The following is a 288,358-nucleotide window of genomic DNA, read 5'->3' as shown; positions in this document are numbered from 1 at the left end:
ACTTGGCTTATACCTTACATTCTCCAGATGGTGACCAATAATGCCAAACTTTATTTCCTGTCATATTTAGGTCTAGAGAAGAAAATGTCTGCCCCATCCCAGTGGTCTCAGCAAGTCTCTGATTCTAAGTGGGCCACATTCAGGCCACAGAAATGGCCATTTCCTTAGGCCCAGGTCCCATGATGCATCTCTGAGTGGTAGAGTGAGTCCCACCCAGAGCACCTGGACTGGAAGCAGAGGAGTGGGGATGGTTCCTAGTGGGAAATTCCAGAAGAAAGAAAAGTTGATTGTGAGAAAATATCTCATACAGAATGTTAAAGATTGGACAGAAGGGCTGAACCTATTTTGGGTGAGGAAAAGTACCATGATCTAAAGAGTAGAGTGAGATAACCATGGTTCTATGTAAGAACATAGAGTTTATTACATCAGCAGAATACAGTTATCTCTCAGTATCTGTGGGGAACTGGTTCCAGGATGGAGAAAATCTATGGGTGCTTAAGTCTCTTACATGAAATGGTATAGTATTTACATATAACCTACACTTACATTTCTGTATACTTTAAATCATCTCTAGATTACTTATAATACTTGATACAGTGTAAATCTATGTAAATAGTTGTTATACTCTATTTGGGAGGGGAGAATAATGACAAGGAAAAGAGTCTGTACATGTTTAGTAAACACACAAGTTTTTCCCAAATGTTTTTGATCCACTGTTGGTTGACTCTGCAGAGACAGAACTGGTGGATGCTAAGGGGCAACTGTTTTGTGATTGATCCAGACAACATCACTGGATAGTAAATATACATCGATGTTGAGAGCCACAGCCGAGTCGGAATGGCCCCTGGCATTTTGCCAGAAGTAATGGTTGCGAGGCGAGCCATTAAGATGATGATAATTAAGTTAAGCTGTGTATAATTGCTGTGACTTGATGATCCTGGATTGAAATAGGCTGTGTATTCAATTGTATATAGACCCCTGCGCCCGCTACTTTGGAGTTTTCACAGGGATTCCTAGGGAGTTGGCGTTGGTTGGTGAAGTTCCGGTGGAGGGAGTTCCAGTTGGTGTGTGGTGTGTCCCCGAGAAGGCTGCGTGGGTGGCATTCGGGGGAGTTTGGAAATAAAGTTTGTTCCTGCTTGAGTGGCTCGTGATTTGTGCCCAGCCAGACTGCAGCACATCCCAAGCAAGAAAGGCCCTAAATCAGACCTTTAGTTTGGACTATAATAGTAGGCAGTAGAGGCATTGTATAGATTTGGAGAAATAGTTGAAAAATAATGAGAGAACATGGGCTTTCTGGAACAATAGAAAATTGGATGCAGACTCATGATTCATTTATGCCTTTAATGTCCCACCCAGATTGATGTTGAGTCTTATAGATACTGAGTTTGGCTTAAGACTTAGAAGCTTAAAGACCATTATTGAGAATTTTTCTGAAATATTAATATAATCTATGAGATTAAAAGGGCAGGATCTTAGTAAGAATTGCACCTTCATTATCTGGTCAGAGCTACACAGTATTGCTGGCAAAGCCATGCCATCTTAGGGATTTCAGGACCAATAGAAGTTTCACTGGGATAAGCTTAAGGTGTCCCCCACAGCATGGTGTCACTGATTCTCTATCATAGGCTGTTTAAGGGAGGAACTTTATAGGATTTTAAAGCTGAGGGTAGTGCAGCAATCTGTGGCCGGGGACTGTATAGGCTGTATATACAGGTAAGGAAAGGTTTTCTGCCAATTTACACCCCAACTGCAACATCACAGTTGCATCAAAGCAGGGTTGTCACAAAGACCCTCCTATTACTGAGATTGGACTTTGGACAAAGCATTAAGAGGTCAAAAAAAGGAAATATGAGTTAAAAAAAAATACCTAGCTACAGATTAGAATAGTCCATTATGTGAGACTATGAGATTTTTAAGGAATAAATTAAGGGAGAGACATGGTAATAGAAATCATTAACTATTTGTTTACCTCCAACAGGTGAGCTCCAGCAGATTATTTTAAAAGTCATTCTCATGATAAGATGTCTCTGGCTTTTCCTAAGTATGCCAGTCACAGCATTAGGAACCATGGAAGATCTCCAAAGAAAAGGAAAGATTAGGAGCCAGGGAGGCTTTGTTTTTTCCATCATCTGGGACAATGAAAGGAGGATCCAGGTGAGTTCCCAACCAGGAGAAACTGGAATACTGCTGAGGTTTTGGAAGGAGGAAAGTATAAGCACACACCTGAGAGGTACTTAGCTATTTACTTAACTGCCACTGTAGAATATAATACTGTAGAACACTGTAGAATGGCAATTTGCAAGGGGAGATTAAGTTGATCCAAAAGACTACCCAGATAGTCTGTATCTAAGCATTTTTTTTAACTTCTATTTTCTTCCTTTGTAGTCAAAGGCCTTTATAAAGTCCAATCCAGGTAATAGAAGGTCTTTGTGCCATGCCCATTTTGACACAATTGCGATGTTGTAGTTGGGAAATAGATTGGCAGAAAGGCTCCTCTTATCTGTATATACAGTCCCTGCCACCAATTGCCCGCCCATCTTTACTGATTTTTCAGGGGTAAAAATAGCCAAGAAGAACATTGATTCCAATTTGAAATTTTTAACTGTGAGTAATTATGTCTGTAAAAGTGTGTGTGTATAAAATAGTTCCCCTGACAGGCAAATCAGACCTTGAGACATATTTGGAAAGATGTCCTGAGAACTAATTGAGTTAAATTTTGTGTTTCGAAGTTTCATGTTTCTCTTAAATAAGAGCATAGCAATTCCATTAGGAAAAGGGTAGATAACTGCTTCCTGAAACTTCTACTTGAAACGGTTGTGCATGCACATGTGGCCTGACACAGCAAGGTATTTGAATGTCTGGGCTGAACGTAGAAGGAGAAGAGTATGAGGCACCAAGAGGATGCTCATGGTTTCCAGGAATACTGAATTAAAATGGTCTTGAGACAATTTAGCTAAAGCACTAAGTATCTAACTGCTGTGTTTTAGACATGATTTTGTTTGGGGCATAAATGAGCCTGCTGGAGCAGAGCCAAGGGAGAGATAAGGGGAACCCTGGCAATGTGCCTGACATCTCCAAAGCTGGAAATCTTAGAAAAACAAGTGTTTTTTCTTTCTTTTGGGTCACCTTAGGATCTTGGCTTGAGGCCACAATTCCTTTTGTATCTGAGCTTCTGTGATAAGAAGAGTGATTAGACAGCTGTACCTCCCTTCTTTCTTCACTAAAAAAAAAAAAGTGCTGTAGAAGATGGATATTGTAGAAGTGGAGGAGAATATGAAATGGATGGTCTTGGAAAGAGGGCATAGTACTGAATGTTGAAAGAGGAAAAAGCATCAGGGACTCTATTGGAAAATGTTTCCTATTGCTATAGTTTGAATGTGTCCCACTACGTATATGTGTTAGAAACTTCATCTCTAGTGCAGGGTATTGAGAAGGAGGACTTTTAAGAGGCAAGTGGTCATGAGGGCTCTGTCTTCATGAATAGATTAGTGCCATTACTGAGGGAGTGGGTTCCAGATAAAGGATGGAACCCCTGCCCCTCTCTCATATATATGTGTTATTTTACCATTCTGCTTCCTCCGTGGGATAATGTAGCAAGAAGCCCCTCACCAGGTACAGTTCTCAACCTTGGATTTCCCAGCCTCCAAAATTATAAGAAATAAATATCCTTTCTTTATCAATTTCCCAGTCTCAGGTAGTCTGTTATAGTAGCATACAACAGACTAAGACAGTTATTGAGAGAATAAACAAAAGAAACTGAGAAAGAACTAGACAGAGACCACTAGGAAAACTGTATACCTTTCCTTAGAGCACAAATTCAAAAGAAAGAACCAGACAGGGTAAGAAGCTAGGAACATCCTAGGGTAAGCAGGACAGGAGCAAGTTGGGGAAACCTCAGCCCTTGTCTCCTAATAGGACCAAGCCCTGACATCCACTCAACTTCCCTGTGCCAGAGGAATTGAGATGGCAGCCCATGCCCAGCCCAGATCTACCCATGTAAAAGGAGCTGAGCAGTGAGATAGGGAGGAAGTCTGTTGGGACTTATTAGAAGTAGGACAAGGGAAAAACTCTGGCCAGCCTCTAAAGAAAAAGAGAGTGAGGAGGAGAAGGCTACATTCTTCAGCACTGCTTCCCCAGACCTGGAAAGATGAGACCTAATGGGGCCCTATGCTTTATAGGTCCCTAAATAGTCCTTCTCTCATCTGTTAATATCAATTGGAAAAAAAGAAAAGAAAAAGAAAACAAGAAAGAAAATTTATGACTAGACATAGATTAGAGAATGGCACATCCCAGGACCCTGGTAAGACTGGAGACAGAGGCTGTTCAGGGACCCCAGGGCCTGAGTGTTCTTGCAGTCAGTGGACTTCGAGAACATGTGTGAATCTTACATGGAAAGGCATCAAGTGGGACCTTCTGAAGTGGTGATGTGAGCTCAAGGCTGAGGTCTGGGTAGCACCAAGAGCTGGTGGGGATCGTGGTATGTGGCAGGGTTGCCAGCCGCCTGTACCCCATAAGGAAACCTAGAGGCCACAGGAAGCCACCCAAAGTAAGGTCGTCTCTTCCTACCTTGAGTTTTCACCTCAGATCTTCAAGATTTTGCCTTCTTGGCTAATGATCAGGAACTTAATGTCACCTCATTGTGAATGTGAGTTGTTGGGGGTGGAGGGGGGTGTGAGAGGATCTCTTTTTGCCAATCTATAACCTACTTGACACATTGCACACCTCATCTTGAAAAAGTGTTTACCTTAGCTAAATAAGCAGGAATGTAACTTCTGGAGCAAGTAAGAACTCTCTAAGATTTATTATCCACAATCTATTTGACATCGTGCTCTTCACTGCTGCCTGAAGAGCTTCAGATTCTTTGACTATAAGGTTTAGCTTACAAATATTTTTCCCTTACATTTTATCAGAGGCTGTGAAATTTAACCAGAAGGCATTTATGATCTCTGATGAAAGGTTCTCATTAAATATAATTGTTATCATTATCTGAATTCTATTTTTACTTTCCTCATTTTTTAATATATAGATGGTATGCTGTGGTCCACAATAGGTCAGGAATCAGCATTTTTTTCTCACTTTCCCACATATCTCAGGGTGGAAAGTGGATATTTCAAAGCCCCAGGTCGCCCGCCACTGGCTCTGTGGCACCCAAGGTCTCCTGCTCCTGTAGGTGGCACTTCCTGGCAAGCATGACATTTCTTTCCAAAACAAATGCATTTTTAGTTGGCTTGCTGTGGTACAATTAGTCACTTTCTCAGAATGAGGAGCAAGGGGCTAATTGTTCTGCAAGTGGACAATTGTGGCTGTAATTATTAGCCCCTGTAATTTTTCATCCATACATAATTGCACATGCGGACCGCAAGGAACGCTCAGGCCCGTCCTCCTGCAATTCCGCCCAGGAGGCTCCTCATTGTTATGCTCAGGTTTTTTCCACTTGTCTCGTCACAGTTCGTTGTGCTTTTCCATGATTGTCCTTTTTCACTCTATAAAATATAAATGCAAAAGCAGTTTTTAAAAAGTTCCCCCAGAACAATTTAAATACTGAATCAGCCCTCTAGTTATTTGGTTTGTACTAAATGTAATTTGTATTTACAAAGGCAAGTTTCTGGCTGACGTTTATGGAATCAGAGAAAAGAAAGAAGCTATGAACATCCCATCCCCTCAGCTCTGCTTTCCCCAGTAGTCTGTGCTTTTCTCAAAGTCTCCAAAAAAAGGAATTGCAGTGTCTCTTGGCAATCCCATCTCAACGATACACCCCTGACTTTAAAATGTCCAAGCAGTGAGTATTCCCAAATCCACTCAGGACTTCTAGGATCAGCATGGTGGCATGGAAAACATTTCTCTAGGTGTGGTGGAACCAAATTTGTTAGAGCTAGGTTTGTAGCCAGAAACCACCTTTGAGGTTTTAATTTGTTTTGATTTTACATGGGAAGTTTAATACAAAATGGTTTTTGAAGCAGCTGATATTGATCATGAAGCATTTGACCAAATTCCACTCACCTTCCCCTTACATGCATCCCCAAACCTTCAAGCTCAGGGCAAAACTGCATCTGGGTGGCCAAGGAAGCCCAAAGGAGACTTGCCTCCTCCTCATTGGCAAAGCTGCTTGAGAACTCCTTGTAGCAAAGGGCAACCCACTGTTCCCTTCTTCCAGGGCATGGCTGGGTGTCCTAAACAAACAAGTTTACCCAGCACCTGCGGTGCCACAGGCTTCTTTTCAGAGGAAAACTCTGAATACTCAAGAAGATTCTTTTTAGCTTTGTGAACTCCCATAATACAAGAAGTCAGAAAGCCTGGTAATGCTGGAAAGGCAAAATTGATTTAAAAGATTAAGGGGAGAATTGTGCCATTAGGCAACACTTTGATTTTTTTTTTCCTTGTTCTTTCACTGGTTTCAAAAAAAAAAAAAGAAACTCGCTGAAAGATATAATATGTACCTGCTGAAACGGAGAAGCGGGCTCCTGCGAAATAATTAAAGGTAAAGCTGCCTGCTATTAAAGGTAAAGCTGCCTGCACATGGGATAGCAAATGGGCACCCTCATGCCTGAAGATCTTAATGACAGCCTCAAAATAACCATCAGCTGCTCCCTACCATATGACCCCTAATAGTTATGACCTGGACCCCCATTTTAAAATGTTAATAGCCACTGCCAAGATTGTGCATTGCACTTCCACTGCCAAAATCCCCCTTTTTTCCTGCCCAGAGTGAATAGGATCCTAAATGCACCACACTTGCTTTTGTGAGGATGTATTTGCCAGTCACCCTCAATGCAGGCCCGAGTGCTTCAACAGCATTAATAAGAGGGGTGGTGATCTCAAGAGCCTTATTTTTGTCCCTAACATTCACCCCAAAAGGAAATGTGCTTCTTACTAATAATAGAGGATGTGGCCAAAAGCACTGAGTCTATTTATCTGTTCCTAGTCCATTTGCCAAGGCTGATATTTCCCATCAGAGTTCTTTTAGAAAGGCTAAAACAATTAACCTCTTTCCCACTTGCCCTGCCAAACACCACGATGTGGCAGATTTTGTATAGGAGTTTGGACTGAAGACCAGCCCCACTTCCCTGAACATGCAAACCAAGCTGACATGTAAAAGTCATGATAAGAGCTAACATTTATTGGTCCAGTTGCTGGGTGCTATTGCAGGATTTTACATGTGACTCATTTAATTCTCACAAGGACCCTGTGAGGTATGTCCCATTAGCTTCCCTATGTGATAGTTGTGGAAACTGAGATACAGAGGTGCTGATTAACTTGCCAGAGATCACAGAAGCTGATAAATGATACTCTCGACAGACTGCCTATGGATGATGCCACTTTATGATGTCACCTCTGTGTGCAGATCTTTCTGGTTTTAAGTTGTCATGGACTGACCCACTAGCCTGCAATTAGTGTCAAGTACCACAGGGATGGACCAAAGACTCTCCCTCATTCCTTAAAACCTGGGCTCCCCTGAAGTCTCCTGCTAACATTCAGTGTACTTTTGATTTGGCTGGAATTCTGACTTGAAAGTCAGATGAGCTAAAAAAAAAAATAATAATCTTGAGCCTTGGTCTACTACAGGTTCTTCCAGATTCACTCAGAAGTTTCTGAATAAATTTTCAATGTGACACATCTATTAGACAGACAAGCTTGAACTCAGATTATGTATCTAAAGAAATAAGAAGCCGCACACAAAAGCCAGTCACATGCGATTTAGAACCAATGAGCACTTATCATCCAAATTTATTGCTCATTGAGAATTTTTCCAATAACTATACAATCAAGCAAGAGGGCAGTTATAGATTAGCCTTTTTACCATTCATCTCTTTGTTCTCCTTTGATTTGGTTCATCTCCATATGCCATAGAATAATGATTTTTGTTGTTAATTTGTACATAAATGTTATTATTTTAAAATAAGCATTCAGAAACTATTAGTCTTTGCAATAATTTGATGGTCACTGATTTGCTGAGAGTTTTTGTTTGTTTCTTAAACAAAAGCTAAACCCTTAAATTTTTTTCTAGCCTGATAAAACTGTATGCCTTCATTTTTAATACTTCCTGCAAAATCTATGTAGAAAATAAGCTAAAAATCGGAACTTGACACTAAATTCTAATACCAAGATGCTTTTCTTGATCATCTGAAGTCCAGGAACATGCAAAAGGGACACCAGACCCTGTGGTTCACATGTCCTCCTGGGTGTATGTCCAGGTTCTGAGCCTTTTCCTCCTCCTGAAGTCAGCAAAGCCCACTGCCCTATTTGATATCCAGTGGCCCACCCAAACCCTTCTCAAAAGCAGCTGGTGAGGCAGGAAGGGCTTGCTTGGGAAGAACTCCCTGTTTGGTGGTTCTTACTTTTTAATAGTGGGTAGATTTATTGTACCTTTTAGGCCATAGAATGCTTTCCTCCACATGATAAGTCTGTGAGCAATATGGTTTCCAACTCTAGTTGGCCAAGTTTTCTTCTCATAACTAATATTGTTTCTCTTCAGAGTAATTAACTCAAGGAGAAACCAGCAACCTGCCTTGAGCTTAACCTTCACTGGTTTCCAACTAAAAATGAAAGGAAAAGGATCCAACATCTGGCCCAGGCCCAGCCTCCACTTCCCTTGCCAGCACCAACAGGTGCTTCTGCCAGCCAAGGACCCAGCTGAGCAGCAAACCTTGTTTCCCTTCTGCCTTTGTCCTCCTTCTGCATCCCAAGACAATTGTGTTTAACAAGAGACCTACAGATCATGGAAGAGTATTTTTTTTTCCTCCACTTCAAGCAAAGGAAAGCACAAAGCCCAGGTTTATCAAAAAGGCAATTTCCAGCAGTACTTTAATTAAGTGTTAACCTTTCTGTGAAGAATTATAAATTGCATTAGAACATAAACGTCAACTGACGACATTTAAGACCTGAGCTGAACTTATGTAATGTTTCCAATAATAAGTGTGTCTATTTAAGATGTCAGTTAAAAGTTCAAAACCTTGATTTGTGGGCGCCACCAAAGAGAATGGAGACAGCCCACACACTGGGGTCTTCCGAAAAAATAATTTCCAGAAAGGTAACAGATTTTGACCAGAATTGAAACTCACTTTTGGCCTGAAGGTCAGGTTTTTTGTTTTTTTGGGTTTTTTTTCCATTATCCTGAGCCTCCCAGATGCTTGAAGAAAAAAAAAAATCTCAGTAATACTACACGTATTTACAAGTCAGACTCAGTCAATTTTATGGTCAAAATCTATCATGCCCTTTTCCTTCGTAACCAGCTGATAGCCTCCGACTGACATCCCTCACCCCGAGTGATGATACTGCTGGTTCTAATCTCCCAAATTCCTTTCAATCTGCTTACTGGTAGGAAATGGCTTTCCCTTCTGTCTGGCTGACAGATGCCATAAACTGCACATTATTTTGTCAGCCCTGAAGTGAGGGCATCGATAACTTCCACGGGGACAAAGTTGATAATAATCTCTTGGTATAAAATTGTCTTTTAGGAAACTAGATAAATGTGAGCCTCTCCACACTGTCAGGCACGTCATTCAAGGCAGCTTGGTGGGTTTTGACAGCCCGTGACACCAGGACACCGTGAGCGCTGAGAGGCATAGGCATTTGTTTCCAGGCCTGTGGTTCTCCACAACCCGCCTCCCTCTTCATTCCAAACAACAAAAGTGGCCCCACTAAGCACCCTGGCTGCACCTGAGGCCTGAGCAGGCTTGACAACCCAGGGAACAGGGCCTGCCTCTCCCGGGCGGCTTTCCAGGCTAGCCCTGCAATCGGCTGACTCTGAGGAATAAATAATTCATCTCGCTCTTGTGATATCTCTTTCTACAGAGATGTCGGTGGCAGAGACCTCAGACTTCAAAAAATGTCACTGTTTGTTAATTCATAGATCGTGAGGCGCAGAACTAGGGAGGGAAAGGAAGCCCCAGCACGACTCTGGAATATGAAGGCTCACTGTCATCACAGTCCACATTGGAAATTAAGGAAAAGACCTAAGTGGATTGGTAGTGTCTCTGCACTGACCATTGCTGGAAAAGTCCCTCTGGTCCCATCTGAGGCTCTGGCCTTTTGGACAGCTGTTCTGTGGCCTCTTTGGGTTTTCAATAATGGACCAGGAAAGAATGGCTTCCCTCTGGGTCCACTCTCACTGCAATTGGTACCTCTTCCTCCAGTGGTTTCTCCCTTCTGCCCTCCCGGGGTCGTAGAGAGGCCATAGGTTAGTGCTCCCAGGTGTCCCATCCCCACAGATACTTAGGGGTCTGGCTCTATGTGTTCCCATGACATACTGGTAGCTCAGGTGTTGGCCCTGTCCTTTAGGAGATCATAAACAGAAATTTAAGATTTTGTGAGTTTATGGAGATCCAGGAATAGATACAGCAAAGCCTGCAGCCCTTCTCCACATCAGTGTCTGTGAAAGTCCGTAGAGTCATCTTCAAGGCCGGCATGTCTCCCCTGCTGCGGCTGCTGGGGCCACCACACACACCCCGAGAAGTCTCCAGCCCTCTCTCCAGCTCCTCCCCACCTGCCTGGCTCTTGCCTGAGCCCTTTATTCCATCCTACCACAGGGCCTTTGCTCTGGTTGCTCCTTCTGCCCAGAACTCTTGTACTCTAGTCATCCACTTGGCTCATTCTGCCTCCCCTTGCAGATCTTTGGCCAAATGTCCCCTTTTCAGTGAGGCCCAGCATGATAAGGTCTACCACGCGGCCTGCGCAATGGTTTCATTAATGAGGTTCTAGGCATAAAGTTAGTTAGAAGAGATCGAAATAAAACACACAGACTCAGTTACCTTATTTCTATTGCCAGGTCCGAGACGGCTCCCCTCTCTGGCTCCAACCTCTAACCGCCCAGCAGGGCAGCAAGGATTACTCAGGGCTAGCAGGAGAGAGAGAGAGTGAACACGCCAGGGAGTAGCCTTTTATTGGGGAACAAGAAATTCAGGGGATAATTCCATCCAATGAAGGTTGAGGGGGGACTGCACTCCAAGGTCAGTGTCAGTGATTGGGCCCCCGGGGTCAGTGGTCAGTCACACCCCCACACGGACGGGCTCTCTCATCAGGAAAGGGCCGGGAAAATTCCGACACAGCCAGAAGCCTCAGACCCTTAACGGGAGTCGCCCAGTCACGTGTCAGGATGGCTTCCCACAATAAGGTCTGTGTCATACTTCAACCTCACCCTACCCCACACCCATTCTCCTGACCCCTTTACCCTACTCTTTGATCTTTTTCCCCGTATTAACCACTTTTCAACAATTTTGTGTTAGATGGATTGGTGCATGGTGCCCAGCTACATGGTGAAACATTATTCTGTGTGTCTACGAGAGTGTTTCTGAATGAGATTAACATTTGAGTGAATAGACTAAGTAAAGCAGATTGTTCTCCTCAATGTGGATGAGCCCCACCTAATCTTTTGGAGTCCTGAATAGATCAAAAGTCGGGTATGGAAGAATTTGTTCTTTCTGCTGACTGATTCCAAGCTGGTGTATAGTTTTCTCACCACTTTTAGGACTGTGAGAAATAAATTTCCGTTATTTATAGGCTACCCAGCCTCTGGTATTTTGTTATAGCAGTCCAAACAGACTAAGACACCAAGGCACCTGGGAAATTATCACTCCATCATCTCTGGCTTTCAAATTGTTCTGCTTTCCATATTCTTTGTTCAGGTGCCCTCTGAAGCAAGGATCATTTCCCAATTTTGAATCTGGGATACTGAGGCTCAGAGATAAGTTGCCCAAGTAACACAACTAGAAAGGAGCTGAGATGCAACCCAGGTCTGACTTCACAACCCAAGGCCTTTCTGCTGTCTCCCCAAGTTTGAGTCAAAACAGGAAGGGATATATGTAGATGAGGGAAAGCAGGAGACTGAACTTCTGACCCTCCTTCCCTTGTTCCTAATAGACAAAATCTTTTTTTTTTTTTTTTTTTTTTTTGAGAAGCCAATGGAGAATCAAGAAAAGTACCAAAAATTGAGCCTAAAAGATCTACTGGGCATCACTGGGGGAAGACATTGGTCGTTGAGTAGAAAACAAAAATGAAATAACAACAAACCCTTACCAAGGTTGAAAACAAGACTTTCATTCAGAGAATGAAGTGATCCGATAGTTTCACTTTGAAAATATTAGGCCTGCCTATTGCTATAACCAAAAAGGTCAGGAAGATGCTGAGCCTCATCCATGACCATGGCCTATACCTCCCTATGGCATCTCAGAACAGCAGGGTAGATATGGCTGTGATGAGTGTGTGGGGCAGGAGGTATGGCCACAGAAGCCCCGGTTGAATCACAAGAAAGAGCTCAAGAACATGGTATTTTCACAACCCAACACCCACCTACAGGGTATGGCCCTGAGGTTGAATAAGACCTCACCGTCCCTGAGTTGAACCTAGGATCTTCTCCTCTGGCCTGGGGATATATCTTGTGCTGCTTGTCTTTGTCATTGAGGGGACAAGAACAGGAGAGGGTTGGAACAGACACTTCCACACTCTGATACTCAATCTTAAAAAATCTTATGGAGTTTCTCTCAGAGACAGACCTGGGCCAGGACATGGCCTGAGACCCAGGGCATTTTAAAACTCCTTAAGCTGTTCCAACTAGATCTGGTACTAGCTCAGGGGTCAGCAGCTGTGGAGAGCTGTGGATCCAGCCTGAGCTAGGCAGGTACATTCTTGGGATCTTGCCTTTGAGGCTTTTTAAATATATTTTTTTAATGGGGTCTTGCTATTTTGCCCAGGCTGGCCTTGAACTCCTGGACCCAAGTGATCCTCCTGCCTCATTCCCAAGTAGCTGGGCCTACAATCTTGCTGTCATAGGCATGTCCAGCTGCCTTCAAGACATTTTATTGAAACTTCTAAATCCAAAGCAATGCCTGTATCACCTGGAACAAGAATCTCAGGTGAGGACAGTGATGGAGATTGTGTTCCTCTCACCCAAGTGTACGTGTCAATACCACCACCGTCCCTCACTCAAACACTTAGAGGCAGAACTTTTACTGGTCCCCAGGATCAACACAGAAACCCCCACCACCCCATAGCCCTGATCCCCAGGGGCCATACCTTGGCTCAGTCATAAATGATCTCACTCAGAACCCCCAAGGACCACCCTGTTCTTACTCAGTCCCTAGGAAAGGGACACTTGTGCAGGTGGGGCTCCACATTGAAGAAATAGAGGGAATGGGTGCAGGAGAGAGGAGGGCACACGGGCACAATGGGAAGTGAGGAAAGCACATTGCAGAGAACAAAGGTTAGGCAGCCAGGCTGGCTCCCTGTCCCAGTAGTGACTGAAGCAGGACCTGATGCCATCGTGCAGCTCCCAAACTGCACAAGGGTGTCCCTGAGAATCCAGGATGCTTGCCTGGCCCTTGACCCTGGTACATGGCTGTGTCCACCCCAGGGATGGACAAAGATGCAGCATGCACAAGTAGATAGCTCTGAGCTTCCTACAAAGGACACTCAGCACGTCACTGGCGTGACTGTGAGACAATTGATGAGAGTGAGTTTCCCCTTTTCTTGCAAACATCGGGATTATATACAATGAGACACACCAGGGCTTGGGCTTGGGACAGCTCTGGCCCAGAAAAACCACATCCATGGCTGGCAAGTAGGGGAGAATGCTCTACAGGTGATGGGCTCCTTAATCTATAGGGCAAGTACCTGCCTGAAGTTAGCCCAGCACTGGGCATCAGGTCTTTGCCTTCATCCAGAGCCTAAAGCGGTGGCAGGCAGGAACCTGCACACAGAACAGAGCAATGTCCCCATTGGGGCAGCCACCCCCTCCCATTCCCACCCATAGGCATAAGAATCCCTCATTCCCATTAACCAGCCATCTCCCAGGGTCCAGGGGATAATACCCTCCCGGTGGCCGCTCCGCAGGGATGACATATAAGAACCATCCAAAGTGCAAGGGGATTGACCCTGCTCCGCAGAGCGCTTTCTGCTTAATAGGAACAGCTGGTCAGTGAAGTGTTTGCTAGCAATTTAACAAGGCTCAAGCAGCAAGAGGCATCTGCCGATAAATCAAAAGGGAGCACCCAGCTAAATGAGGTTTAATTTAAATTCCGATCTCGAGCTGAGAGAAGAGCTTCATTGTGCCTTCCAGTTGTATCAGTACCAGCAACGCCTTGGCTGATGCAGCATCACCCCTCTGGCCTCCTGTTGGGGGGCCATAGCCCCCCTGGGAACAAGCCAGAAGATTCTGCCTAACTGCTGAAGGGAAGACAGAGAAAGAGAGGAAGGAGCAAAGATGCAATTCCTTCTTTCACAAAAACAAAATGACAACAACAACAAAAAAAAACTCTTCACTCCATTGGAAGCCATAAAACTCATCACAGCCCTAAACACATCCAGTGCGCTTGCCCCCGTGACTGCAGAGGGCAGGAGCCCATGCAGGAGAGCACAAATGAGCCCAGCAGGGAGGAGGACTTGTTCTATGGAAATGTCACCAGTCAGAGCTGGAATGACACCCACAGAAAACAAGAGCTGCTTCGTTCCCATTGTTTTCTCACACAAAGAACTGGACACAGATGTCACCCACACACTAGCCAGGGGTTCAAAGTCGGCCCTCCTCTCAAATGTGAGCTGCTTCAGCCTTGCATTTCCATATGCAAATGGACAGCCTAAGATGGACTTATCCCAAGCCTCCCCTTCTGCTTTCAAAGCAGAGCTCCTGGACTGACCCCTCAAACCCATCCTCACTGCATGTGCCTGTCCAGTAAAAGACATTCAGAAAGAGCCATGGGCCACTTCAGATGTGTCTTTTGACTTCCTGTCTCAGCGATGGCTCCCACGCGCGGCAGGGTATTAAGGTGGAGCAGGCAGCTTGATTCCCAGAGCCTTTCAGTCAAGGGAAGAGACTTAGAGCAGCCCTGGAGGAAGGGTTCCCTCTGCCCGCTGATACCAAATATGACTTAACATTCATGTACATAGTAAACATCCCACCACCATCTTCCCAAGCAAAATCCTTTCTCTTCCTCATTTACACACTCCTCTCCAATTTTGTCTTCCAAATTTCCCTTGAAACCAGCACAGTTTCATCAAGAACGAGAACAAAGCAACCTCATATCCTTTTGGAACAATACCTAACACAGGAGCACATCTTTTAGGAATTGTATTCACCTACTAGTGAAAACCAAGAAACACGTTTATTTTTCTCTTAAATAAAACTTGACAGGTGGTAATCCTGATGCATTCATGGGCATCAAGGACCAAGGTGGCTTTGACCTTTGGGCTATATATCTTTAACTCCTGGCTTCTTCCCTAAAGGTCATTTCATGCATGAAAATTGATGCTAGAATGCTAGCTACCACATCCAAGTTCCAGCAACCACAACAAGAGGCACTTAACAATTGTCTGTCCTTTAAGAAACTTGTGTCTATATTTTAAGGAATCCCACCCAATAATTTCTTTGCATGTCTGATTGGTTAGAACCTGGTCATATGGCCACACATAGCTACATAGGAAGATAGGTGATATAGTCAATTAGCCAGGCATATTGCCACTTCCTACAAGAAACAGGGATTCTTCTACAAAGGAAGAGGAGGAGAAAGGGTTTCAGTGGTAGCATTTGCATTTAATTACACTATTCAACAAGTCCTCCTAGGAGGTTCTGAACTCAAGATGGGGACACCCAGACTGGGTGACCAGACAGTCGGAGGGATTCTGTCTACACAGCACCTCAAAGGGTGTTATGACTGATAGCTGGGACAAGAGTATATAAGTGACCATCACAGTTCCCAGTCCTAATTGCAAATGAATGACATCAGAGAAGTGGGTAAAGATTTCCTAGTGGACTAGAAGACAGGATCTTTCCCTATGGGGAAGGGGGCATACATATAAAAAAAGCAAGCAAATACACCACAATGTGACAGCATCTGGGGAACCCCAGAGGAGAGGTTTAAGGGCAGAGAAGAGAAACAGAATGATTTGTCCTGGATTTGAACCCTAGAAGTTGGTCCTGGACCCTGGGCCCTCCCAAGGACAGCCTTAACATCTGTGGGGTGTACCAACATAGGAAATAGATTACATTTCTTTTGCACACACTATGTCTATGCATCCACATGTGTCAGCTTGGTGAAGTGTTATTCAGCAATGTGTGCAAGTGGGTCAAAATTAGCCACAAAGTTCCATTGGTTCCATTAGTTTTCAGCAAAGACAAAGAAAGGAGGAAGCAACTCTAGCAGGGTTGGATTCTTCCCCTCCTGGAAAACAACCTTGGCTTCTCATGCAGATATTTTGGGTTTGATGATGTTTGAATGGCTCTTGAGATGCTCTTCAAGGAATTAGGTAAATTTGTTGCCCCAAAGGAAAAGAGGCAAGGGAGGGCCTCAGATTCAGTCCAGAGCCCAGAACGGAACCTGAAGACTGCAAGTTTCTACACCGAGTGATAGAAATTCTTCCTGTTCAGTCTTTCTGTTTCGCTTCATCTTTTACTTTCTGTTTTGAATTGCAAGACTTATATAAAAAAAAAGAAGAGGAAATTCTCATATAATAGTCACTGAGTCACTGAAGTTCTCCAAATTATTACAGCTTGCAAAAGCATAGGACATTCTCAAAACCGCAGCGTTGACATTGGTTCTATGTCATCACCTAACTGCAGACATCACTCATAGTTTACTGTTGTAGCTCATGTAAATACCATAATCACCAGGACGCAGAAGTGTCCTGTCACCACGGAGAAGATCCCTTTTATAGCCTTTCCACTATCTCTGGTCCCCAGCTTTCACTGATTGTTCTCCTTTACTTCAATTTTTTTGTCATATAAAAATGTTACGTAAACTAAGTCATGCAGTATGTAACCCTTTTAGATTTCTTTCTTCACTGAGCATAATGCCTTTAAGACCCATCCAAGTGGCAATGTGTAGCAGTAGGTTATTCCCTTTTATTTCAGTAGTGTTCCAAGGCATGGATGTTCAAGAGTTTATTTAATCTTTTACTACTGAAACACATCTGGGTTGTTTTCAGTTTTTTGTCTATTATGAATAAAGCCACTATAAATCTGTACATCCTACCATAAACATTTGTATACAGGTATTTGTGTGAACATAAACTTTCACTTATCTAGAATAAATATCCAGGAGTATCATTGCAAGGTCATGTGGTAAGTACATGTATAACTCTATAAGAAACTGCCAAACGGTTTTCCAGAGTGGTCACACTGTTTTATGTCTCACCAGCAACGTAAGAGAGTTCCAGCTGCTTCGCACCTTCACCAGCAGTGGGTTTGGTAAATATTTTAATGTAGTCATTATGATGGGTGTAGTGGCATGTCCTCCTGGCTAAGGTGGTTGAACATCTTTCCATGAACTTAATTTGCATCCACATGTTCAGCTTGGTGAAGTGTTATTCAAATCTTTTGCCTATTTTCTGATTGCATTGTTTTCCTACTGTCAAGGTCATATTTTTAGGATGTGAATTCTTTGTGAAATATATGATTTGCAAATATTTTCTCCTAGGCTGTGGCTTGTCTTTTTATTCTATTAATAGGATCTTTCACATAACCCAACTTTCATTTTGATGAAGTCCTACCTAAAGAAATAGTCACCTTACTCTAGGCCACAAAGATTTTCTCCTATGTTTTATTCTGAAATCTTATTTTTATATTTTACATTTACATATATGACCCATCTGGAGTTATTTCTGTATGAGATGTGATGCTTAGGTTGAGTTTTTATTCTGTTTTTTGCGTATGGATGCCCAGTTTTTCCAATAACAATTGTTGAAAAAATGATTCTTTCTCTTTGAATCACTGTTGTGCCTTTGTAAAAGACCAGTTGGTTATACTATTTTGGGGATTTATTTCTCAATGCTATTCTGTCCCATTGATCTATATGACTATCTCACACTGTTACTGGGGCCATTTAGTAAGTCTGAAGATCAGATAACGTGATAACTCCAACTTCATTTTTCTTCTTAAAGATTGTTTCAGCTTTCTATCTCTACTGACTTCACATATAAATTTTCGAATCAATTTGTCTATATCTACAAAAAATCCTGCTGAGACTTCCATAGGAATAGCATTAAATCTATACATAATTTTTGAGGGAACTGACATCTTTATTGGGTTGAGCCTGCCAATCCCCAAACACAGCATTTTCTCACTTATTCAGGACTTCTTTAATTCTTTTTGTCAGCATTTTATAGTTTTTTGGCATAAAAGATGCTATGTCCTACATGCCCCCCCAACTCTTTCTCTCTCTCATCTTTCAAGCACATATTACAAAGGACATTTTGTGTTTAATTTTGGTTTCCAGTTGTTCATTGCTAGCATATATAAATAAATGTGATTAATTTGGGGGTGTTGACCTTGTATTCTGCACCTTAGTATATTCACATTTTAGTTCTAGGAGCTCTCAGATACATTATGGGGTTTTCTGCATGTACAATTATGTCAACCACCAATAGGAAACATACTGTTTTTGTTGGTTGTGGTATATCATTATTTTTATATGTTGCTGGATTCAATCTGGTTGCATTTTATTAGGGATTTTGTGTCTGTGGTTATGTTTGCTGACCTAAGTCAGTCTCTCTCTCTATCACTGTCTCTCAGGTTTGGTATCATGGTAATGCTTTCCTCATAAAATGAATTGTGAATATTACCTTTTCTTCTACTTTCCATAAGAGAGTATATAAAACACTCTCTCTCTTCCATAAATGGTTGGTAGAAAGAGCCAGTAAACCTGAAATTTTCTTATTCATAAAAATTTTAACTATGAATTGTATTTCCTTAATAGTTATAGGACTATTCAGATTATCTGTTTTATCTTGAGTGAGTTTTACTACTTCATGATTTTTGAGAAATGGTCCATTTCATCAAAGTTATCTATTTTATTTGTGTAGGATTATTTGTAGTTTTTCCTTATTATCCTTTAAATGTCTATGAAATCTGTATTAGTACCTCTTCTTTCATTCTTGGTATTGGATATTGTGTTTGCTATCATTTTGCTTTGTCAGTCTTGCTAGAAGTTATTCAATTTTATTGATCTTTTCAAAGAATCAGCTCTTAGTTTTACTAGTGTTCTCTTTTACATTCTGTTTTATCAATTTCTGCTCTAATTATTTCTGGCTTTTGTTTTTTTTCTTTTTTTTCTCTAGTACCTTGAAATGGACGCAGGGGTTATTGGTTTGAGTCCTTTCTTCTTTTCCAATATAAGCGTTCAGTGTGCACAGTTCTTTCCACGCACTGCCTTAGCTGCTGTAGCACTGCCATCAAAATTTTGATGTGTTGTATTTTCATTTCATTTGGTTCAATATATTTTACACATCTCTTGAGACTTCCTAAGGAAGATTCTGATGTGTTGGATGGACTGTTCTATAAATATTCATTAGAACATGTTGGTTGTTGGTGGTGTTGAATCCTTTCATATCCTTGTTGATATCCTGTCTGCAGTTCTCTCAGTTACTGAAAGAGCACTGTTGCAGCCTCTGACTATATGTGTATTTTCTTCTTTCAGTTGTGTTAGTTTTTGCTTCAGATATTTGAAACTGTCATTTGATGTGTACACACTTATGTGTCTTCTTGGTGAACCAACCCTCTTATTATATAATGTCCTTCTTTTCCCTGGCAATTTCTTATGCACAAAAGTCTACATTGCCTAGTATGAACATATTCTGTCTCCTTTTGATAAATTTTGCACAAAATGCATATTTTTTCATGCTTTTACATTCAAGCAACCTATATCCCTGCATTTGAAGTGAGTTTTTTTACAGACTACTTAGAGTTGTGTCATGTTTTATGATACATTACAGTAATTTCTATTTTTTTAAAACTGATGTGTCCAGACTATACTTAATGTAATTATCAGTATTTTATAACTTAGATCTGCTGTTTTACTATTTGTTTCCCCTTTCTCTGGGCTATTAGTGTTTCATTTTAATTTATCCACAATGTTTTTGAGTATATATCTTATCATATTTTTAAGTGATTGTTCCAGTGATTCCTGTGTATTTATATAAATAACTCATTATAATCTGCCATTATCAACAACTTACCACATCAAGTGAAATAGTAAAACCTTTCTTCCATGTAGGACTCTTCATACTCCTGATGAAAGAATTGCCTCAAATATTGCCACTAAATACATTGCAAACCACATCAGACTGATGTAATTCTTTTGCTTCTTATCATCAAAATTATTTAAAACTCAAAAGTGGTCTATTATTCATCTAGAGAGTTTATTATTTATCTATTGGATATCTAGTCTTTCTATTTCTTTTTCTCCATGACGGATGTTCTCAGGTTTTCACTGTTATTGTTTTCTTTCTGTTTGAAGAATTTTCTGTGACAATTTTTTTTTCTGAGCAGATTCGCAGACAAAAAAATTACTTAGCTCCACTTCATTTGAAAATGTTTTTATTCATCATCATTCCTGAAGGAAGTTTGTTAAACAGAGAATTTGGGGTCGACAGCTCTTTTTCAGCACACGAAAAATGGTCTACCCCTTTGTTCTGACTGCCATGGTTTCTGAACAGGTCTTTGTGCCATTAGGCCATTCTTCTCCTTAGGTATGGCATCATTTCTCTACAGCTACTCTCAAGGGACTCAAGCTTTAACTTTCAGGAATTTAATTATGTCTTTGAATGGATTTCTTTAAATTTGTCCTGTTTGAGAATTTCCCAGCTTCTAGAATCTGCAAGTTCATGCCTTTCACCAAATTTAAAGGATTTCCTACCCTGATCTAAAATATTTGTTCAGCCTCTTACTTTTCTCCTCTCCTTCTAGGACTCTGATGACATGAATGTTTGATCTTTTGTCATTGCTCCACAGGTTCTGGAGACTCATTTTTGAAAATTGTTTTTTCTCCCCTGTCTTTCAGAAATTGACTAATTTCTATTCACTTATCTTCAAGGGCACTCATTGTCCTCCCCGTTCTCCTATTAAACCCATCTACAAGTTTTTAAGTTCTGATTATTTTATTTTTAAATTCTGCAATTTCCATTTTGTTCTCCATTTTTACTGAGAATTTGTCATTTTCTACTTGTTTCAAGAGTGTTCATAATTGGTTTTTGAAGAACTTTTATGATTGTTACATTAAAAGCCTTGTAATATCACTCTAACACTTGTTTTCTTGGTATTAGCATCTGTTGATTTATTTTCTCACTTGAACTAGGATTGTCCTGGTTCTTGGCTTAAAAACCTAATTTGAATTGTTTGGGGGCATTTTGAGAATCAGGTCATGAGGCTCTGGTACCTATTTAAATATTCTACTTTAGTAAGCAGTCAATCTTTTTAAGTTCAGAGCACAAATCCTGACCCTCTTCTGTGGACTTGTGGTTTAAATTTTGATTTAGTTTTCTAGACCTTTATATAGGTGCCATTTTCCTCTATTCCATTTGTATGCTACTGAGAGGTCAATCTGAAACCTGCATAGTATTATTTTGGTTTTCAGACCTTTTGCTCTGTGGATTCTGACCATTTTCACTCTGGGTCATTGTGAATCTGCTCATGATTTTATTAACAGATTTTGATGAATCCTTTTATTTGGAGAAAATTACAGAGAGGTGACAGTAATGGGTAGGGAGGACTGGGATGCCTCCTCCTTCATGAAGGGAAGAAATGGCCCACCAGACTCAGAACACCGTGTCCACAGCCACAGCATCAGTGGAAAAGGAGATGGCGGCAACTTCTTTTCTTGTCTTTGCCTGATATAAGGTAGGAGTGGACAAAAGAGCTCTGGCCTCCAGCATCATCCTTTTCCAGCTAGAGAATGCAGGACTTTCCTGTGGCATTTTTGTCTTAGCCAGTTGGCATTTCCAGGTTTAGGGCCTTTCTAGTGCCTAGACTAGAATATATAGGAGGCACACACACACACACACACACACACACACACACACTCACATCTCTGATCATTCATCTTCTTTCCTCTCTACCTTTCTCAGTTTTCTGGTGGTTAGTGCTTTATGTGGGGGTTTTAGCTTTGCACTTACTTCATATTGTCTGGAACCAATTTTTAATGTTTCTAATAGAAATGCTATGCTCAGGCATGAAGGTAAACTTAATCTTATAAACAGGAGCTCTCTAAGGCAACCCTTGGCCCATAGGCTCTAGGCTCAGCAGCCTACCTTCCATGCAGGATACCTCTGGTGACTGTGGGTTACGCTTTGGTGCCAAGATTGCATCTCTTCATACTTCTCTACCAATCACAGGAGATCACTAGGCATGTATGTATGTATGTGTCTTTATGTCACATGAGAAGAAAATTAATTCTCATTATCAGAGAGCATCAGGGTACCATCCAGCAGACATGTGGGAGTTGATGCGGTTTTCTAGAAAAAGCAATCTGCAACCCATGGAGTCTTCACCATGCTCAGAGGAGGGTGCATAAGAGAGGTGACAAGATATGAGGCATTTGCAAATGCTTGCTTTTAAATGGTGATACTGGGCAAGGGCTGAGAAGCAACCTGAGGCATTTTCCTTTGTCGAGGGAGCTGTAGCTCTAGTTCATGTGTGCCACACCCAGATCTCTAGAGAGAGGACGTGCGTGACAACATCACAAATTGAAAACACGCTTTCCTTCTTTATTGAGCAAGGCCAGCTTGGCTTTGAATTTGAATACAGATTGACTCTAGCAACTCACTTCAGGCAGTAAGCAAAACCAAACAAGCAAAAGCAGAAAACATTTTGGAGGAAGCGAGTCCCCTCATCACGCAGATTTGTAAGGAAGGGTGAGAACAGTGTGAATGATTGCAGTCTGTCACCAGGGTCTGATAATCACCCCAAAGCCTGTCCTCTGGGGCAGCCTGGCAAAGATGCCAACTTCGTGAGCATCAGGCACATCGTCTGCAAGACAGAGCTGAGGATGCCACCTCCTCTGAAAAGCACAAGTCCCCTTTACTAAGCAACCGTGACAGACTCTGCAGGGGAAAACGTGAGACAGAAGCAAAGAGTCCTTGGCTTCCCATCTTGACAGAACGTGGTTTCTCTTCTCTCCCGGCATTAGCAAGTGAATTCTCATTTCTGCTGTTTATGTGTTTTAAAAGCCAACACTCTCAGTGTGTTTTTGGTGTAGAAAATGATCGTCCCACAATTGGCATGATGATATGATTCCTCAGGCTACGCATTTCCTTCAAGACTGAGTTGCCGTTGGTACAGTTTTGTTGAGATGACACGTTGCCTGGCTGCTCAAGGAACAGAACAGGAATAAACTGACTAACTTTTTTGGGAACTTAACAGCCAGCCTCAGCTCCTAGTGAGGGAAAGAGCTGGATTTGGGAGAGCACCAGGCAGAAACACCTGCCTTACTTTGTAATTTGGGCTTCAGGTTTGCCTGGCCGGCAGTGGGGGGGGGGGTAGGGGGGAGACTGTGTCACTTGTGTGCTCAGCCGCCCTCCCTGCCCCAAAGCCCCAAAGAGGTTTCCTTCTCTGGTCTCTGACAGTGAAAATTGCTCAAGGTAGAAAAACAGAAAATGGCCTCTTCTTGAACCACATTCCAGTGGAATACGAGATCTGTGGGCCCCACTTTCTCATTTAGTCACTCCAGGGGGTGTTCATGCTCCTCACACAGGTGTGTGGTACCTGGTGATGCCGCTTCCTTTCCCTTCCTCATTCTTCAGGGTCTCAGAAGGCTTCCCCGAGAAAGACGGGTGATTTAGGCATTGGGCTTAAAAGTACAGCACACTCACAAATTGGAATGCATAAACTACAAAATGAACTTCTTGTGTGGTGCTTGGTGATCATATTCCTAAAGGTAAACCAGTAACTCAGATATTGGAGGATATTTACTCAAAATAGACACCTAAGTCAGGAGGTATCCCCGGTGGCTCTCGTTGTTAGTGTTCTCAGCGGCTTCCCTATGAAATCCAATCCAACCCCTCCAGCACTAAAAACACAGATGAGTTTTTTTTTCCATAGTCATAATCAGACCACCTCAAAGAGAAGCCCTTCACGGTGGCCTGAACCATGTTATCTCCCTATAAATTCCACCTCCTGATGCTACTCCACAGGGCTGGGTTTTCCTCCAGTTACAAACATACCACACAGCAGTGTAATCACTTATATGGAAGCCCGTCTTCCCTCTGAACTGTACACCTGCACAGGTTCCTAGAAAGAGTTATTGAATGGGGAGGGGATAGGTGGGGAAATGGGCAGATGGGTGGGGGCTGATGGGTGAGTAGATGGCTGGGTGGGTGAAAGGTAGATAAGTGGATGGATGAATGAATGAATAATGGATGGAAAAGGTAAAAAGGAAGCAAATGTAGACAACTCTATGCCCTTTGAAACCCCTGTCTGTGAGGCAATTTCCAGGCCTGTTGCCATCAGTGTCCTATAGGAAAGCCCTGCTTCTCCCTGGCTCTGGCCCTAACTGGCGGATGCAGAAGTAATGAGCAGGACTTGGAGCGCTCTCGCCCACACTGACATCTGTGTCTCTGCCTTGGCTGATGTAAGAACATGGTCTCTCCCAAGAAAAGGAAGATAGTAATAGGAAAAGGAGCTCAGCCAAGCACCAAGACACGGAGCTATTCCGTTTCAAGGCCAAGATCAACTAGCTACCACTGCCCTGTTCTTTATTTAAAAACTGATTCATCCGAATAAAAAAAGAGAAATAAAATTTGCATGCCAGCCCCGTAGTATCTGTTCTAATCAATCCCAGCAGAAACAGGAACACCAGCATTCCAACAGTGTACCAGGCAGAGGTCCCTCCCTTCCCAGCTGCCAGGCAGCATGGCCAAGAGCACCAGTCGTATAGTGGGTGGCAGCTGGGCTGGGTTCCAGGACCTGCTTCCAGGGCTGAGCCTGGGGTCAGTGGCCCTGGGCAGCTGACCCCTGAGAGAGCAGTGCAGAGAAGGGACTGGCACTCAGGGCTCTGGGCAGTGCTTGCTCTGCCCTCCCTGGCTCACTGGGGAGCTCTTCCCCCAGACTTCTTCCAATCAATGTTTCACCATTGTCATGTCTTGAGGAACATGCTGCTGTCTCTGAGCTGGCTGGTAAGGGCAGAGTGCCTGGCCCTGGGGAATGGAGCGTGAGTCCAGCAGAGGCCTTCTTAGAAGGGGACACAAGTCTATCTCCTCTCTTTCCTTCTCTTTCTACAACTTTGTGCTCTCATCTTAAACTCTTCCCTCTTGTCACTGTGTCGTGCCTGCTGGATTGTGGGAGATGAGGAAAACCTTCCTCATTAATCTACTCCCACCCCCTCTTCTCCCTAGCCCACCACGAGCACGAGAGCCTACTGGGACCCAGCTTCCTCCTCTGTCAAGTTAGCACCAGGCCATATGCTGGCTAAGCTTCCTAACATCCTGTCATTTTCTTTTAAGGGATGATGCATTATCTTCCTCCTCAGACCTGGATCCAGGGCAAGAGAGGTGTAAACTCAGTAATTACAATTACATAGAGTTTATAATTCAGTATTTCAGTTGCACTAGCCACTTTTCAACTGCTCAATGGCCACCTGTGGCCAGTGGCTACTACATGAGACACTGCAAAAAAAAACATTTCTACCAGGTAGAAAATTCTCCCAGGCAGTTCTGTCCTCACAGGGTTTCACACTGTCCTAATGATACTGCTTTAAATTCTCCCACCCAGAACATCCTCCTACATCTCTTCCTGAGAATACTTTAGCATTAATTGTGAATTGGCAAGACCCCCCCAAGGCTCCAAACATGAGCCCCACATTGAGCTTTTCGGCAGCTGTCTTTGCTGTGGTTGGTCCCCACTGTCCATGACACAGACTTCACCCAGTAACCAGTTCCTCAGTGGGCCCCATGTACCAAGCATATGAGGACTGAGGGAGGCAGGGGAAAGAGGTCACAGGGCTGCCCCTCAGGGAAGCTGGCTTGTCTTGCCCTCCAGGACACAAGTTTGAAGCAAGATACATCCTCTGAAAATTTTTCCAGTCAAGGTCAGAATCAAGGGCTGCCTCAGCTTCCCAATCCACCCACCTAATTGAGAAAAATGGCCAAGAGGCTAGTTCCACTAGAGAGTCTTCTGACCTCCATTTCACTGTCTAGCAGTTCTCAGCTATAACCCAATCCCCCGTGTACACAAAGACACGGAAAGCATGTCCTTGTCCCTGACCTCAGCCAAAGGTGGGGCAAGATCAGCTTGCAAGGCAGTCCCCATGACACAGATCTGCCTGCCATGGCCATCTTTCTACCCAGTCCCCTCCCCAGGCTCTGTCCTCACAGACCCCAGGAGGGGTCTAGCTGCCTGGTCCCCACTTGCTTCTTGGAATTCATCCCTTGCTTGGTTGTGGGCTGCTGGTCTTTTCTACCTAGTTCTCCTCCTGCCTCTCACATAGAGCCATCTCTGCCCCTCTTTGTCCTCAAATACTGCATTTCCCACCTCTCCCTTTAGACCCTTTTGTGGCACTCTATCTGCTTATGATGACTATTTTCCACTCCCTGTTGCCAAATCCACTCTCCATACCACTATGGAAGACTGGCCTCCACAGACTGCCTAACCACTTCCCTTGTCCTCTGGCCTCCAGCTGGGGTCAGTCAATGAGAGACCTTGGCAGATCAGAGGCCAAGGGGACAGCATGTGGGGTACTGATGACCCCCTCCTCCTTGCCCCATTCATGGTCTTGCTGAGATTCTGGGGGCTCTCATATTCTCCTGGTCCCTATTCTTGTCCTCAGCATCTGCAGGCTCTGGGTCACACCATCCCCTCTCCTTGGTCTCTTTAGTCCTGGGGTGGAATGGCTAACCCTAACCCTCCTGTTGTTTTCACCTGGGTGAGCACTTCTTCCAATGCTCTCCTTTTCACTGTTCTGCATGTGCCCCATGTTTCTTGCCAGGCCCCAGGACATGCAGCCCCTCCCTGTGCCTCCCTGCCCATTCTTATCTGTAACTGCATTCAAAACCCCCTGAACTCTCTCGGTTCTGCTGTTGACTCAGCCCAACAAGATGGCTCTCATTCAAAGGCTTTCTCATCTGCTGTCCTGACAGTGCTCCAGGATCTCACCTGGGGCATTCACCTTGGGCCTTCCCACATGGTCAAGGATTTCTCACAGTTCCATGGGCAGGAGTCCCGGAGCCACATGGGAGCTCCATTGTCTTTTAGAAACTGGTGTTTGGAAAGTCACACAGCAGTTATTTCTGTTGCATTGTGTTCATTAGAAGCCAGTCACTAAGACAAGTCTATTCATATTCAAGGACAGAATTAAACTCTACCTCCTGAGGGGAATGGTAAACTCCTGGTACCTTCTCCTGCAATCTCAGTCCTGATCCAAGTCTTGAAGCTGAAAACAGTAACTCTACAAACCCCTGTAGATTCCACACCCACAGGGTGTCAGGTCCTATGGACTTACTTCCCAAATATCTCAGCTCCTCTCTGCTCCTCCTGTCACCGCTAGAGTGGGCCTCCACTGTCTCCTTAGGATAGCTGCCAACCTCCTTCCTCATTCCAGGGGTTACTCCAGCCACCACTGAGATGCACCTTACAGTCCTGCACTCTGCTGCTTAGGAGTCTGAGGACCAGAGAGGTAAAAGGACTTGCTCAAAACCAAACAGCAAACTGGAAACAGAGGCCCTCCCTTCTCGCCGGTAGATGTCTGGTGGTTCTTGGAAGGCATTCTTCTTCTGGAGGCCAGGCACAGTCTCTAAGCCTCTTCATTTCAGTTATGAAACATGGTCTTCATCACTAGATCTTGCAAAGAAACTGATGTTAGAAAAATAAAAGGCTACTTTTATTATTTTCTTTATTCTAAATTACCATTTAAATAAGCATTTCCAGATTTCTGTGCATCATCAGCTCATGAAGGAACTATTCTTGCTCTTAAGGAACTTCCATTCTAAAATTATACAAGACACAGAGGAGATAGACACAGGGAGAGACACTATGCTTTTCTTTTTTTGGTAAGGGCTGGGGGAAGTGCAGAGAAGGGAGAGAAAATAGAAAAGGATAGAGAACCATGGGCACTGTTTGGTGGATGGAAATAGCCTGAGAGTCAGCAAAGAACTTGATGGGATCTGTCCCCAGGAAGAAGGAATTTCGAAGCTGCGCAACTATTTATTTATTTTTGCATATGGAATCTGCCATTTTATGCAACTGATAAAATCAAGGACAATTAGACCAAATTGAGCTTTAATTTTGGATTGAAAATGTAATTCTTCCACTGAGAACTCCCTCCCACAACATCTGAAATTACTAACTAGCTGCAGAAGGCACCCAGAGCCATCAGCCTAGATAAGACTGAGCTTATTGCTTGTCAAAAATGAAGACACTGATAAGATCCAGTGAGCTCCTGCAGGGCATTAGAAAGTCTAGACAAGATGCAGATTAAGGATGCACTCCAGGGAGCATTATTTAAAGCAGTTGCTTATTTACAGTCGGCTCAACTTAAGGACTAAGAAAGAAAAAGTAACCTCAGCACCCCTGAGACTGCTGTGCTGTTGGTTGTGGGTTATCCAGTCAAGAGCTAGATTTTTCCTTACAACTTCATTCTCCAAAATGTGCTAAACTTCCCCTTAGCTTAAAAAAAAAGCCAAATTCTACCACTTCTTTTCTCCAAATCTCTGTCCTTTACCAGTCTGGTCCGTAACAGCACCAAAGTTTAAAGCTCTGACTTTCTGAGGCCAGAAAGATCTGCCATGTGACCCTTTCTTACCTGCTCAACTCCCAGTGACCTGGACAAGCAAGTTCTCCTTGGGATTCAAGGCTGAGTGCCAACAGCTGCCACAACATCTGTATCCCAGGACTGCTGATGGAATTGGAGGTTGCCTCAGATTTGAAGTTCAAAAAATGTTGAACTTTATCATTATCATTATTATTATCCTCACTTATTACTGAAATGCCTGGACATAAATTCTTTAAAGAACAAAGTGCTTAAGTTGTTTTTCAGGAAGACTCCAGTATTCAATCAAGGATGGTTTGAAGCCAGCTTTTCAAGAATGGAAGAAGCCAGCTTTCTAGCCAATGACTTTTATTTATTTATTTATTCATTCATTCATTCTAATATGGATAGGTAAAGAAGAACTCAAATTAGCATTATTTGCCGACTTTATGATTCTAAACCTAGAAGACCCAAAAAATCCTCCAGAAAACTAATAGAACTAGTAAATGAATTCAACAAAGTAGCAGGATAATTTGTTATACATGACATCAGAATGCATTTAAATTCATAGTACACATATGGAGCACAATTTTTCATTTCTCTGGTTGTTCAGAGTCACACCATTCATCTCTTCATACATGTACTTAGGGCAATGATGTCCATCTCATTCCACCATCTTTCCTTCCCTCATGCCCCCTCCCTTCCCCTTCTTCCCCTTTGCCCTATCCAAAATTCCTCCATTCCTCCCATGCTCCTTCCCCACACCTGTTATATATAGGTCAACATCCACTTATCAGAGAAAACATTCAGCCTTCGATTTGGGGGGATTGGCTTACTTCACTTAGCACGATATTCTCCAACTCCATCCATTTACATGTAAATGCCATGATTTTCTTTTCCTTTAATGCTGAGTAATATTGCATTGTGTATATATACCACAGTGATGTCACAAGCTCAGCCCCCCCCCACCCCCACCCCGTGTAGAACATAAGTCCCCCTGGAGAGACCCTGGGACCTGTGAAGAGGCATGGTGGCCAGCTACCCCTGTACAAGGGAACTCAAACTCCTCCTTCTTGCCGTCAGATCATCTCACAGCTTCTCCCCCTCTCTTTCTACAAATTCCCCCCAAAACAACTGATCAGGGAGACAGATGTGAAGGTTTTTTGTTTTTGTTTTATGCTCCTGTCTTCCTTGCTGTTTAACCTTGCAATAAAACTTTTCATTTTGCAAAAAACGAGCACCATAGTATTGACTTCTATGCATGTTGGCAGTTTCCCTTGCTTGGTAGCATTGCTATAACTATATGGCCTATCACACCTCTAGGCCCCTTTCTCCCAGCACCAGCTGCTGACAATTTTCCTCCCCTTTCTTGGCCAGACTTCTGTTGGGAAGCTTAGATGCCTGGGCCAATTTTGATTTTCTTACTGCAAGGACTGTGGGACTCTGCATCACTTTCTTGTTTGTCCCCTTGACCAGACAGAGAAGAAAAGGAAACTTTTCTGAAGAGCAGGGTGGTGAACTCCAGCTAAGATCAGAGAGAGGCAAGGACAGAGTTCATCTCAGGTCTTTATCCTTCAGAAAGCAAAATCCAAGTTGGCGGGTCAGGGGCTGCCTGATGAAAGAGACTGCTTTCCCTTGAAGGAATTTGGCTCAGACAGAATATGGGGACTTTCAACAAGAGACCATACAGAGGATGGTTGCTGGCATGGTGGGAGAGGGACCCTCCCAGTCCTCACCTCTGTGCTTGTGGAGTCCTGTCTGGGCTCCAACTAACATGGCAGAACCTGGTATCATGGGCCTTTCCCCTTGGTCCTTCTAAAATTTGTTTGATTCCCCTTTCCGTGTGAAATTTGGATTTGTCTCTTTTTTGTGGAGTAGGAGAGGCAGAAGTTGAGTGAGACATTGGTATGGAGGGGCCTTGCTGGAGAAGGTGAACTCAAAGGAGAGAAGCAAAGGAAAACAAAATGAAGGCTTTGCTCTTGTCTTTTTGCCACTTCCTGCAGGAGTCATTGCCACCTGTGCAACATGTGGGCACAGCTCCTGCCCCCAAGGGAAAGAAGTGACCGGGGAAGAACAGGAGAGTTACCAGAAGGTCAGGACAGACTTCCTAGACAAGGAAGGGTCCAGACTAAGAGTTAACAGGTAAGTCTGCAGGAGGTAGGGGTTAGCTAGATCGTGGGGTGACCTAGATTGTTTTGTTTGTTTTTGTTGTTATTTTTAATCAAAGTTAGCCCATGTGCCAAGGTTAAAATAGACAAACATGGCCACCAGGTATATAATAGAAAATATTGTCCCTGCCCGTCTCTCTCCCTCCTGATTTTTATTCCTCATAGATCTTCTGGTATTTACCTCTGTATACTTAGAAAGCTCTTTCTTTCTTTTTATTATTTCTCATCTATTATTTTGAAAGACTATATATATTTCGTGTAAAAAGGTATTATATAAAAATATATGTAAATATATATTATAGAAGATATACATATAGTTGCCCCCTCTCCACTTTCTCAGTAATCACTGTTTCCAATTAAATCAGTGGTTAGTTTAGTGTTTGCAGCAGAATTGAGCCCCCTCATATATTAGAGAAACACCTTAATTTTGTTCCCTTTGTTTTCTTGGCATTAGTACTGCAATTGTCAGTTGGCTTGTTTTTCCATGTAGCTGTTACTGATTGACTCACAACTCCTCCAGCTGAGCCCCATCTCCTTCCACAGGGTCCAGCAGAGCCAGCCTTGAGCCTCTTTGCCTCAGAGGCCCTCTTAGGGAACATTTGAAGACCCTGCTTCCTCATGTACAAGGGGCCATGCAAAACTTTTTTATTTAACTAGAATGATCTGGGTGCTTTCCTTTAGTTGCATCGGAAGCTACTCTTAACACACGCCTCAGCTTTCTGAGGGAGCAAAATCAAATCCCCTCTCTGGCTTCAAAGCCACTGCCACCTCTATTTGCCAGTCTGATTTATACAATGGCATACAAGAAAATGCAGCTGGTATTCCTTCCAGGTGCACAGTAATTTAACTCAGTGCTATCAAAGCCATTCCAAGTAAAAAGGCCTCCTGGGCTTGTTTTAATGAATAGATAAAGATAATTTGTAATTAGTACATTTAGTTGTTAATATGCAAATTAGGCCTGCTGTTATCTGTAATTAGCACCAAATTCTTGATTGCTAAGGATACTGCTAAAATACTCAGGAAAGCCTGTAATCCTCACCCAAGACCAGAACTCTCCCAGAACTCTCCTCCAGCCTAGACTCCCTCTGCATGTCCTTCCCAGGTGTCCCTGCCTGCTGGATCTCCCCTCTCCATGTTCTAGAAGCACCTAGAACTAGTGTAAAACTGAACTCTGTTCCCTTCCTAGACTTGTAGCACCTTGTAGGAAATTAGGAAATCCTCTCTTCAGCTGCTACCTGTCTCCCCTTCTTCCTCTCCTCCTCCAGCAATGTCCCTATGGCAGGGCTATGTCACCCTGGTGCAGTCACCCCACTCAAAAACCTGGGCCTCCAGAACTCTCTGCTTCCCTCTCCCTCTTCACCTACCTCCCACCTGTTCCCCAGGTTGCGGCTGCTCCTTCCCCCACCCCACCTCTAAGGCCACACTACCTCTTCCTGGGAGCCCTGCAGTGGCCACCTCCTCATCTCAGAGGGTCCTTCTATTTCTCATGTTGCAGCCAGTGTGGTTTTACCCAACCACCTCTTCAGTTTACATCTTGCAGGTCTCAGTTTCGACATGGTGTCCACTGGGAAGATATCCAAGATCCCAAATTCCCCACGTCTGTCATAGTGCCCTGTGCCACTTGCTCAGCTCGTCACACTCATGCCCTCCTGCAGTACAGGCCTGATGATTTGTCTGCTTCACTCCTTAAGAACAGGGCTGGCTATCCTCATCAACTGACGAACACAGTAGGCCATTGTTTTGGTCAACATTTTCATTGCTGTAACTGAAAGAGGAGAAAAAAAAATTATTTGAGGGCTCAAGGTTTCAGAGATCTCAGTCAATAGACAACAGGTTCCATTCCTCAGGGCTTGAGGTGAGGCAGAACATCAAGGCAGAAGAGTGGTAGAAGGAATCAATCACATAATAATCAGAAAGCAGAGAGAGACTAAGCTCACCTCCCCAAATATATACCCCAAAGGCACGCCCCCAATGAACTACTTCTTTCAGCCACACTCTACCCACCTTCAGGTACCACTCGGTTAATCCCATCAGGGGATTAATGCACTGATTGGGTTAAGGCTCTCCTAACTCAATCATTTCACCTCTGAATGTTCTTGCATCCTCTCACACATGAGCTTTTGGGGGACATGTCACTTCGAAACCATAAAAGCCATCAACAAATGCTTGTCAAAAAAAAAAATGGCTGAGTCTCAGATTTTTAAAAGTTCTCCACCAATTCTTGGTACTTGATGAATATTAATGGCAAACTGCATGCAAGGGTAACCTTTGTCTTAACTGAGCAATTGAAGGTGATTTTAGAATGAGGAAGGCCTAAATGAGTTATTCTCTCTAGTTTTATTGCTATTCAATGCACACCCGTGCACACTGTTCACCCAAGGAGGGCTAGGTAGCCCTGCCCTGGGCCTCAGGGGTCCAGAACCTCCCCATCCCTAGCTGTGGCTCCTCAAAGAGTAGGCTCTCCTGTCTGGCCTGGGTGGCTTCTATGATCTGGGCAGGGTCCGGCTCCAGGAAGCCGGGGCAGGCCCCTCCTGCTCTGGCCACATTGTGTATGAGTCTCTCGACTCTGTCTCCCACATCTGCAGCCACTGGCCCCAAATGCAGATTAAGTCTTTTGATGGCAGGCTCTAAAAACACAAGGAAGATTTTCTCTTTGGTAGGAACATTTGAAATAACATCTTTTCAAGTGTGTCGAAGATCAGAATATGAATAGGATGGGGGAGTGGTAGTAGGAAGGGGCTGAGGAGGAGGGGCCCACAGCAGCTTGGACCACACTGAAAGGGGCGGCAGTGATGCTCGCTTTCTTTTCTCTACAAAATGACAAAATCGCTGTGGGGACATTTACAGCCAGAATTTCTTTGACATTTTTAAATCTCCGAAATCATCAAAAATAAAACAGTGTACCATGTGCGTTGGCAAAGGAAATGCTTTATGTCATGGGGTTATTTAAAAGACACCAGAGGGGCCTGATAGCTTAGTCAAGTCCGTTGGCCGAGTTTGGGGTAATGAAGCATTAGTTGTAGTTTTCTAGGCAGCGCTTACTTGGTGTGGAACCAGGTAGAGAGAACAAGTCACTCTGCAGGCCCACATCACCCTTTTGTAAGAGAGGAAAGAATAGAAGTGGAAACATCCGAGGTACTCAAGAGAAAGATGCATTCACTGAATTAAACCAGCCTTCACAGTTGAGGCTTATTAGATGTGGGTGCTACACAGGGCTTACCCCTATGGATCTAGCAAATTCTAGAAGCCTTAGCTTCTTGTTCAGAGGGCGAGGAATGGAGCCCAACAATTCTTGGAGGGTCCTGGATTCTCAATTCCTCCTCTTGCTCCTCGGCCCCAGGATCTGGCTTGTTAGCCAAAACTCATGAAAAAGTACTTTGCCCAGAAGGCAAAGAAATGGTGGCCCTGAAGGTCCAGTGAAGAGTTGAGTTAGCTCTCCTGAAAAGTCACTTGGCCACCTCTATATAAATCGTATCCTTTCCCCATTCATGCTTCACCTGAGTTTTCATAATGACACCACCTTCCACAGCTTTTGCCCAGTTAATTGTCTTTGGGGATCCAATGCAATGCCCCAACCCAGCAGCCCCCCAGCACTGAGACACAATTCCCAGCAAAGATGCCTGACAACAGGGGGAAGCTTCAGTGTTGCAAATTATGCTATTTTCTGAGCAGAAAGAGCAAAAATGAGGGAGAAAAGGGGTCTGGGTCTTGTGATCCCATCTCAGAAAATGGACTGATGTGCACAGCACAGCTGGAGCCTGAAACAGACTCCCTGGCATAGCTTGACTCTGGACTGGGCCTTCCAGGAAACCCAGGATATAACTGGGCTGGTTCCAAGGATGCAAACCAGTGATACTGGACTCTCTACAACTTTCTCTTAACAGAAGCATGGGATCCATCCCAGCAGTGTAACCCTGTCCCACATGTAGGTTGATCATTGCACTTGGAAAAAGGGAGTCAGCTTTGGGGCTGACATTTCTTCTCCATCATCTTTGCAAATACACCCAGAAATGTTTGGCAACTTGTTAGGTGCCAAGAATGAGGGGGTCTCCAAAACTTACTCTGTGGCAGCAGCCCACCACAGCTCCACACTGATACTCCAACTCCAAAATTGTACAAAAAGTTGCTTTTAGATTTTGAAACTTTTTAGATTATAGCAACTTTGAGTATTAACTGGGCAGAAGCTATGGACTCTCATTTAAGAAAAATTCTGCCTATAATTTCCTTTGAAATCAGGAACCTTTGGAGCTCATGTATAGCTTCCAGATAAGAGCCTGGCTTAGGAGTTGACCAACAAAAGTCCCTTCAAGAGGAAGATTCTTTACCATGGTGTGTAAATTATTTCTCCCTGAATATATTGTAAATGACCGGTTTTACCAACATTCAAATTAGTTTCACCTTTTCTAGGAAGTCTATGCTGATGAAGAGACTGAGTTGGAGGGCATCACTGGGAAGTGTATCTCTTGACCCTGATGCTCTTTCTGAACAGTGTTTGTCTAGCCCATGCTTAATGACAATGTCAGTGATGACACTGCCCATGTCCCGCCTTGCTGTGAGTTATTGCCAACTAGCCGGGTGGTGATTTTTGGTGGCCAAGGCATACCTGCCTGCCCTTGAACAATTCTCTGGCAGTCAGGGCTCTTTCTGTCTATGTGGTTGCCACCCCTTTCTCTCTAACCCCCCAAAGATTCTAGCTGGGATGGCAGAAGTGCTGGGGCCACATTTTTCCAGGGGCCACTGAAACAGAGGAAGCTGCTGGCCAGTGTCAGCTCTCTCCTGGAAGAGCTGAGGCAGGTGACCAGGCCTGTCTTATGGTGCAGTCTGTGCCCTGCTGAAGATGCAGGAAGGGTGGGAGCAAGGTCTGTGCCATTCATGTCCCATTCACCATACAGAGGCCTTGCACGGGTTTGCCAGGCCCTAGAAACCACCCTTCCCCATGTGCTGGCAGCCAGGTGCGGAGACAGGGTGGGGGCAGAGAGAAGGGTCTGGGAGTGAGTGAGGTCCTGTCTGACAGCTAAGCAAGTCTGAGGCTCCACAGTGAAGACACAGCACAGGCCCGCCCACCTGCTTGGCACTGGTATTCAGAGGAGGGGTTAGTTAGCTCAACCTCCAAAGAACTCAGACCTCTCAGAGGAAGGAACATTAGAGCTGGCAATGAAGAGGTTCTGCCATGCTTTCTGCTTACAAGCTGATGCAGATGTCTCTCAGGGTTTTCACACTGGGCACTTTATTTTCTCAACTTTGGCCTGAGTTCTACAAGAACTGTGTCTGCTGTTTTTTAAGGACTGCCACGTACCACACCCACGCTGATCTTGCAGCCCTTGGGGCCCTGGGCTCAGGCCTTTGTCACTCAGTTTTGACTCCCCCTAAAGTGTGTCTCTGTCCACTGCCAAGTCTGAAGTGACCTGAATATTCCCCATCCTCAAGACCCACTTTGAATGTCACCACCGGTTCATGTGGAGAAAGCAAACAAGGGCCAAGTCCCAGCTCCCTCTTTTCCTAGCCCTGTGATCCTGGGCAGGGTGCTTGAGGCTCTGCACAGTGGGAGCAGCGTCCGCTTCCCAGAGCTGCATGAGGGCTCCATCACTGTGGGACATGATTTGTTCACCTCAAAGCTCTCAACAATGGCTGCCAATGATTTTGGTCCTTCTTCCTGGAACTGGTTTCCTACAGCCTCTCTTGAACCTCCACAGTGACTGGTTTCCTTCATTTCTCACACTTCCACTACTCATGTGTGCAATTTACAATGGGTCATCCCTCCCACCACCCTTGGCCCTGTCACACATTCACAGTTGTAAGCTTCCGAGGGCCAAATTGACAGAAAATTTACCTACACACACACACACACACACACACAGCCTCTAGCATGGTTAAGGGTTAAACCAGCCCTGCCTAGATTGAATGTTGCAGGATAAATATTCAAGTTCTAAGAAGAAAAGCTACACAGACACACCAGTGGGAGTGTTTCAAACTTGAAGATTTCCTCTGCAACAGCACTGTGTTTTTCTCTCAGCAGCAGGCTTAGCTAGCCATGTGAATAATTTTAAACAGCCTGAAAAATTACCATTGATTTCAAAGCATTGATTTTGTGCACCACAGTAACACATTAAATCTCTCTTCTGAATAAGACAAAGAGAACTAAAAGAATAAACTTTCACTCCAAAGAACAGAGTACGGGGTTACTTATGCAACATAATTAATTTAATAAGTTGCTCTTTTCTATACTGGGTGACCTGCAAAGGACATTTTGCTTCTAGCCAGAAACCCTGATATACAATAAGTGAAACCTCAGCTGTGCCCCCAAAGAAGAGAGGAGCTGATGCCTGCCATCTCCAGACACCAGGGCAGATGACCTCATGGTGGGGACCACAGGGACACTTCCTGCCCCAAGGCACTGAAATGGGCAGGAGCAGGGGCCAAGCCAGCTGTGTCCTCATATATTGTTCTGCCTCTGAATCAGAGTTCTGTCACTTGGGTCGTCCCAGGGTCTCATGTTTTGTTGTTGAAATTACACATAAAAAGGAGCATGGAGACGTTCATCATGACTCTGTCTCGTGAGGAAGGAGTCTCCTCGGTCATGTGGGAAGGCATGTACATGTTTTCCAAGTCAAGCCTGTTCCTGTGACCTTCCATTACCTTTTTTTTTTTCCCAAAGTAGAAAACACTCATCACTGAAGCAGTAATGCTGTCATAACCTGGTTTCTACACTGAAAACAACTTTCCCCACCATCCTTTACTTTTCCATCCCTCCATTTCTCCCCCTCCAAAATAACCCTCCAGAAACTTCCATACTTGGTTTTCCAGCTCAAAGCAAATTTTATTTATTTATTTATTTATTTTTAGAATGCATCAGTTAAATCTGTTCATCTTTTTTGAGTTGAAGGACTGGAAGAAATCACACATCGTTTCTGATGTGATATACCCATGGGCGGTTTTGCATCCTACCCAAAGATAGCTCAACTTCATTTTGAGATGTTTTGCCTTCTTTGGAAATCAAAATCAAACTTTTCAAAGTAGACGTGTGGTTGTGGGTTACGCAACCCCAGGCACCTACCAGTGTGTGCTATGGTCTTCTCTTCACCTGGTATAAACTTCTGAGCGAGCCCTGGAGGCATGCATGTGCATCAGGGCTCCAGGAGGGCCCAGGAGCTCACACTCCAGTGTGCAAAGTCAGGTTTACAGAGACTGTGGGAAGAAAGGAAGTCTATAGGAGGAGGGCTCAGTTTTGGGTGCATTCAGCTTGAGGTGACTATTAGACATCCAAGGGAAGATGTCAAGCTGTCACTTGGATGTTCAAGTTTAGCATTTGAGAGTGAGATGGGGCTGGAAATGAACTTGGAAATGGCTCGTGTCTGGGTGGTGCTCATGTTCAGAGTGGAGGAGAGTTCACATGGAGTGTGCACGGAGGTTGGTGGACAGAGCCTGGGCACTGAGTGGAGGTGGGAAGGTGGAGAGTGCTCAGTAAGAGAGACTGAGACAGAGCAGTTGGAGGGAGGAGCAAAGAACCAGGAGAGTACAGTGGCCTGAGGCCAAATGCAAGCAAGGTCCAACAAGGTGTGTGTGTAGAGGGTCTTCCAGGTTTTAAAACAATCTTATGCAGATGTGCATGAGCCAGTCGGTGTACAGATAAACGGGAACTGTCATAGATGGAGCACTGCAGACTCTGAGGAAATGGAAGGGTTTGGGGTTTTGTTTTTTGTTTTGTTTTGTGTGTGTATGTGTGCTTAGGGATTTGAACCCAGGGCCTCATGCATGCCAGACAAACACTTTACCACTGAGCCACATCCCTGCCTGGAAATTTATTTTATTATTTGCTTTTGTCTGTGAAATTTCCCGTTAAGAGAAAACAAAAACTAAAAAACAAAAACCACACACGACAAAAGAATAAAAGCTGTGTAAAGTACTACTGACAAGTTGGTTATGAGGGTGGATCTGGTCTTGGAGAGGGCACTTGTGGTGGTGACAGGAACAGCCCTGTGGAGATGAGAGCATGTGGCAGTGGGTTCAAGAGACTCAGAGGGAAAAATGTGGGGTGAACACATGTAATCAATTCCTTCAAGAGACTTGAAGAGCGCTCCTCTATGGACTAGAGATTGGCTTTCTCAAAGGTCAAATTGTCTACCTAATTGAAGGCATTTTTTTTATCTTCATTTCATTTCTGCAGGGAGTACTGCCAAATGAGCTGGGAATTAGAAGGGCACAGAATCAGCTGTGAGCCCTTGTTAAAGTCCCTTACTGCTCCTGAGTCTCACCCAGCTCATCTATAAAATGGGAACCAATGGTCTTAAGGGTCCAGCTTAAAAGCAGTCTTCCAATTTTCTTGTCTCTGGGAAGATCCCAGGAGGTGATGAGGGTCTAAAAAGTAGCACCCTTCTCCCCAAACCTCTTCCATTCAGGCAACCTTCTGCTTGTTACTTCTTTTACACTCTAAGAATAGCACAGGAAGACTGAGAAGAAAGCCAATAACACTAGCAGTTGAGATATGGGGGGCTCCTTGATCAAGCCATTCTTGAAGCCATACCTACATTCTGGAATATTCAGTTACCTAGAGTAGATGAATTGGGTTTTTTGTTTGTTTTTGATTTGGAACCAAAAAAGTCCCTAGAGTGGGGCAAAAAAGGCAAGTCTTGCATAAGATGAATAAAAAATGCACATCACTATTCCTCACTCTCTGTTCTCTCAGGGTGTGTGTGTGTGTATGTGTGTGTGTGCGCGTGCGCACGCGTGTTGGAGCCAGCTATATACTCTGATCTCGGAATTTGGTCCTTTTACTCTTTCCTATTTGTCCAGACTGCAACTGCCTTCTGACCTGACTTGATTTCTAGCCCATTCTGGGGTAAAGTTTGTTTTCTTTCAAGCTGTTTCACCTATTCTCTGATCCTGAATCATCAGGACAATGTCCCCTATTCCTTTCCACATGATGACAAAAAAAAAAAAAAAAACATAGAAATAATATTTGAATGGTGCCCTCAGGCAAACTAAAGAATTAGGGCATCTATATGGGTCTTAGGGAAGGAGCCCATTATATTTTCTTTATGTCATATAGCTGTAATAAGAAAAAGTAAATCACGAAAGTTCCAGGGAAGATACAGCTTTGTATGAAACTTTGAAATAAGACCTTTCCAGAGTATTAAGTGAGAAACTTGAGCTTGCTTCCATGAATATTCCTTTTTAATATCTGGTCTAATGTTTCAAACAGCTGTCCTCAAATTTGGATCAAAACTTTTTTTTTTTTTTTTGGTACCAGAGATGGAAGCCATGGGTGCTTAACCACTGAGCAATATTCCCAATCATTTTTCATATTTTATTTAGAGACAAGGTCTCACTGAGTTGGCTCAGGGCCTGGTTAAGTTGCTGAGGCTGGCTCTGAACTTGTGATCCTCCTGCCTCAGCCTCCCAAGCCACTGGGATTACAAGTGTGTGCTACCGTGCCCAGCTGGATCAAAACTGTTTAATAATACACTCTTCAAATCCTTAGTAGTCACTATCAGTGAGAAAATTTGCTCAGGTTGGAATAAAAATATTAAAATCATGTTTTGCAACCATTCAAAAATGTTAATGTTTGCAATTATATTTAAAGAATCAATTTTTTTCACTTCTACAAATTTCTTGCCATTTCTCATTGACATTTCTTGTGATTTTTAATCCAATGGAATTATTTTTTACAGCAATTATTTATAAATAAAATGAGGCCCCAATGTGTTGCATGCACAAGGATTATTAAATCAGTTACCCAGACCAGTAGGGTAGAGGAAGGGGGGGTTAGGGAAAGGGTGGAAGGGAGGGAAAAAGAAGGTAATGGAGAATAAAAATGATCAATTTATGTTATATGCATATATGAATACACCATAATTAATCCCACTATTATGCAGTTACAATGCACCAATGAAAACATTAAGAAAATCAGTCTCCCAGTACCTACAAAATGGGCCATCACACGAGAGGACAGACACTTAGCACCATCCCCGAGAACCCATGCCAGACCCCCAGACGCCTCCTTTTGGTCAGCCATGCTCTGGGCTGTGTGCTCAGCTGCACTATGGGCCTTGTAAAAGAGATGCTGCACCATGCTCTGTGGCTGGTCTTGCCCTGTGGCTGGCCTCACCAGTCTCTGGTGGAGCACCAGTAAGACAACCAGGTGCACTTGAGGTGGTCATGGTGCTTTTGCTGCAGGGACCCCAGAGTACTCTCAGTCAGGAGCTAGAGGTATCCATGGATGATAGCTACAGTTCAGTCCTCATCTGGCCACCTTAGTGGGCTTAGAGTGTCAACAGCTACAATCAAACAAAGCATTGGTGTCTTGAAACTGAGGCTGAGAAGTTCTGGACAGTCCCTGTCATCATAAAGTGCATGCTCCCTGCTCCCCCACCATGATCACTACCTGTGGGGACATCTGTTAATCATCTGTTGATACTGGCTAAACCCCAAGCCCCACCACCTCCATTTCTTCCTATTTTCTCTTGACCTCGCCTATCCCTACCATATTTCTTGTCACCTACAAACCAAATTCAAGGCCCCATTCTCAGTCCTTGGCTGTCCCGTACTTTAATGGAGTGGTCACAACTCTTTCCTGCCTCCTCTTGCAGAAAACATTTCTTGAGCCTGTGGTGTGGTATGTGCATGACATTCTAGTGACTCAGAAGGCAGAGGCAGGAGGATCATAAGAGCCCAGGAGTTAGAGGTTGGCCTGGATCCCACAGCAAGGCCTCCATCCATGGATGTGGGAGTCCCTGACCCATTTTTTTACTTCATCTCCTCTATTCACTGCTTTTAGCAAAACTGTCCTGTAGGCAAATATCAAGTCTTTGCTGGCAGTGTGCCTGCCTTACCTCACATAGCCAGGACAGCACGTCCACTTATCAGAAGCCCTTAGGCATCCAGCCCCCAGTCAGCTCTTCTTCTCCCTTGGGATTCTACCAGCACACCCTTGCCCCACCTCGGCTCAAACCCTCCACAGTCATCTCAGCTTCTCAACTTACTGTTGGATCTTGATGATTCACCCTCCTGAATGCTTGTCACTCTTTGTCTTCTATTTCTGTTGATGCCACCTGATATCCAGTTTTGACTCTCCCCTGGATGATGCCATCACTTCCACACAGGCCTTCACCTGTTTTTCTTCCTTCTGCTCCTTAGATTATTACCGGACTACTCTCACAAAGTGAATTTGTTTGAAAGCTTTCAATAACTCCTTATTATTGATCATATTTAGCCTAATCTCTTAATCTGTCCCCTGCCTATCCATGTAGCCCTACTTCATGTGTAGATTCAAGAAATATTTACTTTGTACCAGACTGGCTCAGGTAATGGAAATATAGCAATGGATGAAATAAAATTCTTAATTCACATAGAACTTATTCTAGAAAGGAGTAATAAAGGCAAACAAGTAAACACACTTGCCAGATCAGACATGGTTGTAGAAAAATGAAGCAGAATAAAAGAGTCGAAGGAATGGAATTGGTAGTTTAGACAGGAGGGTCTGAAAATGCCTTGTGATGAAGGAGAACAAGATAACAAGAGGGTTTGAATAAAGGGAGAAGAGACCTGTATGGAATTCTGGTAAGAGCATTCCAGGGACCGGAGAGCTTGCTTATCAAGTTGGAGAAAGCAAAGGAGCCAGTGTGGATGAGAAGATTGAACGAGGGGGAGGATGGCATATGAGATCAGAGTAGAGGCTGAAGCCAGGTGATGAAGGACCTCGTGGACTGTAGTATGTATGCAGTTAGGACTTTATTCTAAATAGGGTGGGATGCATTGGAAGGTTTTGAGGAATGGAGTGACATGTTCTAAAAAATATTACACTGACAGCATGGTGGACAATGGATGAGGAGGGGGGATACAAGAATGGAAACCGGGATAGCAGTTAAGGGGATATTGTGCTAGTCTAGGCAACAGATGAGATGAGAGTTGCTGGAGAGAGTGAGGAGTTGTCAAGTTCATTTTGAAGGTAGTGCTGACAACATTTGATGATGGATTGGACGTAAAATGTGAGAGAAAGAAAAGAGTCAAGGATGATTCAGAAGCAACTGAAAAATGCACTTGCCAATAACTGAGCTTTAAGGAGACTGTGGGAAGAAAGGAAGTCTATAAGAGGAGGACTCAGTTTGGGGTGCATTCAGCTTGAGGTGACTATTAGACATCCAAGAGAAGATGTCAAGCTGTCACTTGGATGTTCAAGTTTAGCATTTCAGAGTGAGATGGGGCTGGAAATGAACTTGGAAATGGCTCATGTCTGGGTGGTGCTCATGTTCAGAGTTGAGCAGAGTTCACATGGAGTGTGCACGGAGGTTGGTGGACAGAGCCTGGGCACTGAGTGGAGGTGAGAAGGTGGAGAGTGCTCAGTAAGGGAGACTGAGACAGAGCAGTTGGAGGGAGGAGCAAAGAACCAGGAGAGCACAGTGGCCCGAGGCCAAGTGCAAGCAGGGTCCAACAAGGTGTGTGTGTAGAGGGTCTTCCAGGTTTTAAAACAATCTTGTGCAGATGTGCATGAGCCAGTCAGTGTATAGATAAACAGGAACTGTCATAGATGGAGCACTGCAGACTCTGTGGAAATGGAAGTTTATTTTATTGTTTGTTCTTGCCTGTGAAATTTCCCATTCAGACAGACACACACACACACACACACACACAGCTGTGTGAAGTACTGCTGACAGGTTGGTTATAGGATGGATCTGGCCCTGGAGAGGGCTCTGATGGAGATAAGAGCCTGTGGCAATGGGTTCAAGAGACTCAGAGGAAAGAAACATGGGGTGAACACATGCAATTAACTCCTTCAAGTGACATTGAAACGGGTCATTGTCAGAGAGATCAAGAGGCCCAGGGAGGGTGGCTAATGTGCTGGTTAAAATGGAATGATGACAACTGTATTTCCAACCACTCCCCTCACACAGCTCTGGACAAAGCCTTCCGTTGTCCCTTCCCTGCACTCCCTTGTTCGCCCTTCCCTGCCCCATTTATCCCATCCACCTATCAAGGCCCAGATTCTCTCTCACCATGTGCATCACCCCAGTTGCACCAGTTGTTTCCAGTGTTCCATTTCACCCTACAAACATTTTCAAGAAGCTTTTAGACATGAGTTTTGGTTGTGGTGTTATCCAATGGGGGTCTTTACAGCCCTCATCTTTAATGTATAACAGAACATACTTGTTTATACTGAAGATCAGAACTACACAATGTTCCCCTGACTGACTTCAGAAGGGAAGAACTTCTACAGAAACTGTAAAGTTTCTTATTCCTTTAGATCCTGGAAGATAGCATTCACTAGTAGCCAACAAGAACAGGATCTTTCACTTGTCCTTCCCACTTGAAAAAACAAGGCTAGAAAGCACTGATTCATACTAAGAGGGATCATGGGCTAGAATTTATTTTTCAAACTATCTGAAAAGCCTCAGCAGTTACCAAAGGATTTCTCTTTGAAAACATCAGAAAATGGGTGGGAGCGGGTAGGTTGGGAGAACAAGCCTTCTAGTTTAAGGTATGGAAAGTTCAATGAAACTGCACTGAAAAATAAGACATGGTTAAAAACACTCCTTCCCTTACACCTCCCTCAGAGTGTGTCACAGCGAGGAGACCAGGACACTTTCTTAAGATCCTTCCTGCTGAGAAGCTTTCCTTAGAAGCACTCATTTTCAATGCAAAAGGCAAGAACAGACAAGACACTTCTGATCAGGATTAAATACGAGATGTGTTAGAGGAGGCCTCTGAAGAAATTCTTAAGAAACAAGAGATGTTATCAGTGCTTCTATTATGGTAAAAAGACTAGAGTGACCAAAAAAAAAAAAAAAAAATTAAGTTTATGAATGGCTAACATGAGGGGGACCACAGCACAAAAGAGCATTTAAATGTCCTGCCCCTTTTCCTACCAAGTGACAACTATTGCCAAACTCTGCTGTGGGTCACAGAGATGAGTCCCTGTGCTATGTTCAGGGCCCCTTATCTTGAGGGGAGAAGAGTATAAAGGGGCCATTCAGCAGACTCTCTGTAGGGGGAAGGCTCCCTTGATCCTGAGATGAAAGGCAATTGGGGGATTGCCCATAGAAGCAGCATCACGGCCATGTGTGAAGGCTCCTGGGCTCATCAGAGGATGGGGAAATGAGCAGCTGTGCCACTGCATTGCAGGACAGGCCTGAAAGCAAACCTAGGTGTGCAGGTTGGGCACAGCACTAAGGAAAATAGATTGTGGACAAAGTTCTGAGTTTTGTTTTGTTGTTTGTAGTAGTGGGGACTGAATCCACTGAGCTAACTGCTCAGCCCTTTTGTTTCACATTTTTAGAATTTTGAGACAGGGTCTCAGTAAGTTGCCCAGGCAGGTCTTAAATGTGCGATCCTCCTGCATCAGAAAATGGAGTCACTGAGATTGTAGTTATGTGCCACTGTTTGGCTTTGAGGTTGTGAAAACTGTGGCACTCTGTTGGTCTGATTTGTTATTAAGGCCAAATTCTGTTTTTCTGTGTTGTTTGGCTATGCTCTGACTGAGCCTCAAACAGTTGAGAGTTTCATTCTTTTGGGATATTTTTAAATATCCAGGTAATTCCAGTTGTCACCTATGAACCTTGGGTCACAAGAGAATCAACCCCTAAGATTAGCTACTGTGAGGCAATCTATTCTGGCAATTCTGTTACTGAAATGACCTTTGGTTATGGAACCAATATCTGCTGCTGCTTTGAGTTTTCATGTCCACTTCCATGATGATGAGAAGCTCCTGCCTGGAATTCCACCTGTGCAACCGTGGTGTTGTGCTGTGTGATTCACAGCCTCAGTCCTTGAAAAAGATTTCACCAGCCTGGAGTGAAATATAGAAGCAAAAGACAATGCCCTGAATCTATCATAAACTTTGTTCTATGTAAAAGCCTCTGCTTTCTTCTAAAATATGTCCTACTTTCTTTTTTGGGTGTTAAGTTTTCTCTTATTTTATTAAATGATGGCAACGTAATTATTTTTGAAATGCCTTTCATGGAAAAATAGTTGGCAACCCCAGATCCATTCCCTAATGTTTTGGAATATGAAATCTGGAAGACTAGGTGGCCCCAGCTTGGAGTCCCCTCTACCACTGTCTTGTATCATGCACAGTAGTCACCTAGTGATAGTCAGATGAGGGACAGGTACATCCAGGTAAACCAAGGCTCCTGATGACCTGCCAAAGTGTCAGAGCTAACAGCCAACTATGCCACCAATCAAGAAAATTTTGGCCCAGGATGTAATTTAATCACTTATTGCTTCCTAATTACAGCTTTGGAATTTAGCATCTTAATGAGAATATTAAACTTCCCTTCATGGTAGCTTAGTCACTCACATTTAAATATTATTAAATAGTTAAATAAGGTCCTACTGCTCTCAACTTCATTTCCTTTTAGAGAGAGGTGTGTAAAGCCTATCACTCTGTCAGCACCAAAGAAACCATTTAAATAATTTGGGATGCCTGGAGGATGGGGTCATCCACCCAGGGACTATAAGAAAGGAAGCATTTAGGAGACTATTGTACAAAAATTTAGCCATTGGAGTAGAAAGACCTTATTGGGTTTCAGCTCACAACTTAAGACTCAGGTTCTTCATCTGAAAAGTCAGTAAGAGTACCTATCTGCACAGAGTAGCTGTACTTAGACAGTTTAGCTCTTAGTGGAAACAGTCCTGATAAAAAGCTATAATTGTTAAGACAGGAGATTTACAAAATACTGGCTTTTATACAAGAATCATGGTTGGACATAGAAAGGTTCTCTTTGATCATCTGGCTCAACCTTGCTATTTCACAAATTGAAAAAAAAGGGGGAAAGGGCTCCAAAGAACTTAGATCAGTAAGAGGCAGAACCTGGATTTGTTTCTGGGTCTGACCCAAGGGCTTCTAGGTTTCCCTCCGCCCCTGGGTCAGGACTTTCTTCACAACATAAGTTTTTTTCATGTGGGAGTATGAGGTTGTTGATTTTCAAGGTTTCTTGAGCCAGGAAGAACTCTATGCATAGTTCAGAATGGTGGTATCATTTAAACATTTAAAGATGGCAAATTCCATATAAAAATGCATAGTCAACACAAAAATTTGGTAGTTTGCTACTTCATCACTTTGGGCTATTTATTGCTGAGTATTTTAAAAGAATTAAATGCATTAAAATAATGTAATAGAATACTCATAGTGTAACCTGCTAAGATAAGGTAGATAAACAAAAATGTAAACATCATATAAAGATGTGCCTCCCCCCACTCTCCTAGCTTTCAAAAATACAATCCCCATGTCAATCAAATTAGTTTCATATGGAAAACAAAAACCAGTTTCTCAGGAAGAAAAATAGAAGATATTTTAAAGACTTGATTTTAATCTCTAGAGTACAGCAAAACTAGATACATTACATTGGGTGTGGCTGACAGGAACAGGATTGGATACCAACAACAGAAGAAACACAAAAGCAACACCAGTGAAAACAAAGTAAACACTTTCTTATTTTAAATCAGTAGTTTTATTACAATACGCACTGACACACAATTAGAGAAGGAATGTTCTGACATTTCTGAGCATTTCACGGAAAGCAAATGTAACCATCCAGGCAGTAGAGTCATCCACACCTTTTCCAAACAAAAAGCTAAAGCTTTTTACATGTGATGACTCAGGAAAAGCAAAGTTTTCTTATCCTTATCTAAAATACTTCAGTCTTAGAAAATAGCTATTGGGAAGTGACCTAAGAAGGGAAGGGTTTCCTTCATAATGTCCCAAGTCCTGCTTCTAGGTTCCCCTCTGCCCTTGACTGTCTAAATGACTTGTTATGATACTCTAAATGGTAGCATGTTTGGGGGCTAAATGGAATCTACTTATAAGGCCAACTATTGTACTTCAATAGAAAGGAAAGGATAAGTTTAGAAAATTAAGTCCTGCTAAATGCACAATGGCAAAAAGAAAATATCTGGGTGTATTAAAAATGAGATGCTCTTTTCACATGACTCATTTCAAAGGTTACGATTACCATAAACATTTTAACTCTAAAAGATCATTGGCAAAAGCTTGCTTTTATATCTGCAAAAGGGCTTTGCTTTTGCAAGGGCTCAAAAGCAAGCAACATACCATGTGAAGAGTTGCTAATCCTGGGGAAGCAGGCATCAGGCTACTTGGAGTTGCATAGTCATTTTATTTATTTATTTTTTGATTCACTTTGTAAAAGACACATGGACCCTTGAGAATTTCCCCTTTTTCAATAGTCACTGTGGCATTCAGATGTTTAAATCCCTTTAGCGCCCAAACATACAAAAGCACTCTAGGAAAAAAACATTAAAATGGCATTTTGGATAAGTTCACACTACACATTACATAACTTGGGAACAATAAAGGAAAAAGCCCAAGCATGACTCTAGTATTTCACATAGAAAAGCACTGCATGAGAAAACTGTTTAAAAACATTAAAACTCAGGTGCATATAAATACATTTTTGGTTAATCTGTGCTATGTCATATAGAAATCCTGTCACATATTCAGCCTGCTAGGTAACTCATTTGGGTTTTCATGTCTGGCTGTATCAGTAGAAGAATATACACTGTTGCATATACTTACATATATATGCATATACATATATAAAATTTAGATCATGAAAATTTGTTTTAAATACATATATTTAAAACATGTACCTCTAAAAATAAATACATTAGCCTCTAATCAGCTAATTCTCAGAGTTCCTTCACAAGTCAATCAGAATACAGTTTCTCAACAATGGCAGATGACCAATTAGCTGCCCTTTAAACCCATTATCTCTCAGTAAACATTTTGGAATTCAGATGTATCACTGAAATAACATCCCTAGAATAGAATATAGATACAGTTTTGGCTTTGACAGTAAATGTCTTGATTTCCTTGATGTTTAGTTCCTACAAGTGTAGGATTTTCTAGTGACAGCATTCCATTCTGTTGACATTACCTTCTAATAAGAGGAGTCAGCTGGCATTTCCTTGGCCATTTTATTTTAGGGAACTAACACAACATCATCTGTATTTGATATCGCTTTCATAGATCACAGTGAGTTGTGTGTTTTAATGTAATTTATAATGTGCTGATACCACTGAGGTAAAGCAGAAGTAGCCCTGGCATTTAAAAATGAAAAGTCTCCCAGGAGAGCCATACATAAAGGACCTGGTGGTAAGTAGTTCAAAACTATTGCCAGAATGGACACACCGGATATCTGATACGGTACTCCAAACAATAGAAACAGATTAAAATACTCAAAAGACTTGTTAAAGAAGCAATGCAAGTCACAAAAATGGAGCTTTACTTTTTTACTTTTACATCTCCAAAACAACTTCTTAAAATAATATAAGCCAGACCAAGTTGTTTAATACACAATACCTAACAACTTTGTCATCTGTTTCTGAATATAGGAATTTCAGAAATGTAGGGGATCATGATAAATGATAGCAAGAACTTTTAATGCCATTGCCTATATTTTTAATAGGAAAATTTGCCATAGTTGAAACACAGCTTCTAAAATATACAGAGTTTTATGCACTCACAGTTCCAGATTGCTAACTTTATAAATTAAAGGTAAAGTTATCCATATACAAACAAGGCCTCTTTTTCAGTGATTTCAATCTCATTTAAACCTTTGGATATTTCAATCTTCAGATTACCCAAGGTAAGGCTGAGTTTATCCGATATAAATTAAATATTTAAGTCCATTAGGTACTGTAGCACTGAGGAAACAAATGCATCAAATAATATACAAGTTGGCTACAATACCTTCCTTTTCCTTTTTTTTTAATTCAAATGTGCATCAACATCAAGTCACACTTGTTTTTTCATTTTTCTGGCTGCAAAAATGGGGCAATAGCATTTTTTTCTCACTCATCTTTCCTCTTGAGCCTGAAGTCAGAGGCAGGTAGGTCTTAAGTTGAAGGACGTGGCCTTTTGGGAGGTGGTGGTGGCATGAGCTCAGTGTCAGGGTCCAGGTGATGCTTTCTCTTCTGCCCTTGAGAAGCTAACGCACATCTGTCAATGAACTCAAACAGCATCTCCTTGGTGACAGGGTTTGATATGCTATTGCACACAGCTGTGGACAAAGGGAGACAAGCATCTCACGTGAGGGTTAATTAGGGAAGCTGACTCACCACACACAGGCTTGTGAGAAAGGTTTAAACACTGCCATTTTACCAAAGGATGACATGCTTCTGATTAAACTAATCTCCTCCCTCTGCCCACCTTCCAAATAACTGCTTTCCTAGGGGCGATTCTTTACTGGAATATTAATTTTAAACTAAAACTTTAGGTATTTGGGTTATAAGCATGTCTTCACTATGGTTTTCTATTCCTTCAAATAGTTTTTTATGGGATTCTAATCTAGCACCGTACACTGAACTATAGTCCATACTTCGACTAAAACATCTACAGAAAAAGTGCACTACAATCTTCCAACTTTCCCTCAGGAAGATGTCCATTCTGAAACACTTAGCATAGCATTACTCATCATGCCTATGGCAGACCATATTATTTTAATAACTTCTTTGAAGTAAGATAGGTTAAAAAATTGTCTAATAAATAAAGCATCTTTTCTTGAATGACCAAAATTTAGTACCAATCATTTTCACTTTATTTACCTACTTGATTTTGGGAAAAAAGACACTGGCTTAATCATTGCTACTTTTGAACTCATCCTAAACGTGGATACTAATTCCAACAGGAGCCCTTAAATGTACAATAATCACTTTTAAACTGCAAAACCTAAACTGGCAATTTCTGTATTTTCTTCTAAGCTTATCATATCATCATTGATTAAGCATGCTAAAGTCCACAACTCTATTAACCTTTAATCTTGTTTTTTACCTTTTTCAACTCCAGTAAAAAATGTAATCTAGGGCAACTGCTACTAGTAATAAGTGTACCCTATAAATTTCAATTAATTTGTGTTGTTCCTCATTAAAAAAAAAACCTTAATTATTCTGAATCCCCAAAGAATTCAGATTGTACCCAAAGAACACTCTGAAGGATGGCATAGCAGATTTTGTGTTTTTTAAAATGGTTTTCATTTACTTTGTTCTCCATTGTTTGTAAAATTATTTTAGGAGCTGGAAATTACTTTCCCCTGCTAATTTTGTCTTTTACCATCTGGCAAACAATGATTTGTATAGTTTTGAATAGATCTGAAATTATCATGGCTTTTGTTGTTGTTGTTGGATAAATTCAACTTGTATATAGCCCAGTATCCTGCCCTTTACACTCTCTTCTGGGCACTTGGCACAAGCCCACTAGTTTAGAGACGAAAACCTAAAAGCTAACTGGAACCAAATAGGGTGCCAGACATGACAATGTTCTGGTCAACAAGGGTGAAGTACAAATGACTCTATGTACCATCAAGTAGAATGGCACATATAGCAGAATGTGGGTTCTAACAACTTAGTTTTTTTTTTAAATGTAATAACTACTGGTAGGTCGTCATACTCACCCATGGCAGTGTTGTAGGCATTAGGAAAACTTTTGTCTGTTCTCTGTCTCATGAAGACCCAGCTGTTGTTCTCAAATTTGCATTCTATAATTTTGTTGTCATACTGTTTTAGCTCTTTTGTCACCTGTTTTAAAAGAGAATTGACGAAAATATTTAAATCATCTGAAAGGCTTTTTGTTTCCATTATGTGACAGACACATTAGGAAATGCCAAAAACACCTCAGTAACTCTTCATGCAGAGCTCTTTGTCATCTGAAGTGTCTAATCAAGCCTAAAGATATGGTGTGCACTCCCTTGTACACATGCTCATTTATCCGACATTTTATAAATAGTCATGAAAACGGCTGTCAATATATAGCAATTAAAAGAAGCTAAGCAGAAAGCAGCCACTTCTGGGCCAAATGCAAATATGTTACCATGGGGACCAAGCCTTCAATACTGTCTGTGTCTGTGGCTTTCAGAAATTGAGTATACTGATTAGGTTTCCTCAACCTTCAGGAAGGTCTCACCATCTAAATTCCTATGTCAAAATCCAAGAATTTCCCCTTATTCATAAAAAGTTGCACATAAAAAGTAAACGGTAGAACCAAACCCAAGCAATGTGCATCCTAAATATTTTGCTTTCAAGCAGAAATAATTAACCAAAAACCTAATCTTTAGGCTACTTTCTTCTCATCTGCCAAACTTGTATGAATATAGAGATGAAGCTACTTTGACTTTAGTTGGTGGGTTTCTTGGCTTCTTCACTTCAGATGATTGAAAGTGGATTAAAACTTACTTTATCAAACCTAAAAAGTATCCATGGTAACTACAGAACCTTTCAAAAGATATTCCACTGGGCTGTGAGGACAGTTTTCATAAATAGGAACCAAAGCTTATCTTTGCAGTTTTCAAATCAAATGCCAGTCATGGTAATATTTTAATTCTGTCCTCATCTTTCACAGCTAACAACTTTTCCTCACAATATGGTAGATTGCAATCATTTAACTTCATTAGCATTATTTGAAATGCTCTCATTTTTTCTACCCACATATTCACTATTACCTAGGAATATGAAGGGAAGGAAATTTTTAAAAGATGCTTTCAATTCACAGATTAGATAGTGCATATCTTCATAAAAACTTTCGAATTGTATTTCTTGTCCCTTAATGGGCATTATATTTGATTGAACTATTTGCATTTTCAACAAATCTAACGGGTACAACATTTTCAATGGTTCTGGAACTAGACCTGCCTCCAAAAACTGATGGTCCATAGTCCACTTAGCAAACCTGTGTCTTTATTCTCAACTATCCATCATCATAGACTAGACTCTCCTGCACTTTTTACTAGGGACCCACCTTTTTACTTTTGATTTACTATTTATAGCCAAGTACTAGGCAATTCATTCAATTAGATAACCACATGTATGTTATACTATTTGAAAGATCTAACAGAAATTTGTTTCCAACCCCTTCAAAGTCTTCATTTTCTTATTTCTAAAATGGGTAAACAAGTTCCTAATTTACTGAGTCATTGCAAGAATAATGAATAAAAATGCCTGGGACATCATAGATAATCAGTAAAATTGGTAACTGAATATAAAATTGGCAATGAAACACTTCTTTCTAAAAACTGGTTAAAAAAATGTACCATCTTAACAGTTTTCAAGTATACAGTTCAGTCATGCTAAGTATATTCACATTGTTGCACAAGAGATCTCTCAGGCTTTTTCATCTTACAACACTGCAACTCTGGACACACTAAGCATTAATTCTCCCTTCCACCCAGACCTTTCTATTTTTTGCTTCTGTGATTTTGACTTCAGATACTTCAAATGAGTAGAATCACACAGTATTTGTCCTTTTGTGACTGACTTAGCAAAATGTCCTTGAGGTTCATTCATGTTATAGCATGTGATAGGAGTTCCTTCTTCTTTAAAGCTACATAATATTCCATCATATGTATATATCACGTTGCCTTTAACTATGTCAATGAACTTTTGGGTTCCTTCTACTTCTTGGCAATGTTGCTGTTAATGTGGGAGCACAAATATCTCTTCAAGATCCTGCTTTGAGTTCTTTGGAAAGTCAGAAGTGGGGTTGCTGGATCATATAGTAATTCTGTTTTTAATTTTTTGAAGAACCTTCATACTGTTTCCCAAAATGGTCGCACCTTTTACATTCCTACCAATTGCGGGGTTCCAACTTCTCTGTATGCTCACCAACATTTGTCGTCTACTTTTGATAGTGGTCATCCTGATGGATGTCAGATATCTCATTGTGGTTCTGATGTACACTTCCCTAATGATTGATGATGCTGAGCATCTTTTCATATGCTTCTGGTTAAATACCTTCTTAGAAATGTCTATTCAAGTCCTTTGCCCATTTCTTAACCAAGGTTTTCTGTTGTTGAGTTGTACAGAAGTTTCTTACACATTCTAGATCTTAACACCTTATCAGACATGATTTACAATTATTCCACTGTTTTACTCTGTTGATGAGCAAAGGATGTTAAATTTGATACTGTCTCTTTTGTCTATTTGTAATGTTACTGCTTCTAGTTTTGGTGCCATATCCAAGAAATCACTGTTAAATCTATGTCCTGAAGTTTCCCCGTGTATCTTTTTTTCTAGAAGTTAATAAATTTAGGATTTAAATTTTAGTTTAAATCAATTTTTCAGTTGATTTCCTATGTGATATAAAGTTAGAGTCAACTTCATTCTTTTGCATGTAAATATTCAGTTTTCCCAGCACCATTTATTGAAGAGACTGTCCTTCCCCACAGTGTTGTCTTGTTACCTTTGTGGAAAATCATTTGGCTCACCTATGCACAGGTTTATTTTTGGGCTCTCTGTTATACTGTTTTGTTTTATTTGGTGGTGGTGGTGGCGGTGAACCAGGAGTGCTTTACCACTATATATCCCCAGTCTTTTCAATTTTTATTTTGAGATAGGATCTCTCTTAAGTTGCTGAGGCTGGCCACAAACTTGTGATCTTCCAGCCTTGGCTTCCTAAATAGTTAGTATTATAGGAGTCGGCCAGCATAACTGGTGGCCTGTCTTTATGCTGGTAATTAAATACACTATCTAAGTTACTATTGTAGTATGTTTTAAAATAAGGAAGTATGAGGCTCGCATCTATTTGGGATTCCTTTAGATTCCATATGAATTCTACTTCTGTTAAAAAAAAAATACCATTGGGATTTTAATAGAGATTGCTTTAGGTAGTATGGATAGTTTAACCATGAACACTGAAAATCTTCTCATTATTTGTATCTTCTTTGATTTCTTTTAGAAGTATTGCTTATAAAAAAAACTTTAGAAGGAAATTCAATAAAGGAACCATGCTGACATAAAAAGGTACATTTTGAATATAGCTGTCAAGAAAATTATATAATATTTACTTTAGAAGAATGGATTGCTAGTCAACAATGTGCAGTCTGTACTTCTACTAAGCGGCAATTATGGTAAGTCTTTATCATACAGCTTATCATTCTTGTGTTCTTAGTTTCAGAATTGCTATCAATCTGACTATAGTAACTTAGCAGTATTTATTAACTACATGTGTACCTGTTTGGCCAAGCATTAACAATCTGGGAAAGAGAACTTCCTGAAAAATACATGCATCTGCCACTACTAACTTGACTGCATTTCCATGTTCAAGAACAATACTTTGTTTTTCATTGATCATGCCAGTTATGTTCCCAAGACAGATATACTGCAAAGGCCCTCATTTGGTTAGATGGTAAAATATATCTGATAAAAATAATATCTCCCATACTTGCACAAACTAAAGATAGACTTCACTAATACTTAGATCAAAAGAAAGACTGGCATTTAATTTTAGTATCCATATTATAATTTGTTACTATGATGACAATTATCCTCAATTACATATTATTATTTATTAAACCAGGTCCATTAGGCCTTCTAAAATCAACTGTTATTTTAGTTTGAGTTAATGAGAGCTTAAAAGTAAAAATAATAAAATATTTACAAATCACAATTTCCTATCTGTACCCATAATTACATTGAATTAATAAGCTTTCATTTTTGGGGGGGAATGTTAAGAAGCAATATATATTTTATATAGAAAATTTTTTTTCATGCATCCTTCTTATTGAATAACATACTTCTATAGTATGTGAATGTACCAATAATCTAGGGTTAAGAGACTGTCATATGAAACTGGACCTAGTACCTCTGAAGATTTTTAATTAGCAGTTCTAATTTTTAATTAGACCCAAAATGGAAAGAAAAAAAATCACAGTTGCTCTGTTCTGCCACATTTTTACAGACTGTTTTGTTGTTGCTCACAAAACCACACAATCGGTGTTGGCTGAAATGATTTGCACAGAGTAGAGAGGTGTTTCTATTTCTAGGGTAGGATAGGAGCCTTTAGAATTACTGTCCCTGATCTATGGAAGTTCAGTTTCGTTATCTGTTCAACATAGTTCTCGAAACACTGGCCAGAGCAATTAGACAGACGAAAGAAATTAAAGGCAAAAAAATAGGAAAAGAAGAACTTAAATTATCACTATTTGCAGATGACATGATTCTATACCTAGCAGACCCAAAAGGCTCTACAAAGAAACTATTAGAGCTAATAAATGAATTCAGCAAAGTGGCAGGATATAAAATCAACACGCATAAATCAAAGGCATTCCTGTATATCAGCGACAAATCCTCTGAAATGGAAATGAGGACAACCACTCCATTCACAATATCTTCAAAAAAAATAAAATACTTGGGAATCAACCTAACAAAAGAGGTGAAAGACTTATACAATGAAAACTACAGAACCCTAAAGAGAGAAATAGAAGAAGATCTTAGAAGATGGAAAAATATACCCTGTTCATGGATAGGCAGAACTAACATCATCAAAATGGCGATATTACCAAAAGTTCTCTATAGGTTTAATGCAATGCCAATCAAAATCCCAACGGCATTTCTTGTAGAAATAGAGAAAGCAATCATGAAATTCATATGGAAAAATAAAAGACCCAGAATAGCAAAAACAATGCTAAGCAGGAAGTGTGAATCAGGCGGTATAGCGATACCAGACTTCAAACTATACTACAGAGCAATAGTAACAAAAACAGCATGGTACTGGTACCAAAACAGGCGGGTGGACCAATGGTACAGAATAGAGGACACAGAAACCAATCCACAAAACTACAACTATCTTATATTTGATAAAAGGGCTAAAAGCATGCAATGGAGGAAGGATAGCATCTTCAACAAATGGTGCTGGGAAAACTGGAAATCCATATGCAACAAAATGAAACTGAATCCCTTTCTCTCGCCATGCACAAAAGTTAATTCAAAATGGATCAAGGAGCTTGATATCAAATCAGAGACACGCCGTCTGATAGAAGAAAAAGTTGGCTGCGATCTACATTCGGTGGGGTCGGGCTCCAAATTCCTCAATAGGACACCCATAGCACAAAAGTTAATAACTAGAATCAACAAATGGGACTTACTCAAACTAAAAAGTTTTTTCTCAGCAAAAGAAACAATAAGAGAGGTAAATAGGGAGCCTACACCCTGGGAACAAATCTTTACTCCTCACACTTCAGATAGAGCCCTAATATCCAGAGTATACAAAGAACTCAAAAAGTTAGACAATAAGAGAACAAACAACCCAATCAACAAATGGGCCAAGGACCTGAACAGACACTTCTCAGAGGAGGACATACAGTCAATCAACAAGTACATGAAAAAATGCTCACCATCTCTAGCTGTCAGAGAAATGCAAATCAAAACCACCCTAAGATACCATCTCACTCCAGTAAGACTGGCAGCCATTATGAAGTCAAACAACAACAAGTGCTGGCGAGGATGTGGGGAAAAGGGTACACTTGTACATTGCTGGTGGGACTGCAAATTGGTGCAGCCAATTTGGAAAGCAGTATGGAGATTTCTTGGAAAGCTGGGAATGGAGCCACCATTTGACCCAGCTATTCCCCTTCTTAGTCTATTCCCTAAAGACCTAAAAAGAGCATGCTACAGGGACACTGCTACATCGATGTTCATAGCAGCACAATTCACAATAGCAAGACTGTGGAACCAACCTAGATGCCCTTCAATAGACGAATGGATAAAAAAAATGTGGCATTTATACACAATGGAGTATTACTCTGCATTAAAAAATGACAAAATCATAGAATTTGCAGGGAAATGGATGGCATTAGAGCAGATTATGCTAAGTGAAGCTAGCCAATCCCTAAAAAACAAATGCCAAATGTCTTCTTTGATATAAGGAGAGTAACTAAGAACAGAGTAGGGACGAAGAGCATGAGAAGAAGATTAACATTTAACAGGGATGAGAGGTGGGAGGGAAGGGGAGAGAGAAGGGAAATTGCATGGAAATGGAAGGAGACCCTCAGGGTTATACAGTGGAGGGGGTAGAGAGAGAGGAGGGGAGGGGATGGGAGAGGAGGGGAGGGGGGATGGTGGAGGATGGGAAAGGCAGCGGAGCACAACAGACACTAGTATGGCAATATGTAAATCAATGGATGTGTAACTGATGTGATTCTGCAATCTGTGTATGGGGTGAAGGTGGGAGTTCATGACCCACTTGAATCAAAGTGTGGAATATGATATGTCAAGAAATTTGTAATGTTTTGAACAACCAACAATAAAAAATTTAAAAAAAACCCTCATCTTTTTATTATTTATTATTATTGTTGTTTTAAATTTTTGCAAATCTAATAAATTTTTAAATTTTAATTTGTTATATATGACAACAGAATGCATTAAAATTCATATTACACATATAGAACACAATTTTTTCGTATCTCTGGTTGTACACAAAGTATAGTCACATCCTTCATGTCTTCATACATGTACTTAGGGTAATGATGACCATCACATTCTATTGTCTTTCCTACCCCTATGCCCCCTCCCTTCTCTTTTCTCCCCTTCTCCCCTTTGCCCTATCTAGAGTTCATTTAATCGTTCCCCACCCACCGCAGCATACTATGAATCAGCATCCTTAAAACAGAGAAATCATTCGGCATTTGGTTTTTTGGGATTGGCTAATTTCACTTAGCATTATATTCTCCAGCTCCATCCATTTACCTGCAAATGCCATGATTTTATTCTCCTTTAATGCTGAATAATATTCCACACTAAATGGGCCATGGAACTGAACAGACACTTCTCAGAAGAAGATACACAATTAATTAACAAACATATGAAAAATGCTCAATATCTCTAGCAATTACAGAAATGCAAACCAAAACTACTCTTAATATTTCATCTCCAGTCAGAAGGGCAGCTATTAAGAACACAAACAACAGTAAGTGTTGGTGAGGATGTGGGGGGAAAGGCACACTCTTACATTGCTGGTGGGACTGCAAATTGGTGCAACCAATCTGGAAAGCAGTATGGAGATTCCCTAAAAAACCTGGAATGGAACCACCATTTGACCCAGCTATCCCACTCCTGGGTCTATACCCAAAGCACTAAAAACAGCATACTACAGGGACACAGCCACATCAATGTTTATAGCAGCACAATTCACAAAAGCTAAACTGTGGAACCAACCTAGATGCCCTTTAGTAGGTGAATAGATAAAGAAAATGTGGTATATATACATAATGGAATATTATTATTATTTTTAACTGCACAAAGGCTAAAGGAAGGGAGGTTTCTCTGAAGGTAATATGTTTTGAAGACACTTTGAAATACCAAATACCTGCATACTGAAAAGCCACCAGGGAGTTGGTTTTCTTTCTTTTTAACTTTTAATTTCGAGATAATTATACACAGAAAAGTTGTAAAGATAGTACAGAGAGTTTCTGTATTTCCTTCACCCAACTTCCTCTAATGTTTATATTTTACATATCATGTTATATTATCAACTCTAAAAAAGTTAGCATTAGTACAACATAATAAACTATACTACACATTTTATTAGTTTTTCCATTAATGTCTTCATCTGTTCTAGGATCCAAAAGAGGAAATTACATTGCATTTAATTGCTACATCTCCTTAGACTCTTCCCAATCCATGAGAGTTTCTCAAAACAGTTCTTGATTCTTTTGAAGAGCACTGGATATTCTGTAGAACACTCTTCAATTGGGAATTTTCTGATGTTTGCTCATGATGAGACTAAGGTTATGGGTTGGGAGGGATGCACCCTTCTCATTCTATCATATCTGAAAGTATTATTGGTGATGTTAACCCTGATTACTTGGTTTAAGTGTGCTTGCCAGGTTTCTGTACTGTAAAATTACTGGTTTTTTTTTTCCCTTTCCATAGTCTATGATTAGTTGTAAGTCAGAACATCTAGCTCCGCTCAAGGAGAGGGGAATTAAGCTCCACTTCCTAATAGGAAGGGTATTAAAGAATTTGTGGTCACTTAAATTTCTTAGAGAAGATACTCTAAAGCTATATACATAACCTGTTTCTCAAAGTTTCCATCATTAATTTTAGTATTTATACATCAATCCAGCATGCAGCAAATATCACTATTCTATCCCAACAGAATTTTCTATTTCCTCAATGCCTTGTACATTTATTATTTGGACTTCTATAATGAAGATTTTTTTTCCCTTCTTCCCTATTTAATTGCTTATTTATAAAAATATGAACTCCTGAATGTTTATTTTATTCTTTGGCTTATAATAAAACACTGTCTTCATTTATTTTGATGCTCAAATTGTTTCAGTTTTGGCCACTGGGAAATCTTAGATTAGCTCTTGGGTCTTTTAAACTTGCTTCTTCTTTTTTCAGTGGGGCCCTCCAAGGGATTTTTTTAAGAACAAAATTTTCTTTAACAGTCTAGGCTATGCTAAGGAAATATTATGACCATCGGTTTTGGCCAAATTTAAAATTATTATTGAAAGGAAGGGAGGGAAGCAAAAGGAAAAGAGAGGAAAGAAAGAGGAAAAGTGTGTGATGGTGGTGAATAAATGAGATGTAAATATAGGTTTATACTTAGACGTTTTTGCCCACCTTTTATGACTTGCTGTTAGGAGTCAAATTAAGTTGGTAATTTTTTCCTTTCCTGAAGTTATAATTTTACTTTTTGATCATTCAAAAAGTAGACAGTGTGATGAAAGGTAGATTTTTAAAAATATATCTCAAGAAATCAACTCAAAAATCTTGTTTTCACATAAATAACTTCATTACTAAGTGCTCATGAAGGCAGAGAAAATAAAACAACAAATCAGAAAAAAAAGAATGATAAAGGTTTTCTTTGTGATGTAAGAGTGATATAAACAGCAGAAGACTGAATTATTAGATATATAATACATTAATACAAAAAACAATACATAATAGTAGGGTAATTATGCTATGTTACTTTTAGAAAATGAATCCACTGATTAGAGGAAGTAAAATACTTGACAAAACTTACCTTTTTATTTTTAATATATTAATAATATTAATATATTATTAATATTAGTATAATAATTAATTAATTAATTTTATAGTAGAATGCACTTTGACATATTGTACGTAAATGGAGTACAACTTTTCATTCCTCTGGCTGTACATGGTGCAGAATCACTCCAGTACTGTAATCATACATGTATAGAGGGTAATAATGTCTGTCTCATTCTACCATCCTTCCCATCCCTATAGCCCCATCTCTTCACTCCCTTCTACACAAACCGAAGTTCCTTCATTCTTCCCTAACACCCACCCTTACTACCAGGCCCCACTATGGATCAGCACCCATTTATAAGAGAAAGTATTTGGCTTCTGGTTGTGGGGAATTGGCTTATTTCACTTAGCATGATATTCCTCTAGTTCCATCCATTTACCTGCAAATGTCATGATTTCATTCTTCTTTAAGGCTCAGTAATATTCCACTGTGTGTATATATACACCAAATTTTCTTTATCCATTCATCTGTTGAAGGACATTAGGTTGGTTCCATAGTTTAGCTATTATGAATTGAGCTGCTCTTTTTATTGCATTAAATCTGAATAATGGTTTTGGTAGTATGGTCATTTTGACAATATTAAATGATGTGGCTGCCATCACTGTAGTGTGCTGTTTTTAAGTGCTTTGGGTATAGACTGAGAAGTGGGATAGTTGGGTCAAATGGTGGTTCCATTCCAGGTTTTCTAGGGAATCTCCATACTGCTTTCCAGATTGGTTGCACCAATTTGCAGTCCCACCAGCAATGTAAGAGTGTGCCTTTCCCCCCACATCCTCACCAACACTTACTGTTGTTTGTGTTCTTAATAGCTGCCCTTCTGACTGGAGTGAGGAGTGAGATGAAATATTAAGAGTAGTTTTGATTTGTATTTCTGTAATTGCTAGAGATGTTGAACATGTATTCATATGTTTGTTGATTGACTGAATTTCTTCTCCTGTGAAGTGTCTGTTGAGTTCCTTAGTCCATTTATTGACTGGGTTGTTTGGGTTTTTTTGGTGTGAAGTTTCTTGAGTTCTTTATATATCCCGATGATTAGTGCTCTCTCTGACGTATGTGTGGTAAAGATTTTTTTTTTCCCAGTCTGTAGGTTCTCTCATCACGTTACTGACTGTTTCCTTTGCTGAGAAGAAGCTTTTTAGTTTGAATCCATCCCATTTATTGATTTTTGATTTTACTTCTTGCACTTTAGGAGTCTTGTTAAGGAAGTCATGTCCTAAGCCAACATGATGAAGATTTGGGCCTACTTTCTCTTTATTAGGGACAGGGTCTCTGTTCTAGTGTCTCAAGACTTTGATCCACTTTGAGTTCATTTTTATGCAGAGTGGGGGATAATTTAATTTCATTTTGCTACATTTGTTGAATAGGCTATCTTTTTTCTCCAATATATGTTTTCAGCACCTTTACCTAATAGGAGATAACCAGATTTATGTGGGTTTGTCTTATGTCTTCTATTTTGTACCATGGTCTACATGCCTGTTTTGGTACCAATACCATGCCGTTTTTGTTACTTTAGCTCTGTAGTACAGTTTAAGGTCTAGTTTTGTGATGCTTCCTGCTTCACTCTTCTTGCTAATGATTGCTTTGGCTATTCTGGTTCTCTTATTTTTCCAAATGAATTTCATGGTTGCTTTTTCTGGTTCTATGAAGAAAGTCACTGGAATTTTAATAGGAATTGCATTAAATCTGTATAAGGTTTTGGTAGTATGGCCATTTTGACAATATTAATTCTGCCTATCCAAGAGCATGGGAGATCTTTCCATTTTCTAAGATCTTCTTTAATTTCTTTCTTCAGTATTCTTTCTTTAGTGTTCTATCCTGCTACTTTGCTGAATTCATTTATTAGTTCTAGAAGTTTTCTGGTGGAATTTTTCAGATCTTCTAAATATAGAATTATGTCATCAGCAAATAGTAATAAGTTTGAGTTCTTCTTTTCCTATGAATATTCCTTTAATTTCTTTTTGTTTGTCTGATTGCTCTAGCTAGTTTCAAGGACTCTGTTAAATAGAAGTGCTGAAAGAGGGCATCCCTGTCTTGTTCCAGTTTTTAGAGGGAATGCTTCCAATTTTTCTCCATTTAGAATGATGTTGGCTTGGGCTGAACATAGACAGTTTTACAATGTTGAGGTATGTTCTTATTATCCCCAGTTTTTCTAGTGTTTTGAACATGAAGAGGGGCTGTATTTTATCAAATGATTTCTCTTTAACTTTTTGATTTTTGTTAAAAAAAAAAAAAATGGTACCAGGGATCAAATACAGTGTGATTTACCACTGAATCACATCTCCAGGCCTTTTTACTTTAAGACAGGAATTTACCATGTTGCTGAGTGTGTCACTAAATTTCCCAGGCTGACCCAGAACATGCCATCCTCCTACCTCAGCTACCGAGTAGCTGAGATTACAGGTTTGCACCATCACACCCAGCAAAATTTTAAAAACATGCTAGATATACCACTTTTTTAAAGTTCCTGCACTAACATCTATAGTTGGTTCCCTTATAATGAAGAACTATGTGTAAATGTTATAATTTGCATTTGCTAAGGTAGAAACTCAATAGCAGAAAGTCTCTTATGACCAGTAAGATTTTGTTTAAGCCTTTTAACCAGACATTAAACTAATAAAATAGCCAATTAAAAAGGAAACAGCTGTAATTTCACCTTATTTATACTAAAGTACAGACAAGTCACAACACAGGGTATGAAATTCACGGTAAACTATAGTTTACCACCTTCCAATAAAATCATTAGTCACAGTTATTATTCAAAGTATGATAAATCTTCATATAAGATAACTGGACAGATCAACAACATGATGGTAGTACTTAGTGTGTGTATAGCTCAAAATTAGGAATGACTTATTTTCTTCTCTGTATTTTGCTTTATTTTTTAAACTTTCTTCATCACGTTTGACTTTCATAATTTTTAATAAAAATCATAAAAATAAACTGCTTCATTTCATTAAAGTTATAAACATGAGGCTGACTTTCAATGTAAAGGCACAATAAATTAGAAGAAATAAGCATTGAGATGAAAGACAAAAAGGTTGTAATGAGGCCCTAAGCCCAGTTTCAAAACTATGCAGTGAGATATGTGAGTAAATTAAGCGATTCACCTCATTTAAGATGAATCACAAAGTTATGAGAAAGTGTTACAGTTTAGAACGAGGCATCTTCCAAAAGCTGATGTGTAGCAATGCAAGAAATCTTAGAGGTGGAACAACTGTGTTATGAGAGCCTTAACCTAATCGGCGCATTAATCCCCTGATAAGATTAATTGGGTGGTAACTATATCAGATGGGGTGTGGCTGGAAGAGGCCATCACTGGGGGTGGGGGTGCCTTTGGGGTTTATATTTTGCAGTGGTGAGAAGAGCTCTTGGTTTCCTGATGCCATGTCCCCAGCTACCACACACTTCTACCTGAGGAATGGAGTTGGCTGTCTATGTACTGAGACCTCTGAAACCATGGGCACACAAATAAATATTTCCTCCTTAAAATTGTTCTTGTCAGGTCTTTTGGTCACAGCAGCAAAAAAGCTGACTAAAACAGGCAGGAATTATATCATTGCCCTTTCACAGGCATGGAGACTAAAGCTTAGGATACTTAAAATATCTCACCTCAAGTTCCAAGCCTAAAAATTGGAATAGCAAAATCTCAAATATAGGTCTCCCTTTCTAATACTGCAATATTATATTAAATCCCACCAGCTATTACAGGACCTGGCACTCTGGAAATTACTATGTGTAGAATGAAATAAAGTTTTCTTCCTGATCAGATTTTAGCTGAAATGGGGTACAGAAACTTCAGCATACATCAGCATAAAAAGCCAGTTACAGCAAATACAAAGCCACTAGACCTCGCTCAGCTTCGGCACTGGGTGTCCTGGCAGCAGGAGATGTGCCCATGCTTTGGGTAACCTAACTCAACGACTGTCTTAAGATGGCTACAAGAATGGTACAGATACCAAAGCAGGATTCCACAGTACAAAATTATAAAAGACCCCTTCTGAAACAAGTTTTTCTTTTCTACTCTAATTTTAAACAGCCTATCCTAGTACTATAATCAAAACAGAAGTAAATGTTTCAGTTAAACATGGATTTATAAAATATTCTCAATTACTAAAAACCTATGTGGGCATATGAATGCTAGCTGATACACTGAATTCAACCAAAAGACAACTGTGCTGTCTTTTGCAGTCAACTATTAATCAACTAGCTGGGTGTGGTGGCTCACACCTGTTATGCCAGGTATTTGGGAAACTGAGGCAGAAGGCTAGCAAATTCCAGACCAGCCAGGCAATTTGGTGAGAACTTATTGCAAAATAAAACAACAAAAAAATTATTCATCTATTTCACATTTATTATGATGAGTATCATTCTTCAGTCTATTCCAGTGTGGCTTCCAGTTTTTCTACTACAGAAAAATTTCTGTTGAGTTTATCAAAGACCTCTATGTTGCTAAATCAAATGGACTCATATCTGAATCCCTCAGCACTGCTTTGGCACAGAAAATCCCTGCCTTCTAAAAACATTTGTCTGTGGTCCAAGATGCACAATCTGGCTTTCCTCTTCTATCCTTTGTACCCCCTTCTCAGGCTTATTTGCTGACTTTTCTGAAGTTATCAAGTTTCCATATGCTTGCACTTAAATACCATTTATACGTGGATAACCCCCAAATTTTATCCCTTCCTGTTTTCTGAGTTTTAGGTCCATTTTTCTTTCATCCAAGCAGCTACATGCCAAGAACAAATTGCGGACTGCTGATACAATTGAGAACATGGCAGGCACAATCCTTGCCCTTTGGAATGTAGTCTGGTGTGAAAGGCAGGCAATAAACAAAGAAATAATTACCAATTATGATAAGTTCTACAAAGAAAACATAATGTGTAACAGAGACTAATATAGGGAGAAAGACACTAGTTTTGGGTGGGATCATCCAAGGAGATGATATTTAAGCAAAGACTTAAAGGATAATAAGATGCCAGCTTACAGAAGGGAAGAAGAAAGGGAGGAGAGAAAGTAAGCATGGGTGGGCAAGGAGGAAGGGAGAAACACATATATCAGCCAATGATTAACAATGTTCCAAAGGCATAAGTAAAAAAGATTTTACAATATTGGCATGTAGAAGGTACAAAGGGAATGCAAGTAAAAACAAAAACTGTCTTCTCTGAGCTTTTGATGGACATCCCACTTAAACCCGACTCTTTCTCAAACTCTTCCTCTTATATTCTATATATGCCCTTTTGAAAATACACACATACTGAATATATATTTCAGCTACTTATCTGACACCTTTTTCTGTTCCCCTGTGGTGCCGGGGATTGAATCTGGGGCCTTGCGAATGCTAGGTTCCACCACTGAGCTACATTCCTGGTACCTACTTGACATCTTTATTTGAATATTCCACACCCTTCCCAAACTATCATGTTCAAAATTCTACATTTCATCTTCTTTTGACTCTATTTCTTGTCTTCTCCATCTCAAAAAAAAAAAAAAAAAAAAGTTTTTCTAGGCAGAAACCTAGGATTCCTCCTGATTCTCTCCTTTTCTTTTCCCTCATATTCAATCCATGACCAGGGTCTACTAATCCTACCTCCAAAATACACTTTTAATGTGTCTATTTAACATATGTGATTCATAAAATCAGTAATAAATTAAACTACCAAAATTTAAAACTTATGCTCTCTAAAGATACTATTAGAAAAATAATTTAAAAAGCAAAATGCAAATTAGATCAACTATTTGCAAATCATATAACTCACAAAGATATGTACATCCAGAATACATAAAAATATAAAGAAACCTTAAAACTCGATAAAAAGAAAATAAACAATCCATTTTTTAAATGGGCCAGGTGTGAGTACATGCCCGTAATTATAATTAAAACCACAATGAGATACTATTATATACCTATTAGAATGTCTGAAATAAAAATATTGATAGTGCTGAAAACATGTAAAAACTGATCTCCATACACTGAGAATGGAAAATAGTATAAACACTGTGGAAAACAGTTTGGCAGTTTATTTATAAAGTTAAACAGATGCACCAATCCTAAAAATCAGCAATAGCATTCCTAGGTATAACCCAAGAGAAATGAAAACAAACATTCACATAAAAGTCCAAACTACAAATGTTTACAGCAGATTTAGCTAGACTTAAAAAGCTACAGAGTTCATGACTTCATTTCCAGGACATACCAGAAAAGGCAAAATTAAAGAAACAGAAAACAGATCAGTAGTTGGTTTGGAAGTAGAAGAAGTGATTGATTACAAAGGAATGCCATGTGAAAATTACTGGGTAGTGATGGAACTGTTTTATATCCTGAGTCCAGTGGTAGCTATTTGCCTGTATGTATTTATCTAAAATCATAGGACTATATACCGAAAGTGAATTTATTGTATTAAAATTTAAAAGGCAAACTAAAAAATAAAAGAAACATGTCAATTAAAAAAAAACAGGTAAATCAAGTCATATCATCCCATCAATAGCTTACCATTGCAATGCACTAATGACACAGACCCTGCTTATTATTATCTACGATGCATACCTTACAACTTTCCATTATTTATTATTCTCTGTAAATTATTTTTTGATTATTAATTTAATATCTGCCTCCCAGAATGAGTAACAATTATTATTATTCAACACTTGATCAGTATGGAATATTGTTCTAAATGCTTTAAACAAATTTATTTAATTCTTAAAACAACCCTAGAAATACTATTAGTATATCCACTTTACATATTGGAAAACAAAGACATAGGAGTTAAGTATTTAATCAGGATTTAATAGATAGCAAGTGGTACAGAGACATATTGTATCCCTACTAGATTCTCTAATATAGTGTCAATTTTTTTCTATATATAAATCCTGAGATTTCTAGAGATGTGGAAACTGAAGCCAGAGAGTTTAAATAATTTGCATGAGGATACAGAACTAAGTTGTTTTATTATCAAAATTCAAATTCTTGGTCTGAATAAAACCTCTGTGCCCTCTTTTTCCCTCAGAATCTAGGTTATAGGTTCAAAAAATATGATAAGAGGCAAAAGGTAGGCCACACTTATGAGCAACTTTACTTCTTAAATATAAAACTATCATCTAAGTATTATCTTCAAGGATTACATTCCATCTTGGAGAGACTATTAGTGGGAGAGAAAGTGGTATGTGACTGATGAAGGATAGAGGGCCTGAACCAAGCCCAATATCTGCTAAGTTTCTTTTCCTTCAATTTCCAAATGCACATCATTCTGATCTGTATCATCTCTGCTGCTTGCTATTCTAGAAGCAGCTCAAACCACAAATCATAGCAATTGCAGAATTTCTCAATCATTAAGGATTACAATAGGTTAATTTTAAAATGGGTAACATTTCACAGCTGCAAAGCTTTTGTTTGATTTCTAGACCAAATGAAAAGCCATTATTAGACTGAATGACCTTTCTATGGGTACAACTAGCAAAAGGAAAAGGTCACGTGGAAAAAACAGGCACCTTTCCAGGTAAGGTGAGGTCATGGCAATGGCTTAGTAGAGTACCAAACTTTATATAACATGGCATGTTGATTCCCAGTCTGTTTAGTGCCAAGCATGATGAGAATTATAAGCAGATCATAATTTCACTGCATGCTCAGATAATAAAACAGATACACGACCAAGGAAAGCATTACAATATACCATTAATACAAGGGGGATAAAATGCAATATGCATGTCTAATATTTTTTTCTTTATAAACAGTTGTAAGTATAATGGCAGGCTTATCTGATCTTGCTTATTTTTAAAGATGTCTATTGTGCAACCAATACAAATAATTCATGAAGTTTATCCTAGTGAACTTGACAGTCTACCCACTTCTGGCACTAACATATATCTAGCTGAAAATCATTTTAATGATTATTAAATAGCCATGGTACCAAAAATTCAGAATATGCTGAAGCTGATATTTGAGCTAGGAAATGAAGATGTCAACATACAGTTTTTTAATTTTTTTTTTTTCAGTATTGGGGATTGAACCTAGGGCCTCACACATGCTAGGCAAGTGTGCTCTACTGTAGAGCTATACCCCCAGCTCTTGTCTAAAATTTGATTTGGAGACAGGGTCTTGCTAAATTGCCCAGGATGGCTCCAAACTTATAAATCTCCTGCCTCAGCCTCCACAGTATTGGGATTAGAGGTGTGTGCCACTGTACACAGCAGCTGTCAATGTACAGTACAAATGAGCCCATTATTTACTTTCAAGAACTTGCTAACAACTTAGGCCCAATATTATTTTAAAATTCATTTAGCAATGCATGCTGGTTATATATATTATTATCTCCTTTCTCTCACCTATTATAAACTCAACTATTCAACTATGCTCTTATTAAAAGGATAGAGCCCTCAAGAGAGCTGTCCTTCAGATAGATCTACATAGGTATGTGGCAGTAAATTAAAATGCTTCAATGATAATAAAAGATTTCCTTTCCATTCAGTTTAGCATTTAGAACACCAACAATAATGCTGAGGATCTTCTCCTCTGATCATCTAGAACAAGCACTTTCTCTTTAAAATGACTCAGCTTGCTTTGTGGCACTATCAGGAACTAAATTCCACAGACTCACACAACCTTTGAATCATTAGATTAGATACAAAGAACTCCTTAATTAAGTGAAAATGTTTCCATGACCAGGATTCATCTGAGCAAACAAAGCTTTCTTACAAGTCTATACCTAAAATCAATGCAGCCTTACTAAGACTTCTAACCCCAGCAGATATAACTGGACTTTGGTATGTTCAACCAGTCATTTAAAGTTATTCTTTAACTCTTTGTCAGGTACAAATCTGTGTCTTCTTTGAGAAAGAAGATCTAAAGTTATTGACAAGATATTACACAAATACAGAGAAATAATAATGCTTGGAATCATGGGGTTCCATTTTGTCTGTATGCTTTCTTGAAAGACATTCATGATGGATTTATATAAACCATCAGTTCCAGATACTTTGATATTTTGAAATATCAAAAGACAAAGTTTGAAAATTATTGCAAAAAAAATTATCTGCATTGTGTCACACTTTCTAAACATCTTCATACAAGATTTTTTTTAAAACATACTTCAATAACCCCTCATAAAATCAAATATTTTGGAGCTGAAGCTCCAAACAGAAAACTTGGCAATCATCAAATCAAACACTTTCATTCTGCAATATTAAAGTACTAAAGTGCCCCTCTCATTCTCTGTATTACTTAGTGTGGGTACACACGCATACACATGTACATGACCATTCATGTATAAAAGTCAGAGGAGACAGCAAATTCACTATTTTGATAACCTGTTCTCAAAACTTTTTTAAGATTTTTTCAGCCAAGATCATTATTTTCATCAGAGATATTTATGTTTAATTATCGACTTTTTTTCCTTCATGGAGAAAAGAGAGGGAGAGAACTAATACTTATTAAATGCTAAATTAAACATAATATTAATAAATTAAACATAACTGTAGGATATAAGATGACACTTTACATGTATTATTATCCTTTTTATAACAACAAAGAAATTAAGGATCAGAATAATCAATTATTGCAAAGTTGTATTTGGGTCTAGAGCTTTACATTGTATTTTCTCTTAGTAATAATAGTAAAATTCAACATACTTGATAAAAAGTAACTTTTTATTTGTCTTTTGCTCCTAATAAAAAAAATATTAGGGGCTGGGGTTATAGTGCAGTGGTAGATAATGTGCTTATCATGTGCAAGGCCTTGGGTTTAATCCTCAGCATCAAACAAACAACAAACAAACAAACAAAAATATTTACTAAATAGTTAAAACCAAAGAACTAATGGAGTTGAGCTAATGAAGTATCCTTTGTGGTCACTATAAACTAGAGACACGTGGACTCCAGTAAGTTGTGCTGAACTCAATGAAATACAATCATCCCAAACAGAAATGATTTTAAAAAAATAGGCTGCATATGAGAAAAAAACAAAGCTAAAGCACACTACAAGTCTCAGTGCCATATGCTGGTCCATACCAGCTTGGAGAGAAGAGGTCAAGAAAGACAAAAGAAGTTTAAGAAATCTCAAATGTCGGTAGTAAAAAGATGCAGAAAAGAGACAAGTGTTCTAGGTTAGCTCTGTGAGATAAAGATCAGTGGTATTTAAAGGAGGGTCCAGTAACTTCAAGTGTTCTCTGTCTTGGCAACTGGTTTACCTGCTTTTATTTTCAAACTTAGAAAGAAGATAGGGTGGCTTTGCTTAGAATTTTGCACGTGTGTAAAGTTTATTTTATTATCTTGAAAAAAAAATTTTACATTTAGAAGTAACCAATTGCCTGATCTTTGAAAGATCAGAATTTTTACAATTTGTAATTCTTACATTTGGAATCAGATTAATTTCTCATTTTGTTCCTTCCTTTGCCACTTTTCATACCTTCTTAGGTTTTTGTTCTAGTCTTTCCCAGTTAGGATAATGGGAATGTTTCCTAGTGGGAATAAGGAACAAAATCTGAAACTACATGGGCAAAAAAATCCCCACATTTAGGACATTCATTACTCCACTGCTCTTATCAAGTCTCCAGAGGATCTATTCTAAATAAGGCACTTGTGGTTATCTATTATTTGCTGGAAAATTATTTTCTGGGTACATGAAACTATGTCTGAGGATGATTAAAGTAAGTGGCTTCTCACTTTTCCTCTAAAAAGCATCTAGCACAATCTTGGAGCTTATTAAAAATAATATATCAAGTAAGTATATGCTTGGCAAGAATGTTTACCAGTTGTCAGTATTTTACAGAACAGTCCCATGCTAGTGTGCTGCTTCTCTCTAATTTTGACACAGCCAGCTCAACTCTATGACTATCCAAAATCACTGTGTGAGTCTTTGAAGAGTGTCATGCTGTACCTTTGCCAACTTTTAGACAAGTACACCAGCAACACTGAGCTCCTAAGGAGTGGCTCCCACTGTGGTGAACTGTTGTGCAAGTAGCACACTTGCTATGGGAGGCTCTGCTACAACACAGGAGGGATGTTTGGGGTTTATTAAAAATCAGAGAACACTATGGAGCATTAGAACACAAAAAGAGGAGAACACATTACCAGCTTTTGTCAGCTCCCACAGGGGGCACAATGCCTAGTACCTTTCTGTGCCCAGAGGCTCTAAATTATCATTTCTTTAACTCTCAGCACCACACTTCAAATGTTACCACTATCATTTCCAGGTTTCTGTTTGGAATATTCCAGGGATAAGAGTCCTTCAAATCCTGCCATATAATTGGTGTTAAATTTACATATAGTCATGCTTTCTTCATTCTGTTGTAAAATGAATATTCTAGTCATTTTCTGGCCTCAGAAAAGGTATGTGTGGGAGTAGGGTAAAGATCCCTGTTTCAACTATTCCGTATCTTGAAGGTTCATTAGCAAATGAAAGCTGTATAGCTCCACTTTCTGCTCATGGCAGAATGAACAGCTGAATTTGACCCCAGATTAATCATGAGATAAGAACTCAAGAGTTATTAAACAGGCTAGCAATGGATTGGCAAGTCAGGAGAAGTGGCAGAGTGAATCCTTGTCTCATCATATGACATGATAAAAGGAAAAGTAACTCATTCTTAGTTTGGTTTTTTAGCAGCTTGTTTTTTGCTTAAATAACTTTTCAGAAATCAGAGCTCAACAGTGAGAACAATTATGTTAATAATGCCAGGAAATTTGTTTGCTTTGTCAAATTGAGCTTCAAAAGCACTTCAATTGAACATACATTTGTGATTGCAAGTAATGCCTATTCTCATATCCATTTAAAATGTTTACTTTATTACAGCTTATTATAAATGTGAAGTCTGAAATGCAGCACCATGGCTGCTCAATTTCCAGGCCACAATTTTATGATAATCATAAGAAATGTATTCATGTGTCAACAGAACTGCTTCACAATGCCCCATATGGAGCTGTTAGCAGCTCTGTTTTTCTGATGGTCACATAGTTTTCTGCTACATCAGAAGCACAGCTATAAGCATAGAGCTTTTCATTTGAGAATTTTAACTGTAACATGTACCATTTTGCTACACTTAGTTTAATTGCTACTGCCTAGCATACAGGTAAGCTCTTACAGAAAACTACCCTAAATACACAAACATGAACAGAATAAAAGAGTTCTGTTACTTATTACATAGTTAGACACTCTTTTTAGGTAATCTTTAAGTATCAGGGGAGTTGAGAATACAGAATTCCTCAGTACTTAACATTCCTTATGTATGGAGGTGTAGATATCTTTTCTAGGCATCTTACAAAGGAGTGAGAGATCACACATAATATATGCAGATCCAATAACTGAAAATGAATAACAGAGCTAGACATGTCCCTTCCTCCACAGTAGTCTCTGCATGCTTTCTTCACTTTTGTGACAACTAGCCCATGAAGCTACGTCCAGGAACCAAGATCTCTAGCAACACTTCTTCATTTAAACCCACATTTCTGTTTTCATGCAGTGGACCGTGCACTTTGGGAGAGACATCAACCGACAGGAATCAGGATCATGTGGTAGCAAGCCATGCATACATTTACTTCAGGCTTAAAGAGAAAAGCAAAAAGCTCAAAAAGAAAAGCAAGAAGCTCCTAGGATCACTCTTCTGAGTTAATAAAGGGTTCTGTGCAACTTCAACAGAATTCATTTTTTTTTATGCCTAACTGCTTCTGAAGGAATACCATTGTCCAGAATCTTGGCTGGAAGGGAACATTAAAGCTCAGCTAGACCAGCTCTCTCTTTTCAGATGGAAAACACCAAGGTTCACAGAACGACTATAACTTGCCCAAAGCATATACCTCTTGGGTGCAGAGCTAGAACCAGGGTCCACATTTCTGGTGTCTCAATGCAGTGCACTGACTCTGTAGTGTTCTACAGGACAATAATTAATAAACAAAAGGGAGAACTTGTTTACAAGTTTTACCGAAGAGAAGAAAAACTTCTGATATAATACATTATGTTATTTTCTCTTCTATTTTAATTCATTAAAATAAAACAAAACAAAAAACTGAATGAGATCTACTACTTTGATTTCAAAAAAATCACCAAAGTTGGGTAAACAAAACTTGTACTGTATACAAAGAAAATAATGGACTGATTAAACAACCAGCAAGGAAGTAAGGGAAGCAATTTGCCTTTTCTATATAAACAACGGAGGTGGACAACTCTCAGGACAGGAGTGTTGCTCAGAATGCCATATGATACCCCACCTCAGGGCTCCCGCCATCTTCCTCTCCTACCACAACTGCATTATGAAGAGGCTGCCTGGTTGGGCAAACACTCACACCCATCTCTTCTGTGGTTACATTTACACTAGTCAAGTGTTGCTGATGCTTGACTTTAAAAGATTTCAGATGGCATTTTTCTCCAGAGAATTAAGCCTATTTTGTCAGTCTCTGAAATACCATATGGCTTATTATTCTAGAATATAATTCCTTCTTTTCATGTACATTCTCCCATATAGATGATAAGCTCTTTAAGGGAACAAAATAAGGACCATTATTTTATTCATAGCCAAATATCCCACTGAACACATAACAGATGCTCTACAGCCATAGCATTATTCCTTCCACTGACTAATATATCATCTTCTCCACTCTGGTAGCCACTTCCCTTTTACCAAGATCACTTTCTCTAAGAAACTCCTTTCTGACTCCACAGATTCTATGCTTCAACATACCTTATTTTCTCCTAATCTTGAAAAGATAATGTGTTGAATTCTCTGTCTCCAACTTGACAATAATGCTAATCAGGATTTCTTTTCTTCTTCTTCTTCTTTTTTTTTTTTTTCAAATACACATGAATAAAAAGTTAAATACTTTGGGTCTGAAAACCAAATCAAAACAGACTAAGCCCAAGCTAATGACCCATTCATAAGGGTACTTAGAAGCTGGATCAACTACAGCTATCTGAGTAAAAGTCTCTTAAAAACTGCTGCAACATAAAATCAGGCTTCTTCTACCACTGTGGCAGTGTGTATGATTTCTAGCCAAGAAAGAAACAGAATGTTACCTATCCGGAAGATGTGAAGAAGGCAAAAAAAACAAGCAGCAAGTAAACCTTTTCCCATATATTTTTATGTCAGATGGGAAATAAAGCAAAGCATCCTACCACATCATGTTTAACATTAACCAAGAATTTCCTGCTTCCTAAAACTTGAAAGATAATGACTCACACACACAGCATTTATCAATATTTTTCACAGTATCGAAAAAACAATAAATGCATCATTCCTTTCTCCATTAAGTGTCCAATAAGGAGAAGCATTAAATATACATTGTAAATATGTAAATGTGAAATAAGAAATGAATTTTTATATAGTACAACTGATAGGAATTTGAAGGTCCTATGAACATTAACCCTTCATGTTCTTATGAGCTAGTTTTGCAAACTTTCTATTTTAAAAGGTGTACTACAGATTCACGTAAACAAGAATGAATTTAAAATGGCTTCAGCCTCTCTATCGGCCACTTTAAAATAAGCCCACGTCATTTCCTTTTTAAAATAATTTTCCATAATAAAAAAAATCTTAAGAAATGTAGACAGAAGGATCAATGAATTGTCTCAAGAAATATGACTTGCCAAAATCAGTCACTAATAATTTTAACTTGGTTTACATAAGACTGAAAAAGCTACAGAATGGCTTGAAAGTCTGCCCTCAGTGTACAAAGAATTTGCTTCAAGTCTTAATAATTCATTGTTCTGTTAATGATCCAACAGATGATTTAATATTAGCCTACTAATAATATCTCAATTAAAATTTGGAAGTTCTTTTGAATCTTCATGAGGAAAGCTAACATGATAAAGACCAAACCTTTATAACATGGGCCTTTGGAGGTGGATATCCAAGACCCAAACCATAGCAGTATTAATTTAACTTATACATTAGACACATTAAGCAATATCAATAATAAATAATAACAAACAGGAAAACAATAATATACTATAATGAAAATTATTTAAGAGTTATAAACTGTTTAGTTCTGTAATTTTCCATTTAATATTTTCAGACCACAGATGACCATGGCTAGAAATCACAGAAAGTGAAACTACAGATAAGGATGGGCTACTATAATCATAAATGACTTGTTTGGGTTTTTGTTTAACAACAATAACAAAAACTATAAAGTATCCTGAATATGGTTCAATGAAAATCACATTTTTATTTAATAACAGTAATTTTAAAAACTATTTTAAGGCAAAGATGAGAATTTCAAATCTCACACCCAATTCTAAGCTCCTTCCAATACACCACACTGCTTCCTTTTTGCTTCTTCACAGGTAACTACATATTATGCAATTTAAGAACAACTCTGGATAGTATATTTTTCATCTTGTTAGCAACTTAGGAAAGAGAACAAGAGACTATAAAGAACTCTGGAGTAGGCAGAACAAAATTAAAACCCTGAATCAGATGCTTTTAATAAATGTGCATTGTGTTCTATACTTCAGAAACCTTTCATTATTCAATTTTTAAGCTATGTAACCTAGAGCACAATGCTTGGAAACTGACAGATGGTTGCTATTGGGGCTGAAGGAGTTAATCTATACAAACCATTTGTGAACATCAGGGAGTTGTCTCTGCTAGTTTGTTTCCCAATATTTCCGGGAATTATTCTGTACACAACTTATGTAAAAAAAGTATGATTTACATTCCACTGTCATGTATTTAAAAAATAAAACCAATAAAAAAATACATATCCTGTAATTCAAGAACAAAAAGTATAATATATTACATAAATAGAAGAATTGTCTTCTCTAATTTCAATTTTAAACAGCAAGAAAATAAAACTAAATAAACAGAAGAAACCAAATCTCATGTGATTCACTCTTATTCAATATATGCTTTACCATAAAATTATCAGTGGTAGTAAATGAAGGCAAATAATAGACTACTCGGTTTATTTTTACTTGTCAACCTGAATTGGAAAAGGCTGGCTATTCTACAAGGTTATTTATAAATTAAAACCAAAGTAATGGCTTTGAAATGAAATACCTTGAGCTCAAAATGTCTCCATAAAAGGAAACTCTATATCACAGATGTGAACTCCCACGCACAATGCCCCAAACACTCTATTTTTTCTGGAAGTGGATATCAAGTTCTAGGGACCTAGGGTGCCCTAAAAAACATACCCTGTGTTTTCAGTTATTTGCTTGTGTTTCTCAGATCATAGTTTCTGATAAGAAAGATGCAAAAAGAAAGTACTTCTGAGGATTCTAATTATCTGGATCTCAAAGTGATAGGAATAAAGCCCTCACCTGTATGGTTTATAACGGCCTTGGAGAAAGGAGGAGTAGGGGTGAAAGAAACACCATTTTTAGTAGAGACTTTTATGGGCCTGGTATTGTGCTACGAACTTTATTCAGACTATTCCATATAATTCACACAATTCTAAGAAAAATATATTGAAATTCCCATTTTATAAACAAAAACTCAAGGTACAGCCACTATTACATTGTATAAGAATTCCTCTCCACCATCATTTGTCTAGTTCTAAAATCTGTCCTAAGGTTTGGGAATTAGTTTGCTTTCTAATTGAAAGGCAAATCATCCTCATGTACTTTAATAGATTCATGAAAAAATTTCCATAAAGATTTCTAAAAACTAATTATGAAAGTTAATCCCATACTATAAAGGACATAAACATGTCTCACACCAGCCTGCCACTTCTTTCACAACTAAATCTAAGTGAAAAAGCACAAGAGTCAAAACAAACTAAAAAACTAGAGTTTTTCATTTTTTGGATATGATATGCTTTATCTTTAACCTGCCAAATTTCTTTATTCGTTACATAGTGTGAGCAGTTTTCTCACAGGAAATCTCTTGTATTTATAGCAAGCTAATTGCTTTTCAGAAGTGACTGTCATATATATGTGGATGGTTTTAAGATTCAATTTTGTCAAAAGCTGTAAAATTAATTCATGCTTCATCCCAGGCAAGCCTCATGTTTTAAGAGATTAAAAGTCAATGCAAAGACCTATTATCATGGAATTTCTAAAGCCTACTCTTAACTAAGAAATCCATTAATCTGATTTTTGGGGGTGATCTAATATAAGATAGAGAATATGTTTATTTTGGTAAATCCGATGTTCTACCAATTATGAAAGAATTGTTTGATACAATAATTTTGTCTTAAAGTTTAGACCAAAAAATAGTTTCATCTTAATCACAAGTATACTGTACTAAGACATTATATATATATATATATTCTCCCCGCCAAGAAAATAAAATAGTCACTAATTTGCCTTTCTTTAAGCAAATCAGATCTATAAAGTTTAGGACTGCAAAATGTTCAAGATGTTGGGGCTGAGGATGTAGAGCACCTGCCTAGCATGCTTAAGGTCCTAGTTCAATTCCCAGCACCACAAAAAACAACAACAATAATAAAAAACACATGAGATGTTAACACTAGATAACACTGGTCTCCTACCAGTTAAACAGAGGCATTTTATCATCTTTACAGATGTTATGTTTTCAACACACATTCCTAAAAAGCTTCAATATGCTATTTGCTACAAAACTACTGTTTTCTCTCCAGAGAGAAATGTTAGCAACATTTTGGAAATTTCAATTTGTTGAAATATCCAGACTTCTGTGAGGCTCATAGTTTTTATCAGCAAATGTGAAGTATGCTACATTTGCTACTGTGTCAAACAAAACTAATTTATATGATTACCAATTTTGATTCTTACTCTATTTTTTTTTTTTCAGTTCAAAAATGATGTCAAGGTTGCCACTTTACTACAGAAAAACATTACAATAGACATTTGTTAAAATCAACAGATGGTGCATCCATGAAAAACTTTTTTTTTTCTTCCTAAATTTCAGAGGAGGCAACATTTAGTTCTTCATCTACACTGAATCCCTCTCAAGCATGTGATGTTATTATAATGAAGGTTTTGAGCAATTGTGAGGTTTTCCTAAGTAACTCTAAAAACTGTAATAAGCTTTTAGGACTACTTAACATTTAGAGCACCTACTATTCATATACTTCAGTCTGTTAGATACATACTTTTTCTCTCTGAATGGAAAATTTTAGTGGTAAATATATATACAGATAAAATCTTAAAAAGTAAATTTAAATACAAAAAATATAAAATGTCATAGGCAGTATATGAGTACTTGCCAAGTAATTGGCATAAATCATATACCACTTCCAGAGAAAAAGGACTTTCTCTTCGCCAGAAATTGGCTTGCACTTCCCTTATGGTTTCTGTGGTATTATTCTTTGCCCTGTTTTAAAAGTTTAACATACATTAAATAATGTAGTATTAGTTTTCTCTTGGTTTATAAATGAGGGAATGAAGGCATTGAGAATAATTTGCCCCCACTCTTCTAATTCCTTTCACACTCTTCAATTACTGGCTTAAAGATGGCTTTTTTAGGGAGTTCTCTGACCCACTAGGTAGGGCTAACTGCCCTTGTTAACCATCTGAATATACAATCTCTTAATTTTCCCTATTATAATATCTATTACTCATAAGGTACTTATTTTATTCAATTAACAGTTAGCTCTTCAGACAGTAAGCTCTATGAAGGCAAGGACCATGTCAGTCTTATTCAACAGTTGAATCCCAATACCTAACAAAGTACTTGGCACATAATAGGTGCTTAATGAATATCAGTTTCATTACTGAATGATATATAACATAGGTAGGTATTCATTAAATGGTCACTTAGAGAGTAATAAAAGCTAGTGACTCTAATGTGATATGAAAGTCAATGTAATTGCACAGCAGGTGGTTGAAGTTTCAAAACTAAGGTTTCAGAGAAGAATAAGGATTAGGGTTAAAGAACTGAAAGTCACTGAGAATTATGATCCCATATTTATAAATGACTATGACAAAGTTCAGACACTGCAGTTGACTTATTGCTGAATGCATACTACTTGGATAGAGTTTAAGTTGTAAGGTCCCAAAATAAAAATTTGGGAAGGATCCCAATTAACTAAAATAATTGATTTAAAAAAAAAAAAAAACTGATGAAAGAAGTTCTTTTGCATAGTTAGGATAAGCAGCTTGGTTTGTTTTCATGTTTAATAACATACTGCTTTTATAAGAGTACCTGGAATAGGCCATTAACATGTTTCTAGTTGGGTGGAAAAGCTCGTAATTTTAAAACTACTGTGTGTTCTCTTCTCCTCCCCTAACCCTTTTTTTTTTTTTTTAATACTGGAGATTAAATCCAGGGTCACTTTACCACTGAGCTACATCCCTAGCCCTTTTTATTTTTAATTTGAGACAGGGCATCCCTAAATTTCTGAGGCTGGCCTCAAACTTGCAATCCTCTGTCTCAGCCTCCTCATTCATTGGGGTTACATGTGTGCACAACTGACCAGGGAGTGTTTTTTTTTTTTTAAGATAATCATGGTGCAGCCGAAATACGGTATACCACCAAGATTAAATACCATAAACCCTCGGATGTCAAAGATGAGCTGTGCATTGAAGGGACAACAAAATATTTAAATCTGCCTATGGACTTATAAGAGCAATATGGATTATAAATCATACCACATTGCTGCTGCTAAGACAAAAGTGAAAATTCCAGTAAGTTACTGACTGACAAGACTGATTCAGTCATCTTGCTGGAGAAATTTAAAGACACATATGTGCAAGTTAAGTTAAAACAGAAATATTTTAAGTTTCAAATCTGTTTTACATCACTTGGTATAGCTGTGAGTGGCAGTGGCAGAGATATCAGCTGCAGTCACAGTGAAAAAAAGGAGACATTTTGAGTAAAAGCAGCAGGTTCATTGAAGAAAAGCAACCAGTGCAAAATGAAAGAACATTCTTTCTGAACATAACTGCTGCTGCTTTTTTTCTTCTTGGTTGTATTCACACATACACACCCAGTAAGTAGCATTACCTTAAAATATTTAGGATCACAAAAGCAGTAAATTTAAGTATATATAAATATAGGCCTTTAAGCATACAAGATGGGACCACAAATATAGGACAGTCTTAAGAAAAACAGAATTAAACACCCTTTCATTGGAAAGAAAAAACAGGAATGCAATGCCAATGAAGCAAAGTACTATATATTTCTATAGAAGGGTATAAAAATATCTGTAAGCCTAAAGGTCAAAAGTTAAAAATACACACACAAACACACATGCACATAGAGGTTTAAATTAAGGTTACTGGTTTAATAAGTTTAGTTACCAGATTTTTCCTATAAATATCAATATTTTTAAGACTAATGGCAGAGAAACAAACAAACAACAACAAAACAACGTGGAAGAAGCAAGAAAGGAACTACCAGAATTTGATCTTAAGAAACAATAGTTCTGGCTGGGCATGGTGGTGCATGCTTGTAATCTCAGTGGTTGGGAGGCTGAGACAGGAGGATCACAAGTTCAAAGCCAGCCTCAGTAAAAGCAAGGTGCTAAGCAACTCAGTGAGACCCTGTGTCTAAATAAAATATAAAATATGGCTGGGGATGTGGCTCAGTGGTTGAGTACCCTTGAGTTCAACCCCCCAGTATCCCCCCACAAAATAAATAATAGTTCTAATCACCAACCTTTTAACTGTGCATCATTTTTTTCTAGGCAATAACTGAATTAAGAGACATTAACAATCCTTGAAGACATTACTTTTAAAGTACTGGGCAATAGCTTAAGATGATACCAAATCTAAAAAATTAAAACATAATTACAGCAAACTTTGTTTGAAAAGGTATTTCTAATCACAAAGAAAAAAAATCAATATAAATGCTTACTTTAAAAAAGCTACACGGAAGCTCAGTGGTAAGATGGTTGGCATGTGCAAGGCCCTAGGTTCAATTCACAGCACTGCTTTTAAAAACTAATGAAGGATCTAGACCTAAATGTAAAAAGTTACATGAAAAATGCTTCATTTAAAGCAAATGTTTACTATTTTGCATTTCTATAGAGCTTTCTGTTTTCAATGCACTGATGTTATATACTCGTTTCCTCGAAAGATTTGATTGACATTCTCAAACGAAAAATTTAAGCCAGCTATAATTACACAAAAACAGTGTCATAAGAACAAAGAGAGCGCTGGGGTTGTGGCTCAGTGGCAGACTGCTTGCCTAGCACATGTGAGGCCCTGGGTTAGATCCTCAGCACCACATAACAATAAACAAAATAAAGGCAAGCTGTCCAAAAAAAAAAAAGAACAAAGAGAGTAGATCTAGGGAGTTGGAGAAACCTGGGCTCCAATCTCAATGCACAATCATGGGCAAGTTATTTAACCTGTGTCACAATTTTTTCATGCACACGCAAACAAAAATAATAATTACTTTATAAGACTGTTATAAATAGGCATAATATTAGCCACATATGTGCTCAATAAAAATGATTTTTTAGTCCTCTTTATAAAATACCTTATTTACTTTTACACCTAGTATAATTAGAATCATACAAGTCTGTTTATGCCAGTGTTGTTTTTAAAAATTATCTTTGATCTCAGTATAAACATCTAAGTTTGAAAATGATATCTAATATTCTTTCCAAAAGGAAAGTATACATATTGAAGCAAATATATGTGAATTCTATTATTGGATAGCATAACACCACAGTACCAGTTTCTGCTTCTAGATTACCATGTAGAAACACTGAAAGAAATGTTTAATGAAATGGTATACTATGGAAGTTAGATTTTTAGATTTATGTATTATTTATAGTTTATGATGTAAATTTATTTACTTTTTACTCAAGAATAGACTCTTGAAGCTACATTTTTAAAGTCACAATTATAAAGACAACTTTCTGAAGAAGCTTTGAATGCAATAAAGTATAATTAGTGCTTTCAATTGGGAAAAGGATGCAATGGACTGCTTTCTTTTTCACAACAAAAATCTGCATTAAATGAACTTAAACCAATCAATCTGTTATCGTTTCTTAGAATACCATTCTCTTGTGAGAAAATATATCTAACAGACTTAGGCTTAATCTTAACTTTTCAAGATATAAAACACAAAATGAAAATAACTGAAAGAACAACCATGGAAAGGCTGAATCTTCCAAGGTTTGAACTATCAAAGATTCACATTCAGAAAGGCTCTCTACCTATTGAATTCATTTCCTTTCACAAATAATAGTTCAATGTGAGTTAGCAACAGAATGCCAGAAATAACAAATAGAAATAGTAACTTAAAATATTTTTGTATCTGTTCCACCTCTTTCTTTCTTTTAGAAATGTGTTATTTCAAATGTGAAGAGTATATAAAAATATTTTACCACCTGACATTTAGGACTTTAGGAATCTAGGACTTTCTTATCCATAACAATACCCATTCATTATTAGTTTCTTCAGCTGGAACCTAAAGAAGCCATATGAAACACTGATTTGAATTATCAAGGAAGTATCAGTTCTTTATATTAAGGATGGTTCTTATCTAAAATTCTGTTGTTTCTCTAAGCATTGAGAATTTCCTCCCACTAGTTCCAATTTAGAAATTCTCAGTATTGCTGTTTGTTAGTAAAGCCATGTGCTGCATAACAACGTTTTGGCTAATGACGGACTGCTATATTCCTACTGCCTTGTGACATCATAACTGTCATAACATTACAGCATAATATAGTTATTCACTGTGTTGTAGTGACGCTGGTGTAAACAAACCCCACATCTGCTGTGCTACCAGTCATATAAAATTATAGTTCCGTACAAAATTCTTGGTCATGATAAAAAATGACTATGTTTCTTTTTCTTTTTTTAAGTTTTAGTTGTAGTTGGGCATAATACCTTTATTTATTTATTTTTATGTGGTGCTGAGGATCGAACCCAGGGCCCAGCACGTGCTAGGCGAGCGCTCTAGCACTGAGCCACAATCCCAGCCCACAAATGACTATGTTTCTGGTTTACATATTTACTATATTTTTTAATCCTTATCTTAGAGTGTACTCCTTTCACTAATGAATGGAAGGAAGGAAGGAAGGAGAGAGAAAAGGAAGGAAAACAAACACGTTAACTGTAAAATAGCCTCAGACAGATCCCTTAGCAGAAATTCCAAAAGAAGGCCCTGTTAGTATAGGAGCTGACAGTTCCATACATGTTCTTGCCCCTGAAGACCTTCCAGTGGGACAAGATGTGGAGGTGTAAGACTGAAATACTGCTGATCCTGAGCACGCATAGGTTAATATTTATGTTTGTGTCTTAGTTTAACAAAAAGTTTAAGAAGGAAAACATTCAAAATAAGGATATAAAGAAAGAAAATAGTTTTGTACAGCTATATTATGTATTTGTGTTTTAAGTACTGATACTTAAAATAGTTGGTTAAAAAATCAGAACTTGCAAGGCATGGTGGCACACACCTGTAATCCCAGAAACTTGGGAGGCTGAGGCAAAAGGATAGCAAGTTTAAGGCCAGCCTCAGTAATTTAGCAAGGCCAGAAGCACCTTCTAAGACCCTGTCTCAAAACATAACATAAAAAGGTCAGTGGTTAAACACCCTTGGGTTAAACCCAAGCATCAAAGTTTATTAACTCCCCCATCAAAGTTTACAAAGTAAAAAAGTTACAGTAAGCTCCAATTAGTTTCTTTATGAAGAAAGAAAAAAAATTAAATAGCATAGACTACATGTAGAGTGTTTAAAAAAATCTATAGTAATGGACAATAATGCCACAGGCCTTCATATTCACTCAACACTCATTTACTGACTCACCCCGAGAAACTTCCAATTGCTTAAGCTCTATTCATGTTAAGTACCATAGGGTGTAACCATTTTTAAAAATTCTTTCATGTATTTCTACTGTACCTTTTTTATGTTTACACATACAAATACCATTGTGTTACAAAAGCTTATAGCATTAAATACAGGAACATGCTCTACAGGTTTGTGACCTATAGGCAACTGTTATAACATAGCCTATGCGCATAATAGGCAATGCTATCTAGGTTTGTGTTTGTGTAAGTGACTCTTAAAATATTAATACAAGGCATTACTCAGAATGTCATCAAGTGATATGTAGCAATATTATATTGTGTTTTTGTATTTAATTCTCTAACACCGATTTACCTCTTCAACTATATCACCTATTACTTCCCTACATAAACCTTTGCTTCTGCTGACCTACTGCTTCTTGTACCCAAGGAAACAAGTCTCTTTGCTTTTGCTATTTTTCTACATACCAATCATCCTTCTATCTCCACAAGAGGCAAACAGAGAAAGTCACACAGACATATTCTGACAACCTACCATTCACCTAAACTGGTAATACAAAACAGTTTTTGCTTCCTTTGTCAATCTACCTCAACTGCCCCAGTGCAGAGTCTTTCTCAGTTTTTGACATTTATAGTCAATTCCAAGAATTTGACATCATATTCAACCTTTTGTTGTTAATCATGTTGTTGCAAAGAGATTTCTTCATATCACCAGACAGGCAGTAAGCAAGTCAAGAACAGATAAAATATCTTATTATAAAAATTAATGAGGCTGGGGGATATAGCTCAGTTGGTACAGTGCTTGCCTCACATACATAAGGCCCTGGGTTTAATCCCCAGCACCACAAAAAAAAAATAAGAAGAAGAAGAATAAGAAGAAGAACATGAATAATAATAATAATAATAATAATAAGGAAGAGGAGGAGGGGGGGAGAATTAATGGAAATTGACAATAAGGAAAGTGACATGAACCTACTTCAGGCAGTCAGAAGAGGTAGATGTTAACTATCTGGCAGACAAAGTTCACGTTAAGGAGAAAACTGGTCTTAAAATGGCTCTAGTAAGGGTCATTTGGGACTTAGCAAAAATAACTGAAATTCAAAAAAAAACCAGATTTGTCTTTATTTTTTTCTCCCAAACTGTAGTTTTTCATGCTTTTATTGATTCATTAAATCATTCAAGTCAGTAAAGGTATTTGAAAGTCAACACTGAACTTAAGATTTTACTTATTATGGATAAAAATGACTCCTGAAAGGGCCTAGGAAGCTGGATATAGTAGCATGTGTAGTAACCTCCTCTCACCAATACAATGTCCATCTTTTCCTCATGTGGCTCCACTCCACTATAGACATGTCCATTTGGTGACATTTAATGACCTATATCATGTGCATATTACTTTATTTCATTCATCTGTTTTCTATACCATAACTACCCTGGGAACATCTCCAAGATTATTCTCATAGTTACTGTCTTTTACATCATCCAATTACCCTTGTGCTATGCAACCAACCTACTCATTCTGAAGCTTAAAAAACATCTGTTCCATCTCCCTGCAATTCTGCTATAATTTTTTTTTTGCAGCTAAAATCAGCCTTAAGTCATCAAAATGCCTCCAAGATACACTTATATGGAAAAACATTAAAATGTTTTAATTCCAGCTATGCTCACAAGGCATACTCAACTTCAAGCTAGGAAATGGGAAACTGTTTTCACTGTTTCTAGCATAACTGCCACCCCTGCTTGAAAAAAAATCTTGCAAATGAGATATTAATTTTTTCTTTCTGAACTAATCAGAACACTCAAATGCACAGGCAATTTGTATACATAGTTGATTTCCTACCAGGTGGTTCTCAAAGAAATAAAATAGATTTCTAGACACTGTTAGTAACTATATAATACTTTAATCCAAATCTTTTGGATATTAAAAAGTAATACAGATAAAAATAAAAAGTATTTCATAAGAATAAGAAAATAAGAAAAATAAGTAGGATTGGTTCTTCTAAAATATGACATGTAGAAGAAACATATGACATGGTAAACATCAAAATGACATGATGCAAGTACAGAATGGAAAATATAATTGTAATAGAAGACTGTATAATTAGATGCCTTTTAATTCCTCAGAGATTCACAAGTATTCCCAGTATAAGAACTTTTACCTCTTCCTATTAACAAATAATAAGTGTAAACATGCAAAAATGGCAAAATAAGTAGCAGAGCTAAAATCATTATCCCACTTCTTTTTATGTATACAAAACAATGATTCTCTAGTTTGACCTTTGTAATAACACCACATTCCTTTGGTCCAGTAAATGTCTTAATTAGTACATAGTAATTATAAGGATAATTTTGGTTTGTGGCACAAGCAAAACTCAGAAGGCTTCAAGGACTATAATAATGGGCTTCATGAGGTATAAATCAACATGAACAATAACTAAATATTTCAAAATAGTATAGACTGAAATTACACTAAGAGGTAGAAGTAATTCAACTGTCTTATATATTAGTTTTGTTACCGTACCATGTGTTTTAGTCAGCTTTTTCACTGCTGTGACCAAAGGACCTGGCAATAACCACATAGAGAAGGAAAGTTTGATTTGGGTTCATAATTTCAGTTCATAGATGGCCAATTCCATTGCTGTAGGTCCATAGTGAGGCAGATCATGGCAAAAGAGCATGGTGGAGGAAAACATCTTACGACATGGCCATCAGGAAGCTGAGAGTGTGTCCCACTCACCATGGACAATATATAAACCCCAAAGGCACACCCTCAGTGACCTACCTCCTCCACATGCTACCTGCCTACAGTTACCACCCAGTTAATCCATATCAGTGGATAAATAAACTGAGTAGATTTACCCAATCATTTCATCTCTGAAATTTCTTGAATTGCCTCACATATGAGATTCTGAGGGACATCTCAAACCTAAACCATGATCCACGTTACTAAATCTTCTTCCTGATATATAAAACTGGAATATTAATAGTACCTATGCCTACAGGTTGAGAATTAATTAGAATAGTGCCTGGCACATAATGCTTAACAAATCTTGGCTACAGTATTTTTCTGTTTGATAACAGTACTAACTTTAAAAGTTCAAAATGCAATTGCTCATTTCTTTGATTTTTGTTGTGGTGGTGGTGGGTTGTTTTTGTTTTGTTTTGTTTTTGGTGCTGGGGAATTGAACTCAGAGGCACTTAACCACTGAGCTACATCCCCAACCTTTTTTTGTATTTTATTTAAGGACAAGATCTCACTGAGTTTCTTAGTGCCTCGCTAAGTTGCTGATGCTGACTTTGAACTCCTGCCTCAGCCTTCTAAACTGCTGGGATTATAGGCTTGTGCCACCATGCCTGGCTCCATTAGATTTTTTTTTTTTTTTTTTTTTTTTAGTACTAGGAGTTGAAACCAGGGGTGATTTACTACTAAGCTACATCATCAGTCCTTTTTAATTTTTATTTTGAAACAGGGTCATTAAGTTGTTGAAGGTCTCTGGAAGTGACCAAGGGTGGCCTCCAAGCTCACAAGTCCCTAATATTACAGGCATTCACCACCATAACCAGCTTTGTTCCATTGGGTTTTTCCCCCCCACCTTTTTAAAATTAATTGGTGCATTATACTTGTATATTGATGGGATTTGCTATTACATATTTTTATATGCACACAATATAATTTGAACAATATTACTTGCCAGCACTTCCCTCATTCCTCCCCTGTCCTCCACCCCTTGGTCTCTTTTCTTTACTGATTTCCCTTTGATTTTTAGGAGACCCACTCCCTTTCTTTTCCTTTTTTCTCTCTAGCTTCTGCATATGAGAGAAAACATCTGACCCTTGGCTTTCTGAGTTTGACTTATTTCATTTAACATGATGGTCTCTAGTTCTACCTATTTTCTTGCAAATGCCATGATTTCATTTTCATTTATGACTGAATAAAATTCCATTGTGTATATGTGCCACACTTTCCTTAACTAGTCATCCCTTTGATGGATGCCTAGACTGATTCCACAGTTTGTGAATAGTTTTGCTATAAACATGGGTATGCATATATCACTTTTAGTAAGTTGACTTTAATTCTTCAGGATAAATACCAAGAAGTGCTTAAATTATCCTGTTTTCTTTTTCTGTTACAAAGTTAGCAAATATTAACAGAGGGAAAAAAAAGAATAAGATTCCAAAAAAGATATCAACCTAATCATAACATTTCATGTTAAAATGAAAAAAAATATTGTATATTAGTGATATATTAAATTTAAATATTCTTTCACAGTCCCTGACTTATGATAGTTCAATTTAAATATGTATCACTTTATGAATGATCCAAAAGCACTATGCAATCAGCAGAAATCATATTTCAAATTTCAAATTTTGATGTTTTGTGAGGCTAATGATATGCTGCTGTACAACAGTCTCTTGTGATGCTGGACAGATCCTAGTCAGCCAAGCAAATAATGAGGGTAAACAATGGATACTCTACTATGTACGGTGTTGCCAGCATTTTTTGGCTATTATGTTTTGTGTTTTCACATCCCATCATGTCTACAAAATAGCCCATCTGTGTGTATACATGAGATACTCCAACACTTGCTTATAAAATAGGCTTTGTGTTAGGTGATTTCTCTAACTGCAGGCTAATGTAAGTGTTTTGAGTACATTTCAGGTGAGTGAGGCAAAGTTATGATGTTTGGCAGGTTAGGTGTGTTAAATGCATTTTCGACTTGTGATATTTTCAATTTATGATGGGTTAACCAGAACTGTAAGCTTAGAAGCAGCTATATACTACTAAATTTTCAATGTCTCTGACTCCTCTGATCTGACCCTGCCCAAATTTATTCCAGACTTTCTACTAGAAAACTTTAGGAAGTCTAAACACCTTAGAAAAAACCTTTCTAAGACTTCTAAAAACCTTAGAAAGTCTAAAATACCATCTATTGAGAAGAAATTCTGGTTAGTGGGATGAACTAAAATGTCATTTTATGTCCAGCCACATAAAATTATGGATGGATTAATTTTTCAAAAGGATGATAGATACAGAATATGTGTGTTCATTTAAATACTTTCATAGTTCTCAGACTTAAATCCTGGCAAAAGCTGAAATAACTTATAATTTTTCACTATTATTAACTAAGTAAAGCTATCTAAAAGTATTTTAGTCAGAAACAACATATTATGTTTCTTAGCAGATGAATAATTACTTACAAATCTATTTTCTGGGTATCAAAATGTTCTGACCTAGTGACTCTATATAATTTAAATATCTGTTTAGTATTTAGTACATTTCAACATATAACTATAAATATCCAAATGGTACTCCAATAGAGTACACTTCAACATATAACTATAAATATCCAAATGGTACTCCAATATTGATATATTTCCAATGTTAAATTTATAATATTTTCTTCAAATCTTATAGTATACTAAATTTAGCATTTTTTGTGACTTTCAGTTTGTAAACTAAAAACTTATCATTTTTACTTATAGGTAATTAATTCTATAGACAATGAAATATTATGACATGGACAAATATTTAACATACAGTTTAGAAACAACTATTTTAAGAGAATATTATATTTACTTGACTCTATTTAAGAAAATTCAGATCCCTTCCACTCATAACACATTTATTGACAATAGGGAATCACTTATTACAGAATTCTCAAACTTTTCAAGATGCTCAAGTATCAATTTTAATATTACCTATTGCCATATTTGGCAATATTTATGATTTGTATTGCCTAGACTTTTTTTGTTAATGTTGTTTTGGCAGGGGCAGGGGAATAATCAGGAAGGAGCCTTGCTTTACTCTCTAGGGGCTATTTGAAATGCAGTGTTGTCAGAAGAGTCAAAGAGAAGCAGCAGCAGTTTGGAGCTTTCCTAATTGCCTAAATCATGGCCATGGACCATTTAAAATGGGTCCTTCCTGTTGTCTCTGCATTTGGGTAGGAGTGGGGGAGCTGTTTTGTAGGCTGAGACTATGAGGCAAGAAGAGGAGTAAATATTCTTTTATTTAATGGAAAAATGATTTTTCTTCTCTCTGTGAGAACAAAAGTAACATACATAACTTCTAGATGTCTAATACAAGTCCAATCAGAAACTGGGGGCTAGGGAAGCATCTCAGTGGTAGACCACTTGCCTACCATGCTTGAAGCCCTGAGTTTGATCCTGAGCATGGGGTTGGGGAGGTGTGTCCTATCTAAATCTAATCAGAAACTGTGCTACTATTTGTCCGACATATGACTTCCACAATAGCCATTTTAGATTTAATCCTTTTTATTTTCATGACTATCAGTGCCTCTGAAATTCAAATCAGAGAGCTTCTTTTGTAGAGGTAAAATATTGTTAAGAAAAAGCCAAAAGGAATAAGAAGTACTACTTTATTTCCTTTTACCATATGGGAGGTCCAGTGTATTGTAAATCACTAAGTAGACAAAGTATTGCATGATATCACTATTTTCCTTTTGAGAACTTTTCAAATTCACAAAAAGGAATTTTAAACTCATTTTTTGGCCTACAGCATGTATAATAAGAACTCACCTTGATATGCTAGTATAATGTTTAAAAAGGGAGTAGAACAAGCCAAAATAAATTTCAATACTTTTCTAGAAAGTATACAGCTCAAGAGAGAAAAATAATGGAATTTGTCACTAAGAAAAAATGCTAACTTAATAGGAAAACAATTTAAGGGCTATTTTTAAAATGTTCTAAGAATAATGTATTCATAAAAATCTACATTTCAAATAAAGCTACTAATATTAATTTACAACCACAATCTTAAATTAGAAAATAAAATTAATTATATTGCTACAAAGCTAATCCAACTTGAGATGTAATATAGATTGGAAAATAAAGTTTTAAGACAATGAATTTGTATGTAATTAGAACCAGAGCTTTTCAATAGCTTGATAAATTTTATGGTGAATTTTTAATGGTAAAAAAAATGGCTTTCTAAGCATTCTTCAATAATAATGTTAACAAGTATTTATTTAATGCTTTTATGTGCCAGGAACTGGTCTAAAAGCTAAGGATACAGAGGTGAACAAGATAGTTCAGCCCTAATGGGGCTTATTATTCTTGTTGATGCGTTATCTAAAGACTTAAGAATACTGAGATTAACACATTTGGATTATAGTTCTCACTCTAGGCAATAATGCTACTATGTAGGCAGGAAACTAGCATTGGGGTGTACTTTTTAAGAGTTTGGTCTGCAATTACCATATGGCCTGTAAATAAATAATGCATAATTTTTAACATCCCAAAACTTACAACTCATTTATCGCTGGGCTCATCGCAAGCCCAGCAGTGACCCTAAAGCACTCTGTCAGCATTTGTGAAGGACAAGAAACTGTCAACAATTTAATAGCTATTTCCTGGAAGTAGAAAGACTTTCAGGTTCCATGAGAACTTTTGTTTTTGTTTTGAATCTGTTCTCATACAAAGAGATAACCTCTTTTAATACAATATGTGACAAATGAAAATTTGCCTCATTATTAATAGTACTACAGAAAATTTATCCATTGATCAGTGAATATAACACAGAGATCTAACTCAATTCAATTTCTATTTTTTTTTTCATGTAAGGGAGATTTTACTTTTATTTCTCTATCTTCAAATAACACAAAATCATTTGGAAGACAAAATAGGTGTAGATGTCTTGCTCTGTTCTTGAGGATTAGGATTTTTGAAACAGAAAATAGCTTACTTGGCACCATGAGACATCTTAATTCATTTCTCATTTATCTCTTTGTATAATTTCCTCCTCTTTCCTCCCAGAAACTATGACTTCTCATCTTTATCTTCATCTGCAAAGACACTCTAAGGGCTACCATCAATTCAAAGGCAGGTAGCTCTCTTACTATGATCTGTCTCACATCAACATGACATTCTCCAGCCAGAAACATATGGAGTATTTGCTATACAAATCCTACCCTGAAATTTGCCAAACTTCAGGGTCATGTTTGCCAAACTTCAGAGTCATGACCCACTTTTACTAGAGAAATTAATTTTATTGGTTAAGACCAGCATTTAAAATCAAACACAGTGGACGGGGGATATAGCTCAGTAGTGGAGCACTTACCTAGCATGTGTGAGGCCCTGGATTATTTGTTGTTGTTGTTGTTGTTGTTTTGGAGGGATGGAGGGTACTGGGAATTAAACTCAGGGGCAATTGACCACTAAGCCACATCCCCTATTTTGTATTTTATTTAGAGACAGTCTCACTGAGTTGCTTAGCACCTCACTTTTGCTGAGGCTGTCTTTGAATCTTCCTGTCTCAGTCTCCCAAGCTGCTGGGATTACAAGTGTACGCCACTGCACCTGGCAAGGCACTGGGTTTTATCACCAGCAATAAACATACACACACACAATGAAGCATAGGAAAAAAAAATACAATATGATTTTGCACCCATTTGGAAACTTCAGTTTACACTGTATGTGTATAAATTAGGGTATGTATGTGTATGTGTACTGGATCCTGATTTATACTTCTTACCTTCCTTCAAGTTATAGTCAAAAGTTTAGAAGTCATTAAGCTAGAATGTTCAGTTCTAGGAGCTGCATCTTTATCTGAATACTTCTGGAAAGATTTTAGAGATTTAATGTTTGGTGTTACATAGTTTCTTTAAAGCAAAGGTGGGTTGATCTAATAAGCCAAATATTTTCTAAACAACTGTCAGTCAAAAAACAAACCAAATCATTTCCTAGAATAGATTATTATTATTATTATTATTATTATTATTATTATTATTATTATTTTGGGGGGGGGAGTACCAGGGATTGAACTCAAGGGCACTCAACCACTGAGCCACATCCCCAGCCCTATTTTTGTATTATATTAGAGACAAGGTCTCACTGAGTTGCTCAGTGCCTCACTCTTGCTGAGGCTGGCTTTGAACTCGAGATCCCCTGGCTTCAGCCACCTGAGCCATCGGGATTACAGGCATGTGCCATGGTGCCCAGCTTATTCTTTTCATAAGAGAAACATAAAAAATAAACTACTTTATCTTTAATTTAACCTGAAAATTAAAATTTATTTATTAATCACCTCAAAAAATATTTTTAAAGTAACAATAACCTAAGCCCCCAAGTATCTTACAGGAAAAATATTCTCTGAGAGGATGGTTTGATGCAATTTTCAAATAATGACTTCAAAAATAAACAAGAGATAAATATTTCTTTGCATCTGCTACATATGCACATGAATACACACAAACCAACCTTATATTCCCTTAGCAGTAAAGAGATTTTTAAATTCAAATTCAGAAAGCTTGGAATATGTGACTGTGACTAATAGCACCTAGTCACTCAGCATGAACAGAAGCAGGAATAACCTGACTACACTGACTGTAAAATAACTGTCTCAGAAAAAAATAATTCTGAATAATAGTTATAGCCTCACTTTTCACATGTAGTTACTGTATGGAATTCATATTTAAAATATGAAAGACATTTTCTTAGCCTTTCTGCAGTGTCAACATTGAAACTTGGGTTTAACTCAGCCTCACAGCCTCTTGCACTTACTTCTTGGGCTGTCAGAACTGGAAGAGGCAACTAATATCAACCCCTGCAGGAAGGGACAGCTCTGTAGTCTTGAGTAGTCTTTCAACAACAACTCTTTGGTTGATTAAAACTGATGCTGACAGGATTAGGTTTTACGAATTTTGACTGCTAAGTGGAGCCTCCTGGACTAGAACGCTATGAGAATTAGCAAAGATTTTTAACTGAATATGAAATGTTTGAGAAAACAATATAAATGTAAATTATTACTGAAACTTGAATATATCTACAAAAATAAGGTATGAATAACAGAATACATTCATAAAACACAGAAAGATAAAGGTATTATGCAAAGATGTACAGAAATACCCAACCCTAAATTCCATATAAAGGACTTTTGAGGGGATGGGGTTGTGGCTCAATGGCAGAGCACTTGACTAGCACATGTGAAGCATTGGGTTCAATCCTCAGCACTACATACATACATACATACATACATACATACATACATACATAAATGTATTGTGTCCATCTATAACTAAAATTTCAATAGCTTGAAAGCTTATAAATAGGAATTAACCAAAATATTTTTAAATAAAACTTCCCTTTTTAATTCCAAAGTCTACATATACACATATACACTGATCTCTTAATAATATAGTAACCCTAAGTTGTAGACAGCTCACTATATTTAGAAACTTAAGTTAATCTTGATACAGTTAAAATAATTAGTCATAATTATAGTCATAATTAGTCATAGATCAGAGTGAAATCTGCTTCCTTTATAGTACCAAACAATAACTAAGGACACATGAGGCACTTCCTTCCTTATTGTATAGTGTAATTCATTATAAAATAATCAGTTTCATTTAATTATATATATTTTTAAACCACACGTTTAAAATCAAAGTGTTCAAACAAAAATTCCCCGGAAAACTTAAATGTTCACATATTCAATATTTTTGTGGTTAATAGGGAAACATTTATCTGTTAAGATTTGGGGGCCTTCAAATACACTGAAATTAAAAGCAGAAGTGTGTACATTTTTCTAGGAAGAGATTCATTGCTTTTAGAGATTTTAAAACGGGTCAATGATGTGATAATAGTCACTGCTTTGGGTGAAAGTTTTGTATAAGAGGAACTTTCCCATGAGTTACTGAAAATGTTAAGAGATAAAACTTGGAATAACTTTCCCTAACAACAAGACCTGTAATTAGCAGGAAGATACACCAGTTCTAAGACTATGCTGAAGTTTATACATATTTATGTTTTTATTTAGAGCTTGGAAAGAAAACTAAAACTAAAAGATGAGTAAACAATGAAAAATGTTTGTTCAGATAGAAGAATGGTTGTAACAACCTGTGTTATTGCTAGCAGTACAGATATCTATGGGCAAGCTGTACCAAATTTCTGAACTCATTCAACGTTTGTCCAAGTATCTATTATCCTTTTTATGTATTTTTTTCTTTTTCTGACCTTTACAAAATGGAGCTCCTTTTAGAATATCTCTTTAGCAAACAGTATCTAACACCATGCCACCACTCTGAGAAATAAGTCCTGTGATTTTAATAAATGAGAATTCATTTTCCTCAATAATCAAATGAACAATTTTATCCTGATTTATTATTTTAAAAAAATCAAACTAATATTCTCTTAAGAAAAGTAAAGCTATCTACATTTTTAAAGGTTATTCCTGATACCTTGAAATATAACACATTATCATTACATTTCAATGTAATGGGAATAAAAGTTCAATGGGAATAAAAGGAATATAACTAATACTGGTATTTCATGCCCAACAGAAATTAGGTACAAGGAAGATAGAAAATGAACCTTAAATTTCTAGCCTAAACTCCAAGCATTTAAACTATGATGTATTTTACTATTTTCCAATAAACTTGTAAGTATTCTAATTAGGCAAGGATCTAATTAGGTAGAGCCATAGGAATTATGAAAGCACATCAACAATTAATAAGGATCAGAAATCTTTTCACAGTAAAACCCTTCTCATAAAAACATCAAAGGAAAAAGACAACTTAAAATAATGGACTTTTCTTTTCAACAAAGTTGATCATTCAGGCAGAAAGGGTTGACAAAGAATTGACCTCTGTCACTAAGCTTGTTAGCAAAGACCCAGATAAAGAAAATATTATGTTAATGAATCAAATGAGTGACACAGAAATTACCCTCACATATATACTGAGATTATGCATTTTGGGACACAATGCAACTCACACCCATATACAAAACAATTTTATCCTTCCCTAGATATATCAGATAAGTCTCCTGGTTTTTAGTTATTTCAGTTCTAATAAGGAGGAATAGGATTTTCCAAACCACTGGACAGAAAAAAAAAACTGGACTATCAGAAATGGTTCTTGCTGAAACCTCTTAGGATTTCTGGCTCTACTACTGAATTCAGTCAATGGGATAGTGAGGGAGTTTATGAAAAGACTCTTGCAATACCACCTGTGTTTCAGAGATATTAAAAAATTGAAGGAAAAAACATGTACCAGAATGTCTGTCATTACTTAAGGGAAATTTAAAGGTTTAAAAAAGTTTGGAAAAGTTTAAGAGGGTCAATGACTTAAGATCCTAAAGACAGATTTTTAAAAGTGTTCTGATTTAGCTTAAATTAATGGAGGTATTTAAAGGGGGAACTGACGCTGTGGTAACTAAGATAAAATTTCTCGTTTAATAATGTTGATAATGTGATCAAACTCCCTTAGTATTAAAATATCTCAAGTCCTATTAAGGCTCAGTCTACTCAAAAATCTGAGTTTTTCAAAGCAAAAAACATGTTAGAAATGCACAGGTTGAAAGGAGTTTAAACAACCCTGAAATAAATGGATAAAAGTAGCTCATGTGGCAAAGAAACAAATGTAAAGAACATTTTAAAAACTAAATGATGATAAAACCCACAAAACAAACTAAATAGGCTGTGGGAGACCAACCTTGCACACTCCCCAGCTGGGTGCTGAGGCGCTTAGTCATAGAAATGTGGCAGCGCTTTCCCCACCCTTCTTGGGTTGGAGGGTTGGTGTCTCTTGCATGGGTGTGTCTTGCTACAGCCCCATGAGTGGAGCTAATACATGTTCCTTTGTAATATAACTACTTGCCCTGTTTAGGATAGAATCTTCCATGGAAGTGCCTTGTGTGTGTCCCCTTCCCTTACTGTGCCCTTGGGTGTGGCCTACCCAGGTGTCAGTCAACCTGCTGACATCATGAAGATAGACTCAGCCCCCTGAAACCTAACCCCTTGCCTCATTTGAAAAGCTTCTCCTCAATAAAAGAGGTCAGCGCATGCTCTCGCTCTCTTTCTGCAGACCCTTAAGATCAGAGGAGCCATCACAGCGACCCCAAAGAAAAAGGTATTTGTGCCTCTTGTGCGGTTATTTTGTGCAGCCCAGTCAGCCCAGTTTTCCTGGAGTGACCCCTGAGCCTTTTAGTGGAGAACCAAAACCCGGCAATAGGCCCCACAGAAAACATTTACAGATAATTATAAAAACAAAGAAAAATGATGATCTCAAACTTTCCTTTCTATTAACTGTCTTGAATATTATCATTTTTACATTTCTTACAAGAAAGCTTAGAATTAATCAATCGATCTTTAACTAATGTTACTATTAAACAATTTTGATGAAAGATTGAATGTTTTCAATCTAAAATTAGTAACTAAGCAAGAATGTCTGTCCTCATCATTTCTATTCAACCTCATATTGTAGGTTTTAGCTGGCATATTTAAAACAAAGAAAAAGGCATCCAGATCAGAAAGGACTCTCTTTTTTTCAACAGCTCACATAATCATTATATAGAAAATTTTATGAAATCTACAAAAAAGCCAACAGCACTAATAAATGAGTGTAATGGGATTTCAGAATTTAAAATCAATACATTTAACATATCAGCTTTTTGCATACTAGCTATGAATCTCAAACTAAAAGAAAAAAAATACAATAGCATCAAAAATATAAAATATATATTTATTTTTTAAATGTGCAAGATCAATATACTGAAAACAACAAAATATTGCTAAGAAATATTAAGACCTAAATAAATGGGGAGAGATGTAGTTTTCATGAATTGGAAGATTCAATATTGTTAAGATGTCAGTTTTCCTCAAACTGACCTACGAATTCAACACAATACTAATCAAATCCCAGTAGCCACTTTTAAAGAAATTGATATGATTCTAAAAATTCAAATAAACATGAAAGGAACCTAAATTACCAAAAACAACTTATAAAAGGAAAAAACTAGGAGGATTTAAACTACTTGATTTCATTACCTATTAAAAAGCTACAGCGATCAATATAGTGTGATACAATAGAGGAATAGGCACATAGGTCAATGGAACAGACCTGTGTGTTTATCCAAGAGAAATATAGGATAATCTGTTACCCAGGAGAAAGAAGGCATATGTCTATACAAAGAATTGTACATAAATGTTTACCTGCAATAACCCCAAATTGGAAACAAACCAGATATCCATCAAAAGGTGAAAGGAAAAACAAATTATATTCCAGCCATATAATGGTATACTATTCAGCCAAAAAAAAAGATAAAAGAAAAAGAATAAGTGATAAGTGCAAGAATGTAAATGAATCTCAAAATAACTACTGAGTCAAAGAAAATTACCATATGATTCCATTTATATTAAGTATGAAAAGATGAAGATTCATCAATGTCATAAATCATGTTAGTGTCTGCCTAAGGACTAGAAGGGAAAAAGGAAGGACAAGAAAGGGAAATTTCAAGGGACACCAGTAAACTGGGGTGAAGTATGTTAATTATCTTGATTGTGGTGATGATTTTCACTAGAGTAAGCATGTCAAAATGTATCAAATTGCACACAGTTATTATCTGTATTATCTTTATCATCAATAATACTGCTTAAAAAATTTAAGGTCAAAAAGGATTTCTGAAAGATGATTCGGTATAAATTTCAATGTACTCTTCAAAATTAATCCTGAACTGTTCTGGTCAAAATCAACTCTAACATTGGCAAAAATATTAAAATAATTCCCCCCAAAAGCCAAATGACTTCTGTAGAAATATTCCAGAGTCAATGAAATTACTACTTGATGTTTGAGATATTTTTGATATGGTGATGGTTATTAGCAAGGTTTGGGTGGTTTCTGGACAAGTGAATGTCTAGGAATAGTACACTAAAAATGAATAATCATACCTTGATTTGTGCAAAGGGTCTCTCATAACCTCCAACATAGAGAAGGCCAACATTCTGGGGAAGTAACCTATAAGGTGGAAGAAGAAGCATTATTTATAAAATACTCTTCCTTAAATATAAGGTTGTGCTATGATAAAAATTTATATGAAAAAAATTAAATATCTATGTATAATTCTTGTATTTTGTACTATGGGATAGTAACCAGCAAATTAATAATTCTTACATTTCAGAAAATAGTGGGTAAAATGTTAAGAATGAAAACTTACATGTAGAATAACTTATTAGGAATTCTAATAAAATTACTACATAGCATCTCTGAGAAAGAAGTAAATGAAATTATGCATGTATTTAAATATTCAATGCATGTCAATACTATGCACTACAAGAAATAAACCTAAATAATTCAGTACCAAAAATTCAACAGAAAAAACCTGACACAACTCTAAAAACGCAGCTACCGATAAGTTGTATCATAGTATTTATTTATCATAAGAAAGCAGTAGGGCAAAAGGTGCTTGCTATGGAGGGATCTAGAAAAGTTTGAAGAGATGAAATTTGAACTTAGCCTTAAAGGGAAAAATCTAAACAAGTTCCTGAGAACAAAGAGAAATCAAGACAAAAAGGAGACAAGGAATAATTTTGTTGGAGATGAGAACTGAAAAAAATTAGGAATGGAATATGAATAATTTTAAATGACAAATATTGTATTTTGAAGTAATTTGGGATCATATTTTTAAAAATATGCTTTATAAAACAAATGCATGCAGAAATTTTAAAAAAACATATAGAGGACGTAAAATTAAGAAATAATGGTTACAGCTGGGTATGGTGGTATATGCCTATAATCTCAGCAACTCAGGAGGCTGAAGCAGAAGGATTCCAAGTTCATGGCCAGCTTTGGCAAATTAAAAAGACCTTGTCTCAAAAAAAAAGTGATGGAGGTATAGCTCAATGGTAGAACACTACCTCCCCCAGTTCAATTCCTAGTACCCACACCAAAAGCAAGAAAAAGTGATTATAATCCCTACTTATTCCTTGTTCCTAGTTCCACTTTTAAGAGGTCTATCATTCTTGATTGCACTAAAACACTGTGAATGAAAAAATACCAAATTTAGATCTATATTTGTGAAATGTGTAGAGGAACTGGTAGTGGTGTACGCTATGGGAAAGACAAACATTCTTATGTTTAATTAAGCTAAATGTAGATATATCTCATTCTTCTTTTATCATAAATAATTTCTTAATGGACATCATGAATAAACAAAAACAACTCCAGTCTTAATACTACTATAAAGAAAAAGAAAAAATAATTTTCTGACTTCTTTGCTGAGTTTCTAAAACAAGACACTTAAGAGTATGGATAGTTAGAATAGCCTTTAAAGGCAGATAACAAAAAGCTAATGATCTCTTGGATAGCTGTAAATTCTATCACACGAATCTGAGAATGGAACACCAAGGGGTATATAAAGGAAAAAAAAGCCCTGCAAACTGAAAATATTCTACTGGAAAATTCTTAATATACCATACTGTCCTGATGACAGAAAATTAGAATAATCAAGATTATCATAACCATCTTAAAATTTCAGTTAGTGGCTTAAAAATCCTGCTTCAACAATTCCAGGGTACACACGTATACATAGCTTCTCTGAAACTGGGGTGCTTTTGATACTTGATGATATCTTATAATTGATGTCACCATCAATTGTATCAACAGTGTAAGGTGATAGTGTTATTACTTTCCACTGACAGGGACTAATAAGATCATGAAAGTACACTCTCAGAGCAACTTAGATTCTGTGAAATAAAGGAACACTTTTTCCAATCTCCTGGGAACAGCTTCTGTTATGTACATTGTATAGTGTCTATAAAGCACTAAAGGTCACTAACAATATTAATAAGAGGATGAACACAACCTGAATTAAACCAACTTAGTAAAAAGTTTTTTATTTTTGAAATACAATGATAAAATGTAATAACACATTAAAATACTGTTGAAGGCTACAAACAAAACTTCAAAAGCATTTGTTTACTGGACTCAAGTAGAAAGTATAGAAAAAGTCCCCAAATCTTAACAGAGAAATGGAGAATTTCTTAGCCATTACTTGACAAATAAGAAACTAATCCAACTTTAAACCATTTCTGGTTCCACAAATTTGGTATTAGCTATATAGACCAGTGGTAATTTATTTCCTGTATAGCAAATGTTCACAGAAAGCTTGATAAACCCTCTTCAGAAGAAATAATCACTGTTCATACAAATAGATGCTAGAATAAAAGAGAATAAAAGTTGGCTGACATTTAAAAATTCAATGTTTCTAATTACTATGTATATACATTTCAGGATGCTTGCCAATATACTATTTAGTGTGCTCCCTCCCTTCAACATGCCTATCTAATAACTACCCTTTTCTAAGCAAATTTCCTAAATGTACCTGTTAGATAGCATATTTCACTTTTAAATTATAGTTCTTTCTTATTCATGTACCTATTATTCCTTACCATATATTTTATTACTACTTTCATTTGAATAGTAGTAATACTTTCAGTATCATATTTTAAAGGCCTGCTAAGTGTAAGATACATATTTTTAAAATGGAGCATTTCTTTAAATGTTTTTACCTTTCAAAAAATTATTTTTTCAAATTGCATACATAATTACTACCAGTAATAGGCACCATTTTATCATGACAGGGTGCTTGTATACAATAAAGCAATTGCACATTTTAAATCCCCAGGGTAAGGTATTAATTCAGAACTGATAGACACATTTGTAAGTATATTTTAAAACAGAAGTCCTAACTCATTTAAAACTAAGTAATTGTTTTGGCCTTAAGTTAGGTGAACATTACCATAACCTTTATGAAAATGCTAGCAAACTCTAAAACATTTGCTTGTAACTCAATTCTTCTATGTGTGGCTACCAAAAAGGATATTTTAGGAAAGCAGCAATACAGAGGGTGTGTGTGTGTGTGTGTGTGTGTGTGTGTGTGTGTGTGTGTGTGTGGCGGGGCGGGGGGGGTCCTACTACAGCTTTTGAAAAAGCAAGAATAGGCAAGATTAATACCGATTCCATTTTACTTTCAATATCCCAAATACAAATATTAACAAATACTTATCCTTAAAATAAAGTCATCGTCGCCCCCACCCTCTGACAAAAAAAGAAAATCTCAATATTGTTTTCAGAAATTTTTCACAAAAAGGAAAAGAAAAAAATCTATCAGGTAATAGAAGAAAGATTATTTAAACAAATTTCATATATCAGGCATATACTGATACATCACATATTCTTATGCATTACACACAGAAAAGCTGCATTAAAGGGAAATTGAATGTACATCTATTTCAAATTTAAAAAATTTTAAAGAGATCTTTCAAAAAATGCTAACTAAAAATTAACTGTTCTATCTGTAAGAATATAGTGTCGACTACTAGATATATTCTTAAATTACAAAGAAAAACCTTAAAAGAAGTTACAGTATTTTGAATACCGATTTATTTAAAAATCCCACTTTTTAGTCAGCAAGTTATCTAAACATCAAATTCATCCAATGTATGTACTAGGTGAAAAATCAACAACCCAAACCAAGCACTACAGTAACAGAAAGCAAATGCACTTAACATGAAATCAATGGTAACATTTTGATTAAAAGAAAATGAGAAGACCTCTGAATCTTCTAGTAGGATATAAATTTTAAAAGCACGCCATAGGGCAAAAGACAGGGTCTCACTTAGTTGATTAGGGCCTTGCTAGGTTGCTAAGGCTGCCCCTGCCCTTGAACTTGTGTTCCTCCTGCCTCAGGCTCCAGAGTTACTGGGCTATAGGTATGCACTAGCATAACTCACCACAGGGCAGGTTTCAAGCAAATGATTCAAACTGTAGTTTCAGAACACAATAATTCAGCTAGAAATCAATAACAAAAAATAACTGGAAAATCTCCATGTCTGAAAAGATAGATGTATACTTGTAAATAATCCATAGGTCATAAAGGAAGTCTCATTTGAAATTATAAAATATCTTGAACTAGATAATGAAATAACAAAAAAACTGTGGTGTGCAGCTAAATCCAGTTTAGAGAGAAATCTATCATCCCAATATATACATACATATATGAAATGCTTAAAACAAATTGATGAGTTATGTATCAACCTCAAGAAATTTAGAAATAATCAATTAATCCAAAGAAAAAATAATAATGAGCTAAAAGTTATGAAACAGAAAAAGTTCAGTAGAGAGGAAAAAAATATTAAAAACTATTTTTTAAACTAACATTAAATTGATCCCTAATTAAGACAATGAGAAGATAAATAATAAGAGGACATTATAAAGACTTTTATACCAACAAGTTCCAAAATTCAGAATAGAAAGATACAATTTAGTAAAGCCAATATAACAAAAAGTAGAAAATCTGAGTAGTGTTACTATAGAACTTTTAAAGTTATTTCTACCAAGGAAGCAAATGGCCTAGATGGACTTACCTGTAAATGCTACTAAATATTTCAGGAAAAATTAATTCTAATCATACATAAGGCACACAAAGCAAGAAATATTTTCCATTTATTTGACATTTGGATGCAAAATCGATGTTGATCAAGACAGAATAAGACAAGCTATAGACTGGATGAGAATATTTGCGAAAAACATATGCAAAAGGCCTGAAAATTTTTGCATAGGATATTTATGAAAAAGAACAGTTATCTGAAATATACAAAAAAAGAAACCTCTTAGAACTTGGTGATAAGAAAATAAATAGGTAAATAAAATTACCTATCAGACAGCGGGTAAAAGATGTGAACAGACACCTCACCAAACAGAATATATATATAACAAATAAGCATATGAAAAGATGTTTGGCATCATATGTCATATGTCATTAAAGAAGTACAAACTGAAACAATAAAATACCACTACACACCCTTGAGAATGGTCAAAATCCATAACACTGACATTACCAAAGGGTGGTGAGAATAAGGAGCAACTGGAACCTGTTCATTGCTGATAAAGACTGTGGTTTCTTATTATAACATCCTGATAATATGTAATCCAGCAATCACACTCTTTAGTATTTATTTATCCAGAAGTAAAAATCTACGTCCATAAAAAAAAATATGCATAGGGATTTTTACAATAACTTTATTCATACTAAAACAGGGAAGCAACCAAGATGTTCTTTGGTAGGTGAATGGATAAACAAATTGGTACAGAAAATGAACATTTTTCACTGCTAAGAAATGAATTACTAAACCATGAATAAACATTTAGAGATGGAAAGTGCTTATCCTGGTACCAGGGATTGAACCCAGGGACAATTAACGACTGAGCCACATCCCCAACCCATTTTATTTTTTATTTTAATGCAGGGTCTCCCTAAATTGCTTAGGAACTCTCTAAGTTGCTGAGACTGCCTTTTAACTTGCAATCCTTCTGCCTTAGCCTCCCAAGCTGCTGGGATTACGGGTATGTGCCACCTCATGCAGCTAATATTATTAAGTCTTGAAAGAAACCAATTTAGAAAGGCATATGTATAAATTCCTTCTAAGGAACATTCTGTGAAAAGCATAAGTCAGGAGACAGTAAAAAGATCAGTGATTGCCAAGGGTTGATGGGAGGAACAGATGAATATGTAAAGCACAGCTTTTTAGGGCAGTGGGATTATTCTGTATGACAATACATTCTGTAGATATATGTCCTAATATATTTGTCAAAACCCACAAAATGTACAACACGAAGAGTGATCCTTAATGTGAACTATAAACTTTTGGTAATAAGACATATCAATATAGATTAATAAACAAATGCACCATTCTGGTACAGGATACTGTCCGTGGAAGTAGGCTGTATATACTGAATGGCAGGAATTATATGAGAATTATGTACTTTCCACTCAATTTCTGCTGAGGCCAAAATTTCTCTAAAATGTAAGAGTGTCTGTGTGTGTGTGTGTGTGTGTGTGTTTTAAGAAAGATGAGCTATACAACCACAAAAATATAGAGGAAACTTTAAAATGCATACTACTAGTGAAAGAAGCCAATCTAAAAAGGCTACCCTATATGACATTCTGGAAAACACAAAAACAATGGAAACAGTGAAAAATTCCAGGGTTGCCAAGAATTCTGGAGAAGAACAAAGGGGAATTTTTAGGGCAACAAAAGTATTCTGTATGACACTCTAGTGATGAATTTCATTTGGTCATTATGCATTTGTTTAAATCCAGAGAATTATATGAATATGGACTTTAGTTAATAATACTGTTAATAATAATATTGATATATCAATTACAAAAGTACCACCCTAACGCAAGATGGTAATAATATGGGACACTGTATGCTGAAGAAAAGCACATATATGGAAATTCTTTCTGTAAACAAAGTAACAAAGTCTTATTTTTTTTTAATTGACAGTATAAGAAGTCAATTGAGAAAAGAAAAGAAAAAAATTCTAATAAAACTCCCTACTAAACAAAGTCCAGCAAAATTTTTAAAGAAGATAGTATGCAACCATCAAATTGAGTTTATTCTAAGAATGCTTTAACATTAACTAACCTGCCACTGTAATTCTACCTAATGAATAGGACAGAAGGAGAATACCATATTACAATGACAGGAAAAGTAGTGGAAAAAAATTAAATTCCCTTTAAAAGTACTCTTAGCATACCAAAAAAAAAAAAAAAACAAGCTAACTTTTTAAATTTCATCTGAAGGATATACATACATACATATATACATATATACATACATACATACATAAATATCCTATAGAAAACACACATACAGTAAGTAATTAAGATCAGAGTCCAAATCAATTAAACAGAATTTTTAAAAAATAGTCTAAAATTTAAAGATTCCCCTGTATGTGTATCCCAAAATGCATAATCTCGACAGATAGAAAGGGTCAATGAAGAATTGGTTATTTGAAAGATAAACAAGATTGATAAACCCTTAGCAAAACTAACCAAAATAAAAAGAGAAAAGACCCAAATTAATAAAACTAGAGATGAAAAGGAGAAATCACCACAGACATCACAGAAATGCAGGGAATCATTAGGGACTATTTTGAAAACTTATACTCCAATAAACTGAAAAACCTAGAAGACATAGATACATTTATAGACACATACGACCTGCCAAAATTTAATCAAGAGGACACAGAAAACCTAAACAGATCGATAACAAGCACTGAGATAGAAACAGTCATAGAATCCTTCCAACCAAAACAAACACCACACCCAGAACCAGATGGCTTCTCAACTGAATTCTACCAGATTCTTAAAGTAAAAACTAATAGCAATGCTGTTCAAACTATTCCACAAAATAGAAAGAAACAGTACACTTCTGAATTCATTCAACGAAGCCAGCATCACTCTCTTACACTTAGACCTGATAAGGACACTGAAGGAAAGAAAACTACAAGACCAATATCCCTGATAAACTTAGATGCAAAAATCATTACTAACACATTAGCAAACTTCAACAACAGAGTAAAAAGATTATATATCCTGACCAAGTTGGTTTTACTTCAAGATTACAGGGACAGTTTAACATACACTAATCAAGGAATGTAGTAATCTACTACATAAATAGAACTAAGGATAAAATTTACATAGTCATTTCAATAGGTACAGAGACAGCTTTTGACAAACTTCATCACCCATAATAAAAAATACTAAAGAAACTAGGGACAAAAGGAAATTACTTCAACATCATAAAGGCTATATTTAACAAACCCAAAGTCAAAATCACAGCAAATGTGAAAAAACTGCAAGTATTTTCTTTACAATCTGAACAAAGCAAGGATGTCCACTCTCACCACTCCTATTCAATATAGCACTGGACATTATAGCCAGAGCAATTAGGTAAGAGAAGGAAATAAAAGGGATAAAAATAGGAAAGGAAGAAGTCAAATTATCAGTGTTTGTAGATGATATGATCCAATATTTAGAAGATCTAAAAAAAGCTCCACCATAAGACTGCTAAAACTAACAAACTCAGTTTCTAAGCCTAGAATTTCTGTTTCAGGAATCTGATGTGAATTATTGGGATGAGAGTGGAATGAATGTAGTGTGGATAAGGAAAGAGAAATCAGGAGAACAACATTTTGTATCCCAATTATAGAGGTCCTTCAGTTAACTACGTGGGGATTTCATCTGCTAATATTTCTTAACTCTACAAACATAAAAAATTGTTCTCATAATTTTTTATTAAGATGAGCAAGTTAGCAGCAAACAAACACCATTAAACAAGACTGAGTATGTCATATAATCAACACCAACACTGAGTATGTCCTAATGCATGAAATGCCTATTTTAATGGGAAGAAAAAGTGTTTGGGGTGGTAAAATGTGCTAAGGCAAAGGTGTTATCTCTGAGACTGGACTCATTTTATTTATTTTTTTAAAAGGAGAGGTAATTTTATATTTTATTTAACAAGGTACAATTTTTAACAACAGATATAACAAGTGGCTAATAAGAAGAAAAAGACACTGCAAATTTATCTAGTATACATAAATAAGTTAAAGATGGATACAAAAAACTCACTATAAATGAGATGCAGCACAAATAAATTCCTTATCAGTAAAAAGGGCACATTAATATGATTACATAATTTGAATGATTCCAAGCAGCAATCTGAAGCTTTAAAAATAAGTAAAGACCACCTTGTAGGATATTTTAAAAACACAAAACAGAATTCTGCAATACCTAAAAATGTTAAGCACAATTGTTTTATCTACTTTACAAGATAAAAATATACTTCATATTTACAAGATAAAAATATGAGTAAAACAAATATCAAGGTAGCTTAAAATAAAGGGAAATAACCTTCTATGTCTACAAGGCACAAATGGAAGTATCTCCCGCTTCCCTACTGCTAACCCGGGGTGGGGAGCAGAGGCCCAGGACAGGCCCAGGACTGCACCTACCAAGCTGCCAACATACACCCTCGAGGCCAGGCCCAGGACCACCCCCCGCCAATCCACCCAGGAGCCCAGGCCTAGCCCCATTTATGAAAGTGGTTGCATCCATCTTGGATACCCCCACTGCTATCCTGAGTTACCACCGCTATTGCCACAATCACCATTAGTTGCCATACCATCCATCTTGGGACACCAGCCGGGGACAGTAACACAACACCAAAGTGAGGTACAGGAAATCTGCATGGACATTACAAGATTATAGGGCAAAAACTGTAATGTCTCAGATCTTCATTGCAAGAAAGGAAGACACATGGACAAAAAAAAAAAACAAGGGAAGAGGAGTTGGCTCAGTGATAGAGTACTCACCTGGCATGCATGAGACACTGGGTTCAATCCTTGGGACCACATAAAAATGAAATAAAGATATTGTGTCCCTCTAAAACTAAAATAAATATATAAACACATACATACACATATATATATAAATACATATATATATATATATATATATATATGAGAAAAAAGAAAACGAGAGAAGAAAGTACCCCAAACAAACCAAGATACAACAGGAGAATGTATTGACTGCACAATTAATGAAATGTCAGAGAAGGAGTATAGAATTTGCATAATTAAAATGATCTGTGAATTAAAGAATGACATAAAAGACCAAATACAGGCATCCATTGATCACTCCAACAAAGAGGTAAGGGAGGAAATATGGGGAACAATTGATGGCAACAACAAAGAGATAAGGGAGCAAATACAGGGAGCAAAAGATTAAGAAAGAAAGATTCTGGAAAAGAAAAAAAAAATCAAAAATCCTTGAAATGAAGGAAACAATAAACCAAATAAAAAATGCAATAAAAAGCATCACCAACACACTAGATCACTTGGAAGACAGAATCTCAGTTAATCAAGACAAAATATAAACTCTTGAAAATAAAGATGACCACATAGTTAGTGAAGATGGTAAGAAACCATGAATAGAACATCCAAGAATTATGGGATAGCATCAAAAGACCAAGTCTTAAGATTTATAGAGATAGAGGAAGGCACAGAGTTTCAAACCAAAGGAATAGACAATCTCTTGAATGAAATAATATCAGAAAATGTCCCAAACATGAAGAATGAATTAGAAAAAACAAATATAAGAGGCTCACAGGACACCAAGTGTACAAAATTACAACAGATCTACACCAATGCACATTATAATGAAAATGCCTAGCACTCAGAATAAGGATAGAATCTTAAAGCCTGCAAGAGAAAAGAATCATATTACATATAAGGGGAAACCAATTCAGATTTCAGATTTTTTAACCCAGCCGCTCAAAGCCAGGAGATCCTGGAAAAACACATATCACAGTATGAAAGAAAATTGTTGCCAACCAAGAATCTTATATCCAGCAAAATAAAGCTTCATATTTGATGACATAATAAAAATCTTGCATGATAAACATAAGTTAAAAGAATTTACGGCGAGAAAGCCTGAACTACAGAGTGTTCTCAGCAAAATATTCCATGAGGAGGAAATGAAAAATAACAATGAAAATCAGCAAACGGAGGAACTACACTAAACGAAAGGCCAATCAAACAAGAAACCAAGCCAAGTTAAAAAAACAAATAAACTAAAATGACTGGGAATAAAAATCATATTTCAATAATAACCCTGAATGTTAATGGCCTAAACTCATCAATTGAAAGACATAGATTGACAAACTGGATTTTTTTTTTTAAAAAAGACCCAACAATATGCTGCCTTCAAGAGACTCATCTCAGGAAAAGATATCAAGAGACTGAAGGTGAAAGGGTGGGGAAAAAATGTACCACACACATGGACCTTGTAAACAAGCAGGGGTTTCCATCCTCATATCAGATAAAGTGGACTTCAAACTAAAGCTAGTGAAAAGGAATAAAGAAGGATATTTCATACTGCTTCAGGGATTCATACACCAATAAGATATAATAATCATAAATATATATGTCCCATACAACGGGGCATCTATGTGGATCAAACAAACCCTTCTCAACTTCAAGAATCAAACTAACCACAACACAATAATACTACTGGGTGATTTAATACACCTCTCATGCTAATGGATAGATCTTCCAAACAAAAACTAAACAAAGAAACTCCAGAACTCAATAACACAATCAATAATTTAGACTTAACAGACATATATATATAATATTCCATCCATCAATGAGCGAATACACTTTTTTTCTCAGGAGCACATGGATCTTTCTCCAAAATAGACCACGTGATGTCACAAAGCAAGTCTTAGCAAATACAAAAAAGTAGAGATACTACCCTGTATTCTATCTGACCATAATAGAATAAAATTAGATATCAATGACAAAATAAAAAATAGAAGCTACTCCAACACCTGGAGACTAAATAATAAGCTACTGAATGACACATGGATAACAGAAGACATCAGGGAGAAAATTAAAAAATTCTTAGAGGTAAATGAGAACTTGGATACAACGTATCAAAATCTCTGGGACACTATGAAAACAGTATTAAGAGGAAAGTTCACTGCATTAAGTTCATTCATTAAAAGAAGAAAAAGACCAAAAATAAATGACCTGACATTACGTCTCAAAGTCTTAGAAAAAGAATAACAAAACCAACACAAAAAATAGCAGAAAACAGGAAATAATTAAATCAATAAAATTGAAACAAAAGAAACAATTCAAAATTTGACAAAACAAAATGCTGGTTCTTTGAAAAATAAATAAAAATGACAAACCCTTAGCCATCCTAATGAAAACAAGGAGAGAAAACTCAAATTACTAAAATTCATGATGATAAAGAAAATATCATGACAGACACTATTGAAATACAGAAGACAACTAGAAACTATTTTGAAAATTTATACTCCAGTAAAATAGAAAACTTCGAAGACATTGACAATTTTCTAGAGGCATACTAGCAATCAAAACTGAGTTAAGAGGTTAGACACAATTTAAACAGACCAATTTCAAGCAATAGAAGACACCATCAAATGCCTACCAACCAATGAAAGCCAGGGACCAGACAGATTCACAGCTGAATTCTATAAGACCTACAAAGAAGAATTAATATCAATACTCCTCAAATTATTCCATGAAAGAGAAAAGGATGAAACCCTTCCAAACTCATTCTATGAAGCTAGTATCATCCTGATACCAAAACCAGGCAGATTCACATTGAGGAAAAAAAAAATTCATAACAATACCTCTGATAAACATAGATGCAAAAATGCTCAATAAAATTCTGGCAAATCGCATACAAAACATATTTGTCAAATGGGGGCTGGGGTTGTGGCTCAGTGGGCTGGGGTTGTGGCTCAGTGGTAGACGCCCACCTAGCACATGCGAGGCCCTGGGTTCAATCCCCAACACCACATAAAAATAAATAAATAAAGATATTATGTCCAACTACAACTAAAAAATAAATAAATATTTTTAAAAAAATGGTGCACTATGATCAAAGGGAGTTCATTCCAGGGATGCAAGTCTGTTTCAATATACAGAAATCAATAAATGTAATTCATCACATCAATAGACTTAAAAATAAGAATCATATAATTCTATAAATTGATTCAGAGAAATCATTTGACAAAATTCAGCACCCTTTCATGTTCAAAAACTAGAAAAACTAGAGATAGTAGGAACGTATCTCAACACTGTAAAAGCTATCTGTGCTAAAACCAAGGCCAAATCGTTCTTAATGGAAAAAATTTGGAAGCATTCCCGCTAAAACTCCGAACAAGACAGAAATGCCCTCTTTCACCACTTCTATTCAACATCATCCTTGCAACCCTACCCAGAGCAATTAGACAAAAGAAAGAAATTAAAGGATATGAATAGGAAAAGAAGAACTCAAACTATCATATTTGCTGACAACATGATCCTACACTTACAGGATCCAAAAAACTACACCAGAAAATTTCTAGAATAAATGAATTCAGCAAAGTAGCAGGATATAAAATCAATAACCATAAATCAAATACATTTCTACAAATCAGTGATGAATCCTCTGAAAGAGAAATAAGAAAAACTATCCCATTCACATTAGCCTCAAGAAATAAAATAAGGGCTGGGGATGTGGCTCAAGCGGTAGTGCGCTCGCCTGGCATGTGTGGGGCCCGGGTTCGATCCTCAGCACCACATACAAACAAAGATATTGTGTCCACTGAAAACTAAAAAAAAAAATAAAATAAATATTAAAAAAAAAGAAATAAATAAAATAAAATACTTGGGAATCAAACTAACAAAAGAGGTGAAAGACCTCTACAATGAAAACCACAGAATAATAAAGGAAGTAATTGAAAAAGACCTTAGAAGATGGAAAGATCTCCCATGCTCTTGGATAGGCAAAATTAATATTGTCAAGAGAGCCATACTACCCAAAGTGCTATACAGATTCAACATGATTCCAATTAAAATCCCAATATCATTCCTTATAGAAATAGAAAAGGCAATCATGAAATTCATTTGGAAAAATAAGAGACTCAGCATAGTCAAAGCAATCTTTACCTTAGCAAGAAGAGTGAAGCAGAAGGCATCACAATATCAGACCTTAAACTATACTACAAAGCTATAGTAACAAAAACAGCATGGTATTGGCACCAAAACAGGCATGTAGACCAATGCTACAGAATAGAAGACACAGAGACAAACCTACAATGTTGTTTATAACCCATTCATCAAATTTGTATTGATTCAGTTTTAACCATAGTTTAAAAAGTGTGACTGACAATGAAAACAAATCTAAAACTATGTAGTATTTATTGATAAAACAATAAAGAGTGCAGTATTAATTAAAGTCATTCCTAAATAAGAAAAACACTACTGTAAAACAACATCATATATGAAATACTGCTTGAAATGAGAGACAGGGGTTTACTTTCATTTTGCTGCATGGATTAAGGATTAAATGCATGTTGATAAGAATAACTGAACATGTACATGATGGTTTGGTTAAGCCACTTATTACTCATACTTCATGATGAGATGAGCATCTCTTATAATTTCTTTACAGGAATACTTAATACTCAGTTTAACTTTCCCCCTCCTTCTCCTCCTTCAATTTTGGGGTATTTGGCAAGTGCTCTACCACTGAGCTTTATCTCCAGCCCCTTTCCTTCCCTTTTCATTATGATTTTACAGCCCTTCATATTGCCATTCCCCAAAAGGTTGCTGTACAGAAAAAAATGAGGAAACAATAAATAGATCTGAGAATCAAGAAATTTGATGATAATTGCTTCAATAAGCAGACACTAACATTGGAAGTGCTCCTGCAGTGATAAAATTATAGAAAGAAATTGACACAATGTGTCCTGCTTCAGAGAAAGTAACAGGTCAGCATTCATACGGGAACATGGTAAGTCCATAGTTATATGTGTACAAAGAAGAACAGAAAAGACTTTACTATGAAGATGCTTAAAATCTAAGGACATAGATTTTATTCTCTGACTTCCTTATTACTCAATCAGATATCTCTACTTTCTACCTTTTCACCCTCTTGAATATGTGCCATAGTCATCTGTACCTGAAATAACCTGTCATTTTCCATTTTTCCAGACATAGTCAAATGCCATCTCCTCTATGCTTACTTTGATTGCCACACACTTACTGATTTACCATTGCCTGAATACTTCTGTAGCATCAACAACTAATGCCACACAGTGTGATCCTTATTTATACATTGTCATACGTAGTTCTCCCTTGTTCATGTGTGTGTTTAATCATTCTGTATTGTAGCTCCATATAGGCAAATGTTATGTAATATTCTATATCCCTCATATTGCTTATCATTGTCCTAGGTATTCACTAATATATTCAATAAATGCTTGCAAAAAATGGTAATAGCGGCTGATATTCTCAAATTTATATATATATATATATATATATATCACTATACTAATTGATATGGATTATTTAATATTATTTAATTTAATCCTCACAATAACTCTATGAGGTAGGTTATAATTAAAATTAGTTATATTTACATTAACCCAAATTTATATACAATAAAATCAAAGCATAATTTGGTAATAACTGGGATCACAGTAATTAATATCTGACAGAGAATAAACTATTGAGAAAATGTTGAATGGCCCAAGGCTCAGTCCTGAAACCTTTTCCATGTAGATCTTCACTGTTTTGGTGATCTTGTGATTTTAGATACCACCTACTCTCTATAATAACTAACAAATTTCTCTCTCTTCATGATCACCACCTGTCTGATCACTAGATTTATATATAGTTAGCATCTCCATGTGAACAGAAATTTAAACTATTTCTCCTATATTCTTTCTCATCTCAGTAAGGGCCAGTTTTATTTTTCAAGTTGTCTACAGAAGGACAAAAACAGGGGTTGGGGCTGTAGGTCAATGGTAGAGTGCTTGTCTAGCATGAATAAAGATTTAGGTTTGACCCCCCCAGTACCTCAAAAATAAACAAATAAATGAATAAACCAAAAAATAAAAAAATTTGTCTTCTCTGCTTCTTTCTCCTCATTACATGGGCCATTAGCAATCCTGCTAGTTCTACCAATGAAATATAAATACGCACACATTTTTTTAAGAGAATTTTTTAATATTTATTTTTTTAATTTTCAGCAGACACAACATCTTTGTTTGTATGTGGTGCTGAGGATCGAACCTGGGCCGCAAGCATGCCAGGCGAGTGCGCTACCGTTTGAGCCACATCCCCAGCCCTCACACATTTCTTTTGCTACTAGCCTTGTTGAAACTATAATCATCTCTCTCTTGGATCACTAAAAAGACTTCCTGCAAGATGCAGTCTATCACCAATGCACAGCTAGAGTTCTTCTTTGAAAATATGGGACATTTCATTACAATTATCTTAATGTCCCAATTGCTCTTCTAGCTTCCACTTTTCCCTCAACAAACTCCACATAGCAATCTAAGTGATTATTTCAAAACAGAGGTCAGCTCATGTCAATTTCAAAGCCCTCCAAATTTGTCCCATTTCTAATTTAGAACAAAAACCAAAGTACCTAAAAATAAGTTCTACAAGATCTACTCCTATCTCATCTTTTACCACTTGCTCATCTGCTAATTTATTTATTTATTTTTGTATTAGGGATTGAATTGGGGGGCACTTAACCATTGATCCATACCCCCATCTCCAGAGCTATTGAGATTATAGGTGAGCATCCAGCTTCATCTTCTAAATTCTTTAAATGTGCCAGGCAAAATCTCCTCTTGAAATCTTTTGTACTTGTAATTTCCTCAGATGCCATATGGCTTGCTGTCTCACTTATTCAGATCTCTGTTATCAGTGAGGCCTTCCCCAACAACTTTTTATAATATAGCTACTTACACCTATTGCCCTAACTCCCACTTCATTTTTCTCTATGGAATTTAAAAGGAGTGTACATAGTATATTTTACTTTATATTTCCTTAGTGTCCTCTCCTTAGAGTACACACTATGTACACTGTATAATTTAGAATATACTCCATATGAGGGTAGAGTTTATTTTGTTGACTGCTCTATCTCCAGCACCCAGAATAGTGCCCAGCTCATAAGAGGAGCTCAATAAATAACTGCTCATTGAATAAATGCTTATATCATTTTACTCTTTGCTTCTCAGAAACTATTTGTTTAGATTATTCATGTTTCATAACTTCATTAAAGCAGCTTGACACTGATATTGGATACTACTTTTATTCACTTATAATTTTAGATAAACACTTTAAAAACCAGCAAGAATCTACCACAAGAAAGTTATCACAGTATAGTCCTAAATAATATCAAACTGGTATATTCTTTATTTGCCAATCCCTCATCAAGTAATAAAAAGATATTAAAATACCTGGTATTAAGTCAATATAACTGCACAAGGAAATCAATTCCTTTAAAGAGAAAGATGGGCAATTTCATTAAGTATAATACTGAAGAATTAAATTTAGCATTGAGAAATTTTGGCAAATATTTTAAATGGTAACCAAAATTAGTCAAGCAATTTATAATAAACAAACAGCAATAATCATTTGTATTTTATTCTATCAGTCAATAAAATAAAGAGTAAATCTTAAATTTAATTTTAAGTATAATTAAATTTTAATTATAACTAATTAAAAGATGACTGGTCCTCTACAAAACAGTAGTGCCAAAGATGTAACTGTCAAGAAAAAAAGAAGTATTTTTGAAAGTGGTAGTTCTTAACTCAGGGCCCATGGATAAGCTTTAGAGAATCCTTGAATCACTTAAAATTGCATACAATGCTATCTGTGTTCATTGTTTTTTGATGGCAGAGGCTAAGAGCAAGAAAAAGGGGATACACAGGTCCTAAGTTTTCATCTCAAAGATAAATGCTCTCTAGAAAGATTTGAAAACTATTACACTTAGTTATAATCTATGAATAACCTCCTAAGTGAAAAATATTTTTTAAAACTAGAAAGTCTAACTACCCAGTTAGTGCTTCAAACTCACCAAATTGTCAGGGGCCCTTAATGTCAGTGCCACATTCCCTAACTGGAAGTTAAGAGACAAGTGCCAAACACTATGCTACTCTACAACTGCAAGCTGCTGGGCCCATGAGAGAAATCTCCTGCCGCCAACATTATGACTCATTTTTTTTTTTTTTTTTTTGCTATCTTCCCTTATAATTTATTTTTAAAAATTAGGATAGAGGTTTAGCTTGTGACTATTATTCCATGGAAATAAACTTCTCATGGCTGAATTTTTTTAACACATGCTGAAATCAATGATGCCCTTTTGTTATTTGTGAAAATTTAAAATGTTAAAATGTAGTAATACAGTTGGCTTTGCTCATGAGAAAAGATGCCAGAATGAGAATGAAATACTTATCAGCTTCTTAACTTTTAAGAATTACAATTGTATATGTGGAATCAGGTGACAAGTCTTTCCCAATCTTACAACAGATAATTCAGACAAGGCAAACAATATTAAACATCTTTCTTCCTTAAAGTTTATTTTCATAAATGATACAATCAGTAAGGAGAAAAACAGAATGTTTTTCACAAATAGTACAGGTATTATCTCTGCTATTCTTCCTCCATCACAAAAATTTGCTGGGTGTGAATCCCTGTAAGTAAAGGAGAACTCGGTGACCATATTAACTAGATTCCTCTATTTCAAAAGTTTGAATTGTGTATTTTTTTCATTCTGTCAAATGTTATGGTCAATAAAAATATTATTAAAATATCAAGTAATAATAGCTGTAAAAATTAGGAATTATATCTGGCCCATACACACACGCGCGCGCACACACACACACACACACACACACACAAACCTTTGCACTCCATTAAGGTGTTGGTTTACTGTGCTGCAAAGGATAAAACATGTTATCAGGGAACAAGCATCATTTGGTTTAAGCACAGCTAAATTCATAAAAATCACAGAGTGATTTCATCAAAGGTTTAAATTATTATAGTGCATTCTTTATGACTTGTTAGAGACAGCATATGTCTGAATTTTTATTCTTTTAAGCAAAGAAATGGATAAAAACTGTTTCTGAGAAAATATTTAAAGAGTTCTCTAAAATATGGCGCTACAACCTAGGTCAATTTCTAGTTAATACCACTTTTTTCCTAATTTAGAGAGGCTCTGACAGTAGTCCTTCATCAATCACGACAAATTCTATTACCTAAAGCATTTACACCATCTCCAAAATGCAAAAATGCCTTTAAGACACTGGTACTATGGTTTTCTGTTTGTTTGTTTTGCTATAATGACAGATTCTATCAAATATTGTTTTAATAAAAGACATTGTAAAATCAAGATTTTCAATTTGATGTAATAAATACACATTAGAAGAACTAAGGTACTCGGGTACAAGGAAATACTTATCTTTCAGTATTTTTTCAATTCTGAGAATTGAACCCAGGGCCTTGTATTAATGTACAGGTCTAATGAATCAGGGCTAATGTACTCAGGTATAAGGAAATACCTCATCTTTCGGTATATTTCAATGCTGGGAATTGAACCCAGGACCTTGCACATGCAAAGGTTCTGCTTTACCACTGAATTACAACCCCAGTCCTTTCTTTTAAAGTATATTTGAATTGATGACATTATCAATATACTCTACAACTATGGTTAAAGAGATTAGATTTTCCTGGAGCAGGCAGGAGATCCCAGGAAGGGAAAGGCCTAGGGAAGGAGGGATGAGAGTACCCTCCAAGATGTTGCAATCCAAGAGCTCTATTTTCCATGCCACAGTGAAAAACTCCCTCTTTATAATTCCTTTTTTTAGTATCATGGAGTCCAGGAGGGCTTCTGCAGCCAGCTTAGTTGTTTAGTTACTTCACAGACCACTAACTCAAGGATAATAGCCCTGCTTTCTTAAGGTGACCTATAATTTTTTTTAAAAAATGTATTTTTGCTTATTTACTGAGACCTTCTCCGCCTAGAAAGTTTTCAACAACTTTCATCTCTCTTTCTTCCTTTCCCTGCACTGGAAAGTACTGCCTGATCTTAGATCTCATATTTGAACATGGTGGTTTCAGATCCAGTTTTGGAATTTTAGAAGTATCTACTCCTAATGTAGCCCATCAGTGCAGATGCTTTCTGAAACCTGTCACAGTCTGGCCCCTTGACTCTTCCCAGGCAGCAGTCAATGCTGTGAGGCAGTATTTCAGTCACTTGTGGTAGCACATTAGAGTTTGAAGATTGGCATTTTTCTGTCTTCTAGAAATAGAATTTATGCAGCTCATTTATTTTCCCTGTTGTTACATATGTTTTCCAAAAGGAAAAGAGAAGAGTTTGGATCCTAAACTATAATCTTTGGACTTTGGCAATAACACGAAGCAACCCTAAGCATTCTTCCATGAAAAAAGAGGAATCTGAAAAGTAGCTAGATTATAGATTTCACTTTTTCAAAACACATAGGATTAAATTATTCATATTCATTTAATGAATAACTTGCCAATGTCTTTGACATGTAGAAAAAGGAAGATGAAATCTTAATTTATAAATATTTATTTTTAGATATTATGGAGACTAATAAAAAAAGAAAATCCTATGCTGGAATACTAGCATAGGATTCAAAGTGGTCTGGGAATGAAAGGGAGGGAGAAATATAAAGAAGGAAATTTTGGCCAAGAAAGGTCCACCATCTGAACTGCTTTTAGAACACAAGTTAAGCTGTAGTTATCTAATACATATGTACATTTTAAAAAATCATATAAGTCAGTGATGTCTAATAATGCTGTGTACAGATGTAAGTAATATGTATCTATCTACCTAACTACCTATTTATTTATTTTAAGATTTATGGCAGCACATTAAAAATAAGAAAAAAATGATAAAACTGATTTTAATAATTTTAATTGAATATTCTATAAAATATTCATTTCACTTTTCTTCATTATTTCTAACTTTAAATACACAGAAATTCTACTCTTGTTCTTAAATAATCATTAGACAAGTTTAATATTTCAACGTTCAGCCTTTTAATATTTTGTACAAATAAATCAGAACTAATATTTCATCCAAGATGAACCCCATAAAACTTCACTTTTTAATTACAGTACTGACATTTAGAATGCTTTCTAACAATAATCTATTAGAAGTATACACTACAGGGTTGGAGGTATATCTCCATGCTAGAGTACTTGCCTAGCATGTATAAGGTCCCAGGTTTGAGCCCTGGCCAAGGGGAGGATATATAAAGAAGAAAAGGGAAATATACCCCACAGACTTTGTGATTTATATTTTTTATCATAAATGCATCCTTCTAACTATTTAGCAACACTGAAAGACACTTTACCAAGTGCTCAATGCTCCTACAAAGCTTAATTCCAATCTTGATAATCTATATACAGTCCAGTCTACATGCTTAAACATACACTGCATATTCTAAGAAACAAAATCATACATTTTTTTGTATTTCAGAAAGTGTAGTTACATACTGTATAACATCACATTATTGATTCCACATTAATAAAGGTTTGCTTAAAACACAAAGTAACGTTTGTATAGCACTTCATAGTTTATAGACTCCCCTTCATGGACATTGTATCTTGTATAATTTATATAACAATTCTATGCAATCTACTTAATGGACTCTAACCTATCAATTTACCTTGGAAAACTATTAACTTGATATATCTTAATTAACAGATTTCAGGTAGTATGTTCATGTCCACTTGCAGAGTCAAGTCTTTACCATGAAGAAGTTTAAATGAAGAACTTTTAACAACCACAAATACTTAAACTATGCCCATAAATACCTAAATGGATAAACAATTAAATGAACAGGTAATATATACCATTCAATCAATCATTTATTTATTTTTGAGCACCTACTGTGTTGTGTGGTAGATATCGTTATGGTTGGACTAGGTATCTAAATGGCATTTATTAGAGTGGAATTCACATTTACAAGTAAATGTAATCTATTTTTACCATGTGAAATTAAAAGATTCTAGGGGAAAGAAATCTCAATAATCCAACCAGGTGAAATAAACAATTAGTATATAATTTGATAGCCCAGTGATAGGCAAGCTGCAACAGAAGTTCAACAGATCCCTTTTAAAAAATCATATATCAAGAAATCACACGTTGATCTTTTCTTCAGGGAACAAAATTTAATTCTAAACATGTACCTGAAAATAGGCAAGGTAAGGGTCAGGTCAACAGCTGTCTATAATACAAGGCGAAATACAATTAATGCTAATAACAAAGAAGAGAGACTTCAAAGGTAAGAAGAATTAGTTTGGGCTTAAAGAACAGGTTTTATAATAGTTTTGTTTCATTCTAGGCTTTCTTGATCTTAGGTAACTAAGACATGGACTTTAATTTTAAACCTCTTTAGTATCACCTCAAACTGGGTCATCTGAAAGAAAATACCCAAGCTTTGAATAGAAACACAATACATTATTATCTAGCTTTACCTACTGTTGACTAGAATTTTAACAATAGAGTAAAAAGGGAGCATCTTAGGCATACAGGAAAAGGTAAAAAGAAAGAAAAAAAAAGCACACAAGAAATCTTAGTTGAGCACAGTGGCACAGCCCCAGCTACTAAGGGAACTGAAGTAGGGGGACTGCTTGAGCCCAACATTCAGGTACCAACTTGGGCAACATAACAACACCCTTTCTCGTAATTAAAAAAAGAAAAAAATGATATAAAGAAATCTCCATGATGCTATGATACAAATAAAATGCTACATCAGGATTCTAACTTCCAAAGACAATACTGCAAACATGCTTCTATGACCAACATATTTAGCAGAATAAGAAATCTAGAACTCAGGTCCTTAATCTGTGATGATAAATTTTTCCCAGCAAACTGCTCTAAAAAGAAAGCATATATTTTATGTTAGAGGCTGTACATGTATCCCTCCAAATCAATATATGGAGCCCTCATTATGGCATTAGTAGCCTTATATGAAAAGATTTTGCTCCATTCTCTTCATCACATGAGGAAAGCCACCGGCAAAGGAGGAACAGGAATCTCACCAGAACCCAACCATATAGACACCCTAATCTTAGACATCCCATCATCCAGAATGATGGGAAATAAATTTGTTTAATTCACCCAGTCTATTGCATTTTTATAACAATAGCCCAAACTAATACCACATTTGGACAAATATTTCAAACTCATGGAGAAGACAAAAATGGAATGAAATTTAAATAAACCTGTTTCCAAATTCCAGTTTAATTTACACAATAATATTCTTATGCTAGCACCAATAAGTTTGTAAGCCTATAAGAAATTTCAGTAAAACTTATATTGTATATACATAATATTATATAATACAGGCATGTAATATACTTCATGGCAAGTATATGCATGTTATCTTATTGTTTGTTATACATACCATATTTGTTTCTGTAAATTGTAAAAAAAAAAAGTTATTTTGAAATAACTGCCATATTTCTTATTAAGGACAACATACTTTTTAAAATCATTGTATTATGTAATGGGCTTTTTATTATGCTGCATATGAAAGAAGGGATATAATAATGATGAAACATTCTTGATGCATCAGACTGAAAAATTAGATTTTATGGACCCATCTGAAACTGGGTTATAACTGGGAAATCCTCATCCTCTCCACCACCACCCCCCCCTTGCTCTCATTGTGAAAGATATATCAATTTAATTTGGTTCCTGTTATGGTCTGTTAAATTAAGCACAGAATGGTAGTAAAAAAAAAAATATTTAGAGTTCCAATCTTGATCTATTGTTCCAGTTCTAATCTCAAATTATGTATTATCTTGGATAAGTCATAAACTAAATGACTTCTCAATTTCTTCATCTGTAAAATGGAAATAACTATCCAACCTCCTGAAGACACTAATTAATTAACAACTGGGTAAAATACTGTGAAAATGAAACATTCAGCAAAATTATAATATAAATTTAAGTCATTGTTCAAGCTAAAAAAATTTAAAGCATTTAAAAAAAATCTACACTGAATAGCATTCCTTGAAAGATCACCTAACTTCATCTTTCTGATTATAAGACAGCCTCAAAATCAGCTGACAACTTATTATGTAAAAGAGAATGCTTTTACTGGCTTACCAGCTCTACAAATCATCTGTGCTTTTGTAATAAAAGATGAGGCTCATTTAATCCAAAGTACCACAAAAGAATTAAAATGATCATCCAGAATTTCATGTAATAGAATCAGTTTGTAGGAAACAATAGAAATGATACTAAAAGACTAAAGTTATTGCTCAATATAATACTTTCTGTCTCCCCTCCACTAAATTACAAATTATGTTTGCTAAAAAGTACAGAAATGGATATATTTGAAAACTAGTTTGTTGAAAATGCTGCAGGTATTGATTTTACTCATCTCCTCCTTCTGTCAATTCAGAGTTCTTTGATGGAAACAACTGTACTAAAAAAACATGTACCACTTTGGATTCAATTCAACAAGTAATTAGTGAGCAATTAAATACAGTGTTAATTATTCTTAAAATGTTATACATTACATGATGTTTATAAATTAAATTATATGTTCCTGAGACTTCTGCTTAGGGATGGAGTAGACATACATTTCCCTATTGTTTCACTAATAAAACTAAAAATTACTGGATATGACACAACATAAGATAATTCTAAAAAGTGTAGAGATGGTAGTAGTACAACTAAGTAGCTCAGCCCAATGATGAAACTCTGAGGTTGCTTTTTGCCTTATAATTTCAAACTGGTACTAGAGAAACTAGCAACCCAAGCAATGCCAATGGAAGAAGATAAAAGGAAAGGGGGAGGGGTGTTAAGAAAAGTCTTTATCCATGACAGAGGCAGTATAACAAGATAGAAAACTTTTTAATAATTACCACTAAAAAGCTAGCAAAAAAAAAAAAAAAAACTTGGCCCACCCACAACTCAAGACGACAAAGGCCAAGTGGGTAGCCAAGATATCCATCCTCCCAGGGGGAATGGATTCCCAGTCTCCTGCCAAGATAGAGTCAGAGAAAACTGAGTGGGAAACCAAGGGGAACCCCTACCAAGCTGTCAGTGAAGAACAGGCAGAAGAGCAAGACTTCCACTCCACCCTTATGTAAAAAAATATCTTTCTATCTCTCTCCATGGTGGTATCAGCCCAGGCCTAAGAGAATCAGGACTTTAACCATCATCCAGTGATGATAAGGTATACCTCCCTAGAACATTAACATCAGTGGAGGCCACATGGGAAGCCTGAACTTTCACCTCCACCTTGCAGTAACAAGAAGCACCCTCCATTCCTTCACCCAAGTAGAGAACACAACCTTCACCCCCATCTGAGAGTAACAAGTTAATGCCTGCCTTTCTCCTGCTGGGTTGGAGTCAGGGGAGGTCTGCAAAAACAATACTGAAGCAAGACCCAGGATCCCATGGCATAACATCCAAAATGTCCAGGTTTCAACCAAAAATCACTAGTCACACCAACAATTAGGAAAATTGCAATTTAGGAAATGAGAACTATACACTTCTGCATACTTTTACTTAATTTACAGATATCCTTTTTTCATTTTCAATTTTCATTTTTGTTTTTTATTTTTTGAGGCATGTAGTACTGGGGATCAAACCCAGGGCCCCAGACAGAGCTATATCTCCAGCCCTGAATGATTTTTAGCTGAGAGCAATGTTTAAGATTTTAGATTTAAATTTATTTTTTATAGTTTTCAATCAAATCTATCACAGACAAAAGAATTACAAAAACTATAAATGATCCTATAAAGGACTGCATGATGTCACCACAAAAGGTATGTCTATACCCAAATCTCTAGAACTACAAATGTTAGCTCACTTGGTAAAATCTTGTGTGTAAATATTATTAAAGATCTCAAGATAAAATCATTCTGAAGCCCTAGGTGGGCCCTAAATCGAATCCCAACCATTCTTAAAAGAGACACAAAAAGAGAGGCCACAAACATTCTCAGTTGAAGATGGAGCAGACAAATACAGATAACAAGCCAAGGAAGCCAACAACCACCAGAAGCCAGAAGAGACAAAGAAAAGATTCTCCCCTATGGCGTCAAAGAGAAAGTGCAACTCTGCTGATACTATGATTTCAGACTTCTGGCCTCCAGAACTGTAAAACAATAAATTTTTATTGTTTTAAATCATCCAATTAATAGTAATTTGTTACAGCTGGCCTAGGAAATTAATACCAACTCCTTCCATTAAGAAAAAAAAAACACAAAAACAAATAATTACTTTCTGGATCAATAGCTTCAAGGATTTTATTTAAAAAAAAAAAAAAAAAAAAACTATAACTTAAGCATCTCTAAACAGGTTAAGAAAATCCAAAATTCAAACTGCTTCAAAATCTAAAAAAAATTCTGGGTGTCCCTGTCAGTACTCAAGAACTTTCAGATTTTAGAACATTTCAGATTTCAGATATTTGGATTAGTGATTCCCAATCAGTAAAGTCTATACAAATATTTTAAAAATTCAAAACCTCTGAAATATGAAACACTCTGGTCCTAAGCATTCTAGTTAAACAACATTCAACCTGTAATAATGACATGTTAGTTCACGTCCTCATCATTGGACAGGTTGGAAAAGTGAAACTAGAACAGGAAATATAAGACAATATGAATTACTAAAGAATATTAGGTTCACTCAAGTCTTAAAATATCTGTACATATATGATAAATAAGAAGAAAAAAAAAGTTGATGGAATAGATTCACAAAATGCTTCAGGTTGGTATTCCTTCATTCCCTTCAGAATTCAGTCTTTAGGCTCAAGGAAGCATTTACCCTTCCTTATTAAGGATCCCAAAGAGCTATTGTTGTTAAGGGGGGTGTTTTGATGTTTACTATATAAAAAGAAAAACAAGGAAAATTTTTAAAAGCATTTAAAAATAACCAAGGCAATCTATTATGTATCACATAAATAATATTTTTAATGAAAAATAACTATTTAACAAAACAAAAATGTATTTAGTAAGAAGGACTTTGTTTATGGGTTTTTTTGTTTTGTTTTGTAAATCTGTTTTCTGTCTGGCTTAACAGAATTCTCATCTTATAGTACATGAAAAAAAATCAAGCCCTTGGAACTGCAGATATAGCTCAGTTGGTAGAGTGCTTGCCTTGAAGGCACAAGGTTCTGGGTTCAATCCCCAGTACCACCAAAAAAAAAAGTCTTTTCAGATACTTATGAACACTCTTCTTTGATACTATGTCAAAACAAAAGTGCTAGTTTTATATTTATTTAAATCCTTTATTATGAGAATTATAGACTCACAAAAAGTTACAAAATACTAAGATTACTCAGCCTTCCCCAGTGGTATCATCTTATATACCCAGAGTGCATTATCAAAACCAGGAAATTAACACAATTAATGAATGCAATTAACTAGACAACAGACCTTATTTGGATTTCACCAGTTTTTGCAAGCACTTGTTTTTTCTTTCTTTTTTTTTTTTTAATCTTTGTGAACAGTTTCTTAAAAGTCAGTTGTGAAGTAGAATCTGAAAAGATAACAATGAACTGTATACATTCCTTAGTGAATGACATACTTAAGTATTATTATAAAAATAGTTTTGACATCACAAACCCCCTTTTTAAAGGGTTTCAAGGACTCTCAGAGTTCCCACATCATGCTGAGAACCACACCTTTAGACCAGTACTACTCAGTCAGAGCCACATAATAATTATGTAGCCTTGATTTGTTGTGCTTCACTTTATTAAACTTTATGGATATTTTTTAATTGAAGGTCTGTGGCAATCCTATGTCTAGCAAATCTACTGGTGCCATTTTTCCAATAGTTTGGATGATTATTAGCTTTTTTTTAATTAAGTATTTTTAAATTAGGGTATGCCATATTTTTTAAAACATAACATTACTACACATTTAACAGCCTACAGAATAAAGCAAAAATAACTTTTATATGTACTAGAAAAGCAAAACACTCACTTGCTTCATTTACTTTATTGTGGTGATCTGGAACTGAATCCACAATATCTTCAAGGTTCAAGGTATGCATGTATCTGTAATATCTTAAGAGATTCAGGTCCATCTCCAAGGATTTTGATTTAAACAGTGTGCTTGTGGCTCACTTAGTATATAGTTTATACTAACTTAATGGGTAATTCTGAATGTGCAACTGGGGCAGAGGAAAAACTAGTTTAGGCAAAAGAGATTCAATAAATGGTTGAGAATGGATTTCATGTTTTTTTCCTACCAAGTAGTGAATTCAGAAGGATTTTAAACAATCATTCCAATGTTATACCACTCAACCTTGTTTCTCAGTTAACTTTTTTTTTTTAAGGCTGTACTACAGCACTGATTTGGTGTGATTAGGACAAGAACAGAATACAATGCAGGAATTCAGAAGAAAGTGCTGACTCACCAGTTAAGTACCATTTATAGAGCTCCTAATGTTTCATGGAACTATACTAAGATCCTTAAAAATTTAAGAGATGACCACTTACCTTTTAACACAATCCTGTGATCTGTCCTAATGACAAAGAAAGCTTTCCATTTTCATAATATAAAAATAGTTAGATTTATATACATTTAGGGTAACAGAAAATAAATATTTAAGTAACGTAATTTCAAGGAAAATGTACAAGTCATTGAGATAAGAAAACAAGATGAAAAGAAAATAGCAGGCCTGAAATTAAGGCTCAGTAATACTCTGTAATGCTAGTATATTACTGATAAATTCAATAGCCTTAGTGAGGTTGTCATGGTTGTTGACCTTTTTCAATCCCTCTGCCTAGCCAACTGCATAATACCTGTATATGCTTACTTAATACAAGAATTCCACGTTTGACATTGGGATTTCCCTTCATTTGGCATCTATGAAACTTTTCTGGCATGCTTGAGAATCGCAAATCATCACTCTGAATTCATTTACATGCCATTCTTCAACAATTTTGAAGCTTTTTATTTCTTTTTGGTTTCATTCATAGACACTGCAACTTTGAACTGAAATAAATGGTCATCCTCTAATCTAAATGTATTTTACTGGTTACCAGGAAATTTTCAAATGTTGAAACCTTTAAAAATTAATTATAGTACTTTAATACATGCCTTCCAAATATTCCAATACTTTTCAAAACTAGCCCTAATATTTGACCTTTGTAATAAAAACAAATATTTTGCATAATAATTATTACCTACCAACTTCTGTTTTATCTATAAAACTTGGGGAAATGTAGCATTTTTTACCTTGTAGGTTTATTCAGTTTAAATAAAGAATTCAATTTTTACCTATACAGGGTTGAGTATCCCTTACACAAAATACTCAAGATCAGAACTGTTTCAGATTTTAGAGGTTTTCATTTTGGAATAGCTACATAGACTTTAACAGCTGAACATCTTTAGATTTCAGGGCATTTCAGATTTTTGTATTATAGAAGCTCAATCCATCTCTACTAGAAAGCCTATGAAATAAAAGGACACTTGCCTTCTAGTTTGTAGATCAAAGATCTATTTCAACAAGATGTTTTTTTCTTTCAAAAATATTTAATAGCAGTTCTCTTACTACTTGTATCAAATTATATGTTATCATGAAACAGGTAAAAAAATTCATGGATGACCTTCCAGAATATCTTTGTTATCCTTTGGTTAGTCATCTATCAGTCTATTTATCCATTTCATTATCCACCAAGTGTTGAGTATTTCTAGACTGGCACTAGAACACGGTGAAGAATAAAGGGAGGTTCCCTACTCTGAGGCTAGTAAAATACAAAGACTAAAACCTTGATCAATCTCAACTCCTAGTCTAATGTGCTTCCATTATACTGATTAAATCTCAAAACTTGATTTTAGGACATTTTATTTCCCAAGAACAGTATCTGTTACTAATATTTATTTAACTTTACCATTCATTATAAGATCATAAATATATGTTAAACTTTTCCAAAATTATTAAAGACTTTGGTATTATTAATATGCTACATAGTTGTTATAAGAAATCATTAGTAAATCTATACTTAGTTTGATTTCAAGGCCTTCACATATTTACTCTGTCCTACCTAAACTTTACAATGAAAACAGATTTTTCTCATCAGCAACCTCTTTATCATCATTCCTAATTCCCCTATCTTTACTCAAATACATAATCCAGTCTCTAATTTTTTACACAAGTGATAAACTTCTTTGAAACAATTGCCTGGTCAATTGTCCTTACTAAACTGTGGACTCAAACTTAATTACAAAGAATGACAAGATATTTATCCTCTCCCTCACACTTAATAATCAAGCACTAATTAATTTTTTCACTCAGAGATTTTAATTGCCCAGACTGTTAATAATAATTTGTTTATGTCATAAAAGAAACTGAAATTAAAAAGAGAATTTTCATGGTCACTTGTGAAGAAAAACACTACTGAACATATTAGGAATCTGGTCTATCATCACTTATACAAATACAGAATAATAATAAACAGTAATTCTTTAAAGAGCAAAAGTGAATGTAAGGAAGTGATGGGTATTTAACGTTTGTTAAGGAAAGGCAATTTCTAGCTAAGAAAAGCTGCTGTAATGAAAATAATTGTTGGCTAAAGAACTACAAAGTTTAAAATAAGGAACTTCACTTGCAAATAATAAAATCAAATCATGTTTCCTACATTTGTTCAAATTTTACATGACATTTTAAAAAATTATTCAACTAACTCTTTCCTCCAACAGGGTCCCAGGGCCTATTTTCTCCTGAACTTCCTTCCTTTCTTTCTTTTTTAAAGTTTCCTTCAATGTATGTATTTTATTGGCTTCTCTTCTTTTGAGAACTCTTAAATATTATTGCTCTCCACAGCTGTATCCACAAAATTTGTGGCTACAAATGAGATCAATTCTCATTTTATACATTAACCCTAGACAATTTAATTCCCTTGGGTGCTTTTAACATATAGATTACTCTTAAATCAATATCTTTAATCCAAACTGCTTTCTAAATTCAGAATAATATATGCTACCATTTGATGGGTAATACTACTGAAACATCCCAAACTTATCCATCCAAAACCAAAATCATACCCAACCACCCTGTTTAATCCATTCTTTGTCTTATAATATTCGTTATGCTTTTGCTGGTGATCTCAGACTCCTTAGGGACAGAAAGTGGGCTTCTTCTACTCCTCATCCTCATAACTAATCACTAAATCTCTCTTTTCAAAAAATGTCTTTTGAGTTATTCTCTCTTCTCTGCAGACAAACAATTCCCTCCACAAGCCAAGGTCTTTTCTTCTCTTCTCTTTTTCCTTTATCAAGCTTTTAACCCATTTTATAGGTTGTCCTTAGCATGACTAGAAGCAAATCTGATTACTTTTCTTATTTGCTTAAGTCTTTCAATGAATCCCTCAAAATATAAGATAATGGATAAACTCCATAGAATGACCTGGCTGATCTTCTGCATTATTATATTCATTAAAACAACTCCCCTTGTAGTCGAAGATCCAAAAATAAGATGCTATCAACAATTTTCAAAGTACCCCATGTTGTTTCCAATTTCTGCTGCCTGCCTTTACATATTCTGTACTGCCTAGAATTATCTCCCTACTAGGTCTATATGATAAATTTCCACTTATTCCTCAAAACCAACCTTCTCTACTTCATTTGAGAGACAGATGCTTCCTTCTTCTATACAAAGATCATTACTCTTTCCTAGTGCTACCTTTTCAATCATGTATAAATTTGTTCCCCCTTTACACTAGGAGAAATAAGAATTGTGTCTAACCCATACTGTATTCTAATCACTATTACAAAGGCTAGCATACAAGTGTCCCTCCAAAATACTTATTAATTTATATAAACAAAAAGGATTCAAAAGAATTCCAGGTAAATAAATATTTATCAGACTATATTATATCAAGAAAAATGCAATTAAGAATATATTTTAAAAGGCTAATGTAAACATTACCATAATGTTCACATTTGTTAGCACGGTCATCATTTATACATTTTATTAAGGAATTACAGAGGTTATCATTAAGAAATACAGAATAAAGGACTTAAAATCAGCATACTACAGTAATGCAGCCACATCAATGTTTATAGCAGCTCAATTCACAATAGCTAAACTATTGAACCAATTTAGGTGTCCCTCAATAGATGAATGGATAAAGAAAACTTGGTGTATACACTCAATGGAATATTACACAGCTTTAAAGAAAAGTGATTTTATGGCATTTGCCAGTAAATGGATAAACTTGAAGAATATCTTACTAAGCAAAATAAGCCAATCCCACAAAACCAAAGGCCAAATGTTTTCTCTAATATGCAGATGCTAATTCCCAATAAAGTGGGAGGGCACTAGAGAAGAATAGCCTTACCTTAGATTAGGTGGAGGGAAGTAATGGGAGGGAAAGGGAGGGGATGTGGGGCTAGGAAAGATAGTACAATAGTACAACAGATATCATTACTGTATGTATATATGTGACTACATGATGAATATAACTCTGAAACATGTACCCCTAGAAAAGTGAGAAATTATATCCCATCTATGTATGATATATCAAAGTGCATAAATGTATTCTACTGTCATACATAACTAATTAAAACAAATTTAAAAATTTAATGAAAAAATTTTAAATCACAGATTTCTGGTTGCAGCTACAACTTCTAAAAGAGCTTGGAAGTTATCATTCCCACCCTTAAAACAAAAAAAAAGTAACAAATTAAAAATAAATTACTTTGCTCAGTACTACCAGAGAATTCAAATAATAAGGCTGTCTATCATCCTAAAATCTAGACACACAGAAGAAAACTCACAAGGAATCACAGCCCAGATCAGCATAAATAAATCAGAAGCTTCTAGAGCCACAATATAAGAACAATAAAACAGCACAATTCACAAGGCTGTGTTTCCTGGATTATGAGCTTTGGAAGTATTTCTTAGTCTTTTGTTTATCTGATTTTTTGCCTCTTAGACAGAATGCTGAACAGGGTTGGAGTTGGTACTTGCCCTTCTCCCTTGTCAGATAAGCTTCTGTATGACAGTTTTACTTTGGGACAGATTGTTGTTATGTAAAACTTTTGGGGAATATTTCCATGGTTACTTTTCTTCTCTTGCTCTCCTACATAGAGGGGATTTTCCTTAGAGGTTCAGTGTGAGAACTTTGTGCAGAGCCTGAAGGTAAAAATCCATCAAAGTAAAATAAGAAACCCAGAATAGCCAAAGCCAAAGTCTATGGAATCTTCTACAGAGTCTGTTGCCTCTCTTATTTGATGGCAGAACTGTATTTGAAGTTGATGGCAGCAGGGCAAAAAGGAAAACCTCCAGGATACAGAATAGGGCACTGGAATGCCTGAGAACAAAATGGAACCCTTGTGTGGGGTTTTACCACAATCTAAATCTGATGCTGTAAATAATCTATGTAAGAAATGTTTCCCTTTCCATGGAGCTGCATATGCTCCTGGCCCATGACTCAAAGAAGTTAATGGAGAATATTCAGGGAGAAGCTGTCAAGCCAACTGCTGCCCCACACCAACAAGATAAGCCAGCAGAGCAATAACAAGGTGTATGCCTGAATTTAATAGCTGCTGCTTTAATTCTGCTTTCCATATACCACATATTTTACATGGCTAGCTCTATCCAATACCATACAAGGAAAGGAAATCTTGGAAATGTAATTTGAGTTTAACTGAACTGTACCATAGTAAATAAAATAACCACAGTACACCTTCAAAAGACATCTAGAATCTGACGACTTCTCGCCATCACCAGTGTTACCAACCTAATCATACGAATTAGTCCCTGAATTCCTGAAATAAATTCTTATTGATTTACCTGGCCATTTCTGTTCATTCTCATCATAGCCATGAAAGGAATTATACAGTAAGCCAAATCATGTCAATTCTCATATCCAAACCCTGCAATAGCTCCTACTTTCCTCAGAGTAAATGCTGAAGTCCTTACAACAGCTGTAATACGATAAGTAAGGCAGAGTCCTAATCTCTTCTAATTCCCTCTACTTCCTTCACTTAGTCATCTCTTGTCACACTTGCTCCCATACTGATTTTGGGATCTTCTCCTCTGTTTCTTCTGTTATGTTCCTCCCTCATATATTTGGTTCCCTCACCTCCTTCAACTCTTTGCTTATATCTCACTTTATCAATGAGACTTATAATTTGTCCCTCCTTTTCTTCAAAATAGAACAGCCAATCATCATATTACCCTTTTTAAAAGTCACTAACTCTTCAGTGTAAGGGTTTTTTTTTGGGGGGGGGGGGGGGTTGTTGCTTGTTTGTTGTTATTGCTGTTGTTTTGTTATCAGAACCCAGGGGCACTCAAACTACTGAGCCACATACTCAGACGTTTATATTTTTTTATTTTGAGACAGGGTCTTGCTAAGTTGCTCAGGCTGGGTTTGAACTTGCAATCCTCCTGCCTCATCCTCCCAAACCGTTGGAATTACAAGTGCCCAGATAAAGTATAAGTTTTAATTCCTTACTCTAGCTTTCTTGGTCTATCATAATCTAGTCCTGGTCTACTTTATTCAAATCTCCACTCCCATAAACTCTAGTTATTTTATGAACACTGTTATGTTTCACACCTTCTTTCAGATATACTTTCCATCTTGAATGCCATTCCTATGTATTTTTAAAGTTCTATTCAATTGAACCATCTCCTATGGAACATTCTTTGTGCTCTTAATAACAACTTAAATATTTTTGTGCTTCACTTTTATACTTTATATATACAAGATACAAAATTATCCTGAGCTCCTATAGCACTTTATTCACACTAGCAGAATCCACAGCATTTTTCACACTGATAGTTAACTTAAATCTGTTCTCCCAGTTAGGTCACTCACTCTTTCAGGATAGAACTTATTCATCCTTTTTATTCCCAGCATCTAACAACACAGATGGTTTTCAATAAATGCTTGCTAAATAGTGATAAAAGTCAATTATAACTAGCACTGCTACTTATGCTAAAAGTTGAAAAGTAAGTGGAAGACAAGTAGGATATGAATTTTTTTCTTTTACATAAATTAGATTCTGAAAAAAGATAAAAGGGTCTTTGTTCCTTAGTAATGAATTCATGTAATTTACAGTTAATTTATTCTAAACTCCCTTGAGACCAAGTAATATGGTCTATACCTTCTACAATGAACCCACAACTTAAATGCCCATGCAATTTTTAAATCTAAAACCACATATTCCAGCTCCAATGGTAAAAATTTAAATACTACCAAAAAAGAGATAAATTTAATGATATTTGCAGAACTCATATAATTACCTAGTGATCAGTAAAAATACTCTTAATATTAGCATGTTAACTTTCATGTAGTTTAGATAGTTTTCCAACAATTAAATGAAAATAAAATGAACATTTAAAAAACTGCATAATGTAGGTGTCCTCTGATAACCTAAACATATTTCTAAAACCTTCAATGGCTTTTCTTTAACAATATGAATATAAAGTATCTTAGATTTAGAAATATAGTAATTTAATATAAATACAATTGCTAAATCCATAGTGTTTATGTTAGAAAATGCTGGTATGATAAATAGGCATTTCCAAAAAAAAGTGGGGGGACTTAAATTGCTATTCTATTGCACAGTAAAATGCATTCCTATGATTAAGATATTTTTAAACAAAGATTATAAATAACAAGTACCAACATATCAAAATTAAGATATTAGAAACTAGCACTCTACCATTATATGTAGCTTTGCAAAAATCTTGTAATTGTTCTTACTATCCCTTTATTCAATACCTGGAAGTCTAATTTTCTGATGTACACAAAGAATAAAGTGAGCCTATCCCATACCCTCCCCCATATACTCTCCCCTGAGATTCAAAGCTTAATATGAGTTCCATTTTCCAGAGATAAAAGGCCTGCATTAACAATGATGTATCCTAGCTTTCTTCTTCTTATAATAAATTACCATATTTATATTTTGAAGCTGTCATATGCTACAGGATATTAAATATCCTCTCATCATAATTAACTCTTTACACCAAATTAAACAGCCCGATTCAAAACAGACTATGAAAGTTAAGGAATATGGTTCTATTACTAATAATTTCACAATTATTTTAATAATTAGAGCTATTAAATTTATTCATGATTTTAATTTAGAAATGCACAGTGGCTAAAAGCTGAAATCTTTCTTCCCTTTATTCTTAAAAAAATAAGAATTTGAAGTTAGAGTGTTTAGCAACATATACATAGAGTAACTTCATAAATACTTTAGGGCAAATTCTAATATAGCAAACTGTACTAACAGATAATTTCAAAATTCCACCCTCATTTTACTAGGGCTTAGTCACATTTTCATTATAAATAATTGTTTCTGCAGTAGACTAATATAAAGTCACAGGAAATATTCTATCCCTTTAATCATGTTCAAAATATAAAATTAGATAGAATATGTTTTTAGAAATTTTACCTAAAGTAATTTTTTAAAAATTGTCTTTAGCTTGCCAGATTCCTGGTTTACCAACTAACATTCAACATACCACACTGCTATATTATGAACTGATTTCATAAAAAGGAACAGTCATCTATCAAACATGCACAGTTGCATTGAAAATGTGTAAATTGGTCCTTGAGGATCAAATACTTGGTATGTCCCAAAGCCCAGGAATCTTAGAGGCTGATAGTTCTGGTCATTACCTACCAAAGTAAAACAAAAAGGCTTCAGATGAAAGGATAAGCAAAGAAACACCAAACAAATCACAAAAAAAAAAAAAAAAAGCAGAAGAGGCGATATAATGTAAGACATTATATATACAAAGAATATTTGATTATAGTTCCAGGCTTCAACATTTCTTATATGGAGTGGAACTAGTAAAGGGAATAAATAAATTGACTAATACAATAAAAACCCTAATTTAATAAATACACAGAAAATGCTATATTCCCTAAGAAGCAAAAATACCTGTATGGCTATTGATATGTGTAAAGAACATCTAGAAAAATTAATAGATGATGCCAAAGACAGGATCAACAAATTTTTTAAATAAATTTTACATGCTAGATTTTTTATTAAAATTAAGTAACAATAAAAATAAATCACAAACAGTAACAAAATAAGCCCAGACAGTCCAGTTATAACACAGGATTTCAACAATATTTAAAATCTGATGAGCCAATCACAAAGTACACCTATCACAAGTTAATCCTAAACCCCTTTTGGAATTTTCATGTACCAAAAGCAACTTTTACAACTATCTTTACATATTTAAGTAACAGACTTAGTCAATCTCCATCTGTCAATATAAACATTATTTTATGTTAGGTTCCAGTATGCTAAACATCAGACAAATGTTTATTTAAGTGACTTAAAACATTTCAACACTATTTTTAAAAAGATTCCAAAACTATCTCTTTTTTCTTTTACTATACCTCAAATTCAGTTATCTCAAATTGTTCTTGCCAACTTGATACTCTTTATTCTATACAGTATCATTAAAAAGGTCAAGATGCTCCCTCCTCATAAGGGAGAGGAAAACAAAAAGCTTTTATACGATTAATGTTCAGCAAAAGTGTTTATTAATTGTTCTATAATAATTAAAAGTCTGTTTGATAAGAAATCACCAAAATAATTTTATAACAGTGCTGTGGTAATTATGATTCAGAAAATTGTGATTCAATTTAGAAAATAATCACTAAATATACTTTAGTGCTTGGTACACAGGAAGGAAAAAAATGAACAAATGCTCAAGAAAGAAAGGGATAGTAAAGAGTAGGGAAGTATCTCAAAGATATTACACTTCTCAGAGATAATATATTTTTATTTCGACCCCCTGAAATTGTATGTTATGTGTATTCATTTCTCAGATTTTCTTCATGACCCTGACATATTTGCATAATATAAATTCCTTTAAAAAAAATCCAGAATTCCACATTCGATATCTTTTTGTTCCTTCATTAAAGCTATACATCCATAGTCAGAATACTAGGTGACTGAAACAATATCCATTTTATTCTCACTTCTAATTTAATTTTTTTAGTATTTTTTAGTTGTATATGGGCACAATATCTTTATTTATTTTAATGTAGTGCTGAGGATCAAACCCAGTATCCCCCAGCATGAGGCAAACGCTCTACCACGGAGCTACAGCCCCCTAATTTAATTTTGATAAGTAACTGTATAGTTACTATTTTTCCCCTTGCAGATTATAAGTAATCCACAGAAAGATATTTTAAAACCATGAAATTATTCTATTTCTCAGAAAAATTTCTCTCCTAGACTTAGTATCATCCACTGATTATTTTTGCTGGAACCAAACTTTACTCTGAAGGTGACAAAATGATTCTCTCAGGCTCCCTCCGTATTTACTAATCAGCATTCTACTAAAACTACTTCTTATTCTCATTTACAAACTCTATGAACTCATGGATCCTGTTTTTATCATAGCTTATAATTCATTACTGTCCTTTTGGTGCTCAAATTATCACAGATTTGACAAGGGAGTCCATTCAAGCTCCTTCAATTATGGGCCCCTTTAAATTCTCCATCTTTCTGACATGCTTTAACATATCCTCCCTATCCAGCACTAAAAATAGGTCATTTCTCCCAGGATATCTGGCCCTTTTCAGTGAGGGATGGTATTAGACACCAATATTATGGGTGACAGGTGTGCTCATTATTTCTAGGGTATCTTAGACTATCTCAGTAGACAGAGCTAAGAAATGTGTGTGAATGTGTATCACCCAGTACATAAACGAATCCACATATTTATATGTATTTGAGTACATGCCTATGTGTATGTACACACACACACACACACACACACACGTATGTGTATGTATATTTACATACATATTTAATAATTTAAATTTTTTAATCCATCCCATAGGGTTCTTTACTATCTTCCTCCATCTAATATTTGTGTCTTCTTCCTTCCTCGTTGCAGATGCTCAACAATCTCTCTACTCATTTTTTTCAATCCCGTAACATTTCTAAAATAGTTTGTAGAGTTTCCAAACCGTTTTAAAAAAATGAACAACAACAAAAAAAAAACTACTAACAAAGTTCTAAATTTGCTTTCCATTCTTCTCATCCTATCCCCTTAAGAGGCTCTACAAATATTGTGTTCCTAAATTACCTGGATTAGTTCCCCCATAACCTTCAATGTGAAGTAAGAAATTAAGTAACATTTAATCTATAAGATTCCACAGAGATATCTAATAGATAATAAAATTCTCATAACAAAAACAAAAGGTAAATTAAGAGATTGCAATTAAGAAAAACATGCATTGAGAACAAATAACACAAGCAAAAGGCTCTCAATATAAAGAACAGTGTTAAAATAAATAAGAAAAATTTTATAGACCCAAATGATGAAAAAAAAATATTGATTTCTCTTTAATAAATTAACAAGTGAAAATATCAAAAGCAGAAAACTACATTCTCTTTTCTCCTACTAGTTATTTATAGGCACTTTCATTATGATATTGGCTTTTAGTAGGTGGCCTGGAAATGATTTTTCTCTAAGAAGTAGGGAGGATGAAACAAAAAGGTTAACAGAAATCAATAATACTCTAGAGATATCCAGGCTGCAGAACTAAAAAGAAGTTAGCCACAGACCCCACTTTCCTCTCCTAGGCTATATCAGAAATAAAACATTATCAAGAATATTCAGGATAGTAACCATTCAAAGACTGAAAGTCAGTGAGGCATTATTCTTCAAAAATGCTTGGGTGATGAGAACATTTTCAAATAAGAAAGCAGTTACTGGGGCTGGGGTTGTGGCTCAGCAGTAGAGCACTTGCCTGACAATGCGGGGCCTTGGGGTCAATCCTCAGCACCACATACAAATCAATAAAATAAAGGTATTAAAAAAGAAAGAAAGAAAGAAAACAGTTACTATGGGTCATTTCCTAAAAGATGAAAGTTACCCATTATTATTCATAGAAATGTACATATGCTATATGCCAAACAGCGTAAGTCACTAAGTATATTACATACTAATACTGATTATATTGAGTTTTTATCTCTAACTTCAATTCTTCAAATATTTTTTAAGTGAAATAGAAATAAACCGATCAAGATCCCATTTCAAAATGGAAGGGGGAAGAACTTTCTGAGCAAAGTAATAAAAGCTTTTCACCCCACAGTTTACTAACTATATTCTTGCTGACTTAATCCTTTTTATAAAAGAATATTTTTGAACATTCTCAATATATTTACCATTATAATTTCTTTCTTTAAAATAATACTAGTTCAAATAAATCTGAAAAGCAGAATTAATCACAATTTTTTAAATAAATATAAGCAAGACGAAAAAAATTCTAGTCAGCAGATTAACAGGACTTTTTCAATAGCAAGTAAAGCAGAGCCAGTTAATCCATTCTACACATTCCACTGAGCTTCTATGAAGCTAGCACTTCTCATCTTCAAATGCACAGACCTTAACTGGCCAACAAACCTAAGCCCCTTTGATAGAAGGGGTCCAGATCCCCTTGCAGAGAAATGCCCTACAACACTATCACAAGTGTATACTATAAACTACAGTTGGCAAACTATAGTTCCCCAGGTGTGAAATCAGCTATTGTAAATAAAGCTTCATTGTAACATAGGCAGGTTCATTCATCCACATACTGCCTATGTTCAATTTTGCATTACAATGGCAAAATGGAGTGGCTGAGACAGAGACTGTAATGAACCACAAACCCTAAAATATTTACTATTTGGCTTTTTACAGAAAAAAAAAATGCTAACACTTAACTATAAATCTTCCAACTATCTTCCAAAGGATTGTCAGAATTTGCTAGGGTGACTGTGCACTGGAAAAAAAAAAATGCCCAGACCACTTGAAAAATTACAGGACACTCACTTTAAACAAGTAGTCAGAAACACACAATGCCCTCATGATCCATCAATTAAATAGAGAACTACACTATGTGGGTGATAATTGTGTTTCTGGCTGAAAAAATAAAATTCTGTCATTTGCAAAAAACATGGATAGAACTGGAATCATTATGTTAAGTGAAAAAAGCCAGGCACAAAAAGACAAGTATTATGAGATCTCACTCATACACAGAATAAAAGTTATCTCATACAAGTTGAGAAGAGAAGACTCATTACCAGAAGCTGGGAGAGTGGAGATGAAGAAAGAACAAAGAGATTGATCAAAGAGAAATAAATTACAATTATATGGAAGGAAAAAATTCTGGTGTGCTATGTTTTTTGTCTTTGTTTTTTTCAAAAAGCAAAAGTGAAAACTGAATGGTTTCACTATAGAGAAATAATAAATGTTTGAAGAGATAGAAGTTTGACCTGATTTAAACATTACACATTGTAAAGCCATACCATAACATCACATGGCACCCATAAATAAGTATAATTTTTGTTCTTATGTATCAGTTAAAAGTAGTTTAAATAAATTCCAAGAACAAATCTAAGTGGACAAGGATCTTCATAAATACAATCTTGGTTATTTTTCTGTTGATGGATATACTGGGAAGAAATACTTGGCAACTGAAAGAATTTTCACTGTGGCTCTCTGACCCATCGAGTAAGAGTCATTATTCTAGAAAAGGCCAAATGAAAGTCCCTACAACTTGCCCTCTCCACCAGAAGAACAATCCAAAAGCAGTAACACATCCCCAAGGGAAGTACAGAGGTAAGTGCCACCCTCAAAGACTTAGAATAATTATGAATTATCATAAATTTAATCCGGTTGTTATACCAACTGCAGCTGCTATTCCAGATGTGCTATCTTTAATGAAGCAAATAAACAAAGCCTCTTTGATTATATACAACCACAAAATGACAAATACTTTTATTTCTATACCAATCTGAAGTACTATCAGAAGATATCTGCTTTTGCCTGGCATGACCAACATTATATCTCACAGCCATAGATAATATGGCTCTTCTGTTTTCTGCCAAAGGATAATATAAAGAGGTAGTGACCTTTTTTAAATTAATAATGACAAATACATATTTAATATTCATTGTGAAACATGCAAAAATCTTAAATGTTTTACATGCATTATTTTATTAAACTCCAACAGGAGGTAGGCTCTACAATTATCCATATTATAGAGTTCTAGAAACATAAGCAATAGAGAGACTACGTTAACTTGATTAAGAGTGGCAGGTTTGGAATTGAAATGCAGGTGGTATAAATCCAGAGCCCCTTTGCTTAAGAAGATCTACACTAGTGTGATGGATAGAAGAGCTATTTTGTCTACATATTAATCCATTTGTCAGTTGGCAGATATATGAGTTGTTTACATCTTCTGACTATTATAAATAATGTTGCTAAGAAGAATCATGGATTATCATTTCTCTTGGGTATACATACCCTGAAAGTAGAATTAATTGGGTCTCTAGCATTCTGAGGAACTACCAAACTGCAGGCCAAAGTGTACCAATTACAATCTTAATATCAATATTTCTCCACATTCTCATCACCACTTGTTACTGTCTTTTTCAGAGACACTGGTCCCTTTTTAACCATTTTAAATTCATGAGTCAAAAATACATGCATTTCAAAAGGGAAAAATTAACAAAGATTGGCATCAAATAGGAAACCGTTCACATAGGAAGCTGAACTTACGTGGTACACCAGTAACAGGTAAAACTGCAGGAGTGACAAGAAAGAAATATGGACTTTTAAACCTATTTCAATTAAAACAAAAATAATAGCAAACATTGAAATGTTTTATCATGTGCCAGGTTCTATTCTAGATATTTTACATATTTAATTCTCAGAAAACTCTTATGAGGCTGATTTCTATTTAATGATGAAGAACCTGAGGCACAAAAACAGGTAATAAGAGATTGAGTTTACTACAAATCAATATTTACCCAACATTTAAATCAGAGAAACTATTTTGGAAACTGCCCCCAAAATCATTCATACATGTGGGTATTAATGTGTTATCTACCCATTCCCATCAATAGTTGAAACTTATCTATTCTTATGTTAAAATCAGACCATGAATGCAAAATACCTATTTAGGGGCCCCAGAAAATTATTCTCTACCAATTTTTTATTTTATTTTATTTTATTTTGGCCATTAAGTCTCAATCGCTAATTAAGTTCTGAACAATTAGGATGTAAAGATGTAAAATATTAAATACCCTATTTTTGGAAAACTAGTATCCATATGCCTAGTTAAAGCCCTTTCGTTACTTAGAATTCAATACTTTGCATAGTATCCTTTCTTTGAGAATTTTTGCTCTCTTAAGAGACTAATCTTATGGAGTCTCAATTCCTATAACATAACATATCCTTTTTTTTTTAACCTTTTTCCACCTTTACTGAGGTATACATGACAAATAAATTTTATTTATAGTGCACAGTGTGATTTTTTAATATTCAATACATTGTGAAACGAGAAATGGTGACCACAATAAGGCTAATTATACCTATCACCTCACACAGTTGTGTGTATGTGTGTGTGTGTGTTAAGAACACTTAAGCTATACCTTCTAAGTAAATTTCAAGTATACAGTGCAGCAATATTAACTATAGTTACCATGGTATACATTAGATCTTAAATTATTCAGCCCACATAACTGAAACATTAAGCCCTTTGATCAGCATATCCCGATTTTCACAATACCCAGCCCCTGTCAAAGACCATTCTTCTTTCTACTTCGACGAGTTTGACTTTTTAGATTCCACATACAAATAAGATCATGCAGTATCCATCTATCTGTGTTTATTTCATTTAGCATATTTTCCTCCAGGGTCATACATATTATTGCAAATGATAGGATTTTCTTTCTTTTTAATACTGAATATAAATTTTTATTTATTTGTCTTTCCTTTGTTCCACATTTCAGCTATGATAAATAATGCTGAAATAAACATGGATGTACGGATCTCTTTCCAAATTATTGATGGTGTTTCCTATGGATATATTCAGACATGAGATTGCTGGATGATATGGTTATTTTATTTTATTTGGGAGATCTCCATACCATTTTCCATAGTAACTATGCAATTCACACTCCCACTAATAGTGCCCATTTCCATTTCAAAATACCAGGAGTTAGGAGTTCCTTGTTCTCCACATCCTCTCTTATACTTGTTATCTCTTATTTTAAAAAGTATATCCTTTCTTTCACTATCTACAAAAGGCATACCTGTTTTACATTTGATAGGTAAAATGAATTTCATGGCATACATTGGTAAACTGTAATCTCTTTGCTACTGTTATCATTCACTTTTTTATGATCTCTCCTTACGATTAAGCATTTTTCATTTTGTTGTATTTACTTAAATGTCTTAAAAATTTGTAGAACAAAGTAAAATAAACAATTTGAAAATGCAATGAACATATTCATGCTGAAGCATCTTTTATTCTAAAACAGCAACCACAAAGGAGGTTCTAATAAATGAAAAAATTAATTTCATTCTAATAAATGAAAAAATTAACTCCTAACATCATAAAAAAACTTAATGTCAACATGAAAACTTTACCCTAACTAAAGTATGAATAAATGTTTGTTGTGCAATGCAAGTATATGTAAATTACTTATATGTAAACTATTTGAACTAGTAAACCATTTGAAGTAATATCTTTTCAAAGTAAAAAAATACTTATTTCAATAAATCTTATCATAATCCCTATGATCACCTTACATTTATTGGTAGGATTAAGTTTATTTTTAATATCGCTGGTAGCCATTTAAAATTAAAAAGGATTTTTAAGGCTAAAAGCAAAATTTAAAGGTTGCTACAAAATGTTAGTCACTGTAGGTCAAAGGAATGAATTATCTTTAAAAATAAGATAGATGTACACGTGAAATAGAAAATATTTCACATTCTTTTTAAACATATTGCAAAATACCCTAGAAATAAAGAAGCCTTAGATTATTATTTCATGCAAAAATGACAGATTGGGAGAAAGTATTGGTAAGGGGAATACTTACCCTTCTCCTCCCATTCTTGTTATCTTTAAGCGAAAATCTACAGAATTCAGACTCGGGGGTTTCCATTTCAAAATATCATCGCATCGACCAGGCTTATATTTCTAAAGTGAATTAAAATGATGATAATAATTAGTAACAAGCTAAAAATTCAAAATTCAATTTATTAAATATAACATTACTTTTATTAATAAGCAAAATTACTTCTTTTCTGAACATGATTTTTTAATCTTCTACCAACAAATGAGACTAAATATATCCCTCCTTTCTGATGGCCCTTCTTCTTTTCCTACCAAAGATACAGACCCTTCCTTATGAAAGCCGAGAAAAATAAAACCAGTTTTTCAATCTAATCTTTCTATGGCTTAAAGAAAGTTTGACATTTTTTTTAAAACTTATTTTTCTTTATTCATATTTACTGAGGGATAAATTACAATGAGCAAAATTAGGCAATGAATTTTAACAAAGAGATACAGCCATATAACTATCACCAAAATCATAACATGGAACATTTCAGTGACCCAAAAGTTGCATCCCGACATTTGCAGTAAATTCTCTCCTTAATTTTTCATAACGATGATCTGCTGTCTATCACTATAGCTGTGTGGCTCCTCAGAAATGCATAACAACAACATAAGGTTTTTGAGATACAGTAATGCTGGTTACGTATTAGGAGTTTGTTCCTTTTTATTGCTGAGTAAGATTCCTTTGTATACATATAACACCAATTGCTTATGATTTACAGTTTGATGGATATCTGGATTGCTCACAGTTTTTGTCTATCATGAATAATGCTACTCAACATATATACATGTTTTCATAACTCCTAGATCAATACCTAGAAGAATGGAATGATAGTATCACGTAGTAAATGCATGTTTTACTTTGTAAAAAAATCATCACACTATTTTCCAGCAAGGCTGTAATGTTTTCCATTCCAACCAGCTATTTATGTTGGTCAGCCTGTTCAACATCTACCCTAGGACTAGGCATTGTCAGTCTTTTCAGTTTTAACCATTTTCATAATTTGCGTTTCTCTAACAATTAACAAATGTTGAAGATTTTTCATTTACTTAGTATTCATATCTTTTATTCCTATTTTTACTGAGCTGTTTGTTTCATCATTGACTTGTAAGAAGAGTTGTTTATATATTTTTCACATATGTATTACAAATATTTTCTACCAATCTTTGGACAGCCTTTTCATTTTCTTAACAATTTCTTTTGAAGAGCAAAGTTTTTTTTTTATTTTAATGAGGTCAAAATTAGCCATTGTTTTTAAAAATATCTTTTTTTATCTTTATTTTATTTATTTATTTTTTTAATGTGGTGCTGAGGATCGAAGCCAGTGCCTCGCACGTGCTAGGCGAGCTCTCTACCGCTGAGCCACAACCCCAGCCCCCCTAAATATTAGCCATTTTAAAATTACATAATCTGCAAGTTTTTGTGTCCTGTTTAAGGAATCCATTTCTAATCTAAAGTCACTAGAATTTTCCCTACTGTGTCTTCTTAGAGAACTTTCATAGTTTTAGCTCTTATTTTTAGGTAGATGATTCATTTCAAGTTTACTTATTTATATGGTGTGATGTAAAGGCTTAGTTCACTGTTCAGCAGATGAATATTAAATTAATCTAGCACAATTTGTTACAAAGATTGTCTTTTCCTCATGGCACCTTGGTCAAACATCAGTTGTTAGAAATATAAGTATATTTTTGTCCTCACTAATCTGTGGCATTGACATATATGCCTTTCTTTCTGCTAATAGCACAGTCTCAACTTATAAATTTTGAAAACAAGTTGTACAAATCCTCAAAACTTTTTTTCTTTTTCAAAACACTTTTAGCTAATGTGACATTTTATTTTCACATGAATTTTAAAATCAGCTTGTCAATTTCTATGAAAAATAACCTTACTGGGAATTTAATCAGGATTGTACTAAATCAATAGATTAAGGGGAAAAAAGATAACTTCACACTGCATCTTATGATCAATAAGTACTAAAAGTCTCTGCACTTATTTAAGTCTCCTTAAGTGAACCTCGGTAATGTTCTATAGTTTTCAGTATACAGGTCTTGTATAGCTTTTACTAAAACACATCTCAAAGAATATTTTTGGTGATATTATCCATGCAAAAACTCGACTTAGTATCTATATACCAGCAATAAAAATCCAAAAAGAAAATTGACAATAGCTTCTAAAAGAACAAAATATACAGGGATATATTTAACCTAGAAAGTGAATGATCCATATAGCAAAAACTATAAAACATTGATAAGTTACATAAAGAATAAAAATGGAAAGAGACCACATATTCATAGATAAAAAGACTTAATATTGCTATGATGTCAGTACTACTTAGGGACCATTTATATCAGAGTCAATGCATTTCCTATCAAAATTCCAACATTTTTCATAGGAATGAAAATACTAAACTTCAAAATCACATAGAATTCCAAGGTATCCTGAAGAGCTGAAATGATCTTTTATTTATTTATTTTGAGAGAGAGAGAGAGAGAGAATTTTTTTAATATTTATTTTTCAGTTTTCGGTGGACACATCTTTTTATTTTATGTGGTGCTGAGGATGGAACCCAGCGCCCCGCGCATGCCAGGCGAGCGCGTTACCGCTTGAGCCACATCCCCAGCCCTGATCTTTTAAAAAGAACAAAAATATTCTCACTTTCTACTTCTAAAACTTACTCAAAAGCTACAGTAATCAAAGCAATGCAATACTGGCAAAAGGATAGACACAAAGACCAATGAAATAGAATTAGGGTACAGAAATAAACCTATATATCCATAGGCAAATGATGTTTTACAAGGGCACCAAGTCCATTCAATGAGGGAAGAATACTCTCTTCCAGAGAGTGCTGGACAGTGGGATTTCCACATGTAAAACATTAGAGACAGACTCCACAGTATATACAAAAATTAACTAAAAATGAATCCAAAACCTAAATATAATAGCATACATAAGTCTTTCCACACATATGAGGAAAATACAGGAGTAAATCTTCTTCTTTTTTTTTAAAGAGAGAGAAGGGAGAGAGAAGGGAGAGAGAGGACAGAGAGAGAGAGAGAGAGAGAGAGAATTTTTTTAATATTTATTTTTTAGTTTTTGGCAGACACAACATCTTTATTTGTATGTGGTGCTGAGGATCAAACCCAGCCACACGCATGCCAGGCGAGCACGTTACCACTTGAGCCACATCCCCAGCCCAGGAGTAAATCTTCTTGACCTTGGATTTTGGAATGGATTTAGACTGGGTTTCAAAAGCATGGACAACTAAAGAAAAAAAAAACAGATAAAATGGACTTCTTCAAAATTTAAAACCTTTAAAGTCCAGCACAGTGGTGCACAACTGTAAATCCTAGCTACTCAGAAGACTAAGATAGGAAAATTTAAAGTTGGAGTCCAACCTGGGCAACTTCACAATACCCATCTCAGTAAAATTTTTTCAAAAGTCTGGGAATGTAGCTTGCCCAGCATGCATGAAATCCTGAGTTCAATCACCAGTACAATAAATAAATAAATAAATAAATAAAACTTTTGTGCATCACACCAAGATAGTGAAAAAACAGCCCACATGATGGAAGAAAATGTTTGCAAATTATATATCTGAAAAGGGTTTAATGTCCAGAATATATAAATGAAATGTATGATTTAAAAAATTAGAAAATGGTATCTTAAGTACTATAGTTTCTAATTATTAAATGTAGATTCAACAATAACACAGATTCTATGAGTAAAATGTACTGAAATACCTATTAGAATTTGAATTCTACTTTAGCAGAAGTCATATCAACTTGTGCCTGTAAAACATGAGTGAAAAACTTAATCAGTACATTATAAAGAATAAAATAATAAGAGTTTGGGGATGTAGCTCAGTGGTAGAGCATTCACCTAGCATGTGCAAGGCCCTAGTTCAATCACCAGTACGGAAGGAAGAAAGGAAGGGAGGGAGGGAGGCAGGGAAAAAGGGAGGAAAATAAGGGAGGCAGATTTGGAGAATTATAAGACTTGTTATAAAATATCTGCCTCTGGTATATTTAAATTTATTTTTAAATAGAATATTTGAAATGATGAAATAAGTTAAATAAGCAATATTTATGAAATAATATATCAATCACTATCAAAAGAATCATATTTATGATCCACAAATAGGGGAAAAGACATTATATAATGCAGATTTAAGCCTTAAAAACAAATATTTATGATCTATCACTTTGAAACATAGAATCTTGCCAAACTATAAATAAGAACAATAAACAAGAACAACACAAAATATCCATTCAAACTACATATTCTAGTGTTTAATTAGTAATGCATTTTAATTTCACTAAATTTGCCAATATAGATTTAGATTAAATTATTATCAAAACTATATTTAACTGATAAATGCAATACTTAGTTCTATAGAAATAAATTGAATTTTATCAGGTGAGCTATTGAAAACAACCAGGAGTGGCTTTGTGTCTGAATGCAATTTTCAATGTGACCTAAGATATCATATTACCATCTTAAAAAAGGCAGTGAATGTAAATATCAGGCAACAAAGTAATGTTAACAAAGTGGCAAATATGAGCTGACCCTGGCTTTCAAGCAGATGGCCATATGGCAAAGGGAACTTTTTAAAACTAAAGTAGACGGAAAACTAACTGGAAGCATAAGTGTTATATTCCTTGTGTAAAGCAGTGGCTTGCAATAAGGGGCAATCTTGCCCCAAGAGGATATCTAGCCTGTCATTTGGGGCTGAATGCTAGAAAGGGAAGGAGGTGCTACTGCCATCTAGTGGTAGAGGCTGAGGATGCTGCTAAATAACCTACAAAGCACAGAACAATTAGTCACAACAAAGAATTATCCAGCTCAAAATATCAGTTGTCAGGGTTGAGAAACCCTAGTGGTAATAAACAGCTAACACAGCGAGATGTTTAGTCCTTCTGTGCTTCTATCAACTTAATAATTTTAAGCAAGTTCAAAGTGTGGGCTTCATCCATCTCATTTGTAAAAATAGTAATAGCACTTTGCTTGCCTGAAACAAAACTTCGAGACTAGAAGTATCTAAAGTGCCCTGAAGCTATTGGAATTATTCAATAATTTTCAACTGGCAAAATGTGAGCAGTTATGACATCAGAATATACATTACAGGTTCTACTTTGAATCTTGAAGACACAATGCCTTCTTCATGAGGCTCGCACTTAGAGCAAAGAGAGATCCCTGTCCTGACTATATTAGTATTATTACTAATTGTTCTAGAGTTTCACTTTAGATAAAACTAAAGAAATTCTAGAAGGTAATGCTACTAGAGACAGCAAAACAATGGAATCAATTTTTAACAATTACACATTTTTCACACATCTATTTTACTGGTACTCACTATATGTAATACACTCTTGCAAGACTACAAATATACCCAAAATGAAAATTACTACCAAATCTTCATTTCTAGTCCTAATTTTTCCGCCAAGGAAATCTAGATTCTCATTTTCAAACATAAAAGTATGTTGATTACAGGCCTCCTTCATTAATGTCTTAGTGGCAGCCTGAAGTTTCAATTCTATGACTGAATCATTTTATATTCTTAAACAAAAAACTAGGTCCTCTCCATTCTAATTTTCATTTCTGATTAACATAAATATCCCAACCAAGCAGGTTCTAAACTTCTGAATGATCTTGATACAATCTGTATCATTCAGATTCCATCAATTATCCCCATTCTTTTTTCATCCAGGCTACTATGATAACCTAACAGGTACCCAGACTATCAACAGGCACTGTTCAAATATAATTGATTCTGACTACATCTGGTTAGATGGCTTACTGCCTTGTAACATACATATAAGCCTCTTAACCTAACAACCAAAACCTCCCCTTATCTAGCCTTATTAGTCCTCTCCAGTTTTATCCCATTCTTGTATATTATCCCATGCTCCTAACATAGACATATAAAGATAGCAATAATTTCTAATGGCTACTATTTATTATTTATTTTCCACCAGTTTCTAGTGCTGAATGCTATTTATTTTAGGAATAAAATATATAAATATAAACATTTATATTCACAGATCACAAATCTGAGGTAATAAGGAAGCTGGATAAAGTGACCAGGCAGGACAGAAAGATATTCAAACCCAGTTATTCCACTGCAGCTCCCAAAATATATATTAACTACCACATTCAACTGAGCCAATGGGCCGGGTGCTACAGCACGCACCATAATCCCAGCAACTCCAGAGCCTGAAGTAGGAGAATCACAAGTTCAAGGCCAGCGTCAGCATCTTAGCAAGACTCTGCCTCAAAATAAAAAAAAAAAAAGAAAGAGAGAGAGAGAGAGAGAGAAAGAAAGAAAAGGAAAGGAAAGAAAAAAGAAACAAAAAGGACTGGTGATATATCTCAGTGGTAAATCTCCTCTACATTCAATCACCAGTACCACCACACCACTCCAAAACAAAGAAACAAAATAACAATTAAATAAATGGAGCCAATGCAAAGATGAAAGAGTTCATACCATAACATACAAATAAACTCAAAATGAATTAAAGACTTAAAATTAAAAGTTTAAACTGGAAAAATCATAGAAGAAAACAGGAAAAAAACTTGACAGTGGCCTTGGCAATAATTTTCTGGAGATGACACTAAATGCACATGTGACAAATGTAAAAATAAACAAGTGGGATTACATCAAACTAAAAAGCTTCTGCACAGAAAAAAATAATAATAAAATAAAAGGCAACTTACAGAACGGGGAAAAATATTTTCAAAATATATATCCAATAAGGGGTTAATATCCAAAATATATAAACAATTCATACAACAATACTAAAAATATAAATTACTCAATTAAAACATGGCATAAGGACCTAATGGACACTTCTCAAAAGAAGAAATTCAGATGACCAACAAGAATATGAAAAGGCTCATATCTTTAATAATTGTTGTGATGCAAATTAAAATCTCAATGGGAATTCACACCACACCTATTAAGACAGATAATACCAAAAAGGTAAGAGATAACAAATGTTGTGGAGGGATATGGAGAAAAAGTAACCCTTGTATGTTGTCAGTGGGAATGTAAATTGGTAATTCCACTATGGAAATAGTATGGAGATTCCTGAAAAAAAATTAAAAGATAAAGCCACCATATGATCCAGCAATCCCACCTCTGAGCCTATCAAAAGGTAATGAAAAAAGAATTGCTAAAAGATCTGCATTCCCACGTTTATAACAGGATTGCTCATAATAGCCAAGAAATGAAAATGGCCTTTGATGTATGAATGGATATAGAAAACACAGTGTATGTTTAATCAAATATTATTCAGTCTTTAAAACAAAGGAACCCCTACCACTTGCAGCAACATAGATAGAGCTAGAGAACATTATGCTCAGCAAAACAAGCAAAACACAGAATGAGAAATATTACATGCTCTCACATGTGGAATCTAAAATAGTCAAACTTATGAAAGTAGAGAATAGGGTGGTGGTTCCCAGGAGCTGGAGGTAAGAGATAAAGTTGGCCAAAGAGTCCAAAAATAGTATCTATGATATGTTAATTAGCTAGTATGTGGTAATTATTTCATCTTTGTGAAATGAAAATATCAAATCATATACCTTAAATATATACAATTTGTACAGTCAAAAATGTCACAAAATAAAGAATTTAAAAGAAAAAATGTTATGGTATCCTCTGTTGCAGTAAATTCAAAAGCTCTAAAAATTTATGATCCTATAAGTCTAAGATAATATGAAGATGGTGTGAGAACTAAATCCAAGTCTATGGCAGGGTTCTTCAACAGTAATACACTGACATCAGGCCAGGTAAATCTTCATTGTAAGGACTGTTCTGTGCACTTTAGGTTTTAATGCATCCTTGGCCTTTATGGGATTCCCAGTAGCAACAACTATCACCCCCACAGTAATGATAACCAAAAATGCTGTCAAAAGTAAAATCATCCCCTGGCCTGAAGTAAGCATCCATTCCCCCTGCCCCAAAATATCTACCAATCAACTACTAGGTCTACGTCAACTTCTGTGCTAGAGACCAGAGAAATAAAGACAAGGCAAAAATTCAGACAAATTAAACAGTTACAATCAATTGTGAAGAACTTAACAAAATATGAAGTTCATTCAGCATGCTATGACAGCATGAGAAATATAATCAGAAAAATCAATAGAAGCCTCCCAGAGGAAATATATTTTAAGCTGAGAATTATAAAGGCAAAAAAGATGAGGGTAAACAGATACAAGAGAAAGTATAGCAAAATGGAGGAACAAAGACATTCAGAATGCTTAATGTAAAACACAGTACTAAATATTCATCCCTGAGAACCTATTTTTATAGGTACTAAAAGTATTACTGTAAATGACACAGTCACTGCCTTCATAATACTTACAGTCTAGTGAAGGAAATAGAAGTTTTAAACATAACTAAAAAACAATAATGGTGGCAACTGCCTTGGGAATAGTCATGTTCACCTGTCAGACCAGGCTTCCCCAAGGAAGCATACCTAACAGAATATTCAAAAAGAATGGGAGCAACACAGAAAAAAAGAAAACCGTCTAAGGCAGAAAGAACAATTTATGTAAATAAATACATTTACAGACTATTTCAGTATCAGCTTTTAAAAACAAAATGGTCTACCAATAGAAAGAGCCACTAAAGTTCTGAACTTTAACAATAAAGGAAAAATCCATTTTCTCACTTTAAATTGGCAAAATGTATCCTTTTAAATATTTCCTTCTAAAATTTGGAAGTTACAAGATGAGGAATAGGGGATGTCAATAAGTTCCATTTTTTGCTATGATTCTTTTGTGCCCCCAGATGTTACCATTAGAGAACTAATAAAACATACATGGAAAATTTTTTGAAAAATAAAGTACAAAATAATATGCTGCCCTTTTTGGAAAGTAGAAAAGGAACAAGAATGTAAGCTTATAAATGCATAAAGAAACCATGGAAGGATAGATTAAAAAAAAACTAACTGGAAGGGAGGAAGTATGAGAGGAAAACTTCTGTAATTTTAATACATGTTATAATTTCTGGATCATGTAGTAACTAATAAAAGATTAAAAATATACCACTATAAACACAAATTTTTGAAACTATCACTAATGTTTCAACATTAAATGTTATCAGCAAAAAGAACTATCCCAAATTCATTGTTTAATAGGTATCATTTTTATAAAAAATGATTTTGTATTCAATTTTTAACTTCGAAGAATTTAATGATTCTTATTTCAATTAGTTTTCCCTTTCTCTTCCATCAATCTATCATCATTAGCAATTCCTTTTAATTTTACAGTAAAATTATATACCTTTACCCAGCCAAGAATGATTAGAAATTTATCATCTGTAGCTCTTTGTCAAAATACACTGGAAAACATATTTTATTTATTAAGAAAACTAGAAAATGATATTCTTCATCCTACACAAAGCGGGCTAAGGAAATATTGCTGTGCTCTAAAAGTTGAATAAGAAAAAAGATTTTAAATAAACAAAACATATTTTCCTTTTTGGCACTTCACTATTACAATTCCTTGGAAATTATTATATTTTTCAATAAAAAATAACACATTTTGGGAAAAGATAGGATGACACTTTCCCAGTCTGCCAGGAAAGAGAGCCCTTCTTCAGTTGAAGACCTATCAAAATATGCAAGCAAATGTCATGGAAACAGAAGCTCTCACCATGGTAACACCATCCCTGCTACAGAGAAAGCCACTCTAATTCGTCATGTACTTCAAGACAAGGCATTAGACTAATTCCAATTTTCATTTTACAATCTATCCATAACAGTCAATATACATGACAGAAGTAGAGATTTCATAAAAATATTAATATTTCACAAGAATGAAATATTAAAACCAAAGCTGACTCTAAATTTACATGCAAACTGATTAATGCCTGAGATATAAGAACAATCTGACCCATCTTAGAGAAAAATCAAAATAGTGATGAAAATATTAAAAAACAATTATATCACCACTGCTTGAGAGTAAATACTCTAAACTCAACCTAGAAACAATTATATGTTTTACTGGTACATCTTTTTAAAAAGTAATTTTTCTAAAAATAAAGCAAAAATACTTAAAATATTTCTATCCTTATCTCAATTATGCAATCCACCATATATAATTATTCACATTTCATAGTAGTAGACTACTTTCCCACATTTTTATTGCTGCATTATAGCTATACATAGTGGTGGGATTTTTTGGTTGCATATTTGTACATGCACACAATATAACAATAAGTGATGGATTATAAATAGCATAAAAATCCTTGTCTGGAAACATAAGTGTCCCCAGATGATAAAAGTAAAATCAAACATGATCCTTAAAAGGCTAAAAATTAATCAGTTATTACCAAAAGTAAAAGGCTAATATGCTACATAAATCACCATTAAAATCCCCTTGTAAAAGATGGCAAATAAGATTTAATGTTGTTATCAACTTTATAAATTAAATCACCTAATAGCTATCAAGTATAATATCTACTACCTATAACAGACATTTAAATGTTATTCATTTTAAAGAAACAAACCACAAAAAATAAGCAATTCAAAATGGCAATGAAATTACAGAACTGAAAACCATATAAATAAAGGAGTCTAATAAAACCTATTTGATTTATGATATATACTGGAAATGAGACAGAAAATTCAATTTAAAAGTGGCTCTTTTTAAAAAATAATCATTTCAGTTTGATGAAGACCTGAACCAAAAGAATACAGTTTGTACTGAAAATAAGAAGCTAATTATTTTCTTTTAAAGAAAATACCAACTTTGATTTCTCAAAATGTTTAAATATTTTGTCACATCCAGCTTACATTTCAAATTTCTTAAAAAACACTATGTGGCAGAATGAATGTTTGTTTGCCCCCAAAATTCATATAGTAGAAATCCAACCCCAATGTGATGGTATTAGAAGACAAAGTCTTTTGGGAAAACATTAGATCATGAAGCTGCTCATGATGGTGTTAGTTTTTGGAGGAGGTGGGGGGGAAGGAAGGAGAAGGGAGGAAGAGGGAGGAGGAAGGAGGGAGGAGGAGGAGAGGAGGAAGAGGAGGAGGAGGAGGAGGAGGAGGAGGAGGAGGAGGAGGAGGAGGAGTTCCTTTGTATGCAACATTGAAAGGATGGCCCTCTGTGAACCAAGAGGTGGGTCCTCACTAAATGCTTAATCTGTGCACACCTTGATCTTGTACTTTTCAGCCTCCAGAATTGTAAAAAATAAAAATCTGTGATTTATTAACCACTTGAGTTTCTGGTATTTAGTTATAGCATACAAAATACATCAAACGAAGATAGATCATTTATGAATTATATAATTAAGCCACCTTTAAATTTAAAAATATTAAAGTTATTTTTTTATAAAGTTGTTAAACACAGGGAAAACCAAATAGCAGCAGATAATAAAGAAAAAAAAATATGGGGGCTGGGAGTGTAACTCAACAGTATAGTGCATGCTTAGCACATGTAAGGTCCAAGTTCAATCATCAGCAAACCCTCCTACAAAGAAGGAGGAGGAGAGGGAGGGGGAGGGGGAGGAGGAGGGAGAAGAGGAGGGGGAGGGGGAAGGGGAAAGGGAAAGGGGGGGAAAGGAAAAAAAGAAACTTGACTTTAAATTTAATTTTGGTCCCCAACCTGAAAATAAACAGAAAGTACTATAGTTTAAGAAAGATCACTCTGGATATAGAATGAAGACTTGAAGGATACAGGAGTAGGTGTTGCAAGATGGATTAGAATACCATTGCAATTTTCTAGGCAAGAGGCAATGAAGGAAGACAAATTGAATTAGTGTTTTAACAGTGGCAATGGTGATAAAAGGGATGCTTTTAAGAGACACCAAGACTTGAGATGGGGAAAGGAGAAAGTGACAAAGATGGCAACTGTATTTCTGATATAGGTAACTAAGGTAGAAAAGAACCAGGCTATACAGTTAGTTAGTTACTTACTTTGTTTGTTTGTTTGTTTGTTTGTTTGCTTACTTGATAGTTTTGGGAGTAGAAAAGAGTTCAGCTTTAAAATATATTAAGTTTCTGGTGTTTCTTGTAGCAATATCAAGGTAGGCAATCAGACATTATGGGTGTGAATGAGATTCCTAGAGGAAGAGTAGAACATGAGAAAGAATGAAGGTCCCAGGGCCCCAAGCTTCAAAAAACTCTAAACTTCAATGACTAGAAAAGAATGAAGTGCTTGAATTGAGACAGAAAAGGCAAAAAACTAGAAGAGAATCAGGACCATGTGATGCCACAGAAGTCATAGAAAATAGTATTTCAAGAAAGAACGGACAATATTACAAACTAACACTAGAGAATCAGTGAAAACCAAATTTGAGAAATTATCTTGATTTTTCAATGGAAACTTCTCAAAAAACATACTGCTTTAACATCATTTACTTACCAGGCAAAGCCCTTTTCAAAATATAATTTTATCAAGAATTACAAAACATAAAAGTAATATCAAGTAAAATCTAAGCCACTGTGATATGAGCAAAATACCTATGCCTTCATGTGGTACCCATGAGGCAGTTCACAGAAACCTAGAATTCTAAAGATTATTCTAGAGATTGGAAATCAGTAGACTAGAAAATCCTGAAGGTGCTTTTTTCAGCTCTGATATTCTATACTTCTGTCAATGCAATTTCATTCATTTTGTTTGAATCAGAGCTTTCGTGATGATTATTAATGGCTGCTCTGTGTTTTAATCAAAATCAGATAATGGTACATTTCTATACAAACACATAGAAATATTCTAAGCTTTATTTTTTTAATAAATCAGTGATGGGCTACCCCTTCCCTTTTTTCTTCTAAAAGTAGTAAGTAAACTATGTGACATTCTAGGTACATCTCTAAAAATAGAATATAAAATCAGAAGGTAAACACACATTTGCTTCTAAGCTCATTTTGGGGGGTTAACTCTGAACAGAATTATCACTTTAATATAATGTCTTTATCATTATTTTCAATATTTTTCCAGGATTCATAACATTTTCAAAACAATACTAACATCTTCTACCTTTTACTTAATTCATTCATTATTATTAATGTAACATAGAAGAGTTAACTTGTTGTTAACTTTTAAGTTACCGGCACCAAACACATTTTGGTGAAGGAATTTTTTTTACAAATAGATGCACAAGGAATCCTCTTCATCCTTCACCATTCATTTGCCTGTGGAATATTTCTGTGGTGCCAAGGAATGGAGAATGAGTTAAAATCAATCTTTGCCTGCTCTTCATCAGGACTTTTCCACTTTAGACAGACTCACAATGCTAGGCTGATTACTTAAAACAGTCCCTTTCTTGATTTAGTTGAATTACTGAAAGACAACTACAGTGTAAGAAACTTTGGAGGATTTTCTGGTAAGTGTGATAGATTAAGCACATGCATTTATATCCACTTTGATTTGAAATCTCACTAAAATGAGATAACAAATTAAAAGATATCTACAGAAAAGGAAAAAGAAAGAAGGAGACCTGACAATAGCAGGAAAAAAATGTTAATATATTTTTGAAAGCTAGAAAGTAGATGGAATAGAGTTAAGGCCAAGAAGGATACTGAATACTAAGTGCTTCAAAAAAACTTTTAAAAGGATGCCAGTGCATACATAGGCTGGAGTTGTAGCTCAGTGGTAGTGCACTTGCCTCACAACTGTGAGGCACTGGGTTCAATATTAGCACCACATAAAAACAAATAAAGGCACTGAGTACATACACAACTAAAAAATAAAATATTTTAAAAAAGGATGCCAGTGCAAGCAATTTATGCACACTGCAGTACTGCACATCCAATCAAGTAATATAAGGATCAAATAACCGAGAGGGGCTGTCAGAGTGACATATGACATTGAAAATAGAAGTCTGGTGAAAATCTATTTCAGGAGCACTAAATCTCTAGGTTCTCTCCTGCACACTTGGTAAAGAGCAAGAGATTATGTTTATTATACAAAAACACTAAAGGCTGGAAGCATCAGTCTAGATCTTTAAACTAGAAGGTAAAGTGAAAGTTCATCTACTGTAACTTCTCTGCTCCATGAATATTGATAGCCAGGGAAGAATTCCAGAGAAAAGAAACATAGATGCTAGCATTTGGATGGCTATCTCCCAACTTAAAAGGCCAAAATTTATATACCCTTTAACATTTTTTTTTAAATAAGGTTACCTCCAATAAACTGTATTTTTTTCATAAGTTTATGTATGACTTACCCTGTACTTAATTACTAAAACTAAGTTTATCAAAAAGTTATACACTTTCCCAGAAGAAAGATTCTTAAATGTTGATAAATTTTACATTAAAAGTATCTGGTCTGATCAGGGGTCCTAAACTTTTCATTTAGAACCTGCTTTGAATACAAAGATGAAATCAGAAGTCACACTGGTCTTTAGGGTCTACAGTTATTATTTGGCTATGTCATATTAAACTGAAATCAGTGGTAGGCCTCCTTAAGATATTCAAAAAACTTACATGGCAAACTTTATGTGTATGATTAAATCAAGGGTCTTTAGATGGGGTGATTATCTTGGATTATCCAGATAAGTCCTAAATGTCACCTTTACATGAGGAAGGTAAAGGGAGATTTGACGTAGAAGATGGTAATGTGGCCGCTGAAGCAAGATATTACATTCCTGGCTTTGAAGATGCAAGATGGGATCACAAGCCAAGAAATGCAAAAAAATACAGTTTCTAGAAGCTATAAAAGGAAAGCAAATGTTTTCCCCCCTATAGCCTTCAGAGGAAGCATGGCCCTGCTAATGCCTTGATATCAACTTAGTGAAACTGATTTTAGATTTCTACCTTCAGAACCAAAAGAAAATAAATGTATGTTGTTTTAATCCACCATGCTTTTGGTAATATGTCAAAGCAGCCACAGGAAACTAATATAATAACTAACACTACAGTGTTGTCTAAATTTTAATCTCCCAGGCAGGTACAGTCACATGCTTGTGATGCCAACTACTCGGGAAGCTGAGACAGAGGATCACAAGTTTTAATGCAGCCAGGGCAATTGAGCAAGACGGTGTCTCAAAATAAAAAATAAAAAGGGATATGAGGTATGGATCAGGGTAGAGTGACCCTGGGTTAAATTCCTAGTTCTTTAAGAAAAAAATTTTTTTTTTATTTCCTATGTAACACTCATGATTTCTGCCATATCTAAATACCACCTGTATTACTACTTATCTACTACTTTCTTTAAATTAATTCAGTCTAAAATATAAAACATATATTTGTAAATGGCAACTTAAACCAAATGGTATACCATTTATATCATAAATAGAAAATGGTATTGCTTATCCTAAATAATAATTACTCCTAAAATTTGATACAATGAAAATTAATGATAGTAATTACAGAAGATATGCTGCTTATGGAATAAATTAAAAATAGGCCTATTGTTTTGTTGAAAAAGGTCACAGATATCAAAAACTAGAAATAAGATTTTCCCCTTATATAAGAAAATAAAAACAGAATGGGACTAAGTTTCTCATTGTATGAGGCAATGTCATTTAATTTCTTGTCCCTGGATCAACTATAATTATGTATCCTCTCACCACTGGAAGCTACACCTGTCTGTAATCAACTCTCTTCTGGCTTCTTTACACAGAAGATGTAGGGCTGCTGAAAAGGAAAATTAAGGTGTTTCCTTTGAATATGTAATAGCAATCAAAAAAAAAAAAAAAACATTTTACCTGGTAAAGAAAAGGAACTTGATGACAATGTATAAGCACAATGACTTTAATTCCAAAGAATTAGATGAGAAAACTTTTAAGTATTCCTTCTTTTAAAGCCATTAAGAGAATTCATTAGTCAAAAATTACTACAAAATATCTTAAATTCTGCTTTATTATATCATAGTAATATATGATACTGTCATTCTAGATCACGTTTTAATGAAAACTAATAGATGTGTACGTATGTGTATATATGTATGCATATGTGTATTCTCTTTTTTTAAGAGATAGAAATTTCTGTGTAAGATATAAGTAGAATCTCAACCTGGGTCTTTGGCAAATCGAAAGTCTAAAAGTAGAATGTACTGTTGTAGTGATGGCATTTAAAACAAAAACGCAGTAAGTACAAATTAGAAAAATTAGCCCATGCCAGAGAATCTGAGATCAAAACTACGATACCAAAAGATAGGGTGTTTGGATTCTGCAAGAAATTTTAAAATAACAAAAGCTACAGAATTGAATATGAGAAATTTTACATGTAAGGGTGGGAAATGTCTACTACTTGTCCTGAATGGATTCATGCTAAATTGGAACCTATTCTGGATAGCATAGTTAATATAGACCTATATTAGAATATCTTTACAAGGTTTGACAGAGATATGGTAGGAATGTAAAAGAACCATTGAATTAAATAGAATGAGAATGTGTCTACATACCACACCCTTGGTATAGCAAGATGCTATTTCACTAATGGTGAAACCCAACTAAATAACACACCATGAACCCAAGAAAAGGTATACAACACTGGTAAAAATTAAGAGAATTAAAGTTGGCAAAGTGAGCTTTGAAAAAATCAGAAAATGATCCTAAGAAACTGTAATTACAAATGCAACATGTCAAGAAACAAAGACTAAATCATTAAAATTTCATGGAAAATTTTTAAAAAGAACAACAGACTAATAAGAAGCCCAGTATAATCCTCTGCCATCAATTAAATTTTAACAAAAATAGGCAGTTTAAAACATCTTTTCTAAGAAAATGAGTGTTTCATGAATATAAACAAATCTGTTTGATAAATTACTATTATTGGAAGAAACTGAAAATGTCCACTGGTAAATAAAATGTGATATTTTTCAGAGCCATTCCATACACTGTATAATCTTAACAATTTAGAAAGTAAAGTATATAAACATGAAAATTCTAAAGAAGTGAGTGATGTTAGGAGAAAAAATTAATAGGAATATAGTCACATAATCTTCATATCATCAAACTTTTTAAGAAATATATTTTATCTATTTTAATCATCTAAATTTCCACTTAAGCAATATATTATCTTTAGGAAAGTAAAATAAGAAGAGTTCCCTCCTTCTGTTATTAAAAATTCATTACTCAATGCATTTTCACCAGATAATGGCAGGAAAAAGGAATTCTTAAGTATTGATTAATATTCATGCACATTCATCATCATATGATCATCACAGAAATTTCAAAGCTAAACTGTTATATCCTCTATATTTTCCAGTTGAAGAACAGGAGAATCAAAGAAATATTTAGTGGCTTATTGTAACCACAGACCAATGCTAAATCACTGGGAAGTCTCTCAGGAAAATGTGCAAAGGGCAAAGCTGATGGTATTATTTCAGGAAGATGGGGTATATGGATTCTGCAAGAAAACAAATGGGAATTTAAAGAAGGTAACAAATTTCTTGAAGGAAAACAGACACAGCATGATAGATTATATATATGCATGTGTAGCAAGGAAGACAGCAATCAATTTAAAAGTTGTTTGCCTAACTTGGTAAAAATATAAAAGCAGTTAAATCTGAAAGGCTAAGGGAAAACATAGAAAAATGAATTTCCACTCCTTTAACAAACATTTTCCAAGACCTACTGAACCAAAAAACTCTATCCTAGACACTATACATTTAAAGAGAAATAAGAAAGAACTAAATATCTTAAAGAAAACCAGTGTTATTGTGAGACAGAAACCTAACCAGCAGATATCTGTGAGGTGGTAGTTAACTTCCTTTTCTAATGTAAGACAATAACAATGCATCTTGAAGAAGATGGTTTTTGCTGTGAGAATAATCATGTAAGTGTATTTTAATTCAAAATATATTTGGCAATTAAGTAACAACTGTTCAATCAGAAGATGGAAAAGGACATTACTTTGGGCTTTACAAAAGCAGAGTACTCACCAATAAATCCCATGTAACAGGAAGCAAAGAAGAGACTGAATATGTAGAGGAAGCCAAGATCTCACTGAGACCCAAACTGTTTCTCTTTTTAGTCACAATGTTACACTTTTTGGACTAGTAGCCTCAAAATGAGATCAAATAACATCAGAGAACCTAGAGAGTGGAATGAGGACTCTTTGACTGGATTTAGTTTAAAATCCAAGAATGCAATTTTAAAAAGGAGGAACATAAAAAGTACAAAAGGGATTCATGCAATATTATTATATACTACAATTTGGAAAGAGTTGAAGAATAAGGGGTGGAGCTATTTCATTTAAATAATAGGGAAATATAATCTTATTTTGTCCTATCAGTTGGAAAATAAAGAAAAACATTATTACATAGAGAATTAGAAAAGTTGAAGACAACAAATAAATTACATAAAAATGCCATGAACATACATAAGAAAGGGAACATGAGAAGTCAACATACCTATGCCCATACCTATGGCCATACACATATGGCCATTAAGCACATGAAAATTAACAAGTCCGAGATGTGGTGCAAGTGCAAAATTCTTCCTGGATTTCAAATACCTAGTAAGAAAATAACAACTTCTATATTGAGTAAATGTTTAAATGATAATTTTTTACATAGTAGGTTACATAAATATATACCGTTAAAATAATTTCATTGGTTTCTTTTTAATTTTTTTAGTGGGGCTTACTGAAAAAATTTGAAGTATATATGTAGCTCACATTTGTGGTTTGCATCATATAGTCATGAACTGCTTAAGAATGGAAACAATTCTTAGAAATGGGTCACAAAGCAATTCTGTATGTACACAAATATCACAGACTATATTTACACAAACTAAGATGATTAGGACACCACTAGGCAATATAATCTTATGGGACCAGTCTTCTACACAATCTTTCATTGGTTGAAACATCCTCATGAAATGCATAACTGTATTTCTGACAGTCATCACTGGTCTCCTTTCTATCATTCAGTCTTGGTCTCCCCCAAGTAAGGCTTTTTCAAAATGTAATTTTATAAGGACTGGAAAGATAGTACACATAAGAGCAATTAAGAAGCTTTTATATATAAACAATATGAACCCAATCTGACACAATTAAAAACAAAATAGTCCAAAACGACAAAGTGATAAGCCACTTAACAAAGTTTAGTGATCATTTAAACACAATATCCTTTTTAAATGCATACTGTGAAGAGATATTAAAGATGAAATAAAAGATTTGGGTTGAAAGCTGATTTGGGAGTCCACAACAGTTATAGCCAGAAAAATAAATGTGTCTCTCTAAAAAGGATTGCAATGCCATAGAAGAAAAGGATAAAACAAAATATATAAACTAAGAGTAAATCTAAAACTTCTAGAAATTTCTGACATTTAGACAAATAGTCTTAAGCTACAAAACTTAATGTGCCTTTTTGATAATACTCCAGTATATATGATAAAAGATTGAGTCAGTCAAAATCATAGGCAGTAACGAGTCCATTTTAGACTACTGAGAACAGCCTCCTGAGTTTACAGATGAAACAAAAATCATATAAGGAATAGTGACATCACATCTGATATGCAAGGTCACTCAAACCAAGAAAGCAGAAAACAAACAGTTCAAGAAGTGGGGGATCAATCAGCAAAGAAAAGTAATGGAATTTCCAGGATGAGACAGTAAAGTGGAATTATATGAAAAAAAAAAAGGGGGGGGGGGGTAATGCAGTAAGACTAAGAGGATGGAGCACTCAGAAAGATTCCCTTTAAGTAAAAAGTGAACCTGATAAATTTGACTGCACTGAAAAAAGTTTAATAGTTCTTTTAGAAAATGTGAGAGAATGGGCCTAATAGAAGAAAAAGTAGGTCCAAATCTACATGATGTTGCTTAGGAACTAACTTCCTTAACAAGACTCCTAACGCACAAGTAGTAAAATCAAGAATCAACAAATGGGATGTAAAAAAACTAAAAACCTTTTTCACAGCAAAGGAAACAATCAAGAATTGTGAAGAGAGAGTCTACATAATGGGAGAGAAATCCTTGCCACCTGCACATCAGATAGAGCATTAATCTCCAGGATATATAAAGAATTCAAAAACATTAACACCAGAAAAACAAATAACTTAATTAATAAATAGGCAAAGGAACTGAACAGACACTTCACAGAAGAAATACAATCAGCTGGCAAATATATGAAAAGATGTTCAACATCTCTAGCAATGAGAGAAATGCAGATTAAAACTACAAAGAGGGGTGGGGCTGTAGATCAGTGGCAGAGTGCTTGCCTAGCATGTGTGAGGCATTGGTTTTGATTGTAAGCACCACATAAAGATAAATAAATAATGTCTTACCAAAAAACTACACGGAGATTTCATCTCACTTCAGTCAGAATGGGAATTATAAAGAATATAATCAACAATAACTGCTTTCGGGGATGTGGGGGGAAAGGCACACTCTAACATTGCTAGTGGGAAGGCAAATTGGTGCAACCAATCTGGAAAGCAATATGGACATTCCTTGGAAAACTTGGAATGAAACCACCATTCAACCCAGCTATCCCACTCCTCCATCTATTCCCAAAGGACTTAAAATCAACATACTACAGTGATGCAGCCACTTCAATGTTCATAGCAGCTCAATTCACAATAGTTAAACTGTGGAACCAACCTAGATGCCATTAAGTAAGTGAATGGATAAAAAAACTGTGGTATATATACACAATGGAATATTAAACTGCATTTAAAAGAAAATAAAATTATGGCATTTGCTGGTAAATGGATGGAGCTGGAGAATATCATGATAAGTGAAGTAAGCCAATCCCAAAAAACCAAAGGACAAATGTTCTGATAAGTGGATGCTAATCCATAACGGGAGTAGGAGGCATGGCAAGAATGGAGAAACTCTGGATTGGGCAAAAGGGAGAGGGAAGGGGGATATCAGAGTAGATAAGATGGTGGAATGAAATGGACATCATTACCCTAAGTAGATATACGACTGCACAAATGGTGCAACTCTACGTTATGTACAACCAAAGAAATGAAAAGTGTGTTCCATTTGTGTACAATGAAATGAAACGGATTCTGCTGTCATGTATAACTAATTAAGGGAAAAAATGCAAAGTTAAGGACAATGGCCTTGGTGGAAGAAATCTAAAAGCTAGTAATTTTAATGGTGGGTATACAAGTGTTAAGAAAGTTTAGCAAAGTGGGAATGAGGGAAAGACAGAAACTTTTGTGGACAGAAAAGGCAGAGAAAAAAATACCAAGAGACATGGAATTGAGTGAGCTACCCCAATCCTCCCCTTCTGCCCCCAAAGGAATTACCATATAAAGGATAAGAAAAAAAAAAATAGGTGGATTTAGATGTGGTAGTAGGTAAGTGCTTGCTCAAGTGGAAAAATTATTCATGTCTTCCAGGAAAGAAATGTGAAATGAAAGGCTTTGTAACAATGTATGGGCAGAAATGAAAAAAAAAAAAAATACTTTCTTTTTTAATATAATGGCTTGGGAGGGAAAAATAAAAATAGATGATGTTTAGGGAAAGAGGAAATAAACTAGAAGGATAAGGGGAAATAATCTATGGAAAAGAAGTTATGCTTTATAAACATGTAGTTAGATACAATGAGAAAGAAATATGTGGGAATAAAATCTGAGAAAAGAAACAGATTAAGAAAAAAAGAAAAGAATACAAGTAATAGCCAGATTCGGTAGCACACCTGTAATCCCAGCAGCTCAGGAGCCTGCAAAGGAAGATTGTGAGTTCAAAGCCAGCCTTAGTAATGGCAAGGTACTCAGCACCTCAGTGAGACCTGTCTCTAAATAAAATACAAAATAGGGCTGGGAGTGTGGCTCAGTGGTTGAATGCCTCTAAGTTCTATCCTCGGTACACCACCACCACCCCCAAAAATACACTCATACATCATTGCTGGTAGGAAAACAATTGATATAACCATTAGAGAAAGTGGTATGGAGATTCCTCAGAAAACTTGAAATGGAACCACCATTCGACTTAAATTATTCCACTCCTCAGTTTATAAATAAAGGACTTAAAATCAGCATACTACAGTGACACAGCCACATCAATGTTTAAAGCATCTTAATTCACAATAGCTAAACTGTGGAATCAACCTAGATGTCCTTAAACAGATGAATGGATACATAAAAGTGGTATGTGTATACAATGGAACATTACTCAGCCTTAAAGAAGAATGAAACTATAACATTTGCAGGTAAATGAAAGGAGCTAGAGAATATCATGCTAAGTAAAATAAGCCAATCCCCGAAAACCAATGGCCAAGTATTTTTTCTGATATGCAGATGCTAATTCACAACAAGGGTGGGGAGGAGAACCAAGGGAAAAGAGAGGTACTTTGGATTAGGCAGAGGTAAGTGAAGAGAAGGGCGGGGGGGGGGGGGGGGGGGGCCTGGGGATGTGGCTCAAGGGGTAGCGCGCTCGCCTGGCATGCATGCGGCCCGGGTTCAATCCTCAGCAACACATAAAAACAAAGATGTTGTGTCCGCCAAAAACTAAAAAATATATATTAAAAAAAAGAGAGAGAGAAGGGAGAGGGCATGGGGGTAGGCAGGATAGTAGAATGAATCAGACATTATTACCCTATGTACACATATAATTACATTACTGGTATGATTCTACATCATGTACAACCAGAAGAATGAGAATTTATACTCCATTTATGTATGATATGTCAAAATGCATTCTATTATCATGTATAACTAATTAGAACAAATTAAATATACATATATATATATATTCACACACTTATATTACCATCATTATTATGCATATACAAAAGAAGGGAGGGAAAACTAAGAGGATAGCAGAAATCCTCAAGAAAATATCACAACCAGATCAATAGAAATAATTTAAAATTTATATATATCATGAGGAAGTAATATTTATCCTAGGAATACAAGGAGGATCAACATTAGAAAAAAAATCAATGAAATTTACTACATGCATGGAGATATAATCTTAACAGATAGAGAAAAGGCATTAATGCCTTAAATATCCCCCAAAAGAGGCTTTACTAAAGATACACATGTATTAAACAATAAAGGGTATCGAACAGAAATCTCTCACAAACATACTTAAGTGGAAAAAATTTAGCTAGCTTTCCTTGCAAGTTGAGAACTTCCCTTGGAAATAGAAATGTTTTCCACTCCTCCAAGCAATCAGAGCCAACATTTACTCAGTACTAGAGATTTGGACCAATGCATATTACTAAAATTAAGAGTTTTCAGCTTAATCATTAAAATAAATCAATAGTGTGACAATACACTAGAAATACCAAATAAAGAGAAAATAGAACACCATTTACTGTATAAACAGAAAATGATAAATATCTAGAAATTAGTCTAACAGCAATAAACAAAAAAAATTAGAAAACAAAAAAACCTGAAAAGAGCCATAACTTATTCATTGAGATGATTTAACATTGTAAACACATTGCTTTTCTCCACATTAATCTAAAATCAAAGTTATTCATACAAGAATTTTGGGGTAACTGGACAAACTGTGAATTTTATATGTTAAACCAAACATCTACAAATATTTGAAAAAATCCTAGCAAACAGAGAGTTGCCTTATCAGATATCAATTTCAAAGTCATTATAATTTTAAAAAGTTACTAAGATGGGTATAAGAATAACAAATCAACTGAATTTACAATACATCCTAGAAAGAGACTCATGTATTTGTCAGGTTATTTCTCATACATATACCAAACTCATAAATGAACAGGTCTGAATGATAAGTTTCACACACTTAATTTTCTGTAATTGCTGTTATATTTAATATTTAGACTTTATCTTTTAATCTAGGGAGGGTGGACCTGAAAATTTCTGAAACTCCAAGGTCCAACATCCATCTTCCTAAGCCTAAGACAGCATTTTCTGTAATTTCTTTCCCTAGTTTCTAGTTCTCCTGTATTTCCTCCTCCCTCCATATAAGATTCTTCCCTCTCTCTAGGAGCCTGTGAAAAAACAAAAGGAAATCACATAGCTCATTATATCTAAATGTGATTAAAGCATTAAAACTCTGTTTTAATGCACATGTAAAACATCTATAATATAGTGTTCGAAATATTAGAGCCCTTTCCTTTCCTCCAGTTACCCAATTTGATGTCATTTTATGTAACTTCCCAACAAGCTCAGACCCCAGTTTCTAAGGACAGAGTTGGTGAAGGCAAAATGCAACAAATGATGGATTATCACATAAGACATACAACCCTTTACCACAGAGTAAGTAGTTCTCATACTTGAACATGTTCAGAACCACTTAGGTTATTAAAAGACAAACTACAAACTCCCATCCCCAGAGTTTCTAATCAGTGCATCTGATGTAAAATGCACTTCTAACTTCCTGGGTAGTGCTAATTTTTCTTCCTGTGCCACAATTTGAAAAACACTACCCTACAGAGCACTAGTTATCAAGTGGATAACAAGGAGTGCTAGTTATTTCTTGGGGACAAGGATGCTGCTAACCATCCTACAATGCATAAGATAGCTCCCAGAGTAAATCAAATCATTATCAGGTCCAACACATCAATGGTGCTAATGTTGAGAAATTTATTACAAATACATGATTTGATCATTGAATCATCTTGATGAAAGTTCTTCTTTCACCAAGATAATTCTATTTTCCTTCAGATATTGATAACTCTTTGAATTTTACTCATTTACAGCAAAATGAAGTTTTGAAGACATTAATACTTAAAGGTATAGGGAGCCACAATAGGGATAAGTACTTACTCAATGCTACTGATAGACTTCTAGTAAAGAAATACAAATTAACATTCATTTTGCAAGAATTATAAGAAAACTAATTACATTAAAAGAGTGACTTCCTTAAAAGTACTAACAATATTTCTTAAGATGAGTGAAAAACAAACTGGTGTTCATTTCAGTATTATATATGTATGTGTATACATATATATGCATTTGATTTATTTTTTTTCATTTATTTTCTTTTTTTTTAATTGGTTGTTCAAAACATTACAAAGCTCATGACATATCATCTTTCATACATTTGATTCAAGTGGGTTATTAACTCCCATTTTTACCCCAAATACAAAGTGCAGAATCACATAGGTTATACATCCACATTTTTACATAATGCCATATTAGTGACAGTTGTATTCTGCTACCTTTCCTATCCCCTACTATCCCCCTCCCCTCCCCTCCCATCTTCCCTCTCTACCCCATCTACTGTTGTTCAATTCTCTCCCTTGTTCCCCCCCCCTTTCCCCTCACAACCTCTTATATGTAATTTTGTGTAAGAGTGAGGGTCTCCTTCCATATCCATACAATTTCCCTTCTCTCTCCCTTTCCCTCCCACCACTCGTCTCTGTTTAATGTTAATCTTTTCCTCATGCTCTTCCTCCCTGCTCTGTTCTTAGTTGCTCTCATTATATCAAAGAAGACATTTGACATTTTTTTTAAGGATTGGCTAGCTTCACTTAGCATTATCTGCTCTAATGCCATCCATCTCCCTGCAAATTCCATGATTTTGTCATTTTTTAGTGCTGCATAATACTCCATGGTGTATAAATGCCACATTTTTTTTTATCCACTCATCTATTGAAGGGCATCTAGGTTGGTTCCACAGTCTAGCTATTGTGAATTGTGCTGCTATGATTATTGATGTGGCAGTATCCCTATAGTACGCTCTTTTAAGGTCCTCAGGGAATAGTCCAAGAAGGGCGATTGCTGGGTCAAATGGTGGTTCCATTCCCAGCTTTCCCAGGAATCTCCATACTGCTTTCCAAACTGGCCGCACCAATTTGCAGTCCCACCAGCAATGTATAAGTGTACCCTTTTCCCCACATCCTCGCCAGCACTTATTGTTGTTTGACTTCATAATGGCTGCCAATCTTACTGGAGTGAGATGGTATCTTAGGGTGGTTTTGATTTGCATTTCTCTGACTGCTAGAGATGGTGAGCATTTTTTCATGTGCTTGTTGATTGATTGTATGTCCTCCTCTGAAAAGTGTCTGTTCAGGTCCTTGGCCCATTTGTTGATTGGGTTATTTGTTATCTTATTGTTTAATTTTTTGAGTTCTTTGTATATTCTGGATATTAGGGCTCTATCTGAAGTGTGAGGAGTAAAAATTTGTTCCCAGGATGTAGGCTCCCTGTTTACCTCTCTTATTGTTTCTCTTGCTGAGAAAAAACTTTTTAGTTTAAGTAAGTCCCATTTGTTTATTCTTGTTATAACTCTTGGGCTATGGGCGTCTTATTAAGGAATTTGGAGCCCGACCCCACAATATGTAGATCGGAGCCAACGTTTTCTTCTATCAGATGCAGAGTCTCTGGTTTGATATCAAGCTCTTTGATCCATTTTGAGTTAACTTTTGTGCATGGCGAGAGAAAGGGGTTCATCTTCATTTTATTGCATATGGATTTCCAGTTTTCCCAGCACCATTTGTTGAAGATGCTATCCTTCCTCCATTGCATGCTTTTAGCCCCTTTATCAAATATAAGAAAGTTGTAATTTTGTGGATTGGTTTCTGTGTCCTCTATTCTGTACCATTGGTCCACCCGCCTGTTTTGGTACCAGTACCATGCTGTTTTTGTTACTATTGCTCTGTAGTACACTGTACAATTGATCTTAAGAGAAAGCACTGATCACAAATCCTAATAAATATGACTGAGGTAATGGTACTTCCTATATAAAAGTATATATGTATATGAACACACACAGACAAATGAACTTACTCCAATGGGCTGAAAAATAAGTCCATCCATTTCATGACTGACTTCTTTGGCAAAATTTCCTTCAAGTAGCTGTAAAAACAAACAAACAAAAAAAAACAGCATATATTCCTTAGAAATACAATAATCACGTTTAAATTATTTTAAATTCTTGATAAGCTTTATAAAGACATAATATATAAGCTATTAAAATTGAAATACCAAAATAAAAGAGAGAGATACAGAGAGATCTAGGTTAATATACTGTAAGATTTTTTAAACTAATACATAAGGATTTCAATTTCCAAGAAAAGCTACTTTGAACCACAATCCTAATTCAACCACTAAAAAAGGATAAAAAGAGTGAATATGATTAATCATACTGCGTGATATATCTCAAAATAGTTAGAAAATAACACTATGAATATACTCATGCTAAAGACACAAAAAACGTTTAAGGTGATAGATATGCTAATTACCTTGAGTTGATCATAACCCAATATATACATGAATCAAAACACTACACTGGGTCTCATAAATATGTACAAATATTATATGACAATCAAAAAATAAAATAAAATGATCATAAAAAATTGAAGATATTCTGAATGCATTACTAAGCCAGCACAAAAGGAAAAAAGATGTACTCCCCCCCCCCAAAAAAAAAGTGAAAATAGAAACTCAGAAAAGTAATAAAGGGAATAAAATAAATAAATAAAAACACACAAAAAAAGGAGACAGCAAAGAAGCTTGTTTGGGGACAAGAATTTGCAACCACAAACTAGTTTAAACATGAGGAGTACAGTCCCCACAAAAAAGATAACTAATTAAAGCAAAAATACGAACAATGTATTATTGTGTTAATAACATGCAGAAGAAATATACAAGAGAAAATGTGATGATTCTATCATATGGTTCTTTTTTTAAATATTTTATTTTTTAGTTATAGTTGGACACAATACTTTTATTTTATTTATTTATTCTTATGTGGTGCTGAGGATGGAACCCAGGGCCTCGCACGTACTAGGCGAGCTCTCTACCACTGAGCCACAATCCCAGCACCCCCCCAATCATATGGTTATTAACCCAACTATCAAGTGATATACTTTTTTTTTAATTTAACAGAATTCACTTTGATATAATTATAAAATAACTATAAAAACTGAAAATTAAAAACCTTAAAGCAACAACTGCTACAATATACCCAAAGATGATATGCCTGATACAACTAAAAAGTGAAGATACAATAGAATTAAAATTCTCTAAAAGAATAATGGCAAGAAAATATAAAATGGGACTACATGAGAGAAATCACATGGTAAACCAAGTATTAAGATGGTAGATTTAAAAAAAAATTAGCAATAATTATATTAAATTTAATGGTACAAATACTCCAATCAAAAGGCAAAGGGTGCCACACTGAATTAAAAAGAAAAAATAATTCAGCTAGCTTAAAAGTAAAAGGATAGAATAAGATGTTAAATTCCAACACTAATAAATAGAAGGCTTACATTAATTGAGGACTTAAGAATAAGAAATATCAAAAATAAAAAGCAACAATACATGCTGACAAAGTAAGTGAATTCAACAAGAACCTACAGTAATCCCCAAAGCAATTACACCTTTAAAAAAAAAAATCTCAAATGCTTTTTTTTTTTTAAGAGAGAGAGAGAGAGGGAATTTTAAATATTTATTGTTTAGTTTTTTCGGTGGACACAACCTCTTTATTTTTATGAGGTACTGAGGATCGAACTCAGCGTCCCGCGCATGCCAGGTAAGTGCGCTACCGCTTGAGCCACATCCCCAGCCCTCAAATGCTTTTTTTAAAAAAATCCTAATATAATAAATAAGAAAAGGGGGGGGGGGGGATCCTCAGTTATACATGGAGAATTTAATTCTGCTCTTCAAGTAAATGAATCAACATGTAGAAAAATATTCAGTAGGAGTTAAGACATCTTGACAAGACTTATAGAACATGAGCAGACAGAAAATCAGTATAGATATGGACAACTAGAAAATCACCATAAAACAACCTGGCCTAATACCACCCAACAATAGAACACATTTTTTTCTCAACTGCACACAATACATTTAAAAATTGAAGTCATACAAGGTATATTCTCTAATTGCAATGAATAAATTAGATATCAGTAAGAAAAACATTCTTGTGAAGTTGCCCCATGTTCAGAAACTAAAGAAAATACTTCTAAAGAATTCAGGGGCTGGGGTTGTGGCTCAGTGATAGAGCACTCGCCTAGCACGTGTGAGGCCCTGGGTTCAATCCTCAGCACCACATAAAAATAAACAAAATAAAGGTACTGTGCCCAACTATAACTTAAAAAAAATCTTAAAAAAAAAAGAATTCATAAATAAAAGAAGAAATCAATAGGAAAATTTTTAAATATTCTGAACTTAAGAAAAAAATACAATAGTCTGACACTTGAAGGATGAAATTAACACACACTTTACAGGTAAGAAAAAAAGTCACTGCATTAAATGCCTACTTAAAAGAAAGATAGGTCAAAACTCAGTGACCTTGACTTCTCCCTTAAGAAAGTAAGGAGAACTCTAAAGAATTTAAGAGTCACAAATATAAGAGTGAGTCATTTGAGATGAGCTAGTATATAATCAATAAAGATGACTTCTGCCCATAGGGATAAATCCCAGTCCTTGCTGAGGAGGGTGTACCCAAAGCTCACTAAGCTGCAAAGAAGTTGTTGTAATGTCTCTTGAGTTTTAAAAATGGAAGTTGTGGTCAGAAAGCAGAAGGTAGGAGGATAGAAAGTTGAGGCTGCCCTCAGCAACTTAACCAGGCCCTGTCTTAAATTTAGATAGATAGATAGATAGATAGACAGATATATGTATGTATGTATGTATGTATGTATGTATGTAGAGGCTGTGGCCCAGAGCTTAAGCATCCCTGGGTTCAATCCATGGTGGAAGGCAGGAAGGCAGGCAGAAGGCAAGCAAGCAGGAAGGCAGGAAGGAAGGAAGGAAGATATAAGATTCCAAAGCAAAAGTAACTAAAACAAAAGAAAGTCACTGAAATGAAAATTTTGTAGAAATAGGCCAAGGTGATCAGAAGGTCAAACCAAACATGAGGAAGCAAGGATGATGGGCAAGCGTTGAGAGAAGAGTTTAGGTTAGGTTCAATCTCCTCAGAAAGAGGAAGAGTTACCAAAAAGTCTTAAATGTACTTAGTTAAAGTAGCATAGCTTGAAAGGTCACATTTTACTTAGGAACTTAAATGTCAGACATATTTAAAACTTACTTTGGTATTATTTTGTCTCTGATACTATATTCCAAAATAAAATGTCTTATACTTTTTAAGTTAGTCCATATCTTTTTCTCTTTTTCTACATTTTAAGTAAAATTTACTCATGTGTTACACTAGAATACTAATGCAAGAAATACCAAGCTAAACTAAGCTTTTGTTAGATAATTTACTGGATAATCAACAGCTCAATAAAAATAAAGTTTATATTCTGTGTTCATTAGGTAGATATCTCCCAAATGCCTAATAATGCTACAAACCAAGCAAGGGATACTGGGAAGCCAATGTTAATATAAGCCTAAACTCATATGGTTACATAATACATCTTAACTTTAATTTGAAATTAAAAATAATTAAATTCAATGATGTCATTAGCCATTTGTCCCTGTCAATCTTTTGTCAGAAATACAGTTCTGGGGGCTGAGGTTGTGGCTTAGTAGTAGAGTGCTTGCCTAACACAGTGAGGCCATGGGTTAGAGCCTCAGCACCAAATAAATAACTTAATTAAATAAGTTATTATTAAAAAAGAGAGAAAGAAAGAAATGCAGTTCTGCTTAAATTAACAAAGATGTCTCTAAAACATTTCTGATAAGTAAAGAATCCTGATTTAGAAATAATTGCAAAACCCTGGAGTGAATAAGTAGACTATATGTTCAATTACCTAAGTTAGGATATATTCCTTTTCAGAATTATAATTTTCTTGATTATTTTCCCTCTAGATAAAATTAGAAGATAATTGGATGAAAAGCAAAACAGCAGACATAATATATCAAACAGGTTTTAATAAAACAGTAGTATTTCATAAGGTTTTATTTCTAAAACAAATTTGCTCACTTATATACTTAAGCTTATCACTTAATTACCACCTGAAATATCATACAGAAGGCATGCAACTTTCCATGGATCAAAGATTACAAGAACTGACAAAGGTTATACCAGATGATTGACTCTGAATTGGTATTTTATATGTCTGTGAATCAAGAATTGAAAACCAAATCATTATAAATGCATAAGCAGAAAACTATAATGCACAAAGGCTTGAAATTAGAAACATGAGAAGCAAAATAGAAACTGTGAAGTTACGAAGTATACAAAGGAGTCTTTTAGAAATAATAAGGAAAATGATAGCTTAAGAATACAGCAAAGAAGAAAATGAAACGGCAGTGTTATCTGGAATACAAATTGGCATTATCAATTCATTATAGAATAGAAAATATGCCAAGGGAATATTTAAACAAGAATAAACTCTCTCCACCTTGCAGTTCTGGTCTATTTTACTCACATCAGATATTTTCTGGAAACTCCACAAGAACTTCAATTGACTGACTGAGACTACTCAATGAGGTAATTATATCTGTTGACCTCTATAACATGTTCTCATCACCCCGCTAATATCTGAGGTTTAGTTTTAACAATCCCCCCAAAATGGATATTTGCACTCTCCTATATATTAATATTTATTTTTTTCATTCCCAAAGTATAATTCTACTTCAGGTTAATATTATTCAATGTGTCCTAAATATTCTTCTAAACAGAAATTAATCATTTTACAATAAGCCATAGTTCTTGTTCACCACAAAACAACATGGTTATTTTCTTTAAAATGAATTATTTGATTACCACTATTTACCAATGTTACCTAAACAACTCCAGTATCATTAAAGTTAGCTCCTCAAAATATAAATAGCTTTTTGATACTATCATTGGCTTTTTCACTATTCTACATAATTGCAATTAAAATTAGGCTTAATAGTTCTGGTGAATCCCAACTGACAAGGTAAAAAAAAATCTAAAAACAAAATTTCTCTAGGACAGTTTATTACTTTTTTATTGTTGTTAGCCTTATTTTAATCAAAATTCCCTTTTAATTCCACAAAGAAGCAGATCACTATACTCTTAAGAAATGATTGACATTTCATTTCATCAGGTTTCCAATTTTTTTTAATTTCATAATTTAGGCACAATTTATTCATTTAACAAACATTCACTTCCTGTCAGTAACTGACAAACACTCTATTAAGTGTTTAAGATTTAGAAGAGATTAATCTTTAATTTGGAAGAACTCTGCAAGATTCAATGTCATAGTCAAAAGACTGTAGGTGCCAGGATGTAAACCTAACTGGACTGAGTATACAACAATAGAAACTCGTAAGATCAAGGACCAACTAGAGAGAGTATCCTCATATATAAATAGTCAGGTTCAATATTTTTTAATTATTATGAGTTTAAACTTTATAAGGCTCTCCAATGATTTCAAGATAAGAAGGACCTCAATACATACATACATACTTACACACACACACATACACACACACACACACACACACACTAGTCATTTTACAATAAGTGCTGACTCAGTTTGGCCTCCTAACTATCACATGAAGTGGAGATTACTATTACCCCATTTTAAAAGTGAGAACTTGCCAACAGTCACAATACAAGCAACTAAGAACCCGTATTCATTTGAGCTCCAGAGTTCACATTCTTAACTGATATTCCAAACTAGAATATCACAGGCCCAGAAACTTCCTAATCTCTAGTCTAGGTTAAAGTTCCTTCAACATACTCTCATTATATTGTATGTTTTCTTCCATCAGAGGCTTTTCTCATTTGTCTGATTATCAAATTGATCTGTAGGCTTTTTAAGGTTAATAATCACATTTGTCTAAGTTCCAGGAAAAATTAATTTTAATAAGAGTAAAAACTGGGCTGGGGCCTGGGCTCAGTGGTAGAGCACTTGCCTAGAACATGTAAGGCATTGGGTTCAATCCTCAGAACCACAAAAAATAAATAAATAAAATAAAGGTATTGTGTCCATCTACAACTAAACTAAAAAATATTAAAAAAACAAAAAGAAGAAGAAACTAAAATCTATGACTTACATTAAACCAGCGGTTTTTAAATTCTTGATTTAGTTTTGCTTGTTTCACATATTTGTAATTGTGTTTTATTTTACATTTAAATGATAATAATGTTAACTAAAAAATCACATCTATATTCATCATATCTTCAGTATCAATTATAATAATCTGGCATACAGTCAACTCTCATTTCAATTAATGTATGCTAAATAAATATAAAGTAATAATGCAAGGATCTATAAAAAACAAACAATGGACACATTATACTCAGAGGTTATAGGTTAAGTACAAAACAGATGGAATGCATTATACTAATAGGTGGCATAAAGCATAAAAGAGTTTTAAAGTCACAAATTTTTGACTCTTGTGGTAGAGATTAAGAGGATATGATTCAAAAGAAAAAACCTAAAACAATCTCTTCTACTTAATACTTTCCCACAAACAATTCCTTATTACTTTCTTTATTTCCAATGGAAACAACAATAATAGTGTCCTAATTGATCTCTTTGCTTTTAAGTTAACTTTTTTTCTCCAAACTGTTTTTATTCACCCATGTTAGAACTGACTTTCCAAAACAATTTGTCATGTATCACAGCCATTTCTAAAGTGCTTTGAATGTTCCCCACTTCTATACATCAATTTACCTTAGCATAGTTTTGTTTGGGGTTTGTTTTGTTTTTGTATTTTGTTTTATTTTATTTGTGCCAGGGATTGAACCCAGGGGCACTCAACCCCTGAGCCACATCCCAAGCCTATTTTTGTACTTTGAGATAGGGTCTCAATAAAGTTGCTTAGGGCCACAATACGTTGCTGTGGCTGGCTTTGAACTTGCCATACTATGGCTTTAGCCTCCTAAGCCACTGGGATCACAGGTATGTGCTACCATGCCCAACCAATTAGCATAGTTTTTAAAGTTCACTTTTTTCTAACAACCTCTCCTGTATGTATCTATAATCTAAACAAAATAAAACACTCCTTTTCCACAATGTATATATTCTTGGATGTCATTAAAACTTTGTTCATCTAGACTCTGTATCCAGATTGTAGCTGGTAAGAAATATATATTCGTTTTGTGGGTAGAAAAGCAAGATCCACTGGTTGGGAAGGCTATTGAACAGTTTTGGAGGGAACAGAATATGATAGAGACTGTTTTAGTCATATTTTTTGTCACTGTGATCAAAAGACCTAACAAGAACAATTAAAGGAGGAAGTTTATTTTGTCTCATGGTTTCAGTTCACAAATGGCTAACTCCATTGCTCTGGGACCAAAATGAGGCAGAGCATCATGGCAGAAGGGCATGGAGGCGGAAAGCACCTCAGGACATGGCAATCAGGAAGCAGAAGAAGCTCTGCTCACAAGAGACAAAATATAAACCACAAAGTGATACCCCCAAAGTCATACCCTCCTCCGACTACACACAACTACTTATAATTATCACCCAGTTAATCCAGATTAACAGATTAATCCAATATAATAACCTACCTATCATAATCTAATCATTAGGTCATTACTCTTGTGATTTAATCATTTCACCTCTGGGCATTATTGCATCTTCTCACACATCAACTTTGGAGGGATATCACATATCTAAACCATAACAGATACTTAACAATAAGCATGTGCTGCAGTGAAAAATAAAACTGAACTACTTATGTGTCTGGTCTGAATGTCACCAGGGATTAAAAAAGCAGAAAGATTTTTAAAATTCAAAAATTCATCCTCTGTTTAAACAGGCAGTATAGAAGAAATTAATTTTACCACAAAGAAGTCTGGCTTCAGCTACTGGAAGATGATCTCTGTGTCTCTGGAATAACCTGCCTGATAGGAATGCCTTTGTTGTTTGGTCAATGGAGAGTCTAACCACATAATTTTTGATAAAGGCTATGCCATAAAGTTCAGGCCTCCAAAGGAACTGAAGACTAAAGGTATAAGTCTGAACTTCCAAGAAGGGATAAGAATAAAGGTCAAACAGGCAGCATTTGATGGAACACCTATATAAACTCTAAACACAAACAGCTTGGATAAGTATTATAAACCACAGCCTGGAAGAGGTAATGCTGTCCATGATTCCACAGTGAAAAAACAACCAGAAGCTTTGCACTGGGCCTCATCCAAATTTTGTCCTAGGGGGTCTCTTCATTGACTGGTTTGCATTTACATCTTTTCAAGATAATAAAATTATAACCTGAAATATGGTGCTTCTTGAGTTTTATGAGCCATTCTAATGAATTATCAAACCCAAGAGAGTCAGTAGGGACCCTAAAATTTGCAGCCAGCAGCTAAACTAAAGGTAGCCATAGGGACCCCAAACTTGAGCCTGTATCTGAGGCAAGGGCAATCTTGTGGGGACTATGCAATTGGCCTAAACTCATTCCAAAACATTTGTCACTGTGTTTCTCTAGTTGATACAATTTAGGTTGTTCTCAAAGTCATTCCATCTGTGGGAAAGGTTATAAATTCCCTTATGGGGCATTATTACCAAGAGGCTATTCAAAAAATGGCAAAAAATGTGGCTTGGCATTATAGAAAGACTGATGCCAGAGGTGCCCTCTCAGTTAATGAATATAATGGCCTAGTTAGCCACCACAGATAAGACCTTTAGCCTAATTTTAATGGATCTTGAGTATCTCTGGATGAAAATGACCCACACTGGGATACTGAGTGGCACTCTATTGTAAACAGAACATGTTCTGTAGCCTAATAAAGTATTAGAAAACATAAATGAGACTTTCCAAAACAATTTGTCACAGCCATTTATCAACAACAATTTATCACAGCCATTTCTAACGTGCTTTGAATGTTCCTCACTTCTGTACATCAATTTACCTCAGCATAGTTTTGTTTTGGGTTTTTTATCTGTTTGTTTGTATTCTGTTTTATTTTGGTGGTACTAGTAGGGATTGAACCCAGGGGCACTCAACCACCGAGCCACATTCCCGGCCCATTTTTGTACTTTAAGAAAGACAAGACAGGATCTGAATAAATATTTCAATACAGGGAGATTTTCTTTTTTTTTAAAAAGACCCAAAGAGAAAACATGGAAATGAATAATTCAGTGTCAGATTTCTTCTAAAAAAATTTTAAAGCCACCTCAGGTTTAAAAAAAAAAAACCTCAACAACAGTCTCAATTAATCAGAAGAAAGAATGTCAGAGCTGCAAATATTACATTCTAATAACAATTAAAAAATAAGCAAGTGAAAAGAATATACAAGATCTCTGGGAAACCATTAAAAAGATCAAACACATGCATAATGGGCATTCTGAAGGGAGAAGAACAATAGCAAAAAATTCACCAAGTTATGATATATAGATAGAAGAGGCATTAAAAACCAAAGGCCAAATGTTTTCTCTGATTAGTGGATGTTGGGGGGTGGGGAGAGATTTGCCAAGGGAAGAATGGAGAAACTTTGGATTGGGTAAAGAGGAGGGAGGGGAGGATCATGGGTCAGGAAAAATGGTGGAATGAGACAGATCTCATTACCCTAGGTACACATACGATCACACAAATGGCGCAACTCTACATCATATACAACTAGAAAAATGAAATGTTGCACTCTATTTGTGTACAATGAATTGAGATGAATTCTGCTGTAATATATAACTAAAGCAGAACAAATTTAAAAAAAAAATAGACTTGACTACAATCTCTCCATAACATTTTACACTGCCAAAATTACAAAGAATATTAAATGCTGCAAGAGAGGAATGCCAAGCCACATTTACAGGCAAAATCATCAGAATAACAGTAGATTTCAAAGCAGAATCCTAAAACCAAGAGAGAAAGAAACAATGTATTTCAAGTCCTGAAAGAAAATAACTGCCAACTAAAATTACTATACCCAGCAAAGTTATCTCTCAAAATGGAAAAAGAAATAGACCTTTGAAGAAAAGGGTAAACTAAGGGAATTTGTGACTACTAAATGAGCACAAGAAAAGACACTTGAAGAAATCCTACACCTACAGTACACAGATAAACACAATCAAAAGAACATGGGAAAGAATCAAACATTTTATATATATAATGTCTAAGATTATAAATATCATATCAAACATTATAAATATCAAAGTCTAAGATGAATAAGAGAAAGAAATGAGCATAAAATCTTTAAAAAAAGAAGAAGAAAAATCAACAAATTGATTTTCAATAATTACCCTAAGTATAAATGTTCTTAATTCACCAATTAAAAGACACAGACTGGCTAGGCAAAATACTGCATGCCTATAATACCAGTGACTTGAGAGGCTGAGGCAGGAAGATCATAAGTTATGGCCAACCTCAGCAACTTAGCAAGACCCTCAAAATTCAGTGAGACCCTGTCTAAAATAAAAATAAGAAGGGTTGGGGAAGCAGTTCAGTAGCAAAGCATCCATGGATCCAATCCCTAAAATCAAAATTTTTTTTAAAAGACAAAGATTGGCAAATTGGATTAGAAAGTAAGACTCAACAATAAGCTGCCTGCAAGAAACTGACTTCACCTACAAAGATATACACAGACTGAAAATGAAAGGATGAAAAATGGTATAAGAAAATGGAATAAAAAAGCAAGCAGGAGTAGCTATACATACATCTGACAAAATAACCTTTAATACAAAATCAGTTTGAAGTGAAAGAGACGGTCATTACATATCAATCAAGGGAACAATCATTATATGTAATGATTATAAATATACATACATACACCAAACATCAGAGCACCCAATTTTATAAAACAAATACTAATTGCCAAAAAGAGAGAGATCCACTAACAACAATAGTGGATAACTTCAAAATTCCACTCTTACATATAATTCATACAGACAAAAACATCAACAAAGAAACACTGGAGGCAGACTACACTATAGATCAAATGGCCTGAATAGACAACTACAGAACATACCAACCAACAGCAACGGAATATAAATTATTTTCATCAGCACATGAAACTTTTTCAAAAATATACTATATATTAGGTCATAAAATTAATATTAACTAATTCTTTAAATGAATTCATTTCCTGCATCTAACCAGGTCACAATGGAATAAAACTAGAAATCAACAGCAATAAAAACACCTCTGAATGAACATTAGTTCACTAAAGAACTCAGGAGAGATTTAAAAATTCATAGAATCAAACAAAAATAGAAACACAGATGAAGTTATGGGATGCAGTAAAAGTACAAATAAAAGTTTATAGCAGTGAGTGCCTACATTTAAAACAGAGGGATCTCAAATAAATAACCTAATAATACATATCAATGTCTAAGAAAAATAAGAACAAACCAAACTCAAAATCAGTAGAAGGAAAGAAATAATAAAGAGCAGAAATAAATGACATAGAAGCTAAAAGAATAGCAGGGATCAATAATACAAAAGAGTTGGTTCTTTGGAAAGAGAAAATTGACAAATATTTAGCTAGACTAACCACAAGAGAGAGAAGACCTGTGCAAGTAAAATTAAAGGTGAAAAGAAGACACTGTAATAGGTACAAATGAAATTCAAAGGATCATTAAAGAATATTTTGAAAAACTACATTCTAGTAAATTGGAAAATCTAGAAGAAATGGGACAAATTTCTGGACACATATGATCTAACAAAATTAAACCAAGAGAATATTAAAAAAAAAAAACTAAACAAATCAGTAGTAAATAATGAGATAGAAGCAATAATCAAGAGTCTCCCAACAAAGCAAAACCTAAAAATCAATTTTTTGCTGCTAACTAACACCAGTACACCTGAAATTATTCCATAAATAGAAAGGGAAGGAATCCTTTGAAACTCATCCTTCAAAGTCCTTATTAACATTCTTCCAAAACCTGATAAAGACACAACAACAACAGAAAACTATATACCAATATCCTTGATGAACACAAAAATCCTTAATGAAACACTTGCAAATTGAATCAGCACCACATTAAAAAGATCATATGCTATAATCAAATTGATTTCATAAAAGGGGTCCAAGGATGGTTCAATATATGCAAATGAATAAACAATGCAGCTCATAAACAGAATCAAGGATGAAAAATCACATGATCATAAAACAGATGCAGAAAAAGCCTTTGATAAAATTCAAAAGTCCTTCCTCATAAAACTCCTGAATTAGGTATAGAAGAATAATAATTCAACATCATAAATGCTATATATACAAACTCATAGTCAACATCATCCTGAATTGGAGAAAACTGAAAGCATTTCCTCTAAGATCAGGAATAAAACAATGAGGTCAATTCTCTTAGTCAATACAATACTTTAAATTTTAGCTACAGCAATGAGAGGAAGGAAGGAAGGAAGGCATGGAGGGAGGGAGGGAGGAAGGGAGGGAGGCCAACGGACCAGAAATATGAACAGAAAATGAGAAAATATTTTTTTTTATTTTCTGATTATCATATTCTTAGAAATCCCTAAAAACTTCACCAAAAAGACTCTTAGAACCAATAAACAAATTCAGTAAAGTAGCAGGATACAAAATCAATATGCAAAAAACAGTAGCTTTCCTATTCACCAATAATTAACTTCCTGAGAAAGAAATCAGGAAAATTATCCCATTCACAATAGCATAGGATGGGCTGGGGATGTGGCTCAAGCAGTAGTGCGCTCGCCTGGCATGCGTGCAGCCCGGGTTCGATCCTCAGCACCACACACAAACAAAGATGTTGTGTCCACCGAAAAATAAATAAATAAATATTTAAAAAAAAAAAAAAAACAATAGCATAGGATGGATGGATGGATGGATGGAGAGAGACAGGAAAAAGAAGATCAAAAAATTCTACACTGAAAATTACAAAACACCACTGGGAATGGTGGTACATTCTTATTATCCCAGCAACTCAGAAGACTGAGGCAGGAGGATCACAAGTTTGAGGGCAGCCTCCACAACTTAACAAGACCCTGTCTCAAAATAAAAAAGAAAAGAAAAGAACTGAGGATGTAGCTCCATGGTAAGGAGCCCTGGCTTCACAAGGGGAGGGGAAGGGAGATAAGAGGACAAACACAATAGAATAGAGAACCCAGAAATGAATCCATGCATCTAGAGCCAACTGATTCTTGACAAAGGTGCTCAAACCATATACTGAAGATCCAAAGGCCTTAATATAGGACCTGAAACTTTGAAATTATTAGAAGAAAACACAGAAATAACAATTCAAGATATTGGCCTAAGCTAACAATTTCCTGAATAGGACTCCAATAGCTCAGGAAACAAAAGAATTAAGAAATGGGATTACATTGAATTAAAAGGCAAAGGAAACAACAGAGTGAAGAAACTGCCTACAAAATGGGAGAAAGTCTTCCAGCTATTCATCTGACAGATGAACATGTCAAGAATGCAGAATATCTAAAGAACTCCAAAAACTCAACATCCAAAAACAAGTAACCTAATCAATAGATGGGGAAAAGATCTGAACAGACATTTCTCAAAGAAGTACAAATGGCAATATATGAAAATGCTCAATATCTTTAGCCATAAGGGAAATGCAAACCAAAACTACATTTGAGATTCCATATCACCCTAGTCAGAATGGTTATTAACATCAAAAAATAACAATAACAACAGATGTTGGTGAGAATGTAAAGAAAAAGATAACATTATACACTGTTTGTAAAAATCTAAATTAGTACAGCCACTATGGAAAACAGTATGGAGGTTCACCAAAAAGTTCAAACTACAACTACAGCCTAGGTGCCTATCAACAGCTGAATGAATAAGGAAAATATGGCATAGATATACAATGGCATATCAGCCATAAGGAAGAATGAAATTATGTCATTTGTAGGAAAAGTAATGGAACTGGAAGACACTATAATAAGCAAAATAAAAAAGACACAGAAAGATAGGTATAGCATGTTTTTTTCTCATGCAGACACTTTAAAAATAAATAAATATATATATATACATACACAAGTATATACATACAAATGACCTGAAAAAAGAGGAACTATTAGAAAATAGGATGGGAGGAAAGGGGAGAACAAAGGGGCTTATATAAAACATATATAAGATTTTTTTTAAAAACATGTAAAACAACATTTTAAACAAAAAAATAACTATTAGGCAAAACTGTATTAAGAAAAGTTCATATTTGTAAGCAAATATGACTAAGCAAAACTCTAAACAGAAAAAAATATATCAACTTATTTGGAAAATAATTCATAGTAGAAAAATAAGTGATAAAGGTTTATATGCTAAAAACATTCTACATTAGAAAAAAGACTATGTAATAGCACTGAAAGATTTTAATATTCCTCTTACTCTATGACAAACTTAGAACAAAAATATATTCATACAACATAAAAACCGCTGCTACATTAGGCAACAAAAATTCCAGCAAACTCCTAGAAAGAAATTACAACAATCACTAATGAGAAAAAGAATAAATTTAAACTATGAAAGATAAATTTTAAAAAATAGAGGAGAGTTGACAAATTGGAAATTTTAAAACATTATTTTAAGTATTACTCAAAGTAACTGAAAATTTTAATTACTGGCTTGTGAGAAAGATAAAAAAAATTATGGCAGCCAGTTTTCCCCTGGAAGCATTTCCCAATTCTAAACTAATAAATAGATATTCCTTAAGAAAAGGGCTACTGTTTAGAGATGTTACAGAGAGAAGATTTTAGTAGACTTACAGAAATAGACAAAATTGGAAGGGACTGAACACATAGGTGGACCTCCCCTTAAATTTTTGGCAAATTTTTGAAGTTGATAGTTGTATTCTATCAACAAAACTAAAAAATAAATATTTTTTTAGAAAATAATGGAACAAAATTAGAAATCAAGAATGAGATAAAAAATAAAAACCACTCTTACATCTGGAAAGTAAATAAAAAACTTCTGAATGATGAACGGATAGCAGAAAGAATCAGGGGAGAAATAAGAAAAACCTCTTAGAAGTAAATGAGTATAATGATACAACATATTAAAATTTGAGATAAGTAAGAAAGCAGTTCTAAGAGGAAAATTCATAACCTTGAGCTCATACATTAAGAGAACAAAAAGATATAAAATAAATAATGCAACATTACATTTTAAGATACTAGGAAAAGAAAAACAAACCAACACCAAAATCAGTAGAAGACAGGAAATAATCAAAATCAGAGCCAAAAATCAAAGAAATTGGAGATTTTAAAAACAAATACAAAAGATCAATGAAACAAAGAGTTAACTTTTTGAAAGAATAAACAAAATTGATAAACTCTTAGCCAAACTAACCAAATGAAAGAGAGGGGGAAAAAACTTACATTATCAAAACTGGAGATGAAAAAGGAAATGTTACCACAGACACTACTAAAAAAAATCTAAAGGATTATAAGAAACTATTCTGAAAATTTATACTCCAATAAGATAAAATATCTTGATAAACACACATTCCTAGACAAATATGGTCTACCCCTACCCAAATTGAACCAGGATTATATGGAAAACTTAAAGAGATCAATTTTAAGAACTGAAATTGAATCAGTTATCAAAAGACTTCCCACAAAGAAAAATCCAGGCCAGGTACAGGGGCATATACCTATAATCCCATCTACTTGGGAGGCTGAGGCATAAGGATCTTGAATTCAAAACCAGTCTCAGCCAACTTATCAAGGTCCTAGGCAACTCAGTGAGACCCTGTTTCTAAATAAAATATTAAAAGGGCTGGTGATGTGGCTCAGTGGTTAAGTGCCCCTGGGTTCAATTCCATGTTCCAAAAATAAAAAGTAAAGAAAAACCTAGGACCACATGATTCAAAGCCATGTTCTACCAATCCTGTCAAGAAGAAGTAATACCAATCTTCTTCACATTATTCCATGAAATAGAAAAAGAGGGAACACTGCCAAATCATTACCAAAACTAAAGACACATCAAGGAAAGAAAATTTCAGACCTTTCAGACCAATATCCTTGGCTAACATAAAAGGAAGAATTCTTAATAAAACATTGGCAACCACTTACAAAAACATATTGAAAAGATAGTGTACCATGATCACATGGGCTTCATCCCAAGAATGCAAGGTTGCTTCAAAATACGGAATTCAATAAATGTAATTCACCACATAAATAGACTCAAGGACAAGATCACATGATTATTTCAATATATGTAGAAAAAGCATGACAAAGTATAGCACCCATTCATGTTAAAAACACTTGTAAAAATAAGAATAGAAGAAACTTACCTCCACATTGTAAAGACTATATATGATAAACCCAAGGCCAACATTATTCTGAATGGAGAAAAACAAAAGCATTTCCTCTAAAAACAGGTACAAGACAAGGATGCCCAGTTTGCCACTCCTATTCAACACTGTCCTTGAAACTCTAGACAGACCAATTAAGCTAGAGAAGGAAATTAAACAGATACAAATTGGAAAAGAAGAATTCAAATTATTTTTTTTTTGCTGGTGACATGATTCTATATTTAAAAGACCCCCCCAAAAAAAAACTCCACAACAAAACATTTAGAACTCATAAATAAATTCAGCAGAATAGAATGTAAAATAAATACCTATAAATCAATCATGTTCCTACTAGAAATTAAAATTAATTTCTCCTAAAAGAAATTATGAGAAGTATCCCATTTACAATAGCTTGGTTGGGGGCCCACTTGGGAATCAATCTAACAAAAAAGGTGACAGACCTGTACAATGAACACTATAGAACACTGAAGGAAAAAAATAAAGAACTTAGAAGATGTAAAGACCTGCCATGTCCTTGGATAGCAGAATTAGTCAAAATGGCCATACTACCAAAAAGTGCTATGCAGATTCAATGCAATTCTCATCAAAATTCCAATGACGTTGTTCACAGAACTAGAAAAGGCAATTATGAAATTCATTTGAAAAATAAGTGAACAGAACAGCCAAAGTAATTCTTACTGAGAAAAGTGAAGCAGAAGGCATCACAATACGAGGCTTCAAATTATATACAGAGCTATAGTTTTTTTGGTTTTTTTTTTGTTTTGTTTTGTTTTGTTTTGTTTGTTTTGTTTTTATGATGCTGTCACCAGAATGAAACGTCTTAGGTGCCACGTATAATTTTAATGTAAAAGTACTGGTAATACAGTATCCTGCTTATTCTCTTCAAAGCTCAACTATGCAGTGAACATATAATAGAAAGATATAAAAAGAAAAAAGTGGGTCCCAGACCAAGTTTCTATCTGTAAAGATAAAAATTTGATTCTGAAACATGACAAATTTCACAAAAGGTATATCATTCCTTAAAGCATCTTAGGAAAGGTCAACTAGACTTCTTTTCAATGCCAAATATGACACTTTATCTTTTCAAAAACTTCTAAAATGTTTATCTGTGAACAATCAAGAAGAGGACCACATGATATGCATGCTCAAAATGTATCAATGTTCTCATAAGGAAAGTAGAGTTTTATGATGAAAAATTAACATATTTCAAATAATTAAAACCATCAATTAGAGTTATTAAAGAAGTAAGCCACTACCAAAACAGACATTCAGAAAATAATGTATGTACAAAAATAAAAATAAATAATAAATGTTTTTATAAAAATAAAAAGGAGAAAAGAAAAGGGAGAGAAGAAATTAAGAGACAGATTCAATGAATCTAAAAAGTCTAACATACCAGAGTGACAAAAGAACACACTATATGAAATCTGTATACAGATAAGTAAAAATCCCACAAAAGCACTAGTGAGAAATGGAGAATGTTTTAGGAAATAATTAGTCAATATGCGTTATATACCTCATATCTTAACTGCAAAAACTCTAAGATACATTTACTTTTAAATGTTAAGATGTGGTAAACATTCTAGTGAACACTATTTAGTAGTACTAATAGTAGTAGGAATATCTAATGAAAATAATAATGTAAAAAGAGGAAAGAGAAAAGAAAAAGGAGAATAAACAGGAAAATGGAAAGATTAAGCATAAACAGAATTAACATGTTCATGTGAGATAGCAAGGAATGAAGAAGAGACAATGAGTAGAAGAAACTACAAGATGCTAAACCGACTGGAAACAGAAGACAATTTCCTAATGTAATAAAAGAAAAAATATATCATCTAAATGGATCTATAGGCTGGGCAAGGTGGTGTATACCTTTAATCTCAGAGGCTCAGGAGGCTGAGGCAGGAGGATCGGGAGTTCAAAGCCAGCCTCAGCAACTTAAGAGAGGCTCTAAGCAACTCAGTGAGACCCTGTCTCTAAATAAAATACAAAACAAGGCTGAGGATGTGGCTCAGTGATAGAGTGCCCCTGGGTTTAATCCCCAGTCTGAAAGAAGGAAGGGAGGGAGGGAGGAAGGGGAGAGAAATGGATCAATACGCAAAATCCTAACAATACTATAATACTTTAAAGAAAATTTTGGCAATAAAGTGCTTCCTGAGCAAGACAGAAAACCTAGAAGATGTAAGAAATACATTTCCAAATTTGACTACATAAAATTGAGCTTTGCATTTATGGAAAACACTATATATAAACAACTGAAAAAAAAGTATTTATAAACCTATACAATAAAAATAATAATAATTAATTTTGTATTCATTGGTTGCTTTTCTACATGCCAGATACTTTTCTAAGGTATTTACAAGCCATGCTTCAATAAATTTACATAACAAACCCATAATTTTTATAATCTCAAATTATAGATAAATAAACTTTGGCAGAAATTTTAAGTATATTAGAAAAGATCCCAAAGCCAGTAAAAGAAAAACAGAACAAGGCAACACTCCTGTCTCCTGCTCTAGAACTGATGCTCACCTCTACCTTAGAATACTGATGCTCATCTCACCTCTGCCTTGCCTCTAGGTCAGGAAGGAAAGGACAGTGGGCAGTGGAGGAGGAAACAAGTTCTCGCATCTGCTAGAGTGGCCTTATTTGGAAGACAAATTGTTAGTAGCTGCTAATACTGTCTATAATCTTTACACCAAAAATTCTATTTCCACATACCCTGAAGAAATACCCATTCATATAAGCAAACAATGAAACAATATTGTTTTTAGCAAAAGAGTAGAAACAATCTAAAAGTGTATGTAAAATGTATATAAATGTGTGTAAATAAATATATTTGTATATTTATATATTACATATGTTTTATATACTCTATATTAAAGTATACACACACTATATATATACACCCAGTCTTCATTTTTTTCATGTCAAAGATTTGTAATTCCTCATTCTATACACTGTAGACAAATTTTTAAAAATCACAAGCTCCAACTGGCTGGACATGAATTAAATAGAAAATTTTTCCAATTTTAACTCCAACAACTAATTCATCAATATAATTATCAAGGAAAACAAAATACATCTTTAAAAATAAGAATACATACCAAACAATGTCTACCTTCAGGAGTAGGATTACACCTAAGAAATAGTTTTCACTCTAAATGATTCTAAGCTGTTTACGGCTTTTTTTAAAAAGCAACATTGACCAACCAAGTGTAGTGGCACATGCCTATAATCCCAGCAATTCAAGAGACTAAGGCAGGAGGACCACAAGTGGCCACCCTCAGACCTAGTGTCAAAATAAAAATAAGAAGGATTGGGGATGTAGCTCAGTAGTAAAGTGCCCCTGGGTACAATCCCCAGTACCAGAAAAAAAAGAAAAAGCATAATCTGGACCATGAATCAAAACCTATTACGAGAAGCAGGGAAGCAATCTAATTTAGTTTTCTACCACTGCGAATATTACTAAAGAGGAGAAGCCTGAGAATCACAAAAGTTTGGTCAAAATGGTGCTATATCAATTTAAGTAATTACAGACAGGAAAAATGTCATTCATATTCCTCTCACAAAATGAATTATAATACATGAGTTAGAAAACAAAAATAACTTTACCTTCCTTGAAGTATATATGTCAAAAAATGGCTTATTTCTGACACTAAATGGTTCCTGTGTTTTGTCAATGAGCCCACTCTTCATTTTTTCATGTCGAGGATTTATAATTTCTCGTTCTATACACTGCAGACGAATATTAAAATCACAATCTCCAACTGGCTGGGCCTATATTAAAAAGACAATTTTTTGAATTTGAACCTCAGCAACTATTTTATCAACATAATTATCAAGACTGCCACAATGAATACAGTAGTCTATGTAAACAGGATCCTGTACAGTTGTCTAGTGCACAGCCTGTACAACCACTATGCAAGTCTAGATAGTTAGTCTAATGACAGAAACACATCTTTACATACACACAGTTATTTTAAGATTATAACTACATAAAACACTATCCATGCTGTCACTGAAGTTCTCCTTCAAAATGAGAACAATATGATCAAAAGTGTCATAAATTTACTCTAAATTGATCCAAAAATCTCACATTTGAATTTAAGCATTAATATCCTCACTAATCATTTTTATTACTTACATAATTCAGTAAAATACCTGTATAAAAATTAAAATCCACATAATTTGGGAAAGCATGAGTAAATGGCACATCAAAATAGCAGAATCATCTACAATGCTTTTTTGTTGCTTACTTCTATTACTTTACAGCATTAAGAATTTAGTAGATAAATACATCCTCTGAAAATACAAAAAAAGTTTACGTAATGTTCATAATGTTACATATTTACATAATGTTCATAATGATACATATTTACATAATGTTTACAAAAATGTTCAAAGTCACAGTTATAAAAATATAGCTTTCCTCTCTTCTCCCCAGTAAACTTTTCCTTTAGTGTCCTTAAAGTATATATGTTTAAACCATGAAATAAAAACTGCATGTACACTTTTGAGTTGAGAGTGTGGACTTGCCTTATCCATGCATACACAGGAAGATATCTATAATGAATTCTCTGGTTGACAGTAATCATCTAGATTAGAAGGCATCACCTCAAAGGAATATCAACTACTCTTCTTTTCTCTGCAACTGGAACACTTTCATGCATTTTGCCCCCATCTTTTCTGTCCTCTTCCTCTCCTCCAGTCTTTATTATGTAACCTAACATTTATTCTAATGTTTACACAGGGACAGCAGCACTTGCCTCAGGGATGAACATTAGATACAGCTAGGGTATGTTTTTTTCTCAGCTTTGGAAGGATGATGACTTTGGTGATCCAAAAGAATAAGGAGTAAGACAAGTCAACAAGAGAAAGGCATTAGGCAAAACATGTTCTCTTTACAGGGTATACAACTGTTTGTAAAGGGTATTTATTGAGGAAATGCTAATAAATTCAATGCTAACAGTTCATGTGTGACCCTTTTTATGCAATGTACGTCATCAACAGATTGAAAAACTAAAATGTTAGACTTGTATATTAGGTCAGTTAGAGGAACTCAGATACCCACAAAATTAAAAGTGGAAGAGGCAAGGCTTTTTTTTTTTTTTTAAAGTCTAAGAACTGTTCAAATATATGTAAGTAATTAAATTCCCTCTTAAATGCTTTCCAACTTAAAATATACATCAACTCACCAAAACAACAGGAAAAGACAAAAAGCATGTTCACCTTCAAGTCCACTGGGTCTACAGTAAAGGAAGCACTTGACAGATATATGTAGAATCATTATGAATAGACTAGGGAAAACATTCAATAACTACTGACTAACTGGCCTCCCTATTTTCTGTTCTTCCTCACTTCAAAACACTATCCATGCTGTCACTGAAGTTCTCCTTCAAAATGAAAACAATATGGTCATCTCATTAGCTTAATTAGTAGCGTATTACATGAAAAACTAGGTTAAAATGCCTTATTCAAACAAGCTGGCTCCCTCTCATCAACCTATGCATATTAAATCATAATAATTTGTGTATGGAAAAAAATAATTTGTGTATGGGTAGGACTGTATAATATATGTTATAGAGCAAAAAATATAGAATAGAATAAAAATAAATAGTTCTCCTATGTTCTTCCCAAATTCCAATAAACTACTTATGGAAATGGACTTCTTTGGAAGCCGGTGCACTAATATATGAATTCTTGAAAAGCAAGAAACCATGTATTATTCATCTCTACATACCCAATACGTACAGTATTTAACATATAAAAATGACTGATGAAATTCATCCTAGATAAAATAATAAACTAAGGTACTGCAAAGATTTTAACTAAGATTTGAGGTCTCTAGCCACCATAATTATGAGTCAAATAAATCTTATTACTTTGAAAATACCCAGGCTCAGATAGTTTGTTATAGTACTGCAAAATGGATAAATAAATCAGTGAAAGGTCTGTAATAGAGGACATAATTATAAATGCATCCTAATATCAGAAATATGAAACAATTTGTGATTTTAAATCATTAAGTATGGTAACAGGCATAATATAAATAGTTATGGAGAGGTTTCCATACTTTTCACTGTTTTCAGAATCTGTCTATAGTTTTATACAAATGCCAATCAATAATGTGACACATGTGTTATGCACATTGAGATGCCTGATAAAATAAGAAGCTTTTAATTATGCATAAAAGAGCCCTACTGAATGTGTTATAAATAGTAGGGAAACATAGTAAACATGATAAAAAAAGCTTTGAAAAAATAAAATAAATATAAAAACAACAAAAAAATAATAATCTAAATTTTAAAATAAATAAATAAATAGTTATGGAATGAAAAATTATAAAGCTAAAGATGATAAACACACTAAATCATTTTTACAACAAAATACAAAAACACAATTTTTGAGAAAGTCTGATAACTTTGATTTCTAAACATCAATAGACACTGATTCGGAAGAGATATCGTTAGCCAAATGTATAACCAAAAATAAATTCAAATCCAAAAAATATAATTCCTGCATATTAAGAAAAAAAGATAGACAAGCAAATAGAAAAGTTAAAAGATTTATAAACTTATAACTAAATCACCAAAAAATATAATAAATATAAATATATGTTCAATTTCATTAGTAAAAACAGAAAAACAAATTAAAATAGGATGAAATAACATGTCACAAATATTGAATTGGGAAAAACTGTTTAATAAAACTATATTAAATAAGTAAGTATAAGTACTTCTGAGAGGAATATAGAAAAGCAGCTAATGAAATTGATGTTGAAAATTCAATCAAAAATGCCATGATATAATAATGAGAGACTGGACTTTTAAAAACACTTCAAATGAAAATAATCAAAAACTTCCCAGGTGAATATATCCCCAAAATGAGAACGACTGTCACAGAGAAACTTTCACACACGTGTACAAGGAAAAACATATAAAACTTAGATACTTTTAATTCCAGAATACTTAAATGTTTTCAGTCTGGCTTGAATAACACATGATTATACAATTTGAATAATATACATGTAGAGGAATGATTATACCTTTTTATAGAAATATACTTGAGGTTTTCATATTTTAGAAGTTGTCTTGTAATGTCTAAATAATTTAGATATTCATATTTTAATTAAAATGAATAGGAAAAGATTTTGGGGTAATCTAATATATAGTAAATGGTTAGAAATTAAATTTCTAATTTTTTATACCTATTTTGTATTTTATTTTGGGAAATTTTGTACTTTATTTCTGTTTCTTGCTTATATTCATGAATAGTATATTTGTACCTACAAGTACATATTCAAACTCATAACTTTCTTTTTCTTTTTCTTTTTTTTTTAAGTGACAGAAACAAAGCTTGTGGGCATTTTAATCACAGGATAATTAAAATCAAAAAACATTCATTTTACAAAAGAATGTATTATTCTATCAGAATTGAACTGTTTTTCTTGACTAAGTTGAACTTAAAGAAATCTAAAGGCAAAGATATATGTTATGTATTAGGCAATAAGATAAAGAAAAGTACATATAAAAGTATTAACAAAAGAGATGTTCAATGAGTAACCTGAATCACAATTTTTCTTTCCTACTATCATTGAGATGGTAACAAATAAAATACCTACTGGGCTGGGGATATGGCTCAGAGGTACAATGTAAGGCCTTGGGTCTAATCCCCACAACCACCAAATAAAAAAAGAAATTAAATTAAAATATATCTATTATTTCAGTCACAATTTTTATTCTATAAAATATAAATTTTACAAATTATATAAGGTACTTACATTGAATTTAATTATGTCATATATCAAATATCTAGGAACAGCCTGTCCGTTTACTTTGTCAATAATCATTTCCTTGAAAGAGAAAAGAAGATAAGTGTTTTCATACTTTAATAACAATTTACTTTATTTCAATCAAGTAGTACATAAATAGTAATATTTATTTCAATCAATAGTACATAAATCCTAAGTATACAACTTGATGAAATTTCAAAGTGAATATAACTGTACCCAGATCAAGTCTTAAACAGCACTCTGAAAATCTTCATTATGCTTTTGTTATATATTAAAATAAAATCATGAGAGTATCTCTTCATTATATTTTTTATATTTAAATTGCTATATAATATTTTGTTTAATGTCTGAATTACTAGGCAACATTTAAGGGTAAAGAGACTATAAATTTTAAAATCAGTATCTAAAACTTAAAAATCAAGATCATTTTTATAATAAATTTTGTTTAATCCTTATTACTTTAAATTTTATTATGACAATTACTTTGACCATAAATTCTATAATTATAAATGGCACTCTTATTAATTCTGGATTTATGGAGAGATCTCCAAAAAGTTATCAAAGTCAATAAAAAGTTAAACAAATTCTACACTCTGACAGAAATAAAACCACTATAAGGAAGACAGTGTAAAGTGCTGGGGAGTGATATTGGTCCAATTATATTGTTATATTGTGTGCATGTACAAGTATGTAACAACATTTTCCATCATTATGCACAACTATAATTCACCAATAAAAAATGTAGAAGGGAAAAGAAGAAATAAGGACACTAGATGAGGATTACAAATATATAATGCATTATTTGATAAAATTTTAAAGGTTTTTTGCCTAAAATAATTTTATTGCCTCATATTCTTCCTAAGAAATTAGGCAACTTTTCTTGCTATCTAAATTCATGACAGAAAATTCATATACTACCTTCTAAAATTATTTTTAAAACACTACGGAAAATATATTTTGCCATTGTAAGAAAATATTACCAATTAATTAATTTCCTGAATATGTGTTTGTTAACTTAGATGTTTACTAATGGTTATCATCTTTAACCCAATACATGACATAAGCCACATTTGTTATTTTAAAATGTTTACTGAAATATTTTAATTTAAATACTTGTATCTGCGCATTTTACACAGTCACAAGGTAGTAGAGCAATAAAAAGTTTCAATTAATTATTGTTTTCAAAACTGCAAGGTTGGAAATAAAATATACACCAGAGACAGTAGATATCACAGAATTTTTCTCCCCAATTTCCCTTATAAGATGAACGAGAATATGTTTTCCTTTAGATATGATGTTTAAAAGTCAAAAAACAAATTTATTATTAGCAAACAAAATAAGTAAAAAGGAATAACAAAATATGCAGGCTTTAAACTGACAGCCAAGAAACTACCAAGAGTCTAGTGAAACAAACAAAGAAAATCACTCAGTCCCTAAGAAAACTAAACCTTTAGAAGCCCTGTTTGTAAGATGACAAATATCTGGAGCTGGGGTTGTGGCTCAGTGGTACAGCGCTTGCCTAGCATGTGTGAGACACTGGGTTTGATTCTCAGCACCACATATAAATAAATGAATAAAACAAAGGTCCATCACATCTGAAAAAAAATGTTTAAAAACAGATGACAAATATCTGATAATTCTTACTATCACAATCAAATATAAATAGAAGTAAAGAAGTGGTTTTCTTTTCTTCATTTTTTCCCTATTCTGACTTAAGAGTAATAAAAATAGCTGAACACTTTTTCTGTCTGAAGTAAAAGGTCTAGGACTCCACACTGTAGTGCAGCAATAAGCTGAGCATTATTGCAATAAAATACTGCTTCCAATTAAGTAAAGAAGACATCCATCAAAAATTCTTGCAAAAGAACAGCACTTCTGAGTTAGCTGGTAATGGGAAAATATTGGGATACTGAGTTCTTCCCAAAGACCCCACCATCACAATGTCCCCTTCTCTACAACTGCAACAACTGCCCTATGCTAGAGCAAACTGGTTAAACATAAACTATATGGCTTAAAACACAGAGAAATTGGAATTCCTGTGCACTGCTGCTGGGTTTGTAAAATGATACAACTACTATGGAAAACAATATGTTAATTTCCTGAAAAGAATTTAAAATAAAAGTACCATATAATCCAGCTATCCCTTTCTGGGCATACAGACAAAATAATTAAAAGCAATTAAAAGAAATTTAAAAATTAAGAATTTGGAATTAAAAGTAGAGTCTCAAGGAGATATTTGTAAACCCATATTCATAGCAGAATTATTCACAATAGCCAAGAGGTGGGGAGTAACCCAAGAATACACTGATGGATGAACAAATAAACAAAATAGGAGTATGTACATATAATGGAACATTATTTAGCCCTGAAAAGGGAAAAATCCTGTCACATGCCACAACATGGACAAACTTTTGAGGATATTATGCTAAAGTAAATAAACCAGTCACACAAAAATATAACTAATGTATGATTTCACTTTCATGAGGTATCTGAAGTATTTAAATTCAAACAACAACAAAGTAGAATGGTGATTGTTCAGGGTGAGTAAGGGAGAAGGAGCTACTGCTACTTAATGGTAAAGATTTGCTTTACAAGATTAAAAAAAGTTCTAGAGAACTACTGCACAATAATGCTAATATTAGCGCTACTGAATATACACTGAAAAATGGCCAAGATGTTAAGTTTTTGTTATCTGTTTCTTACCACAATTAAAATTTTTAAAAGAAAAAAAAACTATAGTTAGGACAGATCAAAAGAGCATAAATGCACTGGATTTATTCTTCTGCCTAAAACAACCAAAGATATGAACAGCACATGAATCAATGTTTTTTTCCTGATACTGGATATTTGGTAACAAAGGTCAGTAATCAGACTCAGTGACCCCTGCAATTGTCCCAAGTATTGTCCAAGGAGAGTTTCCAGAATCTAATGCAGGCAAGGGGATCATAAATGAAGCCTAGTTGGCATGGTGGTGCATGCTTATAGTACCAGAAACTCAGGAGGCTAAGGGAGGAAGATCACAAGCTCAAGCCTCAGCAACATAGACCTTGTCTCAATAAATAAATAATATAAAATAAATGAAGACTCATGATCTCTATGAGTTTTTAAAAAATTGAATAGGTTGTCTAAGGAGACCAATGCAGCTAATATTCTCAGGAAAGAGTTTAAAAGGACAGAGAAATCTACCCAGAGAAAGAACTCCAGATATCTGTCAAAATGTGTACCACAAACTCCCCACAAATATTTAGTATAATGCTCATCAGTACTTAAATATGCAATAAGGAGACCCAAGACCAGGCAAGAAAACATCTATAGAGAACAGAATCCAATGTCCAGTACAGGGACAGAAATAATGCCTATTCCTACCAGGCAGATTAAATAATCCATAGAGGATCAGGTACTCCGAAGGATCTTGTCTCAATAGTAGAAAAAGAACTTTATTAAAGATGTCTCTGGTCCACCAAACAAATCTCAAAAGCAAGATCTGAAAGGAACAAATTAGTTCCAAATAAAGTAACTGCATTCCAGAACAAAGCTCAGAAGATGTATGAACCCCTCCCAACAAGGTAAAATTCAAAATGCCTGACAATCAAAATTTACCAGGCATTTAAATATGATCCATAAAAATGAACTGAAACAGGCCCAAAACTGACGGAGATGCTAAAATTAACAGATAAAAACATTAAGACAGCATACTATTAAATTCATATATAATATTTCAAAATACTAAGTGGAATCACAGAAGAGATTTTTTAAAAGACTCAATAAATTTCATAGGTGAAAACTATAATGTAAGATGAAAAATACTATGGTTGATATTAAAAGCATTTTAGACAGCACAGGAAAAAAAGGGGTAGTAAATCTGAAAATAAAAATAAACAGGAAAGAAAAAACAATTGTTTAAATGAAAAGAGCATTAATAATTATATGTCCAAGGGGTGAGATAAAATTTTTTCTACTACCAATGGAAATTATAAATGCATAGATAAAAGAAATTCAACAAATCCCAAGCACAAGAATCTTGCAAAAAACCACATCAACATACAGCATCAACTTTATATTCCGCAAGAAATTACTAGAAATGGCACCACTGTTTTTCAAATGATGCTTTGGAAAAATTTGAGGCTTGAATTCTTCAATATAGCCCCTACCATACCCACCTATCTCAAATAAGTCAGCATGCTCACCTTTCCATCCTCTGCCCTTTCTATATTCAAAGTCCCCAGGTACACAAACCTTCTGTCTCCCCAACCAATATTTCTTAAGTCCAAACTAAGAATTAGGCATAGTTCTAAGTGCTAGAGAAATTGAAAAATGATCCCTAGAAAGAGAAGAAAATAATGAACATGTAATTTACTGTCCATACCAGGATACTTTTGAGAGTGAAACAGATAGTTATTTATAATGATACCTAAACAACAAGCATGTATATATACTATCCCAGCCAAATTAGGACATATGGTATAAGCCTAAGCAGTGGTAGTTATTTCTACTTAAAGCATAAGACAAAGTTTATAATAAAGTAAATACCATTAAATGAATCCTGAAAAATGTGGAGGATATTTTCCAGCAGGAAAGTGAATTAAACAAATGGTGTAAGAAAAACTCAAAAAAAAAAGATGGTTTTAGATAAATTGTCCAAACTTCAATGTAGTGGAACTTATGGTTTAGGATTACAATAAAAAATAAGACTGAAGATATAGGCATGCTTCAGATATAAAAGAATACAAGTCTGAGTAGTTTGGCCTTTATGCGATAGATAATGAGAAACCAATGAAGGATTTTAATGAAAAGAAGGAAGTAATCTCTTTCCTCTCCTCAACTGTTCTCTCAAAAACCAGTGAACCTCTGAAGCTCATTCTTAGCAATCCATCCCTTCAATTCTTTTAGATCAGACCATTTGGCTCTAATTATCATAAGTGATAGCATGTTCCGGAATTATATAGCAGAAACTGTTGCCAATCTTGTGAATATACTAAAACTCTGAACACCTGAAAATGGTATGTGAGTCGAATCTCAATTTTTTTAAAAAATAAAACTAAATTTTAAAAAAATCTAAAAGCAGTTCTTCAGATAGAAGAGAATGATAAAACCCCAGATACAAAATATATATTAAATCTCAGCTATGTATGTATCAGTTATATATGGTTTGTAATATAGGTACAATAAAATGACTAAAAGGAAATACATCAAAATGTTTTTTTAAAATTCTCTTTTTCCAAAATTCTTCCTATTAACTTTAATGATTAACTGCGAAATCCTTTTTCTTAGCTTCATGTTAAATTGATTAAATTTCACAGACTTGGTTCAACTGAATTAATGCCATATTTCTAAACGCCCATTTCCACATTTTGTGGGTCAAGGAACATAATTTAGCAGAGCAAAACAAAGCCTCAGTGCTCACATCCGACAGTCAGACAACCAGGTAGTATCAGTTATTCTTGGATTTGGAATCTTACAAAAACAATTTTCAAGTGAAAATACAGAAGAAACAGGAAATTACAGCAGGCTGTTTTAATTAACTAACTAGAAAAACAGATATGGCAACTATAATTCTGGCCCAAGAAAATTGACATCATGAATCATATTGCTATTTAAAATCCTCACAAGAATCTATTATATTTATAGGGTGAAAATAAATAGTATTACTAAGTTAAATCTGTAGATCTTTAAACATATTTTTAAGGATTATTTCCTACCTGGAATGCACTTAGCCCGTCTCCAACAAAAATCTTTTTCTATAGCTATCTTCCATTTCTTAGATGTGTCTTATTTTTCCTCTAAACTACCATAGCACTTGTTTTAAATACCTCTTTGGATTAGAGTTTTATTTAAAGTTCTCTTGCATCATTACCAATCATTCTACATCCTGCCCAATTAAGTAAAATGTCTCAGAGTGAGGTGGCCTTCTAAATAATTGTCTAAGTAATGCCTGCACTCTTGACACCAACCTGAAAGGTACTCAACAAATATTCATTCAACACACTAAACTCTGGCAAATGCTGTTACTTAAAAAGTCCTTTTCTTCCTTTTATTTTATTCATTATAATGCCTAAAATACTACACCTTAAATAAAATAAAGGTAATAAGAACCAATATATTCCTGCTATTCCCATGAACATCTATCTACAAGGGAGTCTCTTACCTTGCAAACAAAGGCAGTGACAATGTGGCAGAAAAGAAAAGCTAGCCATGGCAACCAGTAAAGTGAATAGTCTGTATACAAGCCTACCAGAATTACTTTATAGGAAAAAAAATAAGTTTATTGTTGTATAGATCAGCATATTCATAGGTGTAACATATGAGTCTAGTCTAGTTTATCAATTTCAAAACCTGTTCACCAAAAGCCAAAGAAAAGAATAAAATCTAAGTGGCAAACATCAGAATAGCTAAAACTAGGTGCACGTACCTGGACTGTCAGACACTGAAGTGTACGCTAAAACAATGGTATTTAAAATAATCTCAAATGACCACTAGAAGATAAAAACATTAATGGAATAGGAATGTGAATTAAGAAACAAACAATGATAAACCAAGGCCTCAAAGACCTAGGTAAGCACTCTATCAGTAGGCTACATCCCCTGCTTACCCTACATATATTTAAGCTTCTATGTGCTAGAATAAATACCAAAAAAAGGAAATACATTTTTCAAAATACAGGACATAACACAACCCTAATAAGAGGACCTCATAAATCAATGGGAAAAAGATGAACACCCAGTTGAAAAATATGGAGAGGATTTGAATAAGCAACTCACAGAAGAAATACAATAACTCATACTACAGTAAAAAATGTTAAGCCTCATTAACAATTCACATAAAAGAAAATCAGAAGAGGAAAAAATTTTTTTTACTACATGCCACACACTAATATCATGATCTTACAAACTTTCCAACTTAAATCTTCACAAAAGCACAAAGAATTAAGTACTATTATTAACCTCCTCTCACTACAAAAAGAAATTAAGTATACTGAATAGGGTCCCTCATGCAATAACTGGAGAAGCTAGGGAGGCACCTGTAGTTGAGGCACTTAATCACGGCTATACTATCCCTTTAAATGAAAAGCCATTCTTATCAAATTAAAAAATATTAAACCAAAACAGTGTTTAAGGAAATGTGCAGATCCTCCACATACAGTTAGTATAACTGTACATGTGTCCAGAAATAAAGGTGACAATTATACATCTTAACATTTTAAATGGGCATATCCTTGATCCCAGCATGGCATACATGCATTTCATGGGAACAGTACTCCTACTACACTACAAGTGGTGATGCAACCAATGAATACAAGCCTCCAGTGTAATTCCCCGACGTATATATAAGACAGATGGGTCCTAAGAGAAAAAGTTCTCTTTCCGTTTGGGCTGTAATGCAACATGTCTCCATGTGGAAAGAGTCTTCATACAGAAAGGGACCAAGCAGACAAGCAGAACAAAAGGATGAAGAGCAAAATAGAGCATAAACAGTATCATTTGAGACCCCAGATCTAGCGAGGCCTGAAGAAAGCCAAGCTGAAATTCAAATTGTTTAAACAAATCCAGCCTTTTTTTTTTATTTATTTAGTGCTTAATTCTATTTTTTTAATTTATTTTTATTTATATATAATAGCAGAATGCATTACAATTTTTATTGCACCTAGAACACAATTTTTCATATCTCTGTATACATAGTATATTCACACCAATTCATGTCTTCATACATGTACTTTGGATAATAAGGATCATCAATTCAACCATCATTAATTACCCTTTGCCTCCTCCTTTCCCCTCCCACGCCTCTGCCCTATCTACAGTTCGTCTATTCCTCCCATGCTCCCTCCCTATCCCACTATGAATCAGCCTCCTTATATCAAAGAAAACATTGGGCATTTGGTTTTGGGGGATTGGCTAACTTCACTTAGCATTATCTCCTCTAACTCCATCAATTTACCTGCAAATGCCATATTCCATTGTGTATATATGCCACATTTTTTTTTTATCCATTCATCTATTGAAGAGCATCTAGGTTGGTTCCACAATTTAGCTATTGTGAATTGTACTGCTATAAACATTGATGCGGCATCAGCACCTAGCAAGATCCTGTCTCTAAATAAAATATCAAAAGGGCTAAGGATATGGCTCAGTGGTTAAGCACCCCTGGGTTCAATTCGTGGTACCAAAAAAAAAAATAGACCCAATTCTTAACTTCTTAATAAAAATACACATTAACTTATAAGGAAAAGAAAAATAGCAATGTTTAATTTTGTACACATTTTAAAATAAATATGACTTACCCCATCCAAGAGAGTGTTTGATAAATGCATTCGGAGATCTTTACGAAATGGAAATTCCAAATTTGAAACATGAAATACTGAATTATCTCTATCAATCATAAAAACTTCATTTGTGCCATCAATCAACATCATATAACTGTAAATAAAACATTAAACAGATAATATTAATATAATATCAAGAATAGAAATAATAGTTGAATGGATTTTCCTTAAGCTTATAACATCTTAATGGAATAATGTTCACTGGAGTCCCTTTTCTCTATTATGAGAAATAAAACACCACATGCGGCCTTTATTTTTTTTTTTTTAATACTTCTTCATTTCCTGAAGAAAAACAGAGTGTAGGGAAAGCAATGTTTTTATGGGATAATGTAAGGAGCAACCTTATGATCCATTTTAGGAGGGAAGTTTCTCTAATTTTTATTAGATCTTAAACATAAGTCTCTCAAAGTTTACAAAACACACATAATACACATACGTAATTGCATTTTAGGGTTCAACAACTATGAATTAGATATTACTCTCTCCACTTTGAAGTAGAAAAAAAAAACAGTGAAAAATTAAGGGACTTGCAAATGTAGCCAGACATGTGCTATTCGGTGCTCTTTCTACCACAATAGTTAGCAAAATTCCTCTTTTGAATCACTATCATGATATAACCACATATAATTTCAAATCTGTCATTCATGAATATAAAATTAACATTTTAAACAAAAACCACAAGATTTCTTATACTTTATCTTCTAAAACCTAATATATGGAGGGATTTATAAACATAATCTGTCTCTTTGAATGGTCAGATTTATTTCACACCATATAAACAAAAATGTCCAGATAGGTTTAACCTGGGGAAATTACAGATTAAGAGGCTATTGCTACCAAATGAACGAAGACGAAGGCAAGCCAGGGTAAAAATAGAGACCATATCTAGGCACCAAAGTTGTCAAAGAAAAAAAGAAAATTGACAGCAAAATGAGGGTTAGTAAATGTGCCTGAAAAGAACCAGAATCATTTTGTTAACCTGTTCTTATTTGGTGTTAAATGAAAGAGTGGAAGAATAACCTGGTACATCACTGAAAATGGAGGAGAAACTGATTCATAATACCTCCTACTCACAAGGTATATCAGGAAAAAAATAGCAACCACTAAAAGATGGAACTGAGGGTTGGCGATATAACTCAGTTGGCAGAGTGCTTGCCTCCCATGTACAAGGGGGGAGGGGGAGGGGGGAGGAGGAGGAAGAGGAAGAGGAAGAAAAGGAGAAGGGGGGGAGGAGGAGGAAGACCACGAAGAAGAAGAGGAGGAAGAGGAGGAGGGGGAAGAAGAGGAGGAACAGGAGGAGGGGGAATAAGAGGAGGAAGAAGAAGAGGAGAAGGAGGAGGAAAAAAGAGGAGGAGGAGGAAAAGAAAGACAGAGAGAGAAAGAAAAAAGATGGAGTTGAAGCAAATTAAAGGCCAGGGGAAACGGTAAAGAGATGTAACCTAATACAGTACATAGAGGCTAATATAATAGAAGATAATTTGTTTACCATAAACAAAAATTTAGAATAGGTGAGGAGAAATATGAGAACTGATTAAGGCAAAAACAAAGGGGAAAGAGCAACAAGGAAGACTAAAAGGAGAATTGTGTGGGGGAACTAGCATGCTCTGACTTGCTGCTCCTAAAATAATTACTTTCAGCAGACTCCTGGGGAAAGGATGGATTGCCCAGGACCCTGGTACATATTGAAATAGTTGCAGCCATGGCAGATGGAAAGTGTGGAAACTCAGATTTCACTAGAAAAATAAAATCAGCCTCAATCTGGACTGAATGTGCATTTGAGAAATTATTACACCAAAGGCTAGACTAGCAGGTTCACAAACAACAGGAATACTTAGTCCTTCAAGGGTCTCTTTTTACTTACTCTTCAAAAGTAGCAACTCCTGGTGGGTAGGGAAAATTCAGGAATCTTAAAAGAAGTAGGAAATGCTCTGGATTGTTTTCAAAAGAAATTTAAATCAACATAAGGAAAGGTCAAATAAAAAGCAATTATGGGATCTTGGGTTGTGGCTCAGTGGTAGAGTGCTTGCCTGGCATGTTGGAGGCACTGGGTTCTATCCTCAGCACCACACAAAAATATATAAAGTAAAGGTATTATGTTCATCTACAACTAAATTTTTTTGAAGAAAGCAATTATGATATTATCTACAAATATGAGCTCTGTTTTCAGAGATTTCTGTTTTCTATATTTTGTTCCTTCCCACAGATCAGACACCTTGTACCTTGCACCATGTCTAGATGAACACACACAAAACACTCGTTAAGCAATACTATACCCCTCCCCCAGAGCCGCCCCACACCCCCTGCGCCTGCCAGGTAGGTGGAACGGTGACCACCGACAGAAAAGGCCCAGTGGCCCGCGGTGGGACAGAGCTTCCAATCACTCCTGCAAGGTAGGCGGGCCTGCAACCCACCGGCAGAAGAGGAGCAGCGGCCTGCTGAGAGGCTGAGCCGCCCCCTCCCCCTGCGCCGGCAAAGTAGAGGGAACTGTGACCACGCACAGAGCAGGCCCAGCGGCCTGCTGAGGGGCAGAACCGCCCCCCACCCCCCGCGCCTGCCAGGTAGGGGAACTGTGACCACCGACAGAAAAGGCCCAGTGGCCCGCGGCGGGACAGAGCTTCCAATCACTCCTGCAAGGTAGGCGGGCCTGCGACCCACCGGCAGAAGAGGAGCAGCGGCCTGCTGAGAGGCTGAGCCGCCCCCTCCCCCTGCGCCGGCATAGTAGAGGGAACTGTGACCAAACACAGAGAAGGCCCAGCGGCCTGCTGAGGGGCAGAGCCGCCCCCCACCCCCCGCGCCTGCCAGGTAGGGGAACTGTGACCACCGACAGAAAAGGCCCAGTGGCCCGCGGAGGGACAGAGCTTCCAATCGCTCCTGCAAGGTAGGCGGGCCTGCGACCCACCGGCAGAAGAGGAGCAGCGGCCTGCTGAGAGGCAGAGCCGCCCCCTCCCCCTGCACCGGCAAGGTAGAGGGAACTATGACCATGCACAGAGCAGGCCCAGCGGCCTGCTGAGGGGCAGAGCCGCCCCCCACCCCCCGCGCCTGCCAGGTAGGTGGAACGGTGACCACCGACAGAAAAGGCCCAGTGGCCCGCGGTGGGACAGAGCTTCCAATCACTCCTGCAAGGTAGGCGGGCCTGCGACCCACCGGCAGAAGAGGAGCAGCGGCCTGCTGAGAGGCTGAGCCGCCCCCTCCCCCTGCGCCGGCAAAGTAGAGGGAACTGTGACCACGCACAGAGCAGGCCCAGCGGCCTGCTGAGGGGCAGATCCGCCCCCCACCCCCCGCGCCTGCCAGGTAGGGGAACTGTGACCACCATCAGAACAGGTCACACCTGCAACCGAGAGACAGAACAGGCCCAGTGGCCTGAGGAAGGGTAGAGCCGCCCCCCCCGCCCCGCGCCTGCAAGGTAGGCGGACCTGCGACCCACTGGCAGTACAGCCCCAGAGGCCTGCAGAGGGGCAGTGCCGCTGCCTGCGCCTGCAAAGTAGGCAGAACTGCGACCACCGACAGAACAAGCCTAGCGGCCCGCAGAGGGACACAGCCGCCGCCCGCGCCTGCAAGGTCGGCGGACCTGCTACCGACCGGCAGAGCAGGCCCAGCGGCCTGCCGGCGTGGTAGGCACATTGCCCCAATTGGAGGAGGGGCAGAGCCGCCGCCCGCGCCTGCGAGGGAGACTTTGCAACTATACAAGACCAATATAAATATATAGGGGGAAAATTCAATAGCACAACAGTTTCACCAAGTAGAAAGGAACGCGAACAGTATGAAGAGACAAGGAAAGAAAGGACCACAAGCATTGCAGGTCAACTCAACGTTAGAAGGGGTAATAGCTGCAGCAGATGGAATGTCAGATAAAGAATTCAGGATATACATGCTTCAGATGATTTGGAGTCTCAAGGAAGACATCAGACAGCAAAATCAGACAATGAAAGATCACTTCAACAATGAATTACATACACAAATCCAAGAAGCAAAAGATCAACTATACAGGGAAATAGAGGTTATAAAAAACAAACAAACAGAAATCCTAGAAATGCAGGAAGCAATAAGCCAACTTAAAAACTCAATTGAGAATACTACCAGCAGAGTAGAACACTTAGAACACAGAACATCAGACAATGAAGATAAAGTATTTCAACTTGAAAAGAACATAGACAGCTCAGCAAGACTGTTAAGAAACCATGAGCAGAACATCCAAGAAATATGGGATAACATCAAGAGACCAAATTTAAGAGTCATTGGGATACAGGAAGGGACAGAGTTTCAAACCAAAGGAATGAGCAATATATTCAATGAAATAATTCGAGAAAACTTCCCAGACTTGAAGAATGAGACAGAACCCCTAATCCTAGAAGCCTACAGGACGCCGAATGTGCAAAATCATAAGAGACCCACACCTAGACACATTATAATGAAGATGCCCTACATACAGAATAAGGAGAGAATTTTAAAAGCTACAAGAGAAAGGAAGCAGATCACATTTAGGGGTAAGCCAATCAGGATAACAGCTGATCTTTCAACACAGACTCTGAAAGCTAGAAGATCCTGGAATAACATATTTCAAACACTGAAAGAAAATGGGTTCCAACCAAGAATTGTGTTTCCAGCGAAATTAAGCTTCAGGATGGAAGATGAAATTAAAACCTTCCACGATAAACAAAAGTTAAAAGAATTTGCAGCTAGAAAACCATCTCTTCAAAACATCCTTGGCAAAACATTACAGGAAGAGGAAATGGAAAATAACAATGAAAACCAACAGTGGGAGGTAGGACACTAAAGGGGGGAAAATAATCAAAGTGGAAAACAAACCATGTTTAGTAACATAAATAAACAAATATGGCTGGAAGAACAACCCATATCTCAATAATAACCCTAAATGTTAATGGCTTAAACTCACCAATCAAGAGACACAGGCTAGTAGAATGGATCACAAAACAAGACCCAACAATATGCTGCCTACAGGAGACACATTTGATAGGAAAAGACATACATAGGCTGAAGGTGAAAGGTTGGGAAAAATCATATCACTCATATGGACTTCGGAAACAAGCAGGAGTATCCATACTCATATCAAATAAAATAGATTTCAAGCCAAAGTTAATCAAAAGGGATAAAGAGGGACACTACATACTGCTCAAGGGAACCATACACCAACAAGACATAACAATCATAAATATATATGCCCCAAACAATGGTGCAGCTATGTTCATCAAACAAACTCTTCTCAAGTTCAAGAGTCTAATAGACCACCATACAATAATCATGGGAGACTTCAACACACCTCTATCACCACTGGACAGATCTTCCAAACAAAAGTTGAATAAGGAAACTATAGAACTCAATAACACAATTAATAACCTAAATTACATGTTGATTCAGAGAAGATGGCGGCGAGGGGAGTGCATTGTCCCCGTGTGCTGCTTCACTGTGTGGGAGTATGACAAGTCAGGACGGCTAAAGGATATCTTGTTAGGAATTTCCAGCAATAGTGGGGTGCTCCGGAACCTGGAGGAAGGATTTCCATCTCACGAGGATCAGCTACGGGGACTCAAACGCGAGAGGTTTGTCACACGGAGGGTAACACTGCTTATTCAGCAAATCGCCCCGCGGCTAGAATCTGCAGCGTGCGCTGGGATAGAGACGCAGGGTTACAGCGCTGCAGTTTCTGCCAGCCGCGCAAGCACCGTACTCAGGGCTGAATTCTGGGTTCGAGACGGGGGAAGGAAGCGGTCCATCTCGGTTCTCCACACCGGTCAGACCACAGAGGAGGCCAGCAGCCACCATGTTGATAAACTGACGTCACCACCCCTGTTTTCGACTGACCGCAGCTCATTCAGCCATAGAACAGGTAATTTCAGGCTGCAATTCGCCTGCGGCTTGCAGACAGATTGCTAGGGCTCAGCGCCTGGGTGCTTCTTAGAACCTGATCTTATCGGAGTGAATACCGAGCGCAGGGCGGCCGAGTTCCGGCTCCCGGAACCGCCCTGGCCCAGGGCTGCGGAGCCTGCGGAGGCTGCTTCTTGGACCCTGCTCCTACCAGGGCATACAACAAGCACTAAGCAGCCGAATTACGGCTCCCGGAACTGAGCCCGCGGGGACTGCTTCTTGGAGCTTACATTTATAGGAGCTTACACCGAGCACGGAGCGGCCGAGTTCCAGCTCCCGGAACTTCCCTGGCCCGGGGCTAGGAGCCCGCGGAAACTGCTTCTCGGTCCGGGTCCTGCTGAGGGCCGGTCAGGACTCACCCGGTGCTTTGGTTGCCCGGCAAGGGGAACGAAATGCTGCCATTCGCATAGGATACCAACATGGCAGAGATCTGATGTCTGCAGAAAGCGGCGGAGGAGGGAACTTCATCAATACACTGGTGACATAAGCAGTTGGTCTCCTGGTAGGGGGGGTGAGGCACAGGCACCCGAGTCTCCTCAATTTGTCGTCGAGCCAGAGGGAAGGAGCCGGGCCGCCGCCAGCGCCCGGAGCAGGCCCAGCGGCTCGCCAGCGTGGTGACTGCATGACCCCAATTGGAGAGGGGGCGGAGCGGAGCCGCCACCCGCAACCGCAAGGTGGGCAGACCCGCGACCCAGTGGTACATGGGCGTGGTAGGAGGGGCAGGGCAGAGCCGCGGTTCGCGCTGTGACGAAAGAGCGTGCAAGGTAAACATACCTGTGACAGCCTGGCGGGTCAGGCCCAGTGGCCTGCCAGTGTGGTACACACGTCACCCCAACTGGAGTAGGGGCAGAGCAGATCCTTCTCCCACGCCCGGATCAGGCCCTGCCGGTGTGGTGGTCACGTGACCCCAATTGGAGTGGGGGCGGAGCGGAACCGCCACCCGTGCCTGCAGGGTGAGCAGACCAGTGATCAACCTGCAGATCAGGCCCAGGGGTCCGCAGGCGGGGTAGGAGGGGCAGGGCAGATCCGCCGCCCGCGCCTCCAAGGTAGGCAGACCTACAACAGACCGGCGGATCAGGCCCAGGAGCCTGCCGGTGTGGTACAAACACCACCCTAATTGGAGTAGTGGCAGAGCAGAGTCGCCGCCCGTGCCAGGAACAGGCCCAGCGTCCTGCAGGCGGGGTAGTCATGACACCCCAATTGGAGTAGGGGCAGAGCAGAGCCTCCACCCGTGCCCGAAAGGTGGGCAGATCTGCGACCGACCAGCGGGACAGGCCCAGTGGCCTGCCGGTACGACAGACACGTCACCCCATTTGCAGTAGGGGCAGAGTAGAGCCGCCGCCCGCGCCTGCAGGGTAGGCAAACCTGCAACCGACCGGCGGATCAGGCCCGGTGGCCTGCCGGCGTGGTACACTCGTCACCCCAATTGGAGTAGGGGCAGAACAGAGCCGCCGCCAGCTCCCAGAACAGGCCCAGTGACCTGCCGGCGTGGTAGCCACGACACCCCAATTGGAATAAGGAGAGAGCAGAGCCGCCGCCCACACCTGCAGGAAAGATACGCAAGCAGTATGAAAAGACAAGGAAAGAAAGGACCACAAGCAATGCAGGTCAACGCAACTTTAGAAGAGGTAACAGCTGCAGCAGATGGAATGTCAGATAAAGAATTCAGGATATACATGCTTCAGATGATCTGGAGTATCAAGGAAGACATTAAACAGCAAAATCAGACAATGAAAGATCACTTCGACAACGAATTACGCAAACAAATCCAGGAAGCAAAGGATCAACTATACAATTAATAACCTAGACTTAATTGACATATATAGAATATACCACCCAACATCAAGCAGTTACACTTTTTTCTCAGCAGCACATGGATCCTTCTCAAAAATAGATCATATATTATGTCACAGGGAAACTCTTAGACAATACAAAGGAGTAGAGATAATACCATGCACCCTATCTGATCATAATGGAATGGAACTGAAAATCAACGATAAAAGAAGGAAGGAAAAAGAATACATCACTTGGAGAATGAACAATAGGTTACTGAATGATCAATGGGTTATAGAAGACATCAAGGAGGAAATTAAAAAATTCTTAGAGATTAATGAAAACACAGACACAACATATCGGAATCTATGGGACACATTGAAAGCAGTTCTAAGAGGAAAATTCATTGCTTGGAGTTCATTCCTTAAAAAAAGAAAAAACCAACAAATAAATGATCTCATACTTCATCTCAAAATCCTAGAAAAAGAAGAGCAAAACAACAGCAAAAGAAGTAGAAGGCAAGAAATAATTAAAATCAGAGCTGAAATTAATGAAATCGAAACAAAAGAAACAATTGAAAAAATTGACAAAACTAAAAGTTGGTTCTTTGAAAAAATAAACAAAATCGACAGACCCTTAGCCATGCTAGCGAAGAGAAGAAGAGAGAGAACTCAAATCACTAACATACGGGATGAAAGAGGCAATATCACAACAGACACTTCAGAAATACAGAAGATAATCAAAAATTATTTTGAATCCTTATACTCCAATAAATTAGAAGATAGTGAAGGCATAGATAAATTTCTTAAGTCATATGATCTGCCCAGATTGAGTCAGGAGGATATAGACAACCTAAACAGACCAATATCAATTGAGGAAATAGAAGAAACCATCAAAAGACTACCAACTAAGAAAAGCCCAGGACCGGATGGGTATACAGCAGAGTTTTACAAAACCTTTAAAGAGGAACTAATACCAATACTTTTCAAGCTACTTCGGGAAATAGAAAAAGAGGGAGAACTTCCAAATTCATTCTACGAGGCCAACATCACCCTGATACCTAAACCAGACAAAGACACTTCAAAGAAAGAAAACTACAGACCAATATCTCTAATGAACCTAGATGCAAAAATCCTCAATAAAATTCTGGCCACTCGGATACAAAAACATATCAAAAAAATTGTGCACCATGATCAAGTAGGATTCATCCCTGGGATGCAAGGCTGGTTCAATATACGGAAATCAATAAATGTTATTCACCACATCAATAGACTTAAAAATAAGAACCATATGATCATCTCGATAGATGCGGAAAAAGCATTTGACAAAGTACAGCATCCCTTTATGTTCAAAACTCTAGAAAAACTAGGGATAACAGGAACATACCTCAATATTGTAAAAGCAATCTATGCTAAGCCTCAGGCTAGCATCATTCTGAATGGAGAAAAATTGAAGGCATTCCCTCTAAAATCTGGAACAAGACAGGGATGCCCTCTCTCACCACTTCTGTTCAACATAGTTCTCGAAACACTGGCCAGAGCAATTAGACAGACGAAAGAAATTAAAGGCATCAAAATAGGAAAAGAAGAACTTAAATTATCACTATTTGCAGATGACATGATTCTATACCTAGCAGACCCAAAAGGGTCTACAAAGAAACTATTAGAGCTAATAAATGAATTCAGCAAAGTGGCAGGATATAAAATCAACACGCATAAATCAAAGGCATTCCTGTGTATCAGCGACAAATCCTCTGAAATGGAAATGAGGACAACCACTCCATTCACAATATCTTCAAAAAAAATAAAATACTTGGGAATCAACCTAACAAAAGAGGTGAAAGACTTATACAATGAAAACTACAGAACCCTAAAGAGAGAAATAGAAGAAGATCTTAGAAGATGGAAAAATATACCCTGTTCATGGATAGGCAGAACTAACATCATCAAAATGGCGATATTACCAAAAGTTCTCTATAGGTTTAATGCAATGCCAATCAAAATCCCAACGGCATTTCTTGTAGAAATAGAGAAAGCAATCATGAAATTCATATGGAAAAATAAAAGACCCAGAATAGCAAAAACAATGCTAAGCAGGAAGTGTGAATCAGGCGGTATAGCGATACCAGACTTCAAACTATACTACAGAGCAATAGTAACAAAAACAGCATGGTACTGGTACCAAAACAGGCGGGTGGACCAATGGTACAGAATAGAGGACACAGAAACCAATCCACAAAACTACAACTATCTTATATTTGATAAAAGGGCTAAAAGCATGCAATGGAGGAAGGATAGCATCTTCAACAAATGGTGCTGGGAAAACTGGAAATCCATATGCAACAAAATGAAACTGAATCCCTTTCTCTCGCCATGCACAAAAGTTAATTCAAAATGGATCAAGGAGCTTGATATCAAATCAGAGACACGCCGTCTGATAGAAGAAAAAGTTGGCTACGATCTACATACGGTGGGGTCGGGCTCCAAATTCCTCAATAGGACACCCATAGCACAAAAGTTAATAACTAGAATCAACAAATGGGACTTACTCAAACTAAAAAGTTTTTTCTCAGCAAAAGATACAATAAGAGAGGTAAATAGAGAGCCTACATCCTGGGAACAAATCTTTACTCCTCACACTTCAGATAGAGCCCTAATATCCAGAGTATACAAAGAACTCAAAAAATTAGACAATAAGAGAACAAACAACCCAATCAACAAATGGGCCAAGGACCTGAACAGACACTTCTCAGAGGAGGACATACAATCAATCAACAAGTACATGAAAAAATGCTCACCATCTCTAGCAGTCAGAGAAATGCAAATCAAAACCACCCTAAGATACCATCTCACTCCAGTTAGATTGGCAGCCATTAGGAAGTCAAACAACAACAAGTGCTGGCGAGGATGTGGGGAAAAGGGTACACTTGTACATTGCTGGTGGGACTGCAAATTGGTGCAGCCAATTTGGAAAGCAGTATGGAGATTTCTTGGAAAGCTGGGAATGGAGCCACCATTTGACCCAGCTATTCCCCTTCTCGGTCTATTCCCTAAAGACCTAAAAAGAGCATGCTACAGGGACACTGCTACATCGATGTTCATAGCAGCACAATTCACAATAGCTAGACTGTGGAACCAACCTAGATGCCCTTCAATGGATGAATGGATAAAAAAAATGTGGCATTTATACACAATGGAGTATTACTCTGCATTAAAAAATGACAAAATCATAGAATTTACAGGGAAATGGATGGCATTAGAGCAGATTATGCTAAGTGAAGCTAGCCAATCCCTAAAAAACAAATGCCAAATGTCTTCTTTGATATAAGGAGAGTAACTAAGAACAGAGTAGGGTCGAAGAGCATGAGAAGAAGATTAACATTAAACAGGGATGAGAGGTGGGAGGGAAAGGGAGAGAGAAGGGAAAAAGCATGGAAACGGAAGGAGACCCTCAGAGTTATACAAAAGTACATACAAGAGGAAGTGAGGGGAAGGGGAAAAATAATACAAGGGGGACAAACGAATGTCAGTAGAGGGGGCAGAGAGAGAAGAGGGGAGGGGAGGGGAGGGGAGGGGTGATAGTAGAGGATAGGAAAGGCAGCAGAATACAACAGACACTAGTATGGCAATATGTAAATCAACGGATGTGTAACTGATGTGATTCTGCAATCTGTATATGGGGTAAAAATGGGAGCTCATAACCCACTTGAATCAAATTGTGAAATATGATATATCAAGAACTATGTAATGTTTTGAACAGCCAACAATAAAAAATTTAAAAAAAAAAAAAAAGCAATACTATACATATAAGGAAGTGCATCACAGCATTTCATAACAGTAAAAAGTGAAAACTCAAATATCCATCAAAGAGCAGATAGGTTAAGTAAATACCACATATGCATGTAAAAGCATACTATGCAAGCATTTTCAAAACAATGATAAAAACAATAAAGTAAAAAGCGATTCATAATCTGGAAAAAAAGTGGAAAGGAAGCAAGTTAAAAATCAGAATGCATAATATGGTAACAGGGAAAAGGGAAGATAAAACTGTGTATACATACTAGATAAAGACAGACAGGAGGGGGCTGGGACTGTGGCTCGGCAGTAGAGTGCTTGCCTAGCATGTGCAGGGCCCTGGGTTCGATCCTCAGCACCACATAAAAGTAAATGAATGGAATAAAGGTATTGTGTCCAACTACAACTAAATAAAATAAATATTTTTTTTTAAAAAAAGACAGGAAAACCTGTTAAGAGCTGCAATTTCTATGCAGAGAAACTATTAATGATATCTGCTTGCCTCATTATACTTTACTTTCAGAAACAAAACACAAATTGCTTTCTAAAGCATAGAAAAAGGCAAGGGATTAAAGCTACCAAAAAATTAAAGAAGAAGAAAAGGAGAGGAAAAGGAAAAGGGAAAGAGAAGTAATATATAATCAGACCTGGAGAAATATTTTCCTTTGGAAAGTGTCAATAAAACAAGGATGTTAAACTTCATTAGTGGCAATAAAATAAGGATGCTAAATTTCATTCTTTATACTACAGTAGCTTCCACACAATAAACAGTCTTCCTCCTCTAGCCTCCACATAAGTATTTTTTAACAGGAAATACAAACAGAAAACATTGGTCAATTAAATTGACTTATTTTACCACCATCCCTATCCATTTTTGCTAACCCCTATCAAACTCACTATTTTTTTTTTCTTAAAAGATTAACCAGTTTTTTAAATGTTTATCAGAGGGCCAGCCAGGAGACAAGCTCAATGCTAAATGGACATAACAGTCCACTTAGCACAAATTCTCTTTCCAACTTCATTTATACCCTAAACAAAAAAATATGACATTAAACAAATAATCCCAGAAATAAAAAGTTTTGGAAAGTTGAAGTACAAGGTACAAAGGAGGATGCAACATATATTGCAGAGTCTGAAGATCAGGGAAGACATCCCAAAGGGTTATATTCATTGAGTAGCTAAAATGTGGTTATAATAAGAGTTTAAAAAAAACTTTACATTTATTATGTACGAGTTAGCCAAGCAAATTACTGTGGGGTGAGCAGGAAAGGCAAAAATAGGAAGGGCAAGATACAGACTAGCTGAAGCAATATCCTTGAGATAAGACAATATAGCACCTTCTGGCAAATAAAATCTGCAGAATACTGAAGCAGAAGGAGAAAGCAGGAAAATTGCATGGCACAAGGCTAAAGAAGTAGCCAGGGACATAGTAATTATGAAACTTTTTTTCTTTATCCTAAAAAATAGAAAATCGTCTGTACAAGACAAATGAAAAACACATGGATAATTAATATATGATATTTAATATAGAAATTATACAGATACTGGAAAGCTGAAAAGGTAAAACAGGAAAAATGAAGTAACCCAGAGATTAATAATTCCAGGAAGTACTACTACCTGCAGAGCTGGAGAACAAATGGAAGAAGTATCAGAAACTAGCAGCTTAGAGAAAAGGCGTTATGAGACTATGCCTGGAAAAGGATAGAGGAGGTTCAAATCTCTAAGGATGGCACCATATAGTGGGTACCTAGACCTTTGAGAAAAGCCTACAGCTCAAGTTTGAATCCCTATTAAAGAGCCCCAGGATGAAGACTGCTCAACACCTTAAAGGAACACAAATAAAATTATGAGACCTCTGTATTAAGACCAAGTCTAGTGGGTGAGAAAGTGATACAAGTGGCAGGCACTTACTTCATCTCCTAGGATTCCTGACCCCAAAGCTGGTAGCTCTGAGAGGGAAACAACACTGATGGTGAATTCTCCAAGAGAAGATGAAGAATGGAATGGCAGGGGTCCTCATCTGCTAGAGGCATCCTTACAAAAACTAGAAATGAGAATTCCTTTCTCCCACCTTCAAAATTCCTACCAGTACCCCCAAATGCTGAAAACCTACAGAAAGCATGCTGGTGAAGGAATAGGGAAATGTATTCTACAAATCTTGGCACCCAACCACCAATATAAAAAAGAGTAGATTGGAACCAAGAAATTGGTAACTAAATGCAGACCACTGAAAAGTTTTAAACAAACTAATAACACAATCTGATAAGCATTTTTAGAAGTTCACCCATACATAATATATATCTAAACAGGTAGGAGGAGCCAATGGGTGGACAATGAGAAATTATGAGACCTCTGTAGTAGACCTAGTAAGAAATCACAGTGGCTGGAACTACAAAGATAATCATAACTTAGAGATAAGTGGTTAGATTCAAGACATTTAGGAGGTAGAATGACAAGACAATAAACTATTTGCTTGATATGAGGCTGAGAAAATGGGGAAAAAAATCAAGGAAAACTTCCAAGCTTCTAGCTTGAGGAATTGGGAATATTTATTTGTTGAGCCATGCAACACTTTAAGGAAGAAATAATTATTTCATTTTGTTCAGGAGAAATGACAGACACTATGAGTTTGATCTTTGTTATGGATAATTTTCTTTTTTAGAATAGAAACCAAAAGCCTGGATATCCTCTATCCTTATCCCCAATAAATAGTTTGGAAATAGGCTCAGGATCTAAGCCAGACAATCAAATATTCCATTCCCCAGACTTTTTAGCATGAGTGAGTGACAGAGGAACCAGGACAATTGAAAAATTACAACCACTGAGACATTGTCAGCAAGTGTCCATGGGGGCTTCCTATTCAAAGTATTCCTGTGTCCTCACTTTGGCTCTTCTCTTTGCTGAAGGTTACCACTGTTTCCATGCACTTTCCAAGACCAGTTCTCCCAAGAGCCTTCAATATATTTCTTTGCATAAATTAGCCAAAGTTGATTTCTACTGCTTATAATCAAGAATGTTAATGGATATGCTGGTTGTTCCCCACCCCATTTCTTTTTTGCCCATTACAGCTAAGTTCAAGTAAGTTAAATATACCTATGATATAACCCCACTGTTATGTCCCAGCATATCCTCAATACCTACCAAGGATTACATAATACTAACTATTTATATATAACTTCATGCCAAGTGACATGACATCTACTTTTCATGCTTCAACAGAGACAAGTGTTAAGCCCAAAGTTAACTTTCCCTATGCATCTTTTCTTTTATAAGAATCTACTTCCAAACCTCTGTTCTTTCTATACCAGCTATATTCCCTCCCTGCTCCCAACAGAATTGGCAAACAAGTCTCTGAAACCTAATTCACAAGGTTGTAGAGCTATATGGAAATAAATTCAGGTATAATAAAATTTCTTATAAAGAAAATTCAGAGTTTACATACACTTTCCCAGATATAATTTATAAACCTTCCTAACATAAGAGTAGTTAATCAGAGTTTGACCCTTGTCTACCAACACCTATCATACCTTGTTCTAAAAACAATACAAGAACAGCTGAAATGCCAAACTCCAGCTTTCCCCTTCTCCATGGAACTTAATCACACTTCACCTGTCTTTCTTACTAGCTCACTGCTCAATAAATTCTAATCTGATCACAAAATATATCCATGCCCACTTTAACCCATTTTCAATTTTTTTTCATATTCTAAAAAACACAGTATTGAATAAACTTTATCATAGGTTTATTAAGAAGTTTATTAAAAAGTGCTGGTGTATGCCTGTAATCCCAACATCTCAGGAGGCTGAGACGGGATGATTGCCAGTTCAAAACCAGCCTCAGCAACTCAGTGAGATCCTGTCTCTTAAATATAAAAAATAAGGCTGGGGATGTGGCTCAGTGGTTGGGTGCCCCTGAGTTCAATCCCTGGTACCCAAAAATAAAAAAATAATAATAGGGCTGGGGATATGGCTCAAGCGGTAACGCACTCGCCTGGCATGCTGGCATGCGCAGGGCGCTGGGTTCGATCCTCAGCACCACATAAAAATAAAAAATAAAGATGTTGTGTCCACCAAAAACTGAAAAATAAACATTGAAAAATTCTCTCTCTCTCTCTAAAAAATTTTTTTTAAATAATAATAATATTTTTTTCCTTCTCACCTTCGTTACTTAGTTCTTCATGAACTTAATTAAGTATGATCAAAGATAGAGACAGATGTTACCAAGCAAAATTAATAGTAGTAAGATTTTTAATCCATCTAGAGAAAATAATCAATGTCAGAGTCCCCTTCACAATCTTCATAAGAAATCTCTATTCTCCTTATCATATAAAATCAAATCAGTTTTCCAAGAGTTTTTAAACTATTCAAAGTTTTTATAAACTTCTTATGTTTCAATTACAGTTTAATCACTGGTTGTTGCATTTGTTATTTTTGTAACAGATAAACACAGTAATTTAAGTACCTTAAGAATTAAATAAAATTTATAGGCTAAATTGGGAACTCAACCAGTGACTATACTATAATTCCATGAAAACATAGCTTAAAGTTAAGGAATCTCAGAGTAGCACTTCAGGTAATTTAAAACCTCAATTGCTTCATTTTATCACTACTATTAACAACCACTGAAATGAAAACACAATTATATTCAATTTATCAAAAACTATCAAAATTTTCATTTAACATTATGAAAAAATTACAATCCTATAGATAAATTTTAAGTTTGGTTTATTGTAAGTATAATAGTCTTCTCCAAAAGGATAAGCTCCTCTTTCATCCTCATATCACACCAATTTAAAGTCATGAAACAGATGTGATTAAGGCTTTACAGTCTTAAATTCACTTTAAGCCCACAGCTTCATTCTATTCTGTGATCACTTATGTACACAGTAATTAAACAGACAACACGTATTATTTAATTTTAAATTACAAAGTCCATTCACTACCCCACCAATTTAATTGCTAAATCTGTCTAACCATTCTTTTATCTTAGAATGTTAATTGTATATTAAATGGCAGGCCAGCAGCATATCACAGAAGACTTGGACAATCTGCCAACAATTACATTTCTTCTAGTTAAGCACAGTCATTTCTATTTTATATATTGTTTATACTACAAGCTTTCTACCATGTTCTGTTTATCAAGTTTTATTTAAGCATAACAGTTTTTATTAAACTTTGCTTGTGGAAAAAAATCAGTTGAAAGACTATCTTATATTTCAATTTGAGTTAATTCATCACAAATAAATTTTGAAGACCTACAATAAAGAACTGCAAAATCTACAAACTGTCCTGTATATTTATTTCTATTAATCATTTTTAAAATCTAGATGGTTTTGTTTTAAGAGAGCGTCTTCAAACAGCAAGATTTAGAGTCTTCTGCAAAGCTTCCCATCCACATAAAAATCAACACTATTAACAGAGTTTGGCACAGCATAGGGTGCAATGTCAGTTTATGAATTCCTCTCTCCTATTCCACAGAATTAATGACATATAATAAAAATAATCAAGTGTATAGTTACATAAAAAGTTTGGCTTAACAATGAATTAACATTTAATAAGGTAGAGAGCTAAGTTTTTAAATATTTCCTTATACTGTGAGAGATGATTTCTTTACATTAAAAATTAAAGGTCCACCATTACTGATTAGGTATAAGAACTTGAGCAAACGACCTGGTCTTTCCAGCTCTGATATCCTCACGCTGATAAAATGAAGTAGATTCTTGCTACATAAAGTGTGGTCCCTGGACAAATAGCATTGGCAGCACTTGGTAGCTTAAAAAAATGCAAAATCTTGGGCACCAGCCAAGGCTAAATGAATGAGAACTAGAAAGAAACCCAATTGTATTAAATAGCCTCTAGCCACCCTAACACTAAAACTGCAAAAAGAAAATATAAAAGCCAGATAGCAGATGTCAAGAAAAACTAGAACTTTTTAAAACACATGAAAAAAGAGTCTTCTATTGAAGAATGTGTCCAAAGGCTACATTAAATTTTTCCTTTCTAAGCTATAGAAATGTTCTTGTCTGGAATCCTAGCTACTCAGGAGGCTGAGGCAGGAGGATCTCGAGTTTGAATCAATTTAGTGAGACCCCTGTTTTAAAATTAAAAAGGTTGGAATGTAGCTCCATGGTAGAGCAAACCTGAATTTAGTATACTGAGGGTGCGGCAGGGGGAGACAGTTCTTGTTTTGATCCTAACTAAGATAAAAAGAGCAAAGGAGGTAGGTAAAAAGAAAAGGGCGAGGGGGGGGGGAGGACTAAGCATGATCACAAGCAAGTTCCAATCAGTTTTCTAATTTTCATATTATTATACAACTTTTGAAATTCACTATTGGGAAATTTCAAAATGAATGAATGCTAATATAATCTACTTTCAGTCAAAGCTTTCACTAAATCCCAATCACCTAATACTTCCTGAATTACAATTGAAAATGGGAAACTGCTGGGAGATAACTGGAAGATAACTGATACAGGGTCTTCCAGAGTCTTCTGCTAGAAAGGTGTTTTGGTGATGTCTCCCAGGCTTCACTTTCTGGGACATCACCACCTTTGGCTAAGCACATCTCTCTATTGTCACAGTAACTATTACTCAAAGTGTTCATTACTCTGCATTCTATATAACTATGGAAAATATTCTTACCATACTCTATGCTCAATTTCAAAAACAACTCTCTTAATGTCTCAAAAGCCACTGGGTTAACCCACTAACTCAGCAGTCAGTGACCCTAATTTTTTAAAAGATTGAAATAAAGAAAACTCCCCATCCTTCAACTTCCTAAGAATAAGTCAAGAAGTGTGAGTTGACTTAACAGTTTAAAAAGTCAGAGAATCTTGGTTCAGCAAACTCTGACACTCTTCAAAATATAAACAAAGGGATTAAGCAGCAACTAGTATAACCATTTTCTTCCTTTAGCCTAAGCACCTAAATGCCAAGGGTTCAGAACTTACAGAGATTCAAGGTTTATACCAATTATCAGTAAGGTCAGTCCTACTCAGGTTTTTTGAACCTCAGGACTACCTTCTTCATATTGCTCCTCTTACTTACTACCTGTCCTTGGCTAACATCCTCCACCTAAGACCTCTTTCATTTTTAAGTACATGTCATATCATTTATATGAAACTGTACTTCATAATGTTCTCTCCTCTTCTCATTTTAATACCACAATTAAATTTTTATCTATTTAAGGGCATAAACATGTCTTAAGTTTTCTGTTTTTAATTATGCAAATTCATTCTTCTCCCAAAACTTTATTGCCACACATCAAGATATTTGGCAGCTCCAAATAAGTTGTCCAAACAGTGACCTTTTAAAACTTGTCTGAAATTAGAAATTTTCCTTAAAACAAGCTATATTTTTTTCATGTTTTCATGTAATTGCTTCTCAAACAATGAATATTTTCAAAACAATATTTTATTGAAAGGAAAAGACGTAATCCAAAAGAAATTTGAGAAAAGTTTACTTCTAACATAGATACCAGATTTTACCATAAACATTTTACTATAAAGATCCTGCCTGTTTAAATTCAGAAATGAGCTAATAGCATAACTGATAGGTTTTTTAACCAATACAATAAAAAACATTGAAAGTATATAGTAATGGGGCATCATGTAATGTTTGATACATGTGTATATTACATGTTTAAGTTAAATATATTTATCTCCTCAAATACTTATCATTTATAAAACTTTCAAAATTCTTTCTTCTATTTTTATTTCTTCTTTTTGAAATGTACAGAATACAACTGATATCTATAATGAAACATATGCAACAGAGCCCCAAAGCTTCTTCCTCCTAACTGTATCTTAATACCCATTGATCAACCTTTCCTAACCCTCTCCTCCCACTCTACTGTTCCCAACTTTAGTAATCACCATTCTACTCTAAACTTCTGAGATCTACTTTTTACATTCCACATGAGTAAGATCATGTCAAATTTGTCTTTCTGTGCTCAGCGTTTTACACTTAACACCAACCAGGTTTTCACAAATGACAGAATTTCAGTGTTTTATGGCTAAATAATATTCCATTGTGTATATGTACCACATTTTGTTTATCGACACTTAGGTTGTTTCCTTTTTTTTACAATTGTGAATAGTGCTACAATGAAGGTAGAAGTACAGAGGCTCTTCAATATACAGATTTCATTTCCTTTTAATATATACCCCACAGTGTGATATCTAGAACAAATACTAGTTCTACTTTTAGTTTTTTGAAGAGGCTCCATACTGTTTTCTACAATGACTGTACTAATCAACATCCCCCCAACAGTGTACAAGGGTTCCCTTTTCTCCACACCCTTCCCAGCACTTGTTCTCTTTAGTTTTCTTGTTATCAGCCATCCTTATTAAATGAGGTGATATCTGATTATGGTTTTGATTTACATTCTTCATATATATATATATATATATATATATATATATATATATACATACATACATACATACATACACATACATATATATATATACACACACACATATATGTATAAAAATATATATATATATACACGTATGTAAGTATATTAGTTATAGATGGAGACAATGTGTTTGATTGATTGGTTAATTGATTTTTCTGTGGTGCTGAGGATCAAACCCAGTGCCACACACGTGCGAGAAAAGTACTGTACCACTGAGCTACAACCCTAGCCCCTGATTTGCAATCTTCTGATGATTAGAGATGTTCAGAATTACTTCACATATCTGTCAGTCATTTGTGTGTCCTCTTTTGAGAAATGTCTATTTAGATCTGCTGCCTATTTTTAAATTGGGTTTTTTTGCTATTAAGTTATTGGAGTTCCTTATATACACTATGCATATCAACCCTGTCAGATGTATACATTGTAAATATTTTCTCCCATTCTGTAAGTTGTCTCTGTGATCTGCTGACTGGTTTCTTTACTATGCGGGAGCTTTTTAATTTGGTATAATTCCATTTATTTATTTTTTGCTTTTGTTTCTTCTGATCTTAAGATCATGTCCAAAAAACATTGCCCATCCCAATGTTCTGAATCACTTCCTATGTTTCTTCCTAGTAGTATCATAGTTTCAGGTCTTACATTTAACTCCTTAATCCATTTTGACTTGTTTTTTTGTAAATAGTGAGGGATGGAGGTCTAACTTCATTTCTCTGCATGTAGATATCCAATTTTCCCAACACCTTTATTGAGAAGTCCTTTCTCCAATGCATGTTCTTAGCATCTTAGTTCAGATTACTGAGTTTACTTCTAAGCTCTCTATTTTGTACCACTGGTTTGTGTCTGTTTTTATGCCAATATCATGCTGTTTTGATTATTACAGCTTTGCAGTATGTTTTCACATGAAGTAGCATAATGCCTCCTGCTTTGTCCTTTTTTACTTAAAATAGCTTTAAAAAAAAAAATTCTGTGTTGTCCAAGCTGGCCTCAAACTCACTAACCTCCTGTCTTATCCTCCCCAAGTAGCTAGGACTACAGGTGCATGCCACCATGCTTGACAACTAAGGTACTTTTTAAGAAAGATAATTAAAAACACCTACAGAAGATGCACAACATGATGATGCTTGATTGTACTTAATATCACTGCATGTACACAGGAAAATGCATGCAAGTAAGATTATATTTAAGTATACCAAGTGTTTTAAATGGATTTTCATCTCTTCATTTACTAGGGTCAAAACTAAAATCAGAACAAGTTGAGAAACACTGAAATATTGTCATGCAAAAAGTACAGATGGAAATCTGGAAAACATCAAATCAAATGGTAAAAATTGCAGTTACAGCAGTTTATAAAGCATAAAGGAGGAAGTATTTTTGGCCTTTCTTGAGTTTAGACCTTTCTTGTATTAGACATTAACATCCTTTTTAGGGCAAGAAAAGCTGTTCAATCAGTTGTCTATAGCTGATTTGTTCAATTTGTTTTAAGGATAAGAACAGAATCATGCTGACAAGGACCAAAAGCTTATGTTTTGTGTTTCTTTTATAAGTACAGACAGCATTTCAAGAAATCAAAATTATTTTAAATTTGGGTTTAAAGGGTTTGCCTTGGTGTATGCCTAACTATGACCTCCATTTTCACTTTTATTTAATACTAATAAGTAATGCTTACTGGATCAGACTAGTAGAAGTCAATTGGTTGCCACTAGTCTTTATTCATGTTCACACAAAAATCAGAAGAAATTCTAGATTCACCATCTCAACAGTTAAATACTAAATACAAGTGACTAAATACTACTGAGACTACAAAAATAAATGTAATGAGGACTGATATTAATAAATGCAACTATCACAACCAGATTGCAGCATAATTTCGATGTGCAACTATTTGAAATTCATCATTTAAATGGGAATTTGGTTTGTTCTGATCATATTCTATATTCTATAATTCTAGTCAATTAGTTTGCATTTTATCAAGCTAGGATACCATATAAAAGCTTAAATTCCCTTCTAAATAATTCATGATGAATCAAATTTAAGTTCTTTGACCATGCAAAAGTATTTAATCAAATTTTCTAAATTCTAAAATGTTACTAAAATAAAATTGGTCCAAGAAAGTTCACCTTACCAGCAAAAATATTAGCAATGGCAGCAAATTTAGAGCTGAACCAAAAGCCAGAGACACACTGTACTAAGAAATGTTTACAAATTCTTCAAATCAAATTTCACACTTTAAAATAAAAAAGCTGTCAGAAATACAAATTTTCCAATTTCTTTACCTGGTTAACAAACACTTTTAGGGACCAAAGTACCATCAAACATGCAAAAACTCAATGTAGTTTCTGAAGAAAGTATAATTAAATAAGTACTCAATTATATATGATTTTAAAAAAATATGATTATGGAAATTTCTTTACCAAAATATATAATTAGAGCTCATTGATTAAAATCTCTGTTCTTCATATCATATGCAAGTAAAATAACTTTTCTACTTCATGAGCAAAAATTTCAGTATTTAAGATAAAAGAGCTTTACTTCAACACTGAGTTTTTCTATACAACTCCTTCATTCCCAACACAAATAAGAAAAATAAACAAATAAACCCACATAGGATAAAACAGAATTTTCACTTAATTCTCTTCCAAAATTCCAACATAAGAATATCTGAGTTTCCTGAAGCAGACAAAACACTTCTAGAGACTTTATTATAGCTAATTTTTTTTTTTTTTTACGAAAATCAATTCCAAAATAGTACTTCAAGGTCATCTACAAATAATTCAAGTGCCAGACACAAAAGAACATGTTAACATTGTCAAATGTCTATGGTTTCAATAATGTTGTATACATGATCCTGTCAATTCTTACTAAATTTTTTAAAATCCCTTACTATTTTAAGATGTATTAGATATAAGATGCACTGGACATCATCAGAATTCTACTGCAAGCAGCGTGAATGAAGCTGGTCCTCTGCTGCCATCTAGTGAACTCATAAAACACCAAAACTAAACCAGAAATTACAGAAATTTTTCAATTAATCTGTTTAATAAATCATTAAAATATTAATTATTTTAAAATATGGCCACAAAATACCATTGCAGAAAATACTAAAATAATAAATTATGCACTGGATTTTTTTAACACTAAAAAAGTATGTATGTTCCACAAGTGTCTTCAAGAGCTAATAAATTATTACAATAAACTATTATAAAATAAATACTCATTTGAGAAAAGTTAACTAGAATAATATTATCATGGTATTGTTACAAAAACAAAAATGTCAAAACAGTCTAAATTTACAACCATGAGTAACTATCAAAGTATAGTACGTTCACATAATGGCATTAAGAATCCAGAATGATTCCTCTTCTAAGACATCATCAAAATAATAGCAAAGTTTGTTTTGTTTTTCTTTTTAAAACATAAAGCTATTTGGTAGCTTAAAAAAATAAATTCCTAAAAGTCGACAAATTCTTTGACCTTCCAGAGATAGAGATTAATTTCCCCTCCCCTTAAGGGTGGGTTGAGTTTATATATTGCCTCAGTCCAGCTGCAGCAAAATAGCCGGGTGGGGGGGGGGTGACGAGCAACTTGTGTAGATTGATACAGCAGGAGTAGGAGCCGTTTATTGTAGGACAGGAGGGGTATATATACATTACACACAGCTTATCTTAATTAACATGAACTAGATACAGCAGTCAACCAATAAGGAATCTCCACATTTAATGGCTCGATGGTGTTACTTCACAAACCACTCCCTCTGGCAAAATGCCAGGCACTATCTTGACTTGTTTACAAACCTTAACAATATATCACTTCTAAAAAAAAAAAAAAAAAGTGATCATATATCACTTTTGAAATTGGATGATAAAGGTAGTACTACTTCATCTGGGTGCTTTCTTAGATCAATTGCTCTGGAGGTGACCATGTCCTGAGACACTTAGGCAACTGTGGGAACCCACTTAAAACCCCAGATTTTAGTATAAGGATTATTTTAACTTGAAGATATTTGGGGATTCAATAGATATAGAAAGAAGCCTTTTAAGAGTTTCCCTTTAATGACTTAAAAGCAGAAAGTTCTGGAAATAAGGATGCCATTAATCTGCTCCTTCTAGAAACTCCACCCCCAGGAAGAGTTAAGCTATCATAAATCCCCTCTCTGGAGAGTTTTATATTCATGAAGAAAAGGAAAAAGATTACTCCCACCTGCAAAAACAAACTACCACAAACTTAAATTACCATTTTTCTCCAAACATCTATTTCTTTCCCAAAGAAACTCATTTATTCTTCTCCTAGAACCCTATTCTCTACCTTTCCTTTTTCCTATTAAGTTAGGTAAATTTAGCAAACCACTCATTTTGTGTACTTTCACATGCATAAGTATTCATATAATACTTAGCTTTTTCTCCTGGTAATCTGCCTTTTGTTAGTATAATTTGTAGGCACCTAACCTCAAAACCTAAATGGGTACAGAAAAGCTCTTTTTCCCAAACACAACTAATGGAGAAGCCCACAAATAAGATATAGCCAGTGAGGAACTGGGGCCTACCATCAAACTCATAAGTGAGCTTAGTAGTGAAGCAATGAAATAAAGCAGCCCAAGCCAAATGATAAGATAGTAGGGTAAAATGACAGACTAAAATTCCCTCATCATATGGTGGCCAGCTTCCTCCAGAGCAACTGATCCAAGAGAACACCAAGGATGGAAGTAGTAAAAGTACTTTTATTATTTATAAATCAAGCTTTTTTATGTATAGAAAAATATGAATATATGTAGAAGAAAAAAAATCTTTATATATATATATATGTATATATAAAGACTTTATATATATATATATATATATATATATATATATATATATGCTTTAGGCATCCATTGAGGGTCTTGGAATGTATCTTCTGCAAAGGGGGACTACTATACTGTTACAGGCCTATTTAACAAAATAGTAAAGTTATTTTACCCCCATTTTTATTAGACTTTATTTTAAAATTCATATATGCAATTAATATATCCAGAATGATTCTATTAAAGCTAGTCGGATTATGTCTTTTCTTTGTTCAAAATCCTTCCATGACTGCTCATCTCACTCTGAATAAAAGCCTATCTTTGCAATGGCCTACACGGCCCTACCTGATCTGACGCAGGTCCTTCTTTAGTGCTGAGTTCCAATCAAACTGTCCTCCTTGCTGTCAAACACATGCATGTTTCTGAGTTAGAGGGTTTACCTTTGTTGGGGATAAACAAATGTGCAAATTCATGGAATATAGGTAAAGTAGTATTTGGATATTAATATACATTAAAACACCTATAATAGGCCAGGCGTGGTGGTACACACTTGTAATCCCAGCAAATTCAGAGGCTGAGGCATCAGGATCACAAGTTCAAGGCCAGCTTCAACAAATTAGCAAAGCCCTAAGCAATGAGACCCTATCTCAAAATAAAAAGAACCAAGGCTGTGGCTCTGAGTAGTGCAGTCTTGGATTCAATCCCCACTACCAAAAAACAAACAAAACAAAACAAATTAAAAAAAAAAAAAAAAGGGCATAGTAGAGGGAACTGGGACCAAACACAGAGCAGGCCCAGCAGCCTGCTGAGGGGCAGAGCCGCCCCCCACCCCCCTCACCTGCCAGGTAGGGGAAGGGTGACCACCGACAGAAAAGGCCCAGTGGCCCGCGGCGGGACAGAGCTTCCAATCACTCCTGCAAGGTAGGCGGGCCTGCGACCCACCGGCAGAAGAGGAGCAGCCGCCTGCTGAGAGGCTGAGCCGCCCCCTCCCCCTGCGCCGGCATAGTAGAGGGAACTGGGACCAAACACAGAGCAGGCCCAGCGGCCTGCTGAGGGGCAGAGCCGCCCCCCACCCCCCTCGCCTGCCAGGTAGGGGAAGGGTGACCACCGACAGAAAAGGCCCAGTGGCCCACGGCGGGACAGAGCTTCCAATCACTCCTGCAAGGTAGGCGGGCCTGCGACCCACCAGCAGAAGAGGAGCAGCCGCCTGCTGAGAGGCTGAGCCGCCCCCTCCCCCTGCGCCGGCATAGTAGAGGGAACTGGGACCAAACACAGAGCAGGCCCAGCGGCCTGCTGAGGGGCAGAGCCGCCCCCCACCCCCCTCGCCTGCCAGGTAGGGGAAGGGTGACCACCGACAGAAAAGGCCCAGTGGCCCGCGGCGGGACAGAGCTTCCAATCACTCCTGCAAGGTAGGCGGGCCTGCGACCCACCGGCAGAAGAGGAGCACCGGCCTGCTGAGAGGCAGAGCCGCCCACTCCCCCCCGCGCCTGCAAGGTAGTCGGAACTGAGACCACCATCAGAACAGGTCAGACCTGCAACCGAGAGACAGAACAGGCCCAGTGGCCTGAGGAAGGGTAGAGCCGCCCCCCCCCACGCCTGCAAAGTAGGCGGACCTGCGACCCACTGGCACTACAGCCCCAGAGGCCTGCAGAGGGGCAGTGCCGCTGCCTGCGCCTGCAAAGTAGGCAGAACTGCGACCACCGACAGAACAAGCCTAGCGGCCCGCAGAGGGACACAGCCGCCGCCCGCGCCTGCAAGGTCGGCAGACCTGCTACCGACTGGCAGAGCAGGCCCAGCGGCCTGCCGGCGTGGTAGGCACATTGCCCCAATTGGAGGAGGGGCAGAGCCGCCGCCCGCGCCTGCGAGGGAGACTTTGCAACTATACAAGACCAATATAAATATATAGGGGGAAAATTCAATAGCACAACAGTTTCACCAAGAAGAAAGGAACGCGAACAGTATGAAGAGACAAGGAAAGAAAGGACCACAAGCATTGCAGGTCAACTCAACGTTAGAAGAGGTAATAGCTGCAGCTGATGGAATGTCAGATAAAGAATTCAGGATATACATGCTTCAGATGATCTGGAGTCTCAAGGAAGACATCAGACAGCAAAATCAGACAATGAAAGATCACTTCAACAATGAATTACATAAACAAATCCAAGAAGCAAAAGATCAACTATACAGGGAAATAGAGGTTATAAAAAACAAACAAACAGAAATCCTAGAAATGCAGGAAGCAATAAGCCAACTTAAAAACTCAATTGAGAATACTACCAGCAGAGTAGAACACTTAGAAGACAGAACATCAGACAATGAAGATAAAGTATTTCAACTTGAAAAGAACATAGACACCTCAGCAAGACTGTTAAGAAACCATGAGCAGAACATCCAAGAAATATGGGATAACATCAAGAGACCAAATTTAAGAGTCATTGGGATACAGGAAGGAACAGAGTTTCAAACCAAAGGAATGAGCAATCTATTCAATGAAATAATTCGAGAAAACTTCCCAGACTTGAAGAATGAGACAGAACCCCTAATCCTAGAAGCCTACAGGACGCCGAATGTGCAAAATCATAAGAGACCCACACCTAGACACATTATAATGAAGATGCCCAACATACAGAATAAGGAGAGAATTTTAAAAGCTACAAGAGAAAGGAAGCAGATCACATTTAGGGGTAAGCCAATCAGGATAACAGCTGATCTTTCAACACAGACTCTGAAAGCTAGAAGATCCTGGAATAACATATTTCAAACACTGAAAGAAAATGGGTTCCAACCAAGAATTGTGTTTCCAGCGAAATTAAGCTTCAGGATGGAAGATGAAATTAAAACCTTCCACGATAAACAAAAGTTAAAAGAATTTGCAGCTAGAAAACCATCTCTTCAAAACATCCTTGGCAAAACATTACAGGAAGAGGAAATGGAAAATAACAATGAAAACCAACAGTGGGAGGTAGGACACTAAAGGGGGGAAAATAATCAAAGTGGAAAACAAACCATGTTTAGTAACATAAATAAACAAATATGGCTGGAAGAACAACCCATATCTCAATAATAACCCTAAATGTTAATGGCTTAAACTCACCAATCAAGAGACACAGGCTAGTAGAATGGATCACAAAACAAGACCCAACAATATGCTGCCTACAGGAGACGCATTTGATAGGAAAAGACATACATAGGCTGAAGGTGAAAGGTTGGGAAAAATCATATCACTCATATGGACTTCGGAAACAAGCAGGAGTATCCATACTCATATCAAATAAAATAGATTTTAAGCCAAAGTTAATCAAAAGGGATAAAGAGGGACACTACATACTGCTCAAGGGAACCATACACCAACAAGACATAACAATCATAAATATATATGCCCCAAACAATGGTGCAGCTATGTTCATCAAACAAACTCTTCTCAAGTTCAAGAGTCTAATAGACCACCATACAATAATCATGGGAGACTTCAACACACCTCTATCACCACTGGACAGATCTTCCAAACAAAAGTTGAATAAGGAAACTATAGAACTCAATAACACAATTAATAACCTAGACTTAATTGACATATATAGAATATACCACCCAACATCAAGCAGTTACACTTTTTTCTCAGCAGCACATGGATCCTTCTCAAAAATAGATCATATATTATGTCACAGGGAAACTCTTAGACAATACAAAGGAGTAGAGATAATACCATGCATCCTATCTGATCATAATGGAATGGAACTGAAAATCAACGATAAAAGAAGGAAGGAAAAAGAATACATCACTTGGAGAATGAACAATAGGTTACTGAATGATCAATGGGTTATAGAAGACATCAAGGAGGAAATTAAAAAATTCTTAGAGATTAATGAAAACACAGACACAACATATCGGAATCTATGGGACACATTGAAAGCAGTTCTAAGAGGAAAATTCATTGCTTGGAGTTCATTCCTTAAAAAAAGAAAAAACCAACAAATAAATGATCTCATACTTCATCTCAAAATCCTAGAAAAAGAAGAGCAAAACAACAGCAAAAGAAGTAGAAGGCAAGAAATAATTAAAATCAGAGCTGAAATTAATGAAATCGAAACAAAAGAAACAATTGAAAAAATTGACAAAACTAAAAGTTGGTTCTTTGAAAAAATAAACAAAATCGACAGACCCTTAGCCATGCTAGCGAAGAGAAGAAGAGAGAGAACTCAAATCACTAACATACGGGATGAAAGAGGCAATATCACAACAGACACTTCAGAAATACAGAAGATAATCAAAAATTATTTTGAATCCTTATACTCCAATAAATTAGAAGATAGTGAAGGCATAGATAAATTTCTTAAGTCATATGATCTGCCCAGATTGAGTCAGGAGGATATAGACAACCTAAACAGACCAATATCAATTGAGGAAATAGAAGAAACCATCAAAAGACTACCAACTAAGAAAAGCCCAGGACCGGATGGGTATACAGCAGAGTTTTACAAAACCTTTAAAGAGGAACTAATACCAATACTTTTCAAGCTACTTCGGGAAATAGAAAAAGAGGGAGAACTTCCAAATTCATTCTACGAGGCCAACATCACCCTGATACCTAAACCAGACAAAGACACTTCAAAGAAAGAAAACTACAGACCAATATCTCTAATGAACCTAGATGCAAAAATCCTCAATAAAATTCTGGCCACTCGGATACAAAAACATATCAAAAAAATTGTGCACCATTATCAAGTAGGATTCATCCCTGGGATGCAAGGCTGGTTCAATATACGGAAATCAATAAATGTTATTCACCACATCAATAGACTTAAAAATAAGAACCATATGATCATCTCGATAGATGCGGAAAAAGCATTTGACAAAGTACAGCATCCCTTTATGTTCAAAACTCTAGAAAAACTAGGGATAACAGGAACATACCTCAATATTGTAAAAGCAATCTATGCTAAGCCTCAGGCTAGCATCATTCTGAATGGAGAAAAATCGAAGGCATTCCCTCTAAAATCTGGAACAAGACAGGGATGCCCTCTCTCACCACTTCTGTTCAACATAGTTCTCGAAACACTGGCCAGAGCAATTAGACAGATGAAAGAAATTAAAGGCATCAAAATAGGAAAAGAAGAACTTAAATTATCACTATTTGCAGATGATATGATTCTATACCTAGCAGACCCAAAAGGCTCTACAAAGAAACTATTAGAGCTAATAAATGAATTCAGCAAAGTGGCAGGATATAAAATCAACACGCATAAATCAAAGGCATTCCTGTATATCAGCGACAAATCCTCTGAAATGGAAATGAGGACAACCACTCCATTCACAATATCTTCAAAAAAAATAAAATACTTGGGAATCAACCTAACAAAAGAGGTGAAAGACTTATACAATGAAAACTACAGAACCCTAAAGAGAGAAATAGAAGAAGATCTTAGAAGATGGAAAAATATACCCTGTTCATGGATAGGCAGAACTAACATCATCAAAATGGCGATATTACCAAAAGTTCTCTATAGGTTTAATGCAATGCCAATCAAAATCCCAACGGCATTTCTTGTAGAAATAGAGAAAGCAATCATGAAATTCATATGGAAAAATAAAAGACCCAGAATAGCAAAAACAATGCTAAGCAGGAAGTGTGAATCAAGCGGTATAGCGATACCAGACTTCAAACTATATTACAGAGCAATAGTAACAAAAACAGCATGGTACTGGTACCAAAACAGGCGGGTGGACCAATGGTACAGAATAGAGGACACAGAAACCAATCCACAAAACTACAACTATCTTATATTTGATAAAGGGTCTAAAAGCATGCAATGGAGGAAGGATAGCATCTTCAACAAATGGTGCTGGGAAAACTGGAAATCCACATGCAACAAAATGAAACTGAATCCCTTTCTCTCGCCATGCACAAAAGTTAATTCAAAATGGATCAAGGAGCTTGATATCAAATCAGAGACACGCCGTCTGATAGAAGAAAAAGTTGGCTACGATCTACATACGGTGGGGTCGGGCTCCAAATTCCTCAATAGGACACCCATAGCACAAAAGTTAATAACTAGAATCAACAAATGGGACTTACTCAAACTAAAAAGTTTTTTCTCAGCAAAAGATACAATAAGAGAGGTAAATAGAGAGCCTACATCCTGGGAACAAATCTTTACTCCTCACACTTCAGATAGAGCCCTAATATCCAGAGTATACAAAGAACTCAAAAAATTAGACAATAAGAGAACAAACAACCCAATCAACAAATGGGCCAAGGACCTGAACAGACACTTCTCAGAGGAGGACATACAATCAATCAACAAGTACATGAAAAAATGCTCACCATCTCTAGCAGTCAGAGAAATGCAAATCAAAACCACCCTAAGATACCATCTCACTCCAGTTAGATTGGCAGCCATTAGGAAGTCAAACAACAACAAGTGCTGGCGAGGATGTGGGGAAAAGGGTACACTTGTACATTGCTGGTGGGACTGCAAATTGGTGCAGCCAATTTGGAAAGCAGTATGGAGATTCCTTGGAAAGCTGGGAATGGAGCCACCATTTGACCCAGCTATTCCCCTTCTCGGTCTATTCCCTAAAGACCTAAAAAGAGCATGCTACAGGGACACTGCTACATCGATGTTCATAGCAGCACAATTCACAATAGCTAGACTGTGGAACCAACCTAGATGCCCTTCAATGGATGAATGGATAAAAAAAATGTGGCATTTATACACAATGGAGTATTACTCTGCATTAAAAAATGACAAAATCATAGAATTTACAGGGAAATGGATGGCATTAGAGCAGATTATGCTAAGTGAAGCTAGCCAATCCCTAAAAAACAAATGCCAAATGTCTTCTTTGATATAAGGAGAGTAACTAAGAACAGAGTAGGGTCGAAGAGCATGAGAAGAAGATTAACATTAAACAGGGATGAGAGGTGGGAGGGAAAGGGAGAGAGAAGGGAAAAAGCATGGAAACGGAAGGAGACCCTCAGAGTTATACAAAAGTACATACAAGAGGAAGTGAGGGGAAGGGGAAAAATAATACAAGGGGGACAAACGAATGTCAGTAGAGGGGGCAGAGAGAGAAGAGGGGAGGGGAGGGGAGGGGAGGGGGGATAGTAGAGGATAGGAAAGGCAGCAGAATACAACAGACACTAGTATGGCAATATGTAAATCAATGGATGTGTAACTGATGTGATTCTGCAATCTGTATATGGGGTAAAAATGGGAGCTCATAACCCACTTGAATCAAATTGTGAAATATGATATATCAAGAACTATGTAATGTTTTGAACAGCCAACAATAAAAAATTAAAAAGAAAAAAAAAAAATGAAAAATACTAAGCAGGCATGATAGCATGCCTAAAAAAAAAAAAACCTACAATAAAAAATAAGAAGATAGAAAATGAATGACTTTCAAGTTAAAATTTAACTAGGTAGAGAGAAAAACCAAAATAATTTTTAAGCAGTAAAATAATAACTAATAACAATAAATGAAATTAAAAACTCACAGAGAAATGATCAACATAAAAGTAGTTAGTTAAAAAGACTAAAAATTCTGGCAATTTTGATCAATAAAAAATGATACAGGATAGGAGTAAATATTAGGCATTGAAAAGGAGTAAATTCTATTAGGGATTTTAAAATTATGGAACATCATATGACAGTTATGAAGATAATTTTGTAAAACATAGATGGGATACGTATTTTTAAGAAAATACAAGTAACCAATACTGACTCAAGAAAGATATTTTAAAAGTACAAAAATACCAATATACATTGGTGATGATTTATGGTCAAAACTTTCCCTCCTCAAAAGGCATTAGATCTGGTAGGTTTTAAAAGTGAGTGAAGGATATGAAAAATAACAACCCTCAAGAAAATGGGAAATATTAACCCCCAGGGAGAGAAGATGACAATGTGACCTGGGAGAGAAGATAAACAGTGGGCTCTCACCCTTTCCCAGCAACAATGGGTTTCGAACTTTTGCAACTGTTTCCTCTGATTTGAAGTTGCACAACTGTTCTCTTTGACTACCCAACCAATGCATTTTTTGCCATAATTCAATTCTCACTTGTCATGATTCCAATCTCTCTTGAACTTTATAAAAATAAGATCCAGTGGATAAAGAAACCGTGGTATATATGCACAATGGAGTATTACTCAGCATTAAAAGAGTATAAAATTATGACATTTGAAGGTAAATGGATGGAGTAGAGAGTATCATGCTAAGTGAAGTAAGCCAATCCCCCAAAACAAAGGCCAAATGTTTTCTCTGATAAGTGGATGCTGATTCCTAATGGGGGGAGGGGCATCGGATCAATGGAGGAACTCTGGATCAGGCAAAAGGGAGAGGCAGAGGGGAGGGGGCATGGGGTAGGAAAGATGGTGGAATGAGTTGGACATCATTACCCTAGGTACATGTATGATTGCATGAATGAGATCCTACATGTGTACAACCAGAGAAATGTAAAATTGTGCTCCATTTGAGTACAATGAATCAAAGTGCATTCTGTTGTCATGTATAACTAAGTACAGCAAATTAAAAAAAATCAGATTCTAGTTGTAATCAATTACCATTTTTCTCTCCTAAATATGTAGCATTCCACTGCTTAATAAAGAAAGCTTGCTTAAAAAAAAAAAAAAAAGTACTTTTATTATCTAAACCCAGAAGTGACAATCATTTTCTGCCATATTTCATTTTTTAAAGTGACACAAACCCAATCCATACTCAAGGAGAGGGAAATAAAGTTCTATCCCTTAAAAGAATGATGTTTTAAGTTGCTAATTTAAGAGAATCAGCAGATGTATTATTTCAACCAAATTTGGGGTTGACATGAAATAAATGGTGAAGTGCTGAGAAGTGCTGAGGTACCAATATCCACAGATGGAGCTGCCTGTTTTGCAAAACCACAAAACTCCAAACCCAGAAGCATCAACTGCAAAGAATGAGTGGAGGGACATATGGACTGGAAAAGAAGAATTATTTGAAACTAATATACAATAATTTAATTCCTACAAGACACACAGGTCATAAATGGCGACCAGAAGAAAAAACTTCTCTATATAGTAGTATTTAGAGTCCTTCAGCATAATTGTTTATCATAAAGCAAAGGTCAGAAGTTGACAAACCCAGCTTACATTCACAGAATTTCCAAGCGGTCTCATTTTCCAATGCAGTCAACCAAGAACCAAACACATTTGAGGAAAACTAGAAAAATGAAAAAAGAAGATGAGTCAAGGAATAAAAAACAACTTTAAACCCCCTTTAAACTTTCACAGATTCAGGAAGCTATTGTATCCATAAATCAAAAACAGGCGGGAGGATACTGTGTCAGTAGCAGAAGGCTAGAAGGCTTGCCTAGCATACACAGTGTCATAGGTTTGATCCCCAGCATGGCAAAAAAAAAAAAAAGAGAGAGAGGGAAAACAGGTTGTCAAAAAAAAAAAAAAAAAAGAACAAGCAGATAACAAAAATGTATGTGCTCTTTAAAAATTAAAAGCAAAGCTGCTGGGATAAGTAATTCAACTAGAAGACAGGAAAATTAGAGAACTTCCCAGAAAAAGAGAAATGATTAAAATTTTAAGAGAAAAATTTAGAAATGGGGGGTGGGGTGGGAAGGAAATTTAACAATCAATAGTAGTTCTAGAAAATGAAAGATAAGGTCAAATTAATCTAAATGGAAGAACCCAGGTTTTCTGATTCAGAAATCGCCAAATACACAATCAATGGGGGAGGGAATATTATAATGTTGACGCACACACATGCACACACACAAAATTACATATAACCAAGAAATTCTACACCAAGAATAAATAGAAAAGTCTAAAAATGCCCAGTGACAGTGCAGACCACTTAACAAGGAATTCAAATCAGAATAATATCAGAACTTTTATCAGTAATAGACGTTACTAGAAGATACAGAGGTATGGGCTCAGGTTGTAGCTCACTGGGAGAGCACTTGGCTAGCATGTGTAGGGCACTGGGTTTGATTCTCAGCACCACATATAAGTAAGTAAAATAAAGGCCTGTTGACAGCTAAAATAATATTTTTTTTTTTTAAAAAAAAAAGGAGATACAAAAGTAAGGTTTTTAGTATCCTAAGGAAAAATTATTTTACCTTACAATTTATTCACAACCAAATTATTATTAAGTATAGAGCCAGTGCAACAGCATTTTCATACACCTAGGCATGGATATGAGTTACTTCCTGCACATTCTTAGAAAGTGACTGAAGGAGGTGTCCCTATACAATGTGAGAAACCAGAAGAAAACAACTAGAGGAAAGCTGAGCGCTGCGGTACAAACCTGTAATTCCAGAGGCTCAGAAGGTTGAGGCAGGAGAATCTCAAGTTCAAAGCCAGCCTCAGCAATTTAGCAAGGCACTAAGCAAATCAGTAAGTCCCTGTCTCTAAATAAAATACAAAAAAGGACTGGGGATACGGCTCAGTGGTTAAGTGTCCCTGAGTTTAATCCTCAATACAAAAAAAAAAAAAAACTAGAGGAAAGGAGGGAAGAAAAACTTGAAACCCAGAAAGCTAGATCCAACCAGGGTAACAACTGAGAACGCTAAAGGCTAGAAACCATAAAAAGTTCTAAGAAAGAAGTCTTTGGAACAGCTAAAAAAATAAAAACAGATAAAACAAAATGTTAAAAACACTTGATAATAAAGTAAAGACAATTAGTAAAGTATAAAAGTAACTTCTATTTGAATTCAACAACAAGAATTTTTTTTTAATACTTTTATTTATTTTTATGTGATGCTGATGGAACCCAAGGCCTCACACATGCTAGGCGAAGCGCTCTACCACTGAGCCACAATCCCAGCCGCAACAACAAGAACATTTGCAAGGGCAGACGGGTCATGGCATTAAACTCTTGGCAAGTTAGCTGTATCTTTGGTGGTCAATTCCACCTCTGCACTTGTGTGCTCTGTAGCATACCTGATTTGAGAAGTAATAGACACTTCCCAGGCTTGTTGGCTCACTGGCAGAAGACTAAAAAAAAGGAGGGAGAAACCTACTTATATTTTACTTTTGGCAGCATCTCAGAAGTCACTACAGCTGCAGCCATGAGGGGGCTCCTCAGTGGAAATTCCCTCAGTGGGGACCACTTCGCTGAACAGAAAGTATCCTTCTAACAGCAGCAGCACCCCCTCCAGCACACAGATGAACAGCTAGTGCTACTCAGGCTCCAACCAGAAGCAGCATCAGCTCACTGATCTCAAGATGACCCTTTTCTTCCTTTTGCTTCTACACCTTCTGATGCCTTTGTAAGCAATTCTATATTAAATCCTTATACCTTTCAAACATTAATAATGATTTCTCTTTTCTTGCCATAAAAAAAGAAAATTTAAGTCTTTCCACTAAATAATAGATCCAGTGGGAGAAAAAAATTAAGTATTTTCACTATTTAAAATCAACCACAGAATTTTTTTAAAAAAATTTAATTTTTAAACTATGTTCAGCAGTCAACATGTAAATGCAAACAGGTATCAGTATTAAATTTAGGGCTTGGGGCTGTGGATGTAGCTCAGAGATAGAACACTTTCCTGTCCTATGCAAGGAAGTCCTAGGTTTGATCTCTAGTACCACAAAAACAAATTAATCAATCAATTAATTAAATAGGGATGGCATAACTTAAGAGGTAGATGTAAGACAGGGAACTCTTAATATCCTCATATTACAAGATGAAGAGTCAAAAAAAACTCTTGTGTTATTAGAACAAGAAAGAAAGGGTTAAACATACATGCATGCTCAATGAAGAAATAGCTATAACAGAATAACTATAATGGAAGACTTTAAAGGAAAAAAAGTGGACACAAAGATTTTGATGTGCTACACCAGAAGGATCTCACCTAAAGTTGATTAATAGTGACATAAGCATGTATTAAAAACTTGGGGATAACCACAGAGAAAAATGTAAAAACTTAAAAAGTGATTGTCTTTTGGGAGTAAGACGGACCCAGGAAGAGTTCTAGGACTCTGTATTATAAACTTTCCAGTTCTACTTAACTTGTTTAACCACAAACAAAAATTTAAAAGATATAATTTTATGTTTATATCCAATAAAAAAATTTAATGAAATGGGAAATACTTAGGCTGCAAATAGCAGATTATTAAATAATAAAATCATGTATAATGAATAATTTCTGCAGAAGACCCATTTCACCTAATTGAAGTTTTAATATACAGGGTCCACTCTAATTTTCTGTACCTCAAATGGGTACCTGGCTTATAATAAACACTAAAACATTATGAAATTAGTACATTTTTATTCAACTGAGGAAGAGAGGAAGACCTAAAAGCACACACACCAAAACATAAGCAACAACCATATCTAACCGGTGAAATGACAGACTTGTTTTTTTGTTGTTTTGGGGTTTTTTTTCATTTTTGTCCTTTGCTCTATCTTCATTCTCTAAATTTTCTACAATGAATAAGAATTACTTTATAATGGGAAAAATACTTTTAAAAGACATTGTCTTTTTTTATTATTATAAGACCAGAATCACAAGACAAAAAAGATATTTTCACTGAAATGCATATCAAGTCAAAATAAAGTCACAAATACTGAAAATGAATTAGGGGGGCTGGGAATGTGGCTCAAGCGGTAGCGCACTCGCCTGGCATGCGTGCAGCCCAGGTTCGATCCTCAGCACCACATACAAACAAAGATGTTGTGTCTGCCGAAAACTAAAAAATAAATATTAAAAAACATTCTCTCTCCCTCTCTCTCTCTCTTTAAAAAAAATGAATTAGCCTTAGTAAGGTACAAACATAATAACTGATCTTGACCTAATTATGGGATCTGAAATGCTTCCCAAGTAACAAGATATTGCAAACTTATTATTCATAGCACAGATTGGGTAATTAGTTCCAATACTAGTAAGCAAACCTCACAAATCTACAGCTAAAAAGCCTCTTGGTTATTTTAATTAGTTACTTTTAGATTAAACAGCTTTATTCATAATGTATAGTGTCTTTATCAGACTTCAAAGTATAAAATCAAATGATACATTCATTTGCACTAATTACCATGAACGCTACAGGTTATGCTTTTCAGAACTTCATAGCCATACAAATTAAATGTGTAAAATACTGCATTCTTTTAAGTGGTTTTCATCAGAGAGTAATGCCAACTCCATTGCTCAGATTTACCTTGATCTGAAATTTAAAAGCTACCCAAAATGGTTTATGCAGCACAACATATCACAGAGGTAGAAAGATATGAAAAACGCCTTAATTTTTATACAACAATCAGTTTCTGTGAGAAGAAAGAAATAGCCTGTTTTGATTCACATTTGTCATTGAAAAGGCTGATTATACTGAATATAGTTGTATTTCTTATTTATTTCACTATTTAAAAATATATGTCATCAATAAACAATATGAAAAAATATTTCTATGAACACTAAATTTATATTCCTAAAATCATAAAGAGCAGTCATATTTCATATGCAACATCAAGTAATGCTCCAAAGGAAGTTCTTTGGTATCTCTCCTTATTTATTTGTCTTCAACAACAAATAATTTGACTACATCTTTTAATTTATCTCAAAGCTATTTGAGGGCAGGAACTATACTGTTTTGCTACTGTGTTCTGTATTGCTTTAGATACTGCACAATTATAGTGTAGGTAGAACATCCCTAATCTGAAAATCCAATATACAAAATGTTTAGGTTGGAATTTAAAGCCACAAGTGGAAAAATTAACACCATGAAACTTCGTTTCACACATAAAGCTGTTAAAATATTGTATATAATACCTTCAAGCAAAGTGTATAAGGTATACATAAAACATAAATGAATTTTGGGTTTAAAATTGGGTCCTATCTCAAAGATATCTTATATACAAATATTCCCAAATATAAAAAATTAGAAATACACAACATTTCCTGTCCCAACCATTTCAGATAAGGGACACCCAACCTATAGGTTAATGGTTAGCTATTAAATCAATAAATACTATTTCTACAAAGATACTGATCTCCCATAAGTGAAAAGTGACATAAAATTTCAGTTGCCATCACAAAACTATGTCAACGAAAATTGTTTCTATGACTCATCTAAAGTAGAACAGTATATATAACATACCATTTATATGGAAAATTGGGAAACTAATTAAAATAACCAAGAGGCTTTTTAGCTGTAGATTTGTAAGGTTTGCTTACTAGTATTGAACTAATTACCCAATCTGTGCTATGAATAATAAGTTTGCAAAGGAAAGAAGGCAGCAGGCAAAAAGAAAAGGGCATAATGTTTCGAGGAACCAAACATCCAACTCTTAGCATTGATTATTCCAGGAATAGGATAAATATTTTCACAGACAGAGCTTTTAATTTATCTATATAATGTTTTATAAGGAAGACATTATCAGAATAAATATCTTAAACAGAAAAATTCACCCTTGAGAATCAAACAATAGAAACACTGAAAAGGAATGAGAACATCATCTGGCAATAAAGAAATCCATTCATGATACAGTATAATAGTAAAGATTATGGGCCCCAGGACCAAACCCAACTGCATTCAAAACCCAGTCCTGTTACTTATAATCATGAATGGCCTTGGGAAGGCTACTACCTTTATATGATTCTTTAAAATGGGGATAACAATAGCACCTACTCCACAGAGTTGTGAAGATGAAATGAGAATTTCTGTGTAAAATTCTCAGAACAATGACTCTTATACAGGAAGTATTCAGTAAGTCTTAATTGCAAAAATGATTCTTACAGTAAAAATACATAATACATTTGTGCAATCACAATGGTATTCAAAAATGCTAATTAAGGCAATAATAAAATTACAGGACTTTAATGAATATTTACACCAATAAAGTTTTAGGAAAAATATTCATTTTCTAATTGTCAGCTTGACTACATTATTACTTACATTAAATGAAACTACCTAAAACTGTCAATGATGCAGTGACAGGGGCACTCCAAGGTAATGCTCTTAGGGATTTATCACGACAACCTTTGACAGGTATATTAAGAACTTTAAATGTTTCCATACTCTTTATCTAAGTTATATTCCTTTTATTATAATTGACACAAAGATCATTATAAGGAATAAATAAGTAAAGCTATTCATAACAAAAAAACTCATACCAGTCTCAATGCCTCAAGAATAAACTATACATATTACTGTGGCAGCGATCAAGTCATGTTTTTGAAAATTGTTATATAAAGGAACCACTGATGCACCAGAAAAAATAAATAAATACATAATAACATGGAAAATGAACATGTTAAGATAAAAGACAGAATACAGGGGCTGGAGATGTAGTTCAGTAGTATAGCATTTACCTAGCAGATATGAAGCTCTGGGTTTGAACCCCAGAAATGCAAAAAGGAAAAGAAGAGCAGAACACAAAAATCATCATATTATATAATTATTTCAAATTTCCTGCTAAGAATAGCAAACCTAACACAATTTCTAGCATATTGTAGATGTTCAATAAGTATTTGTTGACTGCATGCATGAACAAAGAGATAAATTCAATCTCTTTATCGTATATTATCTGTTTCTGATACATTCAGATCTAGTTGTCTAACTCTTTCAAAAAAAATATATAGAAATACTAACCTAAAAAGTATTTTTTAATCTCTCCAAATTTTATGTTTGCTACCCCTAATGTGGACAATGGAAAATTCTAATTTAGGATGATACCTATGTTTGCAACAAAAGTTTTACCTTATATCTACTTTGCTAGAAATTATCTAGACAGATTTTGGGAGTAAGTAATAACTTCAGTTGATTTTTATTGTTAACCTATTTTGTTTCATCAACCCACATGTGGGACACCTATACATACTTAAATACAATATATAATATATAATTATATAACACATGATATGATTTTGATGAGAAGAATATAATTATACTGTGATAATATTAATTAACACTAATGTTATAAACTCTAGATTATTAGTTCCAACCTATTTTGATAACTGTACCAATTTTGTTGAAATATTCACAGAATTGAAAACTTGGGACTGAACTGAAAACTTGGGACTCAATGACTCTATCTCTATTAATTAGCAGTAACTCTAATATCTAGAATTTAATTAAAGAAATTACTATTAGAACATTTCAATCCTTTATAAATCCCAAAGATGTAACTGGCCAAGATGTATTTCAGAAGTTTGGTTTTAAATACGAAAATGTTTTGCTTTTAAATACTTTTCTTGTATAACAACAACAACTATACCACACCCTAAGAGAATTCAGAATGTACTCTGAGAAACTAAATGTTGATTCCCATATAATAATGGTTTTCAAAAGAGTCCTCAGCTATGACAATAACTACCATTGAGCACAATCCAGTAAGCATTTTATGTGGATCTCTTTAATCAATTAGTAGACAAATTCTCAGATGTAGCCTTAAACTCAATGGCTGGCTAAATCATTATTATAAATTAGGTTACCGAAGTTTAAACTGTCACATGGACACAAAGGAAAGTGGACCCCAAACCTAGCTCAAAATCAGAATCGACTGAGGGGCTTTTCAAAAACACATAACCTCAAAGCCATCCCAAGCCTACTAAATTTGAATCTCTTAATTTTTCTTTTTTTATTTTTCTTTTTCTTTCTCTTTTGTTTTCTTTTCCTAGTATAAGCTTCCTGTGGTGGTGATGTAACTGGTGTTTGGTAACTACTGTCCTAAAACGCTCCACAGTTACCTCAGAGATCATGCCAAAATACAACTCCACATGCTTTTTTGCAATGTGCAATAACCAAAGCAGTACTGCTTTTTCTATTTAATATAGGGAGGCGCTGAGTAAAATTCAAACTAGGGGAAGGAGTCAAGTAAGTTCTATGACTTTCTTTTTTAACCAATCAACCACCAGATATCATCAACTATATAGTGTCAAATCAGTAAACAGTGGTTCTGACCGATCTCTAATCATTTTAGTCTCTCTTGCCCATGATGAAAAAGAAACACTGGAGCCATGGTTTTATTATGTCCTTCCTAGTTGCAAGAAAACTGGCCTAGCTCCCTCAACATAGTTCTGATGAAAATACGATAATAAACAGGGTTAAAGTCTTCAAATGACATATTCTGGACTATTTTCTGTAAGGGTTTTAGTTATCACCAGAAGTATGAAGTTAAACATTTCTTAAATCCCAAAATTAGTATAATCTCCATTACAGGAAGGAATCACTACCTTACACATAATTTCAAAAGCCCAAGTCTGCTAGGTGCAGTGGTACACACCTGTAATCCCAACAGCTCCAGAGACTGAAGCAGGAGGATTGCAAGTTCAAAGCCAGCCTCAGCAACAGCAAGGCACTAAGCAACTCACTGAGGTCCTGTCTCTAAATAAAATATAAAAAAAGGCTGGGGATGTGGTTCAGTGGTTAAGTGCCCTTAAGTTCAATCACCAGTACTCCCCCAACCCAACCCACCCAAAAAAAAAAAAAAGTCCTAGAATACAGAACATAGAACAATAAAGTAAAAAGCCAGAAAAGGGAAGACCAGAGTTGCATTATAGACTTTGCCACAAACTATTGTATGATTTGAAGCAAATATTTTACTTTTCTGGATTGTGGTCTTCCAGGCACTTCCACAAAAACTGTTAAGTTTCCACAGAACAGTTCAAAAGTTTAAAAAAAAAAAAAACTTTCCAAGGGCTGGTGATATAGCTCAGTGGAGCTTGCCTGGCATGTATAAGACAAAAATCATTACTAGATATCACTTTATTACTAGTGAGTTTGTAAATATTAGATATGATGTTTTGGCTATAATTAATATTTATTAGTAATTAATTAAGACAGAAGAAGAAATCTTTTTTAATACTAAGAGTCACTAAAGTTTTTATATTATATATGAGAAGGAACGATCTGCTTTGTAAAAAGATTTAAATAAGAGTTAAATTGAAATTTATACCTGGTCTTATTTCTTCACTCAAGTGGGACGGTAAAAAGAATTAATTGAACAAATCTAAATGGAAGTAGTATATGCAATAGCTAGTTGATCATAATTTGATTTATTCATTCTGTTCCTAAATTGTATATAGTTTTTAGTTCACTGAAAATTATTCAAGTATCTGAAACCTCTTTAATATTCCTCTTACCATGTATGACTATTCTAGTTTAGCATCTCATTACACCTTATCTATGCTATTCTTACCTGAACATTCAGCTCTGGCTATTAGAATAAACATCCACTACAAACATTATTAATGAGATACATATCAAGGAAACTACTAACCACCTGAGATAACTGCACTTTTCTTAATAAAACTATGATAGCAGCAAATACAGAAGTTGCCTAAACATACTTTAATTTGTTCATATAAGAGCTATTTCTACAACACACTACTCACAGATCACTAAGTACTTATGTCAGAACACACACAGCATGAGCCATATGTTGAGTATTTTTTCTTGCAGATTTGTGTATTTTCCCTAGAAAACTGTCTGTTCATGTCCAGTGTCCATTGGGACTGTTGTAGGGCTGTTATAACCCATGTTATAACAAAGCCATGGAACATCATTTTCATTTCAAATGTACACATTTAATAAATCAGCTGCACAAAAAAATCCTGTCCAAGTACCAATAGCTTAGCAAATACTTAGAACTATGGGGATTAAAAAACTTATTTCAATATTCAAAATTTACTGAAAAAAAATTAAATAAAACTATATTTGTATTAATATTTCTCTGCTCTAAGCTCATTTTTTTACACTTCCTTATAAAGAAAGAACATTTGAGATATAAAGATTATCTTGTAAGGAGAATGCCAATCATGGGTTGGGAAATTATGGCTCAAAGTCCAAATGTGGTTTTGTTTTGTTTAAAAAATTTTGTTTGAAACACTGCCACTGTCACTTATTTATGTGAAAGCAATGGAATATGACTGTGTGTCACAATGAAAGAGCTGAGGTAGTTCAGAGACCACATGTATCACCAAACCTAAAATAATTATTGGGAGGCCTTTTATAGAAAAAGTTGGCTGAGCCCTGGATTAGAGGAAAATTTAAAATTGAAGGTTCTGTTTTAAGCAGTCCTGATCCATGCATTAGCTAACACAAAGCCCTTCAAATATGCAGTTTTCAATATAATTCCTGAATGAATAAAAGAAGGGGATTCCCAGACCAGGACCCAGAAGAATGGATCTTTTTCCTTCTAGAAACATTATACAAATGTATATTGCTTAAATAGATGTGTTATAAAAAGCTTAATTGACATTACATCTCCATAAATGTCTAAATGGCTTTTTTTTAATTTCACAATAATTTTTCTTATAGAGCTAGTCCCACATTTACTTTATATATTTAGTTCTTCTTGAAGCAGGGTTTGTCTGTATATGTGTGTTCTATATAACTTAGTCAGAAAGTACATATATGGATGTACATGTACACGCATAAAAACTAAGAACTATTTTTTAGTATCTGTATGCTAGGTGCTTTAAATGACTTCACTGAATTTGTTTGTAATTACTCCAAGGGTTATCATCCCTATACTATACAAATCTAAACACAACAAATGCTTTCTAGGGTCTATCTGGCTTTAAATCTAGGCCTAGTATATATCGTTTTCCTTGAAATATGCTCTATTTTAAGTTAATGCTAAAAGATTTACCAAAAAATAAATAAATAAAAGGATAGGGTTATATTTTTCTTTGCAAATTAACTCACATGAAATCATGGTTTCTTTAAATCTCAAAAACTATACAACTACTACAAGTGCTTCTATCTTAATGTGAAGACACATATAGTTTTTTACTTATTAATACAATATATATTTGCTGAGTGCCTGCCATGTAAGTGCCAGGTACTAGTACTGGGGAAAAGGTGGTTTAAAAGCCAGGGATATAGCTCAGTTGGTAGAGTGCTTGCCTTGCATGCACAAGGCCCTGGGTTTGATCCCCAGCACCACCCAAAAAAACAGACAAAAGTCCCAGAACTCACAGAGCTTGCTTTCATCAATTATCAGTTCATTACAAGGCTCTTCTTCATCTAATAGCCTTATATTTTTCCTATGTCAAATAGTCTGTTATCTCTTAGCATAGTATTTGCATTATCATAGTAGCTATAAAAAATAATAATTTGGTTTTTACATAATAATTCAGAAACAGTTAAAATTTATAGTATTTAATCTCAGCAGAAAGAATAAAATGTGAAGAAATTAATTCTAAAATTTATATGTAAGTACTAAGTCTTCACCACTATACTAAAGACTGGTAATTTCTTTTTATTGCATTGCAAATTCTACTACTAAACTTAGTGCACAGAAAATTATATTATAAAATTCTAATTATCTTTTCCCAGAATGCCTTTAAAAAAGAGTATTTCACAATTATAAGACAGTTCAATTCCAACTGTAACCATAGAACCCTTTAATCACTTCTTTTGGTATTATATTTATACTCAAACAGAATGGACTCAATAAGTAGAGCCATGAAAAAAAACGAAAGAAGAATCAAGTTAAAAAAAAAAAAAAAAAAACTTGAATGTATTTTAGGAATGGTCAAAAGGCCAATGAATTCCCTTGAAGTAACCTTCTTTGTTTATACAGGAGTTTTCCAGTAAAATTAAAGATAAATCCAATTAAGGTGGCATCAAATCTTATAAAGTAACTATCAGTTATACCTGTTATTCTTTCATTGAGAGGCATCTTGGTTAGCTTAGAAATGGAAGTCGGGAAACAGTATTAAATTTCAATATACTTTCACCAATACTATATGTAGTTTAATAAAATGTTTTTCTCTTATCACATGCATAAAATACAGTTTCATGAAAACTTTGAAGCCATGGTTTTAGCTTATTTAATCTACAGAAAATGATGGCTGTGTAAAACCCATTTGACCAGTTCTATCAAAACAATCAGCCAAATCATTCCCACTATTTGATAAGAAAAGTCTGGCTTCATTCTCATTCCAAGTACACAAGTCAACATTCTTAAGCTGATTATCTCACATCTGAATTCTGCTAGGAGGTATAGACAGGCATATGCTAGCAGATACAAAGCCCTGACACAACTGTCTCTGGATGAAATAAGATGCTTCAATACCACTTAAGAAAGTTCTCTTTGCTCTTCTGGAAATCTCCCTCAGGAGAAACATTCTTTAAACAACAGCCAAAGGGAAAAAAGAAGTCTTTAAAGGAAAGATAATTACTTTCAACTCACTCCCATTACCCTATTCAATAGTAACATGAACTGAGAACATCCCAACCCAATCTAAACGATTTTATTGCTAAATCCAATATATGTTTCTGTTCTATATAAGATTTAACACTGTTGATCTCTCTCCTCTTTGGTCAAAGTTTACTTTCCCTCAGCTTCAGTGACAAATCTTTCTACTGGGTTTCTCTTATCTCTCTTATTCTAAATAGACATTCCTTCTTGTACCAAGTAGTCTCTCCACATCCCTTTCCTATGTTATTGCTATATTATTGTCTCCTACATCAGAATTTTCCATACAGATTTTTCTTCTACGGCCTAGTTCCAAATAATCAAATTTCCAAAGGATAGTAAAGAAATGATATCCACAAAACAGTGTAGTAGGCAGTAGACATATCAAAAATCATATTATTAACAGAAAATGATTTCAAACTTAACATCTGGAATAGATTTATGTCAAAGTAAGAGAACACTAAAACCAAAAATTTATCAGAATGACAAATACAGTACACAGCTTAGAATACCAGCAAAACAAAAACTATACAATTTTTTGAAACATATTTATTTTGCTATCAAGTCAGAAATTCACACTCCCAAAATTGCAAACATACCCAAAAACAAACTAAAATTCTTACAGCATTACAGTTATTTGTAAAATTTTTTTTAGAAATCTAACTTACCGAGTACCATCTGCTTTCCAGCTTACTTTATATGGCTTCTGCTCTAAAAGTTTAATATTTTGCTTGTCCATGGAAACAGGCTGTGCTCCAGGGAATCCAGACCTTAAAGAAGAACACTCTATTACTATCACGGTTGATAACCATTCAAAGTAATGCATGTCTTAAACCAATCTCAAATGAGTCACACATTTATCAAAATATTCTTCCTATCATGAAATCAGTTTCAACTAGAACAATATCACCTTTCACAAAAACACTAAAAAAAAAAGATTGTCATGACATTTTAGAACACAAGTTTACAAGGTTCAAAATGCTATTCTATAATTATTGAGCTAACTCTAAAATACTAGTATGGATGATTAAAATGGCAAAACAGGTACATTCACAAGTCTTTTACTTCAGAAAAAAGTTTAAATTGTAACTTAATTACCTTACACTATCCTAGACCCCATATTTCTCCATCATGACACTGCCAATTTGACAAAACTCTACAGAGTTGGCAAATTTCTCTTCCAAAGATGCCCAGAAGTGACAGAAACAGAAGAAATATAGGTCTAAAACTTAGAGTATATTGGCAAGGGTTTAACACAACATTAAGGCCAATGCTATTTATTATTTTCACCCTTTAGCTAAAATTATTTCTAGCTAGTTTATCAGAGCTATACATGCCAGGAATAAAAGTCTTTATGTTAAGAATTTATATTATGTTAGGAAATTATATTAGGAACTTTTCACAAATAACAATCCTTGTTTCCTAGTGTTCAAACTATACTAGAATTTTCTGCCACAGACCAAGATCTGAAAGTAACAGATGAGAGGAATAAACTCTCTCCTGAGTCCTCTCCCATGAAATGTCTGATAAATATTTTCAAGTCATAGTAGGGAAAACATATTTAAAACTGACCTTCCCAGGTTTCTAATTACAAAACTAGAGAATGAGGTACATTCAAGTTTTACCTATTCTCCCTGAATAAATTGATAAGACCAGCCCAAACATTCAAATCAGCACCAATAGAATCAAAATGATAAAACAAGTAATACATAGTGACAACAGTAACTTCCTCTTACTTTAGGAAGATAAGCAAGACATCTAATTTTGACTCAATTGTCTGGGTATTACACTGACTACCTTGAAAAAAATCTGACAGTTTTTTTTTAGCATTTCATGTAAACATATCATCTTTAAGAAATAAAGAAGCTATGTCAATGTCTGTATTAACTTTAAATGTTACAGAGTAAGAAATTTTATTTAGAACTTTAAAATGCTTATTACCCTTCCCAGCCACAGAATTGATGACACTTCTGCTGTACTTCTCCTAACTTTGGTTGAGTTGTTACTTGAGTTACGCCTCTAACAGTTACACCTTCCAAGAAAATGGCACCCTTTAAAAAAAAAAAAGAAAGAAAAATATTTCATTACAGATCCAATCCATTTACAAAGAAGAGATAAACCAGTTTATATTCACAAATTGAAGCAAAACAATATATAAAGCAGAAATAGTCTGCTCCAAGAAGCTTCACAAATTCCCCCATGAATGTATACAAGTTCTCCTTAAACAAACATTATTTTCAACATACATACTCAAGCCCAGTAAATGCAAAAGCCATATTAGCAATTCTCAGTAATCATGACAGTAATAGTAACTTATTTACTGAGAATCAAGCAGAGTATGTGGTATTCTACACTTTCTCTAATCCTTTCAACAACTATGAAAAATAGTGGCATATTTACTTAACAGATGAGTAAATGAAGTATAATGATTTCATTTGTTCAAGGTATAAAGATTTTATTTGTTCAAGGAGTAAATAATACCTGACATGGTGGTATATCCTGCAATCCCAGCTACTTGGGAGGTTGACACAGGAGGATCACTTGAACCCAGGAGTAGCTAACAAGCCTGGGCAACTCAGTAAGACCCCACCTCTTTAAAAATAAAAATTTTCAAAAAGATAAAAAGGAGATAAATGACAAAATTTGAATCCAGGCCTACCATTTATGCCAGTCACTGATGGCAGGGGAGGGGAAGGGAGGGTATTAACTGGTGGAATGGAGTTTAAGGAGGTAAACACCCAAAATCTGTATCTTTGTAAACTATAATAAGAGTATAACAGTAGAGGCAAAGGGACTAAGCCACAGTCTTTAATGAATCAACATAAAAGTTAATTATTTATTGAATTTTTAATCTAAGTTCTTTAACTTAAAATACATATAATATTTTATCTCATAGCAATATTTTTGAAATATCACAGAAGTGAAGCAAATAGAGAATTTATACATCAAAAAACACGCCCAGAAATTTTAAAGACTAAAATAGTCTACGGCTGGGGTTGTAGCTCAGCAGTAGAGCACTCGTCTAGCACGTACAAGGCCCTGGCTTCAATCCTCAGCACCACATAAAAATAAATAAATAAAATAAAGGTATTGTGTCCAACTACAACTAAAAAATAAAAATATTTTTTAAAAAAAGAAATAGTCTAGATTTATGCTACAATTACTTTCAGATCCATACAGGGGTTGGCACTGATCTCAAGAAAAATTTATTTTAAAAAAAAACTAGCTGTTAATATAATTAAGCAATAAAAAGTATGATCTACAAGCTGTAAAGATCAACCTTCAGGCAAAGACTTGGCAACTCAATCCACTTGGGAAGGGAAAATATATATATATAATATTTGTCCACATACATCCATGTCAAATCTAGCAGAGTCCAAGTCCTTGTCAGCATACAGTGGTCCTACTTTCTGTCCTTAATTCCAAGTCACTTTTCATCATTATCTATCTTCTGTTTTATCTTCCTTAGATAACTAGACATTAGAAAATTAGCAAGTTTGCCCTGAAAACACAAACACTACTACTTTTTTTTTTTTAAGCAAACAATTAAAAGGACTAACAGGTAGGTAAAAGGATTAAATATTAAACAAAGTGGTGCTTGCCCAAAATATTCCAAGTAAATTCACTAAGTCTATGCAGATGAACAAATTCAATATTTTTAATTTAACAAAGCCAATAAGTACTAAGAATTAGTATAGATTTAACTACTGAGTTTAATTATAAAAATAATAACCCCAACCATGTAGTAAATGTCTGTCATCCATTTATTTTACTTCTTCCTTAATCTATCCTACAATGCTTCAACTTCTTTTTTAGCTTCCTCTATTTTCTTCTTGTAATAATTATTAAGTAAAAAGAAAGGCAAATTAAGTCCAATAAAAATAGTATGCAGGGGCTGGGGATGTGGCTCAAGCGGTAGCGTGCTCGCCTGGCATGGGTGCGGCCCGGGTTCGATCCTCAGCACTACATACAAATAAAGATGTTGTGTCCGCAGAGAACTAAATAAATAAATATTTTAAAAAAAAAAAAAATAGTATGCTGAATTTTATACACTATGATATTTAGTAACTTTAGGTTCACATAATTTCCTGTTTATCATTATAAAAATTTCCTCTGACAAAAAATATTATTTTTATAGTATTCAATATGTAATAACTTCAAGGAAAATCACTAATTCTAAATTATAAACAGCAATGTCTTAAATCAGGAACTATTTTTTAACATACTATAATTAAACTTTAAAATCACTGACATTTATTTTCATTTTTCAATAAATTACTATTTCAGGTTGTGACAGTAAAGAAAAATCAAATGCAAAAAAATTATGTATCCTTAAAATGAAAGAAGTTATTTCATAAATAGTGTCCACCAGCCCTAAAATGAAAACTTGTAAGATTACCAAAAGCAAGACAAAAAGAAATGAATAATCCTTTCATGGGGAAATTCAGGAATTTATTATATAAGATGAGGGTAATTTATATGTGAGAGACATCTGTGTATGTATGTGCACATATGTATATGTATGTGTGTACAAGTATGTATATATAGTAAGCACATTTTACAAATGAGGAAAATACCTTAATGGTTTTATTCAAAGAAATGATCTCAGACATAAGTTCAAAGGAGTAAACAATAATTTTATGTTATATTCTTGCAATTCAATAATGGCATATGTTCAAAAGATAAACAGGAATCTTAGTAATACAAGACCAAACATAGCACAAGCATCACTGTTATAAATCCCAGAAATCACTGTAAGAATTCCATTACTTCAAATCATAGTATCAACTTAAGAATTAAAAAAAGAGAACATTTTTTAACAAAAAATAAAGTCTCAAACCAAAATAACATCATTATGTCAAGAGATGTTAACTATAAAATAATTAATCAGTCTTGGCTCGCCTGTATTAATTATCTCCAACCTCAGATGGAAATAAAATGTAAATGAAAGCTTTTCCAACCATGAATTATTTGCCAATTAATTACATTATGCTTCTCATTGCTGTCAACCATGTCAACTACTGTTGACATCACCTACAATTCAACCCTCCAGTCACCTTTCCTTTTTTTAGTTGTATATAAACACAATGCCTTTACTTCATGTATCTTTTAATGTGATGCTGAGGATGGAACCCAGTGCCTCACACATGCTAGGCAATCACTCTACCACTGAGCCACAACTCTAGCCCCCTTCTTTTATTTTTGATGGTTTTGTCCTCACTGCTTTAGATCCCCCTCCTTGCTTTATCTAACCACTTATCACCTTCCCTAAAAATTTCCATGTAAATCCTGAAATTCCTTTTTCATAAATAACTTTCCCCATCAATTTTCTTGTTGAACACCTACAGCCTATATCTGAACCAAAACCTAGCTCTCCCTAAAGAGGGCTATTTCCTCAAAGCCTCACCTCTGGACACTGCTGCATTGGGAACCAAGTCTTCAAGGACATGAGACTTTGGGAGACATTCTATATCCACACCATAACAATAACTTTCCAGGTCTAGACCACAGTATTATACTAATTTCTGACTATATTTCTATGCTTGAGTTCTACCCATTTACTCTTGATAAATCTGCCTTATTATTCAAGCTAATTTGAGTTAGTTTCTTCTACCCCTCTCCCGAGTCTGAACTAATAAAACCATCTATATATTAAAGAATATTGCCCCACATTCATGTAGTTGATGTTTCTCCCCATTCTAACTTCTATGATTACACTAGTAACATCAACATCCACTGAGATAGCTTGACACATCAAATAACCCAGCTTAGTTTAGTAAATTCATTGTCAATGGCCTCCATTTTTTGGCCAATTGAACTCACTTCAAAACCAAAGTATGATCATTCTAGATCACCTCTATCTTTTGATTCAACTCAACTAACATTGAATGCCTGCAACACTCCAAAATTAACATGCCTTTCTTTGACTTCCTACATTATGTAGCTTAATTCTTTTACTCTATAATTAAACTTTAAAATCACTGACATTTGGGGCTGGGGATGTGGCTCAAGTGGTAGCCCGCTCGCCTGGCATGCGTGCGGCCCAGGTTTGATCCTCAGCACCACATACAAACAAAGATGTTGTGTCCGCCGAAAACTAAAAAATATTAAAAAAAAAAAAAAAAATCACTGACATTTATTTTCACTTTTCAATAAATTACTATTTCAGGTTGTGACAGTAAAGAAAAATCAAATGCATGTAGTTCATCTTTCTCCCAACTTTTCAATTGCAAAAACTAACAATCCTTTCATTCCTCCCATTTCCCAATCTACAGTCCCCCCTACCTAGAATTACTTCCTATCCAGTCTAGTACCTACACCTGTTTCAACTATTCCCTGTTCCTATATCCTCAGTACCTCTTAGGCTTGGAGCAAACCCTTATTAAAAAGCCCCAATCATAAGTCAACCTCTCATTAGTCTTCTCCACTCATGAATATAGGTAGCTAAAACTTACCAAGGGGAAAAAAAAATCACAATCTCAGTTGCCTTAGTGCTGAGATCTTGCTGAACATCTATTTCTCTGTCTTCTCTTGACCTCCTTTCAATTTCATCTCCTCAGAGCTTTCTCCATCACTCATTCCCCAACCTTTATTTTCAATTTCATTCACTCCACTAGCTCCTTATCCTCAACTTACAAAAATGTTTGAGTTTATACCATACTAAAAAGTCTTTTCTGACTATGTATCAAGCAATCACCTTTATCCTGTCTTTTTTATCATAACAAAGGCATTTGAATGAATAGTCAATACAAATGTGCAGAAAAGATTTAACAGGACTTGCTAGCAAAATTGGCCCCTATAGGAATCTAACTTTCAGTGTTCTCAGTTAACTAACAAGGGTTAACCATGCTAAGATTATTTATGTCAACAATACAGTTTATGCTAAACAAATGCTTTCCTTCTGAGATCCTGGCATTTTGGTACCTGCTGAAACAACCAAGACGTCAAAAAAACCCTAGTCACTGAACATTTTTAAAATCCCAGGAGAGAAACGTATCTCCCTCCCTCCCTCTTTCCTCCCTCCCTCCCTCCCTCTCTCTTCTCTCTCTCTCTCTCTCTCTCTCTCTCTCTCTCTCTCTCTCTCTCTCACACACACACACACACACACACAGCTACAGAAAGAGTAAGCTTGAAATAATTCTTCATGGGAAGGAAACAGTGTAAGAAAGCCAGCACATAGACTCCTTCAGACTGCACTTGTCTTTGTTCCTAATGATTCCACTGTGTATCTTCAGTACATTACTGTAATAAATCTAAGCTATGAGTACAACAATAATAGGTTCCTTCATTCCTAGCAAATCCCCAAAAGTGGGATAGTACTAAGGACATCAACACAACTGTCTCCACTTTCTTACTCTCCATTTATTAGCTTCGTAAAATCACTACTCTGACCCAGCTAAAATCACAAAAAATAATCCTCAGATATTTTCTATCCTTATTTTAATTTGTCTTCCTTGTGACATTTCATACTGTTAAATCACTCACTACATAATTATTTTTAATTCATTATAGATATTTTAACTCCAAACTATTTTTCATATTTGACATTTCTTTGTCCTTTTGTGCTGCATCCTGGAAAATTTTTCTTTAGGAGATGGGGCGGTTACTGGAGATTGAACCCAGGGGCACTTTACCACTGAGCCACATTCCCCCATTTTTATTTTGAAACAAGGTCTCAATAAATTGCTGAGGTTGGCCTCAAACTTACAGTACACTTTTTATCAGCCTCCAGAGATGCTGGATTATAGGTGTGCACTACTACATCTGACCCTAGAAGAATTTCTTAGTTAGATCCTCCAGTTTAATCATTTCCTCTTCAGCCAATTTCATTTTGCTATGCAGTCTACCTACCTTCTAATAGTCTGCATTATTTTATGAACTGACATTGTTTGCTTTATCACTGAGTTTTCCTCTGGTGTTAACTACAAAGAATAGTCTAGTTCTGTATGAAGAGGAGAAAGGAAGAAGGAGGAGGAGGAGCAAACAGTAAGACCCCAGTAAAAAATGAAGCTCAAATACATTTATGTTAAAGAGAGGAAAGAGGGAGATCCAAAAGAGAATACATATACAAATGCACAGAAAAATTAGTATAGAAGGATAACCAAGAGCAGAGAGTAATTTTTAACTCTACATACTACTAGATATTTGAATTTTTATTTTCAAATAGAGCTTATCCTCATGTCATTTGTATTTTAAAATTAAATAAATGGGGAAATTCTTCAATAAAAATGCTAGTTGTTAATATAAAGGTTGAAGGATAGTAAGTTTTTTAGTTTTTAAACTTTCTTTAATATAACTATATTGCTTTTGAAGTAAAAGCAAATAATTCTAATATTTACAAATTATGGCTTGAAATGAGGGGGGAAATAAATCATAACGCTACATAAAGCTATAGAATTTTTTCGTAACTCTGCTTCTGGAAGTATAAGCACAAACACTGTCAAAAATTATCATTCCCAGGGCTGATGCTAGGGCTCAGTGGCAAAGTGCTTGCCTAGCATGTGTGAGGCACTGGGTTTGATCCTTAGCACTGCAGACAAAAAATAAATAAAATAAAGGCATGCTGTCCATCTACAATTCCAAAAAAATTTAAAAAAAAATATATCATTCCATGCCAGGTGAGGTTGCAAAGCCTGTAATCCAGCGACTCAGGAGGCTGAGGCAGTAGGATCGCAAATTCAAAGCCAGACTCAGCAAATGTGGGATGCTAAGCAACTCAGTGAAACTCTGTCTCTAAATAAAATACTAAATAGGGCTGGGGATGTGATTCAGTGGTCTGGTACCCCAAGTTCAATCACTGGTACCAAAAAAAATTTACCATTACTCACCATCAAACCAAACTTAATTGCATTCTCCAAAATGGAAGAAAGATGTGTGCTTTGACAATGGCAAGCCAGTATACAGACTAATTTTGCAGGTACAAGAGAGGCTGGACAACACACTAAAAATGCCTGAAGATATAAAAGAATTAAAGGCAGTAAGGACCTGAAGGGTCAAGAACTCAAATGGAAGAAAAACCAAAGAAGTAAGTCAGACCTCAACATGATTTTTCCTCTCTAGGATTTTTCTCCAGAAGCACTGTTAACAGATTACCTCTCAACTAATGTCTAAAGAGTTCAATCCCTGATTAAGTCAATGCTCTCTGCTCTTAATCCTTATAGGAACAAAAATAAATCCTCTCTGAAAGAAAATCAGAACCTCAAATTATGCCCATAGTTTCTCAAAAATAATATCTAATAATTCAATCAAAAATACTAAGTATGAAAAAAATTACAATTGGCAAGTAATCAAAAGGACACAAAAAGAAAAACTAACAAAGATCCTATAGGAGATCCACACCTTCATTATCTGACAGCTGGGCATAGAGGGGGACATCTGTAATCCCATATGTAAAAGAATTTTAACTATGTAACAACTTTAAAGCATTAGTAAAGATTCTTGCTAAATATTTGGTTGGAATGTCATAGCACTTTATTAAAAAAATAGTAAATTTTTATTTTAGTATCTAAGATTTCTTTGGTTTACCTAAGAAATATAAATAGGATGAATTTTCATAACTGCAATTTTTCTCTTAGAAGGCATACTCGTAGCTATTAAAAACCTTTAGAAACTTTCAGATACAAACCTATCTGAAGAAATATGGCTACCATGCCATTTTTCCTAAATCTCAAAAAGTTTATAAGAAGGTTAAGAATATAAGATTTTTATAATGAGAACAACTAAGAACAGAGCAGGGAGGAAGAGCAGGAGGAAAAGATCAACTTTAAACAAAGACATGAGGTGGGAGGGAAAGGGAGAGAAAAGGGAAATTGCATGGAAATGGAAGGAGACCCTCATTGATATACAAAATTACATAAGAGAATTTGAGGGGGAAGGGAAAAAAAAAAAACAAGAGAAAGAATTAAATTACAACAGATGGGGTAGAGAGTGAAGATGGGAGGGGAGGGGAGGGGAGGGGGGATAGTAGAGGATGGGAAAGGTAGCAGAATACAACAGTTACTAATATGGCATTATGTAAAAATGTGGATGTGTAATTGATGTGATTCTGCAATCTGTATTTGGGGTAAAAATGGGAGTTCATAACCCACTTGAATCGAATGTATGAAAAATGATATGTCAAGAGTTTTGTAATGTTTTGAATAACCAATAAAAAAAAAGAAAAACTGATTGATTAAATTCATTAAGCTTTAAAAAAAAAAAAAAGAATATAAGATTTTAAACATTACCAATTTTAACCGTTCTTTTCTCCTCTTGCCAAAGGAAGCACTTGACCCAGGTTCTGATTCCTTTTTTCCATCCTCATCTTCATCTTCATCTTCATCATCCTCAAAACACCAATCTGGCAATAAAGGTGGTGGTGGTGCTTCCTCTATATCACCATAGCGACGAAAAAGTTCCTTCAAATAATCACCCTTATAAATTCCTGGTGGTCTGGCTTGGGCAAAAGTAGCAACTGCTGCTTCAATACTATGGAAAACAAACGCCATGCAATGTCCTCACTATTCTCCATTTGTTCAGACTTATCAAAACTTACTTATATTCAAGACATCACAAAGGATAATAGAGGTTTATAAAATGGATAAACTATAGTCTTTACCCTCTAAGCATTCAAGCATTAAGGGATAAATTCATTCTGAAATAGTTTTAATATAAGGCATACTGACAATTCCTCAATTCTAAAAGTGCATTTCTATAAGCACATATTAAAGATGTGAGTAAGATGTCTGGAGTTGTAGCTCAGAGGTAGAGCACTCGCCTAACATATGCGAGGCCCTGGTTCGATCCTCAGCACCACATAAAAATAAATAAAGGTATTGCATCCAAATACAACTAAAAAATAATTAAAAAAAAAAGATGTGGGTAAAGTCACTGAAGAATTTCAATAAATTTTTAAAGGTTAAAGTCTTAACTCTAACAGCAGTCAACAATTGTATAATAATGTGAACAAAAATAAAACATGTTGTTTTTCAGGAATTTCTGAAAGACCCAGGCACTGAGAATGCAGGTCATGAGAGAAAGGTACGCATGGGCTAAGTATGGCCTAAAAGTCTGGGGTTACTGTATATAGTTTCTCAATGGCCAGAAAGCACAGGAGGATGTATAAAATGGAATAAGCACAATGAGATGTGTACTTTGGCTGATTATATTCAAAAAAGGACCTACTATGTAAAAGGCTTTGTAAACATAAATAATGACAATCAGTCAATGAGAAAACTCAATTAGTAATATCTTATTCTCTTTGAAATTTTAGGTAACTAATGTTCTAATCTCTCTAAAATATGTTTCTCTAAAAAATATATGACACAAACAAATGATGCTCCTCAATAAGGATGTACTGAGTGGTTTAAATGAAATCCTATTCCAAAAAGATTTCCTTCACATAATATTATAATTTGTTCCTAGTACTTAACAGCTATACAAAAGACACTATTTAGAAGGGACATAACAACAGCAATTTCCAAAGCTGAATATGAACACAAAATATTGAAAAAAATTTGTCTCTGATAATTCTATGAGAAAAAAAACATGGAGCTGTAAATACATAATTTATGGGATTTGTAATCACTCAACTAATGTGCCACTTAATACAAAACAAGCAGGTTAATCTAAAGATTAACCATATTCAAAATGAAAAACCTTTCAAATTATATTAATCATGAGCTCAAAAAACTTGGCAATATAATATGCTACAACTAAAATATCAATAAAGATTCTTATCAATTATAACAAGATATAAATACCTCCAATCCATCTTCTCCACCAAAAAGGCACATATGAGGAAACCAGTGCGATTGAAACCATGGGTACAATGAACACCTACAAAATAAATTAACTTGGTTAAAATTTAATAAATCACAGCAGAGGCTACATTTTGCTTTAAAATTCCAAACTGCCATCAAAACAATTCAGTTATTTTATAAAATTACACTGTACATTTAAAAAGCTTGAAATACATTCTCTTATAATTTAGTAACTTTTCAGTTCAAGTTGCTTAGAATCTAATTTACAGCATAGGCTAGAAGTTTAAATGTAATATATTGGTTTACTGGTTTAAAATTGTCTCTAGGGTATAAGTATAAAGTATCTTATATAAGGAGTTATTTTCAAATTCAAAAGGACTCACACAAACACACATAAGAAACCTCTATCCCACATATTCTGGAAAAAAATTTCCAGCCCTTATAATCAATGATAAGCATATGAAAGATAGAAATAATGTATTTTTTTTTAAATCCAGAAACTAGAGCAAAACCAAGAAACTAATGGAAATATAAACTCATCTGAAGGTTGATACTAGTAATCATTCAAAGTGACACAGAAAATAATTAACTGATGAAGATATAGTATAATAAAAATAAAACTAGCCTGAAGTTCTCTAGAAGCCAAAGTAAATTTTTAGAAGAAAGAAAATTTTTCTTTCTAAAAATTTACTTTGAAAGTAAATTTTTAGAAGAAAGAAACCTAGGGTGAAAAGGAAACTTGATTTTCTGAAATCATATTTTAGGACATATTCAAAATTATTTTAACTACTTATATAATAGTTTGGTGGATATTACTAACGTGAAAAAATTGCTGCCAGGTTAAATGACCCTTGAAGATCTCAAAATAAAGTTTTTCCTGTAATATCTGGCTTTTTTGTTTGGTTGGTTGGTTAATTGTTTAAGATATTTCTTTTTTTTTTTTTTAATGGTCTTCAAAAAAAGGTAAACTTTCTCCTTTGATCTTTGTTAACCTTAGTTTTCTATTAGGCAGAAATTTAAATTTTAGTGAGAAAAGTTAAATAGTTTACTATTACTTTTCATCTTTTCTCATTTTAATAAAAGAATGAATTTCGTTTCACAGATACAAATTATATACACTGTATATTAATAGTATTTCTATGGAAATAAATAACAAATGGAATCCATAAATAAAGTGAACACTCCCTTAAGAGTAAATTTTACCTCCCACCCAAATTTGTACTCTTCTCCATTAAATTTACTCCTCCTTTGTACATGTAAAAAAATTTTTTTCTCTGCATACACAGTTCATCTTAGAATGCAATCAAGCTCAAATATAGAAATAAACTAGCTAAAATTACTAAACTTCCAGAAGAAAAATCTTCACCATCTTAGAAAAGATTTCTTCAACAAAACATTTTTTAAAGTGTGAAATAATACGAAGTAATGATAAATTAGGTTATTTCAAAACAATAAATTTTGCTCCTTGAAAGATACCATAGGGCTTGCTTCAACAGCACAAACACTAAAATTGAAATGATACAAAGAAGATTAGCATGAATCCTGAGCAAGGATGACATGCAAATTCATGAAGCATTCTGTATTTTTCTAGCCTAGAACAGCTCTAAGTGCAAAAGAAACTATTCAGAGATACTCAAAAAAAGGAGGAAACAAGGGAGCAACGGAGGGAAGGAAGGAGAGAAAGAAGGGGGAAGGCGGGAGGGCGGGAGGGAAAAGAAAAGATGCCATTAAGAAAATAAAAACAACAGCCCAGGGGCTGAGGTTGTGGCTCAGTGGTAGAGTGCTTGTTTGGCAAATGTGAGGTACTGGGTTCGATTCTTAGCACTGCATAAAAATAAAATAAAGGTCCACTGACAACTAAAAAATACTTGAAAAGAAATCAGCCCCAGAAATATTTTCAATACATATAACTGGAAAAGAATACATAAAGAACATTTACAGGGCTGGGGGTGAAGCTCAGTGGTAGAGCAATTGCTTAGCATGCATTGCCCAGCATGCATAAGGCCCTGGATTCAATCCCCAATAACATAAAAGGAAAAGGAAAAAAAAAAAAAAAGAATAAGAACTCTTACAGTTCTCTATTGCTTGTTAATTAAGACAACATAATTTTTTTAAATCTAGGCAAAAGATTTGAATATTCACTTTTTATAGGAAAAAAAACATGCAAGACAAAAATATACATGATTAACTACCAGAAAAATGCAAATTAAAGGTATAATGAGACCTTACCATACACTCATTAGAACTGCTAAAATTAAAAAGACTGACCACATAAAATGTCTGTGAAGATGCAGAGAAATTGAAACCCTCATACACTGTTAATGAAAATGTAAAATGGCAAAATCACTTTGGAAAACAATTCGGCAATTACCAAACAGTTAAACACACACCTATAACAAGTGACCTGCACATTCTAATCCTATTTAATGAAGAAAAATAAAATGTCCATGTAAAGATTTGTACATAAAGTGCACAGTAACACAAAGGCAAATGTTCAGAGTAATCTTATTGACAATGGCCAAAAACTGCCAACATCTCAAATGCCCCTTTATCAGCAAAATATATATTCATACAATGAATACTTAGGTAGATACAAAAAAGAAAACTATTAATTAAATACAACAAAGATGATTTCAAAACCACTATGCTAAGTGAAAGAAGCCAGATAACAAGTACATATATAATTTCATTTCCAAAAAAATTCTAGAAAATGTGAACTAGCCTATAATGACAGAAAACAGAAAATGACTGCCTAATCTAAACCAAGAGAGAAGAGAGAATGGACACAAAGAAGAATGAAATGCAAACACTATGAATCATGACTGTGGTTTCATCAGCATCTTGTATCCATCAACTCATCAAATTGGACATTTTTTAAAAATGCAATTTAATATATATAAATGGTATCTCAATATGTCGTCATTTTTTTTTTAACTTGATGCTGGTTCTAGTCTGCAACTGGCATTAATAACATAATCCAAATGTTAGTATTTATCAATATGCCCTTGTTCTCAGTAACTGACCTTACCAAAAAATAAATATAATAAACTTGGCCAGGCACAGTGATCCATGCCTATAATCCCAGGTATTTGGAAGGTTGATGTAAGAAGATCACAAATTTAAGACTAGCCTCAGCAACTTAATAAGACACTGTCTTACAAAATAGAAAGGGCTGAGAATGTAGCTCAGTAGCAAAGCAACCCTGGGTTAAATCCCCAGTATGGACAAAAGAAAACAAAAAGTTATACATTTGATATATTTAAAAATGCACTGGTGTTGTGGCACTGAGTTCGATTCTCAGCACCCCATATAAATAAATAAAATAGATCCATTGACAACTAAAAAATATATTTAAGAAAAAAAAAAAAAGAGCAATAAACCAGGCTTAGTGTGGCACGCACCTATAATCCCAGCAGCTTCCAAGACTGAAGCAGTAGGATCGAAAAGTTCAAAGCCAGCCTTAGCAAAAGTGATGCACTAAGCAACTCAGTGATGTCTCTGTCTCTAAATAAAATATAAAGTAGGGCTGGGGATGTGGCTCAATGGTCAAGTGCTCCTGAGTTCAATCCCCAGTACTTTCAAAAAAAAAAAAAGAACAACACAATGTCACTCTCATCTCATTTCTATATTAAGGAAAGATTTCAAAAAAATAAAAAAAGGAAAGATTTCTTTCAAAAAGATTTTTGTTACTTAAAAGCAAATTTGAAAACCACTATCAACAAAGAGCCAAATGATTAATTCCTATATCCATAAAAAATAGAAAATGATAATGATCATGAGTAATTTGAATAAAAATCGTTTTACTAAAAAACCCTCAATATACAAGGATATAAAGGAGTTGCAGACAGTAGGAACTATCTTCACAAAGGTAAATGTATGAATCAAAAATCACATATGGATTAAAATTTTAAAAAATTTTAAAAGCACATATGGCAAACTATAAATAAATCAGAATGGCTAGAGCATGGGGTATATATAATAAGACAGTAATACCTAATGCAACTGGAGAGACTGAGAGGGTCCAAATCTTGAAGAAACCTGAGCACCATACTATAGAGATCATTATAAATAATGGAAGAATACTGAGGAATTTTAAGCATGGAAATAAAAATTATCAGGCTTTACAAAAAGCCAGAATGGAGAGAACAACAATAAAGGCAAAGAAACCATTCCAGTAGTTAATGTGTGAAATGATAAGGATCTGACTGACAAGCCTTATGAAATGGGAGCATAAGGAGAGACAGACTGAAGAGACATTTAAGGTTAAGACTCTGGAAGCTGAAGGGCAAATAACTGTCAAGATTGAGAGAAAAGATACATTACTAGTCTTTGGTTTTTGACTTAAGTGACTGGTTGAACATCGGTACCATTTAATAGGTTAGGAAATACAAGAATTTTATCAGTCTTACCAGTAAGACAATGAGTTCAACTTTCAAATATGATGAATTTAAGATTCTTATGGGCTTACAAGTAGTTGATAAAAACCTTCCAAGAAAGTTCTGGATGGAACTGTAGATTCAAGAATAATCATTAACAACTATAGAAGAGATGTGTGATATGGATAAGACCACTGAGAATGGATATGTAAAATTGCAAAATCAAGGATGGAATCTAAGGAAAACCAACCTTTCAAGAATAGGAAAAAGATAATCCATAAAAAAGAAACTGAGAATGAATGGTCATGACCTTAACAAAACAAAGAGAACAGGGTCATACAAACAGAGAAAAGAGGAAGTTTCAAGATATGGGTATTTACCTGTTTAAATGTCATATAATGATTAGAACTGAAAGTAGATTTAATTAAGAGTGCTGAAGGACAAATCCAGACTGCAATGAAGTAAACAGATATAAATGGATCCAAGTACAGATTCTTTCAGAGTCGGCAGAGACTAAACTGTGGCTCAGTAGTAGATACACTCCACTGTGGTGGGGAGCGGGGTGGGAGAGGCAGCACATATGACACTATGCTGAGGGATGGGGAACTGCAAACAGGAAGAAAGGCCTGGGTGGGAGCTACCGAACAAGATATTTAGATGTGTTTACAGACTAAGGAAAGGACCTAGTTAAGTAACAAATGTTAACAATAAAATTGAATTATTCAACTCAAGTTTCTGAAGGGAAAAGATGAAAAATGGAAACCATCTTTGAACAGAAAGATCCTTTAAAAATAAGTATCTATCATCATAAAATTCTATTAAATTCCATTATCTCTGTTGCCTTAATTTTTTTTAATTTGTTTTAATTAGTTACACATGACAGTATAATGACCTTGACATATCATACATTTGAATCAGATGGGATATCATATCTCATTTTTCTGAGTATACAGGTTGCAGAATCACATTGGTCATGAATTCACATATATACTGCTCACATATACATTTTTTAAAAATGTCCTCGAAAAATCACAGAGCCAAGTATGATGGCACATGCCTATAAACCCAGCTGAAGCAGGAAGACCATAAATTCCAGGCCAACATTAGCAAATTAGCAAGGCCCTAAACAACTTAGAGAGACCCTGCTATCTCAAAATAAAAAATAAAAGGGGCTGGCGATGTGGCTCAGTGGTTATACACCCCTGGGTTAAATCCCTTGTATCCAAAAATTAAAAAGTCACACAAAGATGTTACTATAAACAGATTTTTTTAATTCAACATGTATCTTAACCCAACATGTTAATATACCTCATATTTTCAAGCCAACTTAAGCCACAAGTATTTCAACATTAGATGCGTTTCAAAAAAATTACTACTGCTTTTGTATCCAGTTTTCACTCTAGCAAGTTTAACTAAATATTTTGAGTAGAAAATGTAAGAAAAAGTAATTCTTAATAATGTAAGAATTAAGATGGGGTAGAGAGAGAAGAGGGGAGGGGAGGGGAGGGGGGATAGTAGAAGATAGGAAAGGCAGCAGAATACAACAGACACTAGTATGGCAACATGTAAATCAGTGGATGTGTAACCAATGTGATTCTGCAATCTGTATACGGGGTAAAAATGGGAGTTCATAACCCACTTGAATCAAAATGTGAAATATGATATATCAAGAACTATGTAATATTTTGAACAACCAACAATAAAAAAATGTAAGAATTACTAAGTAATAAATCGTGTGAAAGTGTACAATTTTTTAAAATACCATACATTTCTCATTTAATAACTCTTTACTATGCAAATACAGTTTTAGTTCTAATGTTCAGTTCTCTATCAAAATATAGAGGACTAGAGTTTTAAAAGTAAGAAGTATGAAATTATAAAACCAACAAATCTCTATAGAAAAAAATGTGTGCACATAATATAAAAAAAATTCCATGAACTAAGTATACTACAAACTTAAATACATTTTTTAAAAAATATTTTTTAGTTGTAGATGGACATAATACCTTTTATTTTTATATGGTGCTGAGGATCAAACCCAGGGCCCTCCACATGCGAGGTGAGCACTCTACCACTGAACTACAACCTCAGCCCTTAAATAGATCTTTCATGTTAAAAAAAATTTTCAGTTTTCATTTCATTATGAGAATGGGTCCATCTAGTGGCAAATAAGACATAGTTTAAAACTAAAGACTAGCTCACTATTAACAACTTCAAGGAAACTTCTTAATCAAATTTGACTTTATCTTCTAGGTAAGCTAATCAAATGAAATAAATTTATATGCCACTTAAAATCAAATTAAGGAAAGAAAAATTCTTCAACCAAAAACTATAACAATGAGGTACAGCTATATAAATGTAAATGTTGGATACAGAAATATCAATTAGGGAGATGTGACTAGTAAAGAGCTGGTGGTGATATCTTCTTAAAGTCTGGTCTCAATATATACAACTTTCATTCTATCTCAATAGGCTGATAAATTTTTAAGATAAAAAATACTACTTTTCCACTAAAAGCAACCAAGTTCCTTGGAGAAATAATTTACTCCAGGTCTAGAAAACATTTTTTACCAAAAAAATTAAAGAAGCCATAAAAGATTGAAAAGGTGATATCAAAAAGATACCACAAACATGAAGGGGCACCCACTGGCAGCAATCTGGATCTCCAAATAAATATTCACTGCAACTGATTTAAATACATCAATCATACAAAATTCATGAATTTAATTGGTCACTACTGGAGACTGTTGTATTATCAATCCATTAATTTAAAAATTAAGAAATAAAGAATCAAATATTTAACTTGCTTTTTCAGTACAAACTGCATTTCAGAATAACCAAGTTGTTGAAAAGAAATGTTTTCATCAAAGAATTCCAGCTAATACATAAAAATAATTTCAAAATATTATTTTTTAGATAATCAAGGAAATCTAAAATTAACTAGGTTTCAGATGGCATTAAAAAATGTATGTCTATTCTATCTGGTATAATAATTGCACGGTGATTACATAAAACCTGAAAGTCCTTAACAAAGACCCATACTGAAACATTTTTAATGAAATGACATGGTATCTATGATTTCCTTTAAAATATTCAAAAAATGAATAAGGAAATGGAAGGAAAGATTAAAAAAATCAGTCAAATGATAATTTCTAAAGCTGAATAATGGCTACTTGGGTTTCATTTTACCATCTTCACTAGTTTTACGTGTTTGAAAATTTAAACTAAAAAATTAGGTGTACTGCCCCAGGGGAACTAACTAGAAACACCTGACCACAAGGTTTTTAGATTTGGGACTGCAAAGTTAAAGTTCTTCCTAAAAATCAGAAAATGTTTCAGGCTTTTATATGTTTCAAAAACTTTAAATTTCCACTAAGACTATAAAATCAACCAACACCCACCCCATCTATTATCAACTGATAATTTAATTAACTCTCAACTCTGATGGAAGAATTACAATTACACCAGCCAATTTAGAGATAGTTATTTTTAAACCCAGGACAGCTTTGAAAATAAATGTATGTGAATTTTGCCACATCACCAATGTCTACTATTGGTTACAAGTATGTTTCCACATTATTAAAGCAGGCCAATACTTTCAGATCCTAAGAGTCTTTAAACTTAACTCTTTAATTAATCTCTTGTTTAAAAGAATGTTATCAGCAACCAACTCTAGGGTCAGTTTCTATTATTGTCTTCAGACTATTCAGTAAATAATTGACAATACACCCTGTACCCCCAAACTCAGCAGGATCAAAGCAAATCTACTTCAAACCACTATCAACATAATCACTGTCAGTAAAATAAAACAAATAATATATAATAGTACATGCTATAGCAGGTTTTATGATTTGTATAACCTGTAAAATACTAAACTTGAAAATTTTTCCTATCAGTCCTTCTGAGAATACAACTGCACAATTTATGACAAGGGAGGACTTATTTTCCTAAACCAGGATTATAAATCACTGTAAAATCATGACATCTGATTCCAGATGTTAATTCTTATTGCCAGGCATGAGGGCACACACCTATACTCTCAGCAATCCAGGAAGCTGAGGCAGGAGTTTCACAACTTCTAGATCAGCGCCAGCAACTTGGTAAGGCCCTAAGACACCTGGCCAGACCCTGTCTCAAAAAAGCATCCCTGAGACACTGCTACATCGATGTTCATAGCAGCACAATTCACAATAGCTAGACTGTGGAACCAACCTAGATGCCCTTCAATGGATGAATGGATAAAAAAAAAATGTGGCATTTATACACAATGGAGTATTACTCTGCATTAAAAAATGACAAAATCATAGAATTTACAGGGAAATGGATGGCATTAGAGCAGATTATGCTAAGTGAAGCTAGCCAATCCCTAAAAAACAAATGCCAAATGTCTTCTTTGATATAAGGAGAGTAACTAAGAACAGAGTAGGGACGAAGAGCATGAGAAGAAGATTAACATTAAACAGGGATGAGAGGTGGGAGGGAAAGGGAGAGAGAAGGGAAAATGCATGGAAATGGAAGGAGACCCTCAGAGTTATACAAAAGTACATACAAGAGGAAGTGAGGGGAAGGGGAAAAATAATACAAGGGGGACAAACGAATGTCAGTAGAGGGGGCAGAGAGAGAAGAGGGGAGGGGAGGGGAGGGGAGGGGGGATAGTAGAGGATAGGAAAGGCAGCAGAATACAACAGACACTAGTATGGCAATATGTAAATCAATGGATGTGTAACTGATGTGATTCTGCAATCTGTATATGGGGTAAAAATGGGAGCTCATAACCCACTTGAATCAAATTGTGAAATATGATATATCAAGAACTATGTAATGTTTTGAACAGCCAACAATAAAAAATTAAAAAAAAAAAAAAAAAAAAAAGCATCCCTGAGTTCAATCCCCCGTACTTACAAAAAAAAAAACTGTCCCCCTTTAAATTCATTACTACTGGTTTAGGAAAACAAGTCACACCCCTGGTTATAAATTGCAAAGTTTTTGTGTCACATGTGTCCTGAACTTTCTTACTAACAGGTTTTCAGTTATTCTGTAAATGAGGAAAAATATAAGCTACTTAAAATCAAATAAAGAAATCAAAACAGGGGCTGGGAATGTGGTTCAGTGGCACAGTGCTTGCCTCACACATATGAGGCACTGGGGTCAATCCTCATCACCACATAGGAATAAATAAATAAAATAAAGGTATTGTGTCCATCTACAACTAAAATTTAAAAAAAAAAAAAACAATAAAATTTGACAATAGTATTGTCAAAAATATTTGACAATAAAAATATTTTCAAATATATCCAAAGAAAAATTAGAAAGTAAATGACTCAAAGAATTTTCAAATAGTACATGTAAGAAGTTCATTTATGTCATCTAGCTATCAGGAAAAGAAAGAATGATTCAAAAAATTGCTAAAACAAATGATTAGTAATGTAGAAAAATTTAAATTAGATTCTTAATTTAAACCATATGATAATATAAACACCACAAAAAGCAAAAAAAAAAAAAATTAAAGTTAAAACAAAACTTTGAAAATTCAGAAAGATGACTCCTAACAACATTTTTATAATAATGAAAAATTTGAAAATAACTCAAATATCATTTTAATTAACTGTTAAGTAAATTTTAGAAATTATGTACTATCTTCTAATTTATTATCTAGATCTTCCACACTAGAATTCAAGCTCCACAAAAACAGAAAATTTTTTTCCATTTTCTTCATTGATGTGTTCTAAGAGCCTATGGCTGGCATGGAACAGCACTCAAGTCAATCTCTGCCCAAGAAACTGTCCATCCACAGGGGAATGAATATAATGTAGTACGTTCGTATGTTTGAATACTACTACAGATAAATTACATCACTCTTAGAAATGTAATACTGAATGAAAAAGCAAGCTTCAGAGAAATACAAACGGTACAAAATGTAAACCAAAAAAAAAATGTAGTGTTTAAGATAGAGGTTTTCTAACATTATACCTGAATGGGAACAATTTGGGCTTTATCTTAGAAATCACAAAAATTGTGAAAATATATTTATTATAAAACTCAGTCTCTTACTTTAATAAACACTACTTGGTGATTATTTAAAAGAGAAAAACAACTTCCATATTAACCAACTTGCAAAGAAAGAACAGAAATGCAAATACAAAATAAAACATTCAATGGTGGTAAAGCCAAATGTTACCTATAAGTTCAGGTGGATTTCTTTCATTAAACCGCTCACACAAACGAATGAAAGTCTCAGTATTCTCAGTCGTAGGGCATTCACCATGTCTAATAATACAAGGGGAAAACATTTTTTTTTTTTTTTAGAAAAGAACAATTTACAAATTTCAATGAAAAGTTTCAATTTAAAGACTCTTAAAACATAACTTACCCTTTACACTGAAGTTTTATATATTTGATTCCTTCTTTTTCTATGTCATTTCTGTCATAGAATCTTGAAGTATTTGTCAGGTCTACCAACAAGCCCATTTTAACCTTAAAAAACAAAAAAGCAGATTTACTAGTAACTGAACCAAAACAAGTTAGCTAGCCAGGCCCTAAGCAATTTAGCAAGGCCCTAAGCAACCTGTCTCAAAAAAAAAGCAACCCTGTACTAAAATAAAAAATAAAAAAGGGCTGGGGATGTGCTCTGTGGTTAAGCATCCCCAGGTTCAATCCCCAGTAACAAAAATAAATAAATAAATAAACAAGTTGATTAAATGGCAGTACTACAGTTCATCCATCCACATTGAGGGAGACTTTTTGTTCACTCTGCCACTGAACAATTTACACTGATAGTACTACTTGGCTAAGTGTTTTTCAAGACAGAACATAGCAGGCACTCAATGAGATAAATTAACCCCTAACTAATGAAGGTAGAGGAACATAAGCTAAACAGACTCCACTCTGAACACCACAATAGTTTACCCAAAAAAGAAAACACTGGCACCAGGTGTGGTGGCACACACCTGTAATCCCAGCAGCTTGGGAGGCTGAGACAGAAGGATTGTGAGTTCAAAGCCAAACTCAGCAAAAAGTGAGGTGCTAAGCAACTCAGTGAGACCTTGTCTCTAAATAGAATACAAAATAGGGCTGGGGATGTGGCTCAGTGGTCGAGTGCACCTGAGTTCAATCCCTGGTACAAAAAAAAAAAAAAAAGAAAAGAAAAGACTGGCATAGTTTTCTGCATCTATCTGTGCACCTGTGATTTATTAGACAAGAGACTGGAGCAGGAAAAGCATTCGTCTGAAATATGCCACAGATCTAGCTCCAGGCACACGTCACCCCAGCATTCCAAGAAACCACCACCAATCATTCTGTTCCTATCTATTGAATATACCATACTATATCCCATACATAAAATATTAGACAAGTCATTTATACCATATTTATGGCTTGTGCATTCCCCTATTAATAACCTTTCTATCTATATTCTGAAAATACACTATAAATCCTAAAGTTATACTCTTCAAAAAGATGCAAGGTTAAATAAAAAGAGACTTTCAGGCAAGTATAAGAAAACAATTTCCCTCCTCCCTTCCTGGATATCATTAATAAAAAAAAAAAAAAAGTAATAGTTTAAAAAAAGAACAAAAAATAAATAAATAAAACCCAAGCCTCATTTTCAGTGGATATAAAAGGCACATAAAATCTACACATTCAAGACAATGTCTAAGATCTGCCAAAAAAAAATTAAGAGCACTGCAGAAGCTTTATGAGAAGGAGGAAAAAATAAGCAGACCCAGGAGAGGCAGAGTTTAGCAAATACCAACAAAAATACATTTCCTGGGCTGGGGTTGTAGCTCAGTGGTAGAGCACTTCCCTAGCACGCATGAGGCACTGGGTTCAATCCCCAGCACCACATAAAAATAAACAAATAAATAAAGATATTGTGTCCATCTACAACTAAAAAATACTTTTTTAAAAAAATGCATTTCCTATAAAAGCTCACCCAAAATGATAGAACTGTCTCTCATTTACACAAAAGCCAAGGAATATGGAGAAGACCAGGAAGACTATAGTGAAGCAGAAGGAGAGAAGAGAGAAAAGGCAATGAAGACACACAAAATAGTAAAAAAGACCCAGTGCCAATAAATCTCTTAAAATGCCAGCACAAACACACTCCATCAAGGAACCATTCATGAAAATCAATCAGCAAGGGACTAATTAAATTATGGTACATACTTTAGAGGAATAATATAATACTATTTTTAAAAGGATGTTTGTTGTATATTAATATATGCAGATCTTTCAAATATATTAAGTTTAAAACTCAGGCATGGTTGCATACAACTTTAGTCCCAGCTACTAAAAAAGTTGAAGACAAGGGTCACTTGAGCTCACAATTCAAGACCGACCTAGGCAACACAGCAAGTCCCTATAACAAAAACAAAAAAAGCAAGATTCAGAACAACACATACGGTATGCTACTTTGAGTCTAAAGCGGAAAAAAATAATAATCTCTATTCCTGTTGCTTAAATATGCATAAGGAAAGAATACATTAAAAACTTAGGACCTATGGAAGTTGTAGTGAGAGACTAGACAGAGAGCAAAAGAGGGGAGATTTCACAATCTCAACTTTTTAAACTTGGATTTTGAAACAAGTGAACATATTATCTGTTTAAAAATCAGAGTAGAATCACATCTTAGGCAGTTAAATTCTAAAACAACTGTATATAGTAATAAAGTATATATAGTTAAAATTCCCTTGTAAATCCCTTAAATAACCAATAACAGTACACACAGCCTCATTTGTGCATCTCATTGGAGATTTAATCTCACCTCTCAACAAATTTTTTACACCAAATTTTTATTTCTGGGTTGGAACAAAATTCATAAATTCTTCTGCTGAGCACTATCTGAAATAGCTGACTTGTGTTCAAGGACCAGTGGTATGAAAATTTCTTAACTATAATCACAACCAGCCTAGCAAGACAATCTAAGAAATGCATGCCTGAACTGAGCCCAAATAAAAGAACAGTTAATTCACATCTCTTCTAAATTCTGTTAGACATATACTCTAGGGAAAAAAAAAAAAAAAAGACAAGAGAAATAATCTTCACTTATTAAATTATCTTTTCTCTTTGTTTATTCTGCTTTTATTGAGAAACAATTATTGGACTTGCCTAATAAAGACTAGTCTACATAATGATTAGACTCCATTGTTACAGGAGAAAAAAAATGGCAAAATCATTTAAATTCCACACATAACAAAATAGACAAAAATGTACACTTCTAAAATGCATACTCTCAGCTCTAATAATGAACTATATTTGTTGTTGTTGTTGTTGTTGTTGAGTTTTTTGTTTTGTTTTGTTTGTTATGTTGCCCAGGCTGGCTTTGAACTCCTAGGCTTAAGTGATCCTCCTGCCTCAAACTCCACCATAGGGAAACTACAGGCATGTACCACCATAGCCATAGTTAACTCTACTGCTTTCTTCGGAGACTATATATTGCTAGACTTAAAGATTTACATACCATAATACAGCTTCTCAGTGAGCTAGATTTAGAACTCAAGTTGTCAGTTACCAGGTTCAAAGTAAAAACAAATGTGGTAATCAGGCAGGAAAATGTAAACTGTTTAACTACACAGGAATATTTTAGCCAACAAAACAAACTGTTAACATACCTTAACTCCCACAAAACCTCTGTATATGTATATGTATCAATAGGTGTGTGATAAGTTTGTGCAAATAATGGTTTATGTTAATATGTTTGAATGGTTTATGTGTATATATGCACATATTACATACACATATTTTCATAATAGATAATACCAATTCATAAGGAAATGTCTACCTCAGAGAGCTGTTACAAGATTTAAAAGAAGTTCTTACTCTATGCCAATTACTATTCTACAGTAATTTACATGTATCAATTTTTTTAAAAGATGCAGAAACTGAAGTATGAAGAGATCATGTAACTTGCTTACAAAGCTTTTAAACAGCAAACCCAGGTTACCTGCTTGTAAGCCCAAGGCCCTAGCACACTACCTAGAAAATATTAAAATATTAACACTACATAAAACGTTAGGTAAGATTTATAATGATTATTAATAATGAAAATTAAAATGAAACTATATAAGTAATCAAAAATAAAAGATATAAACAAATGAGTCGAATTTACCCTGAGGAAAGGGATGAATAACAGGTTTTCAAAAATCTAAGTGGTTACTTTTCTATCCCATATGGGCATTGCACATACTAGACATTAATATTCATTCAGTGTACTAATATAGCATACAGCAATAAGATTACCAGGAGTATAAAATATAATAGTAACAAAGACGATGCTAAGGGTTGAATCATGTCCTATAAAAAGATGTGGTCGAAGTCATAATCCCAGTACATGAGAATGACCCACTTGGAAATGGGGTAACTGGGTGTTGGCAGTTACCAACTGGCAGTTACCAAGTTAAGATGATATCATAGGGTAGGCTCTAATCAAATACCTTATTTAAAAAAAGGGGGGAAATCTGGACTGGGGCTGTAGCTCAGTGGTAGACGGTTGCCTAGCACATGTGAGGCACTGGGTTCTAGCCTCAGCACCACATAAAAATAAATAAATAAAATAAAGGCATTGTGTTCATCTACAACTAAAAACATATCTATGGAAAATATACATATGTGGGAAATTGGAACCCAGAGACATTCAGGTGAACTTATATGATCACAGAGACAGACATTAAAATGATAGAGGTACAAGCCAAGGAATACCAAGGACTGCAGATAACTGCCAGAAGCTAGAAGAGGCATGGAAAAAATTCTCCCTCCAACCCTCCAGAAGGAATCAACCTTGCTAACACCTCAATTTCAAACTTCTAGCTTCCAGAATTATGATAAACTAAATACCTTTTGCTTTAAGCTGCCTAGTTTGTGGTAATTTGTCACGGCAGCCCTGAGAAACTAATGCAACTGGTATTATGAAAGAATAATGTGAAAAAACAAAAAGTTTCATTTACTCTAAAAAAACAAAAGCTATGCTGGGTGAGATGGCACATGCCTATAATCCCAACGGCTCAGGAGGCTGAGACAGGAGGATCTTGAGTTCAAAGCCAGCCTCAGCAACAAGGTACTAATAAGCAATTCAATGTGACCCTGTCTCTAAATAAAATACAAAATGGGGTTGGGGAGGTGGCTCAGTGGTTGAGTGCCCCTGAGTTCAATCCCCAGTACCCAAAAAAAAAAGCTACCTGATGTACACATTAAATGGTACAGTCACTCTGGAAAACAGTTTAGTACTGTTTTGTAAAACTAAACATGCAGGGCTGGGGTTGTGGCTCAGCGGTAGAGTGCTCGCCTAGCACATTCGAGGCCCTGGGTTCGATCATCAGCACCACATACAAATAAATCAAGGTGTTGTGTCTGATTACAACTAAAAATTTAAAAAAAAAAAAAAAGAAAGAAAGAAAGAAAGAAAAAAAAAAAAAACTAAACATGCATTATCCTATGACCCAGCAATCATACTTTTAGGCATTTATCCCAGAAAAATTAATACTTAGGTTCACACAAAAAGCTCAATAGCAGCTTTATTCACAATCCCCCCAACTGGGAACAACCCAAATGTTCTTCAGGAGGACAACAGTTAAACTGTGGTATATCCATACAATTTAATACTACTCAACAATGAAAAGGAACAAACTTTTTGTTAATACATGCAACAACTTGGACAGAACTTAAGAGGATTATTCCTAGCGAAAAAAGGTTACATACATACCTTTATACAATATTTATGAAATATTCCCAAAGTGACAAAATTACAGAGACGGAGAATGGATTAGCAGCTGCCAATGTACCTGGATAGGGGTAGGATGAGGATGTGACTATAAAAGGATACTTTTTTCTTTTATAAAAAGGTAACATGAAGGAGTTCCTCTGTGGAGATGGAATAGTTCTGTAACCATCACCAAGAATTTACATAGAGAATCAAATTTTATAGAATAATACACATGTACATATACAAACATATGAATGTATATAAAAACTAAATGAAATCTGTAAATAATACTGTACCAATGTCAATTTCCTGTTTTTGATATTATACTACCATTATATGTCACCATTAGGAGAAACTGGAAGAGGAGTCACAGAACTTCTATACATAATTTTTGCAACTTCCTCTATTGATCACCTCAAAATAAAACGTTTGCTTTTAAAAAGCCACCTAAAGAACAAAAGAGGGATAAAAATATATTAATTCAGTAGCAAAATAAGTTTTGCTTCTTACCTTTAGGCTCTTTAGATAATTTGAGAGCATACTGGGATGGAATCGATTTTCTTCAGCAACTTGACTATCATATCTTGGTCCCAACATTGTCTTCAGAGGTAAAAATCTTCCTAAACAACATTAAGATGGGTAAAAACTTTCATTAATGATAATGTTTCAGACTAAACCCCTATAATTAGGAATTCTCAAATCATCTTCTTAAACCATGGTAAATGGAAAAGTAATCTGTAAATACAATTATTCATGAATACTCTCAATCTAAATGATACTTTTTAAAAAGTGCTGCCTTGAATTTTTGAGGAAAAAATTAATTCTAGAAATTGAGAGTTATGTAAGAGCAAAAGAAAAATCAACAGTGAATCAAATTTCCATACTCTTCCGTGCTAAACCACCATCATTACAAAGACAGGATGTTGCTTAAGTGGTAGAGTTCTTGCCTAGCATGCATGAAGTCCTGGGTTTGATCTCTAGCACTGCAGTGAGGAGTAGGGGAAACCCACTCTTAATAGACATGAGACTAGAAAATTTGAGGATGAAGTAAATTAAATCAATTCTTTAAATTCCCTGACCACATGACTCTTAATATGAGGCTGAAAGTTTCTTTATCTTATGGACTTTATCCTATATCTCAGGATAAAGATCATGCTAGGATATGCTATTGTGGTAAGAGGTTGGTAACAAATATTGCTCTCCAAAGAACTATAAGTGAGTATAACCTCAGCAAAAAGATTGACCTTTATTTTCTTCATTATCATAGTACAAGCATAGAAGTCACCTTGTATAATTCTATGTATGTGTGTGTGTGTGTGTATATATACATATATATATAATATATATGTATATACACACACACACACACACATATATATATATATATATATATATATATATATATATATATATATATATCCTATTTAACTGACTTATATTTTCAAACAAAAATTCAATAAAAATAATACCCAGGTTGTGGCTCAGTGGTAGAGCACTTGCCTAGCATGTGTGAGGCACTGGGTTCGATTCTCAACACCACATAAAAAATAAATAAAATAAAGGCATTGTGTCCATCTATAACTAATAAAAATATTTTTAAAAAAATAAAATAAAAAGAATACCCAAAAATAATATCTAAGTGAGGGGCTGAGGTTGTGGCTCAGTGGTAGAACACTCGTCTAGCATGTGCACTGGGATCAATTCTCGGCACCACATATAAATAAATTATATAAATCAAGGTCCATCAAGAAAAAAAAAATAATATCTAAGTGAAATCTTAACATCTATCCAGAAGCTTTAAACCTAAATTTCATGAAAAGATTTTTTTTAATTTTCTTTTCTACAAAACCATTTAAAAACCTCTACATTGCTAAATCCAATGGTCAAGTCTCAGTTCTCACTCTACTTAAGCTTTAAGCAATATAAAACAACTGATCAGTTTTTGATTAAAGAGTTCTTGAATCACTTTCTTCAGATTCCAGGGGAATATGTCTTCCTCATTTTCCTTCTACCTCTATGGCCCTGCCTTCTCAGCCTCTTCTATTGGCTCCTCCTTATCTTCTTGACATCTCCCTCTGGTTTCTTTGTTTGTTGTGGTACTGGCGGTGCTCTTCCACTGAGCAACAACCCTTTTTATTTTTTTATTTTTTTATTCTGAGACAAGGGTCTCATTAAATTGCTGAAGGCCTTGCTAAGTTGCTGAAGTTAGCCTGGAACTTGTGATCCTCCTACCTCAGACTCCCAAATTGCTGGGATTACAAGCTCGTGCCACTCTGTCCAATATCCACCCCTAACCCCTCTATGCTTTCTGTCTCAGGCTTAGTCCTTGACCTTTCTATTCTTTGGTGTCTAACCCAGTCTCATGAGGTTTTTGAGTTGTTTTGTTTGTTTGCTTGTATGTTTGTTGTTTGTTTTGGCAGCCCTAAGGACTGAACCCAGGGCCTCTTGCATGATAGGCAAATGCTCTAAACTGAGCTATATTCCCCCAGCCTTAGTCTCATGGCTTTAAAAGCCATCAATGTGCTGATGAATTACAAATTTATATCTCCACTCAAAACCTCTCCCTTGATTCTAGACTCAGATATCAAACTGCCCATCTGATTTAGTCAGTTTAGCAAACATTTCAGATTTGATATCCAAATATAATTTCTCAATACTCAAATTCTAAAACCTATTCTTTCTCATGGTCTTCCCCATCTCAGCAATAGTACAATCATTCTTTTAATAACAAGACAAAACTTTGTGCGTTATCCTCTACTCCTGTGCTCTCATACCCCCAACCATCCATCAGCAAATCTGTCAGATCAACTTCAAGAATGTGACCATTTCTCATCAACTCCACTGTCATCTCACCTAGACAATTATACATCATTTGATTTTTTGTTTTGCTTTAGTTTTTTGGTTTTGCTTTGTTTTGGTGGTGGGGGGGGGGGGGGTACCAGGGATTGAATTTGGGCATTCAACTACTGAGCCACATGCCCATCCTTTGTATTTTATTTATAGACAGTGTCTCATTGAATTGCTTAGCACCTTGCCATTGCTGAATCTGGCTTTGAACTTGCAATTCTCCTGCCTCAGCTTCCCAAGCTGCTGGGATTACAGTCATTAACAGACAGTCAATAAGTACCCTCTAGGGGGCTGGGGATGTGGCTCAAGCGGTAGCACGCTCGCCTGGCATGCGTGCAGCCCGGGTTCGATCCTCAGCACCACGTTACAAACGAAGATATTGTGTCCGCCGAAAACTAAAAAATAAATATTAAAATTCTCTCTTTCTCTTTAAAAAAAAAAAGTATCCTTTATGTAACAGGATTTGTTCCAGGTGTGTAAAATACATTAGTGAAAAGAAAAACAGAAAATTGCCTGCCGTCATATCATTTAAATTTGATTAGGAATAGATACGCCATTAATGATAGACTAATAAATAATATGTTAAAAAATTCATCCACTTAGACCTTATTTCCTTTTCATTATTGCTTCACAGGTTTAATGCTATTTCCACCAGCTCCTTTAGACTTCACTTTTCTTCTTATCCCATGTATGAGTCCATACCTGATATTTTCAGTTCCCTGTAAATACCCTTAACTCCTTACTCTGCCCCCATGACTCAGTCAATGAACTCCATCACTGACTTCTGTGTGCCTACACCTCACAGCTGAGACTTTCTAGAGAAATCTCAGCACAAATGATGAGTGATACTATAAATCATAATAACCAATCCAAAATGCAATCCCACCACATACTAACTACAAGGTTAAATAACTGTATCATACCTTTTCCTCCTTAATAATATAGCAAGCTTCCCCACCTTGTTTTTTTTCAATAGTTTTACTGGTACAATATATTTATATATAATAGTAGAATTTGTTGTTAAATATTTGTACACACATATAACAACATAATTTGGTCAATATATGAGAGAAAACACGCAAACCTTGACTTTCTGAGTTTGGCTGATTTCACTTAACATAACGCTCTCAAGTTAGATCCATTTTCCTGAAAATGATATAGTTTCATTCTTCTTTATGGCTGAATAAAACTCCATTTTGTGTATATATAACACATTTTCTTTATCCATTGATGGACATCTAGGCTGGTTCTATAATTTAGTTATTGTGATTGTGATGGTATAAATATGGGTATGCATATGTCATTACAGTATGACAACTTTAATTTTTAGCATAAATAAGAGTGGTACAGCTAGGTCACATGGTGGTTCTATTTCTAGTCTTTTGAGGAACATCCTGCTAGGTTAAACACTAATCTGTGTCTAGGAAAGCTTGCAGTAAAATAAGGATTCTAAGAATCGGGTAAGGAGGGAAATGAAGAGGGGCCACTTCCCTTATCACCAATGGGTAAGAGAGGATCTGAAGAGAGAGACCCTGGTTTAAAATAAAGGTGTGGCCACAACATCTGAAGAAATCCACCTACGTAATGGGAATGCAACCTATACTATATATTCCCCCTACTTGCAGGCAATGGTACAGCGTGACCCTCCACAACCAAGGAATAAATAATAAAATGTTCAAAACCTCTCCATTGCTGGGCATGGAAGCCCATGACTGTAATCCCAGTAGCTAGGAAGGCTGAGGCAAAAGGATTGCCAAGTTCCAGGCCTGCTTCAACAACTTAGAGAGGCCCTAAAAAATTTAGTGAGACCCTGTCTCAAAACAACAAAAAGGGCTAGGGATGTGGCTCAGTGGTTAAGTGCCCCTGAGTCCAATTCCTGGTACCCAAAAACAAAATAAAACAAAACCTCTCTGTTCAGTCCTCTAAGTTCTTTTGGGGGGATTGGAAAACATGCTGGGGCATTTGTAGTCCTAGGATTGAAGATCTCCAAACTGATTTCCATAGTGGCTCTACTAATTTACAATCCCACCAAGAATGTAAAAGTGTACTTTTTTCCCACCACATCCTCTCCAGAATTTATTATCATTTGTATTCTTGATGGCTTTTCCATTCTAACTAGAGATGAAATCTCTGTGCAGTTTTGACTTGCATTTCCCTAACTACTAGTAATGTTCAACATTTTTCATATTTGTTGGCCATATTTTATGGAGGTTTTTTTTTGTTGTTGTGTTGTTTTGTTTCTGTTTGTACCAGTGAGTGAACCCAGTGGCACTTAACCACTGAAACAGAGTCTTTTTTTTTTTTTTAATTTTGAGACAGGGTCTCATTAAGTTGCTGAAGCAGGCTTAGAACTTCAATTCTTTGTGCCTCAGCCTCTTAAACTGGTGAGATTACAGGCATGCCCCACCACACCAGACTCTTTTAAGAGTCTGTCTAGTGATTCGCCCATTTATTGAGTTATTTGGGTTTGGGGTAAGTTTTTAGAATTCCATTATATAGTTTGTATATTAATCCTCTGTCAGAAGCGTAGCTAGCAAAGATTTCCTCCCATTCTGTAGATTCTCCCTTCACATTTTCAATTGTTTCCTTTGCTGTACAGAATTTTTTAATGATGCCATCCCATTTGTGAATCCTTGGTATTGTTTCCTGAGCTTTAGGGGTCTTACTTGAGGAAATTGTTGCCTGCATCTATAATATGCTAGGGTGTTTACCCTTCATTTTCCTCTAGCAGTTGCCAAGTTTCTGGTCTAATTCATAAGTCTTTGACCCATTTTGAATTGACTTTTGTGCATGGTGAAAGATATTGATCCAGTTTCATTCTTCTATATGTAGCTAATCAGATTTCCCAACACCATTTATCTTTTCTCCAAAATGTTTTTTGGTACCTTTGTCAAGCATCACACCTACCCTCACTGCAATCTATTTTGTTTCATTGGTCTATGTGTATGTTTTTATGCTAGTACCATGTAGTTTCTGCTACTAAAGCTCTGCAGTATAATTTGAAGTCGGGTATTTTGATGCCTCCAGTATCACTTTTATAGCTTAGAATTGCTCCGTCTATTCTGGATCTTTTATTGTTCCATATGAATTTTAGGATTGCTTTTTTGCTAATTTCATGAAGAACATCATTGGTAGTTTGACAGGGATTGCATTAAATCTATGTATTGCTTTTGGCAGTATGGCCATTTTAACAACATTAATTCTGCCTATCCATGAACATGGTAGATCTTTCCATCTTCTAATTTTTTCTTTAATTTCTTTCTTCAGTACCTCAATGCAGAGATCTTTCACCTCCTTGGTTAGATTTATTCCTAGGTTGTTGTTGTTTTTTATTTTCTTTTAGGCCATCATGAATACTTCCCTACTTCTTTTAAAGCAATAACTATATACCTCACTAAAAAGAAATAGAAGCCACAGTAAAAAAGACTTTATGTAATGTTTGCCACATGTCAATGCTGTTTAATACATTTTTACATGATTTATTTACTTCTAACAGTAAGTACAAATAGTAGCCCCATTTTAGATAAGAGAAATAAGGTCAAAAAGACAATTTAAACTGCCAGGTGCCACACTATTAATAAGTGGTAGAACAATGATTCAGAGATAGAGCAAGATGTGCTGAGTAAGATCCTCTACTGATGTTCTCCAAAACTGAACAGATTAATGCACCAAACTACCTTCACAAGAGCTAAGGAAATCAGGTGAGACACCACAATGCCTGCTTTTAGTATAACAAAACAGTGACTAAAACCAAGATTTGGAACTAAAATCCATGCATATAACTGCTATTCAACAATGGCTCTCTACTATCAGGCAGAATTTTACTTCACCTTTGCAGTTAATCTAGAAACCTGTCTGTATATGACCCCATCCTTTTCCTCTTCCAATTAAAAACCATTCCCCTCCCTTCTGCTGTAGATTCTCTTCCATCTTGCTATTCAAGGACCATTAATCAGCTCTTCCTTTCTCCCCTCACCCAAAACATCTTCAGCATCTTGGACATTTGTTGGTTCATTCCCACCAGCAATTAAATAAGCCCTAAACTCTCTTTTATCATCCTCCAACTTCATTTCTAACTCTTTTCACAAATTGTTTTTTTGAAAATGAATACACAAGATTGGGGATATAGATCAGTCAGTAGAGTGCTTGCCTCACATGCACAAGGCCCTGGGTTAGATCCCCAGCACCACAAAAAAAAAAAAAAAAAAAGAATACACATACCCCTACCTTCCTCACCTCCAATTCACTTAAGTGTAATAACTTACTTTTCCATAATAATGCCTAATTTAGCTTTCGTATTCGGTCCAAGATAGCCCACAGTCTAACCAGAATCCTCTTTCCTCACTCCCTCCACTTTCCCTCCACATAGAGACATTTACATTCCTATAAAGTAGAGCCGTCGGTATGCTGGGGTAAAGAACAACTGCTATTTGTACACTATCTTTTGTCCTCAATGGACTCCTTATAAGGAGAGTGCAGCAGATAACTGTAAATAAGGGATCCAGGAAACCTGCATAAGCTGAGAAAGCCAGATCTCAAGTTAAAGTTTATTTCATAATTCCATACTAAAAATACACTTAGAAAGAAAGGATTATGTACTGTTAGAGACTGCAAGAAATAAGGTGAAAATAACTGGAAAGTGGGCCTACGAAGAAAAATGTAAAGAATGACAAAGTGATCAATTTCCTTGAAGAAAATACAATGTTTATCAAGCAGAACTGTTTTCATCACAATTGAAAATGCACGTAAGAATGGTTAGAACATTAAAAAAAATCATTTCATGTTTCTTAAAGATTCTCACATTGACTTGTTTATATTCTCTTTCAATATCACTTTTGTCCATTGTTTATCTTTACTGAGGATTTCATATAAAATGTGAAGGAAAGCTAACAAACTGAAAGAATCAGAAAGTTTGAGCAAAAAGTAACTACAGAATATCCTCTTTGAATAATTTTAAATAATTAGATGGGACTGGGAATGTAGCTCAGTGGTAGAGAATTTGCCTTGCATGTGCAAGGCTCTAGTACAATCCCCAGCACTGCGAAAAAATATATAAGTAATTAGACAAACATATGTAAATAACTACATAATTAGTAAGTATTCGTGGCTTACTATAAAATCCTTTAATTTTTGTTTTAAAACTACCTTCTAGAAAAAGCAAGTTAGTTAAAATATGAACTTTTACTCTTCAAATGAAACTATTAAAAGAATGAAAAGGCAAACTACAGACTGGAAAAAATATTTGCAAAAGCATGTATTCAACAAAGGACTTGTATTTATAATATAAGGAATTTTAACACCCCAATAAAACAAATTTGATTTAAAAATCAGCAAAGAAGAGCCGGGCATAGTGATGTACACCTCTAATCCCGGTGGCTGGGGAGGCTGAGGCAGGAGAATAGGAAGTTCAAAGCCAGCCTCAGCAATTTAGCAAGGCCCTAAGCAAATTAGTGAGACCCTAACAACTTAACAAAACGTTTTCAGACAACTTTACAAAAAATACATGAATGACCAAGAAGTAAATGAAAAGACACTCACTACTGAACTACAATACTACTACACATCCACTACAATGGCTGAAATCAAAGACTAACCATAACAAGCGTTGCAGAGGATATAGAACAAATGCCATTCTCACACACTGACAGTGGGACTATAAAAAGTTACCACTTTGCTGTCATGTATAACAAATTAGAATAAAAAATAAATTTAAAAAAATATATATTTTAAAAAATAGTCACCACTTTGGAAAAGAGGTTGGCAGTTTCTTTAAAACAAACATACACATACTTTATAATTCAATCATTCCTTACAGATTTACACAAATGAAAGCACATATCTATCCATACAAAGAATTGTACACAAATATTCATATCAAGATTTATGTATAGTAACAAAAGCTGGCAACAACCAAAATGACTGTCAACAGATGAATGGATAAACACATTATGGTGTACTTATAACAATGGGAATACTACTTGGCAATAAAGAGGAATGAACTACCACATGCAAAAATCTAGATGAGTCTCAAAATAATTATGTGGACTAAAAGAAGCCAGACAGCCTGGCACAACAGCACACGCCTATAATCCCAGTTACTCAGGATATTGAGGCAGGAGGACCAAAAGTTGAAGAACAGGGCTGAGGTTGTAGCTCAGATGGTAGAGCATTTGCCTAACATCTCTGAGGCACTGGATTAGATCCTCAGCACCACATAAAAACAAATAAATAAAATAAAGGTATTATGTCTGTCTACAACTAAAAAAATATTAAAAAAAAAAAAAAAAAAGTTCAAGACCAGCATGGGCAAATAGCCAAAATGTCTCAAAAAATAAAAAGGCTGGGGATGTAGCTCAGCAGTACACCCCTTGCCTAGTTTGTGTGAAGCCCTGGATTCAATCCCCAGTACTGAAGAGGGGGAAAAAATGGCAAACACACCTCCAAAACAAATACATGTGTTACTATTTATTTTAAAATTCTAGAAAATGCAAACTAATCTATAGTAACAAAAAGCAGATCAATGAGAAGAAAGAAATTACAAATGGGCAGTAGGATACTTAGAGGGATGATAAGAGAAAAATTCCAGGGGTCCTAAATTTAATTATAAGGGCCTGAAGACAGAGGAAGAAGCTGAGCGTGGTGCTGCATGCCTGTAATTCCAGCAATTCAGGAGGCGGAGCTAGGAGGATGGCAAGTTCAAAGCCAGCCTCAGCAACTTATCAAGACACTAGTAACTCAGTGAGACCCTGTCTCTAAATAAAATATTTTAAAAAAAAAAAAGGGCCTGGGGATATAGCTCAGTGGTTAAGCACCCCTGAGTTCAATTCCCAGTACCAAAAAAAAAAAAAAAGATGGAGAAAGAGATTAAGGAAATTAATCAGTTAACCACTGCAGCCCAAAACACAATAACAAAAACTGTTCACCTTTCTAAATGTACCGTTGAAATCTTGACCCAAACTCCAAGTTGTTGAAACTGTTAACAAAATAATTTTAAAATTGTTTACCTCAACTAATCCAAAAGCAAGGAATACTCCTTATGGACCGTCCTCCTAACCTAAAACTTAACCCTGCTTTCATTATCAAGTCGGGCTTACCTACAGCCAATATAAATTCCATTTGAATAATTCATGTATTCCTTCCTCATTTTTTATTATAAAAACGCCTCTTGGTTCCTAAGTTACACCGACATCGTTCCAGCTGCTCACTAGTATTGCTACTGGGAATTGTGGAGCCTTGTTCAGAGGCTGTAGTTTTTTGTTGTTGTTTTGTTTTGTTTTGGACTAGCACCTATATGGCTTAATAAACCCTTTTATTTCAGTGAACTCTATCTCAGGAGTTCTGGTTTAGCAAGGTGATAGGATAAGGGGTGTGTATGTGTGTAGCCAAAATCTATCAAACTGTACACTCTGAAGTTTGCATGCTAAACTCTTTAAAGATAAAAAGTCCACAACAACAGTCATTAAAAAAAAAAAAAAAACTTTCCGATTCCCAGTCTTGATGTGGACCCATAGCACTGCTAATCGCCTCTCTCCTTCTTGGCTTTCCCTTCATCTTAAGACCCACGTTCATCTCTCCTTTGCCTCCTCTCCTTCCGAGGGGAAGACTGAACCCCTAAACCTTCTCAAACATCTGACTAAGCTTTAAAGTACTGCCCTCTGTATTCCTGGGTCCTCAGTTATTGCTACAGGGGCCTCCTGTTTACCTACCCGTTCGCAATACTTAGCCTTACAGGAAGAGTGACAAGTGGCCCCCATCCACGGACCATCTCCCTCCCGTCCGCGTTGCCTCTCATCCTCTAAGCTTCACCCGATCAAGCACTCCTCGGTCTTGAAATACCGCTAACGGGCTCGGAACCACTACCAAAAGCTTTGTTCTTCAGTAAGCCCACCCCTGGCTTTGGGGAAGTGGGGATTCGAACACCCGCTCCCAGGTTACCTGCCACTGGCTGACCGCGCCGCGGACAGTTCAGCCACCGCGGTGGTATCTTGTTGTGTGCCATGTCGTGGAGCCGCTCAAAGCCGCGCCCCTTCGTCAACGCCCCCTGTGCCTCAGCCGCCGTCTCCTCGCTGTCAGGTTCGCACCGGAGGTTCAAGGCACCCGAATCCTGGCCGGAACCCGTATGCCGCCCGCTTCTACCGGGTAACGTCAGCGGCGGCACGTCACTTTCATTCAGGATGAACTCCACTGCTTAAGGCGAACCCACAATACACCGCGACTTCCGCCCCTTAAGGCTCCACCCCCTTTTTTCCGAGGTCAGAGGGGAAGTAAAGGAAGTTCGGCAGAGAGACAGCAAGGAGTTAAAGCCACGGCGAATGGGAGGGTTGGGCTTCCCTCTCCCCGCCCCCGCGCCTCTGCGCTGCGCCTCTGCGCTCCGCCTCTCCCTGTCAGCCTTTGCGCGTGCGTAATTGCTGTCGTAATACAGAGCTATGGGCGGCGTTATCCTTTTCCCATTAGAACCGAGAAAAGCTTCCCGAGGTGGAAGGAAGCCAAGGATCTTTCCGCGCGCAGACTTAGCCTCTCGCTTTGATAAAGGCGTGGCTTTACCGCTTGACATCCTGCCAGATCTGGATTTGATTTAGCGTTTGGAAAAGTTTTCCTTAACGTGGATCAGGGAACAAGTTTTAGAGAAATTCTGAGGCCCAGCGAGTCAGGAGGCAAGAGCAGAAGGATCTCGCAAGTTTTGAGGCCAGCCTTAGCAACTTAGTGAGACCCCGCCTCAAAATAAAAAGGGCTGGGACTGTAGCTCAGAAATAGAGTCCTGCTGGTTTCAATCCCCAATATTGCAAGAAACTAAATTCTAAGCGCCAGAGATCAGAGCTCCAGAAATGAGGAATTTCTCTTTTGTGGGAGTACTGCATGCAGCATATGAGATTAATTCCAAAACATTTTTAAAGTTTTATTTTCTGGGGCAAAGTTTCAAAGAATATTTGAGGGTCTCAGATCTGTCTCAAGCTGGGCTCGGTGGCAGACGATGAGGCAGGAGGACGTGAGTTCAAAGCCAGCTTTAGCAATATAGCCAGGACCTAAGCAACTCTGCAACACCGTATCTCTAAATAAAACATAAAAAGGGGGGCAAGGGTTGTGGCTCAGGGGTTAGGTGACCCTGGGTTTAATCTCTGGTACCAAAATAAGTAAATAAAAAGTTTCTGATCAATGTGAATATTTGGTAAAGGAGGAAATGCCCAATGTAGTACCTCTCTGAGGCAAGGTTCTTTGCCTGCCAAATAAATGGTTCCTTTTACTTTCTCTTAAGGTTAAGCAGAGGTGCTTGTAAGCATTTTTTAAATGCCGTTCTATAATGAATTTTCTTTAGTCACCAGACTAAATTAATGTAAATCTGTGTGATGGAAAATTATAACAATTTGATTTCATTCACCAGTCCTATATTTGCAAGAGTATAAGGCTACAGAAAATACATTTTAAAAGTGTCAATGGGAACTTCCGGGTAACTCAGCTCTCATTGAATGCCTAGACCCTCTCAGTAAGTCAGGATTAGGCTATAAATAAAGACAGTGCAATGGCAATCTCTCTGAAGCAACCTGAGTTGGTTCACACTCTTGGTCTGTCTCGCTCTTAAATTTATTCAGTCCTTTTAGTGAAGGTGTCATTTCTACCCTCACGGGACAACACCCCGTTTCCTTACAGACCAGCGATCTGCCTGAATGATGCCCAGTTAATTCCCTTCTCTTCTGGCATGTGTGCCATGCCCAAAGTAGCAACATATTTGATCCCAAACTCCCTCCAAGAAAGGGAAAGTTGAGCCTAGTCTCATGGAAGAATATCCCAATACCCCCTTCTAGGGAGGACTCCCCTTGGAGACTGTCCTTCCATTCATTCCATATTCACCTAAAGAAGCTCTCAGTCCTAGGCCCAGAGAGCTCCATACCACAGGTAAGCAACAATTATTGACTGTAAGGCAAAAAAAGTGGTTTTTTTTAACTCCACTATCCAGTTACACCCTCTTCATCCTCAGCACCACAGATTGGGAGGACCTTCTGGTTCCTATTTGCCCACAATAGATGATAAAGGGGGGAAAGCAGCATCCAAGTCAGTGAGAGGTTTCTCCTCCTAACAAGAATCCCATGCTGATGAGAATTTCTGCCTACAAGGCTCCCAGGTCCCAGATGTCTCTGCT

General features: G+C 35.7%; 1 protein-coding gene and 1 non-coding gene across 2 annotated transcripts; one reads left to right on the top strand and one right to left on the bottom strand.

The window, feature by feature from the left end:
- Positions 1-47,023: 47,023 nt before the first annotated feature.
- Positions 47,024-286,416, bottom strand: Rngtt (RNA guanylyltransferase and 5'-phosphatase). The gene is made up of 16 exons (XM_027928259.2): positions 286,159-286,416; positions 275,887-275,996; positions 270,052-270,155; positions 269,860-269,948; positions 259,306-259,381; positions 257,791-258,031; positions 249,506-249,615; positions 248,233-248,334; positions 201,746-201,881; positions 193,456-193,527; positions 189,288-189,452; positions 169,405-169,473; positions 142,812-142,912; positions 98,666-98,732; positions 51,004-51,127; positions 47,024-49,614 (listed from the first exon to the last, which is right to left on the bottom strand). The coding sequence occupies exons 1-16, from the start codon at positions 286,220-286,222 to the stop codon at positions 49,451-49,453; spliced, it is 1,794 nt and encodes a 597-aa protein (XP_027784060.1). The 5' UTR covers positions 286,223-286,416; the 3' UTR covers positions 47,024-49,450.
- LOC114086989 (U6 spliceosomal RNA) lies at positions 260,786-260,892 on the top strand. The gene has a single exon (XR_003581724.1). It is a non-coding gene; the product is annotated as a U6 spliceosomal RNA (small nuclear RNA).
- Positions 286,417-288,358: the final 1,942 nt, after the last annotated feature.

The sequence above is a fragment of the Marmota flaviventris genome, chromosome 6 (assembly GCF_047511675.1).
Source record: "Marmota flaviventris isolate mMarFla1 chromosome 6, mMarFla1.hap1, whole genome shotgun sequence".
Classification (NCBI taxonomy): Eukaryota; Metazoa; Chordata; class Mammalia; order Rodentia; family Sciuridae; genus Marmota; species Marmota flaviventris.
Note: the sequence above shows the minus strand (reverse complement) of the source record. Positions and strands in the feature narration are given on the sequence as shown.

Bases quoted from the DNA above. Each gene is read 5' to 3' on its own strand.
- Rngtt (XM_027928259.2), bottom strand. From the start codon at position 286,222: ATGGCACACAACAAGATACCACCGCGGTGGCTGAACTGTCCGCGGCGC. The intron at 258,032-259,305 runs GTATTTATATCT...TGTTTTCCATAG, and splicing joins GTGGAGAAGATGGATTGGAG to TATTGAAGCAGCAGTTGCTA. The intron at 51,128-98,665 runs GTATGATTATTC...CTTTTAAAACAG, and splicing joins GACCCTTTGCACAAATCAAG to GTGACAAAAGAGCTAAAACA.